Source organism: Thunnus albacares, chromosome 9, assembly GCF_914725855.1.
Source record: "Thunnus albacares chromosome 9, fThuAlb1.1, whole genome shotgun sequence".
Lineage (NCBI taxonomy): Eukaryota > Metazoa > Chordata > Actinopteri > Scombriformes > Scombridae > Thunnus > Thunnus albacares.
Window position 1 is genome coordinate 3,249,754 of NC_058114.1, and position 250,784 is coordinate 3,500,537.

General features: G+C 39.3%; 11 protein-coding genes and 5 long non-coding RNA genes across 22 annotated transcripts; 8 read left to right on the forward strand and 8 right to left on the reverse strand.

Moving 5' to 3' along the window:
- Positions 1–3,226: 3,226 nt before the first annotated feature.
- On the reverse strand, positions 3,227–10,623 carry gorab (golgin, rab6-interacting). 2 transcript variants are annotated; one of them, XM_044362333.1, is made up of 5 exons: positions 10,376–10,623; positions 9,930–10,251; positions 8,577–8,678; positions 8,302–8,442; positions 3,227–5,353 (listed from the first exon to the last, which is right to left on the reverse strand). In XM_044362333.1, the coding sequence occupies exons 1-5, from the start codon at positions 10,428–10,430 to the stop codon at positions 4,939–4,941; spliced, it is 1,035 nt and encodes a 344-aa protein (XP_044218268.1). In that variant the 5' UTR covers positions 10,431–10,623; the 3' UTR covers positions 3,227–4,938. The 2 variants fall into 2 exon arrangements, with proteins under 2 accessions (XP_044218268.1, XP_044218269.1); XM_044362334.1 differs by lacking the exon at positions 10,376–10,623 and having other exon boundaries at positions 9,938–10,201.
- A 46,440-nt stretch (positions 10,624–57,063) lies between these two features.
- On the reverse strand, positions 57,064–67,436 carry ntmt2 (N-terminal Xaa-Pro-Lys N-methyltransferase). The gene is made up of 4 exons (XM_044362653.1): positions 66,847–67,436; positions 62,807–62,979; positions 60,061–60,313; positions 57,064–58,684 (listed from the first exon to the last, which is right to left on the reverse strand). Exons 1-4 carry the CDS (start codon positions 67,043–67,045, stop codon positions 58,428–58,430), a joined length of 882 nt encoding a protein of 293 aa, XP_044218588.1. The 5' UTR covers positions 67,046–67,436; the 3' UTR covers positions 57,064–58,427.
- Positions 58,574–61,865, forward strand: LOC122989642. Of its 2 annotated transcripts, XR_006405124.1 has the most exons (4): positions 58,574–58,664; positions 58,894–59,066; positions 60,235–60,416; positions 60,546–61,865. It is a non-coding gene; the product is annotated as an uncharacterized LOC122989642 (long non-coding RNA). The 2 variants fall into 2 exon arrangements; XR_006405123.1 differs by lacking the exon at positions 58,574–58,664 and having other exon boundaries at positions 58,678–59,066.
- Positions 67,437–74,805: 7,369 nt separating the features above from the next.
- kifap3a (kinesin-associated protein 3a) lies at positions 74,806–120,016 on the forward strand. 3 transcript variants are annotated; one of them, XM_044360656.1, is made up of 20 exons: positions 74,806–74,943; positions 76,127–76,258; positions 76,443–76,588; positions 77,686–77,744; positions 77,852–77,993; positions 80,416–80,515; positions 82,708–82,832; positions 83,025–83,123; positions 83,624–83,802; positions 85,964–86,126; positions 89,931–90,031; positions 93,738–93,846; positions 93,960–94,072; positions 96,351–96,516; positions 97,084–97,209; positions 99,573–99,671; positions 100,592–100,677; positions 104,511–104,700; positions 104,953–105,025; positions 117,714–120,016. In XM_044360656.1, exons 1-20 carry the CDS (start codon positions 74,903–74,905, stop codon positions 117,814–117,816), a joined length of 2,352 nt encoding a protein of 783 aa, XP_044216591.1. In that variant the 5' UTR covers positions 74,806–74,902; the 3' UTR covers positions 117,817–120,016. The 3 variants fall into 3 exon arrangements, with proteins under 3 accessions (XP_044216591.1, XP_044216592.1, XP_044216593.1); XM_044360657.1 differs by lacking the exon at positions 117,714–120,016 and adding an exon at positions 108,236–108,548; XM_044360658.1 differs by lacking the exon at positions 117,714–120,016 and adding an exon at positions 108,239–108,548.
- A 1,043-nt stretch (positions 120,017–121,059) lies between these two features.
- Positions 121,060–158,563, reverse strand: niban1a (niban apoptosis regulator 1a). The gene is made up of 14 exons (XM_044360654.1): positions 158,395–158,563; positions 136,015–136,145; positions 134,756–134,884; positions 134,471–134,585; positions 130,088–130,252; positions 129,525–129,640; positions 127,867–127,971; positions 127,595–127,757; positions 126,650–126,837; positions 125,746–125,892; positions 125,403–125,513; positions 124,623–124,730; positions 123,657–123,768; positions 121,060–123,552 (listed from the first exon to the last, which is right to left on the reverse strand). Exons 1-14 carry the CDS (start codon positions 158,447–158,449, stop codon positions 122,282–122,284), a joined length of 2,916 nt encoding a protein of 971 aa, XP_044216589.1. The 5' UTR covers positions 158,450–158,563; the 3' UTR covers positions 121,060–122,281.
- On the forward strand, positions 124,669–127,202 carry LOC122988397. The gene is made up of 3 exons (XR_006404792.1): positions 124,669–124,754; positions 126,683–126,784; positions 126,880–127,202. It is a non-coding gene; the product is annotated as an uncharacterized LOC122988397 (long non-coding RNA).
- Positions 158,564–161,080: 2,517 nt separating the features above from the next.
- trmt1l (tRNA methyltransferase 1-like) lies at positions 161,081–178,250 on the reverse strand. The gene is made up of 16 exons (XM_044360659.1): positions 178,150–178,250; positions 176,425–176,529; positions 175,426–175,488; positions 174,372–174,485; positions 173,190–173,254; positions 172,235–172,391; positions 170,793–170,913; positions 170,593–170,672; positions 169,311–169,563; positions 168,027–168,239; positions 167,749–167,939; positions 165,709–165,775; positions 162,828–162,991; positions 162,672–162,737; positions 162,139–162,265; positions 161,081–161,656 (listed from the first exon to the last, which is right to left on the reverse strand). The coding sequence occupies exons 1-16, from the start codon at positions 178,208–178,210 to the stop codon at positions 161,476–161,478; spliced, it is 2,028 nt and encodes a 675-aa protein (XP_044216594.1). The 5' UTR covers positions 178,211–178,250; the 3' UTR covers positions 161,081–161,475.
- Positions 178,251–184,039: 5,789 nt separating this feature from the next.
- LOC122988671 (interferon-induced protein with tetratricopeptide repeats 5-like) lies at positions 184,040–189,986 on the forward strand. The gene is made up of 2 exons (XM_044361170.1): positions 184,040–184,144; positions 187,817–189,986. The coding sequence occupies exons 1-2, from the start codon at positions 184,140–184,142 to the stop codon at positions 189,273–189,275; spliced, it is 1,464 nt and encodes a 487-aa protein (XP_044217105.1). The 5' UTR covers positions 184,040–184,139; the 3' UTR covers positions 189,276–189,986.
- On the reverse strand, positions 189,104–204,293 carry LOC122988690. Its single transcript, XR_006404860.1, has 3 exons — positions 204,281–204,293; positions 194,817–194,828; positions 189,104–189,195 (listed from the first exon to the last, which is right to left on the reverse strand). It is a non-coding gene; the product is annotated as an uncharacterized LOC122988690 (long non-coding RNA).
- On the reverse strand, positions 199,856–203,275 carry LOC122988692. Of its 3 annotated transcripts, none has more exons than XR_006404864.1 (4): positions 202,902–203,275; positions 202,611–202,713; positions 200,438–200,539; positions 199,856–200,324 (listed from the first exon to the last, which is right to left on the reverse strand). It is a non-coding gene; the product is annotated as an uncharacterized LOC122988692 (long non-coding RNA). The 3 variants fall into 3 exon arrangements; XR_006404863.1 differs by having other exon boundaries at positions 200,432–200,539; XR_006404862.1 differs by having other exon boundaries at positions 199,856–200,539.
- Positions 202,380–207,989, forward strand: LOC122988672 (interferon-induced protein with tetratricopeptide repeats 1-like). Its single transcript, XM_044361172.1, has 2 exons — positions 202,380–202,476; positions 205,775–207,989. The coding sequence occupies exons 1-2, from the start codon at positions 202,397–202,399 to the stop codon at positions 207,111–207,113; spliced, it is 1,419 nt and encodes a 472-aa protein (XP_044217107.1). The 5' UTR covers positions 202,380–202,396; the 3' UTR covers positions 207,114–207,989.
- Positions 207,990–209,226: 1,237 nt separating this feature from the next.
- Positions 209,227–213,407, forward strand: LOC122988674 (interferon-induced protein with tetratricopeptide repeats 1B-like). The gene is made up of 2 exons (XM_044361174.1): positions 209,227–209,692; positions 211,694–213,407. Exons 1-2 carry the CDS (start codon positions 209,688–209,690, stop codon positions 213,021–213,023), a joined length of 1,335 nt encoding a protein of 444 aa, XP_044217109.1. The 5' UTR covers positions 209,227–209,687; the 3' UTR covers positions 213,024–213,407.
- A 2,975-nt stretch (positions 213,408–216,382) lies between these two features.
- On the reverse strand, positions 216,383–218,333 carry LOC122989026 (interferon-induced protein with tetratricopeptide repeats 1B-like). Its single transcript, XM_044361702.1, has 2 exons — positions 218,329–218,333; positions 216,383–217,694 (listed from the first exon to the last, which is right to left on the reverse strand). The coding sequence occupies exons 1-2, from the start codon at positions 218,331–218,333 to the stop codon at positions 216,383–216,385; spliced, it is 1,317 nt and encodes a 438-aa protein (XP_044217637.1).
- Positions 218,334–226,573: 8,240 nt separating this feature from the next.
- LOC122988684 (urokinase plasminogen activator surface receptor-like) lies at positions 226,574–229,033 on the forward strand. Its single transcript, XM_044361194.1, has 5 exons — positions 226,574–226,665; positions 227,570–227,671; positions 227,784–227,948; positions 228,091–228,210; positions 228,339–229,033. Exons 1-5 carry the CDS (start codon positions 226,614–226,616, stop codon positions 228,491–228,493), a joined length of 594 nt encoding a protein of 197 aa, XP_044217129.1. The 5' UTR covers positions 226,574–226,613; the 3' UTR covers positions 228,494–229,033.
- Positions 229,034–235,094: 6,061 nt separating this feature from the next.
- On the reverse strand, positions 235,095–236,916 carry LOC122988688. Its single transcript, XR_006404858.1, has 4 exons — positions 236,666–236,916; positions 236,174–236,270; positions 235,224–235,325; positions 235,095–235,111 (listed from the first exon to the last, which is right to left on the reverse strand). It is a non-coding gene; the product is annotated as an uncharacterized LOC122988688 (long non-coding RNA).
- Positions 236,917–244,501: 7,585 nt separating this feature from the next.
- LOC122988683 (urokinase plasminogen activator surface receptor-like) lies at positions 244,502–247,558 on the forward strand. Its single transcript, XM_044361193.1, has 5 exons — positions 244,502–244,901; positions 245,578–245,673; positions 245,776–245,940; positions 246,104–246,223; positions 246,352–247,558. Exons 1-5 carry the CDS (start codon positions 244,850–244,852, stop codon positions 246,549–246,551), a joined length of 633 nt encoding a protein of 210 aa, XP_044217128.1. The 5' UTR covers positions 244,502–244,849; the 3' UTR covers positions 246,552–247,558.
- Positions 247,559–250,784: the final 3,226 nt, after the last annotated feature.

Sequence of the window (250,784 nt, forward strand, 5' to 3'; positions counted from 1 at the left end):
TTTTATGTTGAAGATGTGAATTTTCTTCATCACTGCTGTTTGATCTGGAACACAAAGAGGAAACTGCATGATTTCTAATATATTTCTTTTATTATCTGTATATATATATATATTATATATATATATATATATATATTTATCTGTATCATGTTCCTACCTGCATTTCTAATCTGTTTTACTGCTGCGACGTTAAATTTCCTTCCTGGAGATCAATAAAGTTTTATTTTATTTTATCTTTTCTTCATCTTAAATGCGCCACAAAAGGACAAAAAGGTTCAATTAAAGGTTCATTTCCTTCATTTAAATGTACAATTTAATAAAGACGAAGAAGAAGCCTTTTAACATTAAAATGTGAACATGTGTGTTTTAGTGTTAAATTATTGATGAATATTAACATATTATTACATCTTCAAATTTAGAGATAATGATGTGATTTGGCGTTTCCGGGTTTCCCACCAACAGACTGGAAAAAACTTTTTTTTTTTGTGATGCATTAACGGGTCACATGATGGTTAAAAAAAGTCTCTTAGGATGAAGTCAAGATGCATTATTATCATCACCGAGATGGAAATAAACTGATACTAAAGTTACTGAAAAGCTTCTTAGAAATACTTTTTTTTATTTTGCATGAAGAAAAACAAGATATTTGCTGATTTTAATGTTGAAAGTAAAAAAAAATCTGAATCTGTAAATGAAATCCAGCTGTGAGACAAACGCGGTGTGAAACCTGTTGATATTTCAGTGCCAGTAATTGTACTTGTATTAACTATCTGTGTCCCCTCTTTATGTTTTATGACTCGTTTTGTTCCGCTGTTGCAGTCGACTCACATGCTGTAAGCGGTCTGTGGTGTTCCGACATAAAACAGCAAATCTGCTCCTGATTAAAACAACACGGAGAGTTTACAGAGCAAGTGGCCGTGTGAAATTAATTCAGCCGCGCTGATTCTCATTATTACACCCCCCCCCCCCCCCCCCCCCCCCCCCCCCCTAAAGAACCGCTCAGAGGTTCACATCAATAAATCAATTAATTTGTGGTTTTTCTGCTGCGAGTTTAGTCCACTTTTCTTTCCAGGTAAAGTTTATTATTATTATTATTATTTAAAGTTAGAATGAATTATTTTCATCTCTAAACAGGTCAACATTGGTTCAAGCAGAATTTCTTCATCTCTATTTAAGATTTGCAAACTTTTAATGAAGCCAAACTTGATTTAAATGTATTTAAAATTTTTAGCTGAAATTGTAAAAAAATGTGTCCAGATTCATCTATTATGTCTCCAACAATTATGAAAAGAAGTAGAAATAAAATTGACTTAATTATCCTGCAGCTGGATAATAGTTTTTTTTAATATAATTGCCAAAGCAAATGAAATAAAATGCACCAATAAGGATCCAGCTGAGCTTCTTCTTCACTTTAAGGCCGCAGAAACACTCCGGACTGTTCCAACATGACTCTGCTGTGATTGTATTTTGTGTCGCTCTGCAGTTGTACCGACAGTGAGTTCAGGGTTCACATGATGTGGAGGTGAAGCTCGGCTCGTCCAGATGGCTCTGAGTTGCAGGAAAACTTGATTTGGGTTTTTTTTTTTTTGTCTCTCTCTCTCTCTCTCTCTCTCTCTCTCTCTCTCTCTCTCTCTCTCTCTCTCGGCTCTCGGGTTTCAGGGTCTTTCTCGACCTGTCGAGGGACGCCAGCGCCACATAAATCACACTTTCCTTTATAAACCCTCCGCTCTCTGAAGTCCACACACACACACACACACACACACACACACACACACTGGTTGAAATGTATTTCCAGTGTAGAGCCGCGTTGTGCAGTTTGAAGCCCGGCTGGATGCCTTCATCTCCGCAGTCTGTATCTTCTCATTTTTCTTTGTCATAATCCGGAGCACATTTTTACATTTTTACTTTTTTTTTTTTTTTTTTTTTTTTTTTTTTGCGCAAGACGCTCCCCTGAGGAGATGGTGACAATTATTATTCCCAAAATATAACAGATGATGGCGGGAAGATGGATACATTCAATTTACACCATTTTTTTTTTAAAGTTGCAGAATTGGAGTTTTTCTACATTAAAAAAGATTTTTAGCTGCAGTAAAACTCACATCCTTTAAGTAGAAATACAACAATGTGGACTCAAGTGCACAAGTATTATCAGTAACATGTACTTCTTTATGCTATCATATGTTTAATATTAGTGGATTTTTTATTATTATTGATGCATTAATATGTGAGAAGCGTTTTAATGCTGTTTATATCCTGTTGTGTTTATTCATTTATGTGATGATCACAGGAAGTTTATTTAACAGTAATACATGAGTGCAGTCACACAGTCCTGACAGATGATTCAATCATTCAGGATGAAAGCATAATAAATTATCATCTGAGAGGAAAAACAGGTGAGATGACTGATGTTTAGCACAAACAAGCAAAACAAACATATGATGAACTTTTCATTAAACATTTATTTACCAGTTTAATTCTCAGACTTCAGAGAACTGCAGCAGTATGAAACTCTTGAATGTAAAAGGAATAATAATAGTTAAACGACCTCATTTCAAACAGTTGTGATCATCTCTGATAAGACTTAAAGCAGCAGCTCTACTGAATGTAAAATCTTTATCTGCAAAAGAAACATAAATTGAATATTCTCGAGGAAACAGTGAAACATTTGAGTCAATATACTTTGTTCTGTTTTTATACTAATGTCCACAACTGAGTGGAAATGACATAATGACGTTAACATCTTTATAATTTGGATCATTTCGAGCAGCTCGCCGCTCCTGAAAGACTTCAAACGTCGACCTTCAGGAGGTCGAGCAGCGACAGGACAAACGGTGGTCACTTTCTCTCTCTCTCTCTCTCCTCTCTCTTCAGCTTCAACCTCCCGACTAATTAAAAAAGCTGCTTTTTAACGGCCTCTGCTTCAGACGGCCAGATGTGACCGGAGCGCTGTAAAAAAAAAATCTCAAAGCGCTTTACAGAAACACTTACTAGCACCTTTAAAAAAAAAAAAAAAAACGACTTGAAAAAGCGACGGGAGTCCTAAAGTAAATTCCTCCCCCCCATCCCCCACACCCCCCCCCCCCCACCACCACCACAAGCTGCAGTCCCGCAGATAACTAATTATCAATAAAGACAACACACAAGAGGGAAATATACTCTTTAAAAGTTTATTTTAGTAAAATATCATACTGTAGTGTTGATCTAAACATTTTTAAATAAAGACATCTTCTCCATCAGCTCTACAGACTTTGGTCAGGCCCACACACACATATATATATACATATATATATATATATAGAGAGAGAGAGAGAGAGATTAACATCATATTAATTTCGACACATTATTCCAACGTGCAGCAAGAGAAACTCTGCAGCTGAAAGCATCCGTACATGAGCAGATATGGTCTTACCCTTCAGGAGGCTCCTCAGTGAAACACGAGCTCAGAGCCAGCGAACATGTTCATCTACAGACACATAAGACACGGCTTTATGTTTTTGGAAATACTACCCCCCCCCCCCTCCTCCTCCTCCATCCATCCATCCAGGAAGTAAACAGTACCCATCATTCAGTGTCGCCACAAAGAAAACAATCAAAAACATGTTTTTGAGAGATAATTCACCACGTTTTTTTTTTAAAGAAGAAGAAGAAGAAGAGCTCAGAGAGGAGACTTTCGACGTACTGAGGGGCTGACTATCATCTGAAATGTTTGAGAAACATCAACATGTTTTCCCCTTTTTTTTCCTATAAAGAAAGAAAGAAAAGAAGCCAAAGTTCTGAAATGTTACATGTCGTCTAAACACGAGCAGCTGCGCCACATGAGAGAAGTTTTGATCCAAGTCGGTGACTATCTGATCAAAAAAAATAATAATACAAATATGAGGGAGCGTTTGATGGCGGTGGGCGTTCTCTGTGCTGTGCTAACCTGCAGCAGCCAAACACATGAGAGGGAGTGTAAAAGACACCTGGATCACGTTTTACAGCGTCCAAAAAAAAATACACAAACGTTATTTACATCCACAGCCGACGCTACACGCCGACACAGGAAGTCATGACCGCCATCTCGCTCTGACTTTAACCATCACGTCGCTGCTCACATGTTGGAACGGTGAGGTGATTGGTTTTTATCAACATAACGAGGAGAGCGAAAGGTTCGGACTATATCTGGAAAACGTTCACTTATCTCATTTGTTTTCCTACAACACGCTACGCAAAGCGTGACTGATGCTTTTACGGTTCTGTTCAGACAACTGAAAGAACTCTGAAGGTTAAAGAAAGAGCTGCAGCTGACCGTTATATTGATTATGGATCAATCTTACAGTTAGTTTTCCAATTAATCGTCTGTTTGGTCGATAAAACGTCAAAAAAAACGATGAAAAATGTCGACTATCACAGTTTCTAGAGCCGTTAAATGGTCTGAACGGTCCATTAACCGTCTAATATTTGGCTTTTTTTGGACCAAAATGATTAATCAATTATCAAAAGAAGTTGCAGCTCTGGTATGAACAACATTTAAACCAAAACCTTTCCCCTCCTCCTCAACCGTAACCAGAACCGCAAACTGGACGCCATCGTGTTCTGCTCTCCAGTGTTCCCACCATCCATCCATCCATCCATCCATCCATCCATCCATCCATCCATCCGTCCCGACGTCGGTGGAGTCCAGGCCACAATTACATTTTTCTCAAAGCGTATTAGACGTAATATATTAACTGTTCTTTCAGAAGACGGCGGTTCAGTCTACTTGTTTTGGTCCGAACCCAAATAATAAAAAGGTATTGTGGTTTGATTCTGAGCCCTAAGTCGGACATATTTCATGTAGATGACAGTGTTAGTGGAATACATCAGCGTCAGTGCTTTCTATTCATCCTACAGAGATGAATGAATGTGTGATGATGTCCAGATATTTTACATAACGGCTGATGAATGAGTGTTTGAGCATCAGGAGGTCACAGTTTCAGTCTGAAGACAGTTTTCTAGTGTTTTACAGTCTTGTTCCGTCGTCGCTTCTTGTTGTTCTTGCTGGACGTCTCCTCCGCTCTCCTTCCTCTCCTCCCTCTCCTCCGTCTCTTCCTCTGCGGATCTACAGTCTTTGGTTGATTGCACTGTTTCCTCCTGATTCTCCACAACACCGTTTCTCTCCTCCTTCTCCTTCTGTCTCTCCAGCTCCTCCTCCTCCTCGGTGGCCTGAAGCTGCAGCTGCTGCATCAGCTCCTCCAGTTTATGAGCCTTACGCAGCTCGTTCTGCTGGATGATGGCGCAGAGGTGCTCCGTCAGCTGCTCCTTCACCTCCGTCTTCTTGTGCAGGTCCAACTTAGCCATCACGTACTCGGCCTCCGCCTTCTCGTAGCGCTTTCTGGGACGAAAAACATGAAGAGAATCGAAACGTTTAACTAAATACTCTGCTTTCTATCTCTAACTGTTCCTCTTCGTTTCATTTAGAGTATTTACTGTAACAAACCCAAACTCTCTCTATCTGCAGTCCCTTCCTCGTTATAAGTATTATGATCAACAACATATTATCTGCACCTGCTCTTCGTCAGAGTGTTTCAGTCAGACCTCTGCCTGCCTGAGAAAATCACAAACTGGTATAAAGTCCAGAATAACAGAGGGATTAATGAGGATCAGGTATCAAAACCTCAATTTCGGTGCCAGTACAAATGCGTCTGTAGACTGAACAGACTGAACAGTCTCTCTCTCTCTTTTTTTTTTACTTCATTTTTAAAGAATACAGAATCAGTCGTCATCCGACGGGGTGGGGCAGAAAAATTCCAGGGAAGCTGAGAGGAGGCTTAAAAATAAAAAAAAACCTGCTGCAATAAGTGAAGTGATGACTTATTCTATGATTAAACATGTTCCTGATTTCATTCAGAGTGTTATAAAAGTTCCTGATTGTGTTCAAACAACATTTAACATTTCAGAACTTTTATTAAATAAAGTTATAAGTATTTTATTTTGGTATTTTTTTTGATAGCTGAGACAGACGGGACGCTTCCTGCATGAGACTAAAGGTGTCAGAGCTTTGAGCTGTGTTTGTGTCCTAATGACTCGGTTACCACGACACCCAAAAAAAGGATTTATGGGAAAACCATAATTATATTCCTGCAAGGAAGGAATCATATTAAGTATTATTTAGTACAGTAACTGCTCCAGTATTAAAAAGCTTCAGAGCTGCAACTAATGATTATTGTCACTGTTAATTAGTCTGCAGATTATTTTATTTACTCCGTTAATTACTTTGTTTGTTCTATAAAATGTCAGAAAATAGTGAAAAATGCAGAAAACATCAGGTTGATAATGTTATTATTTGTTGGTGGGATGACTTTGAGCTTCTTGTGTTAAATATAAAACATGTTTCTGTTTCTGTATCTTAAACTTATCGAAGTCTTTTGGCATGAGAAGTGAATATTTCTGGAGCCCAGCCCTTGTGAGGACAGATACGAGTCCTCCCACACCGTCTGAAAACGCTGAAACATTGTTCTAACGCTGAAAAAAAACAGAACAGAACACCACATGCTGTTTGGAAACAATGCGGTAACAAACCAGATGATGTCAAACATTTCCAAAAGTCTAATTTCACCTCAGGGCTGGGGGGGAGGCGGGGGGGGGGGGGGGGGGGGAGGAGGGTTTGTTGTACCTCAGCACGATCTCAACAATTGATTAAATCAACATAATCAGAAGAGAATCCAGAGTAACGAGCGGGTGAAGGTCAGGTTCCTCCTCTGCTTTACAAACATCTGTAAGGATGAAGAACAGCCTCACACTGCTTCACACTGGCTGTTACTTTAACGCTGCGCTAACAGGAAATATATAAAAATATTATTTTTCCTGTTTTATACTCAGTAAATTCTGCAGCATTTTAGTTCATGAATCCTCTGCATATGTTGATGTAAAGTTTGTGTCTGTTGTGCATTAAATAAAAAAGTCTCCATGGATACTGGATGTGAGCTGCAGGGGGCAGCGTTTCCAGGGTTACCAACATGTACAGTAAATGTACATTAACCACAGTGATGTTTATCTGTTTATCTGTCAGGTGTTTAATGTGTCTGATGTGTCAGAGCAACACGCTGAAGCTCTCGTCTTAAATAAGAGACATTATAAAGAGCTTTCATTATTATTATTATTATTATTATTGTTCAGCTTTGGGTAAAGACTCAGTTTGGCTCATTCATTAGATGTGTGACAGCACTTCTCAGCTAAACTAATTATTAAAAACACTTCTCATTATAATGCAGCACAAACTAAAGTCTCCAAAACGAGCAAACAGTTGACTCAACGTCCCTTTGAAACATTTTCAACCCAAATTAAACATCAGAACCTTCATGAAGGTTGGATTTATTGCAGAGATGTTTTAATAGACTGATAATCATAACCTGTACAAGTGTCTTCTTCTTTATTTCAATATCATAGTTTATTGGAAGATTTAAACATTGTTGTTACCTGAAATCCTGCAGATATATGATGTGAGGCTGTAATGAACGATTACTTTCATTAACGAGTCACTTGTCTGTTATTTTCTTAATTAATTGGTTGTTTGGTGGTAAACGTCGATCACTGTTTCCCACATCCATCCTTAAATGTTTCGTTTTGTTCCCACCAACAGTCAGTTTACTGTCACAGAGGACTAAAGAAACCAGAGACTGTTTATATCTGAGAAGCTGGAAAAAGAACATTTGGATTTTTTTTTTTTTTTTTTTGAATGACTAAAAAGAGTTGGCGATTCGTTCCCACTAATTTATAAATCATCTAGTCGCTGCAGCTCTAACATGACGTTATAAGTGGCTGTGTGTTTGTGTGTGTTTCTGGAGTCTTTTTGACATTTGACATACAGCTGTGTCTTGTAACTTCATGCAGGTTTGGGGCCAAAACTCGCCTGGCAAAAACCTACTCGTACACGATGGGGCCAAAAAGCGGGGAGGGGAGGGTGAAGGAAGAGCAGGGGTGGAGCTGTAAACATAAACTGATGAAGCTGGCCTGGCTGGAAGGATAACGATAACACATCCAACATACATATCCAACATTTTTACTGCTCGTAACTTGTGTCACAAGTCCTCACTCCAGTCAGACAGCATCTCTCTCTCTTTGTTTCACCTGCTGTTATAAATCAAGACTAACAAACACTATTTCCTGAACGAGATGTCAGTCGCTCCTCCTCTCTTAAACCGGCTGGATCAAAACTTCATGAGTCAAAGTTCAATCAGATTAAAAAAATCTGGTCTGACTGTTTCTGACACAGAAATGAAGCAGCAAACATGTACAGCTGCTCCTTCATTCATTCACAATAATATAACATTACATCTCTACCTGGCGCTGCTGTATTCCCAGCTGGCCTGTTCAATCTTTCCTCTCAGGATGCCGATATCGTTAGACACCATGTCATCCAGGGCCTGCAGCTCCTTCTGGATCCTCTTCAGCTTCACCGCTTCCGCTTGAGTCTGTTTGGACCTGCGGAGGAGGAGGAGGAGGAGGAGGAGGAGGAGGATCGAATCTGTGAGACTACAAAGCTTTAAGACGAGGCTCATGTTGAGAGTTTTGGACGTCGGTCCGCTAGTGGCGGTCGACGTGTTACTCACACTTACTTTTCAGCGATAGTTTTAGTGAGCAGAGCTTTCTTGCGTTTATTCCTCTCTTCGATAATCTTCTGCTCCTGCTGCAGTTGTTCCAGACGCGTCTTCTCCCGTCTGTGTTCAAACACAAAGCGGATTAAATATCTACTATAAAGACTCTACTACTACTAGTCATAATAACAGGAAATAAATAAATATATAATAAAAGTAGAAAAAAAGAGTAATAGCTGCTACAATGAAATGACTGCTCATTAGCAAATATACTGTATCTCAAACATTCAAGCATCAGTGGGACACTGATAACATCAGTACATGTTTCAGAGCAACACAAAACTTTGAGCTGAGAAAACAATATGAAGCCTCATCACATCAAATCATCATCATCATCATCATCATCATCATCATCAGTCACTGCACTCGTGTGATTTGCTGTCTGAATAAAAAGCAACAAACAGTTGTCTCACTTTTTTTTTTCCTGCTTGTCACTGTAACTTCAAGAGTACTGAGGTCAAAGGTCAGTGCTGGAAGAAGTACTCGGATACTTTTCTTAAGTAGAAGTACCAATAAAGCATTATAAACATACTTCATTACGAGTAAAAGTCCTGCATGAAAACATCCTATTGCAGTAAAAGTACATAAGTATTATGAGCTTGATGTAGTTACAGTATTGCAGTAAAAGTACATAAGTATTATGAGCTTGATGTAGTTAAAGTATTGCAGTAAAAGTACATAAGTTTTATGAGCTTGATGTAGTTAAAGTATTGCAGTAAAAGTAGTGGTTTGGTCCCTCTGACTGATATATTATTATATATGACATCATTAGATTATTAATAGTGAAGCATCAGTGTTAGAGCAGCATGTTACTGTTGTAGCTGCTGGAGGTGGAGCTAGTTTACACTACTTTATATACAGTTAGCTAGTTTAGTCCAGTGGTTCCCAACCTAGGGGTCGGGCCCCTCCAAAGGGTCAGCAGATAAATCTGAGGGGTCGTGTGATGGTTAATGGGAGAGGAAAGAAGAGGGTTGGAAACCACTGGTTTCATCTTTAACAATGTGTTGTATTTTAAAAGCTTGTTATATTATCCATTGTGTCAAATCTTCATCTGAAAAGTAACTAAAGCTGTCAAATAAATGTAGTGGAGTAGAAAGTACAATATTTCCCTCTGAAATGTAGTGGAGTGGAAGTATAAAGTAGCATCACATGGAAATACTCAAGTACAAATACCTCAAAATTGTACTTTAGTACAGTACTTCGTTAATTTAGGAAACTAGGCGAAACAGCCAACAGTTCTTCGCTTTAACAGTAGATATGAACAACAAATGTCATCTCTATAGTGTGTAATTACGATAATAAAATGATACTAACAGTTCCACCTCTTGTTTCTCCAGCTCTTTGACAGCCGGGTTCTCCTCCTCTGCAGCGGGCTTTCCTTCGCTGCTCTTCTGCAGCACCTCCAGCTTAACCGCCGGAGCTGCTGCCGGAGCTGCTGGAGCTGCTGCCGGAGCTGCTGCTGCTGCTGGAGCTGGAGCTGTGGGCCGAGGTTCATTCTTCGGCGGCGGCGGTTTGCTGAGCTGCTGCTCCGGCGGAAGGCCAGGAGACGCGGCTAGCTGCAGGGCCTTCTCCCGCTGTAACTGCTGCCGACTCCGGTTGGCTGGAGCCGGTTTGCGACCGCGGGCTGCCGCTGAGTCTGGAAATACATTCTGGTATGATTACACAGATATAAGCTGAGTAACAAACGTCAACCGCAGCCTTGAGAGAGAGAATCAGAGTCAGACTTGTTCACGTAACGGTGAGAAATGTTAACTTGTTACCTTTCTGCTGCAACCTCCGCAGCTCCGCGTCAGAAAAACCAGCCCAGCCGCTCATTTTACGACTTCAAACTTAAACTTCCCCAAACAAGAACGCTAAAATGAAACATATAGGGACGGTTTTGAACGCTGTCTTCACAAACAAATCATCATAAAAGTGAAAAAAATCACGAAAAAACTCTATGAAGCTCTGGACGCCGCCGCCATCTATGTTTATTAATGCCACGTAAAGGACCCCTGAGAGGGACCGGTGAAGCGGAAGTTACAGATATTGCCTGAATAAAAAAACAAACACGAACATCAAATCTAAAAGAGAGAATATTATTTTTCAATCCATCATCTCAACAGTTATTTCTTCTAAAATTTCTAATTATATTGTAGCGTTATTTATTTTATATTTTTTAAATTGTTAAGTTATAATACAGAAGGCATACTTACCGTGTGCTGTATATCCGCTCCATAAATATCTTCTGAAAGTCAGTGTTAACTTAATGATGTGGTAATTGTGGTTTTTGATTTTGGTTTTATGGTATTTGACCAGATAAGATCAGATAATTCTTTCAAGTTAAATCTTATATTCATTCATTTGTAATGAAGTCTGTCCACAGTCCACATACTAATGAGAGATTACAATCAGCCTGCTGTGAGTCAACTAATTTCAGATAAGACATCTAACTCATCCAAATCATTTAATTTCTTGATTACATTTTCCACCCAGTTTTCACTCATTTATCACCAGCTGCCACATATGGATCTTTAAAGGGGCTGACGGCATGTGGGTTCAGAGAGGTCAGAGGTTAATTAAAGAACTGCTTTGTGTGAAAGCAGCATGAAATTTAAGTAGCTGTACTGCTAAGTGGACGGATAACACACACTCATGTATGAGTCTGGGTTATTTAATCTGCTATTATTGATGAAAAGGCCTATCTTTATCATACTGAGAAGAAAACAACCTAGAATTCATATAAACATGAATTCAGCAATCTATCCAATTTCTGATTAATTGCTTTTTTATATTATGATTATAGTATAGTGTATAGTATACTTATTCCTAAAAAGACGTCGCCTCTAAGGCAGGTGTCTCCAGCATGCTTTCAAATGTCTTGTTAAATCTGTAGCCTTCAACTTTCTGATAAGCCATCCTTAATGAGGGACTTATAAGCATTAATTAATGCCTTTATTAATGGTTAATAAATCAATTTCCAATGCTTTATAGATCAAAATCCATTTAATAAACAGATTATTAACATTTATAGCTACACACTTGATGGATTATTGTAGAAACTTTTATTAACAAACAACCTTTGGCTTATTAGACACTGAGATACTCAAAACCCATTATTAATAACTTCCTGACATTTATACCTGCAAACATGACGGCTTATTAGAAAGTAAGAAACACGGGAGCCTTTATGAATGACATCAAGATGTCTGATGAACTAAAGAGTTAAAAAGATAAAGAAAGTTTGAATTTCCCACAGTCTGGCAACCCAAAAGTTATTCTTTTTAATGGCTTATAAATGATCTATAAAGCCATTAATTATCAGAAAGTGGAAGAAAATCCAGCCAACAATTATTCATTAAACATTTGATTTTCTTTTCCAGTGATGCTGCAAAATTAGAGCATAAAAGTGTTTTTTTTACTCACATTTCTAAACCAAACCAAACTAAAACTAAAACTAAAACTAAAACTAAAACTAAAGGTTGGAGGACAGACAATTTCAAGACAGGTGAACAGTTGATTCTTTTATGTGGACTGATTTTAGCTTATTAGCTTAGCTAAGCTTAGCTTACAGCAACAAAACAGGCAAATATGGTTACATAGTGAGAAGAAATGCGGCCACATATTACCACAGTTGTGGAGCAGTAAAGGTCCAAGGCAGAGAAGGAAAGAGAAGTTGCTTCAGAGTTGAAGTTCATTGTTAAAAAGAAGACCCACCTGACCAGTGGCACCAGCTTATTTTATTTTATTTTAGAGTTTGAGACCAGTCTGAACTTTCAGTGGCATTCAGACTGAAAAAAGCACTTTGTTAAAAAAAATGCATTGGTGCATTGATGTCGGCATGCTGCTTCACCAATTTTGATTAAAGTTTTATTGTAACATTTTACTTCCTCCTTCTTAGATATTCTATAAACATTTATACGAGTCATGTTTTGCCAGTGAGAAGATGAAACAGGATCCAGGAAGGCCAGTTGGTGACCAGATCCATGAGTCTGAAGGTTTATCAGCAGCCAAAATACTGCACACAAGTTTTTAATACTCTGACACAGCATTTTACAACTCTGGAAAGTTATCACCGACAATCATTTTATCCTCTATCCTCATGATCGCCAGTAAACAGTAGAATTACACCACTGACCTTACAAACAGCTACAGCATTGAGCCAGATGACGTCGCTTTGCATCGCTGCAAAATTTGAGCCATTTTAAACATTTTTCCCAACATTTCCTCCATGCCGTATCAACTGCAGTGGTCTCATTGAAGTGAATGATGTGGCGGCGTTTCTTTTACGCAGCGCCGATATCGCTCTGAACACAACTTTAGAACAGGTTCCTCTATTCATCACTCAGTGGGGTTAACCTTTAAAAATGATGTCAGACCTTCAGTCAGACTTTTTTCAGCCGCCCAGAAAGCTGTAAAAGTTCCTTATTCCTGTCATGTCATGTGCTTTTCTTGTGAATATCGCCTATTAACTCATACAAATTGACAGCAGGCATATCGTGTCTGGTGAGTCGGTCCGTGGAGGTGGAGGTGTGCTAGGTGGACAGGAAACAGGACAGAAGGTATTTCAGGATGTTGCAGGAAAAGGTTGAGCCCATATGATTTGTTTTTTATTGCTTTACTGTCATTTAAGCACACACTGCCTCCATTCACTTCCTCATATTCCATCATTATTTTCATTTATGCACAATTTTGCATCGACTCCTTATTTCTTTTAACCTGTCCCTCAGTAATTGGTCAAGGTATAGACATAAAGACTGTCTTTTTTTTGGGAGTCGGAGCAATGCTAAAACAATGACCTCTGCTTGGCAACTAATAAAAACTGGCCTCCACATCTTTTTTGCATCTGGGGGCCAATTATGCACGAGTTAAAAGGCGAAACACCTCAGGAGGGCATAAATCGCCGGCAGAGTGGAGACAGGGCCAGGCATGGAGGCCAGATGGCAGAGAGGGAACCACTTTGGGTTTGGGATCGTGTTTTGCTGCCGCCGTGTCGGGCCGAGGATGGGAGGGCCTCAGATCCCTGATTAGTGAGAGCCAGAGGGGACCACATGGCTCATTACTGTGATGACCTGCGGAGGTACATCAGGGTTAGAGGTGGGGGGGAAGTGTATAAATCCCCTTGTGGGAATGGGTGGCGGTACTGATAGGAGAGGAGGAAGGCAGACGATGACTGCGCTCGGTTCAGAAGTTCAACATGTCAGAACTGTCGTCCACATGTGTTGAAGAAAGTTCTTCACAAAGTTAAACACAATGTTTTACAGTATGTAGCAGCAACTGGGACCATTAATTGTGTAAAACTTTCAAACATCAGCTCGGTTTCCTCTCGTACAATTTAATGGCTTAAATTGTGCCTTTAATCAATGGAAAATGTCAACTACTGTCAGCACATAAAAGGTCTACTCTGGTGGTTTTCAATATTTACCAAAAATATTTATTCTTCACATTTCTGCAGATTATTTTTTTAAATTTTAGAGACATAGAGTTATTTCAGGTGTCCAGGGTTCCAGAAAGTTCATTTTCTAATAGACAATGTTAGAAAATGACAACAGTTGGAGCACTTCAAGTCATAAATGGACATGAAACATCCTGATTGGATCATCAAGTACAAAAGATGATCAACTTATGTCAGAAAATATCTGGTTCTTTGAGAAAAAGTCAAAGCTGCAAACCTGTGTAAATAAAAAAACTAAAGGAGAGAAGTCAACTACAACTCCCAAGGTGCATTTCAGTAAGAAACATTCAATCACAGAGTTTCAGTTCTGTTGTGTGCATCATTAAAGCAGTTTAAATGTTTAATTTGACATTCTAGCTAACTATGGTGACATGCTTTACTACCAGGTGATTAACGTTAAAGAGTTTAGAGGGTCCAAAACCAAAAACACAAGAGCAAAAGTGTAAGAAATAGATTAAACAGTGTGTTATCTGCTTTACATAAGTTGCAAACGTTAGCATGTGAGTGTTACTTCTAAGGCCGAGGAGCTTTTAGTTAAATGTGTCTCATAAAAGAGACGTCTGTAAAACTGTTGACAGGACACTTGCAACTGCAAATAAGGTCAATTATCACTCTTTGTGTTATTGATTTTTAATCCATAAAGGTTTTATATTTATAAAACCCTTTTCGAGCCTAGAAAAGCGATGTTAAAATCTGTGACATCATCCCAACGTAAAGTCTGTGGGCCAAGCAGGAACTCGCAGGCGAGGACATTAATGATCTGACCTCTGTGTTGTTTGTGCTGCATGTTTTTCTATCTAAACTGTGAATGAACCATCAGCTGATGAAGATGCTTTTTGCTTGGATATATTAGCTTTAGCCTCAGTCTTTTAGCATGATATGTGAAGTCAGTGGAGACTGACCGACTCACACGGCTAAAGTTAATTAGCTTGTTAGCTACAGACGGTGACGGCTGGCATTGCAGCAACGACATCAAACTTCATGGCTAAAAAAATTCAAAAGCTGCTTTTGTCTACTTTATAAAATCAAGGACCCATCGTTTGAAAAATTGCATAGAATTTCATGTGGTAAATTTACCATTATTATTGTTGTAAACTGCATACAGTACAGTACGAGCCGTAACGTAATGGAAATTATATGCAAAAATTTTGACCGAATGTCAAGAAAATCAGCAAAAGAAAATCCAAATGAGTGCAGGTTTCCACCCACTACTGTTACACTACTGTTACACTTCTGTTACACTACTGTGACACTACTGTTACACTGCTGCTATGTGAATGAGGGAGTCAAGGAGTCATACAGTTTTTGCCATTAAACCATCACAGAAGAAGAAGAGAACACAACGAGATGACGTCATTAAAAGAGCGACAGTCAAAGCTCAAACGATGGAAAACATGATGTTAGTTTCATGTGTTGATGTGAGGAAGGTTACGGTCTCCTCAGATCCACACAGTTTTCAGCTCTTCAGTGACGTTTAAGTCACATGATTCATTTATTTACTAAGTCTGTTTACATTTTCATTTCATCCACACGCCAACTTTTACACCTCAGACAACAGGAAAAGCCTTTTTTAAATATTTCAACTTTTATCCTCAAATTAGACGTTTACACTCAGGTTTTTTATGCACAAACTGAAAATACATAAAAACAAATAGATGGAAACACACTCAGTGGCTCGTGAGTATTGTAGTGTTTATAGCGATTAGCCATGAAAAAACTGTAGATGCCAACATTAAATTAGTCACCAATTATTTTTATAACCGATTAATCATTTTGAGCCCTTTTTTAAGAGAAAAATTCTCCTGTTCCAGCTTCTCAAATGTGAATATTTTCTGGTTTCTTTTGTCTTTTCTGACAGTAAACTGAATATCCGTTGTTGTGAACTGTCAAAATAAGACATTTAAAGACGTCATCTTGGGCTTTGGGAAACATTTTTCTCCATTTTCTGACATTTTATGGACTAAATTGTGGCCATGGATATGATATGATGAACATAAATCCATGGTATCCTTAATGAGCCTTGTATATGACAGGGGTGTCCACATACATTTGTCCATAGTCTGTATAATAAATGAGATGTTTAAATACACATTTGTTTTGATTATAAGATTGACTGCTCATGGTGGTGGATGATTTAACACGTGTAGTAACTGTGCACATGACCTTTGCCCTCCCTGCTATCCATAAAGACACGCGGCCCCGTGGTGCTCAATCAAACAGGAACGCGCCGTGAAAAATAAACAGCCAATCCGAGGTGACGTGTATCAGAGTCTGAGAGAAATTGAGGATGATTAGAGGTCAGGTCTTCGCCGTGGCTTTGAGCTGGAAGCTGGAGGAACTTCTAATTGCTGTTTAAAAATCTGTACGCCGGGTCCAAGCTGACCCCTCTCGGCCTTCTTCCCTCATCCTGGCCAGAGCGCCTCCTCTCCCCCTGCGCTGCTGTTCCGAATTTGTTCTTTAATTTCCATCCCTGACCTCTCTCGTCCCGCCATCTGCAGCCAGTTTGCAGCGCTAAACAGCGGCCTGACATCATGCTCGCTGTTTCCCTTTATCTCTGATTCTCCTCACCCTCAGCATCAGTCTCTCTGTGTTTTTCCTGTGTGTTTCTCTGCCCTCAGTGTTTTCTCTAGAAGAGAAACTGCTACTTTGATTCAACCATCTGTTTTATCTTCTGCCTCTCAACGGTTCTGTTCTCTCCTTCCAGCCTTTCATCAATTATTTTTAAGCTCTTGAGCTTTGATTTTCCTCTTAAATCTTCCCCTAAGCAGCTTTAAAGTTAGAAAATGTGAGTGAAATATTGAAAAATCAAGCAGGGCTGGGCAAAAGATTATCATCATTGTTATTATTGTTATTTTTATTTATGAGCTTGGGTTCAAATGGCTCATTTTAAAGGACAGGTTCACAGTTTCTCTGTTCATACTGACCATTAGAAGATCCCTTCATAATGACCTTATAATGGAAGTGATGGAGGACAAAATCCACAGTCCTCCTTCTGTGCAAAAAATGTATTTAAAAGTTTATCTGAAGCTAATATGAAGCTTCAGCGTCCAAATGAGTCAAATCAAGTAGATATCTTTCAACGTTACAGTCTTTTTAGTGCCAAAGTCCCTCTTTTTGTTACTATACTTCCACCTGCAGCTCAACAGGGAAACACTGTCCGAGGAAACACAAAGAGGGAATTTGATGCTAAAAAGGCTGTAAATGTGTCAGATATCCACTTGATATGACTAACTCAGACTGCTGAAGCCTCATATCCACTTGAAAAATTGTGAACTCGTCCTTTAATCCTACACAAATGTAAAATAGACTGACTAACTTGCAGCAAGTACTGTTACGCACTTTTCACAAAACAGTTTACGAGATGGACACCATTGTTGTGTCTCAAATCACGTACTTCTGTACTTACACTTAACATTTTGAGTGCATAAGTGCGTTCACACTGAGAAGTATGGAAAAATGCACTGTGAGTATCCGGATGGTGCACTCAAAACAGTCAAAAAGTTGAGTGTGGAACTATGGACACTTCTCTCCCTCAATGGTCGCCATCTTGGCTATGAAGCGCAAAGGGAGGGACGACTTTTCAAACTGGAAATGGCGGCCGAGGACGTTGTAACTACAGTGAACATCGCCACATTATACAAATATAAGTTATACATGTGTTTTTTTAGCACTAAGCACCACTATACTGTTGTCAGATATAAGCCATCAGTATGTTTTTTGGGTTAATTTAGCAGTCTGTAATGATTTGGTAGCGCGAATGCTAACGCTAGCTAATGCTAACTTGCGATCGTCATTCCCGGTAAGTGCACAACGGCTGTGTTTGATTTGAGACGACACTACCCTGTAGAAATTTGCGCACTACGCCAGTAAGTACACCATGTACTACATGAAAGTGTACTAACAGAAGTATGTGATTTGAGACACAGCTCATGTTTACTTTTTGACAAAAAACATCTATTTTGTGCACAGTGTAATAACTCAGTTTCCTGTATGTAGACATTTTCCACAGCACACAAAACAATGATTCAAATTAATCTAATTAATTCGATTCATCATCCAGCGCTAATCCTTTTTTTTTTTTTTTGAGAGCATCATTCTATCAAATGTAAATGTCGTAGAAGTCTTGCACCATTTTATACACATCTATCTAAAATTCATGCCTACATATTGGTCTCTTTGAAGACTTTAAGATCTTGAATATGTTTTAAAATGAATCTATGTTGGGTAATACTTGTTGTAGATGGATATGGACAAAATTAACTCGTCTACATTAAGGTGTGGTTGTCATCTCCTCTGAATCTGTTTATAAGTTTTTACTTTGTCTTTGACGTGACATCAAGGTGATTAGTGCAATTATATATTGGTTTGTTTCAGTTTTGATGATGAGAGAAACACATTAATTAAATGATAAATAGGATTAATCCAATATGAACCAGTCTTAAATTAGTATTTATCAGATTGTGCTTCTTCACTCAGTTGTAGATTGGTTTATATATGTATTTACTTTTTATTTATTACATCGTATTTAAGTGTCACTGTCCACTTTATTCATGTTTCTTTATTCTTTTATTACCTGTTTAATAAGCGTGGAATAAAGAAAAGTCTCAAAGAGGAGTTTAAAACCTACAGATATCACTTCATTCTGCTATCAAACCTCCGATCGACCGTACCTGAGCTCCTCCACCTTCATTACCATTTCCTCCAGACTTGACTCTGCGTCCGTGTCGTGCCGACCTCACGCCAAGCCCTCTTAATGTTCTTGGACAGTGTCCCTCATCCATCTGAACAGACGTCTGTGCTGCAGTCTCTGAGGAGTCCCACCTGTACGGAGGAGAAACAGGACCAAACAATGACTCCCTGTCTCACCTGCCTCCCAGCTCTGCTTCCCCTGGCAGCTCCCATTCCTCGCGCGGGGGCCCTTTTGTACGCACCGGTGAGCTCTTTGGACGGAGCCCAGACTTTTCAACAGGCCCTTCAGCAGTCTGACGTCCAGACACTTGGACTCGCCCCCGGGAGCAAAGCCCCAGCTGCAGCAACCCCGGCAGCAAGCAGAGCTAATCGGTGAAAGTCAGGAGTGGAGTCAGACTGTCAGTTTGTGTTGAGATGAAAATTACGAGCAGTTAGATAAGACAGACATTAGAGGAGGAGCAGAACAAAATGACACGAGGGACGTACTAGAAGTGGAAAGAAGGCTGAAGAGGTACATCAGAGGCCCTCAAGCAAACTGCAAATATGAGCTCTCTTTTATTTCCTCTGTTCATTGTTTGTCACAGCTGTAGAATCTAAAGGAATACTGTGAAATTTGGGGAAATAAGAGAAGCTCTAAAGAAATTACCTGGATGTTGCTCATATTTCCTGATTATTGGGCCTGTAGAGCATGCACACTGGAGACTTCCACTTGCCGAGCCAGCTGACTTCCAGTTGGCTCTAAAATGATTTAATTATGCAGCACTTCTACACTCTCCAAATGTTATTGGACCAAAGTCTGATAGTCGTTTTATATCCGCTCCTTTTCCAATGATTGTGTATGAGAAAAATGCTTTATGGGGTCAACGTGCATCACATGACAGACCCAGAAGTTGTAATTATTCCGTTTGGCCACTATGTCGAACTGGAGTCTGTGAAAGAAAACTGAATAGTAGGTTATCATTTGATGTACTATGTCTATTCTAAACTTAGTTATTTGCTGTGTAAGATGAGGCAGTTGTGTGTTTAACAGTTAAGTTTATTCTGTTATACTTTTACCTGAGCCAGTGATAAGATAAACTATAGTTATGTAGATGCTTATGTGTTAATCTGATAAGCTTTTAGAGGATAGTGTTGTTTGTCCCTTAATTCAATATAGTAGTAATGTTATTCTGTGATGCTACTTGGTGCATGCTTATATACTGTCATATATGGTCATGAAGAAAGACTGTTCCTAGGTTAGTTGAAGGTTGGTTGCTGACCTGTAAGGTTAGTAAACAGATGTCTTAAATTCTGTACAAGTAGTATTTAAGGGACTGGTTAAGTGCCAATTTTTCAGACAAAGAAAAGATAGCTAGGCAGTATCTTTGTCTCCAGAACTATGATGCATTATACTTCTGATCATATTATTTGATTACATAATTTCATAACCTAACAATGCTCTCTTTGTGTGTTTACTGAGTGATCAGCAATTTCCCATTACAAGTCACAGCTGCAACCAGCTCTCTCATGGACTCGTCTCCCATGTCGAGCTATGACATTTAGCCCACGGAGGTCTAGGGCTTATTGGAAATTAAATTTGTTGAAACATAAATAATGAATAAACAATATTAGATAATTTTTCAAAAACCTACCACCCTGATCTAAACACACAAAGTGAGCCAGATGACATATTCTTGAGAAATGTTCTGTTCCAAGGCTGGATTTTTAGTCATTAGTATAGTTACAAGGGATGTGCAGAGAGCCCAGTATTTGTATCTGTATTTGTTGAGGCAGCAAAATTATTCGTATTTGTATTCAAATAAAAGTGGAAAGAGGATTAAAACTCCTGTTTTGTTTTATATTTAGTTTTTATTAAAATTAAAGTGTTACACGGCAAAACACAAATAGTGGGTTTTTACGAATATTTGTTTCGTACAAATATTTTAAAAATTATTTGTTTTCGGGAAGAAAAAAAAAAACATGTTAAATACCAGCGCACAGGTCAGTTACATCACTATCTCAGTCTCTCTCCTCTGCTCCACTGTTACATCTATCAGCAGGTCTCAACGAGGGGAGTCACATCCACCTGCTACATGACGCATATTTCCTGTAGTTGAGGGTGTTCCCCAGAGATAAAGCTGAACTACTGACACAAATGAAGGGAACACTTATTGTAACACTTTAATTTTCTAAAATTAAAAGCGTAATAAAAACAAAAACAGGATTTTTAAACCTCTTTCCACTTTGAAGTCAAATACAAATAATTTTGCTGCCTTAACAAATACAGATACAAATACAAATACTGGGCTCTCTGCACATCACTAGTCCCCACAGTGGGTCTCGAACTGGAGTCTCCCAGATCATAGACGCATTGCAGACAGACCTCTAACTAACAAATATTTTTAAAAAACATTATTTTTACTTTGCCAAATAATGTATTTGTATTCGGGCACACCCCTAATAGTTACAAATATCAATAAGATTTTGAATGTTTTCTTACTTCTGGAACAGATCCAGGATGTTCCAGTTTCACTTCAGCTCTCTGTTGGTGTGACTGACGAACAACCAGAAGACGCTGACTTTCACTATCATTTTGGAGTCATTGGAAAGTGTGTTTTTTATGTTTTTTTCCCCCCACAGAAGTTAGCAGTTTCCTCCTGCTTCCAGTGTTTGTGTTAAGCTAGGCTAAACATGTCCTAAACCTGAACCTTCCTACTGGACTCACAGTGAGGAAATCGTTATAAACAGTCTTGTCTAACTCCTGGTACTGGAGGACAGCAGACTGCCACTCTCAATTGTTTTTGTTTTCTTTTAGTGATTTTAAATGAATGAATTGTAGTTAATCAACTGTGTCCATTTACGTGTTTGGGTGCCAGGCAGTTAAAGGACATTATTATGGATCCAGAAAAGCTTGTGTAGGCCCTGAGATACGTGTGATTAATGACAATGACAGGGAGCTGGAGACACTTAATAAAGGCAGGTTATTGGCTGAGCAGGGAGGTGTTTTGACTTTTGGTTGACCCTGACTGAACCTGACTAAACAGAGTCAGAAAGTTTGGGATGTTTAAACAGGCAATCACATGTGATGACAACTGATTCATCAGGCCACAAGCTTTGCCCAGAAATCCCCATAAAAAGACCTCGATCGAAGATTCGTAGAAGCTCATTAGGAGGGAAAATATGTGGTTTCGTTCACCAAAGCTCCAATAAAGATACAGCTGTCTCCGGCATGGCCTCCAACAATTTGGCCGCTGAATCAGATTTTTAATCAAATTATTTTTAGCTATGGCACATTTAATCCGCTGTTGTTTTATTCATTAGCCGTTCCACAAATTTATTGTGGCTCTGGCGGCCTCGCTGTCTCTCATCTCAGCCATTTCCCAGAGTGTAACGCACACACATCTGGTCCCAATCAGGCCGAGGCAGAGGGAGAGAATGCCTATTAGCAGTCTCTGGCATAGGTACACCGTGAACAGCGGTGCCCCATCTCCCCTGGAGTTTCTGGTAGTCTTATGTTGTATACAACCTCTCGCTCAGCTCGTTCGCCACGCCCTTATTACCTGATTTCATTACAGTCTGAACGAGGGGAACAAAAATGAACAGGAGTCATGGATTTGGGGTTTTTCTTTTTTTGGCAGCGCTTGAGGTAAAGCAGCCCCCGCTGAGAGCAGAGTAGAGAGATTTATAGCACAGAAATGCCAAGCCTCAGCTGAAGCTGCAATCACATTAAATCCAAGTATGTGTCGTGTTTGTGGATGTGCAAAGCAGTAATGAGTCATTGTTCTAAACAAAAGAAGATGTGATAATTACGTTAATTTATGACCTTCCCTTGTTAGGCCTTTTTATGTTCTTCATAAACAATTACATAAAACTGATTTGATTATTTTCAAAATCAAATTTTATTAGGATCACTGGATTGGGGATATAAAACAATACAAATGTGGGTTGAAACAAGAGGTCATACACTTTGAGAGAACTCCAAAATAGATGCATTCCTGTAAACAAGCTTTTATTAAAAGTAGCAGCCAGTTGGTAAAAAATCTCCGATCGCTGTTTTGTCTTTAAAACATCTGTTGTGATTTGAAAGTGTTTTAACTTGTTTTCCTTTCTTGTGGGTGGAATAACTTTTGAATAAATGATTAGGAGACATTGTGAACTGAATCCAAAGAATGAAAGTTTTGATGATGATGAACTCTCAACCCTCAACACCACCGTGACCAAAACCACAACCACACCATCACACACACAACAATTCATTCCCAAAACTCCCAACATCCACCTAAACCCGAGTTTAACCTTTAACTCTTTAGAGAAATGAGGACAAATTGTACCAAAGCTATGTGTTTACCCCTCAAAATGCTCCTCACTTTCCTAAAAACGTGTTCATTTAACCTCTAACTATGGACACTTGCCGAGAATGTCCTCACTTTTTTGTCCACATTTCCTTAAAATGTCCAAATTTTCCAATAACGTCTTCACTTTTTCTGCTCACTTTCCAAAACTTTACTCACTTTCGAAAACGTCCCTATTTAACCTCATTTTTCCACACAGAGTCCTCACTTTGTTCTCACTTCACACAAAATGTCCCCGTTTGTCCCCCCGAAAAATGTACCAACTCTCCAAAAAGTATCGTCACAAAAGTGTCTTCTCTTTTCCAAATGTCACCACTTTCCTGGAATATATCCAATATCCCAATTGTTCCCACTTTCACAAAAAAAAAAAAAAATATCCTCAAAAATGTCTTCCCCTTTTCTCCTGACATTCCAAAAATGTCCTCACAAAGATTGTGTGTGGGACTTGTACGTGGGAAAAAATTTAAGAAACTTTGAGCAGAGGCATCTGGCAAATGGATTTAATGTAATTTAAATGTAATGTGAAGACAGAAATTAGAAATAGAAACAAGAGTTCACACACTCGCTACGCCAGAGGCGCAGTAGAAAGTACATTACTCTTAAGTCTTTCATTCTTTCTCTTCTTCCATCTGTCCTAAATTATTTTCCTTCGTTGCTTGTTCTTATTTCTCAGAAATCCACCCAAACTACAAAAACTAAACTCTTCGTTTTCATTATAAGTTATGTTATTTTAATACATTTACTGGTACACTTACACTTCACTTAAAAATGTGATTATGCACCGTTGTGTTGCTACATATATGATTTCCATAAAGAAGAACAATTTGCACCACTGCTACTGGAACAAAGGGTATCTGAGGAGATGGTAAACTGAAGGGTTAGAATATACTTTACATTACATTAACACACACACACACACACACACACACACACACACACACACATTCATTGTGAACAGCCGAACCCGAACCCCAACCTTGACCAAGACCTCAGAAATGACATTTTGCTTCATTCGGCCCCCATGAGGACTACTGGTCCCAACAAGGTTGATTGTTTATACCAGAAAAGGTCCGATTGAGGTAACAAAAAAAAGCGCGCGCACACACATACACACACACTGATCAAGATATCCTCCCACAAACACACAGTTAATCAGATCCAGGGATTGAGTCTCGCTGAGCTATTCCCCCCTCAGAAACCACCTCCATATTTTGTGGGGCCTGATTGTAAACATCACGATGCATTTTGCTCTGGGTGACAGATTCCTGAGCAGCATCATCAAACCACAACAGGCCAGCTGATACTGGGGGACTGGGAACACGGTGGTCTGATACCATGGGAACCAGTTTACAAAGATCAGCAGCACTCACGCATACATTTGTACCCGTACACACACACACACACACACAAAAAGACGAAAATAAAAACAAACAGAACCGGGCTCATGTGTAGAAATCACTGCAGGAAGACATCATGTACTGAATACTGTACATAATGTGGAAACACACACACAGGTACGTGAACATATTCAACAAACACAAAATAACTGTTTAACAGAAACAAGTGGACTGTTTTACTATTAGAGAAAACTTGATTGATCAATACAATTAAGTGGAATCTGTTTATAATTGGTTTGCATAAAGTGTATTCCAGAAAAAAATACAAATTTTGAGACATTTTGTGCAACTTTATCCGCAACAGGAGCTGCTGTTTGGTTCCTGCTGCCACATGTAGACTCACTAGTCATGTAATATTATCCTTCTCCTAGAGTTTTAATTTATCTAAGTGTTTTTTTTTATTATCTCATTAAATGTTTTTTCATGTTTATTCACATCATAAGTTAAGTTTTGTTAATGCTGCTGCTGAACAGAAGAGAGTGTCAGTGCGGTAAAAGTGTGTCTTCCAACTGACAGAACTATATTTTCTTTCATGTTGTGTGTAATATTGAGTGATATTTCAATGCCTTTTCATAGCTTGTTTGAGAATGACTGTATGTAAGATAGCGAAGCTGCTAAATTAGTCAGATGGACTGCAGTTCTGTCTTTCTCAACCAGCAATTAACATTTCTTGGTTAAGTTGGTTTGCTAAAGAAATGCAGAACTATTAAAGTGTTAATTGTAGAAACTGCAGGCTAAGAATGCAAAACATTAACCCATAAGAACCCATTTCTCCTTAAAGGAAAATTATGGGGAATATAAAACAGATCAAATGGACCACAAGGAACACATTTCTGATTTTTTTTTTTTTTTTTGAAATTCTACCTTCAGTGTCAAAGATCTGTGATGTTACATATATGTCATAACGATATTTCCCTAACTTGTTTTATATCAGTTTGTTCAAGAAATGTGGTCAGAACAGCTTAAATGTAATACAGGACGTCTTATTAAAGGATCAGAATTGTTAAATGGGTTGAAACCTACCTTCAGTAACAAAAAAACAAGCTTTTTTAAAATTAGCTAGTTCTGTCACATTTGCTGGCACACCGCCATTTTGGAAGTGATGTCATGGGTACACAAATTCACACATTGTCACATGACTGCACCAGGATGTTCAGTAGATGTCACTTTAGGGACTTCATGAGTTAAAAGCTGTATAAGGAATTTTCCAGAACATTGAAAGGGTTGGTGACACCTGTGTCACCATGGGGTTCTTATGGGTTAAAGCTGCATTTCATATGTGTGATTACATACAGTAGACAATGAGACTATTTTATGGTGATTGTAGAGAATATTTTAGTATTTAATTTTAAGTTAAATATGTCTGTATAGCACAGCTCAATCACAGGTTGTCATTAAGTTAAGTTTAAAGTGGTCATTCGTGATTGGAATATAAAAAATAACCCTAACCATAACCCTAACCCTAACCATAACCCTAACCCATTTGTTTTCAATCTGAGGTTTTTAATTTGAATAGTTTGTAGTTGAATATTATTTAAATATTTTAAATCTATAGTGATATATTGCATCAGGATGTTAAAAGATGTTTTTTTATTTATGTTCTCATTATGTTTGCTGTGTGTTTTCGCCTCATCAGTACAGCCTTCATCAGTTAAACCGTCATGTTACAGGCGTTTCTAATAGATCTGGTTTTGAGTACATTGATGAATGTTTTCCCAGATCCTTGTGGAGGGTTTAAGAACAGAACCAGAACCAGAACCAGAGCCAGACAACAGGCAGTAAGAAGAACAGTAACCACTCTTCAATCCAGGATGTTCAGATAGTGTCAGGTGTGTGTAGCCAAGATCTCATTTGTCTCATTTGTCTCATTTTACAAAAGTTTGTCTGCACACTGGCAGAAGAGTAGTAGTGTGATCTGTAAGTCCTTTAACCGGAACATTCACTTTTTACACATGAAACAAACTGATTCTGTTGCATCCTCTATATTTTTTTTTGTCAGTGTGCGTGCAAACTTTTTTTTATAAAATGACAATGATATACAGATGTACATGTTGTTGTAAGTCAACTTACAGAAATGTAAAGTCTTAAAATCAACATATTTCTTTAATTAACATTAAATAACGTTAACTGCTCCCAGAAATCGCAACCACAACAACTTCTGCGTTGACTAAAAATGACATCGGCATGACGGACACGTAATTTTTTTTTTTTTAACAACTAGCATGAACAGACATGAACATGTCTGACAGAATAATGAAGTGAAAACAAAAAAAAGGAAATTCTGTCTAATTATCAAGTTAAAGAAAGTTGCTTCAGCCTCACAGAGGGATTGTTTGGAAAGTTGAACACAATATTTTTTAAGTTTGGAAAGCCTCCTCTTGCTGTTTAGATTCATACATCATGTCAAGTTCTCCCTGATTTTTGTTCCGCTATCGTTTTGGAGAAAGGAAAAAAAAAAATAAGTTAACACTGATGCTGCTCTGTTGGTGTGAACAGCTTTAAACAGTCCCTGGCCAGTCAAGCCCAATAGAGAGCCCAGTAATTTGATTTCTGCCATTTGTTTATCTAATTTGAGTTACAGCCTCATAAATGTATAAACTGTCGCCACCGCAGCACTTTTTCTTAACGCCCGTCTAAATTTATTCGTGAAATGAGCCGTTTGAATTTGAAGCTCTTTCATCAGTGCGTTTGTTGGTGTTGATCATTTTCTCAAAGAGCTTCTCCCTCTCTCTCTCTGTCTCTCGGTGACACGATTACCACGGCACCACATCAGAGCCGTTATATGTCCCGCGTTTAACGTAAACATGAGGGGGGTTGCCATGGGGAGAGGCTGGCGATACCCACTTTCTCTCCTATCATCATCATTATCAGGCACCTCAACACTCTGCTACACAAACCTCACTTATTATCCACGTCATTCAAATACTCCTGAGACATTTCTTGAATTCAGTGGTCCTGGTATTGTCCCATTTGTTGCAACAGTGAAAGTCCCTGTTTTTTTTTTTTTTTTTTGCTAACATGACCTGAGCTGACTCCATCGCATGCTTTTACTCATTAGAGCTTGTCCACACTGATGCAGATACATTTAAAGATGTCTTTTATGTGATTTTTTTTTTTTTTTTTATTCCATTCTTTGCAGCGAAATCTCTTCTTCTTTCACCAGCATCTGGTACAAACATGGCCTCGTTCCTCTTCTCGGTCTCACAGCAGGATGAAGCTTTGTTCTGTCTCCTCCAACCCTCTCTGTCATCTTATATTTAGTTTTATGAATACAGCCAATTACACAATACAGATGTAATCAATAATGTTAGATATGTCTGTAGTTTACAGTTTTCTCCGGTTTTAACGACATGCTTTAACATGCTTTTGTGATTTTTGGTTATTTTTATACTATTATGACGTCGGATGTTAAACATGGTTAAATGTTCAGAACTTGAGGTGAACTTATGAAAAAAAAATGCCTCCCTGCAAGTCAAAAGTCAGGGCTTCAACCTGCTCTGAATGCTCCATTATGTACAGATATATCTGAGAAGTTTTCATTTTGAGTAAAGAATGAGAGAAAGTGAAACCCTGCCACTAAAGTTTATTTATTTAGCCTCCAGAAGTCAGCTGAGACATCGCTTCTGGAAGCTGTCCAATCAGAACAGAGTGGGCTCCGGTTGCTGGTCTGTTAACCAGCAGGAGTTGAGCCCTGATTCTCCTCCATCAAAAAACTTACCAACATACATCTACATAGACTGTTTCCATGCATATTTATCTTGCATGTGAGGGCTACACAATGCTTAAAAAATTATAAAATTAGAGAAGGAAGGAAGGGTTTGATTTACCATATAATCTGCATATGAATTTTCCAGCCAGTCAAATGTCTCAAACTGAAATGAGCATCATATCAGATACTTACTGACATTATGACTGTAGGCCCAAATGATGTAAAATCCTCATAACCCATAATAATAATGACAGTTTTACACATGAGAATTGAAAACAGCTGCAACTACTTAAAGTGACGGAGTAGACTTTCATAATCTGATTGCAAAATCATTTCTGATGAAGCTACTTGATACGAACCACAATTCCCACCCCAATGATGCAGATAATAAAACATGAAAAATATCGTTCTTTCTGGAAAAATGACGACAATAACTGAATTCTGTCTTTTTAAAAATGATATTATCTGGTTAAATGTTGCCTCCTTCAATATTGTTACGACCCAGTTTGTCCAGGCTGCAATATAAGAAAGGAAAGACATTAGGTTAAGATGAAATGAAACGACTGAATTTATTAGAAATTAGAAAGAATCACGACGACTATCACTGACACCTGACGCTGACCTACAGCGATGTGTGTGACACATCTAAATCATTTAGATTCAGAGTTTATTTCCATCTTTAATTTGACATCTCGTGAGTGAGCCAACTGTCAAATTAATGTTTTATGGAAGCTGCGGTGACTTAGCTGTCAATGTTTGACATGATCAGAAAAAAAAAACTCTGTACTTGTAGAACTACCAGACCAATAAAATATAAAACTTCTGTTGCTAACGGTTTAGCTACAGTGCAATGCAAAGTACGTTATCTGCATATAACTTGTGCTCTGCTCATATCATGTTCACTTCACTTGGAACTCATACAGACATTTACACACCATGTTTTCCTGCTTCAGCATGACAGGATGTTTGTGCCACTGCTTCAACTTTAACCTCTTTACTGGTAAAACATCTGTAAAAAACATTCTTTGTTTTTTCCCTCACACTGACTGACTGACTGTGTGAGTCATCGTTTGGCAAAGAAACCCCATCAACCGAAGACCTGACAGCCAATAAGACGCGAGTATTTCCACCTATTTTCCTGTAAACTCTCTTTGACTGGTGTTGACTAACCAGTCAAAGTGTTAAAATTATTACTATTATTATATTATTATTATAGAATTATTCAGGGCTAAAGAAAATAAATTCATGCTCAGGCCAAGCAAAGATATTCCAGAGGAGCCCCAGAACAAACACATATATCTAACCTGGACATGTACATGATACATCCACCTCTTTAGATGTACTGCAAAGTAACTCATATGTTGTTTGTAGTTTGCTAATCTTTTGCCGCCACCAGTAAAGTGTAAAACAGCAGCAGTAGTTTTCTTTTCAAAGATTATACAAATAAAACTACGTCTCTTATTCACTTGGATGCATGGTGCCAACACACAACACGCTCTGCAAAAAAAAACGACAATTGCTCCACAGAATTAGAAAATAGCACAACTTTCGCTGTAACTTTGCACTTTGGCCTCATAGAAAGTCTTTTAATGTGTGAATGTGGTTTAAATGACAATGAACTTGATCGTGCAAATCAATGCGTCATCTGGTGAGACACACATTGCTGGTAGATTGCTTTATAATGTGAACGTCGTATTTCTTGGCAATCCGTGAGATTAAGAACAAAATTACTGTTGCGTGCTAACTTTCCAGAGATGTAAAAATCCCTCTTTATGGTATTATAAACAGCTGTGCAGTGTTTTGGTGTCTGATAAGTCTTCAAACTCATGGATCTATTACTCAGACCAACTTCCTGGATTTTTGTTGCATCATTTCACGGGAACTTGAAGCAACACACCCACCATCTGATGCCTGGTAAGTGTAAGAGCAAGTCGTCACCTCATCAGACTTTTTGTTTTGCTTTTTTGTTTGTTCTGCTGTGTAACAGAAACAGTTTAATCCATTTAATCCTTTGTTTTTCTGTTGACAGTCTCTTTTTAAAAAGTCCCATGTCTGTGCCCTGAAGTTGCCGCCTTTACGTTGATGCGAGGCCAAAAAACTGAGAGTTGATTTTCTACATCTATCTGCTTTCGTTCGAACGTGGCCTTACTCGCTCGCTGTTACACCTTTTTCACTTCTACATCCTTGAACATTACTCTCTCTCTCTTTCAGCCTCTTTTCTCTCATCACACAGGTCCCCTTGAGCTCCATTAATAAGCATGTGTTTGTAATTACATCCCTGCAGCCACCAGTGACATAGAGGTGCCCTGGCACAGAATCACTGGCAGCCAGTGCCTCTGCCTTAAAGTTTGTGCCCCCTCCCAACCCTCAGCAGCCCACCACGCAACCCCTGTGCCCAAAATAGTTTAATGAGGAGCTTTTTAATGTCTTTATTATGGCAGAAACTGGCACCATGTACCGAAGCCTAATGCCACGCCGCCCCCACCTCAGCTTGCTAACTAACCGCCAGAGGTAAAGCTGTGAGAGCGCCTTGCCCTCAAGGACTGGGGAACATTTAAAGCCTGTGTTGCTATTTAGTTTTTTACTGTACTAACCCTAAACCACACACCTCTGCACGCACCTACCTCCGCATACATGTTGCTTGCACGCAAAAAAATACGCATTCATGCACAAACATACACATACACAGCTGTGCAATCAGGCATCCTCAGGGGCAGTGATTTACTACCCGGGACTATTTTATTAATTTAATTACACATTTACAATCATTCTTCTCAGAGGAAAACAGGGAGAAAAGTGCTGCCTGTGTCTTTTTTTGCGGAGGCAGCCAATCTTGTTTTATTTTATGGCCGAGAGAGAAAGATGAAGAGAAGTTGTTTTATTTTATGAGTGGCCTCAAGGTTTCCTTAATGTGTTAGAAACACAAAGGGTGTGTCCTGTAAAGCAGAAGACTTTAATGCTCTTTTTGTTTGTTTGGTTTCTTCTCTTTAAATTTCCACCAGCCCTACGAGGGAAACAATCACTCACTGTAAAACAAATAGGGAAGCATTTTTTTTTCTATTTAATTTTCTTAAACCAAACTGTCCGTCAAACTCAAAACATTCGAGAGACAATGCCGGGCCTTCATACTGAACCAGCTGAGGATTTGCTTTTCGTTCCACTGTGTCATTATTTCTTAAACTGAACCATTAGTTTGTGTCAGACGGCTTCCCACATGACAAGAACGAAAATGAGCCGTCGTTAGTTTGAGTCACAGCAGGCGGGAGATAAAATTCGCAAGTTTCATCCACAAAAGGAAAAAATCTGTCACAACATCGTCACTGAGCCAGGATGTGAGCCGCATGACAAACAGCGACGCAGGAGAGATGTTTGCCAACGCGACCGTGACCACTAACAGACAGTTTGTTACATTAAAGCTTTGTTTCGTTTTTAGCCAAAAGTGACTGATTAATTGATTTGCCCCAGTAGGTTTAAGAGAGACTGTCCTCCCAAGAAAGGGTTAGAGTCAGGGTTAGGGTTAGATCATGATGATTGTAATGTCAGTTGTCCAAAGAACAACATATAGTTACATTTGAGTGACGGATGTCATCTAGCGGCTGTAGTGAGTGACCCGGAGCAGCGGCGGAGGTGGCGATTTTGGTGAAAGGTATAACCCAACAGTGGACTTTGCAACAGGAGACCGCTGTTCATTTCCTGTTTCCTGTTTTAAACAAAAGCGTAACTATGATCGTCCCCTAACCTGAACCTCGTGGTTACTATTTTAGCCGTGATGACGAAGGTGGCCTAAATTTAAGGAAGTATTAACCCACGCCACATGTTTCTCTAAGCTTTACAAAGTGATCATTGTAACCCAAACCATCATCTTTCCCGAAACCTAACCAGACCTTAACCACAGCGCTGTCACATCATAAAACATCATTGTTGTTTAAACAGTGATGGGTGACGATTTTGGAAAGTACAGACAACTGTTGTCCTGCCGATTGCTGCCGATAGAGGCGCCAGATTAGAAAACGCTCCTTTGTGTTGTTTCGGAATCACATGGTCAAACCACGTATCTGGTTATGTAATTTGGCAGACTTGTTGGTTTAAGAACCGTCAGTTTTTGCTGTAATTACCATTAAAAAATAAAACAAACCAAATAGTAGCTAAGAATTCCACGGGTACGGATGATGTTGAAAGACAGCAACTTGTAATATGTAACAAACAGAATGTTCATTATAAATTGAAAACTAGAGCTGCAATGATTAGTTGATCGAAAGAAAATTTATTGGCAACTACAAAACAACTTTTAAGAAAAAAAAAAAATCCAAATTCTCTGATTCCAGCTGCTTAAATGTGAATATTTTGTGGTTCCTTTAGTCCTCTATGATAGTAAACATCTTTGGGTGGTGGACTGTTGGTTGTGACAAAAGAGCATCTGAGGACGTCAACTTGGGCTTCGGGAAACAGTGATCAACATTTTTCACCGTATTTAAACATTTTCTAGACCAAACAATTAATCTATTAATCACGAAAATAATTGACAGACTACTTGATAATGAAAATATCAACCATAACCCTAACCCTAACCCTAATCCTAACCCTAACCGTTGTTGAGTTAATAAAGTTTTGTGTAGGAGGTTGTGTGAATGGCGCTGAGGCCCTGCTCTTGTTAAGTTAATGTTTGACAAAAGCATCTTGTTCCCTGGTTCCCGAAAATTGCCCTTCAAGTCACATCCAACAGAATTTGACAGCTGAAAGTTGAATTTGAAAAAAAGTTCAGACACAAAAGTCTTACGAATAAAAAAAAAAAAAAAAAGTGTCAGTGAACTCGCGGTGTACGCTGCTTGTCCTGAAGGCGTACTCTCCCCCTCGTGTTGTAATCTCAACCAAAGAACACACAGTACACCATCTTGATATTCCACCAGGTCGTGACCTTGAGCTGAGAAGTTAGTGGGCGTATCACGCCAATCATCTCATCACCTTTCTCTTTAGAGGCCGTCAGATACGCCGCCATTTGCGTGCACGGATCTGTCGTTAGCATGTGGCCGTCAGCTCTCAGGGAGGTTCATCTGCAGTGGAAAACATCAGTCAGCCGCCAGCGTCTGACAGAGCTCATTACTCACGTTACCGGCTGACGATGGCAAGGAGCCTTGGCTTCAAGTCAAGACATCCAGCATCGCCTGTTATTTGGGCCCTTCAAGTGCCGGGGCAGAACACACACAGACAGGGCTAAACACAGCCAGCTTAGCCACCAGGAATGTGTTTTTGCCTTATTTCTGTTGACGTGTAAGAGCAGCGAGGGAGAAGCATCTGTCTTCATTTTCCTTGAAACTCAATATATGCAGAACAAGCCTTAATGCTGTCATTACACGTACTGTCTTATTCCTCCAAATCAAATCCATGGTCATGGTATTGGTAATAGATATGGCTGACAATCCCTGCGTGTGTGTGTCTGTGTGTGTGTGTGTGGGTGTGTTTAGACTCTCTAAGGCCCAGGGGCAAACCTGAACAGGGGGCACCTCCAATGCATTAAGGATCAGGGTGACATTTAGGGGTAAAGCTGGAATTATGCTTCTCCAAAGATACAGTGCATGTGAATGTCTGTGCAGGGAAGGGTGTTATGGGTAAACGTAGATTACATAGGGGCCAACATAACGCATTGTGCGGACCTTAGCATCAAGCAAGGTGATTGGTTGATTTAATGCCTTTTGGGAGGCGAGTCCAAAACAATGACAATGGGGGGTATTTAGGCTGATCAGGGGAAAGTTTGGACCAATGGGGGGCACTCAGGTGGACTAAAGGGGACATCAGAGGGCATTTGGTCCAATCAAAGAACCACTTTAGCCAATCAGACAAGCACTTAGGGTCACTAGAGGGACAGTTGGTCCATCCAACTGGGCACCAGAGCATATTAGAACAAAACAGATCTACATATGTCCCATCACACAGAACCTTACTTTCCCAGCACACTGGTTGAATATGTTGTTTTTGTGTATTTGCATTTTATCATCTACTGTTTCTAAGCATTTACAATAGTTGTGCTCCTCATTCTTGTTATCTCTCTTCCTCAGCTATCTGTTTTGTTGCTCACTTATTTCTTTATTTTGCTGTTCTGACACTTGCACCAAAGCAAATCTCTTGTACACTTGTACTTGGTGAAATGATTCTGAATCTTGGGCAATCCAAAAAGGGCACTGCGGCCAACCAAAAGGGCACTTGGATGGAAAAGAAAGGCATTTAGGATGACTAGAGGATCGCTCTGGCCAACTAAAGGGCTATTTGAGCCAATCATAGTTGCATGCGGGCCACTGAGACACTTGAGCCACTAAGGATCACACCTTACGGTGTGACCAAGCAGCAAACAACCACCACAGCTTGAGGTTGAAGCCAGTGTGGACGTCCCTTAAAGTGCCATGACAGCTGTAAAGAAAATTATAAGTTTAAGGTGTTGTTTGATTTTGTTGTGGCATCAAAGTGCCTACAATTATTCTGCCGACAGCCACTAGATGTTCCAGCTGACTCCTATTAAAAAAGCGTCAACTTCTCTTTAGAAATATTAAGTTTTCAATTAGTCATTATGGTCTAAATCTCTAAATTCAGGCCTTCTAATAAATATGCTTATTATTATTATTATTGTTATTGCTCTGTTTATAAGATTTGAAGACTTACAGTAGCTTTGATGTCTGCCATGATTGACAGCTGTGATTGACAGGCTCCGGTTCAAACCAACCAGTGACATCATACCTCGCTACGTACATCTTTACATACAGGCGTTGGGTGGGATGTTGGGAAAAGAATTAAGCAAAGTCTCATTAAGGCCGAGAAGCATCATGATTCTCAAAATCAAAAGGCACTTTAGTTCTTTCCATATGTCTCTTATGGAAAACAGGCCGAGCTTTTATTAGTTTCTCTTAACACACACAAAACAAACACACATACAGACACAGAAGGCGCACACAAGGTCCTCCGTGATTGAAGCAATGATTAGACTATGACACCTGTTAACATTCACGTCTGTTACTGTGCATGGCCTGAATTATGGTGAAAAGAAACAGTTTCCCACCGCCGCCGCTGCCACCAAGCTTCACACAACAACTTGACTAACCTCTGGCCTGCAGAAGGCAGATTATTACAAGAACTTAGCTTAATGAAAACAGACACACACTCATTAAGCCATCACAGGAAGAATGACTTGCAACAGAGATTACAGCATCCTCCGTGAGTCAAATGTGTGATATGCTTTATGTGGACGAGGGAAAGCAAAAACACATGGATCCACTTTGATTTTATAAACGGGGATTTGTTGGCTTAACATTGTCCAAGGTCGTGACACGCACATGCACAAAACACACACATATACACACATCCAATTAAGACATAATCAGATCTGAATCCCATTTGTGCCATAAAATATTTATGATTGCACACACAAACATTTCTTATCCAGTATGAGAAAAGTGTAGATTAATGTGTGTGTGTGTGTGTGTGGAGAAGGGGGGGGGGAAGGTTCCAAATTAGACTGTAATTGAAAACAAATCCTCATAGTAGTTTTTTTTGGAGTTATAATGAGGTTAAGTCACTGTTTGCCTCCTCCACTCTGCCAGTCACAGTGAGGAATCATGTGAGACGGAGACATGCGAGTCGCTGCTCTGCTCCTTGGCTGCTCCTCTGTCATGGGAGAATAAAGCCAGCATCACACCTCATCCATCCAGCTGCTGAACAACTGCCACACACACACACACACACACACACACACAAATCTACGCATTTACCCACAGGAGAGCAAACTCACACAGGACCGGCTCGAGCCTTTTTGGGGCCCTTAGCGGGATCTGAGGTGACACCCCCCCCGAGTTTGCAGATGTGCACGAATTGTATGACACCAGGAATTAAAGAAACTTCTACAATATCTGTTTGTTCCAGCAGCATTTTGTATGTAAAGCGTAAATTAACAAAAATATAAGAAACTTAAGAAATTACAACTTGAAGATATCATCTGATTTTGTTTTCAAAGTGTGACCAATCACTAAAATGTTGCATAACTACCACAAATTATTGAATAAAGGTGCAGGAGTCTCTACTGAAGCTCAAACTGGCGCCTCAACAGACATCTAAGGCAGGAAAGAACATTTCTTACTAAATTACTCTGATGAAAATATGCTTTATGTTGAAATGTTAGTTTCTATCCTAAATTATTATTTATGTACTCCCAGTTTGTTACAGAATCCCTGAATTTAGAGTAGCACACCTTAAATTTTTATATTGCGCCAACATTTTTTAAAAATCTGGAACAGCAAACTAAATTTCAATATTTCTTTGTTATGGCACCCTGAAATCTCAAAATCTGGTATTCCATACCTAAAATTTGTTACTTATTATAATCTCAAAACATGCAACAAGCAGGAGTTCTCAAACTTTTGTAACTTAAGGCCCAAAAAAAACATAACATGACAAAAAAACTGGGCTGTAAATATGTGTTACGCCGCTTTCAGCTGTAATGACCAAAAAATAATGAGATCAAGTCATGGTTGGACGGGTGAGAAGCTGACGTGCAGTAGCTGCTTTCAGACAGTCACACTGACTGTACATAAATAGGTGGTACATAAATAGGCCCTGACTCACATAAATACGTGGTGGTGAAAGGCAACAGAAATTTGATTTCTCATTTTGACAGATATTGACCGGCAGCCAGTATCCAGAATGAAGCGAAGTCAACTTGTGTGAGCTGAAGCTTCAGGCTGCTGTTTGCTGATGGTTCCATCAGTTCATTTTCTAACACGGTGGACAGAGACGTGTCTTCTGAAGCAGCATCAGCACAGAGAACGTTAGCTAGCTAACAACGGCGTTTGTTTCTACCTGATGATGTGTTGATATTAAAACGTAACTGGTCATTGAAATTATGCGTTTTAACTTGACGTTTTTATTTATGTGAATTCTTGAGCACATTTAGATATAAAAATATCTAACTTTGTAAATTACCAAAAATCAATACATTTTAACCATTTGGCAGTAACGCTGCCACGTGGCCCACTAGTCGGCACTCTGAGGCCCACCTGTGGTCCACGGCCCAGTGGTTGAGAATGGTTGTGTTAAAGCACTTCCAGTGTAGCACAAGTTGTTAAAGTTCTGAATATTTCTATCGTGCTCCCATATGATCAAATGTGGTACAATAAACCCAAACACGTTAATTGCTATAATCCCAGATTTGTTATAACACCCCTTAATCCCAACATTTGGCATATAATTATTATTCCAGCACTCATTACTACTACGCTGGCTACATACTGTTACACACGGTGTATATATATATAGGCATGTGTGTACTGTCCTACTGTGTCTTATTGTTTCCTAATTGTTTTGCACACCGAACTAGAGAGAAACACAGTTTCCATCTGCTGTGTACTTCTTGTTGTTGGTCTTGAATGACAATAAGTTTCACTTTGACTTTGATATAACACCTGGTATTTATTATAATCCCATATTTTTTTTATTATAGCATCCCCACATGTAGCACACCATAAAAATGTTGTGTTGTAATTCTAAAATTATGATCAGTGGTCCCAAAAAACCCAAAAGTTGGTATGCGCACACCAAATTTGTTATTTGCTATCCTAAAATGTGATAACATGTTTGCTTTGTTAAAATCAGGGAGGGGATCTTTGACAAAAAAATTCACTTTCTGAGAGTTTACACGTTTATTTATTCGAGGCTGCAGCAGCCACTTTGTTCTTTTGTGCCCCGGGCCGCCTCTAAAACAGTTATATACAATACCTGCATGTATATTTACACACCATGAAGTGAATGTGTGTTTAAGATTGTATGCACGTGTGTGTGCATTGCATGTAAACTGGAGTAAAAACCCAGCACAGTGGTAATACATCACACTGGTGGGAGTTTATTCCTCACCACATCTCCTCTGCGGCGGAGGATCCTCCGCTCTGTGATATTAAACCCCGGCGTGGAGCATCATCATCATGAGAAACCTATGATGTCTGGCAACCTTGCAAAGCGCAGCTAGAGTATGCCCGCTTATTTTACTAGAACAAAAGCTTTGAGCTGTCAAAAAGCACCCATCTGGAGCCAAAGAGAGAGGCTTCATTGTTCTCCCTCCCTCCACCTCTCCTCGCCGACCCCATCTTCCTGTTGTGCTGGCTTGGCGGCGAGAAGGGGATTTTTTATTTTGGTTTCTCTGCTGGAGGTCAAAGTTCCCTGGGATGTGGAATCAGAGGAGACGTTGCCATGTTTCCCCTTCTCGTTTTTCAACCCTTCCCAGCAGCCCCTCTGGGATGGCGAGCAGCGCATTTCATCTTCCATGAGAAACGGCGTGGAGCTGCAGGCACGCAATCCCATGTATGATGCGTGTACGCAAGCGAGCGAGCGAGAGAGCGAGCACATGTGCTGCTGCAGATGATTTCACAGACGCACACCCACACACACTTAGATATTGCTCAATACTTTCTATTCATTTACTTTTGAAGAACGTGGGTGTTATTTGTGTTGAGTTTTAGCTGTAATTTTTTTTGTAACTTGTAAAACACTATACATTCCAGATGTTACATCATTTTTTCTTCTCGATATATAGGTTAGGAAAGAACATACTCTTTCTCAACCATCTTTCCCTCATTGCAACAACATTTATAATTTCTCGACCATTATAATTATCTATCGCTTTCCTAGACTTTGTTTACACGAAATCCAAATCCAACGGACATTTACACCAGACAGTTTGGGTAATATTCCTCCACCTTTGTTTGAACTTTCAATATTAGTCGTCTATATAATTGGCTGAAATTGGACTTTTGATCACGTGGCGACGCAGCGTTGACTTGTGTTCTTGTGTCTCTCTCGCAATTAAGCTGCTGTGTAAAATGTTATCACAACCAATAACGGTAATGGCTACGACTACAAAAGAGAACCCGACATCTTTAAAAAAACAGCATTTTTCTTCACGTCCCTGTGTGGGTGTGATGGAGCTCTTTAGGGGCCCCCCCGGCCAATTACATCATTATCTTAACCAAGTTAACTGAGGAGAGGCCTTGAGACCTTTTTTTTTTTCTTTTTCTCCCAAACACAATCAGACCAACATTCATCACAGCCAAAAGGCTTGGTTTCTGCATCTAATCTGTTTCCTTTTTGACAGACAGCGGAGATGTTTTGATGACACACCTCGATGGGATGCCAGGTAAGCATGTGACGCAGCGCTGACTGGGCTACAGATGTGTCCGTCAGCAGCAGCAGCGACGGCAGCAGAAGCCGCAGCGTTCCTGTGTTTCTGGCCGACGGACAGACAGCACAGATGACTCTCCCTTGTTGTTGCGCAGCAGAATGATGAGTCATTAAGTGTTTTTAGGAGGCCTTTTTAGATGTCTGCTCTCTTCCCTGTGCCCCCCCCCCCCACCTCCACCACCTCCCCCACCTCTCTCCTCCGCTTCAGCCTGGCTGTTCATTGCAAGTCAGGGGGGGTTTAATATTTTCCGTGCACTGTGTCCAGGACATTTACAGTTGGCGTCAGGGTACGCTGTTGGTCTGAGGGGAGGCACTTTGAAGTGTTTGCGGTTTCGCCACATCTGCAGGCAAGATGTGCGTACGGGGCTTGGGGGGGGGAGGGGGAGGGGGGGAAGGGGTGGTGGGTTGTGGGGGGGGGGGGCGGGAGGGAGGAGGCAGTTCAGAGGAGGAGGGAGGAGAGTTTGTGTCGGTGCTCCTAATGTCATGTGACAATGAACAACATCCCTTAACTCTTTCCCAGGATCGCTCGGTCGGTCGGAGCAGCCAGTGGTGGTGCGGTCGTTAAATTCTCGTTTCTCATCGGGGGAAATGTGTACAGCGTGCATGTTTTCTATCGAGAACCAAATGTGGCAGGCATCGTGTGTTTGTGTACACACACACACACACACACACACACACACAGAGAGAGAGAGAGACAGCAGTTCGGTGCACAGGAAGAGGAGGATCATGAGGCTGTGCTGAAAGAAAGAGGGACTTTCCCAACATGTGCTTTTTATGTTGGCAGGGAGGTGTCTCTGCTATAATGTTGATAAATGCCTCACATTACTGCAGCGTTTAGGCTCCAAACAAGAAATCTGGCTGAGTTGATTAAAAGCTTGTTAGTACAAGTCTGCAGAATCATTATTTTCAGTTTGTTTCACACATTCTAAAAATAGGCTGAAAAAACACTATAAAAAGTGAATCCAAACATGAACATCAGGGTTTTAAAGCTCCAACCACAGGGCAGGGGTGAAGCCAGGCTGGTGCCGCGGTGCCCCATTAAACCGTACCGCGGTACCCTTTAAAGCTCTCGTCAGACATCGGTTCGTCTCAGTCTGCTCCTCTTCGCCTCCTTGAAGCGTCACCCCGCGAGCCGCCAAAAGAGCAAAGTGGAGCATCTATGCAGAATTAAGCCCCCGCCGCAGGGACATCGATTTAATCATCAGTTTATGGAGCTGGATTTCGCTGAGCCCATAGTCACAGTGCCCACAAGTATTTTCACATTTCATTAGCTTGCAGGCTTTTGCCAGGGTGGTGGCGTGGGCAGAGGGAGGGAGGCGGCGGCGGCGAGCTGGTGTTGATCCCACCGTTGGAATTTTGACTTCTTTATTTTCCACACATTAATTCCCGCCATATTCCTCTCCCTCCCATGCTCCCAGACGCCGGCGCTGCCATTTGCAACCATTATTAAAGTCATATTTCACAGCTTAGTTCATAAAATCACTCAACTTGCTTCAAATTAGTAGGATTGCTCTCCTCCCTCCCTCCCTCCCTCCCTCCTCCTCCTCCTCTGCTCCCTCTTGGCTCTCCTCCCCCTTCACAGCATCTGAGAGAGAGAATGATGGGTTAGCGCTGGATTTCACACAGTTTATGCCATCGAGCTGTCAGCTGCCATCTCGGGTCAGGATCACTTGGCTCACATCAGGTTCAGGTTTGAGTCTTGGCTCCTGTACACATGGCAGCGAATTTCCTCACACCATAAATACTGTGATGATTGAGACTGTGAAGTTGACAGAGTCTCTGCCTGCAGATACGAGCTTCCTGTTCAGGCTGTTGCTAACAGGCTGCATGCTCTCATGATCATCTCCTGCATTGGTATTGTTTTAGTAAACCTGTTGCAATGAATACCTGTCAGAAGTTGGAAAAGGGTGTTTTGATCATGACCAGCAAGTCAGGAGTCAGATTTGCTGCCAACTGAACAAAATCACTAAACTCTACGTCTACATTTAGCCAGCCAAATACTAAAATGCCATTTTCATGCAAAAATAACATGCGTCTATAGCAGGAGTTCTGCAAATACCTCCGTCCACATTAAAACAGCAAAACAGGTCATTCTCCTCCTACTGAGCATGTGCGGAGGACAGAGGAGGAAGTCAAGCATAGAAAACCAGCGAAGAAGAAACGGCATACTCTTTCCGTCAAATGCAGAATGCCAAAAGTACCAGGATGTCCTACTACATCTAGTCGCATTTTGCAGTATGCAGGCCAGCATGCTTTTCTGGTTATTTTAACCCACAATCCTCTGCGCAGGAGAAGATGCGTCACATCGACTGAGTCGCCTCGACAGCGCGTCGACGGAAGCCGCAATGACAGGTGAGAGCAAGCACGTTCAAGCACCAACCATTTTGTCGACAATATTCAAATTGTGTGCTACAGACTGCAACGGATGTAGGAGCAAAGTTCACGGTGCAATGTTCAATATGTGCAATGCAACAGCAGCAGCATGCACTGAAAGTACAAAGTGGAAGTATTATAGTGATTTGGAACGCAGCGTTAGTTTAGTGCGAGCAGATTGCAACAGTTTGAGCAGAGAAGAGTGGTAGATAGCTAGGTTTAACTGGTGACTCTTGAAAAGTTTAACTTATTCATTCTCCCTTATTTGATTTTTTTTCTTCAATTCTCTCAAAAAAACAAACAAATAAACCTTTTGTGGCTGTTTTTTTTAAAGAAGTATACCAGAAAAAGGTATTTTTCTGATTCACATCAAACTCAATATTTGATGCCAACTATGAAACACTTTGATTCGATAGTTAGCGTCAATGATTAGCGTCAGTAATCATCTCAGTTATACCCAAATTACTTCTAACTATCCTCCTTCCCTGGAACAGTCGGGGTAAATTACAATTAGGTTTGACTAAAAATGTCGCCCATGTGAGTCCAATAAATTCTCCCCTCACATCTTAACCGCCGGGGTGTTTCAATGTTCCCCTTGTATACAAGCCCAGGAACACGACTGAACAATGTCTCCCTCCATCATAAACTCCTTTAGTGTGGTCTTAAAAGTTCACATCCTGTTTTCCTCAAAATGCAAACACTCTGCTTGAGGTTGAGAAACTTTGAGTGGCTTAAAACCAGGAGAGGAAAAAAAAAAAAAAACACACACACACACACACAAAGAAGCTTAAAGATGCTGCTGCTCATTCCTGTGTGGGAGTTTTAGAAGGAAGAGTCATTTCAGACTGAAAGAGGCTTTCACTGTCTCTCTTCTTCTGTCTCACTGCTGTCTAACATGTAACAACTGAAAAACTACAGCTGTGGGTGTTTCTGTGGTGGAAAGTAACTAAAAGTACATTTAAGTACTGTACTTAAGTGCAATTTTCAGGTACTTGTACTTTACTTGAGTATTTCTATCTGATGCTACTTCATACTCCACTACACTTATTTAACAGCTTTAGTTAGTAAAGCTGTTTACTATAACAAGCTTTTAAAATACAACACATTGTTAAAGATGAAACCAGTGGTTTCCAACATTTTTGGCTTTTGACGTCTTACAAAAAGCAGTGTGTAGTCGGGGTCACATTTCACATGTCTATGAGTTGTTAACAGCTCCACCAAATAGTGATTTTTCCCTCTAAACTTCTCACATGGTTTTATTTCAACAAATGTTCAAATGATCCAATATTTCACCAAAAATGGAAGATTAGTGAAAAAGTCCAAAAAACTGAAAACAGATTTGTGTATCAGAACTTTGTTTTTTCTTCTTTCCTCTCCCATTAATCATCTCACGACCCCTCAGATTTATCTGCTGACCCTTTGGAGGGGCCTCGACCCCTAGGTTGGGAACCACTGGACTAAACTAGCTAACTGTATATAAAGTAGTGTAAACTAGCTCCACCTCCAGCAGCTACAACAGTAACATGCTGCTCTAACACTGATGCTTCACTATTAATAATCTAATGATGTCATATATAATAATATATCAGTCAGAGGGACCAAACCACTACTTTTACTGCAATACTACATCAAGCTCATAATACTTATGTACTTTTACTGTAGTAGGATTTTTCATGCAGGACTTTTACTTGTAATGGAGTATTTTTACATTGTTTTATTGGTATTTTTACTTAAGTAAAGGATCTGAACGCTTGTTCCACCACTGGTGTTTCTTTAAATGCCTAAAACAACCACTTTCAGAGGCGTTGTGCCTCCTCAGATATTTGAGATCGGTTGGCTTAAAAAATGGTTAAATTCTCTTTTCACAATAAGTGTTTTTAATTAACCTTGACAATATAGTATATAAACAAAAGTCACAGCTAGAAAGCTCTACATAGCACCAGCGGAGCTCATAGAGCTGCTCAGCTGCGGCTGGAAGTTGTGTCAAATTGTTGTTAACCGCAGTGTGAGGTATGAATAACCAATCTCAGCTCACCACATAAGACAGTATGACTTGACTGAATCTGTAAATTACTCAGAGCTTCAGAATTTCCCTTTAGGGTGACTTTAGCATCAGTGGTTTTAGCTATAACCCACAAGTCATTAACATGCTAGCTTATTGTCTAGCTGTTATTAGCAGCTAAATTTTTGCTTTTGTATAAACACATTCGCACTGAAAAACAGGATACACATAAAGAGATTTTTTTATTACAAAGAGTCAAGAGCTAAATAGTGTCAAAAGTGTAAAATCAGCAGTTGCATGTTTGTGAGCTTTCTTTACGTGACATGAAATAATCAACGGAGCTGCTAGCTAACAGCTAACATTAGCCCTGAGTTTAAAGGCTTTTCATAAACATTGTCTTGTTAAATATTGCTATTAAATACAATATGGTGTTAATAAGTGTCATTCAATTATAGTTGTAGATGTTACTAATGAGGGGGTGGTTTGATCATAAACATAGCAGCCAAAGCAGATAATCACTGGTAACAAGTTGGTTTGGTGTGAACATTTAACATTGTGAAACTGTGCCCACTCAAAAAAAAAAAAAAAAAAGGGATTTCAGCTCTACGTCCAGACTAAACCAGCATTTTTCTCGCCCTAAAACTGAGCTTTTCCCAAACAATTTGTCCATACTGTACATCTTAAAATGCCACCTTTCAGTAAATACGCCACAAAACCAAAACTAGGAGCTAAGAGAGGCTAAGAAGCTCAGTAGAGCTGCAGAGTTTAATACTCCGAACAACCCCTTCCAAATGACATGTAGTGATTTCATTCATTGTTAATATAAAAATTTGATCAGGGGAGCTTTAACAAAGTGTTTCCTGAGTGCTTTATGATAACCATACCTCACCCACACTGTGGTTGTAATACAGGGATATTGTGGGAATAATTGATTTGAAAAACTGGCAGTAAGCATTCAAAAACGTTGCCAATGAATGTAATGTGCAGTTTTATAGAATCGCCCAATTACAACAGTTGGCGAGGGGGCTGCGTGCTCTCACTGTATTATGGACACACACACACACACACACATGCAAAGCCTTCACAAAATGAAATTGAATAATAAACTGTTGGCATCAAACCGCAACTTATTATGAAGGCCGAACCCCCACCGGCAGAAATGAGTTCTGCCTCCCAAGATCAAGAGACAGGAAATACCTGCCGCTGAAGGACCGACTCTCTCAGGTCCCAGCAGGTTTACTGGAGCAGCTAATGGCTCCAGCAGCAGGTCTGTTTCTCTGCCCTCCTTCTCATGAATACATCACATCACACTCACAACCGGACCAAACACACACACTCAGGCAGATATACACAAAGACACACACAGGTAGTTTATGCTTAAAGCAGCTATAATCTATATTTTTTCAATTATCAGCGACTCTGCAGCTCCCCTCGGAGCTTTATAGTGAGTTTCGGCTCATTGTTAAGCTGTGTGGCTGCAACTTTACTGTTTTGGTTCACTCTCAGCGCTCTCATAGTGTCATTTTGGGCTGCAGCAGGTAGCTGTTTTCAGAGAATAAGCCCTAAAAAAGAAATGTCAACAGAGCTGCATAAGATGATGACAGAAGATGATGAAATATGATCCATGAGATGACTTTGAGGGATTGTTAGACACCATAAGATTTCTCAGTGGTTTACTCCATCTCAATGATACAGTAACAGTAATATGCCAGAAATGTGTGATTGCTTGTATTTGATTGGAAAACATAGCGTGTCGCAGGATGACCTCGAACTGGGTTTCAGCAAATGTTGAACCAGATTTAGTTTTTTGTTTTTTGCTAGAGACTCCTGTGACGACACCCCAGCTGCGTCTCGCAGTGGTCTCGTTAGACTACGTCTACATTAAGCCGGTTAAATTTTTAAAACTCTGCTTTCAAGCAAAAATGCGTAATTTTCGAGCAGTTATACACTCTGGAGACCATTTGGTCAGTTTTCAGGGGAGAAAAAGATGTGTTTACGAATTTAGCCAGTTTAAATGAATGAGGGGGCTTCATTTAGCAAATGCTAATGTTGGTATGAACAAAGCCTCAGTAGTAACATGGATTGAAACATCAAATATAAAAATACTTCTTGTGAAGAAAAGTAGCATTAGTTTAGTTGTCAGGTTACAACCATGAATCTGTCTGTGGTCTGAGGGTTTCTGTGCTTTTAAAAAATCAGTTGAGGAAGGAAAGAATGAAAGAACAGAATGAAGCAGAGAAAAACTCAAGCAGAAAAGGAGAAAGAAGAAGGAAAACTGATGAGAGGGAAAGTAAGGAAAGAAAAAATAACCAGTTAAACTGAAAGAAGATAAGAAAAAAAAGTGAAGTACCGTGCGAAGAGAAAATGAGAAGAAGATAAAGAAGGAAGGAAGTGGAGAGCAGGGAAGATGAGAGGAAGAATGTAAAAAATCTGTTTAAAAAAATGTGTGGAAATAAAATAGAAGGGAGGACAGTGGGAATGGAAGAAAAAGAAACAAATGATGTCAGTGGTATTTCAGAGCTTTTCTCATGTTTAAATGAAATATCAGATTCTGCAAAATAACTCTAGAGCTTATATAATTATACTGAAGTAAAAACAACAATATTTCCCTCTGAAAAGTCTCCAAAATGAAAATGAAGAGTAGCTGAACCCCTGAAATGTACTTGAGTAAATGTACTTAGTTACTCGCCACCTCTGATGAACACACACACACACACACACACACACACACACACACTTGACTCCATGGACACACATTTGACACACACACTTGACTCCCTGAAGACACACAATGCGCTCCAAAAAACCTCGGCCTCGCCTGGCTCTCCGCTCTGACTCACGTAGGAAAAAAAGATTTAATCATGGGAGTAAATTGGCTCGGTGGAAAAATGATTCGTCTGGGCATAATGTGCATGTGCGAGCCATTTCGACTCATTATGCCGTGATCTGAAAGGTTATGGAATTGAAACCAGCATGAGGGACGGAGCTTCCAAGGGCACCGAGCAGCAGCGCAGGGCCCCGAGAGCGGCTCCACATGTTGTCTGACAACACGCTACCACGGCAACCCTGAGGAGAGGGGGGGGGGGGGGTGAGGTGGCGGCATGAATTGTGGGTAAATCTAATTGGGTGGCTCTGTTCTCAAACCTCACTCAAAGCAATGAAATGAGGTGTTTGTTGTACGAAATTACTCTGAATTAATGTATACACTTGTGCTTACCACACGCGTACATGGATGCCATCACCAGTAGTGTTTGTTTCCAGCTGCGCTTCCAAATCCGCATGTTATGTGTTGTCAGGGGCAAAACATGTTTGCTTAGGGGCGAACATACACCACATGGCCTGAAGTATGCGCACGCCTGAACATGACAGTCATATGTGATAGTTGAACATGTTTATTCCAACACCAATGGCTTTCATCAGCTCCACTTGTCCGGTTTCAGGCTTTCCACCAGATTTTGTATCCTGGTTGCAGAGATTTACTCTCATTCATACACAACAGCATTAAAGAGGACATATTCTGCACATTTTCAGCTCTGTTTTTATTCTGGGGCTCTACTTGAATATCTTTGCATGAATTCCAGTTACAAACTCCTTATTTATCTTCTACTGGTCCTTTATGCAGCCCCTCAGTTCAGCCTCTGTCTGAAACAGGCCGTTTTAGCTCCTGTCTCTTTACAGCCCGCCTCCTGATGAGCACACTCTGTTCTGATTGGTCAGCTTCAGGATGCCTCCTCCGGCTCCAGAGGCTACGTAAACAAAATATAGTAGCAGGATTTCACTTCTTTTTCTGCTTCATTACTTAAAAATGTAAACTCCTCAAGTTTTGGCACTTTGACCATGTTTAATATCCATATCCAACGACAACATTATAACAGTATAAAAATAACAGCCCAGCGTTTAAAAGAGCTGGTATACTACCTCAGATGTGCTTGTCGGATGGTCAAACTCTTTCGGAAACCCTGCTCCCCCCATTCCTTTCACCATTCATATTCTTCATATATGTATCAATCTATCTATAATTTTGTCATCCTGTAATTTTGCTATCTTGGTCTATTCTGTACACCTATCTGTTTTCCTTTTTTAACAGGTTTTGAATTGAGGTTTCTAAGGATAGAGGGTGTTGTATTGCTGTACAGATTGTAAAGCCCCTTGAGGCATTTGTAGTATGTGATATAGGGCTGTACAAATAAAATTTGCTTGACTCTCAGACAGCAGAGTTGTGGGAGCTGCACCCGACAATTTCTGTAACTTTCTGAAATCGTCAAATCCAATATTCACAGCCACTTCACGTGATTAGCCAGCAGTGTGGAAGTGAGATAGGCGTCAGAGTTTTAACTTCTCTTTTTACATTCCTGACATGACTTTTAATGTGAACAGCCATGTGCAACACTATGAATGTCTTTCAGGAGAGACTGTCTAAAAATATGCACCGTTATTCCTGTATTAAACACTGTTACGTCTCGTGAAATCGGTGACCCTGTCTATGACGGTCGGCTTTTCACTTTTGCCTTCAAGTGGAGCTGTTCGGACTCTTATTGGTGGAACTGTGTCCGACAATTTCTGTAACTTTCTGAAACTGACAATCTATGCAACACTATAGATGTCTTCCAGGAGAGACAGTCTGAAAATATCAGTCCATTCGTCCGTCCATCCATTTTCTGCTGTCTATCTGGGACTGGATCGCAGACTGAGTAAGGAAACCAGACATCCTTCACCCCAGCAACGCCATCCAACTCCTCTTGCAGGGATCTCAAGGTGTTCCCAGGCCAGAAGAGATATGTAGCCCCTCCAGCGTGTTCTGGGTCTGCATGCCTGGAACACCTCCAGGGGGAGGCGTCCAGGAGGCATCGTAGCCGGGTGGGCTCCTTTCGATGCAAAGGAGCTTTGGCTCTACCCCAAACTTCCCTCCGGATGTCTGAGCTCCTCACCCTCCTCATCTCTAAGGCTGAGCCCAGACACCCTCCAGAGGAAACTCATTTTGCTTGTATCCGTGATCTCATTCTTTGAGTCAGTACCCAAAGCTTGTCAATATGCATTATTATCCCCATATTTAAACAATGTCACATCTCGCTCCTCTCTATAGCAGTCGGCTTTTCACCCTGCCATCGAGTGTGGCCATTGGGAAAAGCTGTTAATCGTTGAGCAAACCAGTTGCCTTATAGCATAACATGTACCTTCACGTCCAACACTGATGATGGTGATAAGGTCTGGCTCGTTGGAGTTGGATAGGGTTGAGGCCCAGGCCAGCAAAGTTCTTACACACCAAACTGGCAGAAATCATTGGACGATTTGGATCATTGGATCATTTGTTTAAGCGTTGAGTTTAGTATCGCAGCAGTTTTGGGTTTTTGTTTTTCATGCTTAAGATCATCTGAAGAAAGAAAGAATGATCCTCATTACTGGTATCTCAAAAATCATAGCCAAAAAATAAATTGCTCTGTACTGGAAGAAAAACTAGGTTCTTACACTCAAACTGTGGTGCTTAATTAACTCATCAATGGCCTGTAGCTCCGAAGGGTAATGTTCTTGTTAAACCTGCATCAATTGATTTTTTGGCCAGAATAAAAAGCTGTAAACACAACATTCATATAATTATCACCTTATAAAGTTGTTGTGGTGAATGTGTTAGCAAATGCTCACATATTTACACATCCAGCAAACATGAGGTCACATTACTTGATTCTGCATTTATTTGTGTTTCTGGCCAAACGACGAATGTAAGTCCAATATGCACTCTCCTTTTAGCTCTGGTTTGGTCTCCACTAACTCCTGAGAAAAACATCTGGCTCTATAGCTGCTAAATGCTTCACTTTCTCCACCAGCTAATGTCTAACTGTGTCTATCTGCTGTTTGCTGCTGGGCAGGTAGTTTACAGTGGGTTTATGAGACTGAATGAAACTCAGTAGAGCTGACAGGTGATGATTCTCTGTGGGTTGATCACTACAAGGTCCCTTTCACTTATCATATTTATTATTTTGTAAAAAAAAACCTACAAATATCACTTTAATTTCAATAAGTTTTTTGTCCTCTTTTTTAAAAAAATCTCTTGAAACCAAAAGTACCAGATTCAATTAAAACGAAACTGTTACTTTTGTGTTGTGTAATTCGGTCAGGTTGAATGGGACTCTGTTTGGTTTTCCCCCTTGGTGCGACTCCTTTGGGCAGATTTGAATGAATCGTACTCACAGAGACCCTTTAGAGGAAGTGGTCTTGGTCCGGTCACAAAGAAATTCTGGAGTGGTTCGTTCGTGGTGGGAACGTGATCCAACCTCCATCTGACCGACTACAAGGCTACAAGTTTGAGTGAAATCAATATCAAGGTCCGACCTGGACTAACAACAAAGTACGATGTCTTCTTGATATTTGGGCAGGAGCTTCTTCAGGACCTTCTTCCTGTGTTTATGTTCTCACTCCTGCCCCAGACACATTTGACCAAAATAGGGCTTCAACTAACCCAATTATTCTGCCAATCATTTTCCCGATTCATCGCTTGTCTCTGAAATGTGAGAAGATAGTAACCCAACAATTTCTGTAAATCAATGATCCGATATTCAGACCCACTTAATGTATTGATTGGCCAGCTATTCAGAGGGGACAAAGTAAATAGGGTTTCAACTTCTCTCTGTAACTCTGTTTTCCCATTTGCAACACAATTACAATAAATCACTTTTCGTGTTTACAACTAAATGCTATGAATGCCTTCCAGGAGAGACAGTCGGAAAATATGTCATGACCCCTGAATTTAAACAATTCTTATGCCTCACCTTTCTCTATAGCTACATTTCCATCCACATGTAGCGCAAATTTTAACCGGATTTACAGAAAATTCAAATTAACGAGTGTTTCCATCCACTCCCGTTGTGTGTATTAGGAGATAAACAGCAGGTGGTGCCAATTCTCCAGTTGGTGCCATTAAATCGTTGCGGAGGAAGAGGACCCAACGATATGACGTCATTAAAAGAGCGGCAGTCAAAGCTCAAACAATGGAAAACCATTTGGAAAACGTAATGTAAATATGACATTTCTGTTTGTTTCATGTATTCATTTGAGGAAGGTTACAGTCTCCTCATTGCGCCACACAGATCTGATGTTTTCGTCTTTTCAGTGGAAGCTTGAGTCACAATCAAGCCACATGTTTCACGTGCGTCATCATTTGTTCACTAAGTCTGTAATTGCACCTTGTCACATTTTTGTTTTTATTGATACAACGATTTTTCGACCTCACTCAAGCATAAAAACTTATGAAGTGTTAGAAAATAGTCACAAAAGTTACATCTTTAAATGTTTTATTTTGTCCAAACGACTAATCGTTGCAGCTCTATTTGAAAATACTCTAATTCGGTATATTTGGAAGACAGATGGAAACACGCACACACACATTGCAGAAATGTTACACCACTCTTTTACCGTGTATAGGCCTCAGGGTCTGGATCCGCACATATAGCCAAGAACACACTGGCCCTGCATTGCTCCACAACAGTCACGGTGAATCACACACACACACACACACACACACACACATTCACTGCTTTCCATGCCAGCTCCAGATGGGAAGAAATTCCTTCTTTTTTGTTGTTGTGAGCAATGCTTTCCGTCACACACTGCTCAGCAGGAAGGTCATTTTTGGGAAGAGAAATGATTCCTTCCCCTTTGTGTTGCACACACAGTTTTAAAGGTATATTAAGCTGAAGTTACCGGAGGGCCTACTGTACTGTTCCTGCTTTGAGACAGTCAAGATGTTGTCATTTGTCATCGTTTGCCTGGCTCGGAGATTAAACCCTCAAAGTCAGCAGCACCTGATCCAGGCTCCAAACCCACATTGCTGGATGAAATATTACATGTTCAGGGCAGGGTCTGTAAAAAGTCTGTGCTACTAATCCCTGCCCTCTGAGCTTGAGGAGAGCTGAGTCGGGGGGAAAAAAGAAAAAAGGAAAAAAAAAAGAAAACCACCCTCAGACCCTCGACAACATGCTGGTGGAGTTAAAACTCTGGATGGGCAGCCAAAGAAAAATGCAGCCCAAAAATCATCAGGTCTCTTTTTTTTTATTTCGTTTTCAGTGACATGATTTACTATGAGAACTGGAGATGAATAGAAAGCACATTCCTCTGGTCTGAATTCTCCCAGGGAATGGAGGTTAGGCTTACTCCTCACTCTGTCTCGCTGAAACCATCGCGCCTCCAGAGACTGACTGACTCAACTGAGGTTTCTCTCGACTGTAGATTCCACAAAGACTCAGACTGTTCAGGATGAAAGCTTCAGGCAGTCTGAGCTGGAGGCTCTGCTCCGGAAAATGACCCCTCTGCTGCTTCCTGGGGGTGTTTACCATCTTCACATGAGGGCGGAAGCTATAGTGTGACCATCACTCTGTGGGTTGTTGCATCTTTTTTTTAAAAAAAAAAAAAACGAATACTACAGGCTAAAAGGCTAAAGACCTGTTAGCAGCCCCTAGAGGCTGCAGTGTTTATTACACCCATAATAATGCACTGAACAGAACAATGACAATCTTAGAGCTTTTCCCATTGTGAGACTATGGATATTTCAAGAGAACTGGATAATGTGTCACCATGTTTCTTTCAGGTAGCAACTTTCTTTCTAGCTTAGATAATTACAAGTACAGACTCCTATACACACATGAATATCCTCAGCACATTTCATTTAATCCAGTAAGATCCTGGGGTACTGTCCAAGGTCAGAAAGTCAAAAATCAAAGTGTTGGTGAGGGGAAAATCTGACCCGATGATGGTGTTGGATGAAAAGATCATGGTCATCAAAATCAGAATTTTCACACTAAATTCCATGGTGAGTAGTCAACACATGTTTTTAAAGATTTAACATCGCAGCTAGCAGGAAAAAAGTGCTAGCACGGCCTCTAACATCATAAATTTAGCCTACTCCCGGTGAGCTATCAGACACCTGCTTTTTATCAACAAAGTTATGATGTAGACTAGCCTCTCACACTTTAGGATTGTCATGAACCACACAGACCAGGAGAAAAGATGAGTAAAGCAGCTAAAACAATGCTAGCAAGTTAGCTTGCAAGCTAACTTGTATTTTGTATACATGACTTACTTTTAGACAAGTTCCAAGTTTAGGACTGATTTTCTTGGCCTTTCGAAGAACAGCCACCTTTTGATTTTCACAAGTTTCATCTGTTCTGGGTTGCATGTGCCTTCTTACAGTACAGTAGTGCAGCCCCATGTAACTGTGTCCTGAGCAAACATCATCAACATGTCCGTGCACAGCGCTCTGGGACAGTTCAATGGGTACAGGAATGTTTTTTTAATGACACTGTACACATGTACGCATAACACTGTCCTCTTTTACTGGATACTTGGTTGTTTTTGGACTATTTAAAGTGAAGAAATATGCTATTTTCCACCATTAGTTTTACTTTATCCAGTAATGTTTGTTCCTATTTAGCAGCTCAGCTACATTTTCAGCTGACGTGGCAGCACTGTGGCAGCCATACCCCCATCCGTTATCCAGTGCTTATAATCCATCAACTAAAAAAATGTCGTTACAGATAAGCAATCTTAATCTGCCAATAGCATACCATATTTACTTTTTATCCCATATTTTCCTCCTACTGTTAGTGCTGTAGCTTTGGGTTGAACTTTTCCCAGAAACATGCGTTCAATGTTGCCAGATTGAATGTTTTTCCACCCAATCGCACTACATTTGATTTAATTGGGCTTGTAAAAATTGTTTTAGGCAGGATGCGATGCTTTTTGTACCATTTGGGTGGTTTCCACCAACGAATAGTTATATTCCAACATATCGGCCTTCCTCTCATCTGAGTAGAAGGAGATCAACACTGCACTGAGCTCAGTACGCTGATGTTACTATAATTCTGAGTTTCCAACTTGTAAATAACATTCATGTTGACATTGTGGTCGCAATTACGACTCGGAACATTTTTCTAAAAGCTCCATTGTATTCTTCTTGGCAATTAATGCCAAGTGCTTGCTCATGGGGCAATTGTCGGATCTCTGTAAATTAAAGAGTCTTGACCTGCTCTACGTGAAAAGTGCCCTGAGATAACTTTTCTATGATTTGGTGCTTTATAAATAAAATTGAATTGAATTGAATAATGATATGGAAGTGCCTGACTTTCTTAAACCAACTCTGTAATCATACAATGGTATCGATCCATCTCTACCATCCATCACATATGACCTGAACATCATCAGCCCAACATGGCTGCCAACTGATGTCCATCAAAACCAAATGTCATTCCAGTTTATTAAAACAAAGTTGTAACTTTTTTTCCTAATCCAATTATTATTCTGTCAGAGTTCTGTGATAAAACACCTGTAACAGCTGTCATCTAAAACATCTAAAATCACAAAATTGCATGATTTCTATAATAAATCTTTCATTATTACAACTGTGGTGTTGAGTTTTCCTAATTATACTGATTTAACAGAACACCTGATCTGATTTTGGGATACTTTTATGACAATTGTGCAGGTTCTAGGCTTTGATTGGGCTACTTTTTACTTATCATTCCCATTTGGCAACACTGCTTCTAGATAAAAGTGATCACACTTGAACACAGCGTTGGTCACTACCTCCCCCTGTCCTCCTCGTCTTCCTCCTGTCTCTGTGAGCTGTCTGAGATATACTCAGTCTGGACTTGAGCCCAAAGCTCTGCTCTGCTGACGTGACTGGACAAATTAGTGTTACTCCCGCTAATATATTCAAACTGCTGCCGAGTGGCTGCAGAAGACATTGAGAAGTATTAGAAATGATAGCCTTGACTGTCAGCGACGCTAACCACTCCTGAAAAGGTGACAGCACATTTGGCTGCTATTTGCTGGGGGAGAGAGAAAAAAGTACCTACAAGTTTAACTTTGGGGCATTTTGATCTTTAATTCATACGGGATGTGGAAAATGTGTTTGGTCTATTCACATCTCAAAAGAGTCATTCTGACCAGAGAAACATGCTGCGGAGATCATCTCACGCCATCGCGCCTTCAACACTTTGATGATTTTGTCCTTTTTTCAGTGCCAGGCTGCTCATTGACAAACTGTCCTTTCATGAAAAGCTCAGGGAGGAACAACTCCGCACCACTCCCGTCGAGCGCTTACGCACGCAAATGCTGAATATTTGAGGCGACTCCTGGATGTGTTTTATGCAGACAACATCTGACAGGCCTGAAATGAAGCCAGGGCAGATATGAAAGCAGGCACTGTCTGTCAAAACCAGGAAATAATCAACCCCCCCATCCACCTCAGGGCCCCAGCTGAAAGTCATTAGCCCAAAACAATGTGCTGTTTCTACTGTTAGTCTGAAAAAAATAATAATAGTAATAATACTTAGGAGAATTACCATAACGATTTGAGAGGATCTCAATTATCTCGTGTGTTTTGAGCCCACTCTGTGGAAGATTGCAGCTTGGTCACTGTCAGGGGTGTGGACGGACTGCACTGTAGGAATATTTAAAGAAAATTGGTCGGCAGTTATGTTCCAGCCTTGATTATAATAGCCAACGGTGATTACCCATCTCTAATCCTATTAGCTTTTGTTTGGAACATGGGATGAAGAGCATTATATATGAAAAGAGCATTCAAAAATCATAAAACTTTTCTCGTAGAGAGTTTGGTTCAACAGCTGAAAAACAAAGCGACCAGCTAACTTCAGCTGCATTTAATGAAAGCACACATATAACTTTATACACATATAAGACAATGCACTGAATGGTATTGATGCTGTTCTGGAAAGATTCAAGGCGGAATTTAAGCAGTTTAGTCTAAATAATTAGTCAAAATGTGAGCACAACACAGGCAGAGCTGCACAGAGGAAATCAATATAAAAAGTACTCATATACTGTATTAATCTGCAGTATTACGAGGAAAAGTATAAAACACATACGTACATAAAAACTAAATTAATATTTACACCTGACCAACCTGTACTAGATGCACTGAATCAACATGATCTCTCCTGTGACATGAAGTATTACAATGCTGCACTAAAAGGTCACATAAGACTCCATTTCCACCTGGTAATAACATGTGATCTGTGTCTGGATATTTGATCTGGATAAAGAGGAAACACGGGTTCATGCAGGTGTAACTGCATGCAGATTTCATTGCTATCACAATGTGACTGGATAAGCCAGACCCAGTCCCAAGCCCGTGTTACAAACAAACTCATGCGTTAACTGTTATAGCTAAGTTGACTTTTTAGTGGACTTAGCGGACCATCTAACTATCTACCCATCCATCCAATCCACCTCCTCCTAATAAGGCAAACTATCACCTTATATTGACATCACCTGAACTGCGTCACTTCCACGGGTCATAATAACTACGGCCACTAGATGGCGTAAACGTAACTATAAGTTGTTTTTGCCGGCCTGAATTTTAGACCGACACCCATTTTTCTTGTGAGGACGGGTTGGTGACATCGCGTCCTTTTTCACGGCCAAATGTGGGGAAATTTCATTGTAATGTCATGTTTCAGCCGCACACGACACAGATACGCTACTATTTTATTTGATACAGCTGTCTGCACAGGCCACGCTTACGGTTTACTTGTGCTATTGTCGCATAACTGCATCCCAAAGCATATTTTTATGCTTCTATTTTCTTCTGTTATAACACATAACTATGCTGATTGTGTGTTGGGCTGTGAGCAGCCTCCAAAATCAAAAGAACACCTACAATGACAACTGTGCTTCTCATAGTTGCAGTGGATGTTTTCTGCTCTCCAGGCACAGAGGTGCAGAAATGAACCCATTTAAACTTGGCGCAGAAGAATGAGGCAAAGAAGAAGTTGCGCTCAAACCAAGCGGGTAGTTCTGGGTCTGAAAAGTGAAGCCAATGCGGAGGTGCCTAAAACCTGCATTCTCTCTAATGACCATCAGGGGGCGACTCTTCTGGCTCCAAAAAGAAGTCCGTTTGTATAGAAGTCTATGAGAAAATGACCCTACTTCTCACTTGTTTCATTACCTCAGTAAACAATTTCCTAATGAGTTTATTGGCTCAATCGCTAGTTTCAAGTCTTCCTCAATACAGCATGATGTTCATTTTGTAAATTATGGTCCCATTTAATTTAAATTCAAAGATAAAGCAGGGTATCCTTTAGGCTGTGGCTACGTTGTGATTGACAAGTCGCTACCTCTGTAACATTGGTTAGGTAACATAAACATGGCGTAACCACAGATTCACAGAGTATAGGCGTGGCTGTAGCCGTTGTTGTTTCAGTGTGTTTTCGCTTCATGAAAGTTAATTATAACATTTTGGTCGCCTAAAAAATTCTTGTTCAGCGTTTGGTTGTGCTGAAAGACCCTCTAAGGAGTCGGATGTTCAGTTTTTCCGGTAAGTACATTTTGTTTGAATGGTTTTAAGCCCATTTTTTGCTAGCAAAAATTGGCATTAGCATTATTACAATTAACCATAGGCTGCAAATGCATCATGCTAACCAAGCTAGCAGCTAGCATAAGGTTCAGCTCCACCCTCTCGTCCAAAAATCCAAGATCGTGACGGTCAAAATGCCAAACTCGAGGCTTCAAAACACGAGTCCACAAATCAATGGGTGATATCACAGTGGCTACATCCATTATTTTGACAGTCTATGACTCAAACTTTAGTTCGATAAGCGACACAAAGGTGAGATTTATGCTTTATCGGAAGTGTTTGACTGGAAGCACCTGTGATTGCTTCGAGTGGTGCTAGGGTTAGCTGAGCTATCACTCATGCTAGCAAGATCTCCACCGTCTCTGATTACCCTCCTACAATATAAGTAACATTTCTCCAGTTAGCAAGGATACAGAAAAGTAGCCTATGAATGTCTTTGACTGCTGCCGTCCATCACGTGACCTTAAGGTCATGGTGCTCTCTTGAGAGCCTGCCTTTACCTTGAACACACCATGTTTGACAGCTCTACCAGTTTTGCCTTCATAATTTCCATATTTAGACCAATTTATAATACGGGTTGAGTCATGAAGAGAGCTCTTATTAACACCAGGTGTAAATGCAAACGCCTGTGATCAGACATCATTATCTGATAACATCCAGATACAGATCACAGGTTAAGAATAGTTAAAAAACATAAAGTTGTAGAGTTTTTAAAACAAATGTAACATGATACATTATAGTTGTTGATATGTTGCACTTGTGATTTAACATGTTGGATTTAGTCAAAACTAAATACAAATCATTCACTCAAAGGAGAAACTCAGCAGTAAATCTGAATTCACATGTTATTCCAATGATCCTCACGGTTCAGACAGCAACGATCTTCTCCCTCAGAGAACTGAGGCTCTAATCTTTGATGTCATCATGATACAAAACCTGGAGGTGGTCGGCTGACGATATATTACAGTCTGCATTTGTGGACGCACAGAGTAGCTCTGTAGAAGTTTAATGTCCCGGTAAAAGCTTTATTTCATTTCAGCACTGAGCAGAAAAAATGCTCCTGTCTCCATAAAATCGCCCCGGGTGCCATCAGGCTGTCCACGCTGTTGTTTCAGGATTTATCTCTTGATGACATCGTGAAAGTTTCCTGCTGTGTTGTTATAGTCTTCAGAGGCTTGATCACAAATCTAAACTTAAACTAAAGTGGAATAACATGTGAATTCAGCTTTAGGGTGGAATTTCCTCGTAGTATTTGCCAAATGGAGCAAAGAACAATCTGCTTTTTACAGTAAAAATGTCCCGACTATTTCATAGCAATCATCCAGACAGGCATGATGACCTCAGGGAAGCCTTCCTGCTTCTCAACAGCCAGGACCTCCAGGCCGGCTTTGGCGATGATGTGCTTCATGATGTCCAGGTGGCGGCTGATGCTACTGTCGATGGGGTCCAGCTTGCAGCCCTGCCGCGCCATATTGTCCTTTATTATGATGACGCCGTTTGGACGAAGGCTCTTCTTACAGCGCTTCAGGAAGTTCATCAGGTCCTTGTCTGTTAAGTGGCCTGAAGAGAAAGAAAGATACAGAATGAAAAGAAAAAAAAAATCCAAACTGACATCATGTATAGATTTCTTGTAGGGAATTTCTTCCTTGACTTGACTTCATACAAAAACAGGCTAAACCACAGGTTGTCCTGCTGCAGGCTGCTGGTCAAGACAGGCACTGACATAAAGACATTTTTTCTTTCGTTTATTCTCCATCTCGCCATTCAAGCTAAGTGACCCGGACGTCCTTCTCCATGCTCACGTTCTCCAGCTCCTTGCAGTATTTCCAGGCTGGATGGGATATTTAATTTCTCCAGAGGATTTTCTCTCAGTTGATCATGTCCAGAGAGGCATCGAGGGGGCATCCTGCTACCACAATCCCCAATCTCAGCTATTAACTCGGTGCGTACAATGTTATTATAACCTTTAGTAGCAATAGACCATTTCACAAATACTGCGATGGTGGATTTTGACGAGCCAGTGACATTGACACAGTGGGACGCATAGTTTGGCAACATTGCAACAAAAGTTAGTCGTCCAACACAGTAAGACTAACGCAGTAAAAGGGTATAAATTAATGGAAAGAAGACAGTTTTGAGAGCGGAACAGTTGGAGAGTTAAGAAGCTGAAGAAAGAAAACAGTGTCTGTTAGACTGTGAAATCTCCATCACAGACCGAAAGAAAAGACGTTTTAATATCACAATGTCAGACGGCTCATCTGTTAAAACTCCAGCCGAGGGCAGATCGGTGTGTTATGTTTTATGTAACACCTGTAGGATGTGTTCTGACTGATGCAAGAACTTTTTTTTTTTTTTATCACCTTGCAGTGTTACAACCAAAAATATAGTATGTCCACAACCATTTGTACAGATATTAGCTAATAAATTAAATGCAATTCACATGATTAGAGTCAAGAGAAATTTATTGTCAACCCAGCCATGTACGAGTACACAGTAGGGATGAGATGTAGTTTCTCTGGGGTTAATGGTGCTACATTTAACATTAACATTGCAACAGTGCAAACAACACATAAAGTGCAGAGTCAGTGTAAGGATGTAGGATGTAAACCGTGTAGACATTTGTCTGTATTTATAGACTTTGACCTTTGAGTTAGAATGGTTGTGGTAAAGTGGATGTGTGCATTTAAGGTAGTTAAATATATTTATTATATTTAATTGTCTCTACAGTTCAATGTTAACAACTTTAAATCTTGGGATTGTGGATTTTTCTGCTGAAAAGGAAATTTATTTTGAGTGTTATGGTTCTGATGGCACTTTGGCTCTCAGAGAGAAAAAAGAGGTCAAATAACATAATTCATAAGTAAATGAAAATATCAAAATAAATAAATAATCTCTGTGATATGCAGCTTGCAGACTGAGACGTCTCTCGTACTTACACGCCACCCACTGCATCCAGATGACGTCGTACTTGTTCAGCGGTGGCGTTAATTCTTGCAGGTTGTAGCAGTAGTAGGTCTCGATGCGGTCGGCGTCATCGCCCAGGTACTCCTCGTGCGCGTGGAGCAGGAAGTTCTCAACCATGTCCGCCATCTCCATTTTCTCAAACACAGGGAGGAGGACGCCTTTGGTCACACGGCCGATCCCGCAGCCGCAGTCCAGAGCGCAGTGTGTGCCGGCCTTACCGGGACCCTGAAGATGAAAAGAAACGGGACCAGGAAGTAAAACAAAATTCTACTTTTACTTAAAGGTTGAGCTGAAAGTTAAATACCTTAAATGGAGGATAATTGTAGAGGTGAGCTTAAAAAATACGACTTTATGTTTATGTTTCACAAAAGAAAAAGTGCATTTAAATGTCAGTTTCCTTGTTGCATGTTATTATCATATCTATAGAAGGTCTATACTTCATTTTCTGTGTTGCCAGATGTCGAGATTCTGCACCTCAAAAGCACCGACAGCACAAACAAGCAGCCTTCAGTTCCTCAGGGCAACCAGACTATGAACTTTACCACGAGGGAACAAAAAGTCACCTCACTTGAATCATGCTGGTTTTTCTTCCTTTTCATTTGGTATTCTGACCTCACTCCAACCCCTCCACACCAGGGGCCCCCGGTGTGTGATTGTATGAAAGATGGGGCCCCGGGGAGCTCTGCGCTTGTTACAGGAGGCTTCCTGGTTTCGGTGAATTACTGCCATATTGCTCTGTGAGTATGTAGCTCAGTTTAATCTGGATGTAGTCTAAATCTTTTTCTGCAGCACTTACTTTTAATGGAGATGTCAGGGTTTTAACAGGAGTTGTTTGAAGCCACAGAGGAGTTTTTTGGGAGAGGATGATGTGTCGCTGAGCGCACGGCCGTAGAGGAGAATCCTTTGGATGTATTTTGGTTTATTATTTAGCTTTCAAGTGAGATATTTAAAGTGGACAGAGCCATTATCACCAGCTTTAACTCATAAATTTACTATTTTTAGAGCACATTTTCTGTTTCAGTGTCCCAACTTTAAAGAGACACTACCTCCTAAGTACAGTGTATGGTCGAAAGTATGCGGACACCCTGGTCTGCATATGTTTGTGTGTATTTTTGGTCTGGGGTTTGTTTTTACATGTCTGATCTCGATCTTGATAATAATAATGTGCTTCCAACTTTGTGTCAACAGTTCGATAATGTCTTTTTTCCCGTTTCAACATGACAGTGCCGTACACAAAGCCAGATCCATGAAGAAATAGTTTTCCCAGTTTGGTGTGGAAGAATTTAACTGGCCTTGACCCCGACCTCAACCCCATCCAACACGTTCGGGATGAACTGGAAACACTGGCAGCCAGCCAGGCCTTCAAAAACCATAATAACTCTTTTATTTTGAAAAGATGATACCCAGTGATATAATAAAAGATGAAATATTGACATGCAAGTGATATTAAACTGGTTTCAAACCTATTTCTATCAAGTTTATTTTGTCTGTTTCTATAATCTGTCTGAGCAAACAGCAGCAGTTTATTTAGTATCATCATGTTTTAAACTGTGAATGTTTTTCTTGTGGTAATTTTCTGAATACCAAAGCTGTAAGTAAGGTTGTAAAACATGACAGTAAAGGAAAGATATTAATATTTTAATCAGATCTGAGCCAGAAAAAAAAAAGTTTTATGATTAACAATTTATTAATCGCTTCGAGCAAAAAGTGGTTCCAGCTTTTTAAGGAGTGTGAGAATTTACTGCTTTTTCTGTTTCATATCACTATCATTTGAATATATCTGGGTTTTGAGCTGTTATATTTGGCTCTAGGGACTCGTGATGGACACTTTTACTATTATCTGACATTTTATTGATTAAAAGAGTCATCACTAATGAACATAAATAAATAGTTTCAGCCCTAATCCTCTATTATTTACTGTTGTACTTCTCTTATTGTATTAGTCTCACTATGTTTTCTTATTTTTGATCCTGTGACACACTTTCTTGACACTGTTATATTATTAACATTCTTATAACTCTATACTAAGTGTAGCAGCGAGCGTTGAGTCACGAGGAAGTGCCGATAGGAGCTGTGATAAATCTGGGCTTGTTGTGTTTACATTAGCACCAGAGGAAAAGTAGCCACTTAGCCTTCTGTAGTTTCTTTAAACCATCCGATCTTAGCCGTTTATAATTAGACCCACTGCAAAAACGATCCTCTAAATAACCCGGCCTCTGGGCCAAACCCATTCCCCTGAATTAGCACTTGGACACACTCGGCATCTAAAAAAAAACCCCGTCGTCGACACTAACATGTGTGCATGCATGCATGTGTGTCAATTATACACTGTGCATGCAATTTATGAAACTACAGATATTTCACAACTGAAAATGTAAATGTATGTCATGTCCCGTCTCCTCTCTGTGAACAAACTATACACACAGATTAATAACTGCTGGCTCAGCTCGCTCTGTGTATGGGTGTTTATGGGGCTGACATTGAGTTTATGCTACTATTAGAATCTGCCTCCTCCCACATGAAACAAGGAGGAATTCCTTTAATGTTGGAAGATGTTGGATGATGAAATCCTTGCCCCTTAAAATAGAGTTTGACATAAATATTCAGAGAAGGTGATGGAGAAACAACAGATCTTCTCAGATGTGACAGTATCAGTTTCTTATTGAGCCCTTTTGATCTGTTGTAAACTCACATGTGAGTCGGTATCTCATTACTCACCACAAACCTCTTCAGAAACTCGCGGGAGCCCTCCAGATCAACGTTGGATATATCCACAAAATCTCCCATCATGCCTTCCTCCGAGGCGGGGACGTCCTCGTAGAACTGCTGAGCCCGGTAGTAGAACTGTTTCTCTCCTTTGATGTATTCACAGGTGATGGGAAACAGCTTCACTGTTCAGACAAAGTCATAAAACACACGTTCAGGGTTACAGGTTATATTATCAATTTATCAATTTAAAATACTTACACATTACATAACCCTTAAAGTCTCCTCCAGTAATTTTGTATTTATCTCCATAAAGAGAGGGTTTGTTTTAATGAAAATATTCTAATTTTTTTTTTTTTTTAAAAATCTGATTTTCTGGACTTATTTCCATTTTAAAACATGAATGGTTGAAATCAAAGCAGCAGGGACAAACTATCCTGACTTTTATATATGAATCAAAAACACTGCATCCTACAATTCCCATAATGCAACACTGTTCATGAGTACAGGCTCTCGACAGCCACAAAAGACTATTATGGTGTTTTTGTAATTATATTTTCACCGCAGGCTTTGTATTCTGAACAGAGAGCTGGAGAGAGCAAAGACCACATTTATAGGAAATACATCCGGCTGAAATAAATAACTTTGAACATTTTGTTGTTAGACTAATGAGACATTTTTACAAAATAATGAAAAAAAAAACCTAATTGAAAGCTTAAGGCCTCAAGAAGCCATAATGTTCTTTACACCCCACGTTACACCAGATGAACAGATGATTCTTAAGGCCTGTCTAACTCTGTCTTTACACTCCCCCCTTTTTGTTGGCAAAATCTAACAATTTATATATTTTTTCTTGAGCAGATATTTCCAATAATCACACAGGTTAAACTTCTCTCTGCAGCTGCAGTCAGACAGAAATCCACCTGGCTGAATGCGTTGGCGTTGTGTAGCCAAAAAGCAAAGGGAGGGACATTTCACTGTCATTAATCTGTTTGTGTTATTTAATCTGCGGTTATAAAGCAAGAATGTACACAATAAATATTTCCTGAATGATTCCACCTCCTCTCTCAAACCAGCTGCACATTAGAGAGTCAAGTTCAATCAGACTGAACTCTGCATGAAGCAAAGGAAAAGGGGGGTTAATTCCTGACCAGAAGCAAATGTGTCTCTCATCGTGTTCCACATAGAAATGAATGGAAAGCGACTTTCAGACTGACTGACATCAAGCAGCTTTTTTTTTGTACTCTTCACAGAACAATTTCCGTCACTTTTCATGTGTACAACCTTTCGTTCAACCTTCGAATGTGGCCGTTTGGAGCAGGAACACTTTTGCCTTTGCACACGGTCGGACGACGAGTTGAACATTTAAACCTGAGAGTTTTATCAGTGACGTGACTACAAATGTAATGTTTGACGTGAGGGTCATTTTATAACAATCTGCCCTCAAGATTTTAAAATATCTGGTGCACAAGCGGATATTTTGATCCGACGGTGGCACTAATAGAGAGATAAGGGAGGCAAATAATAAGACATCAGTAACGTACAACATGAGCGTAGACTGGTCTGTATGGAGAGGATCACTGTTCACAATCTCAAAGGAAATGTAGAATGATAATTTGATTACCAGAAGACTATAAATAAGGACGTGCTGTGCTACTCTTACACTCCGCTCAGCTGTTAGGTGACATAAGATAACACGCTGATTGATTCATCTCCACCGTTGCACATCTACAAATGTTTTTGGGTTTCCGTTGGTGTATTAAACATTGTATTTTGATAACACGATGTCAGTATTGCGCTGACATACTGTAACATTAAGAGACATGACAACTGGCTTTCTTAAACCATCTCAAACTCTCACTGCCTTGGTTTTGCAGAGCTGAAATCAATCCCGTAGAATGAACGCAACATTTCCGAAGGCTTAGATGACACATTCCTGAATGTCCGTTCACTTGTCAAGGATCTCCAGTGGCAGAATTCATGACACCACAGTGAAACAGTGAGATGAGGAGGTGGGGGGGGGGGATTTATTTCCAGCTGGACTCCCTTCTCCATGTTAGAAACATCAGAGCGAGACAGACGGCCAAGAAAAGGGAGTGAAATACTCGGCGCATGGACGTCACGCTGAGAAAACAAAAGGTGAAGAATCAGACGGTTCGTGCCGTGACTTTCCTGGCAGGTGGTTATGAAATGTTTGAGGACTGATAAGATTGGCCGGAGTAGAGTCATGTGGCTGCTTAGCAAGAGGAAGAGGTAAGTATAGAAACATCCAGCAAGATCGAGAGGGAGGGAAGACAGCGTGACGACGTATCTGTCTGCCAAGGAAGCGTCAATCCGGTCCCACTATGTCTCTCTACCTCGCACGTTCAGAGTGGACCAGCTCATTAGAAGCTGAGAGAAGAGTTAACAGAATCATCTGAATAAACGATACAACCCACATTTACTGTATTAAGATCTAAAAAAAAAGAAGAAAAAATATATATCATATAGCGCATTTAAAGCTGTCATGGCTGTTGGTCAATAATCTGTCTGCAGCCTCTCTGACAGTCACGTATAGCACTGACTGACATGAGTTAATGCTTTCATGCTTGACATGCAATGCCATTAATGGGCCTTGTATCGAGTTAGTGGTAACAAAGTAAGGCTTCTTTGAGCCAAAGCAGCCATAAGGTCAAGATCTCCTGTTTCTGCAAGTTGTGGTTTCATGACAGACAAGTGCACACAGGAGAGGATTAAGGTTTGACTCGAACAACAGAAAGCACTGTCCGGATGTCAGCAGCATCTTTATATAAGATTCATGGAATATGTTGTTTAATATTAACAAAGCCTATTTTACTTTTGTGTAAACTTAAAGCCCTGACATGTATGTGATTCTGTTTATACTTCATTCAGTGGCTACATTAGCAGACATGTTCACACATGTGCAGAAGGCGTTTTTACAGTCCATATTATCCTAAATTTTGTCCGATATGCTGGACGTCTGCATTCATACTGTAACTACAGTTCACTAACTAGTAGTTTGCCACTGGTCATACCAGACCAAGTAAGACAATAGTAGCCAAACGTCTTAGTCTAGCCCATTAAATAGAGCAAGGTTGTGTTTATTACTTATGAATTCAACTTCTCATTTGCAAGACGAAAAATGTGTTATTTACTCTTTACTTCACTTCCAGTTTTACATAGTTTGACAGACATAACATGGACAGAAAAACCCCAGAAGCATGGTTCAGCTATTCTCTACGGCCAATGAATGAAACCATCGATGAGAAAAGTAGAGTTCCATGTTTATTAGAGCATCTTTAGTGTAAATGTTCCTTTATGACATTCACAGATACAACAAATGTTCTCTCTGAAGCTGTGATGTATTGTCAGCAGGTGTCTTTCCATTAATCTGGACTGTATTTACATAAGACAGTATATTTACATCTTTAACAATGTTATAAAGATATTTATGCATGAACACTGCAGTAGATTCTATAACAAAGGCAGATAAAACATTGTAATACTGTGTGTTTATACACATTTACAACAAAGTCTGTACACTGCGTTATGATTTTCCGAACATGGAGGCAGGTAAACGTGTTTTTCTACCTCCCGTTCTTTTTCGTTCATGCAACTACAACATGGCGATCAGCTCGAGAAAGGAGATCAATCACATCATGTCTGTTTTCATTTTTCTCAAACATTGTGCCATTATTGTGGGTTAATGCAGTGCAGAGTTTTCAAATCAGTATGCACTCTCAAACGCAACCATTACCATGTGATGAATTAGTGACTTTAACCCAAACTAATTAAAAACATGATGTTTAAAGTCTCTGTAAGTTCATTTTCATGCAGGGGGAAACCAGTAGCTGTCTGAAAGGGAAACTGTTACTGTACATGGTTTGCTTTTGTAAAACAATCAGCAGCAATGTTAATGATTCGTTGTCAACCAAAACATGCAAAAACCACCAGCGTGCTTCTCTTGCTTCTTGCCCGATCCTTCATGGAGTCAAAGGGCCGAGAGAAGGTTGTAAATCTTAACCTTTTGACTGGTGTGTGGTCCTTCTTACCCAGAGGAATCATCTGCACCAGGTACAGGTAGCTGGCAAAGAACTCACTCCTCACTGTGTGAAACAAGTGGAAGGACATGCTGTGGCGACACATGCTGTCATCTGCCTGTTTCCAGCGATCCTTGAACGCCTGGTGAGCGCCCCTGTACGCAAAGTTTTCCGGTTTATTGCTACCATCGTCTTCAATCGAAATCTCCATTTTGACTCTATTTGCTCTATTGACTCCTTGTGGCGCTTCACCAAATATCCAGAAGGTGTTTGACTGAGCGGTGGTAGAAGGAGAGTAACACGCAGAGTGTTTGGGACACTGTTTCTCCAGCTGGTGCTATATCTGTCTGGCTGAGTGTTCAGCACGTCTCTGCCGGCGTTCAAGTGATCGGCAGAGATCTTTTTCACAGGGCAGCGCTCAGGACGTCCCGCCACATTTACAAATCACCTACTAGGGACACTGGCTTTAGAGGAGTGAGGGAGGGGAGCCCGGGGGGGCACGGAGCGCCCTCTGTGTCGAACCAAAAGCCTGTGAAGAGGCGACTCAAGGAGACTCAGGCTGCAAAATTCCAGTAGCACATGAGGGAGTCCATACGTCCGTCGTCAAGGCCTCGCTGCCATAAATGTGGTACCTAAAATTAGCAACGTCTTCTCATGTTTGTATACATGGTGGCTCCGGTTTTGCACAGTTGTTCAGACACCAGAGAACAAAATTACAATTTAGGCTTTAAATCATCTTTACACACACGCAATTTATTTAATTTATTTATTTATTTTGTATTTATTTGAAATACAAACAGATGTACACAAAGTCTTCAAGAGAAAAACACAGAGTGTCATACAACTCTTTCCACTGTCCTGAAGGTATTTTCACTCTCTTCTAATTATGTGGATAAGAAATTAAAACATGTCCTCCACAATTAATTTTTTTCTTTATTTACCAGACTTCTTTCTCCAAATCCAAGCAAAGACATAAGCTGGAAACAACATAACTGCTATCTGAACTTCAAAACAGTGGTAAGTGTTGTTAAATGCAGAGGTGGGACAAAGTTAATGCGCCTTTATGCATGGATGTTTTCTTATTTTTCTCTTATATTTGTTCTTGCATAAAGCAGTAAGAGGAAAATAAGAAAATCCTACGTGGGATTCAACAAACTCTCCTGACTGAACTTGATGAATGTCACCTGTTCATGAGATGTGATCATTAGCATAATCTTCACCCCAGTGACAGTCACAGAGATATTGGAGGAGAATATTATAGTCTACAGGTGATGTTACACTGTCAGCTGCTGGACAGAGAGCTGCAGAGACACAGAGGCAGCTGTCCGACTGAGAGACATTTCCAACAATTACTGACATGTAGAAGTTGCTGTGCCAAAATATGGCCATAAAAACATAAAATCTACTAAACTTCTTTCTAAAAAAAACAATTTTTTTGTTAACTTTGGTACTATATCTAAACTCAAATCAATTCAGATTAGTGCATTCTAACTGTAAGTAAAACACGTGTTTCTCCCCAGTGAAGAAAGGCAGAGATGATCTATTCTTGACTCATACAACAGGTCTGGACCACTTGTAAATTTCGTTCATACCTAAGCGACAATTTTAAGTATGAGAAAAGTGATGAATGCCACAACTGTTCTTAAATCACTCATGCGTGCATTTTAAGAACAAATCTGTTCGTAGGAGTGCCTCTTGCATAAGGCAAATTGTTTTGCAAGTCTCAAGTGTTGACTGTGAAGTCCTCCAGCCTGGTCGCCAGAATAAAACGTTGGCAGTTTACGTTTCTGCAAACCACAGAAACGTTGAATATCTACGTTTCAACACTTGAAATACGGATCATATTAACATTTCAACAAAATATATCATCTCAACATTTCTAAAGTGACGTAGTTCACATGCGATCTATATGAGCTGATCTTTCCTATTAATAGGAGGAGGGGCAGGTGGATGGTTAGTAAGTTTCTTGGCAGCAAGTTGGAAATCAGCAGAGTACGGTTCAAGACCACCAATGCCTGCTTCCCGTTTCAACCGACAAAACCGGGTGTTTTTAGTGAGACCCTAACCCCTAACCCTAACCCCCTAACCCTAACCCCCTAACCCTAACCCCTAACCCCTAACCCTAACCCTTTTAACCCAAATAATGATCTTTCCCTAACCCTACCCAAGTGGTCTTTGTGCCTGAACCTAACCAGACCTTAACCACAGCATTGTAACACCATAAAACATCATTATTCAATAGGTAGAAATGTTAATATGCTACATTTGTAGAAATGTTGGTATGATACGTATTACACGTGTTGAAACGTATATATATTCAATGTTTCTGGGGTTTGCAGAAACGTTCAATGCCAACGGTTTGTTCTGGCAATTGGGTTGAGTCCTCAGTCAAGTCCAACAAGTCCCAAGTCAACTAATAAGTCTCAAGTAAAATGCAACAAGTTCCACGTCAAGACTAAAAAGTCTCATGTGGGACATGTCAACATGTCCCAAGTAAAGTTAATCAAATCCTAGGTAAAGTAATAATATTACTGTACTGTGGGTAGAATTATATCAAATATTACACATTTGTGCAGTGTGGCTTTATGTACAACATTCACAGATATGGTTGCAATCCAATTAAGCACTGAGGAGTTCTGGCTCATTCATCATTCAAACCTCCAAAAGTTTGGCAACCAATTACAGACAAACGGTAAGTGATACCCAAAAATGAACTTATAAGTTATGTCCAGGGTCATCTAAATATGGTATTTACCAAGTTTGGTGAAGATTAGATAAAATATGCGCCAACAGAAGCAAAAAAAAATTGCGGAATATATTTTCAGATGCAAATGGGTGGGGCCTATATCAGTTGATGTAATAACTGACCACACGGTAGCACTATTGGTCCCATGTTTTAATATGATAAGCATTTCTTAATGGGACACCTGTCCATGTAGTATGAATACTTTAGCACTTTTAGTTTTGAGATACCACCTACCATAGACTTTCTGTCATGGACTTTTTGGGGTTTTTGGTTTTGTTTGTTGCAGATGAGAGATTGTAGTGTTGTTGTATTCATGTTTATTCTGCTGCGGTTCTATTCAGGTCGGGTTATTATGAAGAGTTTTATGTTTTCTGTGCTTGCTTTGCCCATCTACACACCTGCCCTGTATCATAAATAAAGCTTTGAAGAACAATAGTGTGAATGCATATATTTATAGAAACACGCAGTTCTCAGGGCATGCTAACACCTGTTGTTGTTGTTGTTGTTGTTGTTGTTGTGGTAGTAGTAGTAGTAGTAGTAGTAGTATCTGGCCAGCACCAGTAGGGTTGGTGTGAACCCAGCTGCAGTGAACTGCTGCCTTCCTCCTTCCCCCCGGGTGGGGGGGAGGGGGTATCCTGGACCAGCTGGACCTTCCAGGATCCCCCAAGTACTACTTACCAAATGTAGGGTTGCCATTAATTTACTGCAAAATGAAAAGTGTCTTGCTGTTGCTGAAATTAACAGTTTGTTGCTGCTTTTATAAATACAGCTGTTATTCTCTACTTTTACAGCAAAATACTGCCAAACGGATTGCATTGTTTATTACCGTTAATTTGCACTTTTCACAAGTGGCACACTTAAGAGATTTTTTACTGTAAACTGCAAAATGTACAACATACTACTCGACACAGTGAGGACTACAGTGAGCTTAAATTTAATTTTTAATTTTTTTTTACAAACCTTGTTACTTGACATAAAAACTCACTGACAGGATTTACAACAGTGAATAAATTTGAATTTGAATTATGACTTAAAATGTTAAGACAAATTACACAATTTCAAGGTATTTCTTTCAAACCATGTCTCACTTTCACATTTTAAATGATTGACGCAAAACATTTGTACACAATTAGAAAGTAATAGAAAAAAACAAAGCATGGAGCTCATTCAGTTAATTAAATACTCAAAAGTCATTTAAAAAGTGAATACTTAAACAAGTAGTGCAGTCTGTCTGAACATTTTACACAAAAAACAGAAATGTATGTGTGTTATTTGCTCCCATTTACTTACATTGGAAAAAGCTTAATATCTTAAAAAGTATAAAAGCTATAAAAATTAAAAATATTAAATAATTAATAATTAATAGCATAAATCGCCTTAAAGAGCATAACGTATTGATATATGAATGGATTCTGTAAATGAAAGCACAGGTAGTTAGCAAGCAGTGATTTTCAAAAATTAAAATTTGAATTGAGAAGTGAAATGATCAGCTGTGCTTTAGTTTATTATTCCTTTCACATAATAATTTGTAATTTCTGAGCAGAATGTTTTTTTTTGTTGACCACATGATCTTACTTACTGCTGCTCAGGTAACGTGATTGGCTGCTGTCATATTAGTATTAAGTATATCTGTTTTCTGGAAAATAAAGAGTTGAACTGCTGCACTTTTTATCATGATTTTTCATCTTTAGCCTTGCGGAGAACTTCAGGTCATTTCCCATCAAAAGAAGTCCGAGTGAACTCACAAGTCACTAGTTTCAAAGTCAAAGTCGAGGTCTTTTTGATTTTGTGGGGGTCGAGTGTAAAGTCACCTGGTTCATGACTTCAGTTAGACTCGAGTCCAAGTCATGTGGAGGTTTTTTGAGTCCGACCCACCATGTCTTACTGATCTCTTTCAGTCGACACCTTGTCATTTGACCTCAGGATGAGTTGCAGTGATTCAGTGCTTTAATTAGCTGTTAGTTCCAAATTTTGACCTAAAATATACCTCGAGAAAGCTTTATAGATGACGTGTGAACCACAACCGTCCCTGAAAAGAAATGACTGTTCTGTCTGCATTTGTAAAACCTGCAAGTTCAAACCTCACAGAACAAATGGTTTTCTTGTAGCACCAGTAATCATTCAGTCACCGGGGTAAACTGTATATTTTTGACCCCTAACAAAAATAATATTCTGATGTATCCATCACGAGCCTCAGACTAAATTTAGAGCGGTGACATCAGCTGTCACATATATGGGTGGCATATGGTTGACTGAGACAAGCAGATTCTTTCTGCAGAGCAGATTTACCGTGTTACAGTATTGATTACACCTGCTGCTCATTTGTTTATTTCTCACTTCAATTAACTTGTCACAAGGCTGGAGGGTCGTTAACATGGAGCTTGATCAGGTTTGTGAATTTTACAAAATGCTTTCTTGGCAATTTAAGCCCCGATTTTACTGAACAGTTAGAATTAAGGACTTGTTGGTCTCATTTTTTCTTGAATGTATATAAAGAAAGAAACATTACAGGAAGAAAATATTCCCACTATTTTATAATGAACATGTCATTCTATTGATTTCTTTTTTTACCTCAGTTTACTGGTTTGTCTTATGTTATGTGTATTAGCTATTAGCTGTTCATTATGATATATATTATATATTTACTGTAATATGTTGTTTTGTGTTTTTTATCTATTTAAAAAGTTAATTTCATAAAATGTATTACAAGAATTATTCAAAATCCAAAACATGAAAAATGCTTCCCTGAAGTTTTTCCCCCTAAACTACAAGTGCATTTCAACCAGTTTTATTCTGTCTTCATTCAAGATATTGACACTCGATTATTGTAAACTCTTGACAGAAATTACTTGACTTGTATTGGAAACAGGCAGATTTTTTACACAGAACTTTTAAGGCTCAGTAAAAGACAATTATTGATAACATGGACAGTTTTTCTTATTTCAGAGAACATTTACTGTGCTCATTATTAAGCTTCAAGTGTTATAATAATAATAATCATAATAAACTTTATTTATATAGCACAATTCTTAACAACGTTACAAAGTGCTTTACAAAAAGAATATGAAACAAGATGAGGCAGATAAAAAAGATCAGATGAATAAAAACATATCAGACATTTCTAAAAGCTTTTACAACCAGAAAAGTTTTCAGAAGCGATTTAAAAGAAGCTGGTGAATTATTGTATCTGAGTGCAGCAGGCAGAGACTTCCATGATGTGGGAGCTTTAATAGCAAATGTCTGATCACCCTTAGTTACCAACCGTCGCCTGAGAGTCACCAGCAGGGCTCCATTTGCGGTTCTTAACGGCCGAGAGGGCAAACACCAGCTCATAAATCAGATGTATTTAGGTGCCACGTTTAAGACTTTAAAATCAATGCAAAATTTAACATAGAAGGATAAAAGGCAAGCAGGAGAGTAATGTGATCATGCCTCTTTGTTCCAGTTATAAGTCAAGCAGCAGCATTTAGTACCAGTTGGACGGTGGAGGAGCGCTGGCAGATAAGTGCTGAAAGTCATAATATATGAAATTTGACTGAAAGAAGTATAAATAGGAAAGAGAGAACTGAAGCCAATACCAGGTTGCATAACAAGCTGAACCTTAAGTTAACAGATCCTTTTTTTTTTTTTACCGTAGCTCAGGTCATGTTCAGTGTTATCCAACCCTGACTCACCCCGGAGGCCTCTTTGACTTCCATCCTGCAGCCAGGCCATCCATCACATCTGCAGAGGCATTCAGTCTAAAAGAGGAAACAACATTTTGACTGAACTGTTTTACTTTTTTGGCAGAACAAAAAAAAAATGACCAAAGCATTGGATGATTATGGTTATAACATCGGGTATTCCTGGGTATTTTTACAGCTGATTTGTACATTATATTTTGTTGTATAAAAAAAAAAAAAAAAAAGTAAATGTCTTGTGGATATCATGGTATGACACGCAGAGTGAACTTGCCCTGTAATTTGAGGATGTGGTGTCCCAGAAAACATCAGAGTTTTGGGGGTCTATTGCAGTAAAAGTAGTGGTTTGCTCCCACTGACTGATATATTATTATATATGACATCATTAGATTATTAATACTGGACTTTTTCTCTAATCTTTGAAATATTGGATCATTTGAACATTTATTGAAATGAAAGCATGTGAGAAGTTTAGAGGGAAAAATCACTATTTGGTGGAGCTGTTAACAACTCATAGACATGTGAAATGTGACCCCGACTACACACTGCTTTTTGTAAGACGTCAAAAGCCAAAAACGGTAGGAAACCACTGGTTTCATCTTTAACAATGTGTTGTATCTATAAAGTTATATATTTTTTTATTTGATAGGGACGATGCAATTTAACATAGTTCCGATACAGAGCATGAAACTGATGTACTGCACAGAGAGTTTTCAACCCTAGTTGGGCTTCACATATACAGTGTAATTAAAATATACAGCTTTCATCATCATAAAAACCACAGTTTACTACAGATATGGGAGTACAATAAAATACACATACTGAAAATACATTGATTGTGATGGACAGTTTGAAAAAACCCCAAAAAACAATACAATACAATTAGCCAAAAATGGGTACAGCTCTGGTTTGCTTTTTGCCAGCACTTAACCTTTGTTGTAAAAGATTTTATATCTGAAATTAATTGCTGGTAATGTGTTCCAGTATATTATCCATTGTGTCAAATCTTCATCTGAAAAGTAACGAAAGCTGCCAAATAAATGTAGTGGAGTGGAAGTATAAAGTAGCATCACATGGAAATACTCAAGTAAAGTACAAATACCTCAAAACTGTATATATACAGTACTTGAGTAAATGTACTTAGTTGCTTCCCACCATTGTTAATCATCTATCAACTACTTTAATTATTGACTAGTTGTTTATATTTGCAAATATTTGCTAAACAGGGAAACACTGTCCAAGGAAACACAAAGAGGGAATTTGATGCTAAAAAGACTGTAAATGTGTCAGATATCCACTTGATATGACTAACTCAGACTGATGAAGCTGAATAGAAGCTTCACATCAACTTTTAAACGACTGTGTGGACACACTGTGGATTTTGGCCTCCATCACTTACATTAAAAAGCACATTTGAAGGGAATCTTCTAATATCCAGTATGAACAGGAGGATGGGTTTCGGTGGGGTTTCCAGCAGACTCCTCCGCGGCTGCAGGTGGCAGCATCTCTCCCGGACCGCCTGTCGCCGTGGCAACAAGCCGAAGAGATAAATAACATCCGCCCTGCCTGTCTCAGCATCAGCTGATACCGTTGTGGGAGGAAGAAAAATCTGGTGTTGGCTTTCCTTCTTATCTAAAAAAAAATGGACAATTTGCAAGCAGGAGATCCGCGATACATGACAAGGTAACAGCTGCTCCGGTTGTAACGTTTATAACAGGTCGGTGAGACAGACAGACAGACAGACAGGTAGACAGACAGGCAGACAGACAGCAGGATGCTCAGCTGCGCTTAATAACCGCAGGATATTTTGAGTGAATCAGTGTAATTTGGGACACATAAGCTCGAAAGTATCTCTGTCTTTTTCTGCCAAATGTTAATGATCAGTACTGCTGTCAAATTAAACCAGGAGTCATGTAGTGAAATCACGTGACTCCACACATATGATGTCATAGCCTGGGCAGGGCAGCCTTCCTGCTGTGAGGTCCAGTCAAAGCTCAGTGACAAAGGATTTAGACTCATTTATTGTTAAAGGTATTAAATAAATGGAGCAATGTTGCTAATTGTTATCAGATTGTGTTTATGACATATTCACGCCTCAAAATATCCTTTAAGATGGTGAAAAATGTCATTATCACAATTTAGAAAATGTGGTTTGAAATGTGAGACAGTCATATATTGTTTTAAGTACATTACATATGCAATACTAACACTTATTAAGGGGTTTTTATGCAGGTTGCAAAATATATTATTACTTATATTAATACACAATATAATATGCATGCAAAAAGAGCAAAGATTTACCCTGGAGGTAGAGCAAAGTTGCATAAAAATATAAAATGGCAAGAGTTGGATGATAAAACAAAGCAACATATTAAATATTCATAAAGGCTTTTCTGTAGAGGAATGTTTAAAGAAGTGTCTGATGTCAGCACAGACCTGGTGACCGTTGGTCACCAGCTGAGAATAACCAGCAGAGCTCCGTCCACCAGTCTAAGGGAACACTCAGGCACACAGGGAGTCAAAAGTAAATGAATAATTCATTTGGAGAAAGGCCTTTTAAAGCTTTAAAAGTGATCAGTAGAAGAAGAAGGTTCCAGTTCATCCTAAAGGTGGAGTCAAGTTCTTTCACACTAAACTGGGAAAACCATTTCTGTACGGAGCTGCTTTGTGCACAGAGAAACTGTTGCCACAAAGCTGGAAGAACATTGTTTTATAAAATATTATATGCTGGATTCATCGGAACGAGAGACCAGAAGTACAGTGGAGTGCATGAAAAGGGAAACCACAACAAGTAAAGTGGTTTCTGGATCGGATCGTTAAACTCCTCTGAGATTGAGTCCATGTTTATTTTGTCTGTGACCCGCAGGAGAGTGAAGGGATGCACTCTGGACGTCCATCCCACTGAGAAAGCCCTCGTGGTTCATTATGAAGTGGAGGCAACTATCCTGGGAGAGCTGGGAGACCCCGTGGTTGGAGAGCGAAAAGAGTGTCAGAAAATGTAAGAATAACATAAAAGGATTTAAGAATATACTGTCATACTGTAAATTACAACCTACTGATGTGTTCAGAAGACTGAGTACCAAGTTAAACCAGATTATGATAGTATGATTATATCTATACAACGTAAAGTTTCTGTCTAAAGCTGTAATTTTGACTGTTAATTTGTTTGTTTCCTCCCTCAGTATTCGCCTGAAAAGCTTGAACGCCAACACCAACACGTCGTCTCTGGCTCGTAAAGTGGTGGAAGAATGTCGGCTGATTCACTCGTCTAAACTGCGCGAGGTGGAGCAGCTGCTCTTCTATCTGCAAAACCGCAAACAGCCAAACGGTACAGAAACAAACGTTTCCACGACTACTTTAATCTTAACTACAAACAACTCTCTAATGCATTGGTGGTTAAAATTATGAAGTGATTTATCATCAGAGGACTCTTTGTGATGTTTTTTTTTGTGGCTGGAACGCAACAGTGAGGTCAGTCTACGAACACGTATGTCTGTCTGTCACTGAGTCACTGACTGAGTGATGAAGGTTCACCAGACAGAAAACATCGTCCTCTGACAGAAAAATGGAGACACACAGTTCAACAAATATATCAGATGGAATACTTCCCCTATAAAATCAGGGGGAATTTGAAGCTATTTGAAAAAAGATGGTCCAAATGGTCAAGTTATTATAATAAATGAACAATGAATTGAAGCTTGTGGTTTAGACATTTTAAGGCTGATGGTCACCCAGGGGTGCACTTCATGTACCTTACTTGGAGTGAGGACCCTTCTTTACCTTCCTCTTCTAAAGAAAAGAAGGCGGGAAATTCTGATAGAAGAATAAACTCTGGATTTATGGAAAACTTCAAGTAGATTCTCAAATATGAAATGGGATCAAAGTTTTTCTATTAATTCAGAATTACTACAACATTGTAATAATCAAAGTCACTACTGTAAAATTGTCATTATTTATTTATTTATTATTTTAATTTATTGTATAATTTATTGTATGATGTATCACCGGGTGACAAACCCACACACGTTATTTACGTATATCATTAAAAAAATGTATTGCCATCATTACATGGGCTATATAACATAAGTAAAATGTAATGATGACAATAAAATAAAGTATGAAAAAAAAAAAGAAAAAAAAAAAGAAGGTGCACCAGACAGCCAAGTATCCCAGAATGCATTAGCAATGAGATTTTGAGCCAGAAGCTGTTAATATGTCACTTTATTAAGTTTTAATATTTGTTAAGACAGGAAAGTAACCGTTTAAATTCCCAATATGTGGTCAGTTTATCCAAATAACACCTATTTGTCGTAGATGTGAGGAGTTTGGTTGCCATGTGTCACCACTTCCTGTATGTCGTTTTAAATTAAAAGCCTTCCAGTGTTTCATACATGGTCCAACCTGCTCTTGTTTGTTCTTTCACAGACAACCACGAGAGGAAACGTATCTCACCTCGAGACTTCACGCCGTACGCAGGAGTGGAGGTAATGATACGCAGCGATATTATACAGTATATATACGGTACAATATGTGTGTGTTTCTCAGTCCAGACGCTGAGCTCAGTGTGTTAAACTATTCCGTCCTCTTCCAGCTGGACGAGGAGGCGAACATCAGCAAAATCGACGAGTACGTGGAGCTGCTGTATGAAGACATCCAGGAGAAGATCAGAGGAGCGACACTCATCTTCCAACTGGCTCGTAACCCGGACAACCTGGAGGAGCTCATACAGAACGGTACCTCCGCCCCTGTTTTCATTAGAGATGACTTAATACTGTATATATAAAAAAAACCCATTTCCTCCTTTATCTCTCTTCTTTATCTTTGAGTGCAGAAATGCAGGAACAACACGCTCACAGCCAACATCAACATGTTTTCAATGACATGTTTTCACTTTCACTACAAATACTGATAAAGCTTTTCCAAATCAGAACAAAAGCAGGTTCAAAATAAGTTAAGTTTAAGATAATAACATGTTTTTTTATGAAATAACATCATACTTCTATCCAGTTCCTAGTTTAACAGTTGACATAACAACCTTATTTCCTATACTTTTTATTTAAAATAACAGATTTGAATATATTTTCTAAATGTATACTTTATTTTCCATAATTAACAGTGGCAGGAGCTAGAAAATGAACATTTTTCAAATGCATTTGACTAGCTGACAGCTCTGTGATTACTGGAGCCGTGCTGAGTATCGACTGCCCAGAATACATCAGTAGCAGAACTGGAACCTGGCGTCACGTTTCCAGTCAGATTTGTTGTTGTTTACTTTCTTTGATCACATAGTTCCAGAAAAAATAAATAAAAATTGAGCCCATTATAGACTTCTGTTAAAGCAAAGTTCTTGTCTGACTAAGCATTAGGTAGCAAACAAGTAGATTATAGTGTTGGTATTAAAACTCAAGTATCATTTTTCATGACCATTTAGAACTGTACACATCGTAAACATGTTCACCTGTGCAGATACTCGATAATACAAACAGAACCACATGTTTATCTACCTTCACATACTGGAACTGTGACAGAACACTGTTGGATTATTGATGATTATGATGATTATTCTGAATTTAACCTCTAAAAACTTTAGAGGTCCACCTACTAGCTTTTTTTTTAACTTTCAAAGGCATCTTACAGTCCTCCATCAGTTGGTCACATAGATTTTAACCCCTTGTTTCTGGATTTGACTGCAATCCTTCATCTTTTCGTTTACAACTTGTGAGTGTTTGTATCAACAGACAACTCAAGACAGTTGTATGATCACAATGCTGTGTATTGATTATACAACACCATATTTATTAAGATCTACCGGGTCACCGGCGACCCGCTTAAGCCAGTTGTAAGCAGTAACATCACACAGTAATGAGTAATGGCACAATTTGGTCAATTGGAGATGATTGGAGAGGTTCAGTAACACCACAAACTAAAAACTCCCAGACGGTCAGACCTACAGGTCTGGAATTTTATACAGGTCGACAAGATTTAGAAGGTTTATGGTGTTCTGCATAGTTCTGGCATAAAGCATGTCCTAATTATTGTTACTCAAATATGACTCATTGTAGACGACGACCAAAACACACTTTTTTGAGCCTTATTTGAACTGATGTAGTTTTGTTTGTGTTTTAGCCACATGCTAAACAAATACATTTCCAGAAACTAGAAGATGTTACTTGTCAAATGAAGCTTGATACATGCATCATGGCCTTACAGTTCTTCTGTTAGAAGCTTTTCCATTTGGCCAAATAGGTGGAAATTCTATAAAAGGGGTGGATGTTAAGGGGTTAAACATCATGAACAACACACTGTATCTGCTTGATTTTTTCCTGGTTTTTTAGTCATAATTACGACTTCTGAACGCAGCGTTATCACATGACCAAAGTTCCAACTGAACAAACTCAAAGACCTTGAGATGCAGCTGAAAGCTCTCGAAAAAGCCAATAAGTGGACCTTGAGTTAAGATTTTTCAAGGAACTGTTTTATTTTCACGGACCAGAATGAACTCTCATGGTCAGTTATTTGAAATGTGTTAATTTTCTGGAAACCCAATCGTCAAATAATGTCAAACGTACAAACGCTGGAGTTTATTTGGTTGAAAAGATGTTTTTGCTTGAGTGTAGAATTCATCAACTCATATCAGCTCATCTACTTTTGCTCCCCATCGACTTTGAAAGAAAACACAGCTCGGCTCCAGCTCAGCTCCCTTCCGTGACAACCGGGCTGTTTCTTGCACAACAGCACGGCGCCATCATCCTCTGCAGCCGCCATGAGATGGCACAGCTTCATTTGTTTCTGTCATAACGCATCGTCGGCTCGCTCCGTCTGTCGCGCCGCATCAACCGGTCCGATGTTGATAAGAGCCGAGTGTTCGTGTGAACCGAGAGGCCTGGGGTCAGCGTGGAAAGACGAGACGAACCCAGAGACGCCGTGTCTTTACGTTGAGGAGCACCCATAGCTCAAAATCCCCAGGAGCCTCCGACCTCATCGCATTCCCCCCACGTTTCTTTAAATTAACCTCCAGCTGCACTTTTTCCTTCCTTCCTTTCGCCTCTCTCATCTCCAGCCCTTCATTCCTGTCTCTCCTCCTTTGTGTCTTTTGCGTCGCGTCGTGTCTGTCCTTGTCTGTGTCTGATTTTGTTTCTGTGTGTCTGTGGTCAGAGACGGCCCTCGGAGCTCTGGCCAGAGTCCTGAGGGAGGACTGGAAGCAGAGCGTTGACCTGGCAACGACCATCATCTACATCTTCTTCTGCTTCTCCAGGTAAACAAACAGAAACTTAGTTAGAAAAAGTTTCCAGCTTTGTCTCTGTGTTCCAGATAAACAGAGATAAATAATAAATAGTTTTTCCTCATTTTTATTTTATTTTATACCCTTTTCAATCCAACTATCAGTCAATCAAACTTTATTTTTATAGCACCTTTTGTACAGGTTAGTGCAGACAAGCTCATAATAAGACTAAATAACAAATGTGATAAATGATAAAATTAAAACTAGATAAAATTGCTAAAAGACGATGACAAATAAAACAGTTAAGAGGGAATAAAACATTTTAAAACATGAATACAATAAAATAAAAGATTAAATAAAGTAAGTAATGAGTATAAAACATTCTAATCGACTTCAGCACTGTCAGATCTTCAGGCAGAGACCGAAACGTAAAATCTGTCTCAACAAACGTCTTTGTCCTGCAGTCGCGCCAGAAGACCTGAAGGGGACGTCCTGGTTCATACTGGACCAGTCACATGTTTAGAAACACTTTCTCATTCCAGGCAGCAGGAATATGAGTCCAAATGTTTGATACTGGTACTAAATAAACTAAATAAGAACACTCAAAGAAGTAGAAATAAAGTAATAAAACATAAATGACTAAAATCTTAACTAGAAACTGAACTAAAACATCAAACTCTAAATATATACCATGACAGTTTCTGGTAATATTACAGTATAATACAGTACAGTGTGTACTATGTATTGTCTTGTACTGGTTGCCAAGGTGTCTGGTTAGAATTGCATAGATGAGTATTTGTGTTTTATACCAGAGTTCAAGGTTTCTAAACTCGTCAACATGAATACATTTGACCAGCAGAGACGCCCAAAACAGTCTTCAACTAAAGAGTTCCTTCATATCAGCAGCATGACGACTTTCCTGCATTTCCCTAAATCCTTAACAATGACAGATGATTGTCACTTGCACATTACAGGTAAATGTTTTTGTCTTACACTCCTCTTGCTTTGCAACCACAATATTGTCAAAAATATCAATTGATTTAGATTTTTCTTAATTGGAACCGAGTGGCCTAAACCATGAAAAACCGACCCAAACCACAAGTCAGGAGTCATTTCTTCAATGAGCCAGTTATACATTTTGATTTAAGCAAAGTTCTTGTATTACTGAGAATTAGGAAGCATTCGGACATATTTTAATGTTTTTACCAAAAACTCAGGTATCATATTAACACCGGTATCAAAACATTTCCAGTCCCACTGGCATCATGACTGGTTCAGGGTGCAAAGAGCAATGTCAGATAAAACCATGACTGAGATGTTAATTAATGCATTTATTCAAATTTAAACCAGTAATAGTTTCTAGTTTTTACATCCAAGTGGCCACAAGACTCCACTCAACATATATTTCGTCATCTGTCCACGTCTGCGAGGGTCTTCGAGGACCGAACACGTCGACAATGTAGTATAAAAAGAACATATATTTGTTCTATATGCGTCTCTTCACACTGGTGGAGCTTGTTATAAAGATTCCTCTTATTTGGAACAAAGTGGCCAAAAAGTATGCAAAACTTGTACTCAGGGCCGTCCACATATTTTTGTCCTTAAAGTGTATATTCTTAGTTATTTTCAAGCACAACCTCAAGTTTTTTACTGAACTCTCGGTTAGCTCTTTCTACATTTTTGAACCTTACAATTACTTTCCTTTTCCCCCCTCTCTCTTCTCTGTTCACTCGCTCTCCTTCTTTCTTACAGTAGTTCCCTCCACCTTTGGCAGGCGTACCTCGGACTGAAGTTTCACTCTCCAACCGGGGGGTTCGGAAACACTAAAATTAGCCCTCGCTAGAATAATACATAAACGTCTGTCAGAGCTGATTTAGGCTGCGAGAGGACGTGTTCGTCTGTAAACCGATCGTCATTCTTGGCTCGTCTCCATCTCCGTGTTATGCTATTTGGATTTTGAAACGGTTCAAGTCGGGCTGATTATAAGTCGGACCAGGACATACTGTTTGACTGAACGTGTTTTGACTTTGACAGTTTACTTTGTAAACTACTTCAGGGGTGACGGATTGGGTCATTTTAATGACAGCTCCCAGCTGGAATCCCAAATATGATTTCAGTTTTGAGAATCCACTTTTGGATAAATGGAAGTCTTTTTCTCTCCCCCCCCCCCCCCCCCCCCCCCCCCCCCACCTCCCCCACCTCCCCTCTCTAATTTTCTCCTTCAGTTTCTCCCAGTTCCACGGCCTGGTCACACATTTCAAGATTGGGGCCCTGTGCATGAACATCATCGAACATGAGCTGAAGAGGTATGACCTCTGGCAAGACGAGCTGCAGAAAAAGAAGAAGGCCTATATCCTTTCCAAGAGTCGTCCTACTGAGGAATATTTCCTCTAAACTCCAGCTTTTGCTAAACACATGAGTAATGTTAGTGTGTAAGGTATACTGTGTATCTATGGCATAAGGAGACAAAGCCTGCTGGTTATTACTGTGGCACTCTGGGTAATTTTCTTTAGTGTAAACAGAGTTTCTTGACTGATTTCACATGAAGAATCCACTGAGAACCAAAACCTGAAGAAAGAACATGAGAAGTCTTTCAGAAAGTACCAGAGCCTTCTGACCAAGCAGGAGCAGCTTCTCAGAGGTACAGATGGAATATTTTTGACTCCAGAAGAAGGATGTAAATCTCATCTTTCACTTCTTGGGGCCAGCTGTGCATGCTGATCATCTTTGGTTGCATGAGTCTGTTGTTTTGATGGTAAAAGGCAAAACTGCATGTACAGGTTTCTGTCCTGTAGGAGCATTTTATTTTTTTAAATGAAATATTATGAGGTTTTTTTGGCAGTTTACTCTGGACTAAATTGAATTTGGCTTGATCTCAGACTGCTGCTGAATACGCTGCTACAAACAAACACCAGTATACCCACTGCAGCTCCTGCACCTTTAGTTTAAACCCTGCCTGAGATCCAGAAGAAGTAGCAGACATATAAGATATTTGTAATGAACATTTCTCTCAATGCAAGCATCAAGCTGCAATGAAGAATATACTTATACTAGAAAAACATACACTAAACCAATCAAAATAAGCCTTAGAATAAAATGTGTGATTATATCTGCTCCATCTGCCATCTCTAAACCCTGCAGTGTGTCTTTGTCTGCTGCTGAACTTGGCCGAAGACACCCGCACGGAGCTGAAGATGAGGAACAAAAACATCGTCCACATGCTGGTGAAGATCCTGGAGCGGCAGGACGAGGAGCTGCTGCTGGTGGTCGTCTCCTTCCTCAAGAAGCTCTCCATCTTCCTGGAGAACAAGAACGACATGGTGAGAGATCGTGCACAGTGTCCCTTCACTGTGCACGAAGCGCCGTTTAAGAAATAGTTTCCCCGGTTTCAGGTGGAAGAACTCGGCTGCCGTTAACGCTTTGATGAAGCCGAGTTCCAAAAATCTGGTTTTCGAATTACACACCGTCACGTATGGGTAGGACGTTGGGGTGTCCACATAGTTTTGGCCATTTAGTGTAAACAATGAAAGGTTGTTGAGGTTTTTTTTAATTTTAAACAAGCTAATTATCATTCTGACCCATAAAGATTTAATATAAATATCCAAATATCAGATGTAACTTATAGGAGCAGCTCAGTTTAACATTTTATTGTTTGATTTTAGACTCAATTAATCTGTTTCTACTAATAGAATCAATAACTTCATTAGCTTTTCTTTACCTCATTTCATTTCAAGGCTCAATTAGTCAAACTTAAAGGAATCATTTCTTTATTTGTTCCCCCCAAAGGTCATTTTGACAAATAGCTGTAACCCTGTAGAGTTCCAGTTGAAACCACACTTATCAAATTTCAATTTAAAAACTGCTTAGAGGGTCCACTTCTGTCGACGTGTCCCACAGCGCTCGTACAGGAACATCACCGCTCCCTCCGCCGACCCCCCCCCCCCCCACAACCCACCTCCCCCTAATCCAGCCCCACCTGGTTCCAATCTCACACAGTTTGTGGGTCTTTATCAAAGCCAGACCCTGTTAGGAACTGGTTTTATCTCCTTGTTTCCCCCTTCAGTGTATCTTTGATTCAGATTAAAGAACGCTTCGGGGGGTTTTAGACCCACTCCAGCATGTGTCCAGCGGGAAAAATAGTGGTTTCAACACTTTGACTCGGTTGGAGTGTATCAGTTTACACAAGAGGAAAAGAGTTTGCCCGTTTAAGGACCTGAATGTTTAATTGATTGAAAAAAAGACTTATCCAATAAGGATACAGTATGTCATACGGTTTTATTTACACAGCAAACATGTTTTGACTTTGTCCAAATCAGATAAGACTTCAACACAGACTGATATGGTTTTTTTTTTTTTTTTTCCCGCTGCTGTCACTAATGGAACGGGAATGTCAGCGGTAATTGACACAGGCTGCAGCTGATTATGTTGCTCGAGGTCTGGTTTGTGATGGTGTGACTGGAGCTGGTTTCGCACACAGTAGCAGCAGCAGCAGCAGCAGCGAGTGCGTTTTTTTTTTTTTTTTTTTTTAACTGGGAGCAGGTTGCGTCACCATGATGTCTGGCTGCGGGGAGAGACCACAGGAGAGGGGGGGAGCAGACATGTTAACAAGCAGCAGTGGACTGACTGACTGACTGACTGACTGGCACTGGCTGTGTCACCCTGACAGTCACGGTGACAGCAGCATGTGTGTGTGTGTGTGTGTGTGTGTGTGATGAGGCCTAAACACTTCCACACACACACTCACACTTTCACACATCAGTGAGAGAGAGAGAGAGAGAGAGAGAGAGAGAGAGAGCCGGCAGTCGTGTGTTAATGTTTGAGTTGGTGTCATCAGCTCAACACCTCCACCTGCCTGCAGGTCATGTGAACCTGCTCCAAGCTGCACGTCAGGGTTAAAAGAGGGAGAAGTTTACTGGTTAGTGAAGCTTTTATTTATTCAGGAAAGAGACTAAACACTTCCTCGGTTGAGACACGGACTCGGATGATAAACGGATAAACAGAAATCAGATAAAAATGCTTTGTTTAAACTGTCAGATAATAAAATAAATTAAAAAAGAAGGTAAAGTGCTCATTTCTTCTGTTTTTTAAAGCTGAGTGTGCCGTTATAAAAATATTATTGTTTTATTCAATTTATTATCCCATTTCTTTATATTGTCTCACTTATTATTTTTTCTAAAAATTGAGTTATTGTATTATTTTAAGTATTTTAAATCCCACATTGTTTACATTGATGCTAGCTTTCAGTTTTCTTCTTCTCTGGCTGTTTTGGTGCGTTTCTGTGTTTCTTGATGCATTAAAGCCACAACCTGTAGGTCAGTAGAATAATATAAAACCATTAACAAGATCATTTTGGCATCTATGTCAGCACTAGTATTAAAAAAAACCCCAAAAACCAATACCTACACATACATATAGTTAATATATATATATGATGAAGCTGTGTGTGTGTGTGTGTGTGTGTGTGTGTGTGTGTGTCTTCAGGCTGAAACACTTGCCGTGGAGAAGTTAGCCCGGCTGGTTCCCTGTGAGCACGAGGAGCTGCTGATCACCACGTCCCGCCTGCTGCTCAACCTTTCCTTCGACACGGCGCTGCGCAGCCAGATGGTCCAGGCCGGACTGGTTCCCAAACTCTCCTCGCTGCTGGGTAATCAATCTGACAGCTCGCTTCTGGTCGTGTGTTAAATGTTTTGTTTGTTTTTGTGTTTGTTTACGCTGCTGTGTGTTTATAACTGGGACTGTCCTGCGTGTGTGTTTTAGCCTCTGTATCGGGGCAGCTGTTGTTTCAGCGCATCTGTTCCAAGTTTTTACTGACAGAAACAGACACACGTCAGCGGAGCCTCTAATTTGTCATAACTGAGGCGTGTGTGCAGGTGCGTGGGCCCCGCCTCTGGTGAACTTCCTGAAAGCTCCGGAGCGTGCGACCGGTGCGTTGTCTCATCCGCGGGGTCGTGTGACACGGTCAGAAGCATCCGACGGGCCTTTTGAAGCCTCTCAGAGGGAGGCTCGGGTAACGGCGCATAATTAATATAATATATTTGTTAGAACAACATGCCAGAGCCTCTGCGCAAATGTTGTTTTTGTAGGAGGCGGCCCGGAGAGGTGATGGGGTCTTCGGAGATTTAGGCAGGGTTGTTTTTTTGGGAAGTGGCGGATGGGGGGGGGGGGGGGGGGGGGGGGGGTTTGCTCATTCAGGAAGCAAGGCACACATATAATATAACTTAGCACTGAAATATCACGCCTGCTCACCGTTCTGACACTGTTGAGTTTTCTCTGTATTGCGCGTGTGCGTAATGCGCTCTGTATGTGAGCAGAGGCCTCATTAATCATCCGCTTTCACTGCCGACCGTCCTCCTTTCAAGCCTCCCCCCCCCGCATGAGGACTCTCATCGTCTTATCTCCAAAGAAAGAAAGAAAGAAAGAAGACAGCGAGGAGGCGGAGGCCGTCAGCCGTCACTCTCTCTCCATCCAGACCCGACCTCAGGTCACGACCCTTTAATGATAAGATGAAAGCCTCCACTTGATCCGTCCCACCGACACCTGAGGAAAAATAGAAGATTTCTGTCCATCAGCTTTTATTTCTTTACAGCTGCTTCTGAAACAGCTCATCAGTTAATCGAGAGTCATTTGATAAAAGGGAGACAGAGGATTTTCTTTCAATTTACAGAAAGATGGACATAAACCAAACTGTTTTTCTCATCTCTTTAATTATCTTGTGACCCTTTTTAGAGCTATAGTGCGACCCCTATGGAAGAAGTGATTGATGGATTAATAGATGATGGAGATAATTGTAGATATCAGCTAGAACTTCAACAATAGTACCAGCTTGTCTCCGCTCTAGTTGGTGAAAACAGACAATACTAATCGATAATCTAAACCATCTATAGATGAATCTGTAATAAAAGTTATAGTTAGCTGCTGCCTTTTCCCTCAGCGTTGCCGCTCGACTCCATCTCTCTGCTCCATGATGCGGCGTCGTTACATCGCAAAGACAAATTAGTGGACTGGAGCGAAGGGGTGTGGGGAGGGTGGGGGGGGTTGTGGATCTCTTTTTAAGAGCAATTGACTCTGTTTTGTGGCGTGTGATGTCTCTGAAGACCAAACCCAGCTTTGCTTATTTATCCAGAAAATGCAATAACAATGGCGCAGCGCTGTCCACAAACCGAGCCCAGACGCCTCTTAATGTTGTGCGGGTGTAATTTTTACGAAGGTTAGGCGGTTTTAAATCAGGCTGGGGTGTAATTGGAGTTTAGCTCTCCCACTAACTGCCCCTGAACAGTCTAGTTAATTCTTAACAGCTCCCCCTCACCTCTTCTTTTTTTTTCTCTCTCTCTCTCTCTCTCTTTATTTCTCTCAACCTGACTGGTGTTTTGAACATTTAATGGGATCTCTCTCCTCGCCCATAAAGGATCCTCCATGTTCCTACCAGCAAAGTGAAGGAGTTCGCCGGGTCTGGAGGAGCTTATTGCCTCTCTGTGTGTGTGTGTGTGTGTGTGTGTGTGTGTGTGTGTGTGTGTGTGTGTGTGTGTGTGCTTGGTTGTTTTCATGTGCATTTTAAGGTACTGGTTGAGGTAAAGGATCGCTAATGAGAAGCACATGTTCCAACCAATCGCTGGCTGCAGTGGAAGGGCCCGAGCAGCGAGCAGCGTAGCTTTAACTTATTAAAGGCAGTAAAATTGATGCTTCCTCCTGTTTTCCCAATTAAAGCTAGAAGCCGTCTCCACTCTCGGCCCTCTCTCTCTCTCTCTCCCCTCTCGTGATGCCAGGGGTTCACTGAGGACATCTGGATCTAATACTCGGTGATAAGGCTCCCTGTACGCCAGTGACCGAACACGGCTGGGACCAGTTTTAACTGGACCGTGTTGGGGGGGCGGCTTTGGAGGCTGGTGGGCATTACAGGAGGTCTGTCAGTGGTTCTGGTCCAGTGAAGAGCCTCTCTCTTAACACTTCTCTTAATGAAAAGTCTTTGGGTCAAACTCTGGTCTGAACTCTATTAATTCTCTCTGGCTGGCTCCTCCTGCAGGCCTCCAGCCCCCCAGCTCTGGTCAAAGGTCAAACTCATAAAGGTCCCGGGCTCACTGACAGTCTAACACTCAATCAATTCTGTCTTTATCTCCTTCATGCTGCTGCTGAGGCTTGATAAGTATGCAATACGGTGCTGATAGGAGAGAGAATGTGCTCATGTTTTGTTTTGGTTTTTTTGACTAATCTTAATGGGTGGGGTCACAAAATTACTAAAAACATATTTCCTCTAGTGTATCTGACTGAGATTTAGTTTTATGTGTTCAGATTTCTGTCTCTGCCCGAGTGTAATGGAGGTAAATGACAAACCCTAACCCTGACCCTGCACTCAGAATCACACTAATGTGTCTTCTTTCTTTTTGTTTTACTTCAGACTTTGTTTCAACATTCATCTGCTGAAACTGAAAAACTGAATCAAGCTGAAACTTCCTCTGAGCTCCCTTTAAATCTCAGTTTAACATGTTAACCTACAAGCAGGATTTGTTAAATCCCAACCAGTTTGGAGCCAGTTGTGGTCCAGTATGTAATATCTCGTGTGACATCTTGTACAATATTTGCATATTCATAGATTCTGGGTTTTTTAAATGAGGGAGAAAGATGAGGCGTCATTTTAAGATTTTGTTAACGAGGTAATTCAACCATGTCAGACACACATGATTATTTCTGGGGTTTCTATATATCGTTAAACACGTCTGGAGGGAATCTTTAATGTTGACAAAATGACAAAGTGAAAGCGGTCGCTCGCAGTGACAAACCCACAGAGAATTAGCAGCTAACTCTTCAGAGACTTTCAGTCTATTCTGGATCATTGTTTTGGTTTTCTGGCCCACAAACACGCTCTGATAAAACCACTGTAGAGACCAGCTGGTGATGTCAACGGTTTTCATTTGAGCTACTTTCTACTAAAGTTTTTATCCCAATGAAATCGCTCTCTAGTGTTGTCTGTGGGTTATCCAGAGTAACAGGGACGTTGCTAAATTCCATTTGTCTCCACTGTATTGAGTCAATATAGTGAAATAAAACCCAACTTGGCATGGCTTGCATGGAGAGATATCACTAGAAGTAAGAATATGTTATTTTATGTAATTTGGGGGGACTGTCCCTTTAAGCAGCATGGAAAGCTCTCCTTTTCCATCCAGTAGCCTGCTGCAGCTCCACATTTATCCTTTTAAATATTGTTTTTTCGTCTAAGCTAAGCTGCCCGAGGAACACGACAAACTGAGAAACTGCAGTCGACTGCTGCTGATTCCGCCCTGAATGCCAATTGACCTCCGACTGGAATCGCTGTTAAAAAGGCCATTCAGCCCATTAATATTTTCAAAAAACACACAGCTCCCCTAGATGTGGTCATTGGCATCCTGCAGAGCGTTGCGGCACAACCAGTCATTCATCCATTGACTTCCCTCCTCCTCCTCTGTTTATGTTGCAGCTGACGAGGGCCAGAGACAGCTCAGCATGTGCATTCTGTACCACATCAGCATGGACGACAGATTCAAGTCCATGTTTGCCGACACAGACTGCATACCGCAGGTAAGGCTGGCTAATGTACAGCGCCAGTAGACCAAGACAGACACATTAGCATCGGCAGCTAACGGCACCCGGGGAATTAATGCATGAGAAACAGAGCGAGAGGGAAGGGAAGCACGCCACATCTGGAACCAAAAACCACCATTGGACCGCTGCTCAGTCTTCCCTCTCGCTCCGATGACAACTCTGTGTTTTCCCTCTCCTTCTCTTTCCACCAAATATCCTTGCACCATATTATCATATACACATATTATCCTCTTAGTTGAGACACCAGCACAGACACAGAATTGTCCTGAAAATTCAGTTTGCCACTAAACCCCCCCTCAAATTTCTTTCAACTTTCGATCATAACATTTTTGTCGAGCTACTCTCCCTCCTGATTGAGTTGACCCGGTCAGTCGCTGCTCTCATCATCAGCGATTAGCCAAATGTGCGTCGTGTTTGTTTGTTGAGATTGGGTGTAAATGCCGGCCAGATGTGGCGAAGAGAGTCGGCCGTTTGTTCAGAAGGTCACGTCAGCAGCAGCAGCGGCAGCAGATCTGAAACTCTCGGGGGTTTTCCGTGTGGCAGAGAGCAGCACGCTCGCTTAGCAGCATGACCAGGATGTGACCTCTGACCCCGCCCCGAGGCCCGCTCACTCTCCTCTGCCTCCGTTCCTCTAACGTCCTCCATCTATCAGCTCAGCTCAGAGAGTACGTCCACGTGAAACCACAGTAAATTTTAAAAAACGCATCTGAAAACTGAGCTTTTCCCAAAACGGTCTTCAGAGCGGATAAATCTGAAAACTGAGGCCTTGTGTTTTAATGTGGACGAGGAAAACGAAGCTTTTAGAAAACCGTGGCTGCGTGGGATAAAGTCGAGAAGAACACTTTCCATCACAAAGCTGAATAAACTGAATAAAAAAGAAAAGACGAAAGCGGGACAAATTCTCAAGTAGCTGAACAGGTACAAATGCAATGAGAAAGATGTCTAGACTCATTTTAAATTATTAAAGTAAGTGCTTCATAAATACCATCAACAACAAGACGGTAGTGCAACAGTCAAAGTGTTGAAAGGGGCTCAAGTGTAAAGAGGACGACTTACAGAAGATATAACAGCTTAAAAGAATAAATGAAATGTCACATTTTAGTGTTTTTTATTTATTTATCTTTTTATATATTGAAAATCATCAGTATTTATGATATTCTCGTGACCGCCTGTCATTGATCACTTATTTTAAGTGTTAATATAGCCGATCACAGAATCCAGCTGTTGTCATTAACACAACAACACTGTAATTATGTTAATTTTGTCTGATAATGATTGACTGATGTCTCAGCAGGAGGTTCTGTTCACCTTCACACTCACTCAGCTGTTTGACAACAGAAAAATACATTAATGAGAATAATAAAACAGTGAGTTATGTGTTTATTAAAAACACATAAATCACAGAGAGCAGGAATAATGAGACTGTCTGTCTCACTGCTCAACACATGCTGGCTGTGATCGGTAAAACCAGTAAGAAGACATTAAACAGCGTTTGAATATGGACGGAGATCTATACATAAACATGATCTGAATATGCGAGTGCTGACGTGTCATTCTCACGTGTAAAAAGTGTTTCCAGATTTAAATTACATAATGTGGACATAACGTCTCAGACTCAGTGGTTCATTTTCATTTCCTCTCTTTCTCTCGAAGGCAAATTCCAAATCAAAACCACTTCTGTCCCCGTCTACATGTCCCCTCCGTCTGTCGTCTTTATGAAAACACGTCCTCGACGTACTTTTTCACCCCCGTTTACCACCTTTTATCCTCTCTCACCTATTTGGTACTTTTAAGACCTCTCTTTTATCACTTTCCCAGGGTAGTGACTGACCTGCCCCTTTCCCCTTCTCCAGCTTTTAATGGGGTCACCGTTTGGTGCTGGATGTGGGGCTTCAGAGCAGGGATGTCAGGACTGAGGGGAGGGAGGTGAGGAGCAGAGGTGGAGGTTGAGGTGGAGGTGGGGGGCGGAGGTTGCCTGTGTTTTGGTCGGACTGCTGGCCCTTACTGGGCCGCCTCCGGTGGCTGTCTGTGGTAAATAAGCAGAGGCAGGTGCCAGAGAGTCTAGACGGGGCTGATTTGGGGTCCAGGGCCCCTGGTATGTGATACCTAACCCAGGCCCGGCCCAGCCTTTCTCTCCCTCTCTCTGATTCCTGACTCCTCACAGGGAAGCAGTGCACCTCTGCCCCCCCCACCCTCCCCCTCTGCTCCCTCATCCCCCAGCTCAAAGCCTTTCCTGTTTAATGTTAAATCAGCGCAGGAGAGACGAACGGACAGACAGAAAGAGGGAAGAGGGAGGGAGGAAGAGGAGGAGGAGGGTGTTTGGGAGGTTGAGGAATGACGCCCACCTTCTTTTATCTCTAACACACTCTTTTCTAACTCACAGACACACACTTAGTTTCACTGTTTTATTATTATTTATTTTATTTTTCCTCCTCCTTCGCCCTCTAAAGGCGCCTTTACACTGTCTGAGATGAAAGTCGACAAGCACGAGAGAAACGTGGTGAAATCTTTGGTCGCAGATCCAAAAACAGGGCTCCTAGATCTCACTGTGGCTTTTGAGGGTTTTTGGTGACCAAAGATAGCCTGAAGTGAAATTCTGACTTTGCTTCATTTTCAAAAAGAAAACATCCGAGCTGCAGATGGATGAAGAGCTGATGACGTGTCTCTGCTTTCATCTGCTGTTTTTCTGTTTCCATCGTAGCGTCACGATTCACCACGAACTCATCTGACAATCTGACAAACCGATATCATACAGGGATTAGTTTTATTAGAGCCATCTTGTTGTTGTTGCACAATCTAAAGGCGCCCTTATATTTCAGAGCAGCTTTAACGTGATTGGAGGAGCCTGCAGGGATGCTCTTTATTTCTTTCTTTCTTTCTTTATTTATTAATAAACTAAATCAGTTTTCTAACTGACACTGAGTGATGCATTTGTAGATTCTGGGTTGTGTTTGTTGTATTATTACATGTATGTTTGTGCTTGTGTGTAAATATTTGATTCTCATTGTTGGATATTTCCTGGAACATTATGTGTAGACTCTTCATTTTTGTGCTGTCGTGGTTTGGTTTGTCTGAATAATTCCATGAGGGATGAGTCATATAAACATCCTGACACCAATTTTCAGTCATTCAGTCACAACACTCAAGCATTCAGACATTAGCTTGACCTCTGCCACGTTTAAACTCATGTCAGAAAAAAGCAGATTTGCTCAACCAAAACAACTTTGTCAGTCTAGTTTTACAGTTTGAGTTATTTTGTGAAATATTTACAACTTTGCAAAGAGGAACAAACATATGAACTTCCATGGAGTTGGTTGGTTAAATAAACAAGCTGATGATTAGTCTAACAAAACCTTTTAAAATACCAAAACCATGAGATTTATTAACATAAGGACACTGAATAAAGACTATAAATGATAACAGCAACACTAAATAAAATCCCAGGCTGTGAGGCAGAAAGAGCAGCAGTCCACAAACCAGAAGCCTGATCCTGCAGCAGGAACCTGGAGCATTTAATCACTTCCTGTCCTGGACCAGGTGCACCTTGTTGAGGGCTGATCAGGTGTAGAAGACATGGGCAGAGGGAGAGTCAGGAGAGGAGAAAGAACACATAACAAATGGCTACAATAACATGCTTGGATCTCAGTGCTGATTGAACTCATGTTAAATCTGTGATGTACAGCTGATGAAGATGGTGTTTAACTGTGTGGAGGAGAAGATGGATGTTGAGCTCATCGCACTCTGCATCAACCTGGCTGCTAACAAGAGTAACGCCCAGGTCATCTGTGAAGGTACGAGCTCCAGAGGAAGGTTTAACACATTATATGGATGTCAACATTTTATCCCATCCTTAAAAAAAATACACTTTGTTCCTCTTGCTTCTTTCGTCTTTCTGCTCTCTAAGGTAACGGTCTGAAGATGCTGATGAAGCGGGCGGTGAAACTGAAGGACGTTCTGCTGATGAAGATGATCAGGAATCTTTCTCAGCACAACGGACCCACCAAGATCCTCTTCTTGGTCAGTATTTAAAAAAAAAACAAGTGCTGCCAAAACTTCAGATAAGCAAAGAGTAGCAGGATAATCTTCTATTCTAGACCATAACTTTGATTTGAAGTCTTCAATGTTTATGATTGATCAGGTTCTCCACAAGTTGTCTGCTGATAACATGAACACACAGACATCATAAACATACTGTAGTAATCATTGTAATCACTCTTTTTCCAGTGATAACAGTTGCTTAAATCCATTATGTTCACTGCATTTAGAACATCAGCGGATCTGTTTAGAAATCATATAAAAGACGCTCTATAACTTCAGTTCTTGCCTCATAATAATCATGTTTAGATGTTTTTATCAGTATGATTAAAAACTGTTCGCAGTATCCTAACGAACCAGCAGACAAATTGAATCTATAGTTAGTTGAATGATGTTTTGCAAGTTTGTCTATAGACGACTAATCTGGGTTGTAGGTGGAAGTAGACAGATTGTCATCACTGCAGTGGCACCTCACCAGTAAACCAGCATATAACACTTATGTATGTGACATATTTCACTTTTGAAGCACTTTTGCCAACAAATGTGTCCAACAGATCCTGTAGAAGCAACTATATGTTGAAAATCAAACACCATTAAGGTTAGAATCTAAAAAACTTCAGAATTTACTTCAGTTTTTTACATCTTTTCTGTTCTGTGGTGTTATCAGCTGCTAACAGTAAATATCAATTTAGTAAGTAAGTAAAAATTTATTTATATAGCACCTTTTTAACACAGGTTACAAAGTGCTTTACAGTGACATTGAGACACAAAGAAAATAGGACACAAAAACCATGAAAGACACATTCAAGAACACATACAGACATCTCACACATACGAACACAGCGAGCATACAGTCATCACCCAGAGCACACACTTGAATTTATGAAATGTTAAAATGTTATGAGAGAGCCATTCTAAAAAAGTAGGTTTTTAGGTGTTTTTTGAAACAATTAACAGATTCAGCTGATCTGATGGAAGTGGGGAGATTGTTCCAAAGTCTGGGTGGGGGGTAGGGTCAGGGGGTAGGGTCAGGGGGTTAGGGTTAGGGAGTTAGTGGGTTAGGGTCAGGGGGTTAGGGAGTTAGGGAGTTAGGGGGTTAGGGTCAGGGTTAGGGTCAGGGTTGGGGGTTAGAGTTAGGGGGTTAGGGTTAGGGTTGAGGGGTTAGGGTCAGGGTTATAGGGTTAGGGAGTTAGGGGGTTAGGGTTAGGGGGTTGGGGTCAGGGTTAGGGGGTTAGGGTTAGGGAGTTAGGGTCAGGGTTGGGGGGTTAGGGTAAGGATCAGGGTTAGGGGGTTAGGGTTAGGGAGTTAGTGGGTTAGGGTTAGGGGGTTAGGGTCAGGGTTGGGGGTTAGGGAGTTAGGGGGACAGGGTTAGGGGGTTAGGGTCAGGGTTAGGGAGTTAGGGGGTTAGGGTCAGGGTTAGGGGGTTGGGGTCGGGGTCAGGGTTAGGGAGTTAGGGGGTTAGGGTCAGGGTTGGGGGGTAAGGGTCAGGGTTAGGGGGTTAGGGTTAGGGTTAGGGTTAGGGGGTTAGGGTTAACAAAAGCACAGTCGCCTTTGGTTTTTAGTTTGGCACGTGGTACGGCCAACAGGTTTTGGTTGGAAGACCTAAGTGACCGCATGGTAGTATACAGGCTTAGTAGCTTGGATATATACGCAGGAGCTAAACCGTGTAAGGCCTTATAAGTGATTAAGAGAATCTTGAAATCAATCCTGAACTTCACTGGCAGCCAATGCAGTGAGGCTAAAACAGGAGTGATGTGGGATCTGCGGCCAGTCCTGGTTAATAGCCTCGCTGCTGCAGCTGAAGACGTGACAGGTCAGCTCAGCTAAGGCAAGTGAAAAGGGAGTTACAGTAATCGAGACGGGGAAAAAAATGAAGGCATGAATGATATGTTCTAGGTCAGAGGCTGACAGTAATGGTCTGATTTTTGCAATGTTCCTAAGTTGAAAAAAAGCAGGATTGAACCATTTTATTGACTTGGTGTTCAAATTTCAATTTAGGGTTATTTAGTCTCTGCTCCATGAAACCTTTCATAAATATCCATTAGACCCTCATGTTTTGATCACATTTGGAGCAACATGCTGACAAAAAGGACTGACTGGGGGCTGCTTCCTGTATCTGTCCTTTCAGCTATGTACCAGGTTTTGATATCTTGTTTTTATAAAGCCTGAGTCACAACCAGTTTCACACTAGTGTTCCAAGACTGAAGAACTTCCACATTCACACAGACTGATCCAGTCACGTCCCTCTGTCTACTGGTAGGATCATGTCGGAGACCTGGCAGCTCAGATCAGTGAGGACGAGGCTGAGGAGTTTGTGATCGAGTGTCTGGGCACGTTGGCCAATCTGACCATCCCAGACCTGGACTGGGCACTGGTGCTCAAAGACTACAACCTGGTGCCCTACCTGAAGGACAGACTCAAACCAGGTGTGTGATCCATCCTGGTTTACATCAGCTGCACAATCAACCTCTTTAGAGTGTTTTGGTTTCATATTATTGCTCTTATAAAGGTAAATTCATAGAAAGAAACAGTAGTGCATCCATACATGGTCCCACCAGGACAACACTGCCGCATTTCTCTCAATTATCCTTTAAACCCAAAAGCCAGGTCTCTCTCATGCCCTGTCTTAACCTCTAACTACTCTCCCTAAATCACACTATCAGTGAAGTGTCACCGGACATGATGATGTGAGGACAGAGGACCCTCATTGAGGTCAGGGCCTCATCTTTACCTTTCAGGACCACTGACCTCCTGACCCTGCCTCCTCCTTTTCTGTCTTCATCAAAGGAGAATTTAAAGTCAATTGTACCATTTTGAGGTTATTTAATTGACACTGATTCATAGTAAAGAGTAAACAATGACCAATACATTCTTAGAAACATACAGTAGACTTTTTCAGTAGAGTCATGTTTCCTGTTAGGATGTTTTAGAAGATCTGTGAAGTTTCTCTGCTCGTTATTTACTCAGCTTTATTCACTTTCTCCTGACGTCAGGTTCTGCTGAGGATGACCTCATCCTGGAAGTGGTGATCATGATCGGTACCGTGTCCATGGATGACTCTTGTGCAGCCATGCTGGCCAAGTCCGGCATCATTCCTGCTCTCATTGAGCTGCTTAACGGTAACGACCAAACACTGCACTGCAGTATTTCTTAAGCTTCGAGTTGGAAAGCAGAGAAAGTTCCAGCCTGGTTTATCGTTGATTCTACACAACTCAAGTTACAGATCTGTTGGTTAATGCTAATAACAGAGAAGAAATGCTTACAACTCAGCTTTTATGTACATATTGCTACGTGACACCTCAATCTGATCTGTTTCAAAAGTTAAACCTTAGCTTACAGTTTGAAGTTGATCCCTGGTCAAAGTTTAAGTCCTAAGTTTTTGAATTGTATTCAAGCTAAGCAAAAGCTAGAAAGAGTTATTAGTTAGAAATGAACAACTCAGTGTTATTCCCACCCTGTTGTTGCTCTGTTAGACTGTTCAGATCCAAGCAATTAAGTTTAATTGTTATCATTACCAATAGGTGGCCAGCATTACAAAAATACGACCCAGGTTATGAAAATTGACCTTTCCGTTAGCAAAATTAATGGAAGAACTGTGACATAATCCACTTGGAAGTCCTTGTGAAATGGTCTAACATCTCTAGCTTCTGTAATATGACATATCTGAGTGAAATGGAAAATGTGAGCAGGGTTCTGAGAGGGATTTGATCAACTGTTCTGGGATTTGATTTGATTGCTACAGAGTGAGCATGACTTAGCGAGGGTGGAGTATCAGAGTAGAAACACAGAGCGCAGTGAAGCTGCCAGGATCTACTTCACTCGAGTATCGATGGCACAGCTGATCTGCCCAAAAGGCGACCCAAGTCTGGACGTTGTCCTGGCAGCCTCGATGCGTTCAGTGTGTTTCTACTGTCAGCAGTTTGAAACGTGAATCCACTTGCTGTACATTTGTAGCTGACGCAGCCGCACCTCCCTCACTTGTGTTGTTAGATCAGGAGAACGAGGGGAAAATAAATTAAAGGTGCAGTGTGTAGGATTTAGTGGCATCTATTAAATAACAAACTGAATACCCCTGCCCCTCCCCCTCCAAGCGTGTAGGAGAACCTACGGTGGCCATGAAAGGCCCTTTCTAGAGTAGAAACATGGCTCCCTCTGTGGATATAAAGGGCTCATTCTAAGGTAACAAAAACACAGGGATTCTTATTTTCAAGTGTTTATACGCTAATTAAAACAAACTTACTCTATGAATATTATATTGCATTTCTGCAAGTTCGTTCCGCTAGATGCCACTAAGTTCTACACACTGCACCTTTAATTTGACATCAAGTGCACTTTGTTTTTACCAACTGATGTCCAAACGCACATCTCCAACTCCATGATATCAGTCTAATAGCTTCTGAGGTCAAGTGTGGTTTAATATAAAGGGAAGGGGTAGCTAGTAGGGGTGTGCCCGAATACAAATACATTATTCGGCAAAGTACAAATAGTGGGTTTTATATTTGTTTCATACAAATATTTTAAAAATTATTTGTTGGGGGTGTTCCCCAGAGATAAAGCTGAGCTACTGACACAAGCAAAGTGCTCCCAAGGGACTCTCCATAACCTGTTGTTCCCCTTCTCCTTTCCACAAAGTTAGGTTGTAAAAAATAGAAAATTAAAAGTGCAAAGCAATAATTGCCTTTTGAAGTTCCTCCCTACATGTTGCACACTGTGCTGTCTCTGTGTTATTATGGGTATATAAATAGGTAGAGGTCTGTCTGCAAGGAGGCGCTTCATGAACACTTATTGTAACACTTTAATTTTCTAAAATTAAAAGTGTAATAAAAACAAAAACAGGATTTTTAAGCCTTTTTCCACTTTCATTCAAATACAAATACAAATAATTTTGCTGCCTCAACAAATACAAATACTGGACATCCCTAGTAGCTAGTCGCCCTATTAACGTTATTGACCAGATAAAGTAATGTATACGCCCCTCAAGTTCAACATGAGTCATCAAAAATATTTTTACATTTTAGTGGAAGAGACAACAGAGGAATTTCAATATCATATATAAATAAAATGATCTGATTTATTAAAGCATTACAGACATAAAAAAAATTGAAGGGATAACATGTTAAAATGAAAACATTTCATCTAAGCTGTTAAATGAAAAACACAAGACATAAAACATAAAACTAAACAATTAAATCCTGAAATCCCAAATTACATCACCACAAATGATGTAAATAAAGACAAACGCCCTCATCAAAACAACTAAGTACAAGAAAAACAAGTTAATGGCTTAAATAAATATATATGAAATGAGTCCTGACCTGACTTCTATATCATTTAGCCTTTTATTTGAATACATCTATTAATAGACACCAAGACATAACAGAACAATTAACACAAGCACACATCATTAAAACTTGGAGAATTCATTTGTCAGTCACTGTTTTTTTTAAATATGAACCGTTATTTTTGCTCGTTTCCACTTCAGCCCAGCAGGAGGACGATGAGTTCGTGTGCCAGATTGTCTACGTCTTCTACCAGATGGTATTTCACAAAGCTACCAGGGACGTCATCATCAAAGACACACGTATCCTTTTGCACATTTATTGCAGACGTTTCTGCCCAATGTGGTGAACATATTCCATCACAGTCGTGGTGAGACGGGACTCTGTTCACTAGTGCGCTCCAGAATTATACTATACTCAGTTTTCAGCATATGTTTCTGTGGTAGCTTGTTGTACCGCCCTGTATGTATCTTTCGTCACTGTTTATTATCATCTGCATCTCCATAGCAACTTCTGTAAGCCCTCGATTTAGGTTTTTTTTTTTTTTTTTTTTTAACCTTCTGGGTATTCAAAGCTGCCTGTAATTGACCACAGTTGTGGTTGGTGGTGGCTTGTGTCAAATTACAAATATGCTCTCTGTCAGCATCTTCTGATTGATGTTTTTCTTTCTGCGTGGAGAATATAACAGGAATTTCTGATTTAAGCTCTGCTGAGGGAGGGAGGGAGAGGCTTTCGACAAGACTCCTGTCTCTTGTCTTGGTCTTTAAATGAAAGAGCGAGAATCGTCACTCCTCCTCCTCCTCCGCAGTTTCACCACATCCCCACATTTCCCACTTTCATTGATTAAAGGATACATCTGGTGATATTCTATGTATTTCTTCTGGTCAACAAATCCAATGAAAAGACAACAATGAACTGATTTACTGACACGTATTGTGTGTGTTTCAAAGATTGATATATCTTATTCCTCTGTGCCGTTGTCCAAAAACTATTAAAAAACGTGTTTATGAGCCTTCCGCCTCTGAAAATAGTCCCCAACAAATGCACCATTTTGTTAAAGTGGCCAGATGTTTTAGGATTACTGAGCCTTTTTTTTAAACATTCATTTGATTTGTTGACAATAAGAAAAATATAGGATTTTTTTTATATAGGCCTTTTTATTTTGACAATCAATCAATGTTTGATTGACTTTTGATTGTCTTTCCTTGAGTCTTGATCCCAGAGGCCCCGGCTTACCTCATCGATCTGATGCACGATAACAACGCAGAGATCTGCAAAGTCTGTGACAACACGCTGGACATCATTGCTGTGAGTACACAGATGCTCTCATGGGCAACATTTCATAACAGTCACTTGAAAGTCTTTTTTTTAAATACTTGAGACGTTTCATCCTGCTGAAGTAGAAATGTTTGCAGAAATGCCAGTAGGAGCTCATAGGAAGCTGTAATGTGATATTGAACTGATAGCTGCTATGTGTGAAATTTAAAGGGTCAGTTCACACAAATGTATATAATAAAAAACCTTTTTTTTAATAATTTTCCTATAAAATTCTCTCTCCAGTCAGATTTAGTTTCATCTGTTTTGTAGATACTGTATCTGTGAGATTTCTGCCTCCACACCAACACAATGCAGGTTAATGTAATTTATTTTTTGGAGCTCACAGCAACATGTCTTTACATAAACAGAGTTCCTGTTACTCACCGATGACAGTTCTTTAATAGGAAGAATAATTATAGTGAGCAGTGCCGACGCACCGCATAAGCAGAGAACGCAGAGCACTTGAGGCCTCAAGTACCAGGAGGGGTCCCCCAAAAATTAAGGTTGATAAATTGTCAAATTGAAAAAATTAGTATAAATATATATAAATTCGTTATGGACAGGCCCACTGTTGTTTTTTTTAATTGTATGTACCCTATCACTCAATTCGGGCAAATTAGATGTTTTTACCCAATATATAAAAAGAGCTGTTTTTGAATGAGACATAATGGCAACAGCGGCTGCTGCACAGACACTATAGCCACACACACACACACACATCGTCGGTGGTATGGAAGTTCTTTAGCGTGAGTGAAGAAGACACAAAGCTTGCAATTTATAATACCTTAAAGTCCGAAATTATTATTATTATTATTTAATTCTTTATAAAGAAAATCAGAATCACCAAAAATCCAGTAAAATTGCAATCAGTGCATCATTAATATTAATATGAAATCACAGCTGTCATTTTTTTTAATGTAGACTTTTTTTAAATTTGTATATCAGCTCTTTTGGCCAGATTGGAGCACTGGAGTCCATCTTGGGACCCGACTCAGGGCCCCCATGACCAGCTATGCTCAGGGCCTCCAAATGGTTAGCAGTGGCCCTGATAGTTAGTAACTCTATAGTGAATCTTCAGATGCAACAAAGCAAGAAGCATGAATAATTAAATACAAAGAAAAAAGCATTATGTGTGCAGATAGGAGGTGTACAGAAGCCAATGTTTGTTTGCAGTCGTCCTTGAAATAATAACGCAGCAAGTCATAAAATGTGAATGTTTTTAAATGTATTTCATTCACAAGATCAGCTCAGGTAAGAGAATCGTTTTCATTTAGGTTTCCATACAAAATATCACATGTTTTGACCTTTTCTAGAGTAGATTTTCTTTCAGTGGCATCACGATCCCCCTCACACACTCAACACCCTCCTCCTCCTCCTCCTCCTCCTCCTCCTCCTCCTGATGCCCCAGAGTCAGATTTGACATTAGCGATTAACTAACCGATGAATTCCTGAATTACTTTGTGACTGACAGGTGTGGTCAGCTCCCAGTCAGTGTGTGATCGCTGCCAGACCTCAGATCAGCGTAATTAGCTGTAGATTACAGCCCGGCTGTGTAGCGGGGGCAAAGGAAGTGTTTCATTGAAATTATCAGTGAGACCTATTAAGCTGTGAACCACATGAAAGGCAGCCGGTGGGCTCTGGAGTGTGTCAGTGGCTGGACAAGCAGAGGTGAGAGAGAAAGCAGAGCCGCGGACACAAACACACACACACACACACACACAATCATTACTCCTGGACTGCATGCAGTCCTTTTGGCAGCACACGCCTTAACTGTGCAGTCCTGAAATGTTCGTCTTTGATCAGTGTGGCCCCGTGCATGTACAAACACACACAAACGCACACACACATGGCTTCGCGGGGAACTTTGTAGATGCTCCAAGTGGGACAGAGGCCTGATTCACAGTGATATTCTTAGCCCGGCCATATTTCCAGAGGAATATTTTTGAAAAGATCCCAAAAACTGTCATGCACCTCCTGACTCCTGCTGTAATGAGCTCATCCTGTCATGACCTCAGCTGCTAATAACTGATCGGTCATATTAAACTAATTTAAGGAACTAATTGCACAGTCAATACCTGAGTCACGGCGCTGCTTTAGCCTCTGGTGACAAAACGTGTCACCCCAGGGGCGGAGCACCTCCGTGTGACGGTCAATGGGCCCGTTTGAGTCCGGGGGCTCTCGGGTTGGCTGTCTGTCGGTGCCCACGGGGGGCTCTGCTTTGCGTCTGGATGATTAATCTCTCGTGCCGGGACGTCACAGCCTCAAAAGCCGCCTTTATCGCTCCCCTTCAGCTCCTGCAGAGAAAAGAAAACAGAGCTCTGTGGTTGTCCTCCAGCGGCAGGACAGGCGGAGGTTTTTATTAGCTGTAGTGAAGAGGATACACAGTCATACACTCATGTACCTGCACGCATACTTCCCCCCTCATTCCCTTAACGGTACGGGTTCATAATTTTTCAAGTCTGTCAGGAGCTCAAATGAACATCCACATTTTTCAAAGTTAGTCTTTTTAGTGCCAAAGTCCCTCTTTTTGTTACTATACTTGCACCGCAGCTCAACAAGGAAACACTGTCTGAGGGAATTTTACACTAATAAGACTTAACTTGGATATCTACTTGGTTTGACTAACTCAGACAGATGAAGCTTCATATTAGCTTCAGATAAACTTTTAAATACATTTTACTCAAAACGAGGACTGTGGATTTTGGCCCCCATCACTTATTATGTGAGTGCAATCTGAGATGGATCTTTAGGGTGATGATCAGTATAGAGAAGACGCTTCAAACTCACATAGGAAGTTTCTAACTGTTTCTAACTGTGATTTTGTTTAATTCAGGGCTGATAGTTCGCTTCTCTCTTTGCATCATGTTTCAGGTAATGTCTCATGTTTGTCCCATCTTCGTTCCTGTGTAGCACGAGTGGATGATGGTTTGATGGTCATTACATGTTAACAGGATAAAACGATCTCATTGTTACTGAGAAATTATGCTTTGTACGTCATTTTGGCAGATGGCTAAAAATACTGAGGTACCTTGGCTGTTGTTGCCATGGAGAAGTAGCCAGTCAGAGGTGCTTATTAGAGTGGTAGCAAAGTCAAAAGGTTTTGTCGTTGTTGATGTAAAGAGAACATGACGCCATAGTTACTGAAATCATCTAAAATATACCCAGAAATAAAAAGTGAACTGATTTAAACTGCAGAATCCATCTGCTGCTAATGGTGCACATAACAGAATTTTAAGCTCTGTGATTGGCTGTTTCTTGACAGGATGCACCTTGGGAATTGTAGTTAACTTCTACCTTCAACAGTCTTAAACCTTTGACTTTGGAAAAAAAAAAAGAACCGTATATTTTCTAACACAGTTGTTCATCTTTTATGATGCTGATTCAACCATGTTGATCCAAACTGTAGAAGAGTTCCAACTGTGAGTCATGTAACATTATCTTTAGGAAAAAATTAACGAGACTTTTACTTCCAGAAAGTCTGAAACAGCTCTTCCCACCTCACAACAAAAACAAGCGATCCCAAAATTTGCAAAAGAAATTACAAGGGAACCAGTGTGATCACACTAAAAGACTCTCTGTCCAGCAGAATTACAAATAATCCAGATGTGGTGTGTGGTGGTCTTTGAGTATGTTTGAAATTGTGAAATAGTTCTTTAACCAGAAGTCCGGGTTTGTTAGTAGTTATGTGTTATGAAGACACTTTAAATAAGAGCATCTGCCAACTGCTCAGAACACAGATGGACCTGCAGCTGTATTTATTGCTGTCGTATGGATTCGTTCACAAATCTCTCTGTTTTTCTGTCTTAACCTCCATGTTTCTCCAGGAGTATGATGAGGAGTGGGGCAAGAAGATCCAGAATGAAAAGTTCCGCTGGTACAACGGCCAGTGGCTGGAGATGGTGGAGAACCGTCAGCTGGACGAAGCAGGAACGCCCTTCCTGTACGGCGAGGATGCAGAATCCTTCATCGGGAATGGAGACATCCTGGAGAGACCAGACCTCTTCTACAGCGCAGGTATAGAGGACATTATAGTCTAAACGCTCTTCTTCTCTGTCTTTCTGAGAGTGAAGATGTTCAGGTTGATTATCAACTTCATGTGTATTATGTACAGAGCTGGAGTCAGAACTTAACCTAGCTTAGCATAAAGACTAGAAGCAGGGAAAACAGGCAACCTGGGTCTGTCCAACATGAATAATTAACACCACTAAACATATCTTATATGTTTTACCTGCACAAATTAAAGTGTGTTTGTATTATTCTGTGCAGATGGGATCATCAGTCCTGACTTCTACACCGACTTCCAGAACGGAGAACTGGGACAGACTGGATTCATGGGCAGGTGAGCACTACGTTTATCTTGGAAAGGAGTTCAGTGGTGATTTGTTGAATCTGAATCTAGTATTAAATCAGCTTATTGGATATATCAAATCCACTTAAGTTCAGCTTTCAGTATCTGTAAGTCACTAAAGTTATGAATGACTGAAACTCAGATATTTATAATCATTTTTTGAAGGCAGAAACAGTTTTGAGTTCACAACCTGCAGCTCCAACCTGTATCTGTAGCAGGAACCTACAACCTTTCTTTATAACACCTCTTTATACTGAGCAACTTGTTCCAAACATGAGAGTTCCTCATTCAGAACTGATAAATTGATTAGCTTAAAATATTGATATAAGCATGAAAGTTTAAAGGTTTCTCACCAGAACACATTTTGTGTATCCTTGAGGTTTTTATTGCAAAATAACAGGAACAGTTCAGATCCACAGATCATTACATAATCAGTCGGTTACAAAAATACACAGAGACAGAGAGAAAAGCAAATGTAGCCAATTAAATTGTTCATACTTTATTTTTTTTTAATTTGGTTTTACAAACACAGAAAAATAACAACAGATAATGACAGTAATGACGTGACATAGAACGTGGCTTACAAAAACAAAACAAACAAAGAAGTAGACAAATAAATAAAAGTTATAAAGTAACTTTGTATACACAAATCTGACTGAATGGATACAAAGAAATCGTTAAGGTTGTAGGCGAAGAAACCTCATGGTGACAAATGCATCTAAGTCTTAACTGGTGTTGATTCTTACATCACACATTGGCTGCAGAAGATGAAGAAAAGTTTAAAGAGTTTAAGGAGCAGTAGGTTTTCTCTGACATAAACTAAGAAAGGATTCCATATTTTATAAAATTTATTCATGGAACCTCTCAAAGAATATTTTATTTTCTATAATTTAATGAAAAACAGTAGGTCATGAACCCATTGTGTAAAACTGGGTGGAAAGGTATCTTTCCATTTTAAAAGAATCAACCTTCGGGCAAGAAACTCCGCTTTTGAAAGGGAAAACGACAAATAAGACTCAAATACTTTGGTATTTTTGCCAGCTTTCAGCGATCGTTGCTGTGTTTCTTGGTACATTAATGTCAGCAGCTGTTGATCAGCTGAGTAGTGAAAAAAAAGTGACGACAGGATGTGAATCACATCATGCAAGGTATAAACAAACTAAACTAAACAGGAACCCGCTCCTAAAAAACATTGCTCCATAGCGTTTTGTGTAATTGGGAGGTTCTAATATCAGAAACTGATGTAAACTCATCAGCTGATCAAACTTGTTTATCCAACTTGTTGAATTGTAGTGAAGTCATGATAGAGAAATGTTCACACTTGTGGTCCGTTATTATGATTCACCCACGTGTTAGTGTTAGTTTATGCATAGTTGGCTAACGCTAGCTAAACTGTTATTGTTTGTAACTAAACCAGTTAAGTGTTAAAGTTATTCTGGCATTTTTAGCTGCATTAACACCATCCTCTCGACTGGAGTAGAAACAACATCACTCCTGTTTTAGCCTCACAAGATTCTCTTAATCACTTAGAAGGCCTTACACAGTTTAGCTCCTGCATATATATCCGAGCTACTAAGCCCGTATGCTACCATGAGGTCACTTAGGTCTTCCAACCAAAAACTGTTGGCCGTACCACGTGCCAAACTAAAAACCAAAGGCAACTGTGCTTTTGTTAACCCTAACCCCCCAACCCCCTAACCCTAACCCCCTGACCCTAATCCTAACCCAAGCCCTAACACTAATCCTAACCCTAGCCCTAATCCTAACCCTAACCCTAGCCCCAACCCTAACCCCCCAACCCTAACCCCCTAACCCTAATCCTAACCCTAGCCCTAATCCTAACCCTAACCCCCTAACCCTAATCCTAACCCAAGCCCAGACCCTAACTCCCACCCAGACTTTGGAACAATCTCCCCACTTCCATCAGATCATCTGAATCTGTTGACTGTTTCAAAAAACATCGAAAAACCTACTTTTTTTTTTTAGAATGGCTCTCTCATAACATTTCATAAATTCAAGTGTGTGCTCTGGGTGATGACTGTATGCTTGCTGTGTTCGTATGTGTGAGATGTCTGTATGTGTTCTTGAATGTGTCTTTCATGGTGTTTGTGTCCTTTTTTCTTTGTGTCCAAATGTCACTGTAAAACACTTTGTAACCTGTGTTAAAAAAGGTGCTATATAAATAAAGTTTTACCTACTTACTTATTTTCAGGCAGCAGGAGAAAAAACAGACAGATTGTAAACAGATTTGTGATCTGGCCAACGGAGACGAATATATGTGACTAATGAAAGTGTCTTAAATCTCATCGTGAGACACTTGAAACGACAAGTGATAATCAGTGTCGGCTGTAAACGAGAATCCTGCTTTTCGCTAATTAAAGAGTAAAGACTGTTAAAAAGATATTTGTTAGTCTTGGAGCTAAAGCCAACCTGGGACAGGATCCAGAATGAACCCAACCCTGCCCTCCTGCACTCAGACACACAAACATGATCGTGAATGTGAGTATGTGATGGAGGCTGTCAGCAGGGCAGGTTGTCTTTGTCGGGAAACGCTGGCCGTGTCAGAGAGGAAACACTAAACTGTGAGTGTTTACCTTTCAGTGTCCCAGAGTCTCAGCGGGCTCGTCCAACCGGGCCAGCGCTGCCCTCGCACATTGTTATTCTGAATCACTATTCGCTGATGTGTGTTATTGAACCAAGCCGGGCCTTGAGTCAACAACCCCTTCAGCAATCCCAGAAGGCATTGCTCCACCCTCAACAGCAATACTCCAGCTTTTGAGAACAAACACACTCTCTGGCTGTCTCGGTGTCTCCATGTTCTCTCTCTCTCTCTATCGTCCTCTCTCTTACAGTCTGCATGTTTCTGTCTCTCGTATATTCCTCTGTGGCTCCGATATATATCAACTGCTTTTAATCCCAGTGCGACGCTGACATTCCACTGCGAAACATGAAACTGAAGCCTCGGAATATAAAAAAAAAAAAAAAAAAGAATCCTGTTATCACTAAAAACCAACTCTTGAGTTCCGTTTTTAACCCCCGATATTGAGGGGGCAGCTAATTCGATACGCTGCTGAGATGATGAATAGTCGAGGAAATAGAGAGTTTATTGTGAGTAATTTGTCTTATTTATTATCAAACCTCTGCTTTGCGTGCGATAAAGCTTGTGTCGATAGATTTTTTTTTTTTTTTCCCTCTCGCCAGCAGGAATGTTTAGCTTGGCTGCCGTTAAGAGGCCGACTGTGTCGATAGCTGAATCCACGACGCAGTCAGTCCAACGAGAGGACCGCCAGAGAGAGAAATCCCAATCAGCGATCCCTTCACTCATTTCTTTATTGTCTGTTTTTGCTCTCTCCCTCTCTCTCGCTCTCTCTTTCTTTTCTCTTTCTGTCACTCTTTCACTCTCCCTCTCTCTCTCTCTGCCGGCTTTGTAACTGATACCTTTTAAATATACTGAGAGCGCCGGGGGAATTGGCGTCTGTGAGACTGTTTTAATTTGGCCGCTGTACTCTTGAGTGATCCAGGTTAACATAATAATCAAAGCCAGCTCCGCCGCTTATTTTAAACTATGTGTGAAACATGGTGTGAATGGAGCCTTTTCAAATGGACTCGATATTGTACAATCAAACTGGTATTTGTAGGAATATCATAACTATATAAAATGTAAAGCCAGACCGATATATTGGTCATAAATGTCATCTTGGGTTTGTACATGTGACCTTTTTTTGTGCTGCGTCACAAACTGATGAGCAGGACTATTTTATGGCAATATTTAATTTTCATTATTATTTTAGTATCAATGTGACAAAGTATCTAAATTTGTCAGATTTACTTCACTGGATTGGACAAAAAAACAGAGATTTCTGTCTGGTTATTGTTTCATCTCAACTGATTTTCCAGAAAATTTACAAAATCTCAATATCATGATATAAAACTACACATATTGACAGAGGATTTTATCCTTATTTCTCCTAACGTTGGCAGATAAGTGACATGGATTTGCAGTATATAAACTGAGATTACCAGTAAATGAAGAATAAAATGATGCATAAAGATAAATTAGTCACTACTGGAATGAAAGCTGCGCTGAAAGCACCGTTTTTATTATAAAGCAGAATTGTTTTTAATGTTTTACAGACTACATCTGTATATATTTGAGTCTTATTTGTTCTCTCTCATAAAAAGGCGTAAAATGCACCACAGATTTATACTAAAAAATATATTTTTCTTTTTCATAGTTCCAATCCAATTTAATTTCTAGTGTAGTTTACTTTTAAAATGTTCTGGTACATTTGGGCGTCTAGTTAACAGCGGTGGGGTTAATTAAAGATGATGAGCTGCATGTGTAGCAGCCTTATGAGCTGCTGATATCACGAGTTTAATCAGAGTTTAACAGAACATTATCTGTAAGATTTTAGTTCACCGCAGATCCATCAGATTCCAGACTAAAAACAATCACATTTATCTGCAGCAGCTGACAGAAAAACACTTGCCCTCCAACTTCTTAAAAAATATTGAAATTAGATCCTAAAACAACATAGTCGACACATTTCCCCCAAAGTGGCTTATTGAAGCAATTACAATTATGTTGCATAAAATAATTGACCTAAAATTGAAATTGATTATGCCAAATAAATGTCCTGAAAGCAGCAGGAGATAAGTATGTAGCGCAACTTCACTTAATTTATCATTTGAGGCTTTGAATAATTATTATAATTCTATAATATCCCTGTAGAACAGTCATTCATTCATCCATTAAGGTTTTTTAAGGTATTTTACAGTTTTACATACATGTTTACATACTTTACATTCATGTATGTGATTTCTAACATCAGTATAATGTTTTTTTATATTTCTATCATCAGTTTTAACTTGATCTACACTTTTCTTTGCAGTTTATATTTCTTTCCTCTCTTATATGAGTCACAAGCAGCTGTTACAATCAGTATAGTATCAGTAACAGTATCTATAATGATTGATCAAGGCCTCCAAGCGTCGCTCATTGATTTCACTAAGTATTTGCAACGGAAATCAGTGAATCTACAGTAAAAAATCAGAACCCAGTGAATCAATAAATAACAGTGATATCACTCAGCTTGCAGCATATGAGCCGCTCTAATCTCACTTCCCAGCTAGTTGTTATTGTTTATTTTTCACCTGTTAAATGTCTGAATCAGTTCATATGTTGGTCACAATTCCTTCATATCCATATTTAACGCATCCTCATCATACTTTTGTCTGTGTGTTACGTGTTTATATAAATGTAAGTATAAATATCAGTTTATTTTTATCCTCAAATATCAATATCGGTCTCTATAAGCCAGCAATGGTGGAGCTGTAATAAAACAGCAGTGAATTCTGTACCTGAAGGACAGAGGGGACACATTTCCCAGAAGTGTTAACAGTGCTTCAGTCAGGTAAAGAGGTGTCCCGTAGAAAGAGGCGTGACAGACAGACAGACAGACAGACAGACAGTGTGTGTGTCTGTGAGCACGAACACGCCAACAGGAGAATCAATGAGCGCTTTGAGAGGCTGTCAGGATGTGTGACGGGGCTCCGTGGAGCGAAGTGAGGCAAAAATAAAGGAGGAGAAGAAGGAAAAAGCAGAACGCTGTCACAATCAGGTGAGACGTGGAGATACGCAGAGAGGGAGGGGGCGTGGGGGGGCGAGATCTGGATTTTTTTACCAGGTCCAGCGTGTTGATTCGCTGTAACCTGAGCAGTGACGGCGGGCGGAGATCAAAGCGAGGCCCTGGAAGAGACAGACGCAAGGAGGGCGGGGGGGGCGAAGGGTCACGCTGAAGGAGGAAAAAGGCCTGATTCCCTTTCCTGTTCACTACCGAGGAATGTTCTCTGCGGGATGGGACGTGTCCCCGCCGCTCAGCCCGGCCGCCTCCTGCAGCCGCTCCTCTGGGGCCCGAACTGGCATTTGTTGGGAACACTGGACCCCTTTGTCTTAATGACGCCCCCGCCCTCCCAAACACCCCTCCCTCCCTCATTTTGTCGGCGTGTCACAACACACGCTGACACACGTAAATTGAATAAGGTGGCAGACAGGTTGATTTGCATGTTTCATAATGAGAAATATCACAGCTGACAGAAGCTGTGTCAGGCGTCATTTCTGGTATCCAGACCTGTTGGGTATAAAAATATTACAAACACGTCCTGTAAAACTACCAGGAACAGCAGTCAGTGTACTATAACTGAGCAGGTACATAACGTGAGACATCACTGACCCTGTTGGATGAATGATTCCAGGTATCAAAGTATAGGTTTAAAAGTTTTTGATACGAATGTTGATACCTGTGTTGTGGTACCAATAGCATAACTTTTTTCTGTACCTTACTTTAAGTGGCTATAATGTATATTTTTATAATAACACAGTCTCATCTGTCAGTGTGTAAATGTGTTGGTCTGCAGCTCCTCTCGGCTTTACGGAGTTTTATAGTGAGTTTCAGCTCATTGTTTATCTGTCCGGCTGCAACTTTACTGTTTTGGTTCACTCTGTGTCTCATAGTGTCTCATAGCTTCTCATAGTGTCTCATAGCTTCTCAGTGTCTTATAGCGTCTCATAGCTTCTCATAGTGTCTTATAGCTTCTCATAGCGTCTCATAGCTTCTCATAGCGTCTCATAGTGTCTCATAGCTTCTCATAGCGCTCTCATAGCTTCTCATAGTGTCTCATAGTGTCTCATAGCTTCTCATAGCGTCTCATAGCTTCTCATAGCGTCTCATAGTGTCTCATAGCTTCTCATAGCGCTCTCATAGTGTCTCATAGCTTCTCATAGCGCTCTCATAGCGCTCTCATAGCTTCTCATAGTGTCTCATAGCTTCTCATAGCGTCTCATAGCTTCTCATAGTGTCTCATAGCGTCTTATAGCGCTCTCATAGCGTCTCATAGTGTCTCATAGCGTCTCATAGCTTCTCATAGCGTCTCATAGTGTCTCATAGCTTCTCATAGTGTCTCATAGCGTCTCATAGCTTCTCATAGCTTCTCATAGCGCTCTCATAGCTTCTCATAGCGTCTCATAGTGTCTCATAGCACTCTCATAGCACTCTCATAGCTTCTCATAGTGTCTCATAGCTTCTCATAGCACTCTCATAGCTTCTCATAGCTTCTCATAGCTTCTCATAGTGTCTCATAGCGCTCTCATAGCCCACTGTACACTACCTGCTCAACACCAGACAGCAAACAGACACAGTGATGCTGAAGCACAACTGTAGTGTTGCCAGCCGAGTGGGAAACTAATGTGCATTTATCTCTTTTTGTCTCTTTCTACTGTGACGACTAAAGTGCTGCATGAACTCAGAGATACACCATCTGACTGTCATTAATAACAAGAATTGATAGTAATCGATGTAAAGAATGATCAGGAATTGAAGACTTGGCAATTATTAGGAAATAATTTCCATCCCTTATCGCCTCTGATCAATATCCTGAATACACTGGCCTGGACTGTAAAGCTTTGCTTTAGAAGCTCCGTTTGTTTACAGCAGGTGGTGAGCGGTGCGTTACAAGAATACTGTGAAACTATAAAACTAAACAACAAAAGCGCAAAGATTAGGAAAAAAAAGTCTGAAACCAAAACACGGAGCAGAATTGTGTTTTCTTTTTCTTATTTTAGTTTGTTTTTATGATGTAAACTGGGCACACTTCTAGAAGAGGGCTCCAGCACCTCACTGTGTTCTTTCCAAGTGTAAATAAAGTTGTATTCGGTATTGTGCAAAAGCTTTAGGCACTAAAAGTAAAGTGAGGATGCTTTCAAAAATAATGAATAGTTTTTATTTGTTTGTTAACTTGATCCAAAGGTTGAGTAAACAGCAGAAACCTAAAGTAAATCTGTGAGCAGCTTTGTCTTTAAAACAGCAGCAGTTCAGTGTTTCAGGTGCGCGGCAGGTCGGTTGTTCCTGCATCTTAGAGAAATCGCCACAGTTCTTCTTCTTCTGGGGATTTCAGCGTCTCAGCTACTTCTGTGTCTTCATGTTAATCCCAGACTGACTCCATGATGTTGAGATCAGAGCTCTGTGGGGGCCAAACCATCTGTTGCAGGACTCCTTGTTAGGGTTCAAACCCTGAAGGGGATAGAACCCTTCTGAGTTTGTGCTGATTTATTATTATTTGTTGTCTTCTGCCATGGTTCAAATTGCCGTGAGCTGGAATGAGCTAAAACCACGAAACTTGGCCCAATAACTGGAAATGATGTTCATGTGTTTCATGCACATGCACATCATTAACCGTTTGTCAAGTCATCATAAATCTTGGGACGTAACTTCGGTCCGTGACTGGGAACAGGTCTGCCAAAGCATTCTGAGCCCGACCCATAGGGGGCGCCACAAATACCACAAGCGTGTATCTGAAAACCTGGTGGACAGAATTTCACCAAAATTGGTGTGTATACTCTCGGGGCGAGTATTAACCAAAATCTGAAGTGCTGTATTGATCGGTGCAAATGGGTGTGGCCTATCTCATATCTGCTCATAACACAAGATGCCTTTTAAGAAGAATCCAGATTAAACTCAGTGGAGACGTCCTGCGCTGTCTCCTGAACATACGCACTGAGTTTCATTCAAATCTGATGAATGGAAGAACTTTATTGAAATGTTGCAGATTTTGTGACGATGACAGAAGTGTGTGATCGGTCTCGCTCCTTTAAACGGAAGTAGCTGAAATGACTTGTAATGCTGAAACCTGCTCGTTGCTGCTCGCGGCCTTAATTTTGGCTGATTGAGCTGCTTCCTTCTTTAGAGCACAAATGGTTTGAAGCCGCAAATTGCCGCTTGCAGCTACATTTCTTCTCGTTGCTGAAGATAGTTCTTTATGACTCTGGCTGTATGTTTTGGCTCCTTGTCATGCTGCAGAATGCATTTGGGACCAATCAAACATATAAAGTGCCTAAAACTTTACCGGAGTACTGTATATTTTTCATGACCCCTTAGATTCATCTTGCCACTGCTCATGAGGGTCCAGACCTCCAGGTTGGGAACTACTATCTTTTCACCATTAAAGCTGTCCTGTTTTTAAACTTATAAAAATGTATATATTAGGATAATGCCTCAATGTCAAGACTTCTACAGGACTTATTCAGGTCCTGGAAGTCCTGAGGTGCGGCCGAGCTCTGCTGCCAGGCCGGGGTGTAACCAGCCAGCCCGCCACAGAAACAGGCAGACAGATGGTGTGACTCAGAGCTCCAGTGTTCATCCAGCCTCCTTTAGCCCGGCTCTCAAATCCCCCCTGACAGCCGTAGCGTGCGGAGAGGAAAAAGACATATTTCTGCCCAGAGAGGAGGGAGAGGAGATGGTGGTGGTGGTGGTGGAGGAGTGAGGGTGGGAGGGTGGGGGGGTTAGGGGGTGGGGGGGGGTGGGCAGGGGGCAATGGCAAAACAGAGAGAATGAGGAGACGAAGGAGGGGAGTCGGGGGGATATGCAGCAAGCTGTGTAACTGATCGCTGGAAGTGATTTGGCTAAAAACAACACGTCATTATAGGCGCTTGCAGGGGCAAAGCAAACAGCTCGTATTTTAGAGGGCCGGGAGAGGACGACGGGCCGGGCAGCGAAACGCTCCCACTTCCAGAGAAAGAGAAGAGACGGGGAGAGAGAGAGAGAGAGAGAGAGATGTGTGAGATGTGGTGTCATCCATCAGATCCCAGTTTATCCATCATCTGCTTCGTCCTGACGAGGCGGCCGGGGCCCCCGTCGCTCTGACCCCAAAGCTAGAGATGGACGTTTCAAGCAAAAATACTGTTCAATATTCACTGGGAACTGTTCAACCATTCTTCAGAGATCACCCCCCCCCCCATCACCCCCATCACCCCCCTGCACATATGCACAAAAGGGAGAGAGAGACCCATTCACGATTTTTCACAATTCTGTCTTTTTATTTTGATGTCATGTTCTTTAGTGATGCAGCGCTTGAATCTCATCAAACTTTACTCCGTCTGGTGACAAAGCTAGCCGTGCATCATTGTTGATCTGTGGACGAGCTCTCTCCCCCCTCCTGCTGGGTGCTTCACTCTCAAATGACTGATGCATAGTTGCTGTAGACTTGTGATACGCTAGCTTTTACCTGGCAGAGTTTGCACACTGCACCTCTCGCTTTCATTTATTTTTTTGAGGGAGTTCCACACAGAACTTTTTTTGGCGGCTGTAGAAGTCTTTGCATGTTTTTCCTGTTTGTACAGTAGCATCTCACAGCGCTGTAGTAAATGCTGCACTGCCCTCATGCGGAAAAGATCCTGGTAGTAAAGCGTTACCACCAGGTGCCGGTAAAAACAAGGATCTTTTTTAAGACAAGACAATAGTCACATGGTCTATTGGATTATTTTTTATATATTAATGACTATTTGAAAATTCGAAAATAATGACCAATCCCTGCCCAAAACCAGACGCAAAACTCCCAGCAGCTGCTCAGAAGATGGAGTGTGAAATCAGCCCCCACCCTCTGTATCCACATCCCCATAGTAACTGATTTATACGGTGTAGATACAGGCCTTTTATCATCCCCCTCAACAGGCCTCTGTTGCCGGGTCGGAGGGGCAGCCAGGTCCTCCGAGCTTGGCCGTCAGCCTCCGCCCTCGTCATGGCGTTGTGTTTTGACATCTCTACGTTTTTTTTTTTTTTGTTTTTTTTTTACGACTTGGCTGCTCTGCTGTTTACCCCTCCAGCCATTAGCAGTCTGTAACTCACACACTCATTGTAGATGTCCAACACCTGCAAGCATCAGGGCAGATGAATATTACATTAACTTTTTATGAGCCTTTTTTTTTTTTTTTTCATCCATGACTGAGGGTTTGATCCGGCCCTGGGGTGGGGGGTGTGTGTGGGGGGGGTTCCCCGAGAGATGACTGGTGTCAGAGCTCCACCTGGTGGTGTGGATGTGATTTTTTTCTTTATATTTCCCCTCTTTTTTTTCTTCTTTTTTTATGTTTAGTAACTGTTACACAATAAAATACGTCCCTGAAATGTCTTCTAATATTACACTCTGTAGCCAAAAGTATGTGGACACCAAATTATTTATGTGATAGTTCTTCCTACTCTTCTGGTTTCAGTCTTTCTAGCAGATGTTGGAACTTGGCTGCAAGGATTTTGCTCCAGTTCAGCCATAAGAGCATCAGTGAGGTCCAGCACTGACTGAGTTGGGTGATCAGGTCTGGCTCGTTGGTGTCGGACGGGGTCGAGGTCAGGACTCTGTGCAAGCCAGACAAGTTCTTTCACAGCAAACTGGAAAGCGAACTGTTTCTTTTATGGAGCTGGCTTTGTGTCAAAAACAGAAAAATAGACTCAGACCAGAAGTACATAAAGTACATTTCTTGATTCCTTAACGGTACTTGTAGTACATTTTACCCCACTACCTTCACCCGACAGCTGTGCTGGAGGTACAGGTTCAGATTTGACACCAACTCATAAAATACAGCTTTTGTCTGGTAAAAATCTCCAAAATGTCGACAACGTATGAACATTTTATGACATTATTTGATTTTTTTTTTTTAGAGCATTTAGTCAACCTGTAGTGGACAGTGGCGGTGCGTGGCCATATGATGGCGATATCATAGTAACAAATGAAGGAGTCCCGTTGCTGGGGTAACGCTTCTCATTAACGCTCATATCCCATTCGTCAGGAACAATAACATGTACGAGGCTTTTTTGGACTCACCTGTTGGCCTTGTGGTGTTTAATCATGTTTCAATCTGTAATTTTTAAAAAAAAATTTTGTCACATTATGAACAAATGTTCCCACTTTTCAAAGAGTACTTATAATTTTCTCACTTCAGTACATTTTATTGTAAACTGAGGAAAGACTTACTTGTGACGGAGGATTTTTCTCCAGGATTTGCAAAAGTTGGCAAGTGACTAAAGCAAAGCCACACATGGCGCCATATTTTAGTGCTTTAAATGTTGGTTTGTTACTAAACTATGTTTGTTACTTTAACGTCTGCTGAACTGTCTAAAACAAGAGCTGCTGTCATGTCGCGTCATGTGAATATCATCTATCAATCAATTAATCATTTAAGTATTTTTTTCTTGCATAAATTCCCAAAGTTCCCTTGTTCCAGCTTTTTACTTGTGATAGAAAAATGTGTTTGACTGTTGGAAGACTTCACTGTTTTCTGACATTTTATAGACCAAACTTTAATTGCTTTATCAAGAATATTATTGGCAGACTAATCTGTAATGAAAATAATTAGAGCTGCAACTAATGATTATTTTTCATTATCAATTAATCTGTTGATTTCTTAGTTAACTGATTAGTTGTTTGGTCCATGAAATATCAGAAAATGGTTAAAAATGTTGACCACCGTTCCCCGAAACCCAAGACGACATCCTCAAATGTCTTGTTTTGTCCACAACACAAAGATATTCAGTTTACTGTCACTAAAGAAACCAGAAAATATTCACCTTTAAGAAGCTGGAATCAGAGAATTTGGAATTTGGCCAAACAATTAATCAACTAATCGTTGCAGCTCTTAAAATAGTCGTTAGTTGCAGCCCTATAACTTTAAAAACAGTCTCAGGGATTGTTTTATCTATGGATTGTTATATAAAAAAAGAAACGTATATTTATAAAAAACAAAAGTCTTAATGATGCGCTTGTTAGCTTTTAAATTTTTGTGATTCTTCCACCTCTGTGTTTGTGATATATCTGTCTGTATAATTTTTTCTCATCTTCCTCCCTTTTTTCCCACCAGTATGTCGGACCAGTTTGTGACATCATCAGATCGACCCGTCAGCGCCTACGGCTTCCGACCCGATGAACAGTTCTTCTACAACTACGCCACTGCGTCCCGGTAAAAACCTGGAGCTTCTCACACACATATAAACACTGAACAAACTGCAGCCTGATATCTATCCGTGTGCTACCAAAGCTGTGTGTAGATTGTAGAGAAATAGTATCTAGATGTGTCTTTTCATTATTCATCTTTCTCAGATCTCTATTATCATCTATCTATCATTAGTCCAATAATATGGTTTTATTAAAACATGTACAATGCATCAGTAGTTACTTCACCTGTTAGGCTTGATGTTAGAGCACAAAATGTAACTGTTTTACTTTAAGATGTCGACACTGATTCAGGGAAGATTCCTAAAATAAAGAGTTTTTTTTTCTTGTTTAAGACTTAAAAAAGAAAGTAAGTGACTTATTCATACGGACGTATATGTATTCATGTAAACTTTAAACCCTGTAAACCTTCAGTATATTGAGATCAGTTAGAGTTCGTTTTAGTTTTAAAGGTGCAATGTGTAGAATTTAGTGGCAACTAACAGTACGGACTTTACAGAAATGGAATATAATATTCATAAGTATGTTTTAATTAGCGTATAATCACATGAAAATGAGAATAGTTGTGTTTTCGTTACCTTGGAATGAGCCCTTTATATCCACAGAGTCCACCATGTTGCACTGCCATGTTTCTACAGTAGCCCAGAAGGGACAAATGTCTCTAGAGAGAGCCTTTCATGTTTTTCGTGAGTTCTCCTACACGCTTTGGAGGGTTATTCAGTTGGTTGCAATCTGCAGCCTCACCACTAGGTGCCACTAAATCCTGCACACTGGTCCTTTAAAGTGAAGGATTTGTAAATAATAACATTTTTACTTTGAGGAACCGCATAGTTTTTTTATTTAACACTGAAATGAAATAAGATTTTTCCGATTCAGGTTTTAATTTTATGTTTGACACAGTAGAATGTTTATTTATTTATTTATTTATTACCACAGTCTGCCTGAGGTGATGATTCACAAACAAAATCTCACACAAAAAAAAAGAAAACTGGGAAGAATCGATGTCTTATGTGTGTTATTCTATATTTTTTTTTCTTATTGTCAACAAATCCCATGTGCAGACTCAAACCAGCAACGTTTTAGTCCGTCTCTACTTTCCTACTCTCAGCTTCAAGCTCATTGGTTCCTACTGATAAATCTTTTAAAAAACAAATATACAGTTTCATGTTTTAGAAAACGTAATTTTCCAAAACAGCTGGCCACTGTAGTTTTAACAAACAGGAGGATATAGTGCGTTCATCGGGGCCTATTTTCAACAGTGGATGAATCCACATTTGGTGTGTTAGTGAGTATTGCTGGCAGAAGGACTGTGTGTGTGTGTGTGTGTGTGGGACTGAGTCAAGATAAACTACAGTGAGTTCATGGTGATGAAGAAACATGTCATCCAGTGCAGCGGTGTGGCTCACTGATGTGTTTTTTAATAGTTTTTGGACAACAACAGCACAGAGGAATAAGATATATTAAGCTTTGGATACGCACACAATACTTGAAAAACATAAAAGTAAAAAGTAAGACTCTTCATGGGGTTTGTTGGCAATAAGAAACAAAGAGTACTGTCAGACTTTTCCAGAGTCGTGGAGGTTCCTGTAATACAGCCGTGTTTCATTTAAACTTTTACTTTGCTCGTGACCCTTTAAAATCAACATGACCCCACAGCGCAGGCCTTAGTGTGGACATGAGTTGAGAGCAGTTGGACCAAAAACCGTTTAATTTTAACGATTTAAAAAAGCCTTAAAGCGGTGAAACTATCCAGTATTTCAAAAGAAAAAGAGCAAAAGTTGAAATAAAATGCACTTTTTCTTTCTTTCTCAACCCTTTAATCATCTTTTTACTGCTCAGATTTATCTTGATGTCCTGAACACGGTCGGTTATGTATTAGAGTTAGAAAACTCTATATTTGGATATTTCCTTGTTCTGCCTTTGCACTGTCTGTGGAAACATTGCACTACACTGTATTGAATCAAAGCGCTGGATTAAGATGTCATTTATCTTTATTTATGTGAATGTAATTTAAGAAGAAATGTTAACTGCCTCTAATGTCTTATCTTAAAAAATGTGTTTTTAAATAAGAACAAATGTTAAAAAGAATCTGCTGTATTCTAGTATATTTTGTTCTGTATCTCGTCCTTGATGTGCCTGGAGCACTGCTGAAATATGATATATATACTTTTTTCTGTGGTGCAATATATCAAATAAATACAGGGAATATTATTGTTGTCAGACTGTATTTAATCTATTTCAGATGTGGGATTACTTGCAGGTTTTTCATATTTCTCAGTGCAGTGTGTGATTAGTTAAAGAGTTCTTGTGGAGCATAAATAAATAATCAAAACATCATGCTGTATTTGTTTTATTGTCAAATAAAAACTTTTATTATTTGTGATGTTTTCCCTAAAATTCAAACCAGTTCACACAGAAATAGTTTGAGGGCATGTTTGTTTATAGACTCTTTTTTTATTAATATTTCCACACTGTTTCCATTAACTAACATTCAGAATTCCTCCATGTACTCGTACTGTAACTGTCTCAACTAACCGTGTCTGTGTTAGATACTTTAACACAGGTAACAGGCACTTGGTGGAGCTCAAGTATTCACAGACTTGGACCAGTCTCTACGGCAACCGCATCCACATGAAAGAGGCCAGTTTCCTTCATGGTGGGATCTAAGGCACGTGGAGGTACTGTGAAGGCACTTTGAAGAACTACTTCTTCCGTTTCCTTTAAAAAAAAAAATTCCTTCACTAAGTCAAAAAATAGTCATGTTAAGGATAAATAATATTCCCAAACTAACAGCTTTAAAAAGAACTGGTCAGCGATATTGATCTAGTTTATCTGGTCTAATATATTAAAACATCTGTTATACTGATTTCTGAACAAACTAAAATTCACTGATGATTTAAGATTTTTTTTTTTTTTTAAAAAGTGACACTACTGCGTTCTGGTGTAGTTTGTTTATAGGAATAGTTTGATTTTAGGAAACATTTTGAGTCGGATCAGAAGATGGATATTAGTCTCATGTCTGTGTGGAGTTTAGAGCCGGAGTCAGGATGTGGTTAGCTTAGCTTAGCTTAGCCTAGCTTAGCATAAAGACAGGAAGCAGGGGGAGACAGCTAGCATGGCTCTGTCCGAAGTTCAGAAATATACCAACCGACACCTCTAAAGCTCCCTGATGAACACATTTATCTTGTTTGTTTCATCAATACACAAACAGAAATGTAAAAATGACTCAGCGATTTGTGGTTTAATGTGTTTGATTTTAGTTATTTATAGTAACTCTCTTTAAAACCACTTAATTTTTATTATTTCACATTTGTTGTTTGTGTTCAGATTAAAGAAACATGCAACAATGTGTTAATGACTGAGCTTTAGAGGTGTTGGTAGATGTGTTTTTTTCACCATGAACAGAGCCAGGCTAGCTGTTTCCACCTACTTCCAGTCTTTACGCTAAGCTAAGCTAAGCTAAGCTAACCATATCCATGACTCCAGCTCTGTACTTAATACCACATTTCTATCATACTACACACAAACAGATGTTATGGATGGTAGAGATGACAATATGTTAACATCATCTGACAACTCAAGACGGTTATATGGCAACTTAAATCCATTAAATGTGTTTTTTTTAAATTCCATTAAGACGACCAACTGTGGCTGATGCGTCCATGTTAAGTGCCCAGTCGTAATTACGTTCTTTACGGGTCATAAACTCGTAATTACAATAATTCCTACATGTCATGAACGCAGCATAAAGGGGTTCTGTTTGTTTGTTATGTTTATATTCAGTGTATTTGGTATTTTATTTTGTCCTTTGTTCTTTTTATGTCCTTTTGTAAAGTACTGCTGATTATGATTACGATAATTATAATAGAGGTCAAAAACTCCAAAATTTTCCTTTAATGCACAGACATGAGATTGATATTCATCTTCTCATTAAACTCTCCGAAAGAAAAATAAGTCTTTCCCAAAATTGTTGAAATATTCCTGTAAAATCGATTAATAACCTACCACAGTAAAAGTCTTTTTTTTCTGACTTGTGTAATAAAATAGCTCTAAATCTAGTTTTCTAAATCAATCTGATGCTAAAATAATTTTAGTGTTTTTAAAAAAAATATTCCTGTCAGTCAGTGAATGAAACTGATCTGCTTTTTTTTTTTGTTTTTTTTTTAACACCTGACACAGCTGATGCATTAATTTGTGTAAATGATATTGATTTGTATAAATAATTTACCATAATTTCATGCATAAAATGTTCATGGAAGCTTTTGTGATCTTTTCTCAAGAGTCTTTTCCTGTTTCTGCTCAGAGAAAATGTCCTTGTTTTCATCGGAGGACACTGAGACTGTCAAAAAAAAATGGAAGCTTTCTTTATATTCTGGTAATAATTTGTTTCCTTTCAGCAGAACATCTTTAATTATCTCGTCCCTCATCCTGCTGGAAGGACAGTCGGCCCGTGTTGTTTGTCAGTCCTGTGATGCTTCACTCCTCCGTCGGTACTCCGCCCGGATAACGCTGCAGCAGCTCCTCCACCTCGATCACTTCCACCACCAGGTTGCGGATCTCCTTGATGCAGTCCAGGGCGGGCTGAGCTTCGGGACTGGAGGGCGCTTCCTCTTTGACGGGTTCAGCATCCGCCGCCTCCACCGAAGGCTCCACGCTCACGCCTGCGTCAGTGTCGCCGTTCGCAGCTTCTGTCTGAGGCGACTGCGGCTCTTCGTTTGTAGGTCCGTCTGAGCTCACGGGTGATTTGCTGATGTCAGCCTCCTCCTCCTCAGTGGTTGTTATGACGTCATCCTCGCTGCTCTGCAACTCTTTGGTTTCCTGCGTGGACTCCACGTCCGACGGCGGTGACTCGCTCACTGACTCATCCAGAGAATTAGGGTCTGAGACGACGACGGCTGCTGCTGCTTCTACATCCTCTGCCTTCAGGTCAAGGCAGGGTGCGAGTACAGGTGCTTCACCAGCAGAGGGAGCCGCTAACTTGACTTCTGAGCTCTCACATTGTGTCTCTTCATTGCTGTCTGCAGTCTGGGAACCAGTACATTCTGCTGCAGTGGTTACTGGTTCACTTGCAGGTTCAGGATCTGGAGCAGGAGCCTCACTGTCTGCTGCTGCTGCTTCTTCTTCTGCGTCTGTCTTTATACTTTCTACAACAGCTGGAGTTTCTGATAAAGTGATTTCTGCTTCTTTTGGAGCATCTGTGTTGTGGATCTGCGGCTCAGAACATGTCTCAACGTCAGCTGTTTCATTGGAGATCGCTTTCTCTTCTTCGACCACAGCTGCTGCTCCGTTAACGTCCTGTGTCTCACTCAGGCTGGTTGTTGTTGTTGTTTCCACTAAAGCTGCTGCCTCAGGTGTGACGGGGCTGCCTGCTTCTTCCTGCACAGTCTGGACGACTTCTTCTGCTTTGGGTGCCGGCAGCTCCGCCTCCTGACTGACGGCGACACTCGCGGCGGCGTCTTTCTGTTCGACCCTTCCCAGAGGCGTCTCCATGACTGTAACGTCTGCGGGGGATTCGTTCTGCAGCTCGCCGTCTTCTTTCTTCTCCTCCTTGGGGCTGGAAGACAAACCGTTGAACACCAGAGGAGACGGGGGCGTGGAGGTTTTAGTGGGGCAGGCCAGCATCATGGCGGGGCTGCCCGGGGTGGACACGGAGGGGGAGGAGAGGCTGGAGCGGCTGGACTGGCTCACCGGGTCTCTGCTGTCTGTGAACAGGTTGTACTTCTTCAGGCTCGCCGCCTCCTTCACCACTGTGGGACGAGCAGAAACAGGAAGCGTTAGAGAGAGAAAGAGAGAGAGAATGCGTGCGTTGCCAATTTAACATCATTAGCGTAACTTGTTGGCGTGATTGTACCTTTGGTGACCTCCTTGTCTAGAATTTGGAGGAGGATGCTCTCATAAACGTTCTCCACATGGATGAAGTTGGAGTGGTCGGCGTAGACGGACTGCTCCAGACCCTGAAGCTCCTGTAGAGAGAGACAGAGAGACATGTGGGTCAAACTTAAGTATGTGTTGAGTAGAGAATTGAGATCGCAGTCGTATTTCTTTTTCTGATCGAAAGCTACAACTTTATCCAGGAAAAAAAAACGAAGCAGCCAAAAATTTTTCTCATGTACTGAAGATTATTGGATGTACTGAAACGAGGTTACTTTCCTCTGCACACCTGTTGTAAAAATCAGGTGTGCAGAGATTCAGTTTTATTCTTATTATATGTTAAAAGGGCTCAGCCACTGAAAGAGGTTTTTCCTCGATGTAATCATTCCTCCTGTTCATATTGGATATTAAAAGATCCTTTAAATGTGCTTTCAGTGTAAGTGATGGAGGATAAAATCCACAGTGTGTCCACACAGTCATTTAAAAGTCTCTGTGAAGCTTCTATTCAGCTTCAGCAGTCTGAGTTAGTCATATCAAGTGGATATCTGACACATTTACAGTCTTTTTAGCATTAAAAATTCCCTCTTTGTGTTTCCTCGGACAGTGTTTCCCTGTTGAGCTGCAGGTGGAAGTATAGTAACAAAAAGAGGGACTTTGGCACTAAAAGACTGTAACGTTGAAAGATATCTACTTGATTTGACTCATTTGGACGCTGAAGCTTCATATTAGCTTCAAATAAACTTTTAAATACATTTTTGCACAGAATGAAGGGATCTTCTAATGGTCAGTATGAACAGGAGGAATGATTACAGCAAGAAAAACAGGTTTCACTGTTCATTTGGACTCCTGACTGTTGTCCGAGCAACATCTTCTACTCTTTATGAGTGGCAGCAGCTCTACAGTAGTATTTATACAGGAGGAAAGTGTATTTGAGTTTGAGACTTACAGTTTTGCAGGTGGGAGCCAGATTCTTCTTGATGAAGGGCAGAGTGATGGAAACCAGAGCCTCCTGGAAGGTCCTCTTCCTCACTGTACTGCTGTCATAATCATATTGCTGCAGGACACACAGAGGTCAAAGGTCAGCACATGTGGAGTTTCTTTTTAGTTTTGGCCACATTTCACTAATGGCTATTAAAACACTTCATCACCATCTTAACTGCACAAAGATAGAAATTTAAAACCTTCACGAACTTTTTCGTATGTCTCATAATTAGGATCATCAGGTAGTTAAAATGTGCTTCCATAGATTATTAAAAGTCAACACGTATTCAACAGAATCATCCAAACGATGACGATGGCCAAATTAACTCTTTCATCCTCTTCTTTTAAATCATAACATTAAACAAATTATAAGTTTTATGTTTCCAGTTCCACTATGATTCATATGTTTTATGTGTATTTTACTGCTCTTTTTATTGTATTTTGGGTATTTGATCCTTTTTTTTTGGATTTTATTTACTTGAGGTGCTGATTTGTTTTTCCTGCATAAAGAACTCTAACATGTAACACCCCTAATATAAGATTTAAAAATTATCATAATTAAAATTCAACCAGTAAGACAACAGTAGTAATACAAAAATTAAGCTATTTATTATTATTTTTAATTATAATAATAGTAATCATTTTTATTTTCTGGCACTTTCAAACTGTTTAAATTCATATAATTTAAACTAATCTAACTCCAGCAGCAGGTTTTGTGTTCTCATGTCAGTAATAATAATCTGACCTTGAGCACTCGGTGTTTGGCCTTTTCTATGGCGGAGCCGGCGCTGTCTGGGTTGTCCTGGACGGCTTTGTAGAGCAGCTGCTCGAATGTGCACGCTGCGTTCTCCATCAGCTGAACCAAAAACAGGCAGACTGCAGTTTACTGACCCAAATACACACACACACACACACACAATGCAAACAGCTGGAAGATGAATCAACAGGTCACATCACGCGTTTAATCACTATAAGCTACAATCACAAGTGTGTCATAAATGTCACAAAATTACTGAGTCAGAGAATTCCTACACCCACTCCGTCTAAGCAGAGACTGTGTGTGTGTGTGTGTGTGGAGATGGCGGTACCTGCTGCAGGTCGATCTGCGTACTGTGGATCACTGCGGTGATGTTTGAGAAGCTAAATCTCTCCTGCAGATGTTGCAGTTTCTGCTGCAGGGAGCCGATCTTCTGGTAGCAGCTCAGCAGGTTTGGCCTCGCCATGTCAGCCAGAGCCTGACAGACAGACAGAGAAACTACTTACATCGTAAACTTCTCAGAGAACTTCAGTACAAAGTTAAGAGGTCGTGATGTGTAGCACGACAAGCTAGTGAAGCTGTAAACAGAACATGTTCCTGCACATGCTCAGTGACGTCTGCCTTACACAGAACTACTCTCTGGAGACTGAAAACATGATGCTGTTATTAGTCTTTGGAGCCGTTTCTAAGCGAACTAACGTGACCAAACTCTTCATGATGAAGGAACATGTCACCCAGCGCAGCGGTGTGACTCACAATACTTGTTCACCAGACATATCCTTTAAAAAAAAAAGCCAGTTCAGATCATTCAGATACAACTGTTAACACTTTATTTGAATGAGCAGAAAGGATCCCAGCAGGGACAATAAACCAAATTTGTGCCCTAAAATTACTTAATTGTGTTTTATTCAATTTAATGTCAAGTAAATGTTACAGTAGGAACGGAAAATAGCTCTCCACAGATTTAGCATCTCACTCATATCAAACTGTCAGACTCACGATGGACAAATTAAAAAGGATTAAAACTGATGCAGCAGAAGCAGAGATATTGTCTTTTTTATTCCACGCAACCTGTTGCCTACATCACCCACAATGCAAGATTGGTGCTAATGTGACTGCACGTGTGACTGAAAATAAGAATAATTAAAAATAAGATGTTTTTATTTATTCCCTACAAAGTTTGTTTGATCTTTGATAACAGAAAAAGCTAAAAAAGAGGATAAATATGATCAAACCTTTTTCAGTTCCTCGTGTTTTCCTCCCTGCAGGACGTCTTGACACACTCCGTCCATCATACTTTCGCTCAGCTGTCGTCCCTCCTGGAAACCGGAGCTGATCGGCTCCATCAGTTCCTCCAGGACCGAGCCGAGGTATGGCTGCACGCTCTCACAGCACAGCTTCTCCGCCGGCTCCGATACTTTGGCTGGAGGAGGAAAAACATATTTATTTATTTTTTTATTTTCAGACCATGACCTTGAACCCCTCCTGCAGCCTGAAGGAAGGAAAGTTTAACCAGAAGCCTGAAAAACGTTTTTTAATACATTCACGGCATCGATTCACTCCACATGTGTGAGAGATTCCACTAAAATTAAAGTCCTCCTCCACTCAAAAACCTGCTTCCTTCTTCTTGTCCTTCATCACACTTGTTTAAGTTGCATACTGGACCACGATTGGCTCCAAACTAGACGTGATGTCACACATCCTGCTCGTAGATTCACATGTTAAACTGAGATTTAAGGTGAACACAGAGAAACCTTGAAAACAAACTCTGCACAGAGAAGAGAACAACATCCAACTGAAGGAACAAGAAGAAAAACCTGTTTCCGAGCGGAGGAGGACTTTAAGAATTTTGAAAAGTAATTTAAAACATATCTGAAGTTGATCTTTAATAACTCTGGTCTCAGGTATTCATTTCTCTCTGTGTGCCGATCTGACTTATCTAATAAATCTGCGCTGTAACAACAGCAGCATGACAATCTCCCGAACATCTTATCAGCAGAACATTTTTACAGACTGGTAACACAGAACAGAAGTCGCCTTCACCTCCTCACACCTGCTGATCATCATCCAGCCAGCGGCAAGTTTCATTCACATTTATCACAAGAGGAATGCAGCTCATCCTGTGTCTGACGGAGTATCAGTCGGCCTCCGAAACGAACAGGAGAATAAGAACTTTTTACCTCTGACTTTCTCCTCCAGCTGCCGTCTAGAGTTGAGGATCTGGTCCATGTCGGAGTGGATCAGCACCTCCTGCTGCCGGACCGACACTCGACAGTCCTCCTTCAGCTCGGAAAGACCCTCCAACAGATGCTCCTGGACCAGGATGTAGGCCGCCTCCACCGTCTGAGCACAAACACAAGTCATTGAATATATATGTCAGCTTTCCAGTTGCCTCATTTCTGCATTTGTAAGATCAGATTACTAAATACAGCTTATTAAGAGCGTGACTCACGGCGAACCAGACTCTCTTCTTCTCTGTCTTCTTGGCTTTGAGGCGAGGCAGCATGTCTTTCTCCAGAGACGGCAGCAGCTGCTCCATCACCAGGTTCGCCAACACCTGAAACGCACACAAACACGACCGCAGCTGAGATTTTACTTCCATCACCGATTCACCGATACTCACAAGTCAGCGTAAAATAAAGTAAAATAAAACCAGTGGAGCAGACTGGTGAGTCAAGCAAACCAGACAAAACAGCGTGCAGGAGTCAGATTTCAATATTTCTAAAGATGTTTATAATGAAATTAAACAAAGAAAAGTGAAGAAATCCTCACACTGAAGAAGCTGTATATTATTTTGTCAATCAATTAATCAATTGGTTTATTAAATGTCAGCTTACAATGTTCAGTTTACTCTCATGTATGACAAAGAAAAAGCAGCAAATCGTCATTATAAAGAAGATGGAAACAATCATTTTTGCTAGAAAAAAAAAAAGACTTAAACGATTATAAAAATAGTTGCTGATTAATTTCCCAGTAATCAATTAAATCAATACATTGTTTAAGCTCTGCATATAGATAAATCTGCACATATTTTTGTATGTGAGTAACTACAGTATTAGTCAAGTCTGTTAACTTCTCGGATTTATGACTTTGCAGCTGTGCTTATAAAACACGGCGAAGCTGTTTGTGCTGTTTGTGCTGCCAACATTTCAGTCATTCCACTAATTTCTCAGCTCTTACTCCTGTCTGTGTGTGTGTGTGTGTGTGCGCGTGTGTGCCAGGCGTGTGCTATGTGCGGGGGGGGGAGAGGAGGAAAAAAATGCCGGTGAGTGAGTACAAGCATGTGTACTTTGCTACGTATTTTTACCGCACGTGTATGAACGGCATGAAAAAACAGGAAATGTCTGACTTATTGCTGAAACTAAATGACCTCAGCAAAGGCTTCCTGCAGCAAGTCAAACTTCCTTTCACCTCCCAACTAATTTTGAACAAACACAATGCGAGTGAACGACCACACAATGGACCATTTTACATTCTCATTATGCTCCGCTTTAAAGGGAACCGAGGGGAAACCGAGCAGGAAGCGCAGAGAGAGAGAGAGAGAGAGAGGAAATAAAGAAGGAAAGAGAGTAAAAGATGACTGTCTGAGTGAACAGAAGCTCCTCTCTTCTCCTGTTTTCACCCTCCTGCTGCTGGAAAGATTAAAGCAAACAGACTGTGAAGCAAATGAGCCGTGACTCTGTTTCATACACACCCTTCATCAACAGTCTGAAAATATGATGTTCAACCTTTTCTCTCGCTTCATCTCTGAACTCAGAACCGTTTACTGTAATTATATAAACAGTTAGCAACATTTCAGCTATGCTCACTTTCACCTCCAAATAAAGTTGTTTATTATCAGACTTCCCTTTAATCAATGCCAACATGTTCTCAGATCTCAGCTGTTAAATTAAATTAAACATGTCCAAGTTGTAATGAACTGGAATTTAATAACGTACAGGTGTGAGATTGATATCTGTCCTCCCAGCGTATTTCCCAAAATGTTGAGTTTAATGGGAGGAAATCATTTCTGTAACAGTATTATGGGCTGTATGTAGTGTGAGAATGTATTGATTATACTGTGTTTGTAGCTGCTGAACACATGACGGCGGTGATGGAGAAGCGACGTACCCTGACATCACTGCCGATCAGCATGTCCCAGGCTTCATATCTGCCTTTGTCCTGCCTGTACAGCTGGATGGCTTTGAGGAAGGCCTGAACCTCACACGTCTTCTTCTTCAGGAAGTCTGACAGAAGACAAAAAAAAATGCACATTAAAAAATAAATCAGGTTAATTGTGGATAAAGTGGCAGATCTACGTGTCCGTCTTGATTCAGTGCTGCAGCTGAATTTATTTCAACGCTCCGTCAACGTGCTTCGGCTGCACAGAGCCGCGTTCTGCTTCAACATGATTAAAAAAGCTCCTTTTCTGTTCCGTCGGTGGACCTTGTGTGATGAGCCTGTTGCCATGGCAACTGCTGAAAGTGGTTCAAGTGATGCTGAACAGCCGAAGTCTATCAGACTCTAACTCTGAGAGATATCAAACACTCACGTTCCTTGAGGGCTCGAAAGATTAAAAGTTCAGATCATACTGACCTTCTTTAATCATTCCTGCAGCATTAATCCACCTCTGCAGAGATTTAGGAGTGTAATATGGACTGTTAATGACATTAACGTCTATCAAAGCATCCTACCTTGGTTCTGGTGTCGGATGCAGTCGGACAGGATGGAGAGGAAGGCGGCCTGCTTGGCCTGCTGTCTGAAGCAGAAGTAGGAGTCTCTCCTGTAGGGGAGACGCAGGTAGACAGGAAACTGTCCCGGCATCCCCGACAGAGTAGGAGCAAAGTCCTCTTTCACATCTGGAACAGAAAACATGTTTGTTGTTCAAGTTTTGTTATCGATTAATCGATTAGTCTATAAAATGTCAGGAAACGATGAACAAAAAACATGAGGAGATAGTAAGTAAAGGTAAGTAACGGTAATCATTATTTTACAAAGGGAACTGTATGAAGGTGGGTCTTAGATGAAAGGTTGTATCTTAAACAGCAGTCAGGTGTCCATATTTCCTCACTGTAATCATTCCTCCTGCTCATACTGGATATTAAAAAGATCCTTCAAATGTGCTTTCAGTGTAAGTGATGGAGGCCAAAATCCACTGTGTGTCCACACAGTCATTTAAAAGTCTCTGTGAAGCTTATATTCAGCTTCAGCAGTCTGAGTTAGTCATATCAAGTGGATATCTGACACATTTACAGTCTTTTTAGCATTAAAAATTCCCTCTTTGTGTTTCCTTGGACAGTGTTTCCCTGTTGAGCTGCAGGTGGAAGTATAGTAACAAAAAGAGGGACTTTGGCACTAAAAAGACTGTAACGGTGAAAGATATCTACTTGATTTGACTCATTTGGACACTGAAGCTTCATATTAGCTTCAGATAAACTTTTAAATACAGTTTTGCACAGATGGGGGAAAATCTGACAGTGAATTTTAATAAATACAAGATGAATCCTTGGAAACCCTTTGAGATTACTCCATCATAACTTTTTACACTTTTTTTTTTAATCCACACTGAGCCCTCAACTGTTGCCAAATAATTGAAATCAAACACTAGACAAATACACTCACCAAGCACTTTATTATTAGGAACACCTGTGCAACCTAATGCAATCCAATAAAAACAGCTCTGCCATAAATTCTACTTTTATGAAGCTTTTAGTTTTTGACCACCCCATTAACATACATGAGGGGTACACCAGTACACCACCACCACCACCACCCACTACGACTTCAATAATAAACATAAAGTAGAATTATCACCTTTCTGACAATGTCAACAAAAACTGAAAATGTATAAGCTTCATAAAAGTAGAATTTATGGCCGAGCTGTTTTGGATACAGGTGCTCCTAATAAAGTGCTCGGTGAGTGCACATGATACTCAATAGGTATTTAAACATACCCGTTATTATTTTTAACTTAGCTAGATTGGATGACCTTTAGCCTCCTTAAATGTCAGCAACACATAGCTAATGTTCGTCTGTTAGTGAGCTAAAAGAGTTCAGGTACTTAAAAGAGTGCTCCGCCGATTTAGCATCGCACTCTGATTACAGTCTTTTTTTTATTCCACATAGTCGTCTTCTTTGTCAAAACCTATGTGGCGCCTACATTACCCACAATGCAACTGGGCTCGATTCGCTCAACTGTGCAGATTCCGATGTGAGTTATGCTAATAGCGGCTAATGTAGCCTGTTAGCTCTTAGCCCCCAGCAGAGATGAGAAGCTACAGAGAGGTCTGCTAACTTCACTACTTCTTTCTAACTCCAACAACAACCAGATTTTTTAAATTTTCAAACGGGTCGTCTTCCGCCTCAATCGACTCTGACTCAAGTGACATCATCACTGACATCATAAGGTGGAAAATCAGTGCAGTTACCCTTTAATGCTAATATGCATGCTAACATGATAGACCCTTTTTATAAACAACTGTCAGGACAAACTTTACCTGTTTTTTTACTCTATTAGTTGTTAATATTTTGGTTGTTAGTGTGTAGTGAACATTAGTTCACTGTTGACATTTAATTCTAATTAAATGTTTGATTTTCTGTCCTTGCTTTTCCCAGGTGTTTGTTCTGAGGTGTTTGATCACCTACCAATTATTATATTATGAGTGTATCTCCTGACTAAACAGTCGGATCTGTTGAAGGACGAGCTTCTTACGTAATGGTGTCATTTGACTGTTTGCACACAAACATGCACTCAAACAGGAACGCTAGACACAGCAGAGTAGACTATGTTCCTATATGTGCTTTGTTCACCTGTTTGCCACAGAGTACAGGTGTATAATATGTACTCAGTGACATAATGCAGAAGTCATGCTGCAATAAGTGATCAAAAATGTGATTTTTTTTTTAGGTCTTTGAATCCTCCTCTGCCTCCAAAATAGTTTTTAAAATGTAATTTTTTTTTTTTAAAAAAACAGGGAAACTGTGTCAACATCTCTCTGGATATTTGTTTTTTCCCTCCCGATCCCTTCATCCATGTTTAAACTTTGTGTCTTAACCTCAGAAAAACATGTTTCCCACCTATAGGTGCTCTACACAGATAAAAGCAGCTCAGGTGGCAGTTTAGGGAACACGCAGGACTGAAGGAATTTAGTAAGAACAGTGTTCAGGATGCCGGAGAGCAAAGACTGTCTGAACTTTTTGAATTATATTGTTTAACTCTGTACATATTCCACAAAGTCTGGTGATTACAGATGCCAAAATATCCCTTTAGAAAAGCGCCATTAAAAGCTCCTTCTAGCCGAAGCAGCGGTTAAAACGGGTCAAATCTGTTTTATGGTGCAGAATACAGTTATTTTCACAAGACAACTTACAAATGTCCATGTGAAAATCAGGGAATAAATCCTACTGGCACTGCACACATAGTTCATGCTTTATTATTTGTTATAGCTCTCTGGACTCGTTTTTACTTTTTTCATTTTTTTATGGAGTTAAACATTTTCTGAGTGGTCTCTGCTGCAAGACGAGCTCGTTTACTATGATCAGCGTCATCCGGCAGCTGGAAACAACCTCTGGATGTGTGGGTGTATGGGAAAGGTTTTAATGTACACTGGGGATGGGAAGGACATGTCCCCCTTAATTTATTAAAATCTGTCTGTCAAACCGCCAAAATTAAAGATGAAAGAAGCTCTGAGTTGACCAAAATGTTAATATGATTACCTGAGTCACCTTCAATTATTACTGTACGCTCACAGCTGTTTAACTTTAGATCAGCAGAGGGTTTTGCCCTGGCTTTCGCCTCTCAGGCAACATATGGAGCTGTATGCTGCCTGACAGGAAGCCTGCAGACACTACTCAGGGCTCCCTAAACCTCTACTAAAGAATAACTATTATTTACAGATAATTCTTCTAAAAAGACGCTAGAGCTAGGGCTTCAACTAATCTATTAGATTAAATCTTTGTTTTCGTATTCGTTTCGTCACTGCCCAGCTGAATAACTGGTTTCCTGTGTACCTGCAGGCAGGTTTGAACAGGCGCCGGGTCAGACTCTGTTTCCACGGTATTTACTGTCAGCCTTCCCGCAAAAGTCAACCATGAGAGTCACTCCATGACTCACAGAGATCAGACTCACCGTGTGACAGAACAGAACATCAACCTGACGTTAACCTGAGTCAACACACCTGATTTTACCTGGTTTCATGAGCCAGCCTCTAACCACTATTTAATCAGGCCCCTTCAAACAAGACAGGGCCCCAAAACTGACTCATTAAAAGTTTAAATATGAACTTTTGACTCTGTTTTTAATCAGACCAAGTTGGAGTCTAAAAGGATTTGTCTGGCAATTTTCTATATTTTTCCATTTCTCAACAAATTTCATGCGCAGAGTCAAACCAACAATGAACTGACCTACTAACAAGTCTTGTGTGTGTTTCCAAAGCCTGATATATCTTATTCCTCTGTGCCGTAGACCTCCGTTATTGTCCAAAAACTATTAGCTATGAGCACCTTCAGCAAACAGCTGCTTATTTCCACATCCAACAGTTACGGAACAACATTATCATTCATTTGGAGTCGTGTTTCTGTCCACCTGGTGAATGTAAGTCCAATATTCACTCTCTTTTAGCTCTGTTTTTGCTCTCTAGCAACTCCTGAGGGAAGTATCTGGCTCTTTAGTTGCTAAACGCTCCACTATGTTCACCAGCTATCTGTGTCTGTTTGCCGTTTGGTGCTGAGCAGGTAGTATACAGCGGCTTCTTACAGCTTTTTCTCTCTGAAAACGATGCTATGAGAGCGCTGAGAGTGAACCAAAACAGTAAAGCTGCAGCCGGACAGATAAACAATGAGCTGAAACTCGCTATAAAGCTCCATAAAGCCGAGAGGAGCTGCTGATAATTCTCTGTAGGTTCATCACTACGAGCCACAACCAACACATTACACACTGAAAAGCTCATATATTGATATTATGAAAATATTTATTATAGCCACTTTAATGATTGATTAAAAGATAAGATCATATACAAGTAAAAACAAGACCCAAGTTGTGATAAAACCAGAATTACTGTGTTACTGTGTGCACTCACTGGTGTCATCAGGGAAGCATTTGTCCACCATGGCCATGTACTTCTCCTCTGTGGTCAGAACAGTGCCCCCTGTAGGCAACAGCTTGTGGCGCGGAGGAATCCCTTTAACAAAAGTCTGATAAAGAAAGAACAGAGGAAGAAGAGGAAGGAAAGTGTGGGAGTGTGGGGGGGTGTTGGAGGAGGAAGACAACAACAAAACATAAGTGAGATTATTCAGTTGTGACCTTTTAGCGTCTCAGATTGACTCCATTGGACCGTCGATAGCAGTTTCATGGTCCTGCTCACCTCCAGGCTGTCGTGACACTCCAGACAGTAGTTGGCTCTCACCACCACGTACCTCTCCCTCCACTTCCTGGTGTCGTCAAAATAAAGCACACCCTCCTCATACAGCACCTCGCCTTCCTCCAGTGCGTCCTGTTGATCACACATGAACAAACAAACTGCTTCAATTTCGTGCACTGAGGAAGTTATAAACAGAGGCCTGTTTCTTACACAATACCCTCCAGACCTCTGAGTCGCTGCTCACATCTCTGTTTTATTCATTGATTCAAATAGTTCAGCTCGTTAACGGCCGTAGCCAATCAGAGCTGTAGTGAGTTTAAGAATGGAAGCAAACGTCAGAGACACGTCCAGAGTGACACATAATTGCCACAGAAATGGCAACAAGCACAAAAGACATCAACTTATTGAAATAACTTATAAATCGACATATTTCTTTCTTTTTTCATATTTCTAAAAGATGAATAAAAGATCTTCTCTCTGCAGTTACGGTAAATAAAGGACTCTTAAAAGGCCTTAGTTTAATGATCCATCATGCTACAGATTGTTTGAAATCAGTTACTGCAGGTTTTCTATCCCCATTGTCTCTTTTTTTCCCCCCATTTCACACATTTTTATAATAAAAAAGTTCTGAAACTGCCTGATAACATAACAGATGTCAGTCACACCTGCAGAAGTGCTGATTGGTGTGATTCTTCTGCCAACCTGGAACCAAATCTCTATGGAGCTCCCCAAGGGTCACGGCAAGAATTTTTTTTGCATTCCCTCGTAATACTTTTTGCAATAGTTTTGCGTTCCCATGTTTCCTCAGTGAAACCCCTCTGGGATCCAGCTCTTTCATAATCAAGCGGACATCCTCTTTTCTTACTCGTAGGCCGTACTCTACATTTAGAAGACATCCATCTGTATCTGTGCAGTCGTCCTTGAGTACAGTAACTGGTCACAAATGAAATTTCTTCTGGAGAGACGTCTTGATTGAAGAATTTGTTTAAGATTGCTTTCACTAATTACATAACTAGGCCTATTGAGCAGTAGCACTACATCAGCAAACTTAATGCCCAGTTCAAAGTAAAATTCAATGAGCTGATCCATACTGTGGCATTGCACTGAGAGCAGCTGAGTGGAAACAGACATATGGCTCAGAAGGAATGGAAGAATATGGAGGGCTCCGTAAAGCTCTGACTCATTAGACCATATTTTTTAAACTGTATGGTCGTGCTGCTGATTCAGAGGTCTGAAACCAGTGTAATCATTCAGACACGTACCTTCTGTTTGAGCAGCTGCGTGATCTGCTCTTTGTGCTGCTCCAGGTCATCTTCTACCTGAGAGAACCGGGACACCGAGAACTGCTTCCTGTAGTATGGACTGAACCCCTTCAGCTCAGCCTCGGCCTGGCCTGCAGGAACACACACACACACACAGAAAATATATTAAAAATATTACTCAGAAGTTGGACCAACATAAAAAGCACCTTTTATGCTGGAGGTTTGGCTTTAAATACTGAGTACCAGCCCATTGCCTGGTCAGATGTCAGACCAGCTACAAGAAGGTGAGGACATGTTGCTGCAGGCAGAGGATGAAATATGAACCAGGAAGTTCAGTTAAGTTCAGCTAAAAACACAAAGAGTCCATATTTGTACTCAAATGACACCAGATTCTAAAAGTTTAAAGGCAAGACAGTTTATCATCATGATGTATTTTCTACTTTTATGAACAGTAGGTTAGCTGCAAGTTAGGAAGGAGTGGAACGGTTATATGGATTTACAAATATTTTGATAGTTTTGAAGTTGGTGACTCCCAAACTGGGATCACACATGACCAGTGGAAAAGTGATAAATCGGAGTCACTTGGGAGCAATAAACAAATATGAGTGCTGTGATATCAGCAAGGCAACCGCGATTTGTTAACAAGACTTATTCAGAACAAACACTTGTACGCACTAGAGGAAAAGAAGCGGTGATGCTCATCAAGCAAGCATGAGTCACATCCAACATATAAAATGTGACGTGTTGACGTGTCGATACATGGCAGTGAGGTCAAAGTTGACAGAACAAAAACTAATAAGAAGCATGAAAAATGTTCTTGAGAATGTTATTTCAGTAAAATTCAACTTGGTTTCACAAATATTGATATTGAAAACGTTTGGAAACCACTTATTTTAAAGGGGACATATTCTGCTTTTTATGATTTTCTGTCATTTTTATGTCCTGTTCTGATGTCAGATGTTAAACATGATTCAAGTTCCAAAATTTGAGGTGAACGTATGTAAAAATGTTCCCTGAAAGTCAAAAGCCAAGGCTTCAACCTGCTTTGAATGCTTCATTTGAAAAGTAACCTGACATCATTAGACTTTGTTGCTAAGGTTGTTTGCATTGTCCAATCACATATTTCGGCTCCAACATGTATGGATGGATTTGAGAAGTTGACATTTGGAGTAAAGAAGGAGAAAAAGAAGTGAAATCCTGCTACTATAGTTTGTTTACGTAGCCTCCGGAGCCAGAGGAAGCTTCCTGAAGCTGACCAATCAGAACAGAGTGGGCTCATCAGGAGGCGGGCCTTAAAGAGACAGGAGCTAAAACGGCCTGTTTCAGACAGAGGCTGAACTGAGGGGCTGCATAAAGGACCAGTAGAAGATAAGTAAGGAGTTTTTTTAACTGTAAATCATGCAAAGATATCCAGTAGAGCCCCAGATTATAAATATAGAGCTGGAAATGTGCTTGATATGTCCTCTTTAAGTCATTTATGAAGCAATATTCTCTGGTTTCTGCTTTTCAAATGTGAAGATTTATAATTTTCCCTTATATTATATCATTACAAACTGAGTATCTTTGGGTTCTGGACTGTTGGATGAACATCACATCGGGCTCTCAGAACTGGTGAAAAAGGTAAAAGATCAAATTGATTAAATCATTAATGATAATAATTATGGCATCAGTTTTCCCCTGCTTCCACTCTTTATGCTAAGCTAGGCTATCTACATCCTGACTCCTCACTTTTAGAATGAACCCTATTTCACAAAATACTAAAAATTATCATTTTAGATTCATCTACATAAAAGCAGCTGTGCTAAATAAAACCATAAGGAGCTGAATTAGTGATCTTTTTGTTTTGGAAGTTTGTGTATCATTTTTGCCAAAAGCTTGTCACACACACACACACACACAACAGAGGTTTCTAAAAAAAAACAAAAAAAACAAAACCTGAGCTCAATTTGATACTTATTTTCCATCTCAAGTCTTCCTCCAGCCTGACTAAAAACACCAGATGATATCACACACGGTGATTCCTGCACAATACTGTAATCAGGTCACCAAGGCTGCTGTTAGCGCTCGTTAGCATCTTTCTGGAGTTTATGAGTAATTTCTGTCCAATACACAAGTGTCCAATCAGACTGTGTGTCTCTGTCAAAGTCTCAAAGGCCGCTCTCGCTACACAGCATCAACCAGATCTCTTTACTTTGTGTTCTCTCTCAGTCCCTGCTGTGGTTTGTCAACCTATGACTGCTGGCAGTACATTCACAAGATCGCTGAGAGAAAAGAAAAAACGTCTCAGATTTCACTCTGTTCCTGCTAAAACCAGACCAGATTCCTGACGCAGGGGGATTCAGTTTCTTAGGAAAAAACCAAACAAAGCTCAGCAAACAGACAGACTAAACCTCTAAAAAAAAAAAAGTCACCGGATAAATGTTCCCATTTTTGCTTTCTATTTTCTCTCTGTACAGCTGCAAACTACATCATCGGCAGCAAAATTCATTAAATGAGTATTTACTCAGCTTTAAATGCTCAATATCCACAAACTATTATAGGTAAGTCCCTGTGACACACCACCCACTTAACGGATAAACATGCCTGAGAGTGCGGCCGCTGTTTATCCTCCTTCACTGTACGCTGAGTGTTAATGTCGGGGTTGATCTCTCTCTGTCATTATCTTGCTGGGTAGCTGCAGGAGGTTTTTCAATGGGGATGATGGAACGAGGCCACACAAACCCGCTCCACATCACTATGGAAACAGAGGCTGCGGCGCTCCATCACACTGTATCTCTGAGCTGCAGATGAGGTTTTAAAAACAAGGAGAGTCGACTGATGGAAACAGGTTTTTGTAGCTGAGTTACAGAAGGGAGAAAGTTTCAAAAAGAAAAAAGTCTATGAGGTATGAAATGAATCCCTTAATTTTTATTCTTTAAATTTCATTCATTTAATGATTAATAATGATGTAATTAATGTTTATTAAGGGGACAATTAATGGATTACAATATTAAGGTATTATCTGTGTAATTTAACAGCTTTTTCAGGGGTAAAAAACACTGAAAATTTACCAAATAACAGAGAAGCATTTATACCGTTATGTCCTGTGTGGTGTGTTCTGTGAACCTGCCCTTTCCTTCTAGTTTCAGGGAGTTGAGACCAATCATTGCTCCTATTGGTGGCAGCTAATCAACCTATAAAATGCCCTACAGTAACCTGCTAACCCTAGGAAACGGCCCCGCTGACACTTGGTGAATACTCAACAGCAGCACTGATCTTGGCTGCAAGGGGTTGAACTTGTCCCTGATTTACTTCCTTGCCAAGATAAGTGATGGTTGTTTTTGCGAACTCACACTTGCTCAGGTTCAGGGGTCAGTGAGGAATTTTCAAAGCACTGGAAAACAGTCAGGAGAGTGTTCATGGGACTCTCGCAGTCAGGTGAATACACTACGACATCATCTAAATACACTACGACATCATCTATATAGGCCTCACAGTCGCATCAGACAACACTTTCTACATGAGCCGCTGAAAGATGACAGGGGCGTTACATATGCCAAACACCATGACAGTGTACAGCAGCCTTTAAGCAAATATAGCTTGGTCACATAGCATTCTGTTCCCACCCTATCAATGCAGTCTTCAACACGGGGAAGAGGGAAAGAGTCAGGCTTGGTTACATTATTAACCTTCCTATAGTCTGTAAAGAACCAGAGGTCTTGGAATCAACAGAAAGGAGAAAGTGCTGCAAGACTGCAAGACCATTGCTCAACTTGTTTGTGCATTAAGTACACTTCATAGGGGTCATGTGGTAAGGATGCGGCTTGATAGGAGCACTATCACCTACATCAATGTCATGCTGCAGTACATTTGTGTGTAGGGGGGGGGGTTACATCTGAAAACTTTCTGACTCAAGAAGAGCCTTACCTTAAAAAGGCCTTAAACCTTCCAATGAACCCTTTAAACCTCATTGTTCCACCAGTTCGTGAGTAAGTGCAAGGTCATGCAGTGCAGCCAAACTCCAAAACTGCAAATAAGAGTTTCCAAAGACACCATGAGTTCAAGCAGAATTTTGGAGAAACATCGATAAAATAATGCACAAAACATCTAGAATATTTCTAGAGTTATAGTGCAGTCATGAGACTGATGTCTCAGGTTTTAATATTTCAGTCAGTATATGTCAGTTTAAATGTCAAACAGTTTAAATCAGGAGCTGAATGAAGTGGATACAGAATATATACTGTATGAAACAATTTTATCAACCTAATAAAAGGTGTATGTACGTTACACCAGCACACCTGTAGGATGTTTTTCACACTATTTGGTAAAAAGTTTTTAACTCACTAAAAAGCCCTTATATTATGGTGATAGTGTGCTAAAACTCCTAAATATCCATTGACCCTGAATCTGGAGTGAACCTCTGAACCTTTGAACCTTTAAATTAAGAGAATTTTAAGGTGCAAGTTAAGGCGTAACTGTGATGTTATTTTTTTTTATATTTTTAAAGGGATTTTACCTCAAAAGACCTTTAAATGGTGGAGATAATCCATTAAAAACCCCTCAATATATTTTAGTCCAAACATACTGGGGTGAACATACAGTATTAAATACCCAAATACTGCATAAAACTGCATAAACTGTTCATTCTTTTTTGTTTTGTTCTATTGGGATTTATATGTTTTTATTGTTTTTCAGGGATTTTTTTTTAGATAAATATGTTTCTCCTTTCTGATTGTAATGCTTTGGGCTGGGAAGAACAACATTTCACTTTTTTATATATGCAAATACACAAGAAAATGACAGTAGACTAAATCTTGAATCTTAAAAAACCCTGAAAATATCCTTCACTTGCACCTCAAAATATTTCACACCCATAACATTAACTAAAATGTAAACATAATTACACATTAAATTGAAATATTTCAAATGAATGTGTTAATTCAGGGGGAAAGTCATGTATCCCTTAAAATCTAATTGATTTGTTAATTAAGGGCTTTTGAAAGTAAGAGGTCACTGCTACCATGACAAACATCTTGAACTGGATTCAGGTGTGTTTTCAGGGGTAAATTGCAGGTCAGTTAAAGGTAGTTGTTTTACAGTGTAAGTAAGGCAGAGGTTGGTGGTTCATCTGCAGCTGCAGTTTGAAGCTCAGACGATCCCCCGGGAATCATCTTGTTTTTTCCTCAAGTCTAAACAATGCAGCATTTAAAAGGTTAGATCTGTCTCTCATGTCCCTGTTGACCCTGACCAGGCCTTTTCCCTACTGATCAACTAATCAACACACACACACACACACAGCACAATATCCAATCATGCACACACACATTAACAAGCACACTGTGGATATCCTGCTCCTGTTATGGGCAGCTTCCACCTCCTGACCAGTAACTCTCCACCGAGATGCCATTCTTTTCCACATGTTTTCCCCTCCTGGTGCTGGATGGTTATTTCAGAAGGTCTGCTGGGAGAGGGGGTAGGGGGGTCTGTCCAATCGATCTGCCAAGTAGATATCTTGACATCTACTGGGCAGATTTCCATCAAAACCATGATCCCTAGAGGATGAATCCACCTCTGGACATGAGATCTTTACTGTGCCAACATTTTGAATCCACTCCACAACAGACCCATGAAAAACCAACCTGACATGCATACAGGGTTGATACTATTTTCACTATCGTATCTGTCTTATCTGTCAGCTATTTTCTCAATTAATGGATTAGTTTACAGATTAGTCTATAAAATGGCAGAAAATTATGAAAAATTTCAATCACTGTTTCCCAAAACCCAAGGTGATGTTCTCAAATGTCTTGTTCTGTCTGGACCAACAGTCCACAACCAAATATTCAATCTATCATAAAGAGCTAAAGAAAACCAAAAAATATTCACATTTAAGAAGCGGGAACCAGATAATTTTAGCGTTTTCTTCTTAAAAAATGACAAAATAATTGCTCATTAAATTTCAGTCAATCAATTAATCAACTAATTGTTGTGGTTCAACATGCATAAATTCATTTTCAATCTTCAAAGGACCTGAAGACGCCAACACTGGCAGCTGCATGATGCTCAACCACTTAATGAGCAGTTTTTTCTCATCAGACATTTGACATAATATGGACACAGAGATCTGAGACCTGCACCAATACAACAGGACCCTACCACACCTGATCAGACTAAAGATAACTCAGTCTCTTGTGGTTGGAAACAGCAGTTTTCTCTGGCAAGGTCCACTGTTGGGTTAATGCCTCCATCCACCCCTCCTCCTCTGAATGAGGAAGTCTGGCTACATATATGGATGACATCTGTCACTCAAACATAACTATTACGACCTATTATGTTGTCTTTCTTGGGAGGACCGTCTCCATTTATGATGCTGAGAATAAGAGGTGCAGGTTTCAGTCTGCAAGTTTTTATTCCAGTCAGTTACCTCAGCAGGTGATTTGATGAGTTCTTCCCCTCTAATTGGAAGAGTGCTAATCAGTTGATGAAATCTTTAGTTGGAATTAAAAACCTGCAGGCTGTTTGTGCTCCATGGCTCATGGTTTACCACCCCTGATCTGATCTAAAAGACAGAAGTTTTGCAGAGTCACAGGCTTTCCTCTGGCACCATAAACTTTACTTTTTTCTCATAAATATTTTTTTTTTTTTTTTTTTACTGAAGCTCTGTTATTGTTGGTGCAGATGTATGCTTAAGTTTTCCATAAAATAAAGTCAGTACAAGAGAATGCAGAACATTATGAGCCCACAGAGAAAGATAGAAAGAGAAAACAGATGCTTGAAAAAATCAGAGGGGGGATGATTCTGAAATGTTTTTATTCATGAAAATAAATCAGAACCACAGTGGACCTTTATAGACTCTGAAGCCTATTAGGCTATTTCTTGCAGCTGTTACAGTAACTTTTATAAAAACAATTACGGAACTTGAACTTGACCACTGCATTTGCAGGAATATTTGAATCCATTTTTAAAAGTTTAATTCATCAAGTAGCGTGATATTTTCATTCTCAGTGCTGTGATGTAAACTTCATGTCCTTTCCTCAAGGGACACATAGGAGATGTGATCATCTATACTATACTATACTATAAATGAAAAAAGGTTAAATTCTAATTTAACATGACAGAATTAAATCCCCCCAACGCTCCTTTCAGTACTGTGGATACTCGGCCAGACACGCCAAAACACTTAATGTCATTCTTGTAAGTCACTGTTTAATTCTGCTCTATGTGCAGCGCGCAGCAAACTTCAATAATTAATAGAAAATAATCACAACATGCAATAGCACAACGTGATGTCATCGTAAAAATAAACACACTACAGTATATGCCTACTTGTCAGACTAAGAAAACAGTCTTCTTTTTATGCTTCTTCTGGAGGGGTCATCTGCGGCGTGTCAACCCTTTTTGACCGACATCTCAGGAAATCTCTGAGTGGGGAAGGAGGCGACCTCTGGTCCATGTACTGCGTCATCACATAACTCCTGGTCCATTCACTGTGTCATCACAGAGGTACTGGTCCATTTACTGCATCATCAAGGAGCCACTGGTCCATTTACTGCATCATCACGGAGCCACTGGTCCATTTACTGCATCATCACGGAGCCACTGGTCCATTTACTGCGTCATCATGTAGCCACTGGTCCATTTACTGCGTCATCATGTAGCCACTGGTCCATTTACTGCGTCATCATGTAGCCACTGGTCCATTTACTGCATCATCATGTAGCCACTGGTCCATTTACTGTGTCATCATGGAGCCACTTGTCCATTTACTGCGTCATCATGTAGCCACTGGTCCATTTACTGTGTCATCACGTAGCCACTGGTCCATTTACTGTGTCATCACGTAGCCACTGGTCCATTTACTGCATCATCATGTAGCCACTGGTCCATTTACTGCATCATCACAGAGCCACTGGTCCATTTACTGCGTCATCATGTAGCCACTGGTCCATTTACTGCGTCATCATGTAGCCACTGGTCCATTTACTGCGTCATCATGTAGCCACTGGTCCATTTACTGCGTCATCATGTAGCCACTGGTCCATTTACTGCGTCATCACGTAGCCACTGGTCCATTTACTGCATCATCATGTAGCCACTGGTCCATTTACTGTGTCATCATGGAGCCACTTGTCCATTTACTGCATCATCATGTAGCCTAGACGCTGTGTCATCTCTATGGTAACACAAACACTGACACTGTTTTAAATAGCATATTTTTATTTTAGATATTTTACATGGTCTATGGGTGAAGCAGCAAAAATCACTATGAGGGGGATACATGTTTGTTCCCATCAGGGAAAAAAATAATTCAGCAGAGGCAGGGATATACATTTGCTCCCCCAGCAAATCATTCTCTGCTTGAAATGACTCCTGGATGTAAAACATTCAACATTCCCAAAGACATTTCCAATGAGACAATACCCAGTTCTCCTAGGACACTGAAATGAAGACTCAGCTTATGTAACTGCCAGCTGTAAACTGCAGCATCCAGTCAGGTTGGAGGTTAACCTTTTTCCAATAAAGTACAAGCTGCAAATCTCTCAGGGAGGATCATAAAAGCAGCAGGTTTCATCTTACAGACACTGAAGAAGAAATTTTCTTCTTCTGCACTGCGGCTGCAAACCCTGAGAGGACAGGCTGTTGGCTGTTTGTTTTGTGTTATAATACACTAATTATCTTCATAAACTTAAGAGTGGAGGATGAACGTCTTCTTCAGAGTTCATCTTGGTTCACGGTGTTCAGAGGTGATTTGAATGGCTGTGACGTCGGCCTTCATCTGACTGCTGCTGTATATGCAAAATATCTCCAGCCGCTTTTTGTTTACTATTTTCCCTTTTCAGAGTTAAATGGTTATGCAAACGCTGTGTGACAGGAAGGAGGCTGGAGGACGGATGAAATGTTCAGACACACCTTCAGAAGACCTTTGGCAGCGTCACTTCTCGAATGGGAGGATTTATGCAGTTTTTCATAGTAAAGGAATAACTTCTTACTCTTGTCACTGATGATCGGACACAATAAGCTCTTCTAAAAAGGAACTGTACGGAACTTATTTCAGCCTTCATACATTTTTAAGAGTTATTGTAAATGAATGTAAGAATCTACAGCCATGCTAGCAGATCTGTGAGGCTGAACTTAAGGAGTAACTTAACACTAAATCCACTTTTTTGAGTAACTAAATTACATGTAGTCACATCAATTGATCCTGGTTCTATATTATAGAGTTCATTACATCACTGTCTGTTGGAATAACTCTGTCTGTGTGACCCCACAAAATCCACGTGTTTTTATCTGCATTTCAATTTACACATAAAAAATCAGAATCAAAACGCCGAAAATTTTGAAATATCGCAAATAAGTTTTAAACACTTGGCTGAAAGAGTTAGGCGTATTCTTAACAGCAAAATGCGACAAAGTGCACTGTAAACAGCCTTAATGAATAAATGATGACGTACATCAAGCATGCGAGTTAAACGTTACTGAAGAGACGAAAACATCAGATCTGTGTGGAGCGATGAGGAGACTGTAACCTTCCTAAAATTAATACATCAAACAAACAGAAATGAACCAATCCATCAATTTTATAACGAGATATTTCACAGCATAAGTGAAACTTTGACCTGCTGGTGGAGCTTCATTCATAGCTCTTTATTTTAAAGTGTGGCCTGAATATTCATCATTTATTACTTTATCACTTTATCATATTCTAATCTCTCTTCATCAGTGAAACATATGATCCAGCTCTATTTCCGCAAACCAATAATTTTCACACAGTCCCTTAGAAATACGTTTGGACTCAGATAACTCGGATATTTATAAACAAAACAATAAATTAATTATTAAAATATTCACAGATTATTCACAGTTACTGGTTTTGTTTTTGTTCCTGTTGTTTTCAGGGACTGTTCACATTAATCAGCTTTACTGTAAATGTGCCAGTATGAGCCATCTGCCTCCTTCTCAACTGCTGTCTCTGTGCATGTGTAAAAAAAAAAAAAAAAACATTTACACCAATTAAAACTGAATATGGTGCAAAGCAGCATGCACAGATCATAAAGACGTTGTGTAAAGAGATACAATCAAAGACAGAAGTGCCATAAAAACAACGTTATCATGTAATCGGCGGGGGGGAATAAACTGCAGCAGACAGAGGAACCAAACTTCCCCAAACACATTCAATCATATAAAGGCAACACACACGACAGCCGCTCACAAACAAGTCGAGCAAACACTGAGATGTTGACATGCACACTAATAATGTGGTTAAAACAGCAATGTTAAGGTGGAACCATGTAAACCACAGACTCTCATTATGTTTATGACAGTAAACCCACAGTCGGAATAAATGTTGAGGTGAGTTTTCTTGTTGTCACTAATTCCAATAAAACTCTTTCTCTGAATCTTCCAGTTCATTTGAGACACATTGCTTCAAGGCTCTGGGAAGGTTATTGGATATTAAATCTTCATGATTTTAAAGTTAAGATGGATGCTGTGAAGCTGAGTTGATTTCTTGTGGTTGGTTTTGACCTTTCTGGTGAGAGACTATGCAGATGACAGGTTGGTTTACCTACATGATTATGATCTCCTAACGGGCCCTATAGCACCCAGAACAAAGAGCCAACTTACATATAATTTCCCATTGGGGTTAACACTCCTTCCATTATGTGTACCTGTTTATCCTGTGTAGGTTTGCAGGGGGCTGAAACCTACAGTATCCCAGCATGCACTGGTCAAAAGGTCAAACTGACATTTTCCTGCATTAAAAGAAAAAACTGCTTATTGACCATCGCTCAATAAATGTAAACAAAATCTCTCTTAAACTCATCATTATAACTTCATGAAGGTAGGGTGTTTTGCATGGCTGCTGGGTTAGATTGCATTAGATTCAGCTGGGTGATGTATGATTGGCTGCAGTATGTTACACCTGTAGCAGTTAGATGTAACACGAGGAGCCACACCTATGGACTAATCCAGGTTGGAAGCACACGAACTGCTCTTACTATGGTTTACGTCTCACCTGTGAACCCAAAGAATAATCCTGCATGATCCTGAGTGATTAAATGATTTCACTTTTCAGTAAACCTGTTTTCACAGAATGACGACTGTGTATTTTAACAGTCCTTGATTTACAGTGTAGTCATACTACCCAGAGACTGCCTCAGGGCCAGGAATGATTACAGCAAACAATAACTCTTTCAACACACATACAGTACGTGCATGCAAGTAATGTAATAAGACTTGGAAAAATCCAAACCAGCCGCTTGACTACAAGCCCTCGTTTCACAGGAGGGACCTGCTCTTCCACCTTCGACATTAATAATGTCAGACACCACAAGATAAAATATCCTGTCTTTAAACACAGAGAAGCTGCAGCTTTATAAGTTTAATCATGTCAATTAAAGTGAAAAATAAGACAAATTTAATAAATGAAAACATCCAGCAGTTATGGAGCAACGTTATCATTCATTTCGAATCATGTTTCAGGCTTAAAACCTTTTCTATTGTTTAGTCTCTGAACTCAAATTAGATTTGTATTGAAACAACAGAAGAAACACTTAAACCTGCAATAACTCAATTTTTGTCCTGTTCAGCAGAAGCAAGCTGTGAACTCAACACTGACACATAATCATCTTTTAAGCTGATATGTTGAACTTGTCAGCAAACAGTTTCCTTATTTCCACATCCAGCAGTTATGGAGCAACATTATCATTCATCTGGAGTCGTGTTTCTGTCCACCTGGTGAATGTAAGTCCAATATTCACTGTCTTTTAGCTCTGTTTTTGCTCTCTACCAACTCCTGAGGGAAGGATCTGGCTCTTTAGCTGCTAAATGCTCCACTATGTTCACCAGCTAACTGTGTCTGTTTGCTGTTTGGTGCTGAGCAGGTAGTGTACAGTGGCTTTTTTTAGAGCTTTTTCTCTGAAAACGACACTATGAGAGCGCTAAGAGTGAACCAAAACAGTGAAGTATAGCAGAAACTCACTATAAAGCTCCGTAAAGCCGAGAGGAGCTGCAGAGTCTCTGATAATTCTCTGTAGGTTCATCACTACGAGCCACGACCAACACATTACACATTAACCAGGTTTCCATAAGAATAAACAAGGACGAGGGCGTGTGAACGATAACGCTGAATCATCGCATTTTTGCATGTTTCACTCCTGGTATGAGAAAGACACAGTATGTTGTGTTGTTATTGTGATTTACCAAATATCTTCTTTAGGAGATATTCGAGTTTTAAGGATGCTAAATTTATAGATTTAGATCTAAAATATGAAGAAAAGTTATTCTAAATAAGATTAATTGATCCACAGCTTGGAAAATTAAGACTGAGAGGTCAAAGAGGTCAATTACAACGAGCTCAAAGGTTTTTTTGGACCATTTTGGACTATGAGTGATTCTGTGGTTATCTCTGTGTGTGTGTGTGTGTGTGTGTGTGTGTGTGTGTGTGTGAAGACAGACAGGTCAGCACATGTCAGCTGTGTTTTCACACACTCTGACATGCAGATACGCAGGTATGCAGTGACACGGTTGACATCTTTTCATCAGTTTTACATCTAAACAATGTGTGTCATCGCTCACACCAAGTCAAAACTAGTTTATAAAAGACATTTAAGAGGAGCTAAAATACAACAAGATCATTAGAGTGATGAAATAATGAATGTGGTTTTTGTACATTTATTTGACATCATGGTGACCGGCTGCTCAGGGGGATTCTACCAAACTGTGAAATCCAGAGAAGACCCTCTTTGTGTCGGGAAATACCAGACACACTGAGCAAGTCGCTGCAAGGCCGGAAAAAAACTGCTGGAGAGGAGGGGGCTGTGAGCTGGTGACAGACATATGAGTGAGTGTTTGTGTATTTTTGTCTCTTTTTTTCATAGGTTTGAGAGAACACACACACACATGCACACACACAGCGAGGTGGAAACCATCACACTGCTCCTCTCTTGTATAATTTGTTCCCCAAATAATTTTAGGTTTATTGCCTTCATCAGGTTTTATGAGGTTGTTTCAGGTTTCTTTATAAACAGCCCAGATATGTGGAAAAAAACCTCACTGCGTCACCCTCATATTTGAAAAGCTGACAACATTAGGTGATGAATCAAGTATTAAGTCTAGATTAGTCAATTAGAAGATTGACAGAAGAGTAATCGGCACCTATTTTGATAATAAAATAATCGTTTGAATCACTTTTTAAGCAAGAATGCCAAATATTTTCTGGTTCCAGCTCCTCATATGTGACGATTTGCTGTTTTTCTGACAATAAATTGAACATCCGAAGGTTTTGGACTGTTAATCAGATGAAAACAAGCAAATTGAAGACATTCTTGTGGCCTCTATGCAATTGTGAATGCCATTATTTCATTTCTTTAACATTTAATTAACTAAACATTAATTGATTAAAAGAAAATAATCTGCAGATTAATCTATAGAGAAAGTAATCGTGAGATGCAGATAATTAATCGACAATCAGTGATTAAAGGTAAGATAGTCAATAGCCGTGTTAGCAGCTCTAGCTAACATGTTGATGTTTACCATCTAACATTTGATAATTAACACTAAACACAAAGTACAGCTGAGGCTGATGGTTGTGTCATTAGTTTTGCAGGTATTTGGTCATAAACAATCGTTGGATACATTTAAATTTTGACCTGAAGATGACGCTACATAAAAAGTCAGATGACCAAAGTGTTTGCAATTCATCCTGAGGGGAACATGAATGCGTGAACCAAATTTCACAACAGTGCATCCAACAGTTGCTGAAACATTTCATTCAAAACCGCAGATATCAACCTCATGGTGGCGCAAGAAGAAAAGTCAGAGGATCACCAGAGTCAGTAGGGTTCATCATCTGGTGATCATGAAAGTCTGAACAAAACATCATGACAATCCATCAAATAGTTGTTGAGATATTTCAGTCTGACAGTGGTGGAGCGACATTGGCCTCCCTCGAGCTACGCTGCTAACACGGGTATTTAAGAAAAAAAAAGCACATAACATTAAACGACACAACCACAGCTCTGTCGTGGTTTCAGCATCTAATGGAAACTTTTAGAAGCGGAGCGTCTGTTCTTCAGTGTGTGGTTCATCTTCATTTACAGCTGCCATATTTGCTTGGATTAGAAAATAATAGAGTCACAACTTGGGAAACAGATTGTATATGGTGCAGAAGATGTATATTTTCATCCAGTCAATTAAAGACTCGTCTCTTTTTTCATTAGTCTCTTAATTGTCATTATGAAGACATAACTGGTCACACTCTTTATTATTTGTTTGTTCTCTGCACAATGCTGCTGTGCTTCTATGATTTTATTCTACACTATTATTAATTTACTTTTTGATCCTGAAAGCACATCCGTCAACATTTATTGTTTTTTAAAATTATGCTCAATAAATAATTTGACTTGACTAGAGGAGTCTCTGATGATTCGAAAAGTTAAGGGATTTTTAAAATATCCTCAGGGAACCTTTAGATAAACTAAACGTAATGATGCATGAGAGTCACAAACTGTAAATAACAAGATATAAAACTGCACCTGCAACGTTACGTCAATAAACATCCGTCACAGAGCTGAAACGTTTTACTGCTCTGACGTGATTTCACCGACCCTCAGGATGGTCTGTTCCCTCTGTGACTCATCCTCCCTCCTTATTAAAGCCAAGCTGCTTCAAATGGGCGTCACTGATTGTGAGCTTTCTTTAAAACAAAATAAACTCATCTGTCTGTCAGTGAGACTTGTTTACGAGCTGCAGAGCCTGTTTAACACCTGCATACCATCATACCTGGATGACATAAGTAAGAACATATAGAGCTTTTTGCCCACAGTCCTCATGTTTACACGCAAAATAAGCTGCATGCAGACGTGAACTTCAGCCCAGACAAACGTGCATCTGCAAAGACCGAAACTGGAGCACAAAAACACAAACGAGTGCATGTTTGTCTGCAGGGTGATTAATGCAAACATCTCTTCTTTCACTGTCTGTAAATTTGTTCAGTTCCAGTGTGCTGCTTTAGAGAACAACACAGGAGTGAGTGAAAGCAGAGATGTTTGTATTAATCACGGTGGACACATAAAGGTTGTCTGTGTAAATGTGGAAGTTTTTTTTATTCTTAAAAAAAAATCAGTTGTGACGCAGGTTTTGTTGAAAAAATAACATCTCCACACCTCCACAGTCTGGAAGTGAAAGTGTTTGTGCGGAGTCCCTCATTAAACCAGCCTGGAATCACTTTCATTCATCTAACTCCTGATTTCTCTCTCTGTAATCATACAAATCTGAAACACATGATGAACAGCCAGCTAAAGCAAACTAAAGCTAAACTTTTATCAGAGCCAGGCTAGCCTTTTCCCTCTGCTTCCAGTCTTTATGCTAAGCTAATCCTGACTCGAGCTCTGTATTTAAAAGCATGACAGTGACATCCTGAACATCTCCCTCTTAGAAAGACAGGAAACAAGTTTATTACCCAGAAATGATGAACTTTTCCTTTCAGTGAGAAGAGATGTTTCTTTTGTGTGAATTGACCCTTTAATAACCAAATGGCCTCTAGTGGTGTCCTGTCCTTTCATACAGATTCAGTGACATAAATATATATTCTCCTGACTATTCAACGCTGGTTTAATAGTGGAAAAGTTGTTTGAATGGCAGCAGATTTTGCTGTATTTGCATTGTGTTCTCAGGACGCTCAGTCTGAGTAAACAACAGGTGGGTTTCCAGCAGAGAGCCGCCTGAGCAGCAGCTTCCTCTCTTTGTGGAGCGAAGTGGATTCAGATCTGAAGCTTCACAGTCTCTCAGCTCCTCTGAATATCTGAGGGGTTGTGTAATGGCAGCTGGAGGCAGAGTGACACAGCATGAATAATGGCAGCCTGACAGCAAAAACAAAGACTGGGGAATCTACGTTCCAGCCATGTTAGTAACATTCAGCCTACGAGAAACATTTGTAACTGAGAATAAACTGTCTTGTGTTTATTATAATGGACATAAACTTCATGTTTTGGGCGACAAATATACTGTTTAAAAGATGTGTAACTGCTGCACTGAGATAAATTCTGTGTTTCAAAAGCAGTTAGAAGGAAGAGACGTTACATTTGTTTCGCCATGATGATTATTTTGCTTTTTAGTCTTAAGTGACATCTAAACTGTGCTCTCACACAGTGGTACATGCAGCATAAACAGATTAACAGACTGTGATTATTGTCATTCTTGATTCATCATTTAGTCTATAAAATGCCCACTGCAGTTTCCTAAAGCCCAAGGCGACAAATCGCTTGCTTTGTCCAACCAACAGTCTAAATCCGAAAGATATTCAATTTACAATCATGTACGACAGAAAAAGCAGCAAATCTTCACATTTCAGACACTGGAAACAACAACAGCTTGCCATGACTGAAGACAATTTGACAATTTTTCCACAACAGTCACCATGTTGTTTTTTTTTTTTTTTTTAAAAGATTGATAATTGAAAGCAGAGAAGAAGAAAAACATGTTTATATCCCTCTAAGTAAGGTAGGAAAAAAAAAGTATCATTGGTACCGAAACTCAGGTATCAGCACAAGTACTGAAAGGTGCGCAGCCCGAACTGTAATAGAAATGGCAAACGTAAGTCGTCAGCACTCGCAAACAAATATGTAACAGTTTTAATGAAGCGCAGAAGCAGCAGAAGAAGGAAACGGACGTGTTTCTGTTCTCGGCTTTCTTCAGTGTTTCTGAGACATTTGTGGGTGTGACCCCAATTAAACAGCAGCCAGGGACGTGCCGGTGATTAACCAGCTGATACAGATCATCAAAACAACATCAAATGCTAGTAAGAAAAATTACAGTAAGAAAAATTAAGTCATAAGAGGAAATATATCACGTTATGCTATTATTACAAACAGATAAGTGACCAAATGATTTACACACTAACAATAAAAAATGCGTGTATAAACTCATCATGTATAGATCCTCCATAGAAAATACATCAATAATACTCATCTGTATTCATAAAACACAAGACAAAAATTCATCATTTACGCCCCCAGGGATCCTCAGTCTGTACGCAGTGTATCCAACTGGCTTCTAGCATCTAATCCTCCTCTTTAACAACAGTCTGTTGTCTTGACTACCACCTTTTAACCTTTCTTCAGTCGGCTATAAGGTGTGGTAAGAAAACATTGGCATATTCTGTCTAGTGACCCCATTGTTGGCAGAGAGTTTGTTAATCCTCCCATATTCATTATTAAAGCGATCAAGTAATTTGAGGGACAGACTTGTGAAGACAGATCTCTATGTTTGGCCTACGCATTTTTCTAAGCTCTCTTTCCTCAGGAAATGTTCCCTGTTTGAACTGTGTGCATTGTAATGATCAAAGGAGACCTTTTTTTTTTTTTATATCCCCACACAGGCAGAAAAATGAAAGCCAGAGGTAGAATCACATGTAGGACCACACATGTAGTTCACCTATAGAACTGTCCTTGTGGGTTTGGGTATGTAGGTAAGACACAAAGGGAACTGAGCATACTGAGCATAAGAGTGGCATCAGAAACAGGAAGGAGAGGTTCTCCAAAGAGAAGCTTGTTGGATACACTGAGTATCCTGAAGGCCTACATGATAAATTGCTGTTGTCTTGTTTTTCTATGAATACAGATGGGTATTTTTTTTTTTTACATATGTACATACATGCGTTTTTATTGTTAGTGTGTAAATCATCGTCACTTATCTGGTTGTAGCAATGACTTTATGTGATATACTTCTTCTTATGACTTAATTTTTCTCACTGTAATTTTTCTTACTAGCATTTGGTTTTTGATAATGTTTTGATGATCTGTATCAGCTGGTTAATTACCGGCACGTCCCTGGCTGCTGTTTAATTGGGGTCACACCCACAAATGTCTCAGAAACACTGAAGAAAGCCGAGAACAGAAACACGTGTTGCATACTTATTTGTGAGTGCTGACGACTTATATTTGCAAATTTTGTGATTTTTTTCAATTGGCACCCATTTCTTTTATTGGAGTGAACTGTAACAAAACCACAAACACGACAAATGACATCAGTCAGAAAAACTGCTGCACAGCGTCGAGGGATGTGCCTCCACCAAGACTGGACTGTTGTCAATTCATGAATCATCTGTAGCGCAGCAGGATCCGTCCATCCAACCAGCCTGGTGAACCAAACCCAGAATCATCCAACCCAGCCCTGAACACTGACAATTATTCAACAAACACACCCACCCCACCCTCCCCACACACATTTTACAGCTGCAGACTGAGAGGAAGGAATGTTTTCACGATGAGAAATGGATGCACAATGTCACTGCTCTGGCCTAAAAGTCTGCCTCCACTAAATGGCAGCCAGGAAAAATTGACGAGGCAAACATGAAAGCACGGACAAGTCCTAAAGTCTGCAGATTGAGGCCATGAGCTGCTTTTACAGAGCTCCAAAATATGAGCTGTAGGAGATAAAAAGCACCCAGAGGACCCCATTAAACAAGAGTTTGAAGGCTGGTTTCCTCCAACTTGAACATATACAGTGTAATATTTACAGTCTTATTTACAGGATCCAGCAGGCAGAGTGAGGATTCCTGTGATTCACAACATACACAAAACTACAACTCATTTATATGATTTTGACTTTTATTTTACAGGTCCCCTAATTTTAAACTAATTTCCAGGAATTCTTTTGAGTAATTTGCACATATTTAAGTTATTTTTTTTAGGACATTTGGTACAAATTATATGAAAAAACTGAAAAAAAAGTTGGTTTAGTTGGTAAGAACCCGCTCATTATAGGCTATTTGGGTTTATATGTAGATGCTCTTTTTCAAAATTTCCTAAACGTAGCTGTGACTGTTCATTCTTAGGGCATTTCTTTGAAAAGTTTATATGATTTGGTAGTATATCCTTCAGTAATATGCTACTATGTAGTTTGACACACAGAACTAGAAAGAATTGTCAAAAATCTGTATTAAACCAACTTAAAACCTTTTGAAGTTGTTTCTTAACATGTGTACCAAACTGCACCACATGCTCTGTAAAATGTTCCAAAAAATTAGCTGTTAAATACCTTCAAACTACTCAAAATTGAAGGACCTGTCAATTAAAGCAATACCCGATTTCTGTTTCATGAGTACTCCGAACACATGGTCGTCACAGTGTGGCACAAGATTAATATTATTAGTTTTTTCATTCCCACTTTGAACTCATGTTCAGGATGTGTAACCACGGCAACAGCAGAGGCAATGCAATCAGTGTAAACATCCAGCGTTTACATTTTTTCAAATAGAATTCAAATTTTTTCAAATTCACTTTTGTTGTGATTGTTGCTCTCCTGTCCCCCCTCCCCCTTTCCCTCTCTCAACCCAACCGGTCAAAGCAGATGGCCGCCCACCAAGAGCCGGGGTCTGCTTGAGGTTTCTACCCGTTAAAGGGGAGTTTTTCCTTTCCGCTGTCCCCAAGTGCTTGCTCATGGGGGAATTGTTGGGTCTCTGTAAATTAAAGAGTACGGTCTTGACCTGCTCTATGTGAAAAGTGCCTTGAGATGACTTCTGTTGTGATATGGCGCTATATAAATAAAAATTGATTGATTGATTGATTGATTTTCTGCGGACGTCAGTAACGACTGAAGGAGACGAGATTTTTCTGCGTTTTCGTCATTGTTGCCATGTTTTAGTCTTTGTTCTCCATTGTTCATATGTTGCTTTTCTCTGACTTTCCACCTTTATTTTGTTTGTTTACAACAGCAGGTTTTTAGCTGAGCGTTGACCCTCGGTGTTGTTCATGTGACCTGAGTGTTTTCTACTTTTGAGTTGAGGTGAGACCAGCATACAAAGACTGAATCTCGGCGTGCCCTGATGACCTACAGGGGTTGAAGCAACAACCATGAACTGCAGTGTAGAGCCCAATATTTCAGCTGATATTCACTTAACTGCAGATATATCAGTGTTCTGTACATGTTGGACGATAAGTCACGAGAAACTGCAGTAAAGAAACGTCCACCAGAGAGCGCTGTCAAGGCGATTTTTCAACTGCAACTATTTTAAGAGATCTGAATCAAGATAGTAATTTTATAAACATAAACCACATCAGCTGATATATCACTATTAAACCCCCAAATATCAATATTAGTATCCGCTATCTCTCTCACCTCATTTCCTGTCATCTCTCTACTGTTAATGATCAAATACAGACACACAACGCCACAAAAAAAAAAAAAAATTTCAGTACAAAGCAGCAAATTTTATCCGATGCAGTTATTTTCTTGATGAATTGATTAGTCGTTTGGTCTATAAAATGTGAAAAATATCAATATCTCGCATCCTCACACGTCTTGTTTTGTCCAGAACCCAAAAATATTCAGCTTACTGTCACCGAGGACTAAACAAAACCAGAAAATATTCATGTTTGAGAAGCTGGAACCAGAGAATTTTAGTATTTTTTCGTACAAAAAAGACAACTAATGGATTATCAACATAGTTGGCGATTAAGTTTCGGTCAGTCGACTAATCATTGCTGCTCTAAATTTAATTTTTAATACAGTATAATCAAATAAATCTCCATATATATAAATATATAATCCTAACTCAAGTCAATCTGCGGATTACCTTAACACATCCATCCTTTAAACTTCCCACTTTTGTCAAAATAAATGATGGGTGGATGAAGGTTTTGCACATTTGTATCTATAAGTCACAACACTGATCAATAACCTTTATAAAGAAAAGTGGAAACAACCTCGGATACGCTGATAAAAGATGAGATACCCAAAACTGCTGGAAAACATCCAGAATCTACGAATATGTTAATATTTTAACAGTTCACCATTCTCAGTGTGTGTGCACTGGAGGCTTCAAGTTTCCACATCACTACTTGTGTAAGTTACACACTGAACCACGATTGGCTCCAAACTAGTTGTGATGTCACAAATCCTGCTCGTAGGTCCACATGTTAAACTGAGATTTAAATTGAACTCAGAGAAACTTTCAACTCTCAGCAGATGAATGTGAAAACTGCACAGAGGAGAGAGCAACTTCCAACTTATTAATAAAGAAATTAAACATTTTTTGGGTGGAGGGACTTTACATCGTGCAGCGGACAGAAGTTTTTTCCACCCAAATTCTTGGAAGATTCTGGAAATACCCTCAGTAAGTTTAGTAGGGCTGCAACTAACGATTATTTTCATTATCGATTATTCTCTTGACTAATCAATTAGTTGCTGGTCTATAAAATGTCAGAAAATGGTGAAAAATGTCAATCACTGTTTCCAAAAGCCAAAGATGACGTCCACAACCCCAAAATATTCAGTTTACTGTCATAGAGGAATAAAGAAACATATTCATGTTGAAGAAGCTGGAACCAGAGAATTTTGACTTTTTTTCTTTTAAAAATGACTTAAAAGAATTAAAATAGTTGGCGATTATTCGATAGCAGGCAACCAATCGATTAATAGTTGCAGCTCTAAAGTTTTGCTGAAGGACAAGCAACCTCCTGATTCATCTTATTTACCTACATTTGAGACTAATATCACAAATCCAGCAGCAGCAGCAGCAGCATCCTTCTGCATGAACACCTGTGAGCGTCTGCACCTGCCTGCAGTCCTTTGTATCTCATTCACACAGAAAAAAAAAAAACAGCAGACGTATCTTTTGTCCTCCACATATCAACCTGTGGACACACCCAGCAGCAGTAACAGCAGCAGCAACAGCAACAGCAGGGGAGACAAAAGACAAAAGGGGAAACAGGTCGTGGCACTCAGAGGACTCGCCCCCCCTTCCTCACTTTACTTGTAGGACTGGAAATGCTGGAGTGACCTGATCATTCCCAAAGATAACTGAGTTGAAGTTAAAAAAAAAAAAATGAAACAGCAAAACCAGAATTAAATCCCTGCCTCAGTATGTAATCTGTCAGACAAGCTGCCTGGAGGAAGGTGAATGTAAGTGTAGAAGAATATTATTGTGGAAAGATACAAGAAAACCTGCCTGACAGGTTTCCACAGAGCAGCAAAGACTGAGAGATTCAGATCTCTGGGAGCAAGTTGAGGAGAAGAAATGTGCTGCTTGTTATTTTTTTTTTTTTTTTTTGAGGGCTGAAACTCTCAGCTGAGAGATCTTTTCATGTGAAAACAAGAATGCAGCTCAGAAATACAAAAACAGATTCCGATTAAACCAGGATAGAAGCTGAAATTCATTAATTCCCCTGAAGCGTAAAGACATGAAGGCGCGCGTCTTCAGTCGATTCACCGATTTCTACTCATCAGCATTTATCAGATTAAAGCTTCACAACAACAGAAAGGTAGAGAAGTGAAAGTTTCCTCTTTTAAACCGACAGACACAGTCAGCTGTACGTGTCCTCGGTGTTAAATGAAACGTCCTCGCAGCGTCGCTCCAAACGCGTCAATCCGCATGTTTTTTATTTATTTATTTATTTTTACCTTTGATGTAGTTGGATGTGGTGTCATCCAGCAGACTGGACGCGGAGATCCCCATGGTGCTGCTGCCGGGAGAGGATCCACAGGTAGGGTTCAGTCCTCAGGTACAAACAGCGTCACATCGATCTGCAGCAGCCGTGAAGGAGGGAGGGAAGGAGGGAGGGAGGGAGGAACACGCCCTCCTCATCCTCCTCCTCCTCTTCCTCTGAACACTGTGTCATTCAGTGACGCTCAGACACACGACAGCTCACATTTTTATCCCCAAAGGCGTCTGATAATCAGCCACGATGCTCCGCTGCCCTCCGACTAATTATGTTATCCAGCAGTGATTTGATTATATTCAATTAATTCACAGACTACAAAAAGAAAACCATAATAATCTGAGGTGAGATGGAAAACGGATGGAAAGCAACTAAGTACATTTACTGAAGTATTTCCATGTGATGCTACTTTCTACATTTCAGAGGGAAATATTGTACTTTCTACTCCACTACATTTAAGCTTTTTAAAATACAACACATTGTTAAAGATGAAACCAGTGGTTTCCAACCTTTTTGGCTTTTTGACGTCTTACAAAAAGCAGTGTGTAGTCGGGGTCACATTTCACATGTCTATGAGTTGTTAACAGCTCCACCAAATAGTGATTTTTCCCTCTAAACTTGTAATAGAAATTTCACATATAAGATAACTTTTTACAAATGTTTTAAATATAAGCACAATTATAACAATAATATAGACAGAAAAAAACTTGAGGTGAAGTCTGGAAAAATGACCTGAGTGATGTCATAGTGATGTCATCGTAACAATTAGGGCTGCAATTAGTGGTTATTGTCATTATTGATTCATCTGCTGTTTATTTTATCTTAGACTTTGAGTCGTCAGAAATTTATTGACGAATGTGAGTCATAATTCCACACAAGTCAAGGAGATTTAATAAAATGTCCAAAACCCCAGAGATGTTCAGTTTACTGTAATATATGACACATGAGAGCAGGGCAGGTTTGGGCATTTTTGTTTGAAAAAATGACTAAAACGATTATCAAAATAGTTGTCGATTAATTTCCTGTTAATCTACTCATCAATTAATTGACTAATCGTTACAGCTCTAATAAAACAATAAGTGTAACAGTCTGAAGGAGAAGCTGCAGCAGGTCTTGTTTTTGCTGACCTCCAGTGGTCCAACTCCTCACTGCAGCTCTGTACAGGTGAACTATTATAACTAACTATTATAACAATTCAACAAAATCTCCCAAGAACAAAGCAAAGAAAACAAATTGAAATGAAAATGAATAAAAAATAAACTGAAACCAAAAAAATGACCTTAAAGGTAAAACTTAGTTTGCTGTCACTTTTTTCAGTTTTGCTGCTGAATCTTTAAATTTCAGCTAGTTGTTGGAGGGAAATAATAGGAGCTGTACTGAAATGGTTTCTTCCTATAGATAACCGATACCTCCAGCCGGTGTGGATAAGGCAACGACAGACAGCTGTCATCTACCTTGAACGTAGTTCCCAAAATCTACACGCAAGACCATCTGAGCCTTGTTTAGGGAACCAGATTCAGCCTGGCTCCTATAATCACCAGCTGTCATTGAACCACTACCAACGGGCCTATTTAGTCAGGAATCCTAACAACCGGGATCACAACAAAGTATATTGGTGCAAATAAGTGTTGGAGGTTTGAAAGTCCTCCAAGAGCCTTTTAACAGGTCGTCTCTGGAGGAGGCCCACTCTGACAGTCAAGGGCAGCTAACAGTTTAGCCAATTAAACCCTGAATAATACATTTCTCATCCTAATTCTGTTCTGAAATCATACATTTATCACATGTACTGCAGCATGTTGACCTCGGTCATTAAATCTGAGCCTTCCTGTTATTCAATAAACACTACAAGTTTATCCTTAACAAATTTCATCATAATTTTTTAATCTAATTAAATTTAAAACTAATGTCAGCTGTTCCCAAAGGAGGCATCTTTGCTTAACTTAAATGAACACCAGAAGACCTCAGAGATGAGCACAAGTCAGGAACTTTGGTTGGAGTGTATAAAAATACAAACCAGTTTTATTTGGTAAGATGGAAAAAGTAAAACACGAAAACTTGAGCAAAAAGTTAAAATGCAAAAAGACTAAAGAGAGTCTCAAAGAGATCTCTCAGGCCGTAAGGAAAGAGGAACCCAGAGTCTCTCCTGGCTTTTCTTTTTATAACTCTACAACTTCCTCTTATTTGTATAACCATATATCATCAATCTCCAGGACGTCTATCGCACACAAAATAGTTTCTTCAGCTGTCACTTACATCACACACTGTTTCTGATGTTTGTTTAGTCATTCTTGACAGTTCAGATCTAGTTCAGTACAAGTAAATTCCCCACAAATGGTGCAAGACATTAAACTATATTCAATTTGTCACCAATTAGAATTCAATAAAATAGTCAGAAGGCTTGAGTAGAGTTTGTCTCGGCCACATATAGTAGAGCTTTCAGCACCACTTGTTACACTTTGGACCACTGACCTGACCCCCCAAAAGTGATTTGCCACTGAGGACGCAGCCCTGTTACGCCAGAACTGAAAATTAAGCAATGACTGCAAAATACAAATCAAATGGTTGACTCTTGTACAATAGTTTTATTTTAAGTTTTCGTTTGGTGACCCTCTGACATCACATCCCTCAGAAATCCACAAGATTCAGGCTTTGCAGAAAGATTTTATTATGGTTTTATAAGACAAGAAAGACATAAAAATACAAGTAATAAGCTAAAAAAAAAAAAAGAAAAAAAAATGGCAAACTTGTACCATATAAATTTTCAAGAGCAATCTAAAATAAAATAAATAGAGGAACAGAGGATAAAATGGGCTCATCTGTGCTGCAGGATCAGTTTGGTTTTTTAGTCAAAGTCTTCATCAGTTTTGGTTTCTGATTTAAGAGTTTTTTTTACTTTGTTCTAGTAAAAGCTTGTCTGAACAGAAAGCAGTCGGTGGGTATTTAAGATATCAGTGCAGTAGTCAGAACTTGATAGAAAACGGCAGCGGCGGAGTCAAAATGAGACGCAAGTCCACCTCAGTCCTGCTCATTTTTTTTACGTCACTCACACCGTTTTCTCTGTGCTCACGCTCGTCTGAGTGGCGGTGGCGTTGGGGACGCTGTATTTGGTGAGGACAGATTTAAACTGCACCAGCGTGGCGTCGGTCCGAACCCCCGTCGGGTCGAAGTGCGTCCGACTCACCCTGAAGCCGGCCTCCGTCAGGTACTGGAGGAATTTGTTCAACCTGTACAGAGAAACATCAAGTCAAATTATAGAGATTTAGCGCTTTAGTCAGCACTAAAAACACTAACGTTGAGAGATACCGACTTGATTTGACTCATTTGGACGCTGAAGCTTCATATTTGCTTCAGATAAACTTTTAAATACATGTTTGCACAGAAGGAGGACTGGGGATTTTGTCACTTACATTGAACACATGAACAAGAGGAATGATTAAAGCAAGAAAAACAGGTTTTAATGTCCATTTGGACGCCTGATTGTTGTTTTAAGACAGACTTGCAAAAACTTGTCCTTTAAAATCACATCTGTGTGTAACTGTGAGGATATTTTGTCTAATAATTCATGTTTTGAATTTCTTAAATTTGGGATGAAAACAAGTTTTATATGAACGGCCACATTTCAGCACTGGGCTGTACTGGAAAACAGTTCACTAACTGCTACACACCCAGAGGAAACCCAGAGGCAAAGAGGTCAGAGGTCACTCACTTGGGCATGTTCATGCCTCGGATGCTGTGGCGGTGGATGCTGTAGTAGAAAGGCGGATGTTCCAGAGACGCATCAGGCTTCAGCTTCTTCACGACATTCCCCGACTCCTCTCCGCTCTTCCTCTTTCCTGCAGAGAAACAAGAAATTATCTCTTAACAGAGAGACTGTGTTCAAACCCACAAAAGTTTACTTTCAATTCAGGTGGAGATCCAAATAATTCCAAAGATACCAAAAATGTCAGAGTGAACTTTGGGGAAATGTGTATGAAATGAACAGAATATTTCCATTTGATGTGATGGTGCAGCCATTGAAAAATAAGCAGATATTGAATACATAATATGAGAAACTGTCACACAATGTAAAGAGGGTGTTTCCTGGATTAAAAGACACTCAAGAAGAAATTTAAGGGTGAAATTAGGAGTTTAAGAGGTTGAAGATCAAATCTAGGTTTTCACTTCGATGTCAAGTCTCTGCCATCTAGTGGACAGAAGTAGAACTACAAAGACAAAACCTCAGTTAATTATGAGACTCACCAGACTGATCAGCAGGTCCTGACTCCTCTCCGCTCTGTAAAGTCTTAATGACGACTCCACACTCCACTGCAGAGAACATCACATCATTCTGTCAACATGGGTTTTGGTCATTTTGTCACAGACATCAGAGCAGAGAGGGAGAGGTTGTGGTTTTACCCTGGTTGGTGAGAGCAGACGGTCCGTGGACTAAAGACTTGAGGGTCGTGCACTCAGACTCACAGATCAGAGATTTGACGAGCGGCTGGATGTCGTCCATGCTGTGTTTCACCGCCGCTGACAGCATCCTCCTCAGGAAGCCTGTGTTAAACAGAGGGCCGGCCCTGCACACACACACACACACACACACCTGTAACTGTACTATACATGTGAGGATTATCATCATTCTCTAGCTTTTACAGTTTTTTATGATTGGTTACCTGCACTGAGTCCACACGTTTAATCTCCTCACAGTCGACACAACAGCAACAATTATGGATCAAACTGTGACACAAACCATAACCCTCTAACCCCTTAACCCTAATGCCCTAACCATAACCCTAACCCCTTAACCATAACCCTAATGCCCTAACCATAATCCTAACCCCCTAACCATAACCCTAACCCTAATGCCCTAACCATAACTCTAACCCCAACCCCCTAACCATAACCCTAACTCCTTAACCCCCTAACCATAACCCTAATGCCCTAACCATAATCCTAACCCCCTAACCATAACCCTAACCCCCTAGCCCTAACCATAACCCCCTAACCCCAATGCCCTAACCATAACCCTAATGCCCTAACCATAACCCTAACCCCCTAGCCCTAACCATAACCCTAACTCCTTAACCCCCTAACCATAACCCTAATGCCCTAACCATAACCCCCTAACCCCAATGCCCTAACCATAACCCTAACTCCTTAACCCCCTAACCATAACCCTAATGCCCTAACCATAATCCTAACCCCCTAACCATAACCCTAACCCCCTAGCCCTAACCATAACCCCCTAACCCCAATGCCCTAACCATAACCCTAATGCCCTAACCATAATCCTAACCATAACCCAACCCCCTAGCCCTAACCATAACCCCCTAACCCCAATGCCCTAACCATAACCCTAATGCCCTAACCATAACCCTAACCCCCTAACTATAACCCTAACGCCCTAACTCTAATGCCCTAACCATAACCCTAACCCCTTAACCCCCTAACCATAACCCTAACTCTAACCCCCTAACCATAACCCCCTAACCCCCTAACTATAACCCTAACGCCCTAGCCCTAACCATAATCCCTAACCCCCTAACCCTAGCCCTAACCCTAATGCCCTAACCATAATCCCTAACTCTAACACCCTAACCTTAATGCCCTAACCATAACCCTAACCCCCTAACCCTAGCCCTAACCCTAATGCCCTAACCCTAACCATAACCCCCTAACCCTAACCATTGTTTTCACATAGAAAACGTTCAGTGACTACAGCAGGGGTATTCAACTAAAATTTAAAGAGGTCCAGTTAGAGAAAATTTCTTGAAGCAAAGGTCCGGCATATCATAACGTCTTAACTATTTAGTGTGATATATATTTAAGTGGCCTTGTAGTTGTATCAACATCTGCATGTTATCAATACCTGACTGTCAAATCAAATGAATTCAGTACAATTCAGAAACTTTAAGACAATATTTATTGTCACGTAACATAGAACTAAACATATCTGTATGACCACCGATATGTTTAACGTAATAATAATAATAATCTCATCTACTAAATAAAATAGGGCTGCATTTGAAAATAAGAGAAAATAAATAAAATGTTCAAATAAATTGCTTAACTTCAGAATTTCCCCTTTTCTGTTTCACATCTCATCTCAACCTTCACCGTCTACCGTAAAGACTACAAAAGCTGTGCCAGTTAAAATAGAAGCTCCCCGTCAGGTTTTAAATCATAACCTTCTGTCTTGGCTGTAGGTCCGGGTCCGTATGGGACAGCTTCTGGGTCCGGACTGCGGTCCACCAGTTAGTGACCTCTGGACTACAGCCTTCAAATGTCCTCAATACTTTTCTCACTCAAACACAAACAAGCAACAAAACTCTGTTTATCTGCAGCACATTTTACACGTTTGCATCCTCACTTCCGAACTTTTCAGCTCATGTTCAAACACTAACATGTGTTCACACGGATCATAACCACACTGAAATACATCTTGTTTATGTAAAGAGTAAATCACACGTGACAAAAAGAGATTTGTTCACTGAGGTGGATCTGCTTTATATCTACAGGAATCATTTGTGTTGTGATGTTAACTTAGGGCTGAGTGATATGGGCAAAATCAAAGATCATATATTGGTGCTTTCACAACATATTTACAGTAATGTGGGTATAATGACTATGTGGATAAAGGGAAATAATAGAAAAGCTAGAACAGTCACTTTACTGTAGTGCAGCCTTTAAAACAAGGAACTTATGCCATATCACAATATTACGATGTCCAAAATTTAAGATGATATCTAGTCTCACATCACGATATCAGTATATTAATCGGCCCTAACAGTTTTAGCTTTTTACTGAAGTTAGAAGAAAAACAGTTAAAAAATATCTCAAAGTCAAAATTAAGAACATATGTGCGCTTATCAAACTTCAAATCAGATGTTACATCTAGTTTATGCTCAAGTTCTTTAGTTGCACAGTTGAGAGCTGCTGTGCTATTGAGGAGGAAAACAGATGTTGTTAAGAAGAAGAAGATGATGATTTAATATTTCTTGAAAGGTCTCAACAAAGCCCTGAAATATTCTGGTGTACAAACGCTCAAATACTGGAACTGATTCTGACGTCTTTAAGTTTGTTAACTTTGTCTCAAAAGCCTGTAAAAGAAGGCAAGATGGACTTTTTAATTATTATTGATTTTGATTTCTCCAGCACTATACAGTAGATGTTTCTGACAGTGATTTATTAATTTTATTGTAGACAGTGATTGTCTGAAAATATGAAAGTTGCTTCTCTATTTTTAGACTTTTCATCTGTTTCAGGAGTTTTCAGGTGACATTGAGAGGTTTACCATAACGGTCCCAGCTGCACCGCCGTCTTTCCAGGCAGACTTCCATGACAGTTACAGGGCAGCGTGTCTGGAGGAAACACACAAGGATCACAACATAATTTACTTTCCACAGTTACTGCAGCTTTCTCCATCTCTGCAGAAGAGCATTACAGAACGGCAGGCAAAGAGAAACTGATTAGACGTTTGTAGTTCAGCTGGCTCACTGAATAATCTTAGTTAGTTACAGCTGAGAAGAAGAGTTAAGAAGCCAAAACTCTGCCTTTGACTGTATTTTTTTTTTTTGTCAGCTGAGAAGCCAAAACGGTTGATGACTAAACATAAAACTTTTTTTTATAGCTTAAACACATGCAGGAACCAGTCGTACAAACAAATTGTTTCAGCTCCTCTAATACGGCTGCTGACACTGCTGGTTTCTGACAGCAGCAAAATTCTTCTTTTCACTCTTTTCTGGGAACATTTTTGTGAATGAAACTCGCCGAGCGGAGCAGGTCGACATTTTAGGGGGGCGTCTGTCTGTGATGCTAATGATGATGGAATCTCAGGAACGAGTCCGACTCGGATACAAACAAACCTCAGAGATTTAGGAGAAAATAGAAAAATGCTCTTGCATGAAGTCCAATGTCAATAATGGAAGTTAGAAATTGAAATCATGGCTCTTAAGATTAAAAACAAGAGGGTAGATCCCCTTTTATAAATCACCACAATCTTTACTACTAATTACTAGTTTACTCTTATTAATTCCTCTTGATTATAGGAAGAGAATACAGATAGACCATTTATTGACAAATGTTATAGACCCTTTTTATTTATCTGTCTTATTCAGTATTATTGTTATTTACTTTAAAAAAAAAAAAAATCATTTTCTCTTTTTGGTCTGGCTTAAAATCTCTTTTTATTGTATAATTGTATTGTATGACATTCTTAGGAATTTATATTTCTTTCTGTTATATTTTATACGACCTGTCATGAAGAGTTTTCTAAGTTTCGATTGTTAAAAACACAATAAAAACTGTTTAAAAAAAAAAAAGAAATTGTACTCAAATTGTGATTTTGATATAAAATGAAGTGATCGTTCATGATGGAAGCTTCCTGAATGTCTTTCTCCTTTTAGTTGATGCTATAAAAAACCGTCAGTAAAAACACACATTCCTTTACATTAAGGTGCAATAAACAACATTCAGCCTCACTGGATGTCAGCAAACAACTATTTGCTATGATATAGTGGAGTAATGGCGTCCTGAGCAGAGAATGAAGTCATGACTCCCCCTGCGTCTGTTGTTATCCGAGCCTCTCTGCTCTTTGTTTTGGTAGCCACATGCGCATGCATGTTAGTGCATGTGAGTGTGCATGTTAGTGCATGTGAGGCCATGTTTACACCTGGTATTAAAATCCGTCTTGGGTGATCCGATCACAAGTGGACAGCTCTAAATACAGGTGTAAACGCACCCAAGACGCATTGAGGACGGATTGAGATCCGAATAACCAACGAATTTGGTCTTTGAAAACAGAAATGATGTCCTTGTTTATTTGCATATAGAGCTGGGAAGTGAGATCCGATCACAAGTGGTCACTCATGACGCATGTGGAGACGTATGTTAATACCAGTGTAAACAGGGCCTGAGTCCCTCCATGTCCACCGTGTCCATTTCCAACATGGCGGCAGCTTCACAAACTTTCTCAACTTCCAGCGAAACAGTCCAGTAAAATATGTTTCTGCAAACATTTGAGGCATAAAATAAGCCACACAGTAACAGAATCTTGATCCATGTTTGATCAGCTCTGCCTAGTTTGACCGTTTGATCTGAGTTTAATGAGCTGTTGTGCTCAGATGGTGCTTTCTTTTTTTTTTTTTCGAACTTTACTGAGTAAAGGAAACACACATTTGTTTTGGTCTGAGATGCTGGTGTTAGTGCGACATCTAGTGGGGCTGAATGTCATATGTAGAACCTTTTAAAAAATATGCTGCAGTATCACATCGAGCGTGCTTCCTCTGTGCAGATGTGAAGTTTCTATAACGGACACCGCTCTTGTCGAACTCACCGTCCACCATGTTTCCTAGTTTGAGGAAGACTCTCTCCTCGCACCACTGACAGTGAACCAGTTTCCGTAACTTCTTGGTGGACTCGTCTGCCGGCGTGGGACCTCTGATGACTCTCACCACCACCAGGACGAAATGCTCCACCGCCACCGCCAGCAGCACCTCGATGCCTTTGTTACATCGGGCTGCCGCTCTGGAGAGTACAGACAGCGAGAAGTCAGGATGGTTCTTTCTCCAGTTTTAAGTATCACATTTAGAACAGACATAATAACACGTCTACCTGGCCACGGTGGCGACCACCATGCGTGCGGCCAACTCTCTGTAGTACTCTGTGCGTACGATGTGGCAGCCGTAGTGACGCAGGGTGACGTTGGGTGACTTGGAGTAGAGCGAGCCCGTGTCTGTAGATGTCACAGAGATGATTCCCATGTTCCGGACGTTCCTGAAGGCAGCGTCCAGGTAGTTCACAGCGGTACCAAACGGATCCAAGTGACTGAAAGAGATAAAGTGATTAAATTAACAGCATATACAGTATTTACGATGTTTTTTTTTTTTTGTTACGCAAGTTTTAAAAACCCCATCATGCATCCACCTTAATAAAAGGGATCATAGGGTGAGAAAATGACACGAGAACAGAAAACAAGCCACTAACAACTGTGTCTGACTTTTAAGGACGAGTTCACAATTTATTAAGTCAACAGTCAGGAGCCTATATGAACATTAAAGCTGTTTTTCTTGCTGTTATCATTCCTCCTGTTCATACTGACCATTAGAAGATTCCTTCATAATGACCTTACAATGGAAGTGATGGGGGACAAAATCCACAGTCCTCCTTCTGTACAAGAAATGTATTTAAAAGTTTATCTGAAGCTAACATGAAGGTTCAGCGTCCAAATGAGTCAAATCAAGTAGATATCTTTCAACGTTACAGTCTTTCTAGTTACAAAAATCCCCCTTTGTGTTTCTCTGTTGAGCTGCAGTTGAAGAGCGGTAACAAAAAGAGGAAATTTGGCATTAAAATGACAGTAACTGTGGAAGAAATTCACTTTATTTGTCTAACTCAGATGGCTGAAGACTCATACTATCTTCAGATTAAATTAAAAAAATTAAAAAAACATTTTTGCGCAAAACACAGACTGTGGATTTTGTTGCTCATCAAAAAAACCCTTCAGCTTTCAGCGTCACTGACGCTGAAAGCTGTAGGAAGGATTTTTTTTCATGGCCAATATAGAATGATTACAGCAAGAAAAACCTGTTTAATGTTCATTTGGGTGCCTGAATATTGTTTAAAGAAAATACAGAAAATTCCAAGATATCCTTAAAATATGATAAATGTGAGGTTTTTCTTTATTTTCTAATTCTATTTTGAATGTTTGTGTTTTTTTCTAGACTGTAATGTATCTATTTTTCAGTTAGATGGTGCAGTTTAACAAATATTACACACTAAAGGCTAAATTATCACTATAATGTAATGTACTCTTCTTCACTCAACTAGTGTCAGAAAGTATTGATAAAGGACTTTAAATAATCAGAATAATAAGCTTGATCAAATCTTCCCACTCACATGTAGTCAAAGGGCCGCAGATGCATGATGACGTTAGCGTCCATCTTGGCAACCTCCACTGTAGCGATGGGTACCCCCTCTACTTCTCCGCCGGCCCCGTCGGGCCCCCGGGGGCCTCGTGAACTTCCGTCCACTCGGATGTGGTTGAGCTGACAGTTCTCTTTGATCATTTTGACGCACGTGTCGCTGATATCCGTTATGGTCACTTTGACTGCGTTACGAAGGTGCTTCGCCCACTGGAGGCCCATAATCCCTGAGAGACAGAGAAGAAGAAGAAGGAGTGTGTGAGTCTGAGAGCGTTAAATGTTTAGACTTTCTACAACTTTATCTTCACTACAAAGAAACATTTGTCTGAACACGACATTCATTCTTAGATTCTTCAAAGCTTTAAGCAGCTACAACTAATATCTTTATAATATCAATGTATGTGTAATGTGTTAAAGAGAATTCAGAATCAGTGACTCTGCAGCTCCTCTCGGCTTTACGGAGCTTTATAGTGAGTTTCAGCTAATTGTTTATCTGTCCAGCTGCAGCTTTACTGTTTTGGTTCACTCTAAGTGCTCTCACTGAGTCGTTTTGGGCCACAGCAGGCAGCTGTTTTCAGAGAAAAAGCTGTAAAAAGCCACTGTACACTACCTGCTCAGCACCAAATGGCAAACAGACACAGTTAGCTGTAGACTAGCTGGTGAACATAGTGGAGCATTTAGCAGCTAAAGAGCCAGATATTTCCCTCAGGAGTTGGTAGAGAGTAAAAACAGAGCTAAAAGAGAGTGAATATTGGACTTACATCCACCTGGTGGACAGAAACACGACTCAAGATGAATGATAATGTTGCTTTGTCACCAGTGTCGGGCAATAATGTGATTACTTTAGTGTAAAGGATTTTTAATTTGAAGATCTGTAATTGCATTACAGTTACTAATTCCAGCAACTAACTTCTCATTATCGATTAATCTACCAGTTAATTGTGCATTAATTGTTCATAAAATGTCAGAAAATTGTAAAATTTCCCACAGCCCAACTGACTCCTCAGACGTCTTGTTTTCTTTAACCAACAATCCAAAACCCCAAAAATATTTAGTTTACTATCATGCATGACAACAAAAAGCATCAAATCTTCACATCTGAGAAGAATTTAGCTTTAAAAAAAATGACTGAAATGATTATTTGGTTCTCAAAATAGTTGCAAATTTATGTTCTGTCGACTGAATAATTGACTAATCGTTGCAGCTTTACAGGTATTAACAGTTTGCAGGATTACAGTAGATGTTTACTGTCCCACCTGTGGCTCCAAAAGCATCCAGACACTCCAACGGGTTTCTCTCTTCAGCCAGAACAGCCAGCGAACAAAACACCAGCTGCCTGAAACACACACACACAAAAAAACCCTCAATGTATGTTGAGTCAGTGTTAAAGATAAATTCATAAAGCAGAAATATGTCTTGTTTCATCATGAACGTGGGTGCTTCTGCTGCTGCTGACCTGTTGATCTTCATCTTGCGGTTGAAGTAGGTGTCGCTCTTCTGTGGCGTGGTGTGGTTCGGGAGGAGCTGGACGTTGGTTCCCAGTTCTTTCATGATTTCGTACGCCTGACCGGACGGAGCTGTTGACACATCAGACATATTTAAGCACATTGAAGGATCGTCACTATACCGGTGAAGCTGGTTATTTAACAATGAAGACAACAACTCTCATGATCCCTTGCTACTTCACACCGTCATCACACTCTGTCTTTTGTTATTGTTTTGATTGAGAGACCCCTAGCGGCTGAAATTACATATTGTGCGTTTAATGTGTGTTGTCCTTCCAAATAAAGAAATGAAATGTTGTCGCCTGGGGATGTCTATGCGTTAGCCAAACTTTGAGCTCAAACTGGTGCCTCAACAGACGGAGGCAGAACTGAGGAAGGGTCTGGATGAGGAGATCTGGAGCACATGAATGTAGTAAAAGCTTTTTAATAGCAGCTTCGACATAAAACAGGTGACCCGGTGGTTCCTCTCAGGTATTCTGGCTCGGTAACACGAGGTGCGTCTGCTGGGAATTGTAAGCCCTTTTAATAAATCCTCCCTCGGACAGACGGCTTTTTCTGTTCCGAAGGATCAACATGTGGAATCATTTTAAACTCAGATTGAAACAGTTTTTAAAAGAGGGATCAGTCATGTAGTCATGAGTGATATGGTGCTTATGGTTTTATGATACTTTTATGGTATCACTGTTTGCTTCTTGTGCTATTCTGTACTTTTTTGTTGAGAATTGTGGTTAAATGTGTGTTTTGTTGAGTCTTGTGCAGTTCCATATGTATTTTACTGTTGAGTTTTATGTGTTTTAAAAGGCTCATCTAGGGACATGCATCGCAAACTATCTTAGGCTATAAATGCTGTGGTATGTGCCATTAGTTCATGCTATATACACGTCCCTATACAAATGAATATTCAATAAATTAAGGTAACCAAAGTTTTAGAGAGGGCTGCAACTAAAGATTAATTTCATTATTGCTTAATCTGCCGATTATTTTCTTGATTAATCATTTTTTCCATAAAATGTCAAAAAAAATATTTCGTAGAGCTCATGGTGACGTTCAAATGTCTTGTTTTGTCTGATCAGAAGAGTCCAAAAGCCAAAGATATTCCGTTTTCTATCATGTACAACAGAAAAGCTTCAAATCCTCATGTTCAAGATGTTGCAACTAGCAACTTTTATTGTATTTTTCCTTTAAAAACAACAATTATTCCATTATTAAAATAGTTTTCTGTTGATCGACTAATCGATCAATCAACTAATTGTTGCAGCTCTAGTTCCAGACAACATCTAGTCTGATTATGTGAGCTGTAGGATTTGACTAAATAGCTGAAGTAGCCCTTTAATGAACCGTCCAGCTTCTTGCTGCCGGAGCACATGTGTGCTGAGATGTCAGTGTTTATTACCCGGCTCCTCAAACGGTACATCTGAGCTCCCGCTGTAGCTGGCCTCAGTCTCTCCTTTGTTGACGTGGCGTTTCAGGTGGCTGATCATGTCGGTCTTACGGGCGATGGTGACCGAACACACCACACAGTGATAGTGAGCCACGTGTCTGCCTGACGCCTGGAGGGGATCATATAAAAAAAAAAAAGAAAAAAGAAAAAAAGATCACGATGGAAACTATGTTTAGGCATGAAAGAGAAAAAAAACTAAAGAACTGCAGCTACAATACTTCTCCATGGCAGGAACACAGATTCCTGTAGTTTCCTAAAGCAATTTAACTGTAATATCTTATCAAGTTTCCTGGTTAGGATGATTTAATTTAGGAGAAATCATGAAGAAAATAGAGGAAGTGTTGTAATCTTCTAGTTGATTGAATTATTTTTTATTATTATTTTTTTTGTAACTAGAGCTGCAATGATTGATCTATTAGTTGCCAAATAATGAATTCATTCATTCAAACCTTTATTTAGACAGGTTAGACCGCTGAGAGCAAGCTCTCTCTTACATGAACGACCTGATTACAATATAAAGTATAAGAAACAATAAAGATAATCAGCAAATATAAAAGAAAATACGAACACATAATATTAAAAAAATTTTAAAGCAATAAAAAGCAATATATGCACATAAAAGTTAAAGCTGAATTAGAGAGATACAATCTGAATTAAGTTTTTCACTGTGATTAAAAATTACAGGGAGGTTTTTCAATAATACATGAATATTTACTTGAGTTTCAACATAGTCTGAGTAATTAACACTTTATTTAGGTCCCTTAATTTTATATTTATTTCCTGGAAATTTTCTGAGTAATCTGCAGGTATTAAACGGTTAATTTTCAGGACATTTTACAGCCTGAAGCTGCTGTTCCAAACTGACAGTAACATGAGCTGCAGACTGTCTGTGTGTTTGATGTCTCACCTGATCTCCGCTGAGGCTGGGCTTCAGGTTTCTGCAGGGCAGGTGGCAGATGCACATCCTCTGGCCTGTTAAAGGTCAAAGATCAACAAGAAGAAGAAGGTAAATATACTAATTAAACTGTATGAATGTAGATTTGATGAGTGTCTTCAGATACAGCCTGATTATGTGGCATATGTGGCCAAAAGTATGTGGACATGTGTCATGTATTTGGTAACACTTTATTTTACAGGTCCCTTGATTTTATACTTGTTCCCTGGAACATGTCTACGTAATTTTCAGGTATTTTCAGGACATTTTGGTGCAAATTTGGATTCATATATAGTTCTTAATTTTCCAAATTTTTTCCAGAAATTCTTCATTTTTAAAAAGGGTTATGTAATTTGACATAAAAGGAGAAATGCACTAATTATAGAGTGTTTAAGAAAGAATCTAACATGGTAAGATTTGTAAAACTGTTACATATCGGGATATTACACTGAAAATCTCTAGGAAACTAGTATAAGATAGAGGGACCTGTAAATAAAGGAATGGTTGGTTGGACAGTAAATTGAATATATTTGGGTTTTGGACAAAACAAGTAATATGAACACTTTTAGGAATTTGTGATCAGAATTTTTCATTGTTTTGTAACTTTTTATATATCAAACAATTAATCGAAAATTTATAAAATTTCTATGTAATTTGCAGGTAGGAAATGGTCAATTTTCAGGACATTTTGGTGCAAATTTGGATTCATATATAGTTCTTAATTTTCCAAATGTTTTCCAGAAATTCTTCATTTTTAAAAAAGGTTTATGTAATTTGGCATGAAAGGAGAAATGCACTCATTAAAGAGTGTTTAAAAAAGAATCTAATATGCTAAAATTTGTAAAACCATTACATATCAGGATATTACACTGAAAATCTCCAGGAAATTAGTATAAAATAGAGGGACCTGTAAATAAATGAATGGTTGGTTGGACAGTAAATTGAATATATTTGGGTTTTGGACACCTTTAGGAATTTATGATGGCAATTTTTCTTGTTTTGTAACTTTCTATGTATCAAACAATTAATCGAGAAAATAATCAGCAGATAGTGAGAATAATCATTGTAGTTGCAGCCCTAGTCAGTCGTCTCATATGACAGGAACAGTCTTCCAGGTGTTTGGACGCAGCCTCCACCTGTGCTTCACTTTCTTACCTTCAAACTCTACGAAGACCTTCCAGTGGAGGTTCTGCAGGTGTCGGCGGAGCTTGTGGCTGTAGCAGGCTTTAAACTTCTCCTCAGGACACAGAGGACAAGACTTACGCCCCGCTGGAGGGTGAAAACACACACACAAAAAAAAAACACAAACACAGAACTTTTATGCCGTGTGAGCACTTCGCTTGTTCATTAAGCCATTTAAAGTTTGGTTTATTTGGTTCGTTTTAGTGCACGTTCATCTCTTTTTATGTTGGTTGTTTGATGACAGAATAAAACCAAACCACAATCAATCTCAAAATGTCCCTTCATTCCCATTTCCTCTTATTATATTTCAATTATTAAGCAGGACAGAGAGACTAATGCGCACTTTCATAACTAGCAGGCTATTACAAGTTTTTACACTGGTTGATAGTTTATTAGTTTATAAGACCTACATAGTGTTGCATCAGACTATCTATCAGAAAGGTTTTTTATTTATTTATGAACCAGCGGGCCCCTCAGATCATCTGGTTCTTCTGTTTTTAGCATAAAAAGCAGAATGAAACCCTTCAGTGATGCTGCTGCTTTCAACCATTACGCCTATTTTTTTTACCTTCCAGAGGATCTGAGAGGAACTGAAAATATTCATATCTTTTTTTTAAACGTAGACTAAAAACCCATCTGTTTATCCTGACTTTCATGTAGTGTCTCATAATTTTATAGTTTTATTATTATTATGTAATTTATTTTTACAGTTTTATTGTAATCTAGTGTTTTAAAATTTAAATTTGACTTTTATTGTTTGTATTTTCTTTCATTATTTTAACTTCTCTCACCATTTACTGTCATCTTATTAAATTCATTCTTTTAAAGTAGATTTTATTCAATCTTTTTTCTTTCTAACCTATTATTTATGTATTTATTTATTTTATTTACATTTTACAAATCACCTTGATCTTATGTGCATTAGTCTCATCGTCCATATTAACCATCCTGTGCGTTGAATTCGACTTGTATGAAAGGTGCTATATGAATAAAGTTTGATTGATTGATTGATTGATTTTCCACTCACCACCATTGAGGTCGACCAGCAGCTCCAGGCCCTCCAGTTTAGTTTGGATGGAGATGTGTCTCTCTGTTGGCAGCAAAGAAAAGCAAAAAATATTTTTTTTTTTTCAAGTTATTTAAAAAAAAAAAAAACTTGTTAAAGATGTTAAGTTTTAGTCCACGACCCTGTCATGAAATTGACAGTTCAATAAAGTAAACTTATCACTGATGTCCAATGATCAATATAAAACACAAACTGCTGTTATTAAATTACCAGTCGACTATTGACGACCCAGACTGGCAGGATCCATGCTATGGAAATATTTATCTGTAATCAAAGTAAATCTACTCAGTTTAGAATTATACACCACACACATATATATATATCACCTGCTCAAAAAAACAATGCTAATGTGTCTCCACTCTGCTGTAATTGTAACTCTCAGACTGGTGATTACATTCACAGTTTCTGGTCATGTGTGTGAAGCTACAAAGCTATTTGTGTGGTATTATGGATGAACTGTGTGTTATTTTTGCTGCTCCAATAGCGTTAGACGCTACTTGCCTCCTACTTGGTCTTCCAGATGGTCATATTATAAATATTAAACACAAGACTTCTATTCAATTTATTGACTTTTGCCGCCAGGAAGAATATTTTGCTATTTAGGATCAAGGATGCTGCTCCAATGAAAAAGTCCTGACGCAATCTTATAATGGAGTTTATCCTTAATGAATACATCACCCCTCAGTGGATGCTTTCTATAAAGTTTGGGACCCAAACTAAAATATATTGGACCCACGCTGTCATCTTCCATATTACAGAGAAAAACCTTGCTATTTGCTCATATATTTATCTCTTTTTTCTCTTCATATTGTCTTTCTCTGCTGTAGGCTGGTCGAGGGTTGGAGGATATTATTCCCATTATTTTTATTTCTTACTCTTACCTACTCATTTTATTTGGAATGTCACGTCTGAGCTGTTATGTAATAAATATATTCTTTAAAAAAAAAAGAAAAAATGTACCAGTGGTGGTGGAGGGTTTGGTATCAACGTCTGCAGCAGCTTCATTCTTCACCGTCTGGTCTGCAACTTGATCACCAGCTGAAGGAACGTCTCCACCGTCACCGCCTGCAGAGACAGAGACGTAAGAACATTATTCCACCCTAAAGGGGCAACTTGAAATACAGAAGTACACAAAGACGATTATTTTACTGACCTCATTGTTTTTCTATTTTGATTTATGTCAACTGGCTGCTGTAACACTTTAATTTCCCTTTGAGGTTACTGAAGTCTGTGTATCTATCAAACACCTAATTGATTAAGAGTTCAGATTAAGATTTAAGGGTGAGATTAATCAGATTATGAAGACCCAGTGCTAGAAGAAGTACTCATATCCTTTACTTAAGTAAAATAACTAATACAGCAATGTAAAAATACTCCATTACAAGTAAAAGTCCTGCATAAAGATCATTCTACAGTAAAAGTACATAAGTATTATGAGCTTGATGTAGTTAAAGTATTGCAGTAAAAGTAGTGGTTTGGTCCCTCTGACTGATATATTATTATATATGACATCATTAGATTATTAATAGTGAAGCATCAGTGTTAGAGCAGCATGTTACTGTTGTAGCTGCTGGAGGTGAAGCTAGTTTCAACTACTTTATATACAGTTAGCTAGTTAATTCCAGTGGTTCCCAACCTAGGGGTCGGGCTCCTCCAAAGGGTCACCAGATAAATCTGAGGGGTGGTGAGATGATTAATGGGAGAGGAAAGAAGAAAAAACAAAGTTCTGATACACAAATCTGTTTTCAGTTTTTTGGACTTTTTCTCTAATCTTTGATTTTTTGCTGAAATATTGGATCATTTGAACATTTAATGAAATGAAAGCATGTGAGAAGTTTAGAGGGAAAAATCACTATTTGGTGGAGCTGTTAACAACTCATAGACATGTGAAATGTGACCCCGACTACACACTGCTTTTTGTAAGACATCAAAAAGCCAAAAAGGTTGGAAACCACTGGTTTCATCTTTAACAATGTGTTGTATTTTAAAAGCTTGTTATATTATCCATTGTGTCAAATCTTCATCTGAAAAGTAACTAAAGCTGTCAAATAAATGTAGTGGAGTAGAAAGTACAATATTTCCCTCTGAAATGTAGTGGAGTGGAAGTATAAAGTAGCATCACATGGAAATACTCAAGTAAAGTAGCTCAACATGGTACTTAAGTACAGTACTTGAGTAAATGTACTTAGTTACTTTCCACCACTGTGTGGACTAAGATGATTTGGAGGAAATCTGAGGCTGCTGGGGCTCCTGGGTAGTTGCCCGGTTTATAATCCAGACTTGATATCGATCCAACGGCTCCGTGAACATAAAACCGTTAATAACCGGACAGCTCTGCGGTCCTGTAGTGCAGCTCCGTGAAGAGACCGTGTAAACCAAAACTACAATACACCGCTTATTTTACATTCTGACAAAGCCTGTAAAGAAAACTATACTATAGCAGGCAGCTGGTGGCGACAACGGCTCGGCTAATATTAGCTTCAGCCCTTTTGTCGCTGTTGTTGTTGACTATTTAGGTCCTATGGCGGAGCTCCGTGGTGAGGCCCTCGTTTAGTTCAGCAGTTATAAACTCAAATTCTCTGTGAATTCGTAGCACAGCGCTGATTATGCCCAAACTACGATTTATTGTCTTCTTCACGGTCCTGAAATCAGTGAGCAAACGACAAATGGGTGTAGTTTACTTACGTTTGATATCGACGTCCTCCTGGTGAAGCTGAGCAGCGTCTGCCTCTTTGAGCTCCGCCATTACTAACTACAGCAACATACGCAGGAAATGTTCTGCTGTACGTAAGTTACGTAAAGTGCGCAGTTTTAAAGCGTAAACGGTAAAAAAAAAAAAAAAAGCAACAGAAACCGAAACAATTTTTAAAATTGACGTCTTCAATATTAATCTGTACCCCTTTATTTATATTTTAATTTATTTTTCCTCTGTAATATTTTGTTTTTTATTGAATGTAAAAAAGCTTCTTGCACAATCCTTTTACCAATTTTTTAATTTTAAAATAACAACAACAACAACAATAATGATAATAATAATAATAATAATAATAATAATAATAATAATAATAATAATAATAATAAGTTCCACCAGGTTCACCTCTTGCCCGAAGACCGGGCAAGAGGCAAGAGGTGACAGGGAAGACAACCCCTAAATATCTACGAGTCGCAGATATTCCTGTTTGGCATGACATGTAGTCATGCTGTGCAGCGTTTGCAGAAGCATATCACAGACCATAGTCACTTGGGAGAAGATGTGCGGTTCTCGATAGAAAAATGTTTCTACGTGGACAACTGCCTCCTAAGCCACCCAACAGCCCAAGAAGTAGTTTGCTTGTCGACAAACTACGCCAGCTGCTGAGATGGGTTTGATCTACGACAGTGGGCTAGTCACGTGCCCTGTGTGGTCAAACATCTTCCCAAGGAAGCCAAGTCAGACAGCTTTGAGTTGTGGCTTTCATAAGACAAAGCAGATGCCCCAGAATTGATCCTCAGCCTTCGCTGGCTCTGCCAAGCTGATATTTTAGGGTACGAGCATCACCCAGTCCATTATGAAGTTCAAACCATGAGAATTGTGTAAAAGGTACTTGCATCACAATACAATCCTCTTGGCTTTATCCTACCTTACACCACACAAGCTAAGGCATTGGTTCACAAGCTGTGGGATAAGCACAGGGAGTGGGAGACCCCCTGCACCCTCAGGCCTGTGTTGTTGCTGTAGTGTTGTTTTAACCATCTAGTTTAGTGCTGCGGCTGATGCATTCACAGTGTGTTGTTTGTCCACAATTATGGTAATTTACACCATACAGGTTAAAATTCTGCTTCATGCTCACTCAGACTTTTAAAAGAAAGGCTTTTTTATTTTTACATTTCCAGAGTGAGTAGAGGAATCAGGAGAGAGGAGATGGAAGTGAGGACGAATCGCGGGATATAATGTTAATGGTGTTTAAAGAAAAACAAGGAGAGAGTAAAGAACTGATTCAAGAAGGAAGAAGGTGCAACTGATTCAAGATTTAAAGAAAAAAATTTAAGCAGGAAAGGGAAACACATAGAAGCAGCCCAGGTCAGGGCTGTGCAGAAACTTTTAGAGGGGGAAGAGGCTGAACGTTAAAAATGGGCACATGGACCAAGATTTTAAAACATCATACACCCACATAATTTACAGCATAACCTGTTGAATTATGGCAACCCATAAAAATAAACAGAATGTATCATGGAGTTTTACAACAAACTGAATCATACTACATCATTGTCCCCTACCTGATGAAATTGGAGGGGGACTTTGATTCGTTCAATGATAGGTGCTCTTGGCATCTATTAAACTTCACACAGCCAGGCTGGACAAAGCACACTGAGAGCTGAGAATCATAATGACCACAGTATGGATAATAAACTGTGAAGACCGAGGTTTTGTTATTGTAAGGGTAAATGAACGGCAGGATTAACCCAAGGCTTCAAGTAATATTTTGATGATGGAGAGACATGAACAAATTCAAAGCAGGAAAATTGGCAAAGAACTTACCTAGATTAATTATGTTGCTGGTAAATATTTTGTCACGTCCAGCCTGCAGAAAATGTTGCCTTTGGCTGTGTGATGTTTAATGGGTGCCAACAGAACACACACACACACACACACACACACACACACACACACACACAATAGAGAGTGAATATAGTCTCCCTCCGATTTCATCAGGTAGGTGACAATGATATAGTATGATGCGGTTTGTTGTAAGATTCCATGATATGGGCTGCTATATTTCAACAGGTTATAATGAAAATTATGTCAGTGTATGATGTTTTAAAATCTTGATCCATGTGCCCCTTTTTAACTTTGAACACCTGCTCCTCTAAACATTAAATGACTCCCTTTACACTTAGCGTTTTGGGTGATTGGATTGCAATTGGATAGTGCTTGACAACATGAAAGTACAGGTGTAAATGCAAATGTTCCGATCGGCCAAACCACCTCCGGAGGTGGTCAGGGACGCATTGTTACCACGTTGAACACAAATATAAATGCAACTGCATTGTCAATTCACATACAAAAACTACATGGGCACAAAAAGTCCATACAATAGCTTCACAGATGACTATCATCTTTTTTCTTTTTTCTTTTGTTTGAGCTGGACAGAGCAATCAGATCTCAATGTGGACACTGGAGACACATATTAATACCAGGTGTGAATGTAATCAGGTTAGATAAGGTGTAAAGGGGGCCTATGTGAAGGACCCAGGCCAGATGTTCTGCAAAAATCCAAAGGATGTTACATTTTTTGTGTACTCCCGAGTTCCTTGCCTCTCCTTCTTTCTAGTAGCTTAGCTCGCTAACTGGCTAATGGCTGCTAGCTTGGTTTTGAACAGTCACAAGTGAGTACATATTTCCACCCATCTAGTTGTTGTATGTGAATTGACAACACAATTGCATCTACACTTGTGTTCAATATGGTCACAATGCGACCCTGACCACCTCCAGAGGTGGTTTGGCCGATCGGATCACAATCCGTCCTCAATGCGTCCTGGGTGCATTTACACCTGTACTTTCATGTGGTCAAGCACTATCTGATTGCAATCCAATCACCCAAAACACATTTTAATCAAGGTGTAAAGGGGGCCTTTTGTTCCTCAGTCTGTCAAACTGTTAAATCAGGGTTCACTTTCTAAGTAGACCTCAGTGTTCCCATGTGGACTAAACACTGAATGTTAAAGGGAGTGACTGAATTGATGCACTGCAGCCACTTATTCGTAAGGTCTGATGTAACATATGTCGCTGTATTTGTTTTGTTTGGTTAAATGTTGTGTTTTGTTATTTATGTGAAACAGTGTATGTCTTGGGATGCAAGATAAATTTCACAAGAATATTCTGATAATAAAGAGAAATCTAAATTAAATGTATTACTAGTATTATTTTAAGTAGCATACAATGGTAAAATATTCAAGCAGAGTTTCCTCTGGCATGTCAAGTTCATAATTTCAGTTTTCTGTTTTGCTGCTTAAATGCAAAACACAATATTTTCTGTAGTGACAACACTGTGTGCAATAAAGCCTTTACTGACCTAATCATTGATTGTGATTGTTAAAGAAACATGTTATTGAACAATAATTAACAGTAGTTGTTGCCTCACTGGGCAGATGGGTGTATCATTACACACAGCCAGAAATGTCAGTGTTATTACCCACAAAGATGAAACTCTGGGTGACCTTGGCTTAACCTCAGATCTTTTCAAATCCTAGAAACGATCCTGATCCAATATTTGTTTTTGTTGACTTTTTCCTTCGTATTACAGCTAGACTTCATACTGAGCTACAGTAACAGTTCACTAAAATACAGTAACATCAGTCAAGCTGTTTGAATCTGTTCAGCAAGAGACAGTGTAAGGTTTGCTGTTGTATGTAGACAGGAGTCAGAAAGCCTCTCTTCATCTCATTCTTTAGTGTGGACTAAATATTGTTTTTTATGTATCTCTACATACCAGGGGCCTATTGTCTCATAATGTGTCCATGCAACAAGACGACACTGAAAACAGCACAACAGGAGAAGTACAACATTTAAAAACATATCAAATAACTTCAACACTCTGCAGAGAGCCACAGACTGCAACAGAATGAGGTTAAACAACGTGACAGATATGAAACTATCACCTCTAAACTTCCCTAAAATATGAATATAGCAGTGATTACAGTGTTGAAACTTAACAAATATACTAAAGATCCCACTCTGTCACCTCTTGTTAATCAATACAGATACATAAAGGATTTGTCAAACATCTAGACCAGAAAAATTGGACAAAGAAACAATCTGAGGGATGATATTTGAAATATATTTGGTTGGTGGCCTGTCTTCACGTTTCTGCACTTTTTGAAGAATCATTGCTTTAAGGCAGATAAACAAACTGTTACACAACCACCCAAATTTTATCAACAGTGAGCAATTTCCTGTTTTCCCTTTAAAAAGATTGTGAGACATCACTTCCCATCAACACAACACCCAAAACATCAAATACCTTTAGTCTGCATACCAATGTCTTTTGATATAACTAACTTCTGTCACTTTTTAACCGATTTTAACAGTGTAGACTCTGATCTTTCTGATGGCTCCACGTTTAATTATTAACTTACTGAACTAAACCTCAAGTCCAGTGGAGATCCCAAAGTTTCCTCATTTAAACTGTGGTGGGAAATAAGTACTGTACTTAAGTACAATTTTGAGGCACTTGTACATTTATTTTACAGATTTAATTACTAATTACGGATGAAAATTTTACATAAAATATCATAATGATAAGCTAATAAATTACATAACATTGTTAAAGATTAAACCAGTTGTTCCCAAACTTTTTTGCTTGTGGCCCTTTACAAAACTCAGTGTGTATTTGTGTCTCTTTGTAATGTCTCAGATGTCTGTGAGATATTTGTTATTTATTTGAAACCACGTGAAGGGAAATATCTCAGTTTGAGGCCCAAAGAGGTAAAACTCTTCAATATTTCACAAAAAACACAAAGATTAAAGAAAAATTCTTAAAAAATTAATCCAAATTACTGTAGCACAACTGTTTTTTCTTCTTTCCTACCTAATATATCATCTCAAGACCTCTGAGATTTATCTTATGACCCTCACAAAGTAGTTTAAACTAGATCCACCTCAAGCAGCTACAATAATTAAATGCTGATTATGCATCAACTCATCAGTATTAATAATGTACTTTGCTTTTTTTTTTTTTTTTAATATATCAGTCACAGCCCAATTTTAGACAAAATAAGTATTTTCACTTTAGAGATCTGAGTACTTTTTCCACCAATTAATTTAAATGTGTATAAAGTGATGCACATGACATTGTTAATATATCTGATAAAAAGGTGCAGCCATAAACATGTGGCATATTGGACTGGAACATTTCAGTTAGTGTTGCATCATATTATTGTTTGTAGCAAACTGATCTAGAATAAACTGTTAAATGTCAGAAGATGTGTAAAAAAACTTTAAATCAACATAAAAGAAAAACTTGAAGAGACAGGTTCAGTCATTTAGTGCAAAAATGCATTTAAAAGTTGATGTGCAGCTTATATGAGTCTTCATCAGTCTGAGTTAGTCATATCAAGTGGATATCTGACACATTTACAGTCTTTTTAGTATCAAATTCCCTCTTTGTGTTTCCTCAGACAGTGTTTCCCTGTTGAGCTGCAGGTGGAAGTATAGTAACAAAAAGAGGGACTTTGGCACTAAAAAGACTGTAACGTTGAAAGATATCTACTTGATTTGACTCATTTGGACGCTGAAGCTTCATATTAGCTTCAGATAAACTTTTAAATACATTTTTTGCACAGAAGGAGGACTGTGGATTTTGTCCTCCATCACTTCCATTGTAAGTGCATTATGAAGGGATCTTCTAATGGTCAGTATGAACAGGAGGAATGATTATGTCTCAATGTTTCCTCTCGTCTCTCTGTGCGTTGATGAAGTGGAGTTCCAGTTTTGTAATTCTCTGCAGTGAACTGCCGTCTGTTCGCATCGCCCCGCCCCTAGAAGTAATTTCTGCATCAGTATAAATATTATGCTCAACATGAAATTATTCACAACAAAGCAGAAGTTGGATAATAGCTGTTGATTTTATGCCAGCGAACCCAAAAGCTGCTTCAGACTAATATTTAGAGAAATAAGTGCAGGAAACAGCAGGATAATGAGGTGAGTAGCTGCTTCTGCAGTGCAAACAATATATTAAAAGTCTTATTTTAGAGCATCAGAGCCTAAAATATTAACATTATTAAGTTAATGACGACGTTTTTATTATCAATCAGTGCTGCTGAGTTCTCCCTTTCTTTTGTTACTCTTTCCATTTTCTCTGTTCCTTCTTTTGCCTTTAGATTGCTCCCTTTTATTATATTTTATTTTATTATATCTATGTTTATTTTATTTTCTATCTACCTTTCAACAAAGACCATGGTCAAGATTTAAAAAAATACTGAGGTCATGTGTCCCCCGGTGCAGCTCCACCACACCAAAAGACAGTTTTGACAAGTCACTAAGGGGCGAATTCTAAAAAGAATTACGCGGCTTTTGCTCCCGCTAAATCTGCGCAAATGAGACAAAAAGAGCGTGTAATTCAAAAAGCACCCGCAAAGGGTGAAATGCACCGCAAATAGCGGTTTGCTTTGTCACTGCGTCTGGTGCGCCTGTACCATTTACATGTATGTAAATTGGGTAATATTCATACATTCGGCGAAAAATTGGCCTCTTTCTATGCAAATAAGCCTCGTTGTAAAAACTGCGTAATTCACAAAGACCAGCGCTAATTGCCTCACTTAGTTAAAGTGGAGTTATCAGTGTCATTAGATGGTAGTTGGTATTAACTACGCTCTCCCTCTCTCTCTCTCTCTCTCTCTCTCTCTCTCTCTCTCTCTCTCTCTCTCTCTCCCTCTCTCTTCAAATCTTCAAGCTTTAAGGCTTGAACTAATATTGAATGATATCGACGGCGAAATCTTCAAACATACAGAGCTTTAAGTTACCGCTGCTGTACCGCGTGCGTAAATGCGCACATCCTCTTTCTCAGTTTGGAGACGCACTCATCGTTTCAGCTGCGGTGTGATGCTGCAGCCAGCTGTGGGCAACAGACAGAACATCAGTACTGATGTTACATCTTAGTCCCGGATACATTTAGTGAAATCTGAACGACATTATTGTAAGATTCAGAGTCACATTAATAGCTGTACTTTGATATTTCAGTGGATTATGTTATAGATACGAAATATGAGAGAAGTAAAAGGAGCAAAATACATGAAATTTGGTTTGTGATTGTGGAGAGCTCTGTGTGTGCGCACCTCTGCTAATTCAAGATGCGCAATTTCGGGCCTTTGGGCGCTGTGCAGTTTTCATTATGGAAACAGCTCCGCTCACTCAATCAGACGCAAAACAAGAGCAAATTGCACTCAGCCGCAAAACTTTATGGGTGTGTTTGCGACGTCATATAATTAGTATCAACCAATCTTTATTGAATTCTCCCCTACGTCTCTACAGTGTTCTTCTCTCTCTCTCTCTCGCTCTCTCTCTCTCTCTTCACCCAGACTATTGTATAAATATATGTGTGTGTGTGTGTGTGTGCGTGTGTGTGTGTGTGTGTGTGTGTGTGTGTGCATATAATGAAAGTTTGTAAACCCTTAAGAATTTTCTCTGTTTCTGCATAAATATGACCTAATGTGATCAGATTTTTTTACCTAAAGGGAACCCAATTAAACAAATGAGACAAAAACATTAAACTGATTTATTTATTTATTGAGTAAAATTATCCAATCTTAGATATTTGTGCGAGGCAAAAATATGTGAACCATTTCTTTCAGTAACTGGTGTGACCCCCTTTTGCAGCAATAACTTCAACCAAATGTTTCCGGTAACTTTTTATCAGCCCTGCACATCGGCTGTGAGGACTTTTATCCCATTCCTCCTTACAGAACAGTCCCAACTCAGGGATGTTGGTGGGCGTCTTTGCATGAACTGCCAAATCATTAAATTTCTTCTACTTTAAACACACTTTGGAGGAGCGACTTGTGTGTTTAGGCTCGTTGTCTTACTGCATGACGCACTTTCTGTTGAGCTTCAGTTCACAGACAGATACCTTGACATTTTCCTGTAGAATTTGCTGGTACTACTCAGAACTCATGGCTCCATCAATGATTGTAAGCCGTCCTGGTCCAGAGGCAGCAAACCAGCCCAAACCATGATAATGCCACCACCATGTTTCACAGATGGGTTAAGGTTCTTATGCTGGAATGCAGTGTTTGCTCATTGTCAAACTTAACACGTCTCATTCAAGCCAAAAAGTTTGATTTGGTCTCATCCATCCACAGAACATTGTTCTAATCACCTTCTGGCTTATCCATGTGGTCTTGAGTGAACCGCAGACAGCAGAAATGTTCTTTTTGGAGAGTATTCGGTTTCTCCTTGCAACTCTGCCATGTACACCATTAATGTTCAATGTTCTCCTGATAGTGGACTCATGAACATTGACTGTAGCCACTGCAAGAGAGACCTTTAGTTTCCTAGACGTTATCTTTGGGTCCCTTGTGGCCTCCCAGACTATTACACACCTTGCTCTTGGTGTGATTTTTGTCGTTGTGGTGTGATACCGCTCCTGAGCAGGGTAACAATAGTGTTGGATGTCTTCCATTTGTACACAATTTGTCTGACAGTCGACTGGTGGAGTCCAAACTCTTTAGAAAGGGTGAAAAAGTGTAAAATTTTGTCTTATTTGTTCAATTGATGTCTCTTTATCTAGTTTTAGGACTTTCATGGAAATCTGATCACGTTTTAGGTCATATTTATGCGGAAACAGAGAATATTCTAAAGGGTTCACAAACTTTCAAGCCACACACACTATATATATATATATATATATGTGTGTGTGTGTGTGTGTGTGTGTGTGTGTGTGTGTGTAGTGTGTACATATATATGTATATATGTGCTTCAACAGAAACAAATAAAGGAGGAACAATATGAAAATCAGCTTAGTGATTAGTAATGACTGGCAACTTATCCAAATGATATTAACGAAAGCTGTAACTATGGTAATGGAGATGACATTAATATAACCAAAGTAGAATAAGTATCAAATAAACATTTAAATAATTACATCCACCAAAACCTGACTACAGTGACCTAAAACCTCAGTTTCAGTACTACTTTCTCTCACCAAACTAAATCTTAACAGGGTAATCTCACTTAGGAAACCAACAGTGACACCTGGTGGCCTTTAGCTGGACATGGCAGCTGATCACAGAGGACTCAGCACTTAAAGATACAATGTGTAAGATTTGGCCAGAATGTTACTTTAAAACAGTTAAAAAAATAACTAAAATTATCAACAGAATGTGATGAACACTTTTGACACTAAGACCTATATCGAAGACCTATATGTATTGTGTTGCAGAGATATCTACTGAAGTTAGCATGCTAACCAGCCCGTACTGTTTCGTAATACCACTTTGTACCTCAGGGGCGATAGTGTGTCACTGTAGCTTCCAGTCTGCTCTCAGTTTAACATGAGAGGAAGAGGAGGTAGCGCTGCCCAGAGCAACCGGCAGAGCAACTGGTGGAGCCAGGCTGAATGCTGCTGAATATTCACTGTAGGACCATGGCAGATAAAGAATCCAAAGAATAATAAGCAGAAAACTACTTACAGTAGGTCAAAAGTGCACACCGCATCTTGGATGGTGCATTAGTGTAAATTATCACAGATCAACCTATTCTGAACTGTTTAGCCTTTCTGACAACATGAGATGAACACTGGTTACTCAAACATATCAAGCTTCAGAGCACATTATATTGACATCTGTCTTAATATTTGTTATTTTTATTTTCCATCAGTGCTGCTCAGAGTCAGTCAACGCTGAAGGCCAAACTGAAGGCCCTGCAGTGTCATTTCACCTGGGACATTGAGCCCAACAGCAAACTTTTCCGTATCAAGGACAAGCTGGAGGACATCGGCACTGATGAGGGAAACAGCTGGCTGGGTCACATTTACAACCTGCAGGGGTACATTCACTACCAGCTGAGCATTCAGTACCAGCAGAGCTCCACTGAAGACGCCCGACGTTTCTTCAGCAAGGCCACAGAGGCCTTCCGCCGGTCGAGAAACACCATCTCAAATGAAGGTCCCTGGTTGTTGGTGAACTACGGGAACCTGGCTTGGCTGCACCACCACCTGGGAGAACAAGCAGAGTGTCAGACTTACTTGTCAAAGGTCGACGCCCTGCTGAAAGAATATCCATCTCCATCCCAGGACGAGCTCCATCCGGAGACCTACGCTGAAAAAGCCTGGACCCTGATGAAGTTCGATAAAGACCAATACCTTCTGGCTGCAGATTACTTCCAGAGAGCCATCAGGATGCAGCCAGACATGGTGGAGTGGAACTCCAGTCATGTCATAGCATTAGTGAAGGCTTATAAGTACAGCAACTCTCTGGAGGAAGAAATTTTGGAGAAAATGAAAATGGCCACAGAACAGGATCCAGAGAACTTGTACCTTGCCGGTCACTACCTCGAGCAGCGTGCTATGAAAGAAGAAAGAATTGAAGATGAGGCACATGAGTTAGCCAGAAAGGTTTTGAGAAATCCTGTCAGCAGCTACAGTGGTCTGAAAGAGTTATTATGGATTTACAGAAAATATGTATCTGTTGATGAGGCTATTGATTTGGCAGAGGAGGCTCTGGAAAAACATCCAGATAAACGTTTCCTGAAGTGGTGTGCTGCACTCTGCTACGAATGGAGGATCCTTCTCGATAGGGACAGTCGTGTAAAGCAAAGTACAATAGACAGAGCAATCAGTCTCCATAGGGAAGTGATTTCTCTTTACCCTCAACAATCAACATCACTTCTGAAGAAAATAGCCCTCGCAAATATATATGCAAAGTCAAATTATGGCCTGGCTGAAGCTGAGAAGATTTACCAGGAACTGCTAGTAAGCAATCTGGAACCTGCAGAGAAACAGATGCTTTACCACTACTACGCAAAATACTTACAGGTTCATCGACGAGATTACAACAGGTCAGAAGAATATTACATGAAGGCTGCAAAGATGCCGCGACAATCCTTCTTTCGAGAGAACAGCATCAAAGTTCTGATGAGGATTAAAGAAACAAACAGGAGCCGAAGGCCTAGAGAATTAGAGGAGTTCCTGGCCAACCTGGAAGTCCAGAAAATCCTAAATCCAGCAGAAAGTGTAGGTACTCCATTACCTAAAAAATCTGCACATAGTCATCGTTCTGATTCAGGAAAACCAGAAAAGATTTGTGGAAGTCACAGAAACAAATACCACTTCAAATAATTTTACAGACAAACAGGAGACAAAAGTCAATGGTTCACATACGTCTTGTGAATAAACTATGTGAACTTACTGTCCCACTAGCGACCAAGCAAGCTAGCTCATTAACTTGGAGAGTCTTTTCCTGTCTTCAATAATATTTTGTATTGAATGAAATGATGGGAACAAAATAACACAGAGAAATAAACACCTGAATACAGAGAAAATAGAAAAAAGTTTAGAAACATGTCATGTATGATTAATTCGTTGATGGTTTCAAAGTTGTAGCAGGTTTATTTTTACACTGTAGCATAACTAATGGAGGACGAAGGTTGCTGGAAAGAAGAAAAAACACATTAAACTATCTGAAAAACTATAAATTTGCACTGGAACATGGTCAACAGTAATAACGTATATCTGATTATATTACTGATGCTGATCAGATGTTGTATTGTAACACCTGGCCTCATATATAACCATGATGCTTACTATATTCCTGGTTTGTTGATATTTTTTTCCAAGCACTGTATTTGAAGTTTATATAAGAAAAAATATGTTCTTCATTGAATTTGCTTTGCTGTAAGCTTTGTAATAGTAAGAAGTTAAACCATCTAATAGGAAATGTAATGATTCATTTGATGTATAACCTGAATATAATCACAAAGTGGAACTGATTGTGTGGATAGAAACTTGTACATAATACTAATACTATTAAATAAAAACTATAAAATCGAATGTTTGTTTTCATGGTTAATTTACAAGAAATTCATGTTCTCTACACAGTTTTGCAGCACTGCACACAAAACACTGATAGACGTCAAACTACAACTTGGAAAGTTGCTGCCAACAATAGAGTTCAGAATTTTTTAAGTGTGTCTTAAAACAACAGTCAGGGGCCCAAATGAACATTGAAACATGTTTTTCTTACTGTAATAATTCCTCCCGTTCATACTGACCATTAGAAGATCCCTTCATAATGCACTTACAATGGAAGTGATGAGTCAAATCAAGTAGATATCTTTCAACGTTACAGTCTTTTTAGTGCCAAAGTCCCTCTTTTTGTTGCTATACTTCCACCTGCAGCTCAACAGGGAAACACTGTCCGAGGAAACACAAAGAGGGAATTTGATGCTAAAAAGACTGTAAATGTGTCAGATATCCACTTGACATGACTAACTCTGACTGCTGAAGCCTCATATAAGCTTCACATCAACTTAAATTAAGTGACTGTGTGTATAAAGTGACCAAACCAGTACTTTTACTTATATACTTTAAGTACATTTTGCTACTAATATTTATGTTGTTTTACTTAAGTGGGATTTTTCATGCAGGACTTTTTACATTTACCTAATTGGGCAGATGGGTGTATCATTACACACAGCCAGAAATATCAGTCTTATTACCCACAAAGATAAAGCTCTGGGTGACCTTGGCTTAATCTCAGATCTTTTCAAATCCTAAAAACGATCTTGATCCAATATTTGTTTTTGTTGACTTTTTCCTTCATGTTACAGCTAGACTTCATACTGAGCTACAGTAACAGTTCAGTAAAATACAGTAACATCAGTCAAGCTGCTTAAATCTGTTTGACAGCAGACAGTTTGTGGTTTGCTCTTGTATGTAAACAGGAGTCAGAAAGCCTCTCTTCATCTCATTCATTAGTGTGGACTAACTGTTTTTTTATATATCTCTACATGCCAGGGGCCTATTGTCTCATAATGCATCCATGCAACCACACGACACTGAAAACAGCACGACAGGAGCAATATAACAATTAAAAACACATCAAATAACTTCACTCTGCAGACAGCCACTGACTGCAACAGAATGAGGTTAAACAACATGACAGATATGAAACCAGGAGTACCACCGCCAGACTTCCCTCAAATATAAATACAGTAGTGATCACTCAGGTATTGAAACTTAACAAACCTTTCAAAGATCCCACTCTGTCACTTCTTGTCAATCAGTACAGATACATAAGGATTTATTTGTCAAAAATCCTGACCTGACAACTTGGACAAAGAAACAGTCTGAGGGGTGATGTTTTTGGTATTTGATGATTGGTTGGTAGCCTTTCTGCAGGTGTATGAGGCAAGGATTAGCTTGTTATTTGTGTTATAGTTTTCTTATTGTATTCCTAAAAGAGGTCCATTTGGAGTTATACCTTTTGAATTTTAGAATATTAAAAGACACTTTATGTCAAGAATAGGCTATTTCATTCATTTTTTTGGTAATTGTGGACTGTAACTTTAAGAGAGCTTAACCTTGTGCATTTACTTCTGTTAAGCTGTTGAACTGAGGAATCAAGTGAAGACTAGAGTAGCTATGGACTCACATAATTTTCATATTGTGTTGTAGGAATTTGTGCACTCAAATATCTTTATGACTTTATGGGGGAATTATGAATTTTTATTGTGCACAACTCCAACATGAAATTATTTGTCCAGTGACATAACTCGTATTAGAGTAGGTATAATAATAGGGAAATAGTCCTCCTTGTTGGCCACACAAAAGAGATCAATTAGAATTGTAATTGTTATTAATCTTAAATATGACTTTGTGAGGGTATAGGTCTTTTAAGGTTAAGTGACTGAGATGCAAGCACAAGAAAACACTAACAAGTCCACTTTAGTTACATGCACATTTATTACTAATACTACAACTACAAGTACTTAACACTACAACATTTTACAAACAAGACACAAGAAGGAAAGGGAAACTGGTACATAAAGCTATGGCTAGTGAATGATTGAAATGCATGATGCAGAGTTATCTATTGTGTAGTTGGTATGAGAGACCTGATAAACAGATGAGATGACTGTTATCTGAGAAGTAGTGAGTCAAATCAATGGTACAACAGCATAGTTCTGAATTGAAGTTACAAATTATGACAGTACCAGGGTTTAATCAAGCTGATGAAGGTTTTGTATGAATACTTGCTTGCTCCCTGGGGTGGCTTCTTGCAGAGAATGGAGTCTGATTTGCTGGGGTGAGAAGCTGGAGTCTAGATCTTGTAATGATGAGTAAGTCGGCCGGTCCAGAGTTGAAAAGTTCCTATTTGAAGACAACTCCTGGGTCATGCTCTCCTAGGCTTGACCCTCAACTCATGACTCCAGACCTTCACTTCCTGTTGTTCTAAGTCACATATTCAGTCTAGCCAAATGCAAGCTCTCCACCAGCATGGCAGAAAGCAAGAAAACAAAGTTAAAAGCAAGCAGCAGCCCAAAAAAAGCAGCCCAAAACAGCAGCATTGAGTCTCAGATAAGATACTGTTTTAAAGTTTCAGTCTGCCCGCCCAGAAGGTCATCCTGGCCAATCCCAGGGGTTGCAGAGCTCTGGGGGAGCAGAGTCAGTCCCCTCTTGTTCATGGACAGGTGGGTTCAACTCCTGAATAAGGTTATTCCATGAATAAAAGTATTTGCAATTTAGCAATTGTATGATTCTTAATTTGGCATTTTGATAGTAGCTTTACAGTTTGCAGAGTGAAACAAGCAGAATGGTACTTAACATGATGTTAGTGTTATCAAGGATGATGGAATTATGTTGTGGTACATTTCTTGGCTTAAATGGAGTGGAATAAAAGTATGATTAAAGTTCATAACACATATTGTGATAAACACACACATGCTAACATACAATATTAATTGTCCTTAAACAAAATCTAAAACTACATTTGTAAGTCTATGGGTTTTACAGTCCTCTGTTCTCCTTGGTCTGACTGCAAATGGCAGGGGTCCATGCCATTTGAGTGTGTGTTCTGGTACATGTCTGTGAGTGTCTGTATGTCACTGGAGCATGGCATATTGTGCAGCATGTCTTGTGTCTTATGCTGGTTTGCCCAGTGACCAGTTCTTGGGTTGGTCATTCAAGTCTTGAAAGTCAAAATCCACAGTGGGATTAAAGTCGGTGCTAGCTCGCCTCTGTGTGTGACTGGCTCTTAGAGGCGGGTGATGATAACCGACGGTGGAGGTCTTTTACCCAAATGGTACTAGCATTTCACAATGGGGTGTGAATTGGTCTTCCCATCTTGCTGGCTCCTGTAGGTTGAAGGATAAAAGGTGCTTTGGGTCAGTCATCTGGTTTGGTGACCATGCAGGAGATGCGGGGTTCCTCATCTGATCCTTTCTTTTTGAAGGAGGTTGCTTAGATGGTCTGGTCAGTGAGGAGTTTGGGACTCTCACTTATATGTTATTGTCCAGCATTCCTGGATTGTTGAAGAAAGAGCTGGTCGGTTGTTTAAGGCTTGTGCTGTCTGCCTTCAAAACATGCAGGGACTTTACCCTACAGTGTCCTGTCATGTTTAGTTTCATATCATCCAGCAGGGAAAATTCTGTGGATTTGACCTGCTTGTGACATGTGTGGAATAAAACTTGTGTTTTCCCAACTGTATAATGGATGTCGCATGGATTCTTGTGAAACTACATCAGTTAGACACAGTTAGTGTAATGCATGACTACCTGGACTGGCTAATCCTTTTCACTGTGTGTTGATTTACCACCCACCAGGCCCAAATAATGTCTTTCTAATTTAATTTTTATCGAATTTTTATCTTTCTGTGGTTGTTCAACTTGCCAAAGTTTTGATAGTTGGCAATTTCAATATTCATGTTGATGCATCAGATAAATTTGCCACTGAATTTTTAAGCACTTAGTCTTTAAATTTAATGCAACATGTATCAGGGCCAAACCACAATCATGGTCACATTCTTGATTTGTTTTTACTCTGGGTCTGAATAGAAAATATTCTATCCACTGATGACTTTTTCTTGTCTGACCACAAATGTATTATTTTTGATATTGTCTTCAGTGCTGAAACCCAATCCATCAAACACACAACCCATTCTTTCACTCTCAACAGCCACTGTGCGGACAAATTTGCCTCTGTCTTTGCAGACCTTATTAAGGATATGGCTTTCCCAGACCAATGACTTAGTCTGCTCCATTAACAACCTCTGTTTGTCAACCCTAGATGTTGTTGCTCCATTTAAAAAGAAAATCCCCTTGGATAAACGTTAACAGTATGAATAGTTTTGTTTAGCACTATCGAGAGATTGGTTAACCCTGTACCGGTCTTTTCAATTAATGTCTGTGAAATGTTTTTTATAATTTTTTAAGGACAAGGTCACTGATATAAGGTCTAAATATTGCCTTCCCATACCCCTGGAGTAGACTGTCTGGCCCCTGTTTCTTTATTAAGCCCGTTTAGCCCAATATCATTGGAAGAGCTCACAGCCATTGTCTCCCAAATGTGCCCCTCCTCTTGCTCTCTTGACATTGTTCCAACCTCCCTTTTTAAAGATGATTTTAGTTCATTAGGGCCATAATTACTCTCTATTGTAAATAGTTTCCTTAGCTCTGGCTGTGTGCCTGATTATTTTAAGCATGCAATTATTAAGCCACTCTTTAAAATGCCAATCCTTGACCCATTGTTTCCCAGTATCTACAGACCTATATCCAAACTTCCTTTGTTTCTATTTCTTCCCAGTAGTATATAAACAACTTATACAGGTCCTGGACAGCAATGAAATTTTTGATAAATTCCAGTCTGGTTTTTGTGTGGGACACAGTACTGAAACTGCTCTGCTTAGGGTTTCAAATGATATTTTAATGCACGCAGAATGTTCACTTCTGTTGCTGCTTGACCTAAGTGCAGCTTTCAAAACTGTTGACCACTCTATTCTCCTTAATAGGCTCTGGCAATGGGCGGGCATAACCGGGACTGCCCTAGACTGGTTTACCTCCTATTTTTCAGACAGGAGTTTTTCTGTGGCCATTGATCATTACTCATCTTCTTGGTTGTCATGTGGTGTACCCCAAGGTTCAATCCTTGGTCCTATTCTTTTCTCCCTGTACATCCTCCCCCTTGGTTTCCTAATTAGTCAATTCAAGTGTATGTCTTATCACTGCTATGCAGACGATATACAGCTATACTTTTCTTTCAATTCAAATGAACTTAGCAAACTCTCCACCCTGCAAGACTGCCTAACAGCGATCAAGGACTGGATGTCAGTAACTTCCTCGAAGTTAACCCTGACAGTTAACCCTGGAGTTAGCCCTGAGAACATTTCTGAGAAAACACAGCAGTGTATTGGTCCTTCAGCAACAAATATTACGCGAGCCTCAAAAAACCTAGAAGTTTTCTTTGACCAACACATGAACTTTGAGTGTCACATAAGGAAAGTGGTCCAATCCTGTTTCTTCCAACTAAGAAACATTGCAAAAATCAAAGCTATACTATCCTTTCAGGATCTGGAAAAAATCATTCATGTTTTTGTCTCCTCCCGTCTTTATTATTCTAACTCACTGTTCACAACCCTGAGTCACTCCTCTGTGTCGTGGCTCCAGTTGGTCCAAAATGCGGCTGCTAGACTGTTAACTAATACATGACGTAGGTCACACATCACACCAGTGTTGGCCAATCTACATCGGTTACCCGTAGAATGTAGAAGTGATTTTAGAATTCTTTTAATTACCTGTAAAGCACTACACGGGATGGGATGGCCCCACTTTATATTTCCAAATGATTGTGTACCCCTGGCCACGGTGAGATCACTGAGGTCTACTGATCAATGTCCTCTGGCTGTCCTGAAATCTAGGCTTAAAACAAAAGGTGACCATGCTTTTGCAGTTTTGGCCCCCACCCTCTGGAACCATCTTCCTCTAGTTATAAAAAATGTTGAGTCAGTTGATAGTTTTAAGAAGTTGCTAAAAACTTTGCTGTTTCATAAACACTTTGTCCTGTAATGTGTGATTGCCCTCTGTGTAGTTTTATTGTTTTTATATTGTTATTTCCTGTTTTTAACTTTCTATTTCATTTTATTTTATTTTTCTCTTAATTGTTTGCATTGTACAGCACCTTGTAACTCCAGTTTTGAAAGGCGCTTTATAAATAAAGTTTACATACTTACTTTACATGTAGCAGTGTTACTGTAGTTTGTAGTTTCATCTGTTGCAATGTAATGTGAGTCATTGCCTGGGAAACGTCAGTGACGCTACTGAATGAATATAATTACTACTCTGTATCATGCATGATGAAAGATGATGTTGTTTTCTTTTTGTTTTACAATCAACAGGACCCAAAATCTACATTATTGGCAGCAGCTACATTTGCTGTAGGGAAAAACGAGCGAGGTAGACCACGAGGGCCAACCTTGGTCTGGATGCCCAGGTCCAGCGGCTTGGCATGGTTTGGCATGGTTTGGCATGGTTTTCATTGGTGCCTTGGAGGAAGAGCTGTGCCAGATTTCCTGGTGATCTTCTGTGGCAGAAATGATCTTGGGAACATCAAGAGTGTGTAGCTCATCGCAAGGATCAAGCAGGACTTCTAAGATCTCAACCGGCAATTCCCTCAAATGAAAATCATCTTCTCTGCCGTCACCCAGCGATGCTGGTGGAGGTCTGCCCAACCCATGAAGATGGAGAAAGCCCTGTGCTTTATTAACAGTGTGATGGCTACCTTTGTTTTGTCTGTAGGTGAAAGCATTGTACATTATCCTCAGGTAAAACATGGAGGTCCTGGCCAGTTAATTTCACCTCTGGGAAATGATATATTTTCAAAAGCTATTGCTGAAAAACTAAATCCAGCAGGGTGAAATTATTCTAATTCTACACTGAAATCATACCTCTATCACAAGTTCATCTGAATAATTTCAATCAACAGATCTAAACCTGTCCAAAACTGTTAATTAATAAACATTACCTGTTTATCCTTAGCAATTTCCTTTATAGATTTTCAATATAAATAAATTTAGATCTCATGTCAGCCAAATCTCAGGGGGGTGTCTTCTTACCTTAAGGAGCTAACAATGAGACCTCAGAGATGAGCACAAGGCAGCAACTTTGGTTGAAGTGTATTAAAATACAAACAAGTTTTATTTTGTTTTTTTACAAAAATGAGTATAAGTAAGTGCAAATGTAAACAGTAAAATACAAAAATTTGAATACAAAAGTTAAAAAGGAGAAAACCCTCTCTAGGATTTAAAGGAGTCAAAAAGGCCAGAGGGCAAAAAAGAGCAAGAGCCAAAACGCAAAAAAAAAAAAAAAGCCCAGAGACCTTTCTGGCCTCCACTTTTATATCATTCGTCTTAAAGCATCTACATCTCAAAATCCATGTATGATCACCAATCAGAGCATCAGCAAACTATTGGATAATATTGTTTGTGTTGCACAACACAATTCTTAGAACTCTAACAATGTAAGATATTTTTAACATCCCCAAGACTTCACAGTTAAAGGTCAAGGATGTAGAGTGTCTGTGTCAGGTGCAGAAACCACAGCTCGCTTTGCAGGCCACCAGCTTCCTGCTGATCTAATCAAGCGTGTTAACTTGAACTTGCACAAATTCCAGAGTAAAGTTTTTTGTTTGGGTAGAGTGTGTCTTGGACATACTAGGTGAAACTTTTAACAATACATTATGTGATGTTTGATGTGTACTCTTTAATTATTATTATTATTTTTTACATACAAGGGTAGCCATCACACTTGTCACTTCTGTTACAGCTCTTCCTCTCCCTCTCCCTTCCTCTTCCATCTTCTCCAAACCTTTGTCTTACCCCCGCCATTTCACCTGATGGACTTCCTCAGTTGTTTTTCTCCTTGGTGAGTGTAGCCAGGGGGCTTGTAGGGTCAGCCAAAAGTTCTGTTTTCCTGTTCCTGTTTCTTTAGAAGAACACACAGTATATGTGAAAGAATTCCAGAGTAAAGTTTTTTGTTCAACATACAAGTAAAGACCTTTAACTTACATCACATTAGGTTTTATTTAATGCTGTCAAAGAAAACATACATTACATAACAAAACAAATGCATTTCTCATACAATCCTAGCTTCAACAGTGAATGTTGAAAACAAAAGCTGTGCTTCTCTAAGATCAACTGCTTTTGAAAAACTGCTTTTGAAGGATACATAAGAGAAGCCAATTACATTTTCATTATTATTTAATCAGTATTGACTTGTCCATCTCCAAGTGTAACTTCTTACTACTACTAAAACAATTTCAGGTTTCACTGACAGTACATAGTGTGGCATTTTAGATTTAGTACTTCATCAGTTGTTCATTTACAAATTATGACATATTATGAAATACTCTCCAATATTAAGACAAAGCATCAAAGTACAATTTATTCAAATATTTGGCCAGTCCACAATAACAGTGATATGAACATTAACACAACATTCAGATTGATATATACATATATACATATACATATATATAGACAGTATATCCTATGCATGTATGGGTGTGTGCATGCATGTGTGTGTGTGACAAAGTACACACACACATACATAAACATTCCCCTATAAGTAGGTTCATAGGCCACACAGGGAGAGAGAGATAACAATGGTAGAGCAAAGGCCATTAGGCACGTATAACAGGTATAAAAGCACTGTCAGTATTATTTGTAACACCTCTACAAAATGATTAAACTACGAACAGCTAGGAAAATGAGTTTGCTGTGGAGTTGCTGTAACTACCCAGATAGTAACTAGTCAACCAATTATATTTAGGGATACAATCAAGCCCCCAGGAACAGCGCCAAGCTTTGAAGCCAAAATTGTCATAACGCCCAAACTGTGTAATTACAACATCATGTAATGCTTTTGGGCCCAAAAAGACTTTTCCCCATAGACTTACATTGTGAAGGAGACGTCTGTAAATCAGCAAATAAATTTTGTTGAGCATCACAACCCCCGCGAAATGACTTGTGTCACTATCAGAATTTGATCCATTCAGTCCAATCACATTTCGAAAGTCTAAGAAAAGCCACACGATTGAATTGTTTTATCCCCATTCAAGTTAGCTGGAGTGCTAAACTGGAAGGAGCCAGCTTGACTGGTGGAATTCATTAGTGTGCTTGCTCTGTGGGCCCCACAGTACGGTGGCTGACAAGGGCAAACATGCTGCATCAAGAAAATATCTTCATCAATTTGACAACATGTGTGCAGCATTTAGAAAATACGCTGCGAATACCACAACACAACACATTAACATATGGAGAGCAGTTTCATTCAAAACCCTACCCAAACCGTGCACCGCCTATCCAGTTGACAGCTGGGTGGCGCAACCATCGAATTGGACATCGCGTGCTGTCAGCTGGGTGGCAGCGCCGTCCACTGGGTGGCAGCGCTGTCGACTGGATAGGTGGTGCACGGTTTGGGTAGGGTTTTGAATGAAACGGTTCTCCATAAATAACTCATAAGTGAAACGTTGTTAAAACACAAACGAGGCCTCTTTCCTACCGTAGTAAGGTAGACAATGAGCTACAACCTTAATTTCACCAAAACAGCTGGACAAATAACATTGTTCTCCATTTAAAGCCAGCTGTGAGGCGAGTTAGCAGGGACCGGCTACAAAGTGCAACACCGAAAAGAGATACTTCAAACAATAATCAATAACCCCTAACCGTAGTTTTTCCCAAACTAAATGTTGTAGTATAACCAACAGCAGACCATTGATGTGTGAAGTTATTTTGGGGACACTACACAGTAAAAGAGTGAACAGAGTGCACATGTGTAAATGAGGGATCTCAAAGTTCAGTTGCAAACTGGTGGATGTTTGACGCTCGCCACTGACTGACGGTCAGGACACAAGACTGGGGACTCTGATAAGTTTTTTTGTCTTCTTTATTGATTTGGGTGTGGTTCAACACAAACAAATAAAAGACAAGCAATATGAAAATCAGCTTACTGATAAGTAATGACTGACAACTTATCCAAATGATATTAACAAATACAACAGTGATGGCTATGGAGATGACATTAATATAACCAAAGTGGAATAAGTATCAAATAACATGTTAATAAATATTTCCACCAAAACCTGACTATAATGACCTAAAACCTCAGTTTCAGTACTACTTTCTGTCACCAAACTAAATCTTAACGGGGTAATCTCACTGAGGAAACCAACAGTGACACCTGGTGTGGAGTGGAGTGTAGCACCAGCCATGTCACAGTATTAGTGAATGCTGTGAAGCACCGTGACACACCAGTGGAGGAAGACATCCTGGAGAAAATAAGAATGGCAAAGGAACAGGATCCACAGAACTTGCTGTTCAAGACCTTGTGCAGAGTGCTAAGAAAGAAGAAAGAATTGAAGATGAAGCATGTGGGTTAGCCAGAAAGGTTTTGAGAAATCCTGTCTGCAGCTACAGTGGTATGAAAACATTATTATGGGTTTACAGAAACCATGTATCTGTTGATGAGGCTATTGATTTGGCAGAGGAGGCTCTGGAAAAACATCTAGATGAACGTTATCTGGAGGGATGTGCTGCACTCTGTGACAGGCGCCTAAAACAAAGCACAATACACAGAACAATCAGCCTCCATATAAGAATTTCCTTGCAAGTGAAGCGCCAATCAAAAGACTTTGGGATAACAGGTCTCAAAGGAGTGATTGGCGACGCAAATAAAAGGACGGGGTCGAAAGTTGATCAATTTTAACTTTATACAAATGAGAGCTGAATTCACCTATGAGCTCTGTAGTTGGTGGTGGGACAGAGGGTTCGAGGCTGCAGGATCAGGAGAGAATTTCAAACCTCACCTGGTCAATCAGTGCGTGGAGTGAAATGTAATTACTGGATTGTCTGTTTCATTAAAAATTTTATCTGAATCAGTTTATTTGAATGGAACCATGGCAATCAGGTCACAGTTAATCCACATAATTTTTCAATTTTGTTTTTTGATGAACTGTTGTGAACTTGCGAATTTGCATCATTGACCAACACAGTTGCATGTGAAATGTGAGGAGCTGCTGATTCCAGAAATGTTTTTCCCCAATCAGTACATATATATTAACATTATAGTTAATGTTATAGTTAAGTTAATGAAAGAAAAAGACTGCTGGAAGGAAGCAGAAAAAACAAAAGCTGATAAATTCACTCTGAAAAGATGCTCAGCAGTAATAGAGTTTATGTGATTTGTAGGTAACAAGCTGAATCATTTAAAAGCACTGAGATGGTCTTTTAAAATGTCATTACCATAATCATGTTATGAACTTTAATGGTCAGGTTTTAATCAGATGTCTTTGGACTCATATATAACCATGGTGTTTCTATATAACTGGTGTGTTGATTTAGTTTTTTTCTTAGCACTGTTTCTGAAGTTTAAATAAGAAGATAATGCACTTTATATGAAATTTGCTTTGCTGTATGAACAGAAGGAATGATTATAGCAAGAAAAACATGTTTCACCGTTCATTTGGGCTCCTGACTGTTTGTTTTAAAACTCACTTGACAGATTGTGAATCCTTAAATCTGGCAGTCAGGCACTAAGTTTCTATTGCTGGGAAACGAAAGTTAAGATTCCTTCGAATGAACGAGAAGCACATTTTCGTCTCGATTTTATTCGTGCGAATTTGCTGACCTCAGAGTTCAGCAGGAGGAGCTTGAGTATTATGTGTTATTTTGTCACAGTGTCTCTCATATGTCTACATGTTCCCTCTCATCTGTATGGAAGCCCATTTCCGCCAATGTGATGAAAAAAAAAGATCCTGTAAGTCACTGTAATGAGAAGCTTTCTCAAAATAATGACTTAATGGCATAACAGCTGTAGATGGTATTGTTCTCATTTTCAAGCAAATTCATGAACTGAAAAATTTAACAAATAGGGGAAAATGAAATGAAAATGAATCAGAGAATTAAATGGTCTTTAATTGATTTACAGTCCCAGATTTTGATCATTTTAACTGTAGCATTTCTTCTTATTGCTCTTACTCATGGTAAACTGATTTTCAGTCTTATTGTTATTTCTGCCTATTTGCTGCCTGCTTACTATTAAAAAAGTCTCAAGACACCAATACTCCAATATGACAGGGGACATCACAAGGTATCATAATCCTCAGTTTTATTCATTTTTACAGTAGCGTTTTTTCTTATTGACTTTGAAACCTTTGTTCTATTTGTTAATTTGTTCAGTGCATGAATTAACTTAAAAATGACCGAGCAAAGCCATCTACAGCTGTTATGCCACTAAGTCATTATTTTGAGATAGTTTCTCATGATTTTCAGAAAGTTTCTCATTATATTGACTAATAGGATTTTTTTTTCATCACATTGGCGGACAGGGGCTTCCATACCTCTCTGTTCGCTGCAGCGAACTGCCGTCTGTTCGCATGGCCCCGCCTCTAAAAGTTATTTGCACATCAACATGTTCATGCAAAGACGTGTGCTCAACATCGCAGCAAGCTGCATCAGAGTAATATTAAGAGAAAACAGCAGGATAATGCGGTGAGTAGTTCAGACAGTATATAAAACGTCTTATTTTAGAGCATCAGAGCACAAAGTATAAACATGATGGATCTTACAAGTTAATGACGACGTTTTTATAATCAGTCAGTGCTGCAGAGTTCTCTCTTACTTACTTCCCTCTTTCATCCCCTCCCTTCTTTTTTAATTTACTTTGCTCTCCTCTAGTTTCTTGTTCTTTTTCTGTCTTCTGACTTTCCTTGCAGCCAGCGCCACAGTCTGGAATTCAAAAATAAAGATGAATAATAATAATAATGAGCCCCCGGTGCAATTCGACCACACCCAAACAAAGTCTGTAAAATTACAGCCTGGTATGATGGCATTGTACGTTTCTGCAAACACGTGGAATCTCCACGTTTCAATACATTTAATACATATCAACATTTCTACAATATAGGGAAAGTTACGTATTTCTGATGCCATCTATATGAGCTGACTTTCCTATTAAGAGGCGGAGGGGTTGGGTGGTTGGGAAGAGACTGAAGCAGCAGACAGCACCTTGAGACCACAACCTGCTTCCCGTTTAAAACCGGGTTTTTTTTTTACGTTGGGAGACGTTGAGACGTTGGGACATTTGCAGGCGTTTTTATTTTTTAATTTTTTATTTTAACCCAAACCATGATCTTTCCTTAACTAAGTGTTTTTTTTTTTGCCTAAACCTAACCAGACCTTAACCACAGTAACACTTAACAACCACTTAACAAAACATAATTATTCAACTGATAACGGCCAACATTGAAACGTAGACATTCAACGTATTCGTGATTTGCAGGAACTTGCAATGCCAGTGTTTTATTCTTGTGATTGGGTTGAAAATTATATTTTTTCTATTTTTTAAATTATTTATTATTCGTCTTGTACTTCTCCTGATTATTATTATTATTATTATTATTATTATTATTTATTTATTTATTTATTTATTTATTTTAATTTTTCCCCTCATTTTTATTTTACTTTAGTTTTAGGCTAAAACAGTCAAAGATGAGTTTAAAGAGTATCAGAACCAGCCATTACAACCCACCATGTGTTGATTAAGTGTAATTTATTTTATTCATTTCTTTGGATCCCCATTAGCCACTGCCAATGTATCATCTACTCTTCCTGGGGGCCACACAAGTTAACATTACATTATAATGCAAAACAATAGTATGATAAAATCCATGGCAAACAGGAACAAAAAAACCATGTAAAACTGTAATGCTTTATTTTACAGTTACTTTAATTTTATACCAATTTCCTGGACTTTTCGAGTAATTTGCAGGTATTTAATAATTATTTTTTAGTATGGTGCAATTTGGTACAAGTTATAAGAAAAAACAGAAAAAAGTGTAAAGTTGTTTGTTTCTTATTATATTTGGGTTCATAGGTAGATGCTAATTTGCAAAAATTCTTAATAAATTTGACTTAACAATTCTTTAAAGGTTTTATATGTAAGAATTGTGAAGCACTTTACATGTAGTCAATAACAATAATAATAATAGTCAATAAAAGAATTGGATACAGCTCAAAAATAGTAGTTGTATGCCTAAAAACAACATATATAGTGACTAAAAACTTCCTCTTTAATGATCATATAGATACGTACTCTGTTGCAAAACATGTTCTAATTGGAGACAATTTTTAACCGAAATTTATTGGAAGTACAGGAATTAGCAGCTTAAACACAGTTTTACTTGTTAAATGTGTTAAATGTTTTCATTCCTCTGTGCATAACACATTGCCTTGCATTAGTTTTGTGAAAAATAACCTTTTGATACATGCCTAGTATTAAAGTCATGGCCATTACTACTATATGAAAATTGACGGTACAGGACATTTTGGATTTTAGACAATTAAATATTTCTTATAAAACAAAGCAGGGAAATAATCATCCTGTCCTTCACCAGTGAACAACCTGAAGTTATGTGCATTCTGATGATGTTAGCTCTTCTGTTACAGTTCAGCGTGAGTAATGTAAAAATGTTTTAATGAGACCTTCAGTAGTGGAAGAAGTACTCAGATCCTTTACTGAAGTAAGATTACCAACACGGCAATGTAAAAATACTCCATTACAAGAAAAAGTTCTGTATGAAAAATTCTACTTCAGTAAAAGTACATAAGTATTATGAGCTTGATGTAGTTAAAGTATTGCAGTAAAAGTAGTGGTTTGGTCCCTCTGACTGATATATTATTATATATGACATCATTAGATTATTAATACTGAAGCATCAGTGTTAGAGCAGCACGTTACTGTTGTAGCTGCTGGAGGTGGAGCTAGTTTCAACTACTTTATATACAGTTAGCTAGTTTACTCCAGTGGTTCCCAACCTAGGGGTCGGGCCCCTCCAAAGGCTCAGCAGATAAATCTGAGGGGTCGTGAGATGATTAATGGGAGAGGAAAGAAGAAAAAACAAAGTTCTGATACACAAATCTGTTTTCAGTTTTTGGACTTTTTCTCCAATCTTTGATTTTTGCTGAAATATTGGATCATTTGAACATTTATTGAAACGAAAGCATGTGAGACGTTTAGAGGGAAAAATCACTATTTGGTGGAGCTGTTAACAACTCATAGACATGTGAAATGTGACCCCGACTACACACTGCTTTTTGTAAGACGTCAAAAAGCCAAAAAGGTTGGAGACCACTGGTTTCATCTTTAACAATGTGTTGTATTTTAAAAGCTTGTTATATTATCCATTGTGTCAAATCTTCATCTGAAAAGTAACTAAAGCTGTCAAATAAATGTAGTGGAGTAGAAAGTACAATATTTCCCTCTGAAATGAAGTGAAGTGGAAGTATAAAGTAGCATCACCTGGAAATACTCAAGTAACGTTAAAGTACCTCAAAATTGTACTTAAGGACAGCAATTGAGTAAATGTACTTTCCCCCATTGAAAACCTTCCTCAGTACGTTCAGCCATCTTTCTACAGTTCCTCCCTCATTCTCTACTGAGTTCCTTCTCTCCTTTCTTTCCTCCTTCCTCCATCCATTCCTTCCCTCATTCTGTCCTCATCTCCTCTCTTTATTTCTCTATTTCATCCTTTCTGTCTTTCAGCTCATTTCTCCATTTCTTAACTTCATTCACTTTTGGCTTTTCCGTCTGTCTTCTCCCTGCCTTCCTTTCTTTATCCTTTTTCCTTCAGATTCTTATTTGCTCATCCCTTGTTTCCCTCTTCATTTCTTCCATCCCTCCCTCCACATGAGATGGATACTGGTTACCCAAACATATCACGCTTCAGAACATATTATATTAACATGCTGATGATGGGTTTTAATATTTGTTGTTTTTATTCTCCATCAGTGCTGCACAGAGTCAGTCAACACTGGAGGCCAAACTGAAGGCCCTGCATTGTCACTTCACCTGGGACATCGACCCCAGCAGGTCCAAACTTTTCCGTCTCAAGGAGAAGCTGGAGGACATTGGTACCAAGGAGGGAAACAGCTGGCTGGGTCACATTTACAACCTGCAGGGGTACATTCACTACCAGCTGGGATTCACTGAAGACACCCGGCGTTTCTTCAGCAGGGCCGCAGAGGCCTTCTGCCGGTCGAGAAACACAGTCTCAGATGAAGGTCCCTGGTTGTTGGTGAACTACGGGAACCTGGCTTGGCTGCACCACCACCTGGGAGAGGAAGCAGAGAGTCAGACTTACCTGTCAAAGGTCGACACCCTGCTGAAAGAATACCCATCTCCATCCCATGACGAGCTCCATCCGGAGATCTACGCTGAAAAAGCCTGGACCCTGATGAAGTTCGGCAAAGAAAAAAAGGTGCTGGTTGCAGATTACTTCCAGAGAGCCATCAGGATGCAGCCGGACATGGTGGAGTGGAACACCAGTTATGTCATAGCATTAGTGAAGGCTTTAAAGCACTGCGACAAACCAGTGGAAGACGACATCCTGGAGAAATTGAGAATGGCCAAGGAACAGGATCCAGAGAACTTGTGCCTTGCTGTTCACAACCTTGAGCAACGTGCTAAGAAAGGAGAAAGAATTAACAATGAAGCACGAGAGTTATCCAGAAAGGTTTTGAGAAATCCTGTAAGCAGTTACAGTGGTATGAAAGCGTTATTGAGGGTTTACAAAAGCTATGTATCTGTTGATGAGGCTATTGATTTGGCAGAGAAGGCGCTGAAAAAACATCCAGATGAACGTTACCTGAAGCGATGTGCTGCACTCTGCTACAAATGGAAGATCGTTTTTGCCAGGGACAGTCATGTAAAGCAAAGCATGATAGACAGAGCAATCAGTCTCCATAAAGAAGTGATTTCTCTTTATCCTCATGGGTCACTTGTGAAGAAAAGAGATCTCGCACATATATACGCAAAGTCCAATCGCGGCCAGGCTAAAGCTAAGCAGATTTACCAGAAACTGCTAAAAATGGATCTGGAACCTGCAGACAAACAGATGCTTTACAATGGCTACGCAAGATACTTAAACTATGATCGACAACATTACAACAGGTCGATAGAATATCATATGAAGGCAGCAAAGATACCACAACAATCCTTCTTTCGAGAGAACAGCATCAAAGCTCTGAGGAAGATTAAAATAAGAAACAGGAGCCCAATGTGTAGAAAAATAGAGAAGTTACTGACCAAGCTGGCCAGGCTAGAAAAGTCCAAATCTAGTAGAAAGTGAAGGTGCAACATTACCTTAAAAATCTGTACATATTCATCATTCTGATTTTAAAACATTAGGAAAACTTGAGGAAAAGATTTGTGGAAGTTACAGGACCAAGGTACGTTTGAATCGTTTGTTTTTTCAGTACAGTTGACACAGGCAGAAACCAGAAACAGGTTGTTTTTTTTGTTTTTTAAATTTTGGGCAAAAAAACAAAAAACACAAATTCAGCTTGATTTTTTTGTTTTCTGTTCTTGCTGACAAAACAAATTTACCACTCAATGTTTGTTTTCATTGGTGGGTGGGCCTTCAGTGCCTCCTTGTTTCTGATTGGCCAGTGTGCTCTGTCAATTATGTTTGCACTGTACTCTTCATAATAAAGGTACCAGGTGAGAACAGAAAACAAGAAATCGAGCTGAATTTGTACTTTTTGTTTTTTGGCCAAAATTTAAAAAACAAAAAAACGTTTCCGGTTTCTGTCTGTGTCAATTGTACTGAAAAAACAAACGGTTCAAACCTCGGTCTACAGAGTCCGGGTATCATCGAATAATTCGTAATTAATTTGTAATTCAAAAACCAAAAAATGGTAAATCTGTTATTTGTTTCAAAACAAAAAACGGAAAAACGTTTTTGGTGTCAGAATCAAATAACGTAGAACCAATCAAACCCGGCCAGTTTTTGGTTTTTGCCGATTCGTTTTATCATTATTCCCTTTTGGATTGAATATTGGACAGGTCTGCAGACATCAAGCCAATTTGTTTTTGTGTTTGAAACCAAAACGGAAGTCACATCATTTTTTCCTTTTTTCATTTTACACCAAAAACGAAAAACGAAATCACGTGATCTATTCCTTTTTTGTTTCCAAACGAAAATCCAGAAAACCAAATTCAAAAGACCATGGTTTAGAAATCAAGTATTTTTTGTCAGTTTTGTACGATAGCGGAAGCGGCTACATTAGCCTACCGATGATCCTCAGCGATCGTTGCTATGGTGAAGACGGCAGCGACAGCCGCGCGTGTGTGTAAATGGGATGAAGACGGGGTTATAAAACTGAACTTTACAAACAGTACATATATATCAACATTATAGTGAAGTTAATGAAAGACAAAGACTGCTGGAAGGAAGAAGAACAATTAAAAGCCTATAAATTCACTCTGAAAAGATGCTCAGCAGTAATAGTGTTTATGTGATTTGTAGGAAACAAACTGAATCATTTAAAAGCACTGAGATGGTCTTTTAAAATGTCATTACCATAATCATGTTATGAACTTTAATGGTCAGGTTTTAATCCGATGTTTGTGGACTCATATATAACCATGGTGTTTTCTATATAACTGGTGTGTTGATTTAGTTTTTTTCTTAGCACTGGTTTTGAAGTTTATATAAGAACGTAATGCTCTTTATATGAAATTTGCTTTGCTGTAAACTTTGTAGAAGTGAAAAATAAAACTGTCTGATAAGAAATGTAAAGATTAATATGATGTATAACCTGAATATAATCACAAAGTGGAACTGATTATGTGGGTAGAAAATTGTACTCTCTACCAATACTATTAAATAAAAACTATAAAATCTAATGTATGTTTGTTTTCATGGTTAATTTACAAGAAATTCATGTTCTCCACACAGTTCTGCAGCACTGCACACAAAACACTGATAAACGTCAAACACTGAGATGAGTTCACAGAAACAATCAGGAACCCAAATGAACATTGAAACATGTTTTTCTTGCTGTAATCATTCCCCCCAGTCTGAGTTAGTCATATCAAGTGGATATCTGACACATTTACAGTCTTTTTAGCATCAAGTTCCCTCTTTGTGTTTCCTCAGACAGTGTTTCCCTGTTGAGCTGCGGTGGAAGTATAGTAACAAAAAGAGGAACTTTGGCACTAAAAAGACTGTAACGTTGAAAGATATCTATTTGATTTGACTCCTTTGGATGCTGAAGCTTCATATTAGCTTCAGATAAACTTTTAAATACATTTTTGCACAGAAGGAGGACTGTGGATTTTGTCCCCCATCACTTCCATTGTAAGTGCATTATGAAGGGATCTTCTAATGGTCATTATAAACAGGAGGAATGATTACAGCAAGAAAAACATGTTTCAATGTTCATTTGGGCTCCTTGTTTTAAGACTCACGTGACAGATTGTGAATCTTTTAATTGGGCAGTCAGGCAATAAATTTCTGTTGCTGGGAAACGAAAGTTAAGATTCCTTCGAATGAGCGAGAAGCGAATTTAATTCGTGCGAATTTGCTGACCTTAAAACTCTCTAAGGGCTCGAGTTTTTTCTATTGTTTTCTCACAGTTTTTCTCATAAGACTCCATGTTTTCTCTCGTCTCTCTGTACGTTGACGAAGCAGACTTTCTTCAAGTTTTTAATTCGCTGCAGTGAACAGCCGTCTGTTCGCTTCGTCCCACCTCTAAAAGTCCAAAGTCCTTTCTGCACCGTTATAAATTTCATGCTCAACATCAGAGCATTCACAGCAAAGCAGAAGTTGGACAACAGCTACTGACTTTATGTCAGCGGACCCAAAAGCTGCTTCAGACTAATATTTAGAGAAATACTGAGTGAAGGAAACAGCAGAATAATGAGGTGAGTAGCTGCTTCTGCACTTCAAAATGTATAACAATGTCTTATTTTAGGGTATCAGAGCCCAAAATATTAACATTATGGGTCTTGCCAGTTAATGATGATGTTTTTATTATCAGTCAGTGCTGCTGAGTTCTCTCTTATTTTATTTTTCTTGTTCCATTTCTGCTGTTCCTTCTTTTGCCTTCAGTTTCCTCCCTTTTACTATATTTTATGATTCTTGCTTTTTCCATATTACCTTTCAACAAGGATGAGATCACGAATCACCTGATGTAAATCCACCACACCCAAAGACATTTCTCATAAGTCTATAAAATGTTATTTTCTGTCTATTTAATATAATTATCATTCTTTTGCTTATTGTTATTATAACTTATCAGTTATTTTCTGTCAAATTTATCCCAATTTTTTCCCGTTTTTGCCTAAAAATGTTAAAAAAAAATTGTAAAAAGTATCGGAATCAGCCATTAAAACCCTCCAGGAGCATTTAAGTGTAATAATGTCTTAAGTTCTTCTTCAGTAGCTACAGTTCTGCTTTCATCCATCCATCCCTCATTCTGTCTCCTGTCTTTGTTTCTTTATTTCATCTTTCTTGTCTTTCAGTTCACTTCTCCTTTTCTTAACTTCATATGCTTTTGTCGTTTCCTTATGTCCTCCCTGCCTTCATTTCTTTTTCTTTCAAATTCTTATTTGCTCATCGCTTGCTTCCATCATCATCTATTTATTGTTCCTTTGCTTGTTGCTTCCTTCTTTTGTCCTCCATTGTTTCCCTCTTCAATTCCTTTTCTTCCTTTTTTACCTTAACTTTCCTACCTTTATTCCTTCTTTATTTCTTTCCCTTTGTAGTTTCCTTCATGCTTTTTTATTGCTGTCTCTACTCTAAAACTTATTTCGCCATCCATTCCTCCCCTCATTCACTCCTTCCTTATTACCTTCCTGTCCACTCAATGCTCCTTTGTGCTCCATTTCTTCCCTCCCTGCACATGTGCAGATAAGGGATCTCAAAGTTCAGTTGCAAGCTGATGGATGTTTGACGCTCGCCACTGAGTGTCGGTCAGGACACAAGACTGGAGACTCTGATGAGTTTGTCTTCTTTATTGATGGTTGGGTGTGCTTCAACACAAACTAATAAAGGAGAAGCGATATGAAAATTAATTAGTGAGTAGTGCCTTTTATGCTTTATGTAATGCTATACAAATAAACTTGCCTTGCCTAGTAATGACTGGCAACTTATCCAAATATTAACAGCAAAATACCACAGCTATGGCTATGGAGATGAAAGTAATATCAGCATCGTAGAATAAGTATCAAATAAACATTTCAATAATTTTATCCACCAAAACCTGACTACAATGACCTAAAACCTCAGTTTCAGTACTACTTTCTCTCAGGGTAATCTTGCTGAGGAAACCAACAGTGACACCTGGTGGCCTTTAGCTGGACATGGCAGCTGATCACTGATGACATGACACTCAATTAGTAACACTCAGTTAATTAAAATACCATACCTATCATTAACTAAACAAAGAAATTGTACCCTTCTGTCATCCTAAGAACAGTAAATAGCAATATGAATTAAACATCTACTATGTAAAGATAATGTTAATGCACAAGAGGAATCTACCATGTGGCATGATAATTACTGTATTTACATAACGCCATACTTAGTACAATGATATTCTGTATACATGGCAGATAAACACTGCAAAGAATAACAAACAGAAAACTACTTACAGTATGTCAAAAATGCACACGACCACCTGGATTTGTTTGGTCTAATGCAGCCACACTCCACTCATCAAGCCTGATACCTCTCTGTTGCCAATGAGGGGTATTAATCAGTGTGCCAGCAGATGGTGCATTCGTGCAAATGACCATAAATCAACCTATTCTGAACTGTTTAGCCTTTCTGATAACATGAGATGAATAACATGAGATGAACACTGGTTAACGAATATTATATTTAGATCTATTTTAATGTGTGTTGTTTTTATTCTCCATCAGTGCTGCTCAGAGTCAGTCAACAATGGAGGCCAAACTGAAGGCCCTGCAATGCCACTTCACCTGGGACATCGACTCCAGCAGGTCCAGACTTTTATATCTCAGAGGCAAGCTGGAGGACATCGGCACCGAGGAGGGAAACAGCTGGCTGGGTCACATTTACAACCTGCAGGGGTACATTCACTACCAGCTGAGCATTCAGTACCAGCAGAGCTCCACTGAAGACGCCCGGTGTTTCTTCAGCAAGGCCACAGAGGCCTTCCGCCGGTCAAGAAACACCATCTCAAATGAAGGTCCGTGGTTGTTGGTGAACTACGGGAACCTGGCTTGGCTGCACCACCACCTGGGAGAACAAGCAGAGTGTCAGACTTACCTGTCAAAGGTCGACGCCCTGCTGAAAGAATATCCATCTCCATCCCAGGACGAGCTCCATCCAGAGATCTACGCTGAAAAAGCCTGGACCCTGATGAAGTTTGACAAAGACCAATACCTTCTGGCTGCAGATTACTTCCAGAGAGCCATCAGGATGCAACCAGACATGGTGGAGTGGAACACCAGCTGTGTCTTAGCATTAGTGAAGGCTTATAAGTTCGACGACACACCAGTGGAGGACGACGTCCTGGAGAAATTGAGAATGGCCAAGGAACAGGATCCAGAGAACTTGTACCTTGCTGCTCACGACCTTGATCAGCGTGGTAGGAAAGGAGAAAAAATTGAAGATGAAGCACGTGAGTTAGCCAGAAAGGTTTTGAAAAATCCTGTGAGCAGCTACAGTGGTATGAAAGCATTATTAAGGGTTTACAGAAAACATGTATCTGTTGATGAAGCTGTTGCTCTGGCAGAGGAGGCTCTGGAAAAACATCCAGATGAACGTTACCTGAAGAAGTGTGCTGCACTCTGCTACAGATGGAGGATCGTTTTTCACAACGACAGTCACCTAAAGCAAAGCATGATAGATAGAGGAATCAGTCTCCATAAAGAAATGATTTCTCTTTACAATCATCCGTCACTTCTGAAGAAAATATCCCTCGCAAATATATACGCAAAGTCAAATCACAGCCAGTATGAAGCTGAGAAGATTTACCAGGAACTGCTAGAAATGGATCTGGGCCCTGTAGAGAAACAGATGATTTACAACTACTACGCAAAACATTTAAACTTTGATCGACGAGATTACAACAGGTCGATAGAATATCACATGAAGGCAGCAGAGATACCGCACCAATCTTACTATCGAGAGTACAGCATCAAAGTTCTGGAGAAGATTAAAGAAAAAAACAGGAGCCGAATGTGTGGAGAAATAGAGGAGTTACTGGCCAAACTGGAAGTCTAGAAAATCCTATATCTAGAAGAAAGTGAAGGCACGATATGTTTTTGGATTCATATATAACCTTGGTGTTTTCTATATAACTGGTGTGTTGATTTTGTTTTTTTCTTAGCACTGTTTTTGAAGTTTAAATAAGAACATAATGCACTTTGCACGAAATATGCTTTGCTGTAAGCTTTGTGGTAGTGAAAAATAAAACTGTCTGATGAGAAATGTAAAGATTAATATGATGTATAACCTGAATATAATCACAAAGTGGAACTGATTGTGTTGGTAGAAACTTGTATGTCACTTGTACACTATACTAATACTATTAAATAAACAATATAAAATCTAATATGTTTGTTTTGGTGGTTCATTTACAAGATATTCATGTTCTCTATGAATGACTGAGAGACGTATATTTTAAACTTTTTATGTCTTTTATTTTCTTGTAGTTTTCATAGTGTCTACTGATCAAAGAGAGAAATCTTCAAAAGACACCTGTATGATGCGTGGCCATTATTGCATTGGACCAGTGTATCTACAATAGGAGCAATACAACAAAACAAACAACATATTTCTGTTTCTCTTTCTGTGACATTTTGCAGGTGAACCACAACTCTCTGCCACTGCTATTGGTTGAACTGTTACTGTAGCTCAGTATGAAGTCTAGCTGTAATACGAAGGAAAAAGTCCACAAAAACAAATATTGGATCAGGATCGTTTCTAGGATTTGAAAAGATCTGAGGTTAAGCCAAGGTCATCCAGAGCTTCATCTTTGTTGGTAATAATACTGACATTTCTGGCTGTGTGTAATGATACACCCATCTGCCCAATGAGGCAACAACCACTGTTAATTATTATTCAATAAAATGATATTTGATTAATGATTTACTTTAATGATTAGGTCAGTAAAGGCTTCCATGGACACGGTAATGTCAATACAGGAAATATTGTGAGACTTTGCTTTTAAGCAGCAAAACTGAAAACTGTAATTATGAACTTGACAAGTCAGAGGAAACTCTGCAGAGGAAACAGAGTTTGGACTTTTAGATACTTAAAAATAAAAAATGTCCTGACAACTGTGATGGAGCTCAAGATTCATCCTGCCAGACAGCTTTATTACTAATAATTTCACTGTATAAACTTGGAATCTGTGTATAACAGGTGACCACACAGAACATTCAATACTGATAGATCCTGAACCATCTGGTTGGTGTGTCAGGAGGTAAATAAATAATGAATGAAGATATGCTGCTATGTGTGTAAATGCACCAGTGATGGAAGACATATTTAGATCTTTTACTTAAGTAAAAGTACCAATACAACAATGTAAAAATACTTTATTACAAGTAAAAGTCCTGCATGCAAAAAGTACTAGCAGCAAAATGTACTTAAAGTATATAAGTAAAAGTACTGGTTTGGTCACTTTATACATACAGTCACTTAATTTAAGTTGATGTGAAGCTTATATGAGGCTTCAGCAGTCAGCAGTTAGTCATTACAAGTGGATGTCTGACACATTTACAGTCTTTTTAGCATCAAATTCCCTCTTTGTGTTTCCTCGGACAGTGTTTCCCTGTTGAGTTGCGGTGGAAGTATAGTAACAGAAAGAGGGACTTGGCACTAAAAAGACTGTAACGTTGAAAGATATCTACTTGATTTGACTCCTTTGGATGCTGAAGCTTCATATTAGCTTCAGATAAACTTTTAAATACATATTTACACAGATGGAGAGGATTTTACACCCTATATCTTAACCTGTAAACTCGTCCTTTAATGTTGGCAGCAGTTTTCCAAAGTTGTAGTTTGACGTCTATCAGTGTTTTGTGTGCAGTGCTGCAAAATTGTGTAGAGAACATGAATCTCTTGTAAATTAACCATGAAAACAAACATTCGATTTTATAGTTTTTATTTAATAGTATTAGTATTATGTACAAGTTTCTATCCACACAATCAGTTCCACTTTGTGATTATATTCAGGTTATACATCAAATGAATCATTACATTTCCTATTAGATGGTTTAACTTCTTACTATTACAAAGCTTACAGCAAAGCAAATTCAATGAAGAACATATTTTTTCTTATATAAACTTCAAATACAGTGCTTGGAAAAAAATATCAACAAACCAGGAATATAGTAAGCATCATGGTTATATATGAGGCCAGGTGTTACAATACAACATCTGATCAGCATCAGTAATATAATCAGATATACGTTATTACTGTTGACCATGTTCCAGTGCAAATTTATAGTTTTTCAGATAGTTTAATGTGTTTTTTCTTCTTTCCAGCAACCTTCGTCCTCCATTAGTTATGCTACAGTGTAAAAATAAACCTGCTACAACTTTGAAACCATCAACGAATTAATCATACATGACATGTTTCTAAACTTTTTTCTATTTTCTCTGTATTCAGGTGTTTATTTCTCTGTGTTATTTTGTTCCCATCATTTCATTCAATACAAAATATTATTGAAGACAGGAAAAGACTCTCCAAGTTAATGAGCTAGCTTGCTTGGTCGCTAGTGGGACAGTAAGTTCACATAGTTTATTCACAAGACGTATGTGAACCATATTTGATGAACCAGATTTTATAGTGTTTACTTAATAGTATTTGTATATTGTACAAGTTTTTAACCACACAATCAGTTACACTTTGTGATTATATTCAGGTTATAAAACATATTAATCACAATCACTTTTCTGTTTCACTACTACAAAGCTTACAGCAAAGCAAATGTCATGTGAAGCGCATTGTGTTCTTATATAAGAAAAAAACAACAGCAACCTAGGAATATAGTGATGCAATGGTTCTATATGAGTCCAGATGTTAAAATACAACATCTGATCAAAATCTATCAGTAATGTAACCAGATATACATTATTACTGCTGACCATTTTCAGTGCAAATTTATAGTTTTTCACATATTTTTTTTCTTCTTTCCAGCAGCTTTTGTCTCCCATTAGTTATACTATAGTGTAAAAATAAACCCGCTACAACTTTGAAACCAACAATGAATTAATTATACATGACATGTTTCTAAACTTTCTATTTTCTCCGTACTCAGGTGTTTACTTCTCCGTGTTATTTTATCCTCATCATTTCATTCAATAAAAGTATTATTGAAGACAGGAAAAAACTCTTTCAGCTAATGATCTAGCTTCATCACTAACAAGACAATACGTTTATTCACAAGACGTATGTAAACTATTGACATTTGTCTCATAAGTATCTGTAAAATTATTTGAAGTATTTGTTTATGTAACCTCCACAAATCTTTTCTGCAAGTTTTTCTGATGTGTATATAATCAGAATCATGGATAGGTACAGATTTTTTAGGTAATGGAGTACCTACAGTTTCTACAAGAGTTGGGATTTTCTAGTCTTCCAGCTTGGCCAGGAACTCCTCTATTTCTCTACACATTGGGCTTCTGTTTCTTTCTTTAATCCTCTCCAGAACTCGGATGCTGTTCTTTCGTAAGAAGCCATGTTGCGGTATCTCTGCTGCCTTCATGTGATATTCTATCGACCTGTTGTAATCTCGTCGATCAAAGTTTAAGTGTTTTGCGTAGTAGTTGTAAAGCATCTGTTTGTCTGCAGGTTCCAGATCCATTTCTAGCAGTTCCTGGTAAATCTGCTCAGCTTCAGCCAGGCTGTGATTTGACTTTGCGTATATATTTGCCAGGGATATTTTCTTCAGAAGTCTTGAATAAGGGTAAAGAGAAATCACTTCTCTATGTAGACTGATTGCTCTGTCTATTGTACTTTGCTTTGGGTGACTGTTGCTGTGAAAAACGATCCTCCATTCGTAGCAGAGTGCAGCACATGTCTTCAGGTAACGTTCATCTGGATGTTTTTCCAGAGCCTCCTCTGCCAGAGCAATAGCCTCATCAACAGATACATATTTATTGTAAACCCATAATAACGCTTTGATCCCACTGTAGCTGCTGACAGGATTTCTCAAAACCTTTCTGGATAACTCACGTGCTTCGTCTTCAATTGTTTCTCCTTTCATAGCACGTTGCTCAAGGTCAAGAACAGCAAGGTACAAGTTCTCTGGATCCTGTTCCTTGGCCATTCTTATTTCCTCCAGGATGCCTTCCTTCATTGGTATTTTGCGATACTTAAGAACACTCACTAACGCTATGATACGGCTGGTGTTCCACTCCACCATGTCCGGCTGCATCCTGATGGCTCTCTGGAAGTAATCTGCAACCAGCGGCTTTTTGTCTTTGCCGAACTTCATCAGGGTCCAGGCTTTTTCAGCGTAGATCTCTGGATGGAGCTCGTCCTGGGATGGAGATGGGTATTCTTTCAGCAGGGCGTCGACCTTTGACAGGTAAGTCTGACACTCTGCTTGCTCTCCCAGGTGGTGGTGCAGCCAAGCCAGGTTCCCGTAGTTCACCACCAACCAGGGACCTTCATCTGAGATGGTGTTTCTCAACCGGCGGAAGGCCTCTGTGGCCCTGCTGAAGAAACGCCAGGCGTCTGCAGTGAAGCCCAGCTGGTAGTGAATGTACCCCTGCAGGTTGTAAATGTGACCCAGCCAGCTATTTCCCTCCTCGGTGCCAATGTCCTCCAGCTTGTCACTAAATCGGAAAAGTTTGGACCTGCTCAGGTCGATGTCCCAGGTGAAGTGACACTGCAGGGCCTTCAGTTTGGACTCCAGTGTTGATTGACTCTGAGCAGCACTGATGGAGAATAAAAATAACTAATATTAAAACATGTTAATATAATATGCTCTGAAGCTTGATATGTTTGGGTAACCAGTGTTCATCTCATGTGGAGGGAGGGATAGAAGAAACGGACTAAGGAGCATTGAGTGGACAGAAAGGAAAGGAAGGCAGGAGGAAAAAGCAAAAGGGAATGAGGTTAAGAAATCAAAAAGTGAGCTGAAACAGGCAGGGAGGAAGGAAAGAAATGAAGCGAGACATGGAAGTTAACAAGGAAGACAGGAGGGATGAACTAGAGGAAGAAAATTAGTTTATAGGGAGAGAAAGATGAAGTAAATGGATGAGTAAAGAAATATCAGAAGAGATAAAGCAGGGAGGAAAGAGTTGGAAATGAGGGAAGAACTGAAGAAAGCAGAGCTTTAGCAACAACTGAGGACAGTTTTATTAAAACTTTTAGTTCACTTTTTACACTCATCTTTGATTGTTTTCAGGCAAAAAAGAAGCATGGGATAAAATTTACAGAAAACAATTGGTTATACTATAATATTAATAAAAATAAATAAATAAATAAATAAATAAATAAATATTATTAATAATAATAATAATAATGTTTGTTCATGCTATTATATGAAATTCAGAGGCAGCTACTCACCTCATTATCCTGCAGTTTCCTCGACTCAGTATTTCTCTAAATATTAGTCTGAAGCAGCGTTTGGGTTCACTGACATAAAATCAGTAGCTGTTGTCCAACTTCTGTTTCGCTGTGAATAATTTGATGTTGAGCTCAGGTTTTTATATGTTCATAGTGATGCAGAAAGCAATTATAGAGGTGTGACGCAAAAGCTGTAGGAATGCAACAGATCAAGTTCTACTGCATACCTTTACTTTTGTTGTAGAAACCTGCTGCAAGTTTCTTTTGCTGTAAGTTTCTTTTACTGTAAGTTTCTTTTGCTGTAAGTTTCTTTTACTGTAAGTTTCTTTTGCTGTAAGTTTCTTTTGCTGTAAGTTTCTATTGAGTAGAGGCATGTTCTCCCTTTTCTTGAAGGATTTCTTTTCAGATCATAACATAGTTTTATTTGATATTGACTGCCATGCTGCTGTTCAATGCTCTATGCACAGTCATGTGTTTTAATGACAATTTTGCTGCAGATTTTGCTGCTTCATTCAGTACTCGTGGTTGTATTACACGGTGTAACAATGGAAATGATATAGTTAATCAATTGAATGCCATGTGTTTGACAGCTCTTGACCCAATAGCCCCTGTCAGGGTTTGGTCTTGTATTTTGATGAAAAGACAGAAAACATCAAAGCATCAGTTACTCCTGCTGCCTCACCTCAACCTTCCCCTGAGGCCTCTCCCACGCTGTTAAAGGAGTTTGCCTCCATGTCTCTTAGGGATTTGGTCGATGTTGTGTCCAGTATTAATCTGTCAACTTATTCATCAACTATATTTAAAATTCTTCCTTCCAAATTATTCAGAGAGGTTGTTGGAGTCATTGCCCCTTTGCCTCTCAGCATTATGAACGAGTCTCTCCTATCTGATTTGGTCCCAGACCATTTTAAACAGCCTGTATCCAGCCTCTCCTGGCATAGATTTGACACTCCCCCATAACCGTAACCATTGTTACAGAAGCATATTGCCCACCCTCTGGTTCCCCCTCATGTCACCCCAGTGAATAAGTGGCTCAAGGTTGAGCCACTAACCCCTCCAGAACCCACTATTAACCACCACCATTACAGCACAGCTACTTCCTTGACTACATGTGACGTCGGAGATGAGAACCATGTGCAGGCCAGCCCGACGTATTGCGGGTCAGGGAAAAGATGGCAAACAAAATACTACATCAACCGGGCAGTGTTCAAGGCAAACCAGCCCACAGCCCAATAAAGTGAAAGTTTCCTCTTCGTCAGCCGCCAATAGACTTTGCATGTCTCATTGGCAGACCAGTCAGGTGTATGCAAGCTAGCAGCACCGCACATATGCTGCTTACTGCAAATACCTCTGTCCCAGCCCATGGTAGCAGGTTGCTGGGTTGGCACTTTGGTGGTGTTGGTACATCAGGCTTGTTGCTGGCTTTTGCCGCACAGTGCTCCGCCCTCAGACAGGCAGTGCTCGACCACTGGACTGCTGATGTTTCTTGGTTGTGGCTGGGTTCGGACTAGTATCGGTTCAGGCCCAGCTGGGAGTATATCTCATCCCTGACAGCCTTCGCCTCAGGTGTTAACCAATAGAGAAGCCCATTGGAGGGTAGTGATGGGCAGAAATGAACGAACAAATTTTTTTGAACAAATCTTTTTAATGACCGGTATGTCCGGTCAGCCTGTCGAACGTACCCAGTGCTCATAAATCCTGGACTTTTCCCACTCATACCACCCATCACCCACTCACTTTTATCGTAGGGTACTGCTCACACTGTCTGTCTGCCTGCTACGGTGGTTCAGTTGCTCAAAACATGAGTGAGCACCAATGAATGAGCGGGAATCATTGTCTCGAACAAGAACATCAGTGAGTGCCTTGAGTCGAGACAGCCTGGCAGCTAGACTCACTGAACAAGATCAAATGAACCATTCTCTCGAACTAGGATGTACGAGTGAACGAGAAGTGATTTAATTGGACTTGAGTCGAGACAGACGGCAGGTTAAATTGAACAAGACTGAACAAACTGCTGCTCTCTCGAACTAGGAGGTCTGCTACCTGCCCCTCAAAAACACGACAGATGGTTGGTCAGTGTCAAATCATATTTCTGTAACATCGTAGTGAGCTTATATAGCCTACCTAAATACAAGGGGGATGCTGAATCAATGCATTTAAATTAATATTGTATCTTTATTAATGTAAACTTAAACATGATGACTGGTAATGCACTGAAGGGAAATTTTGTGGGGCAGGCAGCACTAGCTGTTGAATGTGCCTGTACTATAACTGAGTGTCACGGAGAAACTGACAGCATATTTTGCAAAAAGTATCATAACTTGAAAGGTTTGATAAATTTACATGTATCAACTTGAAGGAACCAATACTGTGAAAAGAATCGGTTCCACCCATTACTATTAGAGGGCAGAGCACGTATGACATAGAAATAGTAGTTACTTGGATGTAACTCCAGTTGTATGAGTACATGCGCAGCCCTCTAATGACAAGCCCAGCTGGCCCTAGTTGTTTGTTGCAGTGTTCCAAAGGGAGACACACAGCGAGTGCGCTAGGGCTTTATAGAGGGAGGATGCTGCACGGTTGCTACCCCTCGATTGGGCAGTGACTGCAAAGATCTTTATCAGTTGCCGATGTGGAGCCTTGTAGAGTAAACCAATATTGAAGCCTGCAAACGGAATCATTTAAAAGCACTGAGATAGTCTTTTAAAATGTCATTACCATAATCATGTTATGAACTTTAATGGTCAGGTTTCAATCAGATGTTCTTGGACTCATATATAACCATGGTGTTTCTATATAACTGGTGTTGATTTTGTTTTTTTTCTTAACACTATTTTTGAAGTTTATATGAGAACATAATGCACTTTATATGAAATTTGCTTTGCTGTAAGCTTCGTTGTAGTGAAAAATAGAACTATTTGATGAGAAATGTAAAGATTAATATGATGTATAACCTGAATATAATCACAAAGTGGAACTGATTGTGTGGGTAGAAACTTGTACTCTCTACTAATATTATTAAATAAAAACTACAAAATCTAATGTATGTTTGTTTTGGTGGTTAATTTACAAGATATTCATGTTCTCCACACAGTTCTGCAGCACTGCACACAAAACACTGATAGATGTCAAACTACAACATTGGAAAACTGCTGCCAACATTAAGATGAGTTCACAAAAACAATCAGGAACTCAAATGAACATTGAAACATGTTTTTCTTGCTGTAATCATTCCTCCCAGTCTGAGTTAGTCTGAGTTAGATCAAGTGGATATCTGACACATTTACAGTCTTTTTAGCATCAAATTCCCTCTTTGTGTTTCCTCGGACAGTGCTTCCCTGTTGAGCTGCGGTGGAAGTATAGTAACAAAAAGAGGGACTTTGGCACTTAAAAGACTGTAACGTTGAAAGATATCTACTTGATTTGACTCATTTGGACGCTGAAGCTTCATATTAGCTTCAGATAAACTTTTAAAAACATTTTTGCACAGAAGGAGGACTGTGGATTTTGTCCCCCATTACTGACATTGTAAGGTCATTATGAAGGGATCTTCTAATGGTCAGTATGAACAGGAGGAATGGTTTAATGTTCATTTGGGCTCCTGACTGTTGTTTTAAGACTCGCTTGACAAATTGTGAATCCTTAAATTGGGCAGTCAGGCACTAAGTTTCTAAGTTTTCGATTTTTTCGCACAAGGACAATCCCCTGCAGAAAAGCATGATAGACAGAACAATCAGTCTCAGTGAAAGAGGTGACCTCTCTTTAGCCTCATTCTTCACTTAAAATAAAAATATTTCTTGCAAACATATACACAAAATCAAACCATAGCCAGGCTGAAGCTGAGCAGATTTACCAGGAACAACTAGGAAATGATCTGGAACCTGCAGACAGACAGATACTTTACAACTTCTATGCAAAATATTTACACTTCATTCAAAAGGAGAGCTACAAGTCAATAGAATATCACATGATAGCAGCAGCGATACCACAACAATCTCCCTATTGTGAGAACAGCATCAGAACTCTGAAGAAGATTAGAGAAAGAAACAGAAACCGAATGTGTGGAGAAGTAGAGGAATTTCTGGCTAACCTGCAAGACAAAGAACCGATAATAAAGAGGAAACATTTACTGCACTTCAACTGAACAATTGTTGTACCAACATTGTACCAACAGATGTGGAAAACATTTGGAAAATTTGGGATGTTTAGGCTGTTTCTACTTTTCTTTACACTGACCATTTTTCAAAGAACAAAGCTGTTTTAGCTAAAATTTTGAATTAAAACAACATTTTATTCCAGGCAGAGAAACTATCTAACAATAAAAAGACTTGGATCTCTTCGAGTTCGGCTCGTATTTGTAGCCGATTTACATTTTTTAATAGGAGTCCTAATACCTGGAATTCAATTCTTAGTAATTTTGTAAACTTAACCCCACATGTTCTTCCTCAGAATTAACTTTTAGTATCTTTCTATTTTTAACAATATTATAGATTCTGGTTTGCACAGGTGAGCGCATGAATGTTGATTTTATTTATATATTTTGCTCCTGATGAGATTTGATTCTATTCTAAGGGAGCTTTATTGGCTCTGCCTGCACATCTCTTGTGATTCTATGAATATTTCCTTTTGTTTTAACCTCTTATCATGTTTTTGACATTTTCTATTTTTCTATTTCAATATTGTGCAAATAAACAAAAAACCCAAATGATGTGTATGTCAACATTTGAATAATAAAACAGCATTTCAGTCTGATGATCAGGTTACTCAGACATCTCAAAGCACATCTTGTTGTCAGTGCTGACAGCAGCTGACAGCCAGTAAACTTGACCCCAAGCTGTTTCCATAGCAACGTAATATGGATAAATGTATAGTTAATAATTACAAGCAGTTACTGACTGGTCACTTCATACTAATGCAGTTTCTGATCCTAGGAGCAGTGTGTAAGATCACTCTGTTGGTTAACAGACATCAGCTGCTATGGCAACACTGATAAGATCAAGAGTGTAATTTCCTCTTTTAAAAATTTCACTTTTATAGTTTTGTTGTAACATCGTTGTCCCACAGTCCAGACAGCAAAATCCAGATGAAAGAGGATCTGAGCTGATTAAAATGTTAATATGTTCATCTGTATCGATTACTTTCCATTATTACTGTGTGCTCACAAGAAACAAACCTCAATGACAGTTCAGGAAGTGGTGGAGCAGAGAGTTAAGATCAGTGAAAGATCTTAAGTGTAGTTTGATGAAGATGATTGATTTCACATGATTTCCTACTGCCACTTTAAACATAGTGTAACAACTGCTCATATGAACATCACTCTTCATGGTACATTTTGTGCGTGGACTCACAATACCTGTGGACATGTAAGTTTGAGATATACTTCTGAGTGCTGAAACTGTAAACTTAAGTTGTGAGTGATCCAACTTGCTGTTACTACAATAACTTCATCTTTTGCCAGTGTCAACATGCCACAAAAGCATGCAGGGTGGGAACTTGCAGTGTTACTTTTTATAACACGTTTTGCATAGTAAGTTGTGTTTGACCAGAAACACTGATATTATGTTGTCAATGGTGGCAATGGTAAGATAGCTGAAGTTTGCAAAGCTCGGTTTTAAACCTCTTGTGGGGTGTGGGGTGTGAACCGACAGTGTTACTTTTTATAACACATTTTGCATAGTAAGTTGTGTTTGACCAGAAACACTGATATTATATTGTCATCATGTAGAGAAGTGAAGCTGTGTCCTTAGGCTGTGAAAGAACAGTGAAGAGGTTGAGACGTCAGTGGTGGAGGTATAAGTGGGTTTAGAAGCAGAGAGGAACGATTATCTTAGAGACATTTCACAACAAATTCAACACATTTTTATAAGTTTTCCTTTTTTCTGTTGACAAACTGGATGTGTTGAATTTTGACTGGGTGATTTCATTAACATAATTCTGAAATTTTATTGATATGATGCTCAAGGCTGAGGTTCATTTTGATGCCTGGAAGGAATTGATGTTTTCATTATAATCATTTATGATTGTTATTTGATAATATTATAGTTACATTTGATTCTATTTAACTCAACTTCTGACGTGTATCACGTCGTCTCATTTCTGCACTGGGGTGTAGCTGTTATCAGTATTCATCTAGACATTACTGCAAGTGAAAAAGACGAGGAGTTGATGGCTTGTTGAACTGTGTATTGCAGCTGTGTACAGCAAGAAAATTCATTAATTTTGCTGCTTTGAAAGTAAATTAATAGCAAGCGAGCGAGCCGGCAAAGTTTATTTATATAGCACCTTTCACAGACACCAGTCACAAAGTGCTTTGCAGTCAAAGAAAATCAAATCAAATACAATCAAAATCAATAAAAACACAGACACCAGATTTATTTATTATTTTATTTGTCAGGGTAGATGCAAAAACATATTGTAACAGGTTAAAGTAACATGAAACAGATGTATTGCATATAGGATTTTCTAGCCAAGGCTAATTTGTGACTGGTCAGTCTTTTCTACTTAAAAATAGTCATAACATATCGTTACCAAAAATACATTAATTAAATTCTCAATAACAACAGTATTTATATCACATAACAATCAATTTACATGTGTTGCACATGTGTGCACATGTGTATGTTCCCTAATTCATGGCAATGATGTATTTCTGTGCATAATATTTATAGGTGTATGTGTCTGTGTACGTACATGCATAGTCTATATCAGTGTGTGCATGTATGTTTATCTGTATGTATCTATTCCTCTATCTGTTTGTACAAGTCATGCACACATGCACATGTGCATGATCATAGATTAATGATTGCAGATTTGGTTTTGTTTCAGCCAGTGTTTCACCTTTTCATTGAATGTTTTCAGATCAGTTTGTATTTTTATTTCTGTTGGTAGGGCATCCCAAAGATGTATCCTTCTTACTGAGAAAGATGACTGAGCGAAAAAAGTTTTGCGTTGTACCATCCTGCAGTTGCCATTTGCTGATCCCCTTGTGGTGATTCTATTGGTGTTTGTTTTTGTTACATATGGACAAAGTACAGCTGGGGAGAGATTATTCACACATTTAAAAATCAGTTTGAAAAAAGAAAACTTGATAAAGCTGTCATAACTAAGCAACTTGTGCTTTTTCAGAATTGTACAGTTGTTGGGCCTTGGCTGCAAGTTTGGCTATCAGCAATAATTAATGATCATCAAAGATAATTATTAATTATTAAACTCAATAAAATTATTAATAAGAATTAATGATAACTGGGCACCACCCTGAACTCAGGGAAAAAGATCGCCAACTCAGTCTCAAAGTGTACTAATCTTTCAATTTAGAACTTTGATTAATATTTAACTTAATAACTATAAAAAAATCACCGTATCAATAGATAGTTAAGGTTGAAGGATTTTGGAGTTCTTTGCCGAACAGGGGTTGGCAAAACTCATTCTTGTGCAACATCAAAATAGACAACAGGTATATCCAAAAGCATTTATTTACCAAAAAGGTAAAAGAGCAAAACACACAATATTAATCTAGCTAAGTGTACCTATACACATATATATGTGTGTGTGTGTGTGGGGAGGGGATGACGACAATGGTAAGATAGCTGAAGTCACCTGACCATGTGGTGTTCTGAACCAAAGTTTGCAAAGCGAGGTTTTAAACCTCTTAACTGTGTTAACCTCAATATCATTATTCAGCCAGGGTAAAGAGACTCTTCTTTGCTTGCATTTAAAGATTTGTGTATATTTCTCAATCAGTTCTGTGAGTATTTTTCATCAAAGTGTTATAGCAGTTGTCTAAATCACTGGTTTGTAAAACGTTATTTCAGTCAGTATTATTTAGTTAATTTTCAAATAGTTTCATTTTGTTTGGGGGAATGACTGCATTCCTTGATGTGTGGTCAAAACCACCAGCAAAACACAACAGCAAAGCAGCAGTGAGCAAACATTTCCATTATCTCTGTGCTTATTGTCCAAATTACCTCTCTGCTATAGGCCTGTCCTTGTTCTGAAAACAGTGGCCAAAACAGTGAGTAGTAGCAGGGACGAGCAGGAAAAAAGGACAAGAGTGGAGCCTAAGAAACCACCCATATCCTCGGCAGCCATCTTGACTCATTGGCAGCCATCTTGACTCAGATAAAATATACAAGGAGAGCAAACAATATAGACAAATTAAAATATAAAATACCACAAACTACCCAAATGCCTGTCTGAATAGGTGGGTTTTTAGCTGCTTTTTAGCTTCTTTTTAAACACAGGTTCACTATATAAAATATTTCCTGTAATCTGCAGATTTACTCATCATGATGAAGCTGATCCTGTCTCTCACTCTCATCTGGACACTCTCCAGCACAGGTAACCTCACTCACTCTTAAAACAGCATTTCTGCAGGTACCTGTGATGTCAGGTAGTTCATAATTCTACTATTTTTTTAGTGTGTCTGCCAGGTGCTTACTTTTGTTCAAGTTCAAGTTCATCATCATCATCATTTATGTTTTGTTTGTTATATCATCTGTATAGCAACCACAGAAATCTACAAACGAATATAAAAACACTAAAATGACAAATTTGCAGCAGAAAATATGTTTAGAAAGAAACTTCATGCTGCACAGAATAAATTTTTTTATCAGCATAATGAAGAAACATCTTTTATGGAGCTATCAAGTTACAAAAAGTTCCCTGTCAACATATTTAATGTGTTTTTCCTACAATATTCACTCATGTCAACTAAAGCATGATTAATATTTTTATAGTAACATACTTATAGTTATGTTTAGGGACTCAAAGCACATTGTTAAGATAAAGGAAAGATGATGGTCTTGGTTAAATAATAAAAACATCAACACAGACTTGAAGAACAGGACATGTTTACTTTTTCAATACTGAAACAAAACCACAATCTTTCCCCAAACATAAGTTTTTCTTTATTGGTCACAGAAATGTCCCAGTTAACATCATTTTACATAGTGCCGTTTCATTCTTTAAACATTTTTAGAAAGAGAGATAATGCAGGCGTCACCATGACAGAAAACTGTACATCTAAAGGCTGCAGTCATTTAATTTGATGACTGATTTCTGATATTTAATATATTTGTTAAGAAGAATTTATTGGATTTATTTTGGTTTAAATATCATTCTGTCATTGTGTGTTGTAATTTGGGATTGTCTCTCATCAGATTAACTTTGCATACTGTATCTGTGTACAAACAGGATTTATGCTAATTGTTCATCTCACCATCTTTTATTTCATAAATTGCAGCTGAAGCTCTTGAGTGTTGGCATAGTGAAGGGACTGACATAGGAAGAACTGAATTACTTCCATGTTACTCTACTGAGTTGTGTGCAACTGTTGCCTTACAAGGTATCTGTAAAAAGTATAAAAAGAAATCAGATTTTTCCTTAATGTCATTCACTTATTCAGTTTTAAATGGGATTTCTGCATTACAGTGTTTGGTCTGTGTTTCACTTTACAGAGAATGATAATGGGACTTTCACTCAGGACACCATCAGGTCGTGTTTGCCATCCTCCATTTTCAGTGAAGGAAAGCACACATTTTCATCCAGTGTTGGTTTAGCAAGTATGGCTGCATCTGTTCATTTGTGCAACACAGATCGCTGCAACAGTCAAGTCATTCCTCGTAAGTAAAGAGAAAAGTTTCCCTTTTTAAAGACACAAAATCACATTCACATGTAGTATCAGTCTAATGTTGATCACAGTGAAGAACAATAAGTCACTTTGTGTCTTGTTCAGTTTCTGCCATGTCTCCTGTTCTGTTTCAGACCCTGGTGTTCTGAAGAAAAACAACCTGCAGTGTTTCACCTGTGATGATCCGTATTCTGCTGTGTGTAACAAGACAGTTCAGTGTGTGGGAGTGCAGGACCGCTGCTTTAGTTGGACTGGTGAGCCCTCATGATCATTTTGTGCCTCAAAACACATTATTGCTGACTTCAAAGTGGCCTTTTCCTGCTGCTTTAATTTGAAAAAACTTTCAAACACTGTGGTCTAACGGTGATCTTGTCATCCACAGTGGCAGATAAGGATGGAAAAACAATTCGTACCTTTGGCTGTGTCTCTGCCAACATCTGTGAAACTGCTCCTCGTTTGATGCCACGGCATGATTCGTCTTTAAAATTCATCAGTGAACCAAAATGTTGTGGAAGCAGCCTCTGTAACTCAGGCTAGTCTGTCAAACTGAATGTGATCCCTTTGCTGTTTGGACTCATTACTCTTATCATCTATTAGAACAAAGAGAAACTAACAAAATAGTAAAAGTAGCTGTGTAATGTGTGTGAATAAGCCAAATACATCTATCATCTTCTCACTCAGTTACACAGTGAGATTCCTTTAACATTGGAACAAACAATCAATCAAACAAACATTGAATGTTTCAGCTTGCTAAGTAATTATTTTATTCATAACCGCAGCATCCCATCCCACAAAATGACTGGGCAACCGACAAATTTTGAAATTTAAAGTATCTTGACTAGAATCTTGATATATTTGGATTCATATGGACTACATTTTTGCACAAATTAGCTCAAATCCAATCACATTTTTATTTATTTCTTTTCAAATAATTTCTTTTTAAATAATGCCTTTATTTAACAATAGGTGTGTATGTGTTAATTTCCTTTGGGTAAGTTGTTATGTTGTGTAACTTCTTTTAAGAAGAGAAGGGGAAATGAACTTATCTCTACTTTGGATGTAGGAAACCAAATAAGCAGTTACTGTCACACCCTGCCTGGACTCAATCAATCAATCAATCAATTTTTATTTATATAGCGCCATATCACAACAGAAGTCATCTCAAGGCACTTTTCACATAGAGCAGGTCAAGACCGTACTCTTTAATTTACAGAGACCCAACAATTCCCCCATGAGCAAGCACTTGGCGACAGCGGTAAGGAAAAACTCCCCTTTAACGGGTAGAAACCTCAAGCAGACTCCGGCTCTTGGTGGGCGGCCATCTGCTTTGACCAGTTGGGTTGAGAGAGAGAAAGAGAGAGGGAAAGGGGGAGGGGGGACAGGAGAGCAACAATCACAACAACAAGCACAAGCATCAATAGACAGGGAAGGATGCCATCAGGACTGTGAAGGACCGCAAAGGTTCGGCCCGGGACTCAGGTTTTCCTGTGAGATGAGAAAGCACAAAAAACTCCGGGGAAGAAGCAAAGTTAGTGACATGCATTGATGTTACATGAATGCATACAGATGGAGAGGAGGAGGAGGAGAGAGGAGCTCAGTGCATCATGGGAAGTCCCCCAGCAGTCTAGGCCTATAGCAGCATAACTAAGGGCTGATCCAAGGTGAGCCTGGTCGGCCCTAACTATAAGCTTTATCAAAAAGGAAAGTTTTAAGCCTACTCTTAAACATAGAGAGGGTGTCTGCACCCTGGACTGAATCCGGTAGATGGTTCCATAGAAGAGGAGCCTGATAGCTGAAGGCTCTGCCTCCCATTCTACTTTTAAAGACTGTAGGGACCACCAGTAAGCCTGCATACTGGGAGCGCAGTGCTCTAGTGGGATACTACACCCATCAGTGCTGCTAGGTGGTCAGAGGTGCAGCAGACTAGTGATGTTACACTAAAAGCAGACTACTTGATGCAGTATCAACCTTTCAAGGCAAAGGCTGCAAAATGTTTTGATCATCAATAACAAGACCTCTCTAAACCGTGTCTTGTTATGTCACACAGAGGTTGTGCTGGTTTTGAATATGAGATGTGCTTCTCAGTCTGCCACAGTATTTAAAAGCAGAACTGTGGACTGTTTAAAAGTTTTATAATATAAACTTTATTCAACAAAATAACAATGAAAGCAGTTAGACTACTGTTTCATCACGGTCTCAGATTTAATCCATACACATGTAATGTCAACAATTGTCCAGCAGATGGTGCCATTTTGACTATAACAAATTCTTCCAAACAGTGAACCATTTTCAACACATTGATTCGGTGCTTCAGAAAGCTTTGTTTCCTCCACCACTGCAGACTGGAAACTTTTATCTAGACGGGCAGAAACACTTTTAGCCCAGTATGAAGCTGCTCTTTAAATACAACTCTAACAATGAATTATTATGACTTAATAAACAACCATCAAAGTTCAGACAAACATAGATATTAATAATTAAAAAGAATTTACAGTCAAAAACTTATCTTGTACATTTGATTGACAGTGGCCGGGCAATGTAAGCACACAACCAATCATCAGATTTTGAGCCAAATATTGTATGTATCATCAACTTTTTCCAGCTGAGCCCACAGTTTAAAACAAAACAAAAAGAAGATTATGACTAAGAACACAAATCTTCTATTTGTGGGTTCTTTATTTGTCTTTTGCCAGTATTGCATCTTTAGTTTTTCTCAGTATTTTGTGCCTTGTTTCAAGAAAAGAAATAAAATTGTGCAAAAGAGTTTGAGATTCAGGGCATTAGTACAAAATGTATCCAATGTAAATCCAAAATATGGCAGAATTCAAGTCAAAATACTTTGAAATTGTACACATACACAGTCAAATGCACCAAAACTACAGTAAAAATACAATCCAGATAGTATGTAATTGGACAATTGAACATTTTTGAGAGTTTCCATTTAGATTGAGGTGGAGTTGTCAGTATGGAGGGTAAAGAGGTGCATGCAAGTGAAAAAGATAATAATGAGGCTGGAAAAAAAGGTAAATGTCTGTCAAAGAGATATCAAAGGTAGTTGGTTTGCCAAAATCAACAGTCAGGTGAGCACAGGAAAACTAGAAACGAGCTGGTAGACTGAGGAGCACAAGTCTTGTGGATGGCCAGAAAATCATCTGCATGGTGAAGAGAAAACCCTTTATGACTGCACAGCAAGCCAAGAATGCTCTTCAGGATGTAGGCGGACATGTTTCCTTTACCATATTCACCACAAGGTGCAAACCCCTGGTAAGCCTCAAAAACAGACAGGTTGCAGTTGGCAAAAACATTCAAAAAGAAACCAGTAGACTTCTGGAACAAAGTTCTATAGAATGATAATGACGATGATAACAATGATGAAGAAAAGAATAAAGTGTGGAGAAAGAAAGGAACAGCTCATGAGCCTACCACCTCATCTGTCAAACATGGTGGTGCTTTTGTTATGGCCTGGGCATGTTGGGCTGTCAGTGGCACTGGCACACTGGCATTTATTGATTTTACTGCTGACAGAATCAACAGAATGAATACAGAGGTATACAGGAGCATTCTGTGTGCTCACATTCAGGCAAATGCATCAAAACTCATTGGAGCACATTTCATCATTCAGCAGGACAACCATCCTAAACATACAGCCAAAGCAACCAAAGAGCTTTTCAGAGGGATGAGGTGGAATATCCTCAACTGGCTGAGTCAGTAACCTGATCTCAATCCGATGGAGCTGCCTTCCACTCTGCTGAAAACCAGACTAAAGGCAGAGAGGCTCCACAACAAACAAGAGCTGAAGGCAGTGAAGGCCTGGGAGAGCATCACCAGGAAAGATGCAAAGCATCTGCTGATGTCTATGAGGCCAAGACTTCAGTTATTGTCTGCAAAGGATTTTCCACAAAATATTAAATACAATGATTTTGTTTGACTTCATATGCATCTGTCCAATTATGTTTGAGCCCCTAAACTTTGAGTACTATGTGTTGATATTAACTGTTAATATTAAATGTAGTATCCATTATTTTATTTCAAATTGAATGTGCTGAAGCACAGAGCCTGAAGAACAAAAATGTATATCTGTCCAAATACTTATGGTCTGGACTGTATATAATAATCCCCTCACTTATTTATTGTCTCAGCCTTACTTTGAATATTTGTAAACTGTGGAGGAGTTGAGGGACTGTATGTTTGGTAGGAAGGCAGGTCACTCAGTAAAAACACACAGAGCAGGATTCAGAGTTTTAACTTTAATCAAGAAAATCAGTTTTACATGGCAAGAGTCACTGCAGGCATTACAGACAATTCAATAGTTCCACTCTTCTCAGTAAATGCTTACTTCAGTTCATCATTTAGGTGCATATGTGTTTATATGTGGCATTTGTTTTACTCTGTCAGAACTGCTTGTCGGACGTTTGAATAGCTTCAGAAATGCCAGAATCAGAATTAGGGGAGCTTTGTACAACAATTTCTGTAACTTTCTGAAATTGACAAACCAACATTTGTACAACGTTGTAAACAATAACTTTTTAGCACAAAGTCAAGATGTTGTGCTACATGTCACAACCACGTTTCCACATGTGCAGTGGCATCTGCTGTACAAGGAACTCTCCTGAGACTGAAACTGTGATCTCTGTCATTAGTCTTTGGAGCAGTTTCCAAACAAACTACCATGACCATTGTCTTCAGGGCAAAGGAACATGTCACCCAGTGCAGCGGTGTGGCTCACTGACATGTTTTTAAATAGCTTTTGGACAATAACAGAGGTCAATGGCACAGAAGAATAAGATATATTAGGCTTTGTATAAACACAGTACTTGTAAGTAGATCAATTCATTGTTCGTTTGGCTCTGGTTTGGCTCATAAGATTTGTTGACAATAAGAAAAATATAGAAAATTACCAGCCTTATCCTTTAAAACTGAAGTAAAGGTTTGATCTTTGTAATGTTCCTTTGTTGGAAAAAGCAGGACTGAAATTTAACATGGATGTCACACTGGATTTAAAATTCTGGGCAAGCAGGCGACTAAATTTAAGTAATTTTGCATAACAGTATCTGGAACAAGAAAAATAATTTTTGTTTTATCATCGTTAAGTTATAGAAATATTTGAGACATTGATTCTTTTATTGCACTAAGGCAGTTTAGGATTGTGTCTGACTTCATAGAGTTATTGTGATTAAAAGAGAGATGCAGCTGTCTCGTTAGCATAACACTGATAAATGATATCAAAGCAAGAAATGATGCAGCAGAGAACAGAAATCTCAGGTAGTCTTCACTAATTAGATTTCATCTGCACTGCAAGTGTTGTGTCGAATTGTTGCAGAAAAAATGTATCAGAGCAAAAAACTCTCTTAATAAAAAGGGAGTCAGAGGTCCAAACAGCAAAGTGTTCTTTTATTGCCGGCGAACAAAAGGAGAGCAAAATAGCACTTTTTACAAAGAACCAAATCGCTCCAAAGGTTTTCCCTTGGGGCATCTGTTTTTATGTCCCTGGGTCTGCTTAGGTCACACCTTATCATCCACCCTCCCTAATTTTTGACCAATTATTATGTTACTTTTTCCTCGTCACTCGTTGTTGGTCAAAACTCTTCAGACCATGTTTTGAGCTGTTTGCGGACACATCCCGGCCCACATAATTCTTCCTGATTGTATCCAATTTTTATATATAAGTATTGGGAATCACTTTACACCATTATTGTCCAGTTGTCTTCTGGCCTTTTATTTTATAAGTTATTCTTAGTCATTTTACACCCTTATTTCTTGATCTCTTCCAGAGGGTATTTTTCTAAAAGGTGAAGACTTTAATGCAGACCCAAGCAACATGACATGTAATACAAACACACTCAAATTTCTCCAGTGTATGATTATGATTCTTCTACTGTGCCTCTATATGTACAGTGTGATTAAATATGGTTCGTGAGATTATAACTACACCAATACAAATTGTATCCCACTAGCTCTTATTGCTTATAAACTTATAAAATCAATCTGCATAGCTTAATATTGTCTTTAAGCACACCAATGACATTTAATGAAAATACACCACACAAGCACATATTTTGATGGGTACTTTTACTTCTAAATAAATATCTATTTGTTATTTACACATAAAGTAACAACACTACTGTTTTGGGTTACTTGAAATAACTCTAGTAAGAAAGTTATCATTATGTAAATAGATGTATTTGTAACTGAACCGGGCAGGATTATCATTAGCTAACTTTTTCTTACTAGGATGCTGCGGTTATGGTTAAAATAATTATTTATCAAGCTAAAACATTCAAAATGTTGAAGACACACTGTGTAAATGAATGAGAAGATGATAGACGTATTTGGCTTATTCACACACACTACACATGTGCTTTTGTTATTTTGTTAGTTTCTCTTTGTTCTAACAGACAATAAGAGTAATGAGTCCAAACAACAAAGGGATCACATTCAGTTTGACAGACCAGGCTGAGTTACAGAAGCTGCTTCCACAACATTTAGGTTCATGAAGGAATTTAAAAGGCAAATCAGGCTGGAGCACCAAGCGGGGAGCAACTTCACAGAGGTTTGCAGAGACACATCCAAAGATATGTTGAGCTGTTTTGCCCTCCTTATCTGTCACTGTGGATGACAAAATCACTGTTAGACCACAGTGTTTGAAAGTTTTTTCAAATTTAAGCAGCAGGAAATGGCCACTTTGAAGGCAGCAATAATGTGTTTTGAGGTACAAAATGATCATGAGGACTCACCAGTCCCATTAATGCAGCGGTCCTGCACTCCCACACACTGAACTGTCTTGTTACACACAGCAGAGAACAGATCATCACAGGTGAAACACTGCAGGTTGTTTTTCTTCTGAACATCAGGGTCTGAAACAGAACAGGAGACATGGCAGAAACTGTACAAGACACAAAATGACTTATTGTTCTTCACTGTGACCAACATTAGACTGATACTACATGTGAATATGATTTTGTGTCTTTAAAAAGGGAAACTTTTCTCTTTACTTACAAGGAATGACTTGACTGTTGCAGCCATCTGTGTTGCACAAATGAACAGTTGCAGATATAGTTTCTAAACCAACACTGATTGAAAATGTGTGCTTTCCTTCACTGAAATGGATGGATGGCAAACACATCCTTATGGTGCCCTGAGTCCCATTTTCATATCCTGTAAAGTGAGACACAGATTGAACACTGCAATGCAGAAATCCCATTTAAAACTGAATAAGTGAATGACATTAAGGAAAAATCTGATTTCTTTTTATACTTTTTACAGATACCTTGTAAGGCAACAGTTGCACACAACTCAGTAGAGTTACATGGAAGTAAGGTCTGTTGCTTTATGTCAGTCCCTACACCATGCCAACACTCAACAGCTTCAGCTGCAATTTATGAAAGTAATCAAGGTGAGTTGAACAATCAGCATGAATCCTGTTTGTCATATAAACACAGATACAGTATGCAAAGTTATTCTGATGAGAGACAATCCCAAATTACAACACACTATGACAGAATGATATTTAAGCCAAAGTAAATCCAATAAATTCTTCTTAACAAATATATTAAACATCAGAAATCAGGCATCAAATTAAATTGCTGCAGCCTTTAGATGTACAGTTTTTGGTCATGATGACGTCTGCATTATCTCTCTTTCAAAAATGTTTAAAGAATGAAATGGCACTATGTAAAATGATGTTAACTGGGACATTTCTGTGGCCAATAAAGAAAAACTTGTGTTTGGGGAAAGATTGTGGTTTTGTTTCAGTGTTGAAAAGTAAACATGTCCTGTTCTTCAAGTCTGTGTTGATGTTTTTATTATTTAATCAAGACCATCATCTTTCCTTTATCTTAACAAAGTGCTTTGAGTCCCTCAACATAAATTTAACTATGTTACTATAAAGATATTAATCATGCTTTAGTTGACATGAGTGAATATTGTAGGAAAAACACATTAGATATGTTGACAGGGAACTTTTTGTAACTTGATAGCTCCATAAAAGATGTTTCTTCATTATGCTGATAAAAAAAAATAATTCTGTGCAGCATGAAGTTTCTTTCTAAACATATTTGCTGTTGCAAATTAGTCTTTTTAGTCATTTTATGTTATTCTGTAGATTTCTGTGATTGCTATAACAAACAAAACATAAATGATGATGATGATAAACATGAGCAAACTACCTGACATGACAGGTACCTGCAGAAATGCTGTTTTAAGAGTGAGTGAGGTTACCTGTGCTGGAGAGTGTCCAGATGAGAGTGAGAGACAGGATCAGCTTCATCATGATGAGTAAATTTGCAGATTACAGGAAATATTTTATATAGTGAACCTGTGTTTAAAAAGAGGAAGTTACTTGACACATTTGAATACCAGGGTTATTATTTCACTTTCAAAGCAGCAAAATTAATGAACTTTCTTGCTTTAAACAGCTGCAATACACAGTTCAACAAGACATCAACTCCTCGTCTTTTCCACCTGCAGTAATGTCTGGATGAACACTGATAACAGCTACACTTCAGTACAGAAATGAGAAGACATGATACACATCAGCAATTGAGTTGAGCAGAATCAAATGCAACTATAACGTTATGAAATAACTATCATAAATTATTATAATGAAACATCAAAACAAAATAAAACAACAATTCCTTCAAGGCATCAAAAAGAACATCAGCCTTGAGCGTCATATCAATAAAATTTCAGAATTATTTTAATAAAACTCACCCAGTCAAAATTCAACACTCCCAGTTCATCAACAGAAAAAGGAAAACTTATAAAAATGTGTTGAATTTGTTTTGAAATGTATCCAAGATAATCGTTACTCTAAACTGAAAATTGTCCCAGAAGAAACGTCTGTTCCTCTTCTCTGGTCAGAATGACACTGACTCTTATAAACCTGTTTCACTTATACTTCCACCAATGACGTATCAACCTCTTCCCTGTTTTTTTCACAGCGTAAGGGCACAGTTTCACTTCTCTACATGATACTGACAACATAATATCAGTGTTTCTGGTCACACACAACTTACTGAGCAAAAAGTGTCACTAAAAATGCAGGTCACCCCCCCTGCATGTGTTTGTTGTGTGAGAGTTGGAGAGTGTATGTAAAGACAAAAGAAAAAAAGAAAAAATTGTACCAAGAAGAGGCGTAATAAGTGATGTTCATATGCGCAATTGTTCCACAATGTTTCAAGTGGCAGCAGGAAGTCATGTCATATCAACCATCTTCAACAAGCTACACAACCGCTTCACTACTTCCTGAACTGTCATTGAGGTAAATCATCTGCAAAGCATTCGCTGCTGGGAGTTTTGTTTTTTGTGAGCACACAGTAATAATGGAAGGTAATCGATACAAATGAACATTTTAACATTTTAATCAGCTCAGATCTTCTTTCATCTGGATTTTTCTGTCTGGACTGTGGGACGATTTTAATGTAAAACTATATAAGTGAGATATTGAAAAGAGGAAATTACACTCTTGACCTTATCAGTGTTGCCATATAAGCTGTCTGTTAACCTACCAGTGTGATCTTACACACTGCTAGTAAGATCAGACACTGCATCATTATGAAGTGATCAGTCAATAACTGCTAGTAATTATTAGCTATATACATTTATTCATATTACATTGCTATGGAAACAGCTTGGGGTCAAGTTTACTGGCTGTCAACTGCTGACAGCACTGACAACAAGAACATTCCCAGTGATTTAAGATGTCTGAGTAACCCGATCATCAGACTGAAATGTGAAGTTCGTTTTTACTTCATTATTCAAATGTACATACACACTGTTTAAGTTTGTTTATTTGCACAATTATTAAATAGAAGGTAGAATATAAAATGTGATATTTATACTATCACAAGAGATGTGCAGGCAGAGCCAATAAAGCTCCCTTAGAAGAGACTCACTCACAACTTAAGTTTACAGTTTCAGCACTCAGAAGTATCTCTCAAACTTACACTTCCTCAGGTACTGTGAGTCCATGCTTTAGACAGAAATGAGTGTATGTAAAATCAAAATAACGGAAGAAAAAGTTGTGCCAAGAAGAGTGATGTTCATATGAGTAGTTGTTACACTATATTTAAAGTGGCAGCACTTGTGTCCGAAATGCATCAGGCTTCTGAGGATGTTCTGTTTCATACTTCTAACATTTGATTTTATGATGAGGACATAGGTAAGGTTTTCTTCTACTGACTCTTCCTTGAAGGTCTTGATTGTGCAAGTATCTCTGAACAGTGGAACGGTGCACCACCACTCCTGAGTCTGCTAAATCTTCCTGCAGGTTTTTTGCAGTCAAATGGGTGTTTTGATTTGCCTTTCTGACCAGCATACCAGCAGTTCTCTCTGAGTTTTCTTGGTCTTCCAGATCTCATCTTGACCTCCACAGTTCCCCTAAACTGCCATCTCTTAATACATTTCACACTGTGGAAACTGCAACTTGACAACGCTTTACTATCTTTTTATAGCCTTCTTTTGCATTGTGGGCATCAATAACTTTCATTTTCAGTCTTACACAGCTGCTTCGAGGAACCCATGGTTGCTGAGTGTTCACACAAGGTTTGAAGAGTCAGATTATTTGTTAAGCTTTGAAACACCAGCTGACATTTCCTAATGATAATTGTTGACATGGCTCAGGTCTAATGGGCCTTGTAAAAGTAAGACTTTTTTTGCAAATGCCACAAATATGTTTTTATTTTTTTTTTCAATTTATGTCACAAAAAGTAAATATGCATTAATGTTTGCAGAAAATATTGTTTTTTTCCATATCCTAGAGAGGCTGTGTTTACATACAACTGTATGTATTCATCCAGACATTACTGCAGGTGGAAAAGACACGGAGTTGATGGCTTGTTGAACTGTGTATTGCAGCTGTTTACAGCAAGAAAGTTCATTAATTTTGCTGGTTTGAAAATGAAAAAATACCCTTGGTACTCAAGTGTCCAGTCACGTCCTCTTTGTAAATACAGGTTCACTATAATAATACTATAAAATATTTCCTGTAATCTGCAGATTTACTCATCATGACAAAGTTGATCTTGTCTCTCACTCTCATCTGGACACTCTCCAGCACAGGTAACCTCACTCACTCTTAAAACAGCATTTCTGCAGGTAGCTGTCATGTCAGGTAGTTCATAAATCTCCTAATTTGTTTTACCTCTGCTGTTTGTCTGCCAGCTGCTGACTTTTGTTCAAGTTCAGGTTTATCATTATCATTTATTTTTTGTTTGTTATACCATTTCATGTCAACTAAAGCTTGATTAATATTTTAATAGTAACATAGTTTAAGTTATGTTTAGGGACTCAGATGGAAAGATGATGGTTGAGGTTAAATAATAAAAACCTCAATACAGACTGGAAGAACAGGATATCAGGAAATGATCTAATATGATAACTTATACATTTTGGTAGACAGTGCATGGTATTTTGGTCCAGATCTTTTTGGAGTGAGAAATGATGGGATACACTGAGATAATCTGTCAGTAGGGGGAAATGGGAATAGAATGGTTTATTTAGAAAACCCACTCTAACTGGTAATCTTTATTCCAGTGTTTGACTTGGTTAGGTTTAGGGAAATATCATGTGTTGTTAAAATACCCAGTATGGTCACCAGGAAAACGGGTGCAAAATGTCCAGTAAAAGTGTCCCAACTTAAACTTAAATTCTGCATGAAGGAAGTTTATTTATTTTCACTTTCAGGTTTGCAGGGTCTGTTTCAGGTCACAAAACTTCCTCTTGTGTTTTTGAGCCAAAGAGGAAGAGCAGAGGTAAGTCTTTGCACAAGGTGAAGCCACGCCCATGTAGGTGTGTGTGTGTGGGTGTGTGTGTGGGTGTGTACACACTGTATACACACCATAAATAAGGAGCAGCAGAGGGAACTGAAGCAGAACTCTTCCTTCCGTCCTGATCAGAGACAAACTGAGCAGTAAGTTGCTGAACACATTAAACTTTTAGTCCACTCTGTATTTGTTATTTCACTGTTTGTGATGTTGAAGATATTAATTGCATAAACATAATTGCATGATTTAATTTTAGAATAATTGTAGTTTTTGTTTATCTGTGTGATTGCTGCAAGTGTTTGTTTTTGAATATCTCCTTCCATTGGTTACCATAGCTTTGTAGGCATGTAATAATAATAATAATAATAATAATAATAATAATAATAATAATAATAATAATAATAATAATACTTTTCATTTGTATTTTATTGCTTTTCAAGATAGTCAAAGATGCTTGATATATATGATTGCATAACTGAAATAACTTGAATGCATCATCCAGTTGCAATCTAATTTGGGAAAGCTGCACAGACAGGGACACTGAACAAGGATTTATAATCTGATGCAATTTCACCCATAGGTGGCGGTACAATAAAAATAACATTGCCGCAGCAGCTTGCAGCAATCATACATTTTTCTTCGATCAAATGCACATTCTGGTCTTTCCTGTAGTCTGTCTCAGACTCGTTAAATAAACATAGTTTAGTCACGTTCAGCCATTGAATTTAGCTACCAAATTGAGTTTTGGTGAAATCAGTTTTTTCCATCCTGTCCCAAAAAGTTGATACAATCCAACTACATTAAGAAGTCAGATTTAACACTTAGACCCGCTTCTCTGTGATTTAAATGTCCTTTCTATTTCCGATATAAATAAGTATTTCACATGTGTTTTTATCTACAAGTGTGTTTTGTGTTTATGAGCTGGATTTGGTACCAATAACATTTCATAGATTTTTTTCATAGATTATGTAATCAGCACATATAACACCAAACATATAAACAATTTTCATCTTAATAGATTAAGAACAACTCTGTCAATTCTCTATCTGAGACAGGAAAGCTTAGCTGTGATGTAAGTAAGCAGTTTCTTTAATTGATAGTCAGTTGTGTTAACAATTGATCATCGGTTAATAATAATTTATTTAATACATTGGATGTTTTCCCATAATAACAGCATGTTAACCACTGACGTTATCTATGTTCAACCCAGAATAGGAGTAGGCTACATTAGGAGTTAAAAGAAAAGATCAAGTAAACACCAAGATACTTAAATGATAAATTAACACAAATAATGACTTAAAGGCAAACTGTGTTTTTTTAGGAAAATCCCACACAGTTTGCCTTTAATTTTAAATTATTCAACAACTTGCTCGACAAAATCCAAAGTATTAAACACAACAAACAGCTGCACAACTTCCAGCTTCACTAGAGGGCATTAATTAGATCAGACTAAATGTGTTGGACAAATCTAACGATTAACATTTAATACATACTGCCACAGCCTTAGTTTGAAAAAATACTCAATCTAAAAAGAAAAATCTATCTCTGCTTGACAGTGGAATAGGCTGCATATCTGTGTGTGTCTCTACATAGTTTACAAAGTTCAAAACTCGTTGATTTACAGAACAGATATAAATGCTGTAGCAATAAATATGACATTTATTTTCAGTTGGACTTTACTGAGCTACCACAGCGCATGTCTTTTGTGTCATTTTATACAAGATTCAGTCTGACATTTGATTTTAAACTTTGGGATTAAAAATAAAGTTCTGGATATTTGAACAATATTTGGCTGCATACACAAAATGAAACAAAATAAAATAAAAAGCATGTAAAACAAAAAAATATTCCCCATAAATTTGAAGCACGACACAGCAAAAAAACCCATTAAAACAGCTTTTTAGTAGCAGTAAAAACAAGAGAAGCAAAGAGAAAATATAAACGATATAAATTAAATATAAAATACAAAGATAAACGAGATGTAAGCTGGATACGAGCTGTTGTTACACACTCACCACACACAGGCCAGCAGCTATCTGTAAAATTATAGCTGGACCACCAATCACAGAGCTGAAAGCAGCATTTTCTTTCCAGCAACTGTGGAGGCGCAAAATTCAGATAAGCTGATAAAAGGGGCTTCTTTGATTTAACCCTTCACATTTTAACACAAACTGAATAGGCAGGTTTATAGGGTTTATTTCTCCAGAAATGTTTTGTGAGTCTGGTCACCATACAGCGGTAGAACACGTATTTTGAAAAAAAAAAAAAACGTATTTAAAATAAATACAAAATGCAACCATTTAAAGGTGTTTGTCCCTCCCCTAAGCCAAAATAAAAATCATAAATCCTTCCCCAGTGCTTAAAAAAATATTTGATGTGCCTCCCTAATTTTGCACCACCCCCTCCCTCTCATAAATAACACAGTCCCTTACTGCCCCTCATCAATTAAAATGTAGGTTAATTGTCTCCTCTGAATATTAATGTTGATTATTATTCTGTGTTATATCATTAAATTAAGTCATTAGAGGCCAAATAACAGATTTGATTTATCATCAGTTTCCTAGAGAGCAAAAAGCCATGTGAATAGAAATGATGTGAATGTTAAACAAATGCAACAGTTTGGAATTTGACATTCAAACTTTAATTAGGCCTCGTTATTGATCACGAACAGCAACCAATCAGAAAGCGGTAATTTGGTGTCAAACAAGAAGCATTCTTATCAGGAGGATATGTATCCATAGCTGAAGTATCCGGTTCAGTGGCAGCATCTTTTCTTGTTCTGCGCCATTTTCTGATATGACTGTTGTTGTTTTATGATGCCATCCAGTTGATTAAATAATCAGACCTGCAGCAGTCTGGCAGAGACGGTCAAATAAAATAACCAGTTCAAAGGCTATCTATCAAGAACGTTTGACGTTATCTAAATAAAAACTATGCATTTTCATACAAATTTTGGACTATTGTTATTACGACATGTATTTAAAAAATGCAAATGTGCCATAAAAAAAAAATCACAAAACATTGGTAAAACAGACTTCTAGTGGGATTCGAACAGCGATTTTCTCATCTTCCCGTAGTCAGGCTGTAGCCACCAGTCAGCTGTAGGGACCGCCATGGTTAGAATTTCTTCTTCTTCTTCTTCTTCTAATTCTTCTTATTATATCATGTCCACAAACAATTTATTTATTTTATTTAAGATACAACAGACTGCATTAATGCCATCTCAGCACTTTCTTATTTCCTTGTTGGAATAAAAGACACAATTCAGACTATACTGTCATGTTACATGTTTATTCTTCTTCTGCTTGGTTTCCTGGTTGAAGCTGTAGATTAATTTCACCTTCACTCATCATCTTGATTCCGATTATTTTCAGCATCTAAAAGGTAACCTAACCCACAGTTTTCACCATGTTTGTGTCAGCGTGTGTAAAAATGACCTGTTAACAGTAGAGATGGTAGTTATAGTGATGTTTTATGTTGCTTTGTTGACTGCATTGGTGGAATGAATGAAACGCCAGAAGAAAGAAATAAGAGTGTTTATCAATACTCTTATCGGTTCTCTTTCATTACTAAACAATTGGGGTTTTTGAATTATTAATTTAAAAAAAGAACAAATGCAGAACAGGATTAGAATAGATTTATATTTTAAATATGACAAAATATACTTTCTTACATCAGCAAAGTCACTTTATAAATTCAATGATATCTCACTTGAAAGAAATTAAAAATGTCAGTAAAAATAAATGGTATTTCTGAAATTAAAAGACTGAGTGAAATTTAGAAAGAATGAAGAACACAGACATCATCCTGTCCTCCTCCTCCTCCTCCTCCTCCCTCTGCTGCTGGTTGAGAGGAGGGGCTGTTTCAGCCAGTAGCTCAGTTAACAGGAATTTTAATACACATTACAAATTAAGCTAAACACAAATCAAATAGAGCAGAGGAGAGGACAGAGAAGCTAGCACGACCATAAATGACAGCAAACAGCCTGGTTACTAGAATAAAACGTTGGCATTTTACGTTTCTGCAAACCACAGAAACATTGAATATCTACGTTTCAACATGTGTAATACGTAGCATATTAACATTTCTAAATTGACGTACTTCACATGACATCTATATGAGCTGACTTTCATATTAGGAGGTGGAGGAGGAGGAGGAGGAGGAGGAAGGGTTGGTGGGTGGTTGGGAAATTTGTTGGAAGAAAGTTGGACAGCAGCAGAGAGCGCGGTTTGAGACTACCTCGAAACCAAGCCTGCTTCCCGTTTCAATCGACAAGACCGGATGTTTTTAGCGAGACATCAGGACATTTGCAGTCATTTTTATTTTATTTTTTATTTGAACCCAAACCACGATCTTTCCCTAACCCAAGTGTTTTTTATGCATAAACCTAGCCAGACCTTAACCATCATTATTCAACTCATAATGGCCAGCATTGAAACGTAGACATTTAACGTATCTGTGGTTTGCAGAAACGTACAATGCCAAAGTTTTGTTCTGGTGTGTGGGTTGAATCAAAATGCGGCAGAGCCTCAGCGTTTTTCTACACAGGAGGCGTTCAGGTGCAGTGTTGAGCGTAGGTCACCCGCGTTTTCAAAGCGCTCAGAGCCCAATACACAAAATTTGACTGTAGTTACGTATGTAAAATGAAGGAAAATAGACTTGACAGCACTGTGAACAAATATAGGAAAACCCTGAAGTCTAATAATACAATTGTGAACATGTGCATTCAAATGTAGGACTAAACTAGTATTAAAAACAGACACACACAAACGCCCCCCAAGAACACCTCAACGCCCCCCTTTCAAAAATATTTCTTCCTGCGACCCTCGACCATTGACTGTATATATAGATAACGCCCCTGACATTCTCTGAACACCCTGTTCAATGGTCTGGACTCACAGTAACTTCAGACATAAGTTTGAGATATTCAAAACTATATCTCAAACTTATGTCTGAAGGTCAACAGATATATTTATATATAGTGGAGGAGTTGGTAGCTTGTTGAACTGTGTATTGCAGCTGTGTACAGCAAGAAAGTGGATTCATTTTGCTGCTTTGAAAGTGAAATAATACAGTCCCTTTGTTATTAAAGTGTGTCCAGTAACTTCCTCTTTTTTAACACAGGTTCACTATGATGAAGCTGATCCTGTATCTCACTCTCATCTGGACACTCTCCAGCACAGGTAACCTCACTCACTCTTGAAGTCACAGTGAAAGGGAAGTTAGAGCATATCTGCAGAGGACTGTTGGCTCCACACACACCTCCCTCACATGTTGTTAGATCAAGAGAAGGACGAGGGAGAGATGAATGAATGAGATCTAAACCACATTGTTCTGCATAACTGTCAGCTAGCTTGTAGGTTCTGTATGCAGGTTGGTAACTGGCAGAATTTATAGTCATGGGAGAGGAACATAAAAATTATGGAAAGAATTTGATTGGACACAACATTAGTATACGTATAAGTGACAAACACTGAAGTGCCATCAAGTTACAAAAAGTTACAAATATCAATGGTCTTGGTTAAATCATATAAACACCAAGACAGACTTGAAAACAGAACGTGCTTATGTGGTTTTGTTTTCAAAAATATTTTCAATATTGAAATAAAATTATAATCTTTCTCTAAACTTCTCAAACTCACTAACCCCCTATAGGATCTGTGTGGCACAAAAAAAAAACAAAAAAAAAACATTGCTGGTAAACATTTACAGAAAGCAAATTTAACGACAACAATTTTTAACGATAACAATTTATTTGACTCTCATCAGATTAACTTTGCATACTGTATCAATGTTAATATGACAAACAGGATTCATGCTGATTGTTCAACTCACCTTCTTTTATTTCATAAATTGCAGCTGAAGCTCTCTGGTGTTGGATTAGTGCAGGGACTGAGAATTACCCCAAACTCTGTAAATCTGCTGAGCTGTGTGCAATTGTTGCCACAACACAAGGTATCTGTACAAAGTTTTGAAAACAATTTTTTCTTAATGTCATTCACTTATTTAGTTTTACATTTTTGAATTACAGTGTTCGATTTGTGTTTCTCTTTACAGTAATTAAGAATGGCAAGGTCAAACATTTCACAAATAGGTGGTGTGTGCCGTCCTCCCTTTATGGTGTAGGAGACCACAACCTTTCACACAATATTGGTTTTGGAGCCACAACTAAATTCATTCGTGTGTGCAACACAAATCGCTGCAACTATCGGGACATTCCTTGTAAGTAAAGAGAAAGGTTTCCCTTTTTAAACACACACAATCACATTCACATGTAGTATCAGTCTAACGTTGGTTACAGTGAAGAACAATAACTAAATGGCACGAGTTCTGTTGTCACTTTGCGTCTTGAAAAGCTTTTGCCATGTGTCCTGTTCTGTTTCAGACCCTGGTGATCAGAAGGAAAACAACCTGCAGTGTTTCACCTGTGATGATCCATCTTCTGCTGTGTGTGACAAGACACTTCAGTGTGTGGGAGAGCAGGACCGCTGCATGAATGTGACTGGTGAGTCCTCATGATCATTTTGTGCCTCAAAACACATTATTGTTGCCGTTTAAAGTGTCAATTTCCTGCTCCTTCAATTTGAAAAACTTTTAAAAACTGTGGTCTAACAATGATTTTGACATCCACAGTGGGAGATGACTCAGGCAACACAACTCGTCTCTTTGGCTGTGTCTCTGCAAACCTCTGTAGAAAACCTTCTCAGCTCCTGGACCTTCCATTCCTTCATGAACCAAAATGTTGTGAAAGCAGCTTCTGTAACTCAGCCTGGTCTGTCAAACTGAATGTGATCCCTTTGCTGTTTGGACTCTTTACTCTTATTGTCTATTAGAACAAAGAGAAACTAACAAAATAGCAAAAGTAAATGTGTAGCGTGTGTGAATAAGCCAAATACTATATACCATATACCATATATACCAAGTGCTTAAGTACTTTACAAGTACTTCTATTATCTTCTCACTCATTTACACAGTTAGATGTCTTTTAAGTTTTTAATGTTTTAGCTTGGTTTAATAATTATTTTAACCATAACCGCAGCATCCCAGTGAAAAAAAAGTTAGCTATTGATAATGCTGTTTGATTCATGGACAATGACAAATACATCTAATTACAAAATGATATTTTCCTTTACAGAGTTAGGTAAAGTAACCCATAACAGAACAGTGTCTTGTAGCACAAAGTCAAAAGGTTGTGATATGTAGCACAACAAGCTACAACAAATATCAATACTACAGATACTACATCTCTATTTTTGAAGTATGATTCTAACGTCAATAGGATTGACACCAGTTTCAGTTTCTCTCTTCTACATCGAACCCATTTCATCAAAGAGTAAAACTGTTTGTGCAAACAACGTTCTGTTATTGTTAACACGTGCACTCCTTACTTCTCCACTGCTGTTGTCATGTGCACTCAAACAACGAACACATGCGTCATGCAGACATCGCTGTGGCGTGCACCCTGACAACTGTCCTGTGTTTTAATATGCATGCAATCAACAGTGGAAAGCAAAAAAAAAAAGTATGTTGCCATTTTTTTTATGCTTCACTTGCTACATACATGCTTCAGTTACGAATCAAACCCGGGAGATTTATTGACAATAAGAAAGATATAGAAAATTGCCAGCCATACCCTTTAATCTTTCATGTATTTTCCTTTGTTTTATGCATGTAACCACAGTGATTGTGTATTGTATTGTGTTGCTTTATTGTGTGAATGTGCTGCTTTTGCTACGCAGCCTGTGTAAACATTGTGTTAATAAAATGATTCTAAAACTGTCATGACAGGAAGAGACCTGCATTTAATCTTAAAATTATAAAACATTGTTTTAATGAGAAATGATTTTGCTCCTTGTTACATATGTGGTTTACATGTTAAATCAAGACTGATTGATTTTAAAATACTGCTGTTGGTTTATAAAGCACTGAATGGTTTAGGGCCAAAATACATCTCTGATCTGCTGCTACATTATGAACCATCTAAACCTCTCAGGTTGTCTCGGACAGGTCTGCTTTCTGTCCCCAGAGTAAAAACTAAACATGGAGAAGCAGCGTTCAGTTTTTATGCTCCACATATCTGGAACAAACTCCCAGAAAACTGCAGGTCTGCTGCAAATCTCAGTTTTAAATCACAGCTGAAGACTTTTCTGCCTTTTATCGAACCAAATATGAGGGTTAATATTTTACACTGCACTGTAACTTGTATTCTCTTGTTTGTTGCTCACTGCCTTCACCACTCTAAAACCACAGATGTTCTATCAGTTCATTTTCTGAGTAATTTCAATAAAAAATTAAAGCTGCAAGCAGCGTTGGTCGGGACCTTGCACTCTGGCTCTCAGATCATTTTGCTTTTTAAAAATGAGGGATATTTCTCACAAGTGTGGTGTGCTTTTATTTTGAAAGTTTGATTGAAATGTGTACTGTCAGGTGTGTAGAGACAATAAGTAAGTGCAGCTGGACACAGAAAAATACTCATATATTTGAATGGAGAGTGTGAGCGAACCCACACCTTTTTGATCATTTACTGCTTCCACATAGTTTTGAATACAAACTTCATTTGAACTTTAAATGAGTCACAATGCTTTGACCTACAAATCTTGAATTTACATGTTTTTTCTATCTTTTATTGTTTTTGAGATATTAGAGTGTGAGTTTTAAAGTCTTTTCTTGCTCCTCCTGTGATTTTATAATGAGTGTGTATTGCGGAATGTTTCACAGCACTGAGGGAGTGACATCACCAGGAGCAGTTGGAGAGCAGGATTTTAGATTATGCTTTTTGTGAAATCTCCTCATAAATCCCATGACTTTGGCCAAATCTAACATTAAAAATCATATTTTAGTAGGAAATTTCATTGCAAATCCATTGATACAGGTTTGAAAGTGGTCAGACTTATAGTTTAGACGTCAGAAGCATCTGTTTGACACAAAGTTCATGCCCATAGATTGCCTCCCCATTCTTTTACATTGTAAGGGTGACGTGGCACTACAACTTTTAGGGCTTATAAAATCCAAACCGTTCGAGTTATTACAAAGTTCTTAGCAACTTTTTTTCAGCAAAGTGTCATAAGTCATGTATTAAAATTTGAAGCAGATACCATTAACGCCCTTGGAAGAGATAGCATTTGTTCAGGGTCCAAAATTGGGTCAAAGTCTTTTTTTGAAATTGAGATAGCGTATGATTTATAGGTCTTGATGAGATGAATAATTGAGTTTTGGTTTGATCTCTCTACAACATTCCTATGGGCCGTGGCGGCCATTTTAGTTGCATAGGTGGCGCTAAAGAGCACATTTTGGTACTTTAGCGGTTAAATTTTACATTTTATCAAATTTTTTACCAGTGAGTTTTTGAGCATGTTTAGGGAGTCAAATTTAGGGTTTAAGTGGCATAATAATAAAGAAAGATAGAAACAAATGCACGAAAAACAATAGGGTCCTCGCCCTTAGGCAAGGACTACTGTTTTACAGTAGTCCTCTGTCTTTTGGGCTCGGTCCCTAAAAAAAAAATAAGGTTTAGGGTTGCACACTGTTGGCGACTTGTACTTTATTACATTTGACCTAAATAGAATGAGTTCAAGTGAAGAACAGTGTGCAGGATTTCTGGTTCCTTTTCAGTTTGCAGAGTCTTTGGTCCTGTCAGAAAGATTTTATGGTATACAAAACTTTCATTGTTAACAGTGCTAGTGTTATGATTAATGTAAAAAAATAAAATGTAATTTTTTTTTTTCTTTTACAAACACTTGTTGACTTTGTTGTGAAATTATTCCCAGCTGTACAGCTGCTACCTCTGCCAATGATGTGTTTTTTCTGTCAGACTCACAGCTCACCACCACTGTTACACTTTATTACAGGATGAACAAGAACAGTCTTCTGGTCATGTGAAACTTACTCATGGACAGGTCAGTACTGAAAATGTGACAATATCACAATATTATCTCTTAGCAATGATATACAAACAATAACGGAGGCATCACCATGTTTGACAGATGACGTGGCATAATTTGGGTCACAAGCTTTTCCTTTTTTTCTCTACACTTTCCTCTTTCCATCATTTTGATAGAGGTTGACTTTTGTTTCATCAGTCCATAGAACTTTGTTCCAGAACTCTACAGCTCAGTCAGACCTGAACACACTTCTTGAGCATAATGTTTAAATCTGATGCATAAAGTTTAAAGTTTAAGAGCTCTGGACATGAGAGGCACAGAGAGTGCATTGAGTGGTAAAATTAACGGTGTAATTGGTGTAATTAACTAATTACAAATTAGTTTTTTATTAACGACTTTACATGATAAGAAATTTTCTGCAAGCATTCCTCGCTCGCCTTAGTTGCAGCAACAGTGTTGCTTTTTGCTGTGATAATATATTTATATTCTTCATAGCTCTCCATTATAATGACCTGTTCCTCCTGACTGGAGTAGGCAGCACGCGATCGGTCCGTTTTGTGCAGAAAAAGAGTCAAATGACGCGCCACATGCTCCCTTTTATGGGGACACACAGAGAGCCTGAAGCAGAAAGTCTGGGTTAACAAAGAAACTTCATAACCACCATTGTGATATCAATCATCTCTGATTGTGAGTTTAGGGTTTACTGAGCCAGCTCACTCAAAGATAGCTGGAGTATGTTGAACTTGCTTCGTAGTTGTGGAGGGAAAAGCAAAACAGACACAAGAAAAACTCAAAGCAGCAGAAAAACCAAGAAACCAGAAAACACAATCCTCTTCATAATAAACCGAAATACATAAACTTGTCTAAGAATATACATGAATAAACTTAAATACACAAGTACACTGTAATCTGTAAACTCTTATTTACAGTTTCATGATGATGCAGTTCTGCTCACATGGCACACAGAGGCTGTAAATGCAAATTATTCAAATCTACAGAAACAAATGCCAAACAAACTCCTTCTTCATAATGTGTTGAGGATGAATTGAACAAACACCTGTCAGTCTCTGGATAAGAACATTTGATAAATGCCCTAAATGTAAATAAAGATGAACTGGAATGAACTCTCTGCCACTCAATCCAGTTCAACAAACAGGGAAAAAGTCTGAGGGCATCTGGTGGACT

Excerpts from the sequence above, each read along its gene's own strand:
- kifap3a (XM_044360656.1), top strand. The coding sequence starts at position 74,903 with ATGGACAATTTGCAAGCAGGAGATCCGCGATACATGACAAG. Across the intron at positions 93,847-93,959 it reads CGCCCAGGTCATCTGTGAAG|GTAACGGTCTGAAGATGCTG; the intron begins GTACGAGCTCCA and ends CTGCTCTCTAAG. Across the intron at positions 105,026-117,713 it reads CAGACTGGATTCATGGGCAG|TATGTCGGACCAGTTTGTGA; the intron begins GTGAGCACTACG and ends TTTTCCCACCAG.
- gorab (XM_044362333.1), bottom strand. The coding sequence starts at position 10,430 with ATGAGCGGCTGGGCTGGTTTTTCTGACGCGGAGCTGCGGAGGTTGCAG. Across the intron at positions 8,679-9,929 it reads GAGAAACAAGAGGTGGAACT|ACGGGAGAAGACGCGTCTGG; the intron begins GTTAGTATCATT and ends GTTTGAACACAG. Across the intron at positions 5,354-8,301 it reads TGGGAATACAGCAGCGCCAG|AAAGCGCTACGAGAAGGCGG; the intron begins GTAGAGATGTAA and ends TTTTCGTCCCAG.
- LOC122988672 (XM_044361172.1), top strand. The coding sequence starts at position 202,397 with ATGTTCATGCAAAGACGTGTGCTCAACATCGCAGCAAGCTGCATCAGA. Across the intron at positions 202,477-205,774 it reads GAAAACAGCAGGATAATGCG|TGCTGCACAGAGTCAGTCAA; the intron begins GTGAGTAGTTCA and ends ATTCTCCATCAG.
- ntmt2 (XM_044362653.1), bottom strand. The coding sequence starts at position 67,045 with ATGGAGATTTCGATTGAAGACGATGGTAGCAATAAACCGGAAAACTTT. Across the intron at positions 60,314-62,806 it reads AGTTTCTGAAGAGGTTTGTG|GGTCCCGGTAAGGCCGGCAC; the intron begins GTGAGTAATGAG and ends TTTCATCTTCAG. Across the intron at positions 58,685-60,060 it reads CTGGATGCAGTGGGTGGCGT|GCCACTTAACAGACAAGGAC; the intron begins GTAAGTACGAGA and ends CTTTCTCTTCAG.
- LOC122988684 (XM_044361194.1), top strand. The coding sequence starts at position 226,614 with ATGATGAAGCTGATCCTGTCTCTCACTCTCATCTGGACACTCTCCAGC. Across the intron at positions 227,672-227,783 it reads TGCAACTGTTGCCTTACAAG|AGAATGATAATGGGACTTTC; the intron begins GTATCTGTAAAA and ends TTCACTTTACAG. Across the intron at positions 227,949-228,090 it reads CAACAGTCAAGTCATTCCTC|ACCCTGGTGTTCTGAAGAAA; the intron begins GTAAGTAAAGAG and ends GTTCTGTTTCAG.
- niban1a (XM_044360654.1), bottom strand. The coding sequence starts at position 158,449 with ATGGGGATCTCCGCGTCCAGTCTGCTGGATGACACCACATCCAACTAC. Across the intron at positions 134,885-136,014 it reads CGCAGCTGCTCAAACAGAAG|GACGCACTGGAGGAAGGCGA; the intron begins GTACGTGTCTGA and ends TGTGATCAACAG. Across the intron at positions 129,641-130,087 it reads CATCCGACACCAGAACCAAG|ACTTCCTGAAGAAGAAGACG; the intron begins GTAGGATGCTTT and ends GTCTTCTGTCAG.
- LOC122988683 (XM_044361193.1), top strand. The coding sequence starts at position 244,850 with ATGATGAAGCTGATCCTGTATCTCACTCTCATCTGGACACTCTCCAGC. Across the intron at positions 244,902-245,577 it reads CTGGACACTCTCCAGCACAG|CTGAAGCTCTCTGGTGTTGG; the intron begins GTAACCTCACTC and ends CATAAATTGCAG. Across the intron at positions 246,224-246,351 it reads CCGCTGCATGAATGTGACTG|TGGGAGATGACTCAGGCAAC; the intron begins GTGAGTCCTCAT and ends TGACATCCACAG.
- trmt1l (XM_044360659.1), bottom strand. The coding sequence starts at position 178,210 with ATGGCGGAGCTCAAAGAGGCAGACGCTGCTCAGCTTCACCAGGAGGAC. Across the intron at positions 165,776-167,748 it reads ACTAGGAAACATGGTGGACG|ACACGCTGCCCTGTAACTGT; the intron begins GTGAGTTCGACA and ends TGTTTCCTCCAG. Across the intron at positions 162,992-165,708 it reads GTGCAGCTGGGACCGTTATG|GGCCGGCCCTCTGTTTAACA; the intron begins GTAAACCTCTCA and ends GTGTGTGTGCAG.